This window comes from Heteronotia binoei, chromosome 10 (genome assembly GCF_032191835.1).
Source record: "Heteronotia binoei isolate CCM8104 ecotype False Entrance Well chromosome 10, APGP_CSIRO_Hbin_v1, whole genome shotgun sequence".
In the NCBI taxonomy this organism is placed as follows: domain Eukaryota; kingdom Metazoa; phylum Chordata; class Lepidosauria; order Squamata; family Gekkonidae; genus Heteronotia; species Heteronotia binoei.
Genome location: NC_083232.1, coordinates 97,799,934 through 98,036,741, shown reverse-complemented (window position 1 = coordinate 98,036,741; position 236,808 = coordinate 97,799,934). Strand labels below are relative to the sequence as shown.

Below are 236,808 nucleotides of genomic sequence, written 5' to 3'. Positions count from 1 at the left end.
TTTTTGCTTTTGCTGCAAGAGACCGCACACTCTGCAGTGGTCGAATACAGTTTGTCCCGGGCAAGGTGCGGTCAGGAGCAAAGTCCAGGTTTGGTCCAGGGTCGAGCCAGGGAGTTCTAACCGAAGGCGAATCAGGTAGCCAAGTCGGGGGGCAGAGAGCAAGGTCATCCGGAGCCGAAAGTCGGGAAGTCGGCGGATTTGATCAGGAGTGTGAGAACCAGGGTGGGCATGTGTCATCGCAGATGCTTCCACAGGGAGCCCAGCCCTGAGCAGGGGGCTAAGAGGGTCTTTGGCAATGTTCCAATTAGCACGCGGCGAGCTCCTGTCAGAACTCAGTGACCAGATTAAACCGTGTGGAGGCCCCTGGGCAGTCAAAAGGTAACTCGCCCTGAGCCTGTTCTATGGGAAGGGCGGGCTAAAAATCAAATCAATCAATCAATCGAATCTTGGGGGGGGGGGCTTGCAAATGATCTCAGAGCTAGAGGGCCTGCCCCACCGCCTGTGGCCCCCACTCAGTCTGCAGGCCCCTCCTCAAAAGCCCCTTGGACAAAGCTGTGGGGGAGAGGGAGAGAAAGGCAAACTTGGCAACAACGCCAGCAGCAGCCGCACCAGGCAAGTCAGGCAAAGAGCGGCTCAGTTGCTGGGGGCACATGTAGGCTGGGAGGGCTGCAAGCAGAGGGAAAACGGGAGAGCAGCCTGGGGTCCCGAAAGGCGTGGGGGCTCATAGGCCAGCGCCTACTTGGCCTAATCGTTAATCCAGCCCTGCTCCAGGCATGCATCCCTCTGGCAGATCGCTAAGTCTCAGTGGAGTGGCTCCCTCAGCCGAGCTACCTGTGGGGGTGCATCTGGCGGGCTTCCTGCTTGCAGCTGTGCTGCTGAGTCAGGTGTGGGGAATGCTGGCCCAGGCAGCAGCAAGCTGTCAGCTCCTGGCACATCCACGGGGCCGGCTGCAGGCTCCACTGTCAACTCGCGTGGGGACCCAGCGTGGTCGCCGCCATTGCCCGTGACACAGTTCCAGTAGCCACAAGCCTCCAGCGTGGCAAGGAAGCCAGGAAGAGCTCATCCACACGGGCCACGGCACTTCATCGCCACGCGTGACGGCAAAGAGAAGGGATGCCGCTCAGAACCATCCATCAGCCAAGGCGGAGTCCAGTGAGCCAACAGTGTGTCAGCGCAACATCTGAGGAACAACAGCACTCAGGACAAAAGCACCCTAACTGGGGATGCTGGATCCCCTGGGGGGCTTACAGAAATAATCACCGCCTTTGCCGTGATTGCAAGCCTCAGCCCCACATTAATGCTGCCGTCGAGTCCCAGCAGCGTTTGAAGTCCCCAGCACGCTTAATTTCATTTTGCATCAAAACTAGCGGCAGAGTACAAAGCTTGGATCCAATGTCCCCTCTTCATTGGGAGGGTTACAGTCATTTTTAAACACGCGAAGAAATGAGGATTTCTAAATGAAAGAGGATGTCTGCCACCTGGTGGCACAAAGGAGGAACTACCACCCCCACATCTCTACACACTTCTAAGAAGCTGGGAGTTTTTAACCATTTTTGCCTTCAGTTAACCGCAAAACGTCTGCCGTGAAAACATTGTGAAAGCAACGTCACCTCAGAGTCGGAAGCGACTGGTGCTTGCACAGGGGACTACCTTGACCTTTTTAACCATGTCTCATCCTAAAAAAAACATCAAGACAAAGTTATTAGAAGACATTTCCTTCAATAGACTTTCCAAAAGGACTGTATTTAATTTGCTGTTCTCAGAAGAGTAACTTACAAACTGTGTAGCAAGCATGGTTACCAGTTTGGGGGTGGAGTTTGGAGAGGGAAGGTGACACCCCAGAGACCACCCTCCAAAGGCGCCAGTTTTTCATGGGGAACTGGTCTTGGTGGCCTGGAGATCAGTTATAACTCTGGGAGATACCTAGGCCCCACCTGGAAGTTGGCAATCCAAGTAGTAGGCCACACATGCCATTAAAACCACCCTGGATTAAATGGAGCCACATGGCCCATAATGCCAGTTGCTCAGCTCCTGCTAGGGTCGCCAGGTCTCCCTAACCATTGGCAATGGGTGGGGGAGGGGAGGCTTGTCAGCTTCAGGTTGGGAAACTCCAGGAGATTTGGGTGGAGCCTGGGGAGGACGGACCTCAGTGGGGGACAAGGCCACAGAGCCCGCCCATCCTCCAAAGCAGCCATTTTCTGCAAGGGAACTGACCTCTGTCACCTGGAGATGAGATGAGCTGGACTACTAGGGGGTCCTGAGGTCTCACTTGGAATCCGCCATCCCTAGTTCCTGCTGGCAGTAACCACGACAGCGGGCACAGGCTCACCCATCAGGCAAACCTAGACCTGCTGGCATCATGGCTGCTGCTCAGTCTGAGCCCAGGGGATCTCCCAGTGCTCCCAGCCCCGCAGGGCTACTTGGTACAGCTTGCTCCTGACCACCAGTGGCCCTCCAGGCAGCTGCCCACACAGATCTCTCCTCAAAATGTTACTGGGCCAAGCAAAAGAAGTCACTGCTGGCATCCCATTAAATGACATGCAGTCCTAACCAGTATTCTCTCTAAGCTGGGGGTTCTTGCGCTTGGGAATTCCGTGGGCCATAGGTCAGTTAAAACCATACCTATGAGGAAGGAAGTTCACACTGTGCACAGATCATTCACCATTCAGGTGGTTGAAGCAGGTAAAAAGTACAAATAGCAAGTTAATACGGTGGAGTTTGCAACTCCAGGACTACAACTTTGATATACAGCACATCCAAGGTAAAGAATAGAACTGGTCCACTTCAGCCTCTTCTGCATCAGTGGTTGGGGCATTGACTTGGATTACTGTGATATTGAATTGTTTGCCTTGAATACGGGCCGATATCATTCTGTTCTCTGGAAATTTGCATTCAGTTGGGTGAATCTTTCCTTTTCACCTTTGCCTTTTGCTTTCCTTTTTTCCTCAGCTATTTGTAAAGCCTCATCAGACAGCCACTTTGCTTTCTTGCATTTCTTTTTCTTTGGGATGGTGCTGGTTGATGCCTTCTGTACAATGTCATGAACCTCCATCCAAAGTTCTTCAGGCACTCTATCAACTTTAGTCCGTTAAATCTATTCTTTACCTCCACTGTATATTCATAAGGGATGTGATCAAGGTCAAACCTGAATGGCCTAATGGCTTCCCTAGTTTTCTTCAGTTTAAGCATGGATTTTGCAATGAATAGCTCATGATCTGAGCTGCAGTCAGCTCCAGGTTTTGTTTTTGCTGACTGTAAGGAGTTTCTCCATCTTTGACTGCACAGTATACAATCAATCTGATTTCTGTGTTGCCCATCAGATGGTGTCCATGTGTAGAGTCGCCTTTTAGGTTGCTGGAAGAGGGTGTTCGCTATGACCAACTTGTTCTCTTGACAAAACTCCATTAGCCTTTGCCCGGCTTCATTTTGTTCTCCAAGACCAAACTTGTCAGTTGTTCCAGTTACCTTTTGACTTCCCACTTTGGCATTCCAGCCCCATATGATGAGAACATTTTTTTTGTGTGTGAATTCTAGAAGGTGTTGTAGATCTTCATAGAACTGGTCCACTTCAGCTTCTTCTGCATCAGTGGTTGGGGCATTGACTTGGATTACTGTGCTATTGAATTGTTTGCCTTGAATACGGACCGATATCATTCTGTCATTTTTGAGATTGTATTCTTTACTCTCTTGTTAACTATAAAGACCACACCATTCCTTCTACGGGACTCTTGCCGACAATAATAGATGTAGTGATCCTCTGAGTTAAATTCACTCATTCCCGTCCATTTTAGTTCGCTGATTCCCAAGATATCGATGTTCAGTCTTGTCATCTCTTGTTTGACTACATCCAGCTTACCTTGATTCACAGATCTTACATTCCACGTTCCAATGCAGTATTGCTCTTTGCAGCATCGGACTGTTCTTTCACCATCAGACACAGCCAAAGCTGAGCGTCCTTTCGGCTTTGGCCCAGCCACTTCACTCTTTCTGCGGTTACTTGGACTTGCCCTCCGCTCTTCCCCAGTAGCATATCTCTGCTACCTAATCTTAAATAGGTAAACACATGGCCCAGCCCAACAAGGCCCAAACCGGCCCGACAAGGTCTCATTTATGTCAAATCTGGCCCTCATAACAAATAAGTTCGACAACCCTGGGCAAACCATCAACTCTGCGAAGTGTTCTTAGTGCCAAGAAGGCACTGCTTGTCTGTCCAAAGTTTTTGTATAGTTTTAAAGCCTGCCTGTTTATAATTACGTTAGTATCTCAGCCTGACAAACCTCTAGTGTTTTAGTGATTGATTAGTTTGCCAACCATCTGCCTGCCAAGTGCCAGCGGATTTGTTTTTAATACAACTAATTAATATTATTTTATCCCTCTCCCTTGCCTTTTGTGAACTAATAAATATTTTGTGGTTTTTTGAAATTTAAAAACGTTTGGTGCCTATTTTTTTATACTTTGGACAGGATTTCTGTGTGTGTGCCTGAGGTACTGAGGGAAGGCGACAGGGAAGACTTCTTAGCGGTCACCCTCCCCAGCTGACCCTGACCGGTTCTTTACACATGGCCAGGACACGCAGGGCTTTTCTGAACATGATGCCTCCTGCTGCATCATCATCGCCATCAACAAATTCAGTGGGAAGTCATTTGTGGGTTCCTGGCTGGGTTGCCAACTCAGGGATGGTAAATTCCTGGAGGTTTGTCTGGAGAGGCAGGGGTCAGGATTCGGTGAGGGGAAAGACTTAAGTGAGGTATAATGCTATTCAGTTAGGTTTGCTAGGCCCCCAGTGGACACAGGGGTTCCTCACATCTCATTTCCCTCAGAAATGGCAGTTTAAAAAAAAAAAAATGGCTGTCTGGCTACTGCTGTGACATCACTTCCAGGAAAAACCCAGAAATGACACCATCCTTCTAGGGATTATTCTGTGTTCTTGTTTTCCTGGCCAGTATGTTCCTGTTGCTTCAGGGGGTTCCCCACCCCCACCCCATTCTGCATGTGCTTTGTTCCCTCTAGTGGTCAATTCTATATTACACTGCTGTACGTCTGGCATTAACTTCCTGTAGTCTTAAACTGCAGGTTTTATGCCAGACACAAAACATTGTAATATCAAATTGACCAATAGAAGGAGCAAAAGACATGCAGAATGGGGTGGGGGGGGGGGAGGAATCCCAAAGCAAAAGAACAAACAACTGAGTAAAATGAGACTGTCGATAAATCCTAGGGATCAATGAACACTCCATGGTTTTACCATAGAGTTTCTGGTGATTCCTAAAGAGGCATGGTATCACTTTGAGTTTTTTCCTGGAAGTGACATCACACCATTGCCAACAGTTGTCCGTCCCACATCCCTACCTCCCCCAGTCTCCCACACAGAGTCTCTCCTCCAAAAAGGCAATTTTCTCCAGAGGTAGTGGATCTTTAGAAATCAGCTGCACTTCCAGAAGATCTCCAGGCATCACCTGGAGGTTGGCAACTCTTGTTCCTGGGAAGTGTTTTGGCATTTTGTAAGCCGCATTGAGTCCCCAGTGGTGGATGAAAATATTCTAGCTAAAATAAAAATATTGTAATCGAGCTCTCAGGAAAGAGCAGTTTTGGTATACATCAAATATGAACTGTCATAAACTGTTGGCAGTCGAACACTGTGATTATTGTGTGTGTTCTATTAAACACTGTCAGATACAGCATACCATTTGTATGTCAGCCAGTAATTGCTGTTAAATATCAAATCTCACAGGATATTAAATGTCAGCAAAATATGTCAAAGCATTCATTAACTATTCAGAGAATATTTAATAGCGACATCATTTATTTATTAAAATATTTGTACCCCGCCTTTCCTCTTGACTCAAAGCAGAATCGCACAGGGGAGCAAATTAGTGGCATAGCTAATCAAGAGACTGCTACCCACAGCAGAATTTGAAGTTGTTATCCAGACTGGCATACTAAGAAGATTTTGGCTTCAATAGACGGTACTCATCCAGTTTTTCATTTGGGAAACAAAAAAAAGAGTCCTTCCATCTCCCACTTGACATTTTCCCCAGGTAGGCTGTAGCTATATAAAGCTCTCCGGTCCATTCCATCCAACCACATGAGCCAACTGGGTCGGCTTAGTCACTCAGCAGAGAGGCACAGACCGCATTTCTTGACATCTCCTTTGCTTTACACTTAACAAGCTCCCAATTACTGAGAAACACCTGTGGGGAAAGCGGGCGAGATCCCATGAATACAGAATGAATTAGTTATGCCACCGCAGGATGACATAACAGAGCATGAGCATGCTCCATGTGCAGCACATTTGGGGGCCAGCACCAGAGAGAGAGACAGACAGACAGACAGACAGAGAGAGAGACAAAGAGAGAAACAGAGAAAGAGAGACAGACAGACAGACAGAGACACAGAGAGAGAGAGAGAGAGAGAGACAGAGAGAGCGGAATAGCTAAGGGCCCAAGGGAACCCTGCATGGTATTTGGGGTGGTAAACCTGTACCGGTTTTGTATGGGAGGTATGAGACAGGGAGCGACAGAGAGAGAGAGAGAGGAACAAGTGGAAAGGGGGTGAAATCATTCTCCTGCCTCTTACACTTGTGGAAGAGGAAAGGGGAGGATTTTGTCCCCTTCCCCCTCCTCAGTGCAGCCTCTCGACCCTGTGGTTGCTGATCCCCCGGGGATGTCAGAATCAGTGGTGTAGGGAGGGGGGGGGGCGGGTCGCCCCAGGTCTGGGGGGTCTGGGGGGGCCCTTGGCAATGCCAAGGGGCCCCTCAGAAGCCGGCTGCCTGGCGTCCCCGCCGCCGCCACTCACGTTGCTACCGAGTTCCTGGAGCGCCACGTTCATGCTGGCGATCATAGGCGAGGAGAGGAGCTGGGCGCCACCGCCGCCTAGCGCCGGAGGCAGCCGGGGCCGAGGCGGGCGGCTGCCGGGGCCATGCTGCGCCGCTCCAACAGGGGGGCTCTCTCCGCCCGCCTGCGAGCCCAAGGGCCTCCCTGCCCTGCCCTGTGCGCCACGAGGAGGGGCCGCCAGTTACTAGGGCGAGCTGGTCCTTGCCTCCGGCGAGGCAGCCCGGGGAGCGCGCTGCTGCGCTCCACGCGGCGCGCAAGGGGCCTGCGCTGCTGCTGGCTGCCGAGGTCATAGAGCGGGAGCCGGGGCGGGGGTGGCCGTGGTGCTGGTGCCTCCCGACCGCGGAGCCGGTCTCTCTGGCCCCGCCGGCGCAGCCAGCCGGTAGATCTGCCATTGCGCAAGTCTGCCGGGATTTTGGTCTGGAACCTTCATCGTTGCAGGTGTTTAAAACATATATATGATATGTTGGCTCTTTCGCACGCATTGCGTGGCTCTTAAAGCCCCCCCCCCCCCATCGGCCAGCTCGGAGAACACATTTCAAGTTGAAGTTGCTTTCTTTCCACCTCCATCACTTCCTGTTTCCAGCAGGGCTCCCTCGCAAGTGGTGGCCATCCTGCGGAAGTGACATCACCGGAAGTGACATCATATCCCGTTTCTGGCGGCGTGCACACACATAGGGGGGCCCACATAAATCTTGGGCCCCAGGCCCCCAAAGCCCTAGCTACGCCCCTGGTCAGAATCCAATCCAATCCTGGGTTGGAAGGGACTGAGGAGAGGAAGGGGAGGGGGATGTGAGAGTGTCCTTGTATGCCACGCATCACAGGATCCAGCACAACCCATGCTTGTGCAAGGCATTTGCTGTTCAGAGTTTACTTTTGGAAGTACAATTCTGGGGCACCTTTTAAAAAAACCCTTTTTAAAAACTCTCCATGGCTTGGATCTAACAAACAGGAGTCCTTAAATCAGCCATTCCCAACCTTTTTGGAATGGTGACCCACAAGTCCACATGGACTAAATATGGTAACCCACCCAAAGTTGGCCCAAGGCTTTTTTTTGGCGCCGTAGGCCAACTGTGACCTTGAAACCCACCTAGTTCAGCATTCCATTTTCTGCAGCGGCTAACCAGAAGTGTCTGAGAAACCAACAAACACCGCCCAAAGGGCCCAGCTTCCCTCCACTATGAACCTCAAAGAAGTGGCATTCTGACATACGCAGCCTTTGCCTGTGAAGGCTGCATTCCAGCCTTTGGCCACTCTTTCTACCTCCATGACTCCTACTAAACCCTCCCCCTTGGTTTCCAAAATACAAACCTGTAACTGGGGGGGGGGGGGGGTGGGGAATCCACAGCAGACCATTCAACCGTTGCCCACGCTGTCCTGATTTCTTGTCACCAGGGCACAACTTCAAAATCAAATCCCCCTTCTGCTGCCGTACAGAAGAGATGCCCAGATCCCTTTCAAGGTCACAAAACAGCCGGCTGCTGAATGCCAGATTTCCCACAAGTACATTGGGACACAAATGAAAGTGTTATTTTTATGGCATACTTAGAAATTACGGGAGGAAGCAGTTACTGATTTTGATAGCAGGAAATGGCAGTGCAGCGTTTCTCTCCTGCTCGTTGCAAGTAACAATTACCAAAATTATACAAATTGAATTATTCAAAGTCTGTGTTTATATAGGGCGACTCCCCTCCTCACCTTTTACCACAGGCTGCGTGGGCACAGAGGGCAAGTCTATTTGACTGAACACAAAACTAATGAAAGAGACTGCGGCGGGAGGAGGGGAAAGCCGTTCTCTGGGGGCTTGAGGAGACCAGGCCATGCCAAGGAAGAAGGCAATCCTGCCCAACTCTTGCAACTTGAAGAAGACATTATTGGAGGCTGTGGAGACTGGCAGGGGGGATATTAGGCCTGGGGTGTCAGAGAGCTTTACTGACACGATGAATAACCTCCGTTAGGACTCTAAATACCAAGTGCTGGAGTATGGAGTTCTCCTAGACTCACATCCACAAAGGGCTTTTTTGTAGCAGGAACTTCTTTACATATTAGGCCACGCCCCTCTTATGTAGCCAATCCTCCAAGAGCTTATAGGGCTCTTAGTACAGGGCCTACAGCAAGCTCCTGGAGGATTGGCTACAGCAGGGGGTGTGGCCTAATATGCAAAGGAGTTCCTGCTACAAAGAAAGCCCTGCATCTGCAGAGATCAGTTCCTTTGGAGGAGACGGCTGCTTCAGAAGATGGACTCTCTGCCTGCATACCCCACTGTGGCCCTCCCCTCCCCAGGCTCCACCCCAAAATCATCTAGAGAGACAGAAACAAAATTCTGGGTTTCGTTTCTGCCTCTCTAGAAAGGTGGGGGCATAAATGAAGTAAGAAAATAAATCTCTCTCGCGGCTTGGCTTCGCGAACGAAGATTTAAGAAGGGTGCAATAGTCCACGTCTGCTGCAGGCTCGCTGGTGGCTGACAAGACCAATGCGGGACAGGCAGGTCCGGCCACAGTGGCTGCAGGGAAAAGTCTGATTTAGGGTTGGTGCTGTAGCAGTGCGATTCTTCCTCAATCTCCTTTTGTCCTCAAGACCAGCTATGCGTGCGTTCTCAAAAGAAGAGACAGCCTGGTGGATGGTGTGCCTCCATGCTTTGCGATCTGAGGCTAGGTCAGACCACTGGTGATGGTTGATGCGACAGGTGCCAAGGGATTTCTTCAAGGAGTCCTTGTACCTCTTCTAGGATGGAAAACCACCGCCTTCCCAAGACTGCCCTGTATGGCGAACTCTCCACCGGCCATCGAAATAGAGGGGCACCAAAGAAGAAAATAAATAACCTTTGAAGTATTCACAAGGAGAAGACAAACAGACCACTCTGAGCATTGCTTTCTTAGAAAGAACATATTCATTAAAAAAGCACATTTCCTGGGTTTTGTTTCTGTATCTCTAGATGAATCAGAATTTAAAGTCCTAACAGAGCTACACAGATCAGAAAGCGTTCAGTTCTCAATGGATTCCCTTTGCTTCTGTGGGACAACGCAAGCGACGGCGTTCTCACCGACTACTCCCAGCCTCCAAAAGGAGTTGGCAGGAAGGTGAGCGCTTTCCAAATGGCAGACAGACAGGGGCTTCAGATGATCCTTCTAGCCAGCAAAGGCAAGAACTTCCAAAATCCACCCGTCCAGTTTAAATCTTCAGGGAGATATGCTGGACATACAACAACGTCATATCAAATTTACAGGGGAATCTCACCTCTGTATATCCAGCAGATGGTTATTATTCCCTCTGAGCGCCTGAAATGGATATCTAGCAATTTTATGGAGTGTTTGCAATTTCCACACACATCATTCTACCATCCATGCCAGTTTGGTGTAGTGCTTAAGTGCGGAGACTCTTATAGGGGAGAACCGGGTTTGATTCCCCACTCCTCCTCTTGCAGCTGCTGGAATGGCCTCAGGTCAGCCAGAGCTCTTGCAGAGGTTGTCCTTGAAAGGGCAGCTTCTGTCAGAACTCTCTCAGCCCCACCCACCTCACAGGGTGTCTGTTGTGGGGGAGGAAGGTAAAGGAGATTGTGAGCTGCTCTGAGACTCTGATTCAGAGAGAAGGGCGGGATATAAATCTATGCCCTTCTCCTCCTCCTCTTGCCCACCTTTTCCCCTTCAGCTGAAAATCCAAGTCAAGCACGTCACCATTTCAGCTCATCCACAACTTATCACTTACTATTTAACATAATTCCTCCATGATATCTTGTTTCCAGGCCAAACAAATTGAGAATAAAGATTTGAAAGAATTATATAGCTTTATTAGCTCCAATTCACAGACTGAGATCTGATGCACCGAATTGGCAAAGGCACTCAGTGTTCAGAAGATACATGACCTGAAGTCACCCTGATTGTTGCTCTTCAGGGGACAACGAATGTGTGATTTTCTTCTCCGCAGCAAGTACTTGAGATCCCACTGACAAGGTGCTTGGAATGGGAAACGGTCTTTCAGGATGATTCATCAGGTAGATTCCAAAGTTAGTCTGGAAAAGAAAACAACATTCGAACATGTATAACCTCAAATATCCAACAGACTGCACAACCACTAGATCTATTGTGTATTGTGTTCAGTTCTGGGTACCGCATTTTAAGAAGGATATAGACAAGCTGGAACAGGTCCAAAGGAGGGCAACAAAGATGGTGAAGGGTCTGGAGACCAAGTCCTATGAGGAAAGTTTGAAGGAGCTGGGCCTGTTTAGCCTGGAGAAGAGGCGGCTGAGAGGTGAGAGGATCACCATCTTTAAGGACTTGAAGCGCTGTCATACAGAGGAGGGTGTGGAATTGTATTCTGTGGCCCTGGAAGGTAGGACCAGAACCAATGGGTTGAAATTAAATCAAAAGAGTTTCGGGCTCAACATTAGGAAGAATTTCCTGACCGTTAGAGCGATTCCTCAGTGGAACAGGCTTTCTCGGGAGGTGGTGGGCTCTCCTTCCTTGGAGGTTTTTGTGACTTTGTAAACAGAGGCTAGATGGCCATCTGACAGCAATGAAGATCCTGTGAATTTAGGGGGAGGTGTTTGTGACTTTCCTGCATTGTGCAGGGGGTTGGACTGGAGGTCCCTTCCAACTCTATGATTCTGTTTCTATCTTTTGATGGAGAAACAGAATTCAGATATTATATCATCTCAGGGTAGTACAACAGATAAAACAACAGTGCCATTTGGAGGCTTGGAAGTTTTTTTCCTGCTGAGTTCCTCCTTTGTGTATGCTGAGATACTGGCATAAAAAACCTGCAGTTTAACTGTTCAGGGAGATACATTGGACATACAACAATGTAATATCGAACTGACCACTAGAGGGAGCAAAATGTGTGGAAAAGAACACCGCCCCCCCCCCCAAGCAATGTGGGGGCACAAATGTAGAAAATGAAAATGTGGAAGAATGTAAATGCGCAAAATGGGGTGCTGGCCTCAGAACTCTGCTTCCTGATTATCTCCACTTCCGTTTTACATAATTTTGGTGTTTAAAATGTTTATGGTTGTACAGCTGTGTTTCACATGCTTGCAGAAAAAGAGTAACTAAATACGGAAGACTCCAGTGATGGGGTCAGAATTTCAGTGCCACGATGACTTGCAAAAATGTCAATAGATTATGCCCAATTGCTTAGTTCTGACAATTTATACCAGTCTCGGGATCTAGTTTTTCTCATAATACAGCCTGAATGGTGTAAGGTGCAGAGCTGTTAGATCAAGAATATACACAGCATTGCTTTGTGTTAAAATGTCTTCCTTCCAGGGAGAAAAAAGACTATTCCAGCATCCTCACTTACATGGTGTGAATGGGGGCCATTCAGAGAGAGAGAGAGAGAGAGAGAAAGAATGCAAGGAAGTGTTCAAAAAAGAGCTTTAAATTGTGAATTATTCAATGTTTAGGAAGTCAGCAAGTGGTCTTCCCAAGCTTTCATTTTTATGAATGTTTTAACATCATCTGCAAAAGATAAACTGCTAAGTGCTTTATTAGCAAAGCTCATGATACTTCCATTGCTTCTTTAATGAGTTTGCAAGGAAGGCCAATGGAGACCCAGAGCCACAGTGAGCACAAAAGACTGGACCTCTCCGTGGGTCGTGGGGGGCTCAACCAAGTTTGGCCGGGGGAATGGGCGTGACCTGACCCAGAGGTGCTCTCCTACAGACATCCGCCAGTACCTGCATACCTATTGCACTGAGAGAGTGCTTAAGCATCTGATCCTTACTAAAGGGAGGCTGAGTTCATTTCCCATGACTGCCTTTTCCTTTGTGGTTTCTGGATGAATTCAACTTCAGTGAATTACTTCCAGCCCACTGGGTTCCCCAACCTTTTTGATACTGTGGGCACTTTTGGTGGGCACAGCATGGTGGGCACAATCACAAAATGGCTGCTACAAGAGGTGAAGCGAATCACAAAATGGCTGCTGCAGGAGGCAGAGACAGTCACAAACGTCAGGAAGTGAAGTCACACATAACTCCAATAGTACCTCTTCAACTCTGTTTGACAGGATGTCTTTTATTCTGCACAGCCAATCAGAAACCCTGCTGGGCAAAACCCCCAACTAGCCCCGTCCGCTTTCTAAGAGCACTTGGGGGGGCACCAGGACACCCACAGGTCACCATGTTGGGGGCCTCTGCAGTAAACCAACAAAGGCCGTAGCTAGAAACAAAAGTGATTTTCTGCAACAGAATTGCAGTCTTCGGGTCATTTGGACTGATTTATTTGAATATGGAGCAAACTCTGGAGCCCCAGCAACATTGAAGCCTGCCTATAAAAGACTAGTCAGTCCCAGAAGGAAATGAAAGGCTGAGACATTCTCAGATTAAAAAATGAGAGCCTGATCCTTCAATACTGAATCTTGAAGAGTTAATGCTGCCCACTGGACTCAGGTGAGGCTGTTGCCACATTTTTGCCTTTTCCCATGGTTTGTTCCCATCAGTTCTGGCCCCATTCTGCTTCCATTTATCCCTTAGAATCACAGAGTTGGAAGGGACCCCAGGGTCATCTAGTCCAACCCCCCTGCACAATGCAGGAACTTCATGAATACCTCCCCTTAAATTCACAGGATCTGCATTGCTGCCAGATGGCCATCTAGACTCTGTTGAAAAACCTCCAAGGAAGGAGAGCCCACCAGCTCCGGAGGAAGCCTGTTCCACTGAGGAACTGCTCTAACTGCCTTTTCTGCACACATTTTTGTACCTTTCGTTTTCATTTTGGAGAGGGGTTTGGGGGTTTTTTGTATTCCCTGTTTCTCCCCCCCCCCCCTATTCTTTTGAAACCACCCTTATCTCAATCTCTTAATTGAAAACAGTTTTTAGTCTTTTTTCCTCATACATAATGTTTGTTGGTTTCCTTTGTCCCACCCATCTCCAGCCCCCCTTTCAATTATTAGACTGTTGTCAAGATCAAACCACTCCCTCTCTCCCCCAAAGTTGAATGGTTTCAGTTTTTGCTTTTTTGTTTTCTAAAAAGCAGCCCTAAAATATTGATAAGGTGTTATGATAGCTCAAGCAGGCTCTCTGAATTCCTAGCTGTCTTCTTTTTCCTTCTTGAAACAGGAAAAGCCAGCATCTCTGCAAGAGAAGATACCAGAGACTTACTTTTTAAAAAATGAAAGCTGGGAATTTAGAGAGCCTGCTTGAACCACCATTACAGCACTACGTTGGGCCTTTTTAAAACACAAGAGGGGGTGCTGGGAAGCCTCCAATGACAACAGCACCTCCCTTGAAAATCCTTATTATTTCACCCTGGTACAGAAGAAGAAAAAACAGACTCCACAACTGTGAAAATGCAGAAGGAGGGCAGATATGTGGATTCTGGTGCTTGTGAATTAACTGCCAAAAAACTCAAGAGTAAGTCAAGCATGAAGAGAAGGTCTTTGGGGAATGCTCTGTTCTGACTCAAAAAGTTCCCTTTGAGCTACTGTCCTTCCCCATCTGGGACAAAATCACAGTCATCTCTCCCTTGCCAGGCATTCTAGCTAGATCCAAGTGGGCAGCCGTGTTGGTCTGAAGCAGCAAAACAAAGGTCTTAAAAGGTGCCCTTGACTCCTACTTTGTTCTACAGTCATTCTAGCGACGTTCGACTGAAACCTTGCCGTCAAAATGGATTTCTGTTTCTGAATTGTTTACATATTAATAGCATAAAAACTGTGCATAATAAAAAATGCATTAAAAGAATCACAAAGACCAGCAATGAAAGAATGACCAAAATAAATACGTTTACACCAACAAGGTGTAAAACCAAAAAGACGGGGAAAAGGGAAAGTTCACACAGCTCTAAGCTCAATGGCATTTACTCCTGAGTAAAAATACTCAGTATTTCATTGCACATCTCTCTATTTCCTTGCTTTCAAGGGCATTTTAACTATCCAGAACAATCTAAAAACTAAGCAGAATGCAATGCTGTGAGCCACATAGCTTGGCGCACCGTTTTCTGATGTCAGCAGGGTGGGTGCACTAGCAGCTTCCTCATTACTCTTAATCAACGGCACAAAGCAAGTAACGAGCTCCTTCTGCAACCCAAGCAGACATCGCGGCAAAGCCCTCTGTTGGATACATCCACATAAACCCTCACAAACACATTGGGAGTCAGGGCCACTCCTCTGCAGTGCTGAAGATAATGTCACATGCAAGTGCCCTTTTAAGGGCGGCATGTTTCCTTATGTAGAAAGATGTGGGCTTGATGACATCAGGTGAACTCCCCACTTGGGCTTCACCTGTGCGGCAGCATGCCTTGCAAAAGCCATTTAGAGGGTCATGAAGTCCCAGTGGCGAGTTCAGATGTTGGAAGGTGCACTGCCGCAGCCTCGGTTGGGGCTCTGCTGGGTAGCTGCATTCAAACCAGACTGCCCAACAGAGCCCGCAAGTCATGGGTGTGTGGGTGTGTGTAGAGCGAGACGGATCGCTGCAATGGCTTGCACCCGGGGCTTTTTCTGTAGCAGGACCTCCTTTGCAGCAGCATCATAATCAGCCTTTATTGGCATAAACGAGATCAGTTACACAGAATAAAAGGATTACCGAGTCATACCGAATAAAAATTACCCATAAAATACAAAAGATACAGTTAAAATTTAGAAGCAGCATTACCAGTTAAAACTATGGTTACAAAAACCTTTGGCGTATCATGGTGGCCAGAAAAAAATGAACTTGGCTACTATTTCAGTGTCTATCTGAAATACGCTCAGGAGCCTACAAACTTTCAAGGCATCCAGACAGTCTCCTGATTTCTCTAAGATGGGACGCAGAAATGAGTTACGAAGCTGTGAATATAGCAAACAGTGGGACTGTTTCAACGGATGTGTGGTCACAAGGACAGTATCTAAGAGGGTAGGTGATGATAATGGCCTCCTTTGCATATGAGGCCACGCCCCCCTGATGCAGCCAATCTTCCTGGAGCTGACAGTAGGCCCTGTACGAAGAGCCCTGTAAGCTCTTGAAGGATTGGCTACATTAGGGGTGTGTGGCCTAATATGCAAAGGAGTTCTTGCTACAAAAAAAGCCCTGCTTGCATCTAATTCAGCCTAACAGTTGATAGGCACAAAAGCCCTGCCGTTAGGTGAAAATGGGTGCTAGCCAGGGTTTGTTTTGTAGAAAAAACGGTGGTGGAGCTCATCCAGGAATTGTTACTCAGCTGCACCTACTATTCAATGGACAAGGTGGGAAGGAGGAGGGGGGACCATCAGAAAGGTTCAGGAGCCGCACTCCGGTGAGCTCCTGTTGAATGCAAGGCCTGATGCAAGCCATGTCAGCGATCCCTCTCACCCCTCTGTCCTCCACTTCCCACCATAGTTCTCAAGGGCCTCCAAAAAACATGTGGAGGCTCATGGATAGGGATGAGCACAAACCTCAACTCACAAATCATGACCTGCCGATTTTCAGGATGAATTTAGGGCCACTGGGAGGTTCGTGCCCATCTGACTCTCTTGGAACAGTGTCATCTTTAAGGAGCTGATGGACACAACTCTTGCTTACGGAGATAAGCAAACATTTATACCCTAAAAGCTGCAATACTGAAACCTGTGCTGTTTTCTCCTAAACGGTTTATGAAAAGAGTGGCCTGGCTGCACCTCCACCTGCCAGATGCACACGGGGGCTTCACACAATTCCATTCAATCCTGCAAGTGCTTAAGGGACACCCTGGATGACTAACAGGACCCAACCAGTGACCCCCCACCCCACCCCGCTGGCCAGTTAAAACATTCCTGGGGGATCTTGTGTTCTGACTATCATTTCCCAGCAGGCTCAGGATTTATGCCCCAATCCTCAAAGCTCAGAAGGCACCTGAGGTTGAGAAGTGCAGCCTAAACTAGCTTGGATGCAGGATGCAGCAGGCGCAGCCTTGAAACTCACCAGAAGTGTCCACCAAAGGATTGGCTGACTGCTGAGCTGCTCATATACATAACGCATGAGGTTGGTCAGCCTACAACGCAGGGGGTGGAGCCTGAGAGTTAGGGTGGAGCCCTGTGGAACCTGGTGGAGGTGGAGCCCAGCTTACAGTGGTGTAGGAAGGAGCAAATGGTGTTGGAATCAACGCTGAAGCTCCAGGAGCCCAACTAAATACAATCGTAGAGTTGGAAGAGACCTCTAGGGTCATCTAGTCCAACCCCTTGTACAACACAGGAAATTCACAAACACTTCCTCCTACATTCACAGGATCTTCATTGCTGTCAGATGGTCATCTGGCCTCTGTTTAAAAACCTCCAAGGAAGGAGAGCCCACCACCTCCCGAGGAAGCCTGTTCCACTGAGGAATCGCTCTAACGGTCAGGAAGTTCTTCCTAATATTGAGCCGGAAACTCTTTTGATTTAATTTCAACGCATTGGTTCTGGTCCTCCCTTTTGAGGCCACAGAAAACAATTCCACACCATCCTCTAGACGACAGCCCTTCAAGTACTTGAAGATGGTGATCATATCACCTCTCAGCTGCCTCCTCTCCAGGCTAATCATTCCCAGCTCCTTCAAACTTTCCTCATAGGACTTGGTCTCCAGACCCCTCACCATCTTCGTTGCCCTCCTCTGGACTCGTTCCAGCTTGTCTATATCCTTCTTAAAATGTGGTCCCCAAAACTGAACTCAATGCTCCAGGTGAGGTTTTACCAGAGCAGAGCAAAGCGATACCATCACTTATGTGATCTGGACACTATACTTCTGTAGATACATTGCATTTGCCTTTTTAGCCACCGCATCACACTGTTCACTCATGTTTAGCGTATGCTCCACTAAGACCCCAAGATAGCCCCCCACTCCCACCCCATGCTCCCTGAGAATGTAGCCCAGTAGACCTTGAAAGGAGGCTAAGGTATGAAAATTCTTCTCAGGAGCTCTAGATAGTCTCAGAAACTGGAACGGAGAGCATGCTAGGGAGAGGGGACCTTAGAAGGAAACAGGAACTTACTGTATGCTGATGCTTACATTTTGCATAATTGCTTGGAAGTAAGTAAATATTGTCTTCCCTGGTACAGCACAATAGAACGAGTTAATTAGAACTGTGCTGCTGCTTTTTCTTCTTCTTTGTGGATGATGATGATTTAAATTGGGCCAGGCTGGAGGCAATCCATCACAGGAAGGAAAGGAGTCATGAGGGAAAGGGGGCTAGAACAACATCTCACTCCCACGCCCCCATATTTCAGGCTGACCTTTCTATCTTTGGTGGAAGCCAGAGTCTGAAGGAATTCCTTGTTGCGTTGTCCAGTTTGCTGATCGATACAGATAACGAGACATCGGTGGCAGGGCCCCATAACCTGAAATTTCCACAGAAAAGGCTCTCAGTTAAACGGTCTGCACAAATCACCATCTCCTGCCTCAGCACAGAAGGCAAAAGTCATTGTTAACAACGGCTACAATATCTCCAGCACCAAGCATGCTTTGAATGGTTTCTGTTCAGGCTTTTCCCAGCAAGAAATCCAGTAGATCAAAGGTCCCCAATTTTTTTGAGATGGTGGACACCTTTGGAATTCTGACACAGCCTGATTGGTGCAGCCACAGAATGGCTACCATGGGAGGCGGAGCCAGTCACAAAATGGCTGCCGCAGCTTACCTTCAGTTGCAAATTTTTACTTTATTTTATTTGGTAGGCTTATATTTCGCCCTTTTCCATAACTGGCTCGGGGCGGATTACAACATAAATTGAACAATAAAAACCTACAATTTAAATTTAAAACAATACAATAAAAACCAAAACAACAGAACAATAAAATGAATGAAGTGCATTATCAGCAGGAAGGGCACATTTCACAAGATACAGCAGTTTTTGGCCCAAGAAGAAGTGATGGTGTTAATAATAAGATTCAGCACCATGATAAGGCTGTAAAGCATGACGTCACAACAAGGGAGACCCACTGATGGAACAGTTGCTGAAACAGGATGTCCGCTGCCTCAACCAAAATGACGACCCTTGGCCAAAGAAACGTTTTTAAAAATTTGCACAGTCAATCAAATTGCTAATGGCCAATCAGAATCCTTGCTGGCCAAAACCCCCACTTGGCCCCGCCCATTTCTTCATCTCTTTAAACCAATGACAGGCACCTGATCAAAGCACGCCATGGCTCTCAAAAGGAGAGAGACGGCCAGCCTCTTACATGGTCCTACCCCTGCAACAGGGAGCTCAGCGCCTGGAGGGGCCGGTTGCTGCATTTATGAAGCTAACATCCCCAGCACCACTAGGCAGGGGAAGAGGATTAGTTACTGAACAGGAACAATCTACAATCAAACCCAAGGGCACAAGGAGAGGAAGAAGGGTTTGGTTTTATACCCCACTTTTCTCTATCCAAAGGCATCTCCATTCCCTTCCTCTCCCCCCAACAGACGCCCTGTACGTCAGTGAGAGAGCTTTGAGGGAACTATGACGGGCCCAAGGTCACCCAGTTGGCTTCCTGGGGAGGAGGAGTGGGGGATCAAACCCGGTTCTCCAGATTAGAGTCCACTGTTCTTCATCACTACACCCAAGGCTTTTTTTGTAGCAGGAACTCCTTTGCATATTAGGTCACACCCCTGATGTAGCCAACCCTCCAAGAGCTCACAGGGCTCTTTGTACAGGGCCTACTGTAGGCTCTTGGAGGATTGGCTCCATCGGGGTGTGTGGCCTAAGATGCAAAGGAGTTCCTGCTACAAAAAAAGCCCTGACCACACTGCTACACCACGCTGACTCACGAGTCCTGAAATCAGTTACTTAGACACGTGAATGCCACATGAACTCTCTCAGACTTTTAAAATATTTCATTTTGTTAAAGTGTGCCAGAATTTCAGAAGCAAGCTTGTAAATTAAAATAACATTTACTGTATAACTGGCCTAGCTAGAATTGTTAAGTACAGGGAGAGGGGTATTTATTGCTGCAAGCAGGGGTGGAATTCTAGCAGGAGCTCCTTTGCATATTAGGCCACATACCCCTGATGTAGCCAATCCTCCAAGAGCTTACAAGGCTCTTTTTTGTAAGCTCTTGGAGGACTGGCTACATCGGGGGGGTGTGGCCTAATATGCAAAGGAGCTCCTGCTAGAATTCCACCCCTGGCTACATGAAAGAAAAACCCACCCCCCTGGGCCTGCAGCTCCATGCTAGTCACCCTCCCCATGGCACCACAAGTCACTGGTTGGGATCCGAGCCCTCATGACACATCAGCACCCTCCTCGCCGGGCTGCCCAAGCAGTGGCTCTGGTGCCCTCGCCCAAGCACTTGCCCCGCCTTTCCTGGCTCTCTGGTGCAGCTGCAGCCCCGGTGCAGCTGCAGCCATTTTGTACCTTGAAACGGAGGCTGCCGACTGCAATCTCGTCCCACTTGTCTTCCTCAAATGGCTCATTTGTGCTAATAACAATGTTGGCGCGGAAGCGATGGATGAGCTTCTGGAGGGGAAGTGACTCACCTAGTCTGCTCCGCAGAGCCAGAGAAGATAAAAACAAATGTGCTAATATTAACTCAAACCTGTTATTTGCGCGCCAGCCTCCAGGTAGGGCTGGAGAGTTTCCAGAACGGCAAGTGATGTCTGCACAAGAGAGATCAGCTCCCCTGGAGAAAATGAAGCCCTGAAGCTGCCTTCTCCTGGGCCCATCAAGGTCAGCCTTGCCAGCAGGAGATCTCCAGGGTCTTCGCATCCCCTGACAGCTGGTCCTTTGAACTAGAGATGAACCCGATACCTTCTGCCTGCCACTGAGCCACGGTCCCTCCCCTATTTGGAGGGCGGGCTCTATGGCATCATATCCTGCTGAGGTCCCTGTTGGGTTTACTATTGCAATTTCACTTCCTGTTGTCATGAGTTAATTAAATGAATGTATATGCATGCTGATGTTTAGCCAGTGAGAGGTATAGCCAATGAGGATGTGTGCACGTACTTCCCGCTCAGGCTAGGTGTCGATATGTATAGTGACCTTTGAAGCAAAGCCCTAATTGGCTAATCCATATTTTTTGGGAGGTGGTCTGGGGGAAACCATTGGGTCAGTTTTATTGCCCTTTGTGTAAAGCCCTCAGATCTCCATGCAGTTAGAGTTCGGACTCCATAGAGTCGAGATGTAGCTTAGAAGCTAGAAAAGGATATTGAGTCCTTATTTGTTTTCTAGAAATCCCAGTTACCCTTTCCTCATAGTAAAAGTAAACTACTTTATTCTTAAGCTAAAACGTCTGCCTGGCTTGTTTATTGTGGTTCTCTCCACGTAACTCTGCTAAAGTATCTCTAAACCATAGCAGTCCCTCCCCTCCCTCAAACCCCCAACCTTCACCCCCAAATATTCAGGAGCTTCCCAACCTAGTTAGGCTGTCTGCTGTGATTGGTATAAGACATTAACACTTCCGGTGTACAGATAAGCTCAACAAACAAAAACTCACCAAGACGGACAATATTACAACATGATAAACACAGTATCTATTTGAATTTCTAGAGTCACAATTTCATATACGATGTAATAATCTCTATCGGTGCTGCTATATCGGTCCGTGAGTAATAGCTTTTTGCAATCCTGTGGCATACTGTCTCTTTAAATTGAAGGGCTTCAAAGCTCAATCTGTGCTTACAGCTTTTAAAATTGTCCAAGGTTTCCTTGCTAATGGTCACCGAAGGCTCCAAAACAGCAGGAAAGAAACACTAGGCTCATAGGAAAAAATGATAAATTCCAGGAGAGAATGAGAGAGCTCACCAAATCTAGACCTTAGTGGTGGTTTTGCAACCTTCATCCGCTCTCTCTCTCTCTCTCTTTCACTATCAAACTTCTTTTCACGGAGCCACAGTATATAGCCTACTACATAGGCTCTTTGCTAGTCTGTGATTGGTGGCAGCTTTCCAGAATCTCACATAAAAGTCTTCCACATCCCCTGCTGCCCGGTCCTTTCTAACTGAAGATGCTGGGGACTGAACCTGGGACCTTCTGCATGCCGAGCAGAGGCTCTGCCACTGACCAGGGTCTCAGGTCGAGGTCTTTCCCATCCCTTCCTGCCTCGTCCTTTTAACTGGAGATGCTGGGGACTGAACCTGGGACCTTCTGCATGCCGAGCAGAGAAACTCCCACTGAGCTTCAGCCCCCCGGCACCCCTGGCCTGAATTACTAACAGGAGGGATATTAACGATATTTATGCAACGGTTTGACTCTATAAAGGGTGTAACTGAAGGTATGGGCTTTTTTTTTTAAAGGAACACAAATGTTAGGAGAAGCAGTTTCTAATTGACTGGGCTAGGAGGTCGAATGTAACTGCAGTGAAGCAAAACGAGCAGTCGAAGTTCGCTAACCAAGAGCACTAAGGATACACCCAGAGGAGAGCACATCAAAGGGAATTTGATGCAAGGCCCAAGGGCCAAGTGGGCCCTACAGGTCTTAGCCGGACCCGCCAGGAAGGCGTCAGTGCAGTCAGTGCTGTGTCAAGATACAGGGCTACTTTATCTTCGATAGAAATTACAGCTGGTTTACAATTTCGTGGTTCACAATCAGAACGCTCACAGCTGTTAAAGAAACGGCTTCCATTTCTTCGGCTGAAACGATGTGCATCAAGCCCTTTCCCCAACCTAGCAAACGCTGCTCATTGTTTTCTTCTTTTTTTGGAGCCCCTAATACTGATATATATACTCATCTGTGTTTATTAATTTATTTGTATATTTCTGAAACTGTGTCCCTTTTCTCCCTGAGCTTACTAGTACCGATATGTGTACTGGATATTCCATAACTCCTGTAATAATAATTGAGCGTAATTAATGTAATATATGCATACTGTGCACTATGTTAATCCTTTTTGATGTGATAAGCTCCTGATCAATTTTCCTTCTCCCAAGTTATCCTATGCTGTATCCTGTTTAAAGCCAATAAAGTCTGAAAGATTAAAAAAAAACACCACGAAGGCAGGAATGTGGCCAGGAGATGCTGCCTGCGTCTAGGGGCACCCCACTTGAGCTAAGGGGAAGGGACGGTGGCTCAGTGGCAGAGCATCTGCTTGGGAAGCAGAAGGTCCCAGGTTCAATCCCCGGCATCTCCAACAAAAAAGGGTCCAAGCAAATAGGTGTGAAAAACCTCAGCTTGAGACCCTGGAGAGCCGCTGCCAGTCTGAGTAGACAATACTGACTTTGATGGACCCAGAGTCTGATTCAGTAGAAGGCAGCTTTATATGTTCATATGTTCAAGGGGACCCCAAGTCTTTTTTTCTATTCACCTGCACTCCATATCATTGGTTAAGATCCCAGCTCCTATAGCTCTACCAGGGTTTTCCTGCTAATTCCCCTACTTATAAAGGAAACCCAAAGCACTCTGAGAAACAGGAAGCCCCTGGTTAAAAATGTCCAACTCAGCCATTTTAGCAGGGAGGGAGGGCGGCAGGGCATAGCTGGAGCTTGTCAGATCCCAGAGGCTAAGCAGGGTTGGTAGCTGGAAGGGAGACCACCAAATCTTTCTGAGAAGAGACAGCCTTGCCAGACCAGAAGCCAGTGGCAGCGTTTTGCTTTGGCTTCATGGGAACATCACAAAACAGACACCGAATGTCATTCCAGCATGAGCTTTTGTTGAGTCAGAGCTCAATTCCTCAGATGGGAACGGGCCCCTTAAAAGAAGGCTTCTCACTACACAGTGAACGACCTTTGCTAAAGCTGGTTCACAACCACACGGTTGTGAACCAGCTTTAATCCCAGAGGGGAAGTCTGCTGTAGCAAGACCAAGCAGAGGTCATGGGGCTCCTTAAAGACGATCAACGTTTACTCCAGCACAACCTCCCCTGCATCAGAGCTCGCTTCACCTGACGCCTGGAGCACCCCCAGAGAAAGCTGGGCCGACACTGCTTTGGGGGCAGAGGAGGATCAGGACAAGAAAACAACCCTGGAGGTGAACGACAGGCCCCTCCGGATGTTTGGCAGCTGCTCAACTCCAACCTGGCCCTGCAAAATGGAGGTGCTGCTGCCCACAGTGCTCCTTTGCCATCCTCAAATACAGCCTCATTGTGGGTCCCTCCTTCTCCCCCTTTGCTCTGTTCCAAGCGGCCCTTCTGGCCTGGACCTCTCATGCCCTTCATGATGACAGACCCCATCCCCCCAATCACTTCCTCTGCTATTCTGATGCTTCTGTTGGCTGGGCAGGCTTTGGCTGCTCTTCACAGCTGTCTGTCTGTCTGTCTACCTACCTGCCTACCATCACATGCCCTGCTCCAGGTGGGGTGGAAAGCGCTGGCCAAGAAAACTTTCCCCCCCTCTCTCCATATTCAGTAACTGGGCAGTAGATTCAGGATGGACATAAGGAAATACTGCTTCACCCAGCAAATGATTAAAATGTGGAAGTTACTGCCAGAGGATGTAGTGAGGGGCACAGGAATAAACAGCTTTTAAAGGGGATTGAATAGTTTTTAAAGAAATGTTAAAGTATCAGCTCTAAGGATAGACTGAGAGGCTAATCTAAGGCTGAGCACATCTCACAGAGGTCTGAGAGGAGCAGAGCAGAGCAGCTCTGATAGCTGAGACAGCTGGAGAAATTGCTGAGAATTTCTGAGTTTTGAAGGACTACATTCTAAGGTTTGTGGGGCTGCCTAAAATTCTAAGGTGTGACAGCTGGGGAACTGCTCTTTGTTTGGTTGACTGCTCTTTGTTTGGTTGACTGCCTTAAGGGTGAAAGAGATTGAGAGTGATTGCTGCTGATTGAGAGTGATTGCTGAGGAGTGCCTCTGCTCCACCTCTTTGCATTTTAAGCTGCGCCTTGCGAAAGGCGCGAGCTGAAGGGCGAGAGCTAAAGGGCTCTTGGCCTGTGGCTCTTCGCCTAGGGGCTCCCTAAGGAGCAGGAACCCAGATCCCTGGCTTCCTTGTTCTCCAAATAAGGTAAGTTCCCAATAAGGTAAGTTTAGGTAAGTTGACCCGCCAGAAGGGGAGCCACTTAAACAGCATTTAAAGAGGACTGTATATTTTAATATATATATATATATATACAATGAAGATAGAATGCCAGCAGGGGGTTGGGGGCTTTCCAGTGTTTTGCACTGAGTGTCACATGTATGACTATCTGCCCAAAGGACAGAAGTCTTGGGTGTGTGCTCGATGCAAGGAGCTCCTGGTCCTCAGGGAATGAGTTCGTACCCTTGAGGCCGAGGTGACTGCCCTGGAGAAGCAGAGACGGTCAATTAGGCACTTGGGGAAGACTCTCGGGGGCGTATTAGATGAGCCCCGCTCTGAACGTAGCAGCCCCGTTGCTGCCAGAGAGCGTGAGGGTCGAGAGGGAACAGGGCACCGTGCTGAGGATAAGGGGAATGCGCCCTCAGAAGGGACCTCTTCTTCGGTTGGTGAGCGGGAATCCTTTCGCGCCAAGGAACCATCCCTGAGCAGGGAGAGAGGGGGGGTATTGGTAGTTGGTGATTCGATCATTAGGCAAGTAGACAGCCGGGTGGCGAAACCGCGTACTGACCGTATGGTGACTTGCCTGCCTGGTGCGAAGGTAGCGGACATTACGCGTGTAGTAGATAGACTGATAGACAGTGCTGGGGAGGAGCCTGTGGTCGTGGTGCATGTTGGCACCAACGATGTGGGGAAATGCAGTCGTGAGGTCCTGGAGGAAAAATTTAGGCTGCTAGGCGGGAGACTTAAGGCCAGGACCTCCAAGGTAGCCTTCTCGGAAGTGCTACCTGTTCCACGTGCAGGGCAGGAGAGACAGGCACAAATTAGAAGTCTCAATGTGTGGATGAGACGATGGTGTAAGGAGGAAGGGTTTAAGTTTGTTAGGCACTGGGATGCTTTCTGGAACAAGCGGGAGCTGTACAAAAGAGACGGTCTCCACTTGTCCCCGGATGGAACCAGGCTGCTGGCGCTTAAAATCAAAAAGGTGGCAGAGCAGTTTTTAAACTAAATCTTGGGGGAAAGCCGACAGGAGATGAAATGTCTCTGGTTCGGGAGGACTCGTCTCAAAGAGATGGAAGGGTTAGCTGCTATTTTTCTACCGGGTAACGGACCGGAGTTGTCCACTGTGAAGGTGACAAACAATATGGACTGTCTGCCAGTGTCTCGAGGCAGCAGGAGGAAGGTGGCGGGCCTAGCTCGCCTGGGAAATTATAGATGTTTGTATGCAAATGCTAGAAGTGTTCAAAGTAAAATTGGTGAATTGGAATGTTTAGTGTTGGGAGAAAACATAGACATTGTGGGAATTTCAGAAACTTGGTGGAATGAGGAGAATCAGTGGGACACGGTGATTCCTGGATATAAGCTATATCGGAAGGATAGGGAGGGAAGGGTTGGAGGTGGGGTGGCTCTGTATGTCAGAGAAGATATACGGTCCAGTAAGGCTGAGATCAGAGAATTAGATTCACTTTTAGAAATGCTTTGGGTTGAAATAGAGGGCCCAAAAGGAAATTTAACTATGGGAGTTTGTTATCGCCCACCAAATCAAAAGAGAGAGGACGATTATAATATGATGGAAGGCTTAAAGATAGCGGCTAAACGTAAAAACTGTGTTGTAATAGGTGATTTTAACTACCCGCAGATTGATTGGGTCAATATGTGTTCTGGTCGAGAGAAAGAGATTGAGTTTCTTGATGCTCTCAATGACTGTGCTATGGAGCAGATGGTCTCAGAACCTACCAGGGGTGGGGCGATCCTGGATTTGGTCCTAAGTAATGCCCAAGACTTGGTGAGAGATGTAAAAGTGATTGCGCCGCTTGGGAGCAGTGACCATAATGTTATTGATTTCACCGTTTGTATAAATAGGGAGTTGTCCAAAAAGACCACCACAACCACGTTTAACTTTAAAAGGGGTAAATACACTGAGATGAGGAGGCATGTGAGGAAGAAACTGAAAGGAAAGGTACATACGGTCAAAACCCTTGGGGAAGCTTGGACGCTATTTAAAACTATAATCCTAGAAGCTCAGATAAAATACATACCACAAGTTAGGAAAGGCACAAACAGGTATAAGAAAAGGCCTGCGTGGTTAACAAACAAAGTAATGGAAGCTGTAAAAGGTAAGAAGGACTCCTTTAAGCGGTGGAAAACCAGTCCAAGTGAGATTAGTAAAAGGGAACACAGGCTGTGGCAAATCAAATGCAAGACTGTGATCAGGCAGGCAAAAATGGACTATGAGGAGCATATTGCAAAAAACATAAAGACCAACAATAAAACTTTCTTCAAATATATTAGAAGTAGGAAACCAGCCAGGGAGGCAGTGGGGCCCTTGGATGACCATGGGGTAAAAGGATTACTGAAGGAGGATAGGGAAATGGCTGAAAAGCTAAATGAATTTTTTGCCTCCGTCTTCACTGTAGAAGACGAGAACTTTTTGCCCGCCCCAGAACCACTAATTTTGGAAGGGGTATTGAAAGACCTGAGTCAGATGAGGTGACAAATGAGGAGGTCCTACAACTGATAGACAAATTAAAAACTAATAAGTCACCGGGTCCGGATGGCATACATCCGAGAGTTCTGAAGGAACTCAAAGTTGAACTTGTGGATCTTCTAACAAAAATCTGTAATCTTTCATTGAAATCTGCCTCCATTCCTGAGGACTGGAAGGTAGCAAATGTCACCCCCATCTTTAAAAAAGGTTCCAGAGGAGATCCGGGAAATTACAGGCCAGTCAGTCTGACTTCAATACCGGGAAAGTTGGTAGAAACCATTATCAAGGACAGAATGAGTAGGCACATTGATGAACACGGGTTATTGAGGAAGACTCAGCATGGGTTCTGCAAGGGAAGATCTTGCCTCACTAACCTGTTGCATTTCTTTGAGGGGGTGAACAAACATGTGGACAAAGGAGACCCGATAGATGTTGTTTACCTTGACTTCCAGAAAGCTTTTGATAAAGTTCCTCATCAAAGGCTCCTTAGAAAGCTTGAGAATCATGGAGTAAAAGGACAGGTCCTCTTGTGGATCAAAAACTGGCTGAGTAATAGGAAGCAGAGAGTGAGTATAAATGGGCAGTCTTCGCAGTGGAGGACGGTAAGCAGTGGGGTGCCGCAGGGCTCGGTACTGGGTCCCATGCTCTTTAACTTGTTCATAAATGATTTAGAGTTGGGAGTGAGCAGTGAAGTGGCCAAGTTTGCGGATGACACTAAATTGTTCAGGGTGGTGAGAACCAGAGAGGATTGTGAGGAACTCCAAAGGGATCTGTTGAGGCTGGGTGAGTGGGCGTCAACGTGGCAGATGCGGTTCAATGTGGCCAAGTGCAAAGTAATGCACATTGGGGCTAAGAATCCCAGCTACAAATACAAGTTGATGGGGTGTGAACTGGCAGAGACTGATCAAGAGAGAGATCTTGGGGTCATGATAGATAACTCACTGAAAGTGTCACGACAGTGTGCGTTTGCAATAAAAAAGGCCAATGCCATGCTGGGAATTATTAGGAAGGGAATTGAAAACAAATCAGCCAGTATCATAATGCCCCTGTATAAATCGATGGTGCGGTCTCATTTGGAGTACTGTGTGCAGTTCTGGTCGCCGCACCTCAAAAAGGATATTATAGCTTTAGAGAAGGTGCAGAGAAGGGCAACTAGAATGATTAAAGGGCTGGAACACTTTCCCTATGAAGAAAGGTTGAAACGCTTGGGACTCTTTAGCTTGGAGAAACGTCGACTGCGGGGTGACATGATAGAGGTTTACAAGATAATGCATGGAATGGAGAAAGTAGAGAAAGAAGTACTTTTCTCCCTTTCTCACAATACAAGAACTCGTGGGCATTCGATGAAATTGCTGAGCAGACAGGTTAAGACGGATAAAAGGAAGTACTTCTTCACCCAAAGGGTGATTAACATGTGGAATTCACTGCCACAGGAGGTGGTGGCGGCCACAAGTATAGCCACCTTCAAGAGGGGTTTAGATAAAAATATGGAGCACAGGTCCATCAGTGGCTATTAGCCACAGTGTATGTGTGTATATAACATTTTTTGCCACTGTGTGACACAGAGGGTTGGACTTGATGGGCCGTTGGCCTGATCCAACATGGCTTCTCTTATGTTCTTAATCGAACCAAGTTCACCTGGTTTCCTTTTGATGTGGCCTTTCCAGTATCTTCTGGAGCCTGACCTAAATTAAGTTCCTCATTTTTTTTTTCAAAAAGGAGTGGAAGAAATTCAAAGGATATATGGAGAAAGAGTGGAACGTAAAAAGACACTGGACAATTTTTTAGTATTAATCAAAAGTATTACATTTTGATAGATTAGTGGTACCTTTAGAATTAAGTGGAAATTTATAACTTCGGGGAAGTCAACATTGGAGGGAGGGGGGGGTGAAATATCATATGGTTTAGTAAAAGAAAAAGTTAATTAAATATTGTAACCATGTGTTATTAATGAATTGTTAAAACACTAAATTAAGTTCCTCATTCACATTAAAATCATTCACCAAGACCTCAAACTGACTTTTTGGTGGCACGGAGTACAGTTTGTTTATTTAAAAGTTTTCCAGTCTACTTTGCTTAGCTTTTATCAACGATTATTAGTTCATCATCAGTCATTTGTGCCCATATTTTACTCATTTTAACAACTCAAGAGAACTCCCCCCCCCACCTTCTAACCGAGGTAATAAACCTTCAAGGGGGAGGGAGGATTGAAGGAATAGTGGGACAAGACGTGGTCGGCCGCTCTCTAGCTAATAAAATAAAATGCAAATTAATAATAGCTTAAAAGGCCTGAAGTAACCTAGGCTAGGCTCAACCGAAAAGAATTAAAATCAAACCGTCACACAGCTGCAGCTTCTCCCTGCCCCCTGTCAACCTCCCCCCCCCCCCCACCCCGCTGCCTGGGAATAACCAGGGAGAAGACAAAAAAGGCTGTCAGAGTTCAAATGAGTGCATCGTCAAGGTTTCCTGAAAGTCCAAGATAGTCAGAAAACTGAAAAAAGAAAACAATAAAAAAATAAAGCTAACGAACTGCTAGAAACAACTCACTCCCTACATGATTAAACCTACGCGGGAGAGAGACCAGGGGACCTGCTGTATGCTGAAAATAATCACCCACAAAGGCAGTCCAAACAAAATGGCAGCAGGGTTGGGCGGATGAATGGAGCATCTAAAATAGACTTATAACGAACAGGAAAGAGGATAATAGAAGCAAACAGAAACCAAAAATCAGAGAATTGAACTTCCTGAAGCAGAGACCAGCCTAAAAGATGAAGGGCGCAGAGCAGAGCAATCCCCTTGCTGGCCCTGCCTGCCTTAGAGGAGCTCAAAGCAGCATTCCAGCCTCACTGCCAGTGCCGGATTAAACCCTGTGGAGGCCCCTAGGTAGCTGAAATCTCGGGAGCCCCCTTGCAAACTGTCTCAGTCGAAATGCCCACCCCGCAGCTCCCCACTGCAGACTGCAGGCCCTTTTTCAAAAGCCCCTTTGACAAAGCTGCAGGGGAGAGGCAGAGAGAGGCAAACTTGGCACCTACGCCAGCAGCTGCACCAGGCAGATCGGGCAAAGAGCAGCTCAGTTGCTGGCTGCACGTGGAGGCTGGGAGGGCTGCAAGCAGGGAGAAAACCAAGGGGGCGGGGAGAGCAAGTCTGGGGCCCCTAAAGACACAGGGCGCATAGGCCAGTGTCTACTATGCCTAATGGTTAATCTGGCCCTGCTCACCACCAATGAGCTGCTGAAATGAGGGGAGGAGTGACTTGCCCCGAGGCCCCCAGTGCAGTTCACAACTGAGCAGCGATTTGGACCAGATCATGCCCCCCCTTCCGAGCCCAGTTCTCTTGGCACAGCACCATCGCAGTTCCCCAAGTGCCCGTTTGCCCTTCTTGGGGCTAGGACTTTGGCGCTGGTCCCATTCAAGCTCCCACCCCCATGGCTTCACAAAGAACCCGCAAAGTCGCTTTCAATGAACTTTCATCCCTCAGGGGATTTTACTGAACCTACATTCTCAACCACTTCCAGCAAGAAGGCTGAAACAGTTTTATAAGTATTGCTATTAACATTTTTTACACAGTGGTTGTTATTTGAGTCCCAGAACAAACTGTGTCCTTTGAAGCTCTGTATTCTATCATTAAAGAATTTAATTAGTCTGTTTAACCTTTGCCAAGAAACTTGTAACAGAGAAGTTAGAGTACACAAAGCAAAAGCCGGGGGGGGGGGGGGGGGGGAGGAAACTGGACATACCATGAATCTCTGTTCTGTCCTAAAGCAGAAAAGCCAGTTAAGAATGGGTTAACCCACCTGCAATTTGCATGTGGACAGTGACAAGCGAAGCTTTGGTACTGTGCAAGACGGGTAGCAGAGTTAGTCTGTCTGCAGCAGTAGAAAAGAGCAAGAGTCCAGAAGCATCTTAAAGACTTAACGAAATGGGTGGCAGCTTTCGTGAGTCGCTGGTCACTTCTTCTTTGGTACACGAGGACAGCGACAAGCGAACTTTTGGCATTGTTTAAGGTGGACAGCAGGGTTAGTTCGTCTGCAGCAGAAGAAAAGAGGCAGAGTCCAGAAGCATCTTAAAGACTAACAAAATGGGTGGCTGCAGGGGAGGGGCTTGCTTCTTCTTTGGTACTGCAGACATCACAAACAGAAAGATCCTGGCAAACATCTTCTGCCTGGGGATTCTGACCTGGGTCAAACAAGTGAAGACAGGTACAGTACATTCCTCAAATGCAAGTCAGCTACACCCCAGGATCACAACCAAATCTTCAGGGAACTGAGCGCAGCCCAAACACAAGACTGATGCAGGACAAAAGCATGCCCAAGAGTCCTCTGCTTCCTTCCAACATGGCTCCTCATTATAAAGCAAAATCTTTTTTTTTTTTAAACCTTTCAAATGAAGATGTTGAAGATGAAGATATTGGATTTATATCCCACCCTATACTCTGAATCTGAGTCTTAGAGAGGTCACAATCTCCTTTACCTTCCTCTCCCACAACAAACACCCTGTGAGGTGGGTGGGACTGAGAGAGGTTTCGCAGCACCTGCCCTTTCAAGGACAGCTCTGTGAGAGCTATGGCTGACCCAAGGCCATTCCAGCAGCTGCAGTGGAGGAGCGGGAAATCAAACCCTGATCTCCCAGATAAGAGTCGGCGCACTTAACCCACTACACCAAACTGAACATCCAGAAGTTTCCCGCAGCAGTAAGTTATGTATGGCTGGCAGGGGTCGTTTTATAGAAAAACAGGTGGTGGAGCTCATCCAGGGATTGTTATGCAGCTGCACCTACTATTCAGTGGACAAGGAGGTGGAACTCTCAGAAAGGTTCAGGAGCTGCACTCCTGTGAGCTCCCACTGAATCGGAGGCCTGATGGCTGGACACAAATAAGAGGGTGACTGTCCCTTGATTACACTATGCTGAAAGGCTGGCAGTCAAACATGTGATCTGACTGAAATCCATCGTGTCTGAAGGGATAACAAACTTTCTGTCTGGGCTGGCCCATTCACAGTAGCCACCCATTAGTTGCTACAATCGTGGATTGTGCGTGTGTAAACGAAGCCTAGCATACTGGGCTTTGAAGATTTGTCTTTGTAATTTCATCCCTTCTTTTCCTTGGATTTGTATTTTGCAATATATCTTGTCCCACACGGAAGCTGCCTTATTCTGAATCAAACCATCAGAACTATCAAGGTCAGAAATGTTTACTCAGACAGGCAGCTGTTCTCAGGTAAGGGATAAACTCTTTGGCCCTCAGGTTTACTGAAAGGTGATGTTCCTGCATCACACCGTAGATGGGACAGCATCAAGACCCATTCATTCTGAATAGCAAAAGGATAACTGTCTTACCCAAAGGATAAACCCAGTGTCCCATCCTATCTACTGGACACGAAGAACCCAAGAAATTAAAAGCTCCCAAGATAAGTAAGAAACCATAGTTTCTCTCTACCCTCCAAACTCCTCTTTTTGATTTCTAACCCTTTTGTTCTTACAGAGGACAGAACTTCCTTAAGTAGCTGCTAAAACAGCCTTTTAAAAGCCTGTAGTTTTAAAGAGGTCGAGCCTTCCTCTGCCCCATCTCCGTATTATGACACAGGGAAGAAAAATACCCAGCATCTTACTGACAACTTTCCCAGCCGAAGAACTGGGGACTGCAGAATAAGGAGTTTTCTGGCCACCGTGAATATGGAGATGTCTAGTTTCCATACAAGCATGAAGAAAGGGAGGAATGAGACAGATAAACGAAAATAAGTCTCGTTTGTGAGAAAGATAAAAATAACAAATCTCAGGAAAGGCATGATTTTAGAAGAGGAAGCACTTACCTTGAAGTGATCTGATCACTGAGTTGTAAAACGCTTGTTTGATTTATCAGGAGATACTGGGCTTCATTTACCAAAGAGAGTGAGGCAGCCATGACAGCTGTTTCTCCTGAAATATATCCCACACAAGGAGATGGTTAGGAATGGCAAGCAAACTGGAAGAATTCAGATCTTATTCTGGTGTCATCTTCATGGCAGAATAGATGTGATCCGGGCTATAGGTTAAATGCTTACAGGTGTAAACAATTCCATGCCTGCACAGTCATATTTATACCTTATGCAGCCAGCTGCCTGCCTGAGCCTAGCAACAGCATGCCAGTGATCAGGCAGGCAGCTGCTGGTATTTTAATGTTGCACATGTGTACATGCATGTAGATACCGCTGGGCATGTATGGAACATTTACACAGAAAAGCACTCGAACCAGCTGCTGCACCATATCTGTTCCAACCTTTCAGAGTCCTCCCTCTGCCTTTCTCCCTGTTTAGCCAGCCACCCCATAAAAAGTCTTCCAAGAAAACATCACGATGTGACGTCACCCCATGGGTCAGTAGAATTACACATTGTGGGATACGGACAAGGAGGACTTAGTACAAAAATCCATAGGCAGTATTGAAAGACTACAGAAGGCAGTCTACCACGTACATCTTTTGTATATGCCATACATTCCGTATCACTGGGGCAATTCGGACTTTAATCTATGACACAGCACATAAGTCATGCTGACATTTCACATTTGCACTGTCAGGCGATCCATTTCCTAATTGCCATGCAAAATATTTATACCCTTTTCATGTTTCTGTTTTGCATTTCTTTGGGAGTCCGAGCACTGCCTGATCAGGTAGCACTGTCGGCCGAGAAACTCTGAAAACCAAGCCGCCAATCTGCCTCCACAGCTGTAGGTTTGCACTCTACGAGGGAAAAGTAGAAGAGGAAGCAGCATTCAGTCATCCATTTCATTCCTGGCTTAGAGGCGAGGTATAATCAAACATCTCTTATGCCTGCAACCACCTATGATGTAAGTTCACACGTCAATTTTTATTTATTACTCATTAAAACATTCGTATCCCACCTTTCTTTATGGTTCAAGGTGGCTTGCAATAATAGTTTAAAACATTTTCAGTTAAAACCAGAAATAAAACAGCAAATCCCAAATTCTCTTCCCCCCCTTTCAAAGATGCCTGCCTACCACTCAAAATCCCTCCAGAACACTGGCAACATGCAGGCCTCACAGCACCACCTAAAGACCTCCAAAGAGGGGGATCTATCTCATCTCTTCGGGCAGCCCCTCCCACAGAGCTGGAGCCATGACAGAAAAGGCCCCGGGGGCTCTCTGGCTGATGCCAGATGGCCACCCGGAGGGGTAGTTGATACACAGGGACATGCAGAAGGAGACAGTTTTTCAGTGTCCCCACTTCCAACATGTGAAAGTGTTCTGTTAATCATGAGCGTTGTTTGTTCTAATTTACAGAGCATCTTAATTAACAGTCTTTCTTATATTTTGTCTGTTTCTCTCCCCCTTTCCTGTGCACTGACACTAAGAGAGGCCTGGAATCCTCTGCTGTGCTGGTTACCAGTTGCCTAGCAACCCCTGAAATGGCCACAGAGATCTCAAAACATAGTCTCTTGAGATCAGGTGGTGCCAAGATGAACAGTTTTTTTCGGTTTATAAAGGAATCTGAACTATCAAGATCAAGAGGAGGGGTTTTTTGGTTGCATAGAACCCAACAGCAGCTGTTTGATATCTTGGGCTGTTCAGTGACATTCCTGCGGGGAACGTGGATTTAAATTAATTACCAACCTTCCTTTGGTCAGGAATATCACTTGTCTGAGTTCTTCGGAGAGGTGTTTGTGAAATAGAAGTGAACAAGGTGTAACAGACAATCACGCGCCTCCCTTGTATCTTGATGCTTCAGCTGTTCTCTGAAGCCACCACCTTTTAAAGTCCTAATCTTGAGTAGGAAATTAAGCTGGGAGACCCAATTCGCCTGACATCGACAGGCGGAGCTTTAACTTTCAAGGAAATTGCTTTTCTCCTAGGCGCCCCACCAAGATGCTCAGGAAATCATATCGCTTGCGTGGACTGTCCTTAAACAAACAGGAACAGTCAGATGGAAGACGGAAACAGAAGTCTGGGGCTTAGAACTATAACTGCAGGATTTTTAGACCATTAGGTTCAACAAAGGTTCCAAAGCAAAGGAGGTATGGAAATGAGAGGGGATGTGTGGAAGTTTAGAAAGAGGGGTCCAGCTGAAGCCCCCAGGTGACAATAACCCCAGTATCAAGGAGGAGGTTCCAGACAGGGCGGCACCCTGCCCAACACGGAGGGGTGAGGTGGGCACCTGCCAGTCTCAGAGAATGGATATGGCTCTCGCTTTTGAGAAGGGGCATTTTCTTTCTGAATCGAATCCCACATTGCAAAGATCGGATGTAAAGCTGCCTTCTTTTATTTGCTATACTTTTGTAAAAAAAAAATAAATTATTTACTGAACCATTTTTCTTTTATTAAAAATTACAACAGAAAAGTCAAAAAAGATTATTCACAAATGTGATTTCCACAACCAAGAAGAGGATTTCTAAGAGCACAGAGAGGCACTATAAATTAAATAAAGACATTTTTAAAAGACTTAGATGTGGGGGAAGGGGAGGAGAATCACAAAAGGGATGGGGAAATAATTACTTTTAATGTTATCCAATATTATTAGAAGAGCTCTGCTGGATCAGCCCAATGGTCCATCTGGTCCAGCATCCTGTCTCACACAGTAGCCAACCAGTTCCTCTGGAGGTCCAGCAACAGGGTGTGGAGGCTGAGGCTTTCCCTGATGATGCCTCTTGGCACTGGGATCCAGAGGCTGACCACCGCTGAACATGAACGTTCCCTTTAGACATGATAGCTGGTAGCCACTGACAGACCTCTCCTCCATGAATCTGTCTAATCCCCTTTAAAAGCCGTCTATAAGAAGAAGAGCCCATGAGGATCTGACTAGTAGCTCATCTCGTCCAGCATCCTGTCTCACACACTGCAGCCACCAGTTATTCTAGGGGTCCAACAACAAGGCGTTAGGCCGAGGCCTTTTCCAATGTCACTTCCTGGTATTCAGAGGCTTATTGCCTTTGAATGTGGAAATTCCCTTTAGCCTTTAGAGACGCTGGGCCTTTCCCCCAGATCAGCTTTTCACACTGCTACGATATTGCTTGTTATGGTTCTCAGGAGGTCGTCAAACTCTCAGCATTTGCAAGGTTAATTAAACAGACTGGTGTGGGAGGCCCTCATTAGCTTGGCAGGCATCTTCTCGGCCTCTCCTCTTTTTTACTGGCCATATTCATGGAGAGCCAGTACTGGCCGTTCTTCTGCCTAAAGGGTCAGGGAGATCAAATGACCCTCCTCTAATTGAAGGAGAAGAAATTCACTAAAAGGGTTTAAGCCAGTAAACATACGACCCAAGGGATGGATCAGGCCCCCAGATGGGTCCTATCAGGCCCATGAGCAAATCAAAAGTAGGTTTGCAACTTACAGATACACACCTGAGCAACACCCGAGCAGCATACTCAAGATTGCTACAGCACAGACATTGTCCCCAGTTTTTGATGCAGTAATTCAGAGCAAGAAGTGTCAATTATCACAGACTATTATATAAACAAAATATTGCAAGAATGTTAATGTTTTAAGCATGTTCTATTTTAAGGTTGTTGTTTTTTTTTTTTTTTTTTAAAAATCTTTTAACTGTGTGTCTGTGTCTGCTATCTGGCATTACAGTTCAGGACACACACGGCCCAGCCCAACAAGGTCTCATTTATGTCAGATCCGGCCCTCATGAGTTTGACACCCCTAATTAAAGCCCTCATAACCCAATAGATGGCTGGAAGTGCTCAGGTTGGGAGGATCAATCCCCACGTTTCCCAAAATGCGTCCTGGGGCGCTTCAAGGTCCTTTGAAAGTCCTTCTGCAGCAGCCTGGGCCTATTTATTCCAGTCCTGCACACATTTTCCTTTAGTATTACTTTACATTTGTCAGCATTACATTTCATTTGGCACATCAGCACATTTATAAAAACAGGCTCTGTTTCCCCCCCCTCTTCCAGATACTACCCCGGCTGTAAAGCTGTGCCTCCATTATTTTGTCATGAACAAATTTAGTCTTCATGCCGTACAGCTGGTCCCACCGGCTGGGTAATTTATAGAGTGAGAAACAAGGACAGAGTCTGACTATCGATCCCCTGGGGATCAAATGCCACTTGCATTGGTACTGAGTCCAGAGAAGCCGCGAGGGATTCGAAAGGCAAAATCACTGATTAAAACCAAGGCGGTTGCATCTGGCTTCTTGCGGCAGCATTTGCCGGTCTGGGGCTGGCCAGGTCTTGTGGTTGTGTACGTTTGCGTGCTTTTCACTGCAGCAGATTCCACTTTCGACTAAGAAACTGCTAAGGATTGTTCAGAGTTTAGATTCTTTTGGCCTGGTGGGCAATACTCTCTTCTCTCCAGAATGGGAGCCTGCAGCCGATCTTGATCTGGTTTGCAGGGATTTTAGCCTCCAGGTGGGCCCCGGGGATCCCATGGAACTATAGCTCATCAGTTCCTCTGGAGAAAATGGATGCTTTGGAGAAGGGACTCCGTGGCATTATGCATTGCTGACAGGGCCATAGCCAGAAAATTTTAGAGGGGATAAAAATTTTGGTAGGGGAGCCGTGGGGCTTGGCTGCTTCTTCCACCCAGCGACCAGCCTGGCCCCAGCAGCAGCAGCTGCCAAACATATACGGGCTTCCCTTCCTCCCTCCCCCCCCTCAACAGTTAAACTGAAGGGGAAAGCCCTCTCCCTCCACACATGCCCCCTCAGAACAAGGATGCATGCCCCCATGCACCCCCTCATCCATCTTGGGCAGTGGCAGCTGAGATGGCACCCTTCCCCTCTCCAAATGCCCCAGTCAGTCAGCTGCTCACCCGCCCAACTCCTCTCTCCCCATGAGAGGAAAAGGGGGGCCGGCAGCAAGCACTAGGGCCTCTGAGGGCTCCGCAACGGCAGCTCCAGCTCCTCTTCCCTCTGTCGGTGCCTCGCTCAGCACCGCTCCCACCACTGCTTCCTTTTCCTTGGGTCCTGTCACCAATGGAGGGGCCCTACAGATGGGAGTGGGGGTTGAATGGAGTGGCCTGGCCCCCACTGCAGCTACGGGCCTGCTTGCGGAACTCCCTCCCTAGGGATGCCAGCCCCCCAGTGGGACTGGGGATCCTGCAGAATTACAGCTTATCTCCAGACCACTGAGATCAGTTCCCTTGGAGAAAATGGCTGCTTTGGGCGGTGGATTCTACGGTATTGTCCCCCACTGAGGTTCCTGCCCTCCCCAGGCTCCTCTCTCAAATCCCCAGGAGTTTCTCAACACAGGGCTGGCAACCCGACCCCTCCATCCCCTACTCTGGTGAGCAGAGTGTCAAGTCTGATGTTTCAATAACGAGACCTTTTTGATAAAAGTTTCTAGTTTATTGTAACATGTTGTTGGACTATAGAACGAAGTTGAAAGACTGGCGAGTATACAAACAAAGCAATCATATAAGGTATACATCAAAGGGATTCTTAAGGGAGGGGCATTCTTTGCAGGGCACATTCACACACTGATGTTACTATTTCGTTCTCAGGCCTGAGTCGGCCTTGAGCGTCTTCTTGGCACCAGCTTCCCCCACGCTCCTCTGAGAAGGCTCTACAATCTTGTTCCCATATTCCCATTTCAAAGCATTGCTACATAACAAAGGGTGGGAGGGGGGAAAGGAAAGTTCGAGCTAGCAGCATTGGCATACAGTGTGGTTTTACCCAGGATCCTTTTCCTGAACCAAAGAAGTAACTTAGTTACACACAGAAATTATAGCAGACTTGACACAGAGTAGGGTTGCCAGTTCTGGGTTTGTCAATCCCTGGTGATTTGGGGGGAGGACCTTGGGGAGGGGAGGGCCCTCCCCAGGGTACAAGACCATAGAGGGTACATAGACCCTCCAAAGCAGCCATTTTCTGATCACGGTTGTCTGGAGATCAGTTGTAATAGCAGGAGCAGGGCTTTTTTTTTTGTAGCAGGAACTCCTTTGCATATTAGGCCCCACCTCCCTGATGTAGCCAATCCTCCTGGAGTTTACAGTAGGCCCTGTATTAAGAGCCCTGTAAGCTCCTGGAGGACAGGCTACATCAGGAGGTGTGGTCTAATATGCAAAGGAATCCCTGCTACAAAAAAAGCCCTGAGCGGGAGATCTCCAGGTGCCAGCTGGAGGTTGGCAACCCTAGGGTGAACACAAAGGGAAACTTGACTCCAGCTGCTCTACTGCAGACCGACACAGCTACCCTCAGAAACTGCATCTGTTCTGTTTTTACTAAACCACTGGAACTATATTGATTTCAATGGTGCTTTCTCAATTAAAATATACCAAAAGCTCCACAGGGGAAGGAACTTATCTTTTCATAAATCACAGCCCAGTTTAGGCACAGCCTGAACTTATCAGATCTCAGAAGCGAAGCAGGATCGCTACCTGGAAGGGAGACTTTGCAAAGGAAAAACATGGCTCGGGAAGCCCCTTGCTGAGGTCACCGTCAGTCAGCAGTGACTTATTAGCACACACGACACACACACACATTCACAAGAGAATCCCCCCCCCCATTTAAATTAATCCAAACCCTGTGATTTCCCTCCCTTGTGTATACCTGTCTCCTCTTACCTATGTGAGCAGACTTTGCTTTGGCAAATAGGAGCTGGTGTTCCACCGTCTTCTTCTAAAGATACAGAGATCAGATCCATCCCTGTATGGAGAGGGAAAGGAAAAGGTTTCAGCAAAGCAGACATGCCTTTGTTACCAGTAATTCTTATAATAATACATGAAAGAGGGCCGTGTTGGAGGCAGCCCCCCCCCCCCCGCCACGATTGTGGAACCACCTCCCCGGGGAGGAGTGCCCCACCCCCTCACTTTTGACCTTTAATAGGCAGTGAAAGTGGGTTTGATTTAAGAACACGTTTGGTTAAGTTTACCAGCAGTCCTGAATTGTGATTTTGAATTTTTGTGTTGATGTTTTTATGTATTTTATCTATGTTGTAAGCTGCCTAGAGCTCTGTAAGGAGGAGAGGTGGCTAATAGATGTTTTAGATAAAATAATCAACAAACTCCAATCCAACCAGGGTGATCCAAGCACTGGAGACAGATGGCTGCAACCAAAGTTCTACTCGGGCGTTTCTGTTGAGCAGGATTCTTGGCCCGTGTGCCCTAGGGATCTGTGAGGGATGGGGGCCACCGGCAGATCACAAGCTGAGCTGTTTGTTCAGAAACACTGACTGCACTTGGGCGTGGCTGGCAAAAAGAATTCTGTTGCATACCTATCTGATAAACTGGGCTGTGACTTATGAAAAGATGTACCGAAATACACATTGAGGTGCAGCTCAGTTTTGAGGTTTGCCCACTCAACTCCCCTAACATGAGACACCACTGCTCTGCTCCCCCTCTGAGAGGTCCTTGTAGACTTATTTCTGTGTGCAAGAATTTCTGGCTTGTGATACCCCTGTTTTCTAGCAAGACTTAAAGCTGTATACACAGATCTACACTGGCTCCCTGAAAACTACGGTTTGGAAATTGAGAACCCATTCCTGGAACTGGCTCCCTTTCTCCTCCGCTAGAACAAGTGTGTCCCCTCTTGTCAGAACTAACTATGGTTTAGCAACTCATGTGCATGGATAACTGGGTAACTGCTGATCAGGCTGCCAAGATTACCAGGGTTATGACAGCCAGAACGGTACAGAGGTTACAGTTTCAGTCAGAATCTGGGAGACCCAGATTTGAATCCCCACTCTGCCCTGAAAGCTGACTGATCTTGGGCCAGTTGCGTACTCTCAGCCTAACTTCACAGGGTTGTTGTGAAGATAAAATGGAGAAAGAGGGGGTGTTGTAAGCTGCTTTGGATCACCACCAGGGAGAAAAGCAGGATATAAATATAGTAAATAATAAGACTAAAAATAAGAAACCACAAAGGAGGAACATGAAGAATACGAAATATATGAAACCAATCAAGAAATAGGCCACAGAAACTAAGTTGTTCTTGAAAAGTCCACTAATCAGGAACAAAATATTGACACAATGCATCATCAGCTCACCTCTGCACAGGAAGAACTGAAGACAAAAATCTTAGAACATACTAACAGCAAAAAAGACAAAGGTCGTTTTCGCACTCACCTCCAGCCGGCGCGACCCCCCTCTTCCACCACAGCCAGTGGCAGCCGAGGGCACATCGTGCCCCAGGCAGTCACCCCCCCCCAACTCTTCCAACTCTACAATTCCCTTCCAACTCTACAATTCTACGATTCTATGATCTCCATTGCGGGGGGGGGGAGGAAGGAGGGGGAAGGCGGCATTCTTACAGCTGCCTCCAAACTGGCAACTTAAGGTCAATAGGGAACCTACATCTGTACCATGTCAAACTTGATATCATTTTTGTAGAGAAACATATAACCTGCAGGTGGCTCCAGATGATAATTATATGACAACCCAGCAACTGTTTCTATGACCTCGATACCTTAAGCACATATGGCAATATTCAATTTCAGCTTTTAGTAACTTTATTCCCTGAGTATCTCACGCACACTGGGATTGGCACAAATGTTCTAGGGCTGCAACGTTTGAGAAACTGCCTGATCGCAGTTCCGCCGTCTCCCATTCACGAGAATGTGGGCTGATACTTTTAAACACCAGCTGTGGAGGATAGAAACCAGAATAATAATCACATATTCCTAGATGGGAAATAGAAATCCTTTAATATGTTGTTTGGGGGGTTGGGGAGAGAAATCACTAGGCAAGATCATAAGCACACAGGATGCAATACGAGGCATATCAAAGTTTATTTTTAACATCCACACGGATATTTTTCTCAGAGTTCAACAGAATGAATTTAAAAATCCACTCCAGCAGCATCAGATATAATTTTTCCATCAGGAAAAAAATGAACGGAGGGAATGTAAATACTGCATTGGTTAATGAGCTAAGGGGAGAATGCAAATGGTTTTTGGATGTTGTTAAGTGAAGATAATTTTACAGGGCAAATTAACGTTTTGAATCATTTGCATGCCACGAACTGCAGACCCTGATGTCTCCAATGAGGGGGGGGGTGTCACGGCGGAGAGGGGGGGATAAAGACAGGTTGCTTATCTGTAACTGTAAATCTTCGAATGGTCATCTGTGCATTCACACTCATGGGATAGAGCGCCTGCGCCGATCCCCGAATCGGTACCTAAAAAGCCCGGGATTTTTTCGCGCTTGGCACCAACGGGCATGAGCAGGCGTCCCAACGCGCATGTTCGCCAGCGCCAGAGCGAGGATCCCGCCAGTTCCTTCCTGACCGCTGGAAGCCCCTACTGGAGGGAGACCGTCAGCAGTGGGGAAGGAGGGCGGGTAGTGTGAATGCACAGATGACCACCCGAAGATCTACAGTTACAGTTAAGCAACCTGTCTATCTTCTTCGTGGTCTCTGTGCTTCACACTCATGGGAGATTAGCAAGCAAGACATACCTGGAGGCGGGAAGACAGTCAACTGGAAGAAACAGCTTGCAGCACTGCAGCTCCCAGATGAGTCCTCTGCTGAGCATGCACATCAGTGCATAGTGCTTCATAAAGGCATGCGGAGAGGACCAGGTGGCAGCCTTGCAAACATCCATCCGGGAAACGCCTTTCAGGAACGCCACCGATGTCGCCATCACTCTTGTAGAGTGTCCGCGAATAGGCCCAGGTAACGGCTTCTTAGCCAACAAATAACACAGTTTAATAGTCTCAGTGAGCCATTTTGAAAGCCGCTGAGACGAGATCCTGGAACCTAACTTAGGAGCAGCATAAGAAACAAAAAGCTGCTGGTCCTTACGAAAACTCTTGGAGCGACTTAAATAAAACAATAAAGCACGCTTCACATCTAGAGCATGCAACCTACGTTCTTCATCCAAGGAAGGTGTAGGATGAAAAGTGGGCAACCAAACTTCTAAGTTGAGGTGGAACTGAGAAACCACCTTGGGGAGAAAAGAAATATCAGGAGCTAACGACACTCCAGCCGCCTGAAAAACTAGATATGGGTAGTCACAACGCATAGCCGTGAACTCTCCTGCATGGTGTGCTGATGTGATGGCTACCAAAAAAGCAGTCTTCCAAGATAGAAGCTGTAACGAACATGTGGCCATCGGCTCAAAAGGACGTTGAGTCGGCCTGTCCAACACTGAAGTCAAATCCCACAACTGTGGGGGTGATCTTGATGGAGGATGAAGCCTAAGCAAACCCTTCAAAAACCTCTTAGAATGAGGATGTGCAAAAACAGAGTGCCCCTCAACTGGTTCGTGGAACGCAGAAATTGCTGCCAAACCTTGATGGAAGAAAAAACAAGGCCAGCATGCACCAGAGATAACAAAAACTCAAAAATTACCGACAATCCCACCCTTTGGGGTGAAACTGAGGGATCAACTAAGAACTGCAGAAACCTCCTCCACTTCCTATCATAGGAAGCGTGGGTAGAAAGTTTCCTGCTGTTCAAGAAAACATGTTGGACTCTGCTAGAGAACCCACAGGGTCGATGAACCGCGCTGTCAGCTTCAGGTGGGGCACATTGTGATGGAGTACATGACCGTCCTGAGCTGACAGAAGGTCTGGTTCCACTGGAAATTGGTAGAACACCCCCCCTCGCCAGTTGGAGCAGGATCGGGAACCAGTTCTGGCGAGGCCACCAGAGAGTCACCAGCATGGTCTCTCTCTTGCGATTTTGTTGACCACCCTTGTCAGTAGTGGCATAGGTGGGAACAGATAAAGGAACTGACCTTCCCACGGGAACAGCAGACCATCTCCCAATGACTCTGGATCTGAGCCCCCTCTGGAGCAAAACAGAGGACACTTCCAGTTTTCGGCTGTGGCAAAGACATCCACCTGAGGATACCCCCAGAGCTGAAACACGGGTTGAAGGAAGCGCCACTGTAACTCCCACTTGTGCGGGGAAGCTGCACCCCTGCTGAGGAAGTCTGCTTGCAAGTTGAGGACCCCTGGGAGATGCGCTGCCTTCACAAAGATGTCGTGGTCCAGGCACTCCGACCACAGATCCAGCGCCAGCGCACAAAGCCATTGAGAGACTGTCCCTCCCTGTCTGTTGATGTAACACAGGGCAGTGGTATTGTCTGTTAGCAGAGCAACAATCTTCCCCGCCACCATGGGGCGGAAAGACCGAAGAGCAAAGTGAACTGCCAGCAGTTCCAAGTAATTTATGTGGCAGTGAGTCAATTTCAAAGGCCAAGGACTCCCCACACACAGATCGTCCATGTGGGCCCCCCAACCCCATAAAGAGGCATCTGTTGTGATAGTCACAGTTGGTGCAGGTAGATGGAAGGCAGCTCCCTGACAAATGTTGTCCCTTGACTTCCACCATTGCAGTGTTTGAAGTGTCACAGGTGAAATTATAAACCTCTTTCAAGGTGAGTCCCTTAACGGGCAAAACTGACAAAGAAACCAAAGCTGTAGGCCTCTCATCCTCAGCTTCGCAAAGAGCAGCACACTTGTAGTCGCCGCCATCAGCCCCAGCATCTGCTGCAGCGCTGTGCCCCACTTTCGACTCTGCAGAAGTTCGACAAGGTTGATAATGTCCATCACTCTCTGATGAGGCAGAAACGCGCGATGAAGGTTCGTATCTAGCAAAGCCCCTATGAACTGAACTGTCCTTGATGGAATAAGGTGAGATTTCTCCAAATTGACCTGCAGACCGAAGGTGTCGAGAAGACGAAGAGTGACGGCAATGTGGGATGACAAACTCTCTTTCCACTCTGCCACAAGGAGCCGGTCATCGATGTATGGAAAGACAACTATCCCTTGAAGCCGGAGATGGGCAGCCACAACGCTCATCATCTTCGTGAACACCCGAGGTGCAGTGGACAGACCGAACGGAAGAGCCTTGAACTGGAAGTGCTGAGAACCTACTGCAAACCAAAGGAAACGTCTGAACACAGGATGGATGCTGACGTGGAAGTATGCATCCTTGAGGTCCAGCATTGCCATCCAATCCCCTTGGTTGATGAGGGACAGAATTGTTTGCAGAGTGGACATTCTGAACTTCTGGTACAAAATAAATTTGTTCAGATTCCGAAGATCCATGATTGGTCTTAGACCCCCGTCCCGCTTGGGAACCAGGCAGTAACGAGAGTAAAAGCCTCCCATCCTGGCCTCCATTGGGACCCTCTCTATGGCTTGTTTCTGTAAGAGGTTGCTCACCTCCGCCAGCAGAGGTGGGGAAGGGGGAGTGGTAATTACCACAGATTGGTTCGGAATCTGAGCAAAATCTATTTTGTAGCCTTCCGCTACGATGGAAAGCACCCACCTGTCCGTAGTGATGGACTCCCAGGCAGACAGGAATGGGCGGAGGTGGATGGACGAAGAGGAAGAGGGGACAGTGACGCGTGCTGCCAGAAAGTCAAAGGCCCTGCTTTTGAGGGCGAGTGCCCTTGGACTTGCCGGTGGTCCGTGCTGAAGCGTAATGATTTCTGTTGTTTCCCTGTATGGGGACCTACTCTCAGGTTGAGCAGAGCGAGGTCTCAACTGCTGTTCCAGGGAGAACTTTTGGTACGGCTTCTTTGCCCAAGGCTTGTGCCACTGTTTCTGTTGCGCAGCTCTGGAAGATGCCGGTACGCCCAGGTTCCTGGAAGTTTTTATACTTTTATCCATTTCCTGGAGCGCATTGTCGGTGGTAGAGCTGAACAGGCCTTTGCCCTCGAAGGGCAGATCTTCAACGAAGGCCTTGGTATCCTGCTGGAGGGCCGTGGATCTGAGCCAGGAGTGGCGATGGAGGCAGACGGCAGAAGTGATGGTCCTTGCTGAGACGTCGACCATGTGCTTTGCTGCAGCCAGTTGTTGTTTGGCTACAGCAAAGCCTTCCTTCTGCAACTTTTTTGCAGCCGACCTCTTCTCACTCAGGGAAGACAGGAGGGGGATAAGTTGTTCCCACACTGAGTATTGGTATCTAGCCATGCACACGGCATAGTTAGATACCTTTACTCCCAGTGCCCCAGCAGAGTAGAACTTCCTCCCAACGTTATCCAGCTTCTTTCCCTCGTTGTCTGGTGGAGAGAAGTGCGTCTTGCGGGCCTTCGACGAGGAGGAAACGACCACCGAATTGGGTTTTGGGTGTGTAAAAAGGAACTCAGCCCCGGACTCTTGGACACGGTACATATGGTCCAAACTTCTCGATGACACGGGTGTAGAAGCAGGCTTCGCCCAGGGCTCTTTCAGCGCCTGTAGGATGACCTTCATCACCGGCAGGGCAACCGCTGTAGACATATCCCGCTGCATGATGTCGAACACGGTATCGTCTACAACGGGTTGCAGCTGTGTCACTGGAAGCAAAAGGGAGAGTGCCATCCTCTTCACCAGGTCCCCGTATGACTTCAGATCCTCCGATGGTTAGATGGGAAGATCCTCAGCCGTATGAGACACTGGCGAAGGTTCCAAAGCCCGGTCCGGATTGTCGGTACCGACTTCGGAGTCCGACGATGAAGACTCTCTGCGTAGAGAATGTTCTGAGAGCACAGGCGCTGACTCTCTGACGGGCGACCGGATTGACACCGACGACCGAGGTTGGACTTCCTCCACCACTATGCGCGTCTGTCAGGTGGGACAGAGATCGATGCTGAAGGACGCCTTCTAGAGTGTTGAGACAGCCTGGACATATGGGATGCCTCGGACTGCTGGTCCCAGTCTGCAAACTCGCAAGGAGGGTACCATTGGTACGGTGGGTAGGGATAGGCGTAAGGAGGCCATTGGCACTGCTCCTATGGTGGAAGCGGTGGGAAGCGATGAGCTACTGTAGTCGGTTCCAGCTCTCTCCAACCTCTCGCCTGATCCATCGGTGCCAAAGGCTCCATCGGCATCGACACCTCCACCTCTGAGACCGAGTCACTCTCACTGCGATGCCTGGACCCTGAAGAGTGGGAGCGCTGAGTCAGGTCGATCTCTTGCTCCGATGCTGATAGGCGCAGCTGCGAAGCACTGCCTCTCGACACTGAAGGGCTATGACGTGGGAACACCAAGATCTTCCTTGGTGGAGCTGTCGATGTTGAAGCGTCATGCGAAGGGGTGCGGGATGGTCTCTTCTTCTGCTTCTCCTTTGATTTCACCTTCTTCGGCGTGGATGATCGGGTCCCTGAGTCATCCCGACGCTTCTTAGCCGGGGTTGTCCACTGACCCTTCAGAAGGCCGTTTTGTGGAACGCCCACGCTCAACTGGCATCTCGGTCCTGATCAGCGAAACCTCAGCCAGTGACCGTAGGGGCCGCGGCCTCTCCCATCGGTACCGACGGGCCCGATGCCATCTTTTGAGGACGAAGTGCCGACTCGACCAACGCCGCCGAACGCCTCGCCGCTCAATTCTTACGAGTTTGCTTGGAGAAACTCAGACAGTGTGTGCAAGAGTCGACGCGATGTCCCTCGCCCAGACAGAGGAGACAGAGGGAATGGCCGTCCGGGGGGGGGGGGGGGCAATCTTCTTCCCATAGAAGCGGCACCTCTTAAAAAAAACCCAACGTCTTTCCATAGACGCCCAGGAAAAAACCCACCCAGGAAAGTCTCTGAGGGGGGAAAACACGGGGGGAAAACTGAGCCCCAAAGGGCAAGTCCAACAAACTTTTTTTAAAAAACAACACTAGCTAACTAACTAACTGCACTAAGAAAATAACAAACAAGCTATATACAACAGGAAAAAAGCAATCTAAGATTTCTATACCGACCGTGGACACGAAAGGAGATCCTCTCAGCGCAGCGGTCAGAAAGGAACTGGCGGGATCCTTGCTCTAGCGCCGGCGAGCATGCGCGTTGGGACGCCTGCGCATGCCCGTTGGTGCCGAGCGCGAAAAAATCCCGGGCTTTTTAGGTACCGATTCGGGGATCGGCGCAGGCGCTCTATCCCATGAGTGTGAAGCACAGAGACCACAAAGAAGATTTTCAGGAAATGTTCGGTTGAGCTCAGCTGGGCAAGTTCCCAAGAGCCTGTCATTGCTGGTGCTGATTGGGGGGAAATGCGAAGGCATTAATGGGAATTTTGTATTTGTGGTTTAATTATGCACATTTGGAGAAAAGAATCTGGCGCGAGGAAAGCCTCTCTCTTGACTTCTGAGTGTTTGACAGTGATGTCCTAAGGCTATTCTCCAACATCTTAAGTGGCAAAAAAGCCCATATGCTGGTGAAACTCAGAGATAAACAGGCTGCTTAAATTACAGAAGGAGGGGGAGAGAGAGAGAGAGGTGTTTCATTTTTTTAGCTTATAGTAATAACCTTTTCTGAAGCAAAGGACTGCCATACAGATCTCATGCTTTGACCCACTGAATTGTTTATAACAACACTGATGGAGGGTGAGCAACCACTCAGTAACCCAGAGATTATACAGGCGGTCCCACTGAAGGAATCCCTTGTCCTCTGAAATACATCTCTCTGTGTGGGCAGCCTCCCTTCCCAAAGCGATATCCCTAATGTGCCTTATGCACCACGTATCTGGTATAAATAGCACTGAAAAATAAGCAGTATTTTTTGTTCTTTAACGCTCTTGTAAAACGAGAAGCAGGAAATTGCACACTTAGATTAAGTTGGACAGTAATTCGCTTAAGATGAGTTAAATAGTGAAGCAGAAAATGGCTTCAGCCTCGATGTTGCAAATTCGGAGAAATGTATTATCCAGGCTCACTTGGGGCTGAGCATCTAAGGCTGGATCACATGTAAAATAAGAACCGTGTCTCACCCCAAATGACAAGCTTTTCATTTTGAGGAGAAGAAGAAGAAGAAGACGATATTGGATTTATATCCTGCCCTCCACTCAAAATCTCAGAGTGGCTCACAATCTCCTTTACCTCCCCCCCCCCCCACAACAGACACCCTGTGAGGTGGGTGGGGCTAAGAGAGCTCTTACAGTAGCTGCCCTTTCAAGGATAACTTCTACAAAAGCTATGGCTGACCCAAGGCCATTCCAGCAGCTGCAAGTGGAGGAGTTGGGAATCAAACGCAGTTTTCCCAGATAAGAGTCCGTGCACTTAAGCTAGGGATCATAAAGCTTGAATGATCATAAAGCTCGAATCCCTAGCATGAGCTAGGGACCATAAAGACTGAATCCATTCTGAATGTCAAGGGTAAGCTTTAAAATGTATGAGGCAATTGAGGTGTGTGCCTAGGACCACAGTCGCGTGAGAGCCCCGCCGACACCACCACAGCTGGCCTCTGAACATCTGGATGACAGAGACGAAGCTCCTGAGGTTGCCACAGCAAACCTGGACAAAGGTTCCCTCTAGAGAGAGAGCCCTGCCTCCCATTTCCGAAGAGCATTTCAACTTAAAAATGACAAGAACAAAAAGGGATTTGGCAAACTATGAGAAAAGTGAAATAAGCCTGAACAAACTCCAGGGGGTTGACTACACATTCGTTAGTCACTCTAGCAGCGGCAAACGAGAGGAACTGACGCACGCGTGTGTGGGTGGGAGAAGGGAACTCACCAATGCTTCATGGGAAAATCCTGTCCAGACATTCATATCAACTCACTTGGCCCAGGGTGGGAAAATTCCTGGAGATTTGGGGGAGGTGGGGGGGTGGAGCCTGGGGAGGGGAGGGACCTCAGTGGGGCATAATGCCATAGAGGCCACCCTCCAAAGCAGCCTTTCTCCCCAAGGGAATGTACTACAAGACAAATCACCGGTAAAAAAATACCACCTTCACACTTACAGTGTGTTCATGCGTTCTGTTTAGTGCAATTTATAGATAAATATAAATGTTAATAATGCAGCAACTTAAAGCTGAAACACAAAGGGCGTTTTCGCACTTACCTTTTACTGGCGCGACCACCCTCCTCACGCCGGCGGATCTGCAGGGATTTCGCACCAGAAGCGCCGGCGCAGCCAAAAGAGCCGGCAACTTCCGTCGCGGAGCCAGCTCAAACGGAAACCGCCAAGAAGCAGGAAAACGTTTGAGCTGGCTCCGCGACGGAAGTTGCCGGCTCTTTTGGCTGCGCCGGCGCTTCTGGTGCGAAATCCCTGCAGATCCGCCGGCGTGAGGAGGGTGGTCGCGCCAGTAAAAGGTAAGTGCGAAATCAGCCAAAGTGTCCTTTTCCTCCCCCAAGTGTCCTCGTAACAACTGTTGTTTATCAGGCAGCCGCTGTTCTTTCCGGTTCACGAGTCTGCAATTTGGGTGGAGCTTTAAGTGTTCAGCTGCAAAATTCAAACGGAGAGAATAAGGAACTGTATCTCCAGGATTTCCATGAAACTGCGGAGCACTTAAGGCTCCACCCAAATTGTGGACCCTAAGCCAGTGATTTCATTAAGGATTTCCAAGGAACCTGTCAGAACCTTCTGGTGTTTTTTTTTTTCAACCATCCCATAGTTGAAAGCTATTATTTCTACCACACTCTGGAAAATTCTGTGCTGGAATGTTCTGGAAAGAACAGCAATTAGTGATATGACAAGTTTCATTGTAACCTTCTTGCAGCAAAGGATAGAAAGCATCCCAGCTCCCTTACCTTCTGCCTTGATGGTCATCACTTTTTTCTCCAGGTCAATCATGGGTTGTACGAAGCATAGTCTCGGCTCCTGCTTCTGCGTAATACAGACTCCATTCTGATTCACAACCATCCAGCTCCGGTCATACAGCAAGCCTTGGTTTCCAACGGGCCACTCTGCAACCTGACATGGAGACCAGAAGAAAGCACACGTTGAATCTCAGCATAACACAGGAGCCCCTTGGAACCTTAAAGGAAAGACGTGCTCATTCTAGCAGAAGGCTCTCCACAAGTCCACTCCCAGAATTGCCTAGGAATTGATTGAATCGGCACCAAGCTGTCTGGTGAACAAACAGCAAAAATGAACCACCGTGAAAGTATGCAGTTCATTTTTTTTTTTGGTTTGGGAATGATCCGAACAAATGAACTGGTTCAAAAGGAACCATGAACTAGCCCCGCTTGTGCTCGAACCATGGTTCATTTTTTGATTCATGCCCATCGCTAGTCACCTCTGGACTTTGTGACCACAACTCCAGGCTCTGCCTTGCAACCTTTGGACTGACCCTTGACTCTGCTTTTTGGACCAGCTCGAACCTTGCTGATCAACGTCCTCAAACTGCCTTAACTCTCCTTTCCTGAACAACTCATGAACTCCATCTGCTGTTAAGCTGGTATTTGATATCTGGACTGGACTCTTGATGGTGATCTAGCTCTGTTGCCTTCCTCTGCCTGCATTCCCGGACACTCAGAGGGGCTGCCACATAGGCCATGCACTTCATAAAGACCCCAGAGCCAGTTTGGTGTAGTGGTTAAGTGTGCGGACTCTTATCTGGAAGAACCGAGCTTGATTCCCCACTCCTCCACTTGCAGCTGCTGGAATGGCCTTGGGTCAGCCGTAGCCCTGGCAGAGGTTGTCCTTGAAAGGGCAGCTGCTGTGAGAGCCCTCTCCAGCCCCACCCACCTCACAGGGTGTCTGTTGTGGGGGAGGAAGGGAAAGAAGATTGTGAGCCGCTCTGAGACTCTTCGGAGTGGAGGGTGGGATATAAATCCAATATCTTCATCTACCTCACAGGGTGTCTGTTGTGGGGGAGGAAGGTAAAGGAGATTGTGAGCCGCTCTGAGACTCTTCGGAGTGGAGGGCGGGATATAAATCCAATATCTTCATCTACCTCACAGGGTGTCTGTTGTGGGGGAGGAAGGTAAAGGAGATTGTGAGCCGCTCTGAGACTCTTCGGAGTGGAGGGCAGGATATAAATCCAATATCTTCTTCTTCTTCTTCTGCTGTGAGGCTGAACAGAAGAACCGTATACTGACAGACCCCCTCACCTTATCGAAACCACCAATATCTGTGATGGTCCAGATGAATGGAGATGCAGACATGAGTGTCTTTTAATTCAAGTACTGTGAACCACAACTCACTCTTTAATAACTGTAAGACTGCCACCAAAGACGCTATCCAAAACTTGGAAACTGATGAGAAACTTTAAATCACAGAAGTCTAAAATGGGCTTTTCCCATGTCTTTTTTACTGACAAGGAAATGGGAATAGAACTCTGTGAGGGAGTCCTGTTCCTGGACCCTATATTAAGGAGAGTCTGAAGTTGTCACTCTAATTGTGGGAGAGGGTTGTTAACCACTCTGATGGCAGGGGACAGGTCCACAAACTCCAATCTGTAACCTTGGAGAACAAGGGGGAGAACCCAGCTATTAAATGTGACGGCCTCCCACTCTGAGGCAAATTGTGACAACCAGCCACCAAATTTAGCAAGTATGGAGGCCACAACTAGTCAGAAACCCAGCTTCTGCTGGGTAAGCTGAGAATCCTTAGATGACTGAGCCTCATGGCCTTGTCTGGAATTTAATGAACTCCTACCCACTGAGAAGAGAAAGTTTTCTGTGGAGGATACTATTGCCCTGAAAGGAGCATAGACACACTGTTCCTTGTGGGAAGGCTTCTAGTGAGGAGAGAAATATTTTTGTTCAGAAAGGGATGAGCTGGTAGTGAGCCCTAATGATCTCACTTTTTGTCAGTTCTTTTTAATTTGGGAGAGCATGTCATTAGTCCTTTCCAAAAACAACACTGCTCCTTCAAAGGCCAAATCTTCAACTCTCTGGAGGGCCTCAAATGGAAGGGCTGTAGATCACAGCCAGGCAGGCGATGCAAGATGACAGAGGTAGTCAATGAGCAAGCCATAACATCCTCTGATGGTCTACTGGCATTAATTTGCTGTTTGGACAGTCTGACCACCTCACATTGTAGAAGCTTCACAATGGATCCCTTCTCAGGAAGGTGGTCAAGGTGTTATGACAATTTTTCTCATAGGAAAAGTTGATACCTGGACATGATTGCCTGGGAGTTGGAAATCTGCAACTCTAGAGCCATAGATGAATGAAACTTCCTACTGAGGGCGTCCAACTTTCTGCCCTTCGTATCTATCAGGGAAGTGTGGTATGACTGCCTGTCTCTTGGCTGCATCTCTTCAGTGATAAGAGAGGAGAAAGAAAGGTCGGAGAGAGGAGAGATATGTGACGGCCTCCCACTCTGAGCCAAATTGTGACAACCAGCCACCAAATTTAGCAAGTATGGAGGCCACAAGTCTTGTCTAACTTTACAGAAATCCTCTGTCCTACGAGGTGTAGGTGGAATGGATGCTGGCTTTTGCCAGATCTCCTGAGTCAGACAGAACAGCTCCTCCAGCATACGGAATGCAATGATTCATGGTGTGTTGGAATAAAAGTGGCCCAAGATTCTTGGGCCTATGGTCAGTGGTGGTGACCTCAATGTTGAGTGACTGAGCCATGAACATCATGTACTCACTATACATCCTGAAGTCTGCTGTGGGTGACAGCTGGGAAGGATCTCCAGTTGTCCCATCTGGGCTCAGATGTGATAGGGCTACCAATGACTGGATCTTCTCCCTCCTGCATTTGGGACTCTGGAATAGGAGATGGTGGGCACCAAAAAATGGTAGTTGGTGTGCTGGAGGGATGCCTTTGTGAAAGGTACCAGGTTCAGCTAGGATCCAATCATTACCTAGCTCTCTAAAAAATCACCTCATTCAGCTATAACTGGGACATATATGGAAATGGGGGGAGGGCACGGCAAAGATGGCGGAATGGTACCATGGAACCGGTGGTGCAGTCTCAGAAGTGGGGCATGAAGTGGTGATCTGTGAAGTTTGGTCTCGATTTCACCTTTGGAGAAAGCTGGTGGGGCAATCTTGGTGTTGAGGAGGAAGTCTTCAGTGGAATAATGACCTCCTCCACTTCAGACAAGGGCATCAGAGTGGGTGGCAAAGACTGGGGGGGGGGCTTTGATTCTGACTGCTTCTCCTTCTTGGAATTAGGCTTCTTGGCAGAAGGTTCCAAAGAGGACCTTGGGACTACTGGGAAGAGAAGTGCGATCAGCGCCCTGAAGGTTCTGAGTGCTGGACTGATGGGATAAAATGGACTAATGCCAATGAAGATGGTTTTGGCGGGCAATCCAGAAGCAAGGTTGGTTTCGATGGCACAATGGATGATAAGAGTGCCTTCTCCCAAAGAACCACCTTCAACCCACAGTTAGTTCTGGCCTCGGGAGTAAACTGTCTACAGATCTTTATGGCCTTCCCCAAGACAGAGCAGGCAGAGCTCATGCTCATCCATCTGGTCATTCTCACACTGCAGCATGTACATTTCTTCAACGGTGCCTTTTGAGACACGCTAGTCTCTAAAGCCCAGCCAGCTGCCATGATGGAAATGGGGGGGGGGGCATACAGAAGGGAGAAAGACAAGGCAAAGAGCCTTTCCTGGAGCCCTGAAAGCAAGGTGGAAACAGGCCCCAAAATAACTAACAGTAAGTCACAGAGGCTCAAAACCCAGAAACACTGTGATGGAAAGGAGAGTAAATGAAGACAACCTTCTCCTTTGGAGGCAGAACTATGGAAATGGGCACACTGGCACACAGGAACACGCAACTGTTCTGGAGGGAACAGTTAGAGGAGGGACAGTGGCTCAGTGGTAGAGCATCTGCTTGGTAAGCAGAAGGTCCCAGGTTCAATGCCCGGCATCTCCAACTAAAAAAGGGTCCAGGCAAGTAGGTGTGAAAAACCTCAGCTTCAGACCCTGGAGAGCCGCTGCCAGTCTGAGTAGACAACACTGACTTTGATGGACTCAGAGTCTGATTCAGTATAAGGCAGCTTCATATGTTCATCTAGCTCCGATAAGCAGTGCCTCCTGAAAGGACTGCACAGAAGATCACTGATGAACAAACATGAAAGATACCTTTACAACCCACAATACCTCTGCAAACGAAATGGAGGCAGGGAGAGTCAGAAAAAGAGGTTTTCATTTCCCTTTGGTCCTTTAGCACTCACACATTTTCCCTGCACACCATCTGAGAACCATATCAGAAGACTGCAATTTCTTTCTTTTTTTCTGTTAGTAAAAATTATGTTGAGTTGATCAAACAGATTTTAATGAGGGATGTAAAATACTGTAGCACAACATTAGCCTTATGGTGTCAACATAGCTGGGGGAATTCTATTACAAGAGCTTGACAGGAATATTTTGAAAAAGCTTGTAGCAATGAGGTCAGCAGGAAGGCTGGATGACTCACACAGCCAACCTAAGAACACCTTCATCCCAGTAAACCCCCCTTAAATAGACTTCAGTAGACCTGCGTGGGATTACTTTCTTAGTCAGGAAAGCAGAAAGAGAATACTGTCACAGTGCATTTTAACTGGCGACATGTGAACAGTTAAAAATTCCAGGGGATTCCAGCGTCAGCTAAAGTATTTATTGCATTTGAGATTAAATACTCTTTTATTTATACAGTCTGGAGTAAAGTCCCAGAATGTGACTAGCCTGAAATCCGCTGCCATGCTGCAGTTATGAATGTTTAAAATTTACCTTTTTCATTTTGCAGTATTTGCAATGCAAAATTTATGGGCATCGAACTTTTATGCTTCTAAATGCATACATAAGATTTAGGATTTTGTATGTTCTGAGGTCCCATTCATTTAAAATACATGCATTGCCTTTACATTGGCTGTGCTCTTAAAGAGGTGGCCCAGGCCAGCCCAATGTCCTCAGATCTCAGAAGCTAAGCAGGGTCGAGCCTGGTTGGTACTTGGATGGTGGACCACCACGGAAGTCCAGGGTTGCTATGCAGAGGCCAGACAACGGCAAACCACCTGTGAACATTTCTTGCATTAAAAATCCATATGGCAACTTATGGGGTTGCTATAAGTCGGCTGTGAGTTGCTGGTAGAATCACAGAATTGGAAGGGACTTCCAGAGTCATCTAGTCCAACCCCCTGCACAATACAGGAAACTCACAAAAACCTCCCCCTAAATTCACAGGCTCTTCATTGCCGTCAGATGGCCATCAAGCCTCTATTGAAGAACCTCCAAGGAAGGAGAGCCCACCACCTCCCGAGGAAGCCTGTTCCACTGAGGAATCGCTCTAACGGTCAGGAAGTTCTTCCTCATGTTGAGCCGGAAACTCTTTTGATTTAATTTCAACCCACTGGTTCTGGTCCTCCCTTCTGGGGCCACAGAAAACAATTCCACACTCTCCTCTATATGACAGCCCTTCAAGGACTTGAAGATGGGGATCATATCACTTCTCAGCTGCCCTCTTTCCAGGCTAAACTTCACACACACACACTTTTCTTAGTGTTTGACATTTCACGGCATTCTAGGAAGGGCTGCCTCAACGTTTGGTAGCCCCAAGCTCCCTTGTCCATGGCTCCAAGGAGGGCTGCAGAACTTCCACAGAGATCATCCTGGACTCCGTTGCCAGTGGCAGGTAGACTGATCACTTGCCTCCTTCTGCACCACTCTGGCATACTCTAAGGGGCCAAAAAGCTATATCTCAGGCAGCCTTAGGGCCCAGCAGCAGTGCTATGAACCTGGGAGGCCACAGCTAGTTTGAGGCATGCTGCTTGCCTCCTCCCACATGCCACCTTCTGCCACTTCGGTGCCCTAAGCAACCATGTGTGTGCACACTGAGCATTCTGGCCTGGATGAACAAATGCATAAAAGATTAATTCAGTCCTAAGGGCAGTGACATGATCTTTACCAGGGCTTTTTTGGTAGAAAAAAAGTTCAGCAGGAACTCATTTGCATATTAGGTCACACCTCCTGGTGTCACCATTATTTCACGCAGGAACTCATATGCATATTAGGCCACACTCCCTGGCACCAAGCCAGGTGGAACTGCGTTCCTGTCCACTTCTGCCAGTTTGGTGTAGTGATTAAGTGTGCGGACTCTTATCTGGGAGAACTGGGTTTGATTCCCCACTCCTCTACTTGCAGCTGCTGGAATGGCCTTGGGTCAGCCATAGCTCTTGCAGGAGTTGTCCTTGAAAGGGCAACTGCTGTGAGAGCCCTCTCCAGCCCCACCCACCTCACAGGGTGTCTGTTGTGGGGGAGGAAGGGAAAGGAGACTGTGAGCCGCTCTGAGACTCTTTGGAGTGGAGGGCAGGATATAAATCCAATATCTTCATCTACCTCACAGGGTGTCTGTTGTGGGGGAGGAAGGGAAAGGAGATTGTGAGCCGCTCTGAGACTCTTTGGAGTGGAGGGCAGGATATAAATCCAATATCTTCATCCACCTCACAGGGTGTCTGTTGTGGGGGAAGAAGGTAAAGGAGATTGTGAGCTGCTCTGAGACTCTTCGGAGTGGAGGGTGGGATATAAATCCAATATCTTCTTCTTCTGCTGCTCAAAAAAGCCCTGATCTTTACAAAGAGGGAAATCGGTATCTGACAACTTCCTCTTTTGACCAGTGGTGGTCTGCAGAGGCAAAGCAAGCGAGGACAGAGAGAGATGGGAACTGCGTAGACTGGCAAAAGGTAGCTCACACATGATGCTGCCTTATACTGAATCAGCCATCGGTCCATCAAGGTCAGTACTGCCTACTCAGGCTGACAGAGGCTCTCGACCCAGGACCTTCTGCATGCCAAGAAGATGCTCTACCACTGAGGTCTTTCACATCACTTACTACTTGGTCCTTATTAATGGAAGATGCCAGGGACTGCACCTGAAAACTTCTGCATGCAAAGCAGAAGCTCCACTGGAACAATGGAACAATTTTTCTTCTTGTCTACCCTTTCCTTGAACAGAATTTCCTTTCCTTGCACAAAATTGTTTTCTGTGGCCCCAGAAAGTAGAACCAGAACCAATGGGTTGAAATTAAATCAAAAGAATTTCCTGTTCAACGTTAGGAAGAACTTCCCAACCGTTAGAGCGGTTCCTCAGTGGAATAGGCTTCCTCGGGAGGTGGTGGGCTCTCCTTCCTTGGAGGTTTTTAAACAGAGGCTAGATGGCCATCTGACAGCAATGAAGATCCTGTGAATTCAGGGGGAAATGTTTGTCAGTTTCTTGAATTGTGCAGGGGGTTCGACTAGATGACCCTGGAGGTCCCTTCCAACTCTACGATTCTATTAAAATCTTTCCATTTTATTGTCCCATAACTGCTTCATTCTCTTCATCTCCTTGGTAACCCTCTTGAACTACTGACCATCCCACTTACATCAGCTTTCATCTTTAGCTAAAAACATTGTGGTTTGCTATGGAAGAATGCTTTACGCCTTACTGGAACCCCTGTACTATAAATAAGGTCTGCTTATGTCTGGCAGTGGTACCCTGAGCAGAGTTACACCTAAGACCATTGTTTGAGTCCAGAAGCACATATGAACATATGAAGCTGCCTTATACTAAATCAGACCCTTGATCCATCAAAGCCAGTATTGTCTTCTCAGACTGGCAGCGGCTCTCCAGGGTCTCAAGCTGAGGTTTTTCACACCTACTTGCCTGGACCCTTTTTTGGAGATGCCGGGGATTGAACCTGGGACCTTCTGCTTCCTAAGCAGATGCTCTACCACTGAGCCACTGTTCCTCCCCAGCACCTTTAAGACTGTTATGTATGAGAGTAAAGGCTGTTATCAACGATGTTCCTGCCTGGCTCATTGGAGCCTGAAGGACTGAGCTTGGGGACCTAGCAGTAGGCATAGGCAGGAGGATCCAAATCCAGACTGCCCTGCTCCAATCACAGGCTCCCTGCTGGTTTGAATGACCCAATCACATGCTAGCGCGGGAACCCAGTGTTGTATATAGTCGGCCCAGCGGCCCCGTCTTCAGCTTTGTAGCGCAGCCATCTACAATGCTGTACTTATTAAAGAGCTTGTTATCACTACCACCTCGCCTCGTCTATGCATAGAACCCACAATATTATAAAGACCAACAAAGTTTTACTCTAAGCTTTTGTGAGCACTCTCTTTTCTTCAGATGCCATGCTTGTGCACAAAAGCTTGCAACATAAAAAAAACTTGGTTGGTTTTCGAAGTGCCACTGGACTCAAATTTTGTTCTGCTGCTTTACACCAACAGGGCTGCCCACCTGAACCTGAGACTATTGACTTTAATGGACTTAGAAGGGTGTAATTCTTTTTAGGATTGTACCGTGGGCCATGTACATTTGCTTAATTCGAACAATCCACACATATTGCAGGATCCAGATTTTTCTTACTCCAGAACCTGGATTAGCTAGCTGTACAATTTTAATCAACGTCAGCTTTTTAAAAAATTTACAATGCACATAAACCTAGGCTGTGTTTTCCCCAAATGAAGACTTCTGCCGCAAACCCCAGTAATTTTATGTAACTCTGTTTAATTTGCATCGCTCTGCCTTCAGCGGATGTATTTCTGTGTCATGAAAATTTCAACTTGAACCTTGTCTCTCCGTTTTCTGAGGGTTAGCCTGTGAATTAAGCACTGTACTCACAGTGCAAGAGTAATGTGTTATTTACACTTAAGGAAAAATGTGACAGCCTTGATAATATTTCCTATTACATTTTACTTTAAACCGCCAGGCAGCTAAAAATATTATTAAATGCAATATATTTTAAAATGCGTGTGAATAGTCAGTAGCTTTGACTTCAATTTTCATTCTGATGTGGGACTGTGACCCGTACTAGCAGGTTTTCATAAAAGGAGATATCACAATATTGACATTCATTAAAGCCTTACAAAATACATTGCAAAGGAAAGGCAGCGTCTAGGTCACTGGGCAGACCATCCACCTATTTCATCATGGGGTATTCAAAAAAAGATGGGGAAAAAGCCACATACAAGGTGGCAATGTTATTAACTTAGCAAAAGAAAAGAAAAGAAAAAAGCAAGCAATTAAAATTTGCAGAGTGAACTTTCAGATTGTACTGCAACACTTAAATGTCATATTTCTGCTGCAAATATATTTTAATGATAACATTTCTTTGTAATGCAAATCAGTCTCTTCTCAATTATACCCTGTTAATCATGTTGTTCTTCAGTTGCCAGACACCCACCATCGCCTGCAGCCCTGCCATGCCAATGAATACAAGCTTGCTAATTATGGAATTAGTATCTAGGTAAGCAGTAAGATCATTAGCTATTCATTCCCGAGCAAGGTTGTGTTATTCTGTAGAACCATCCAAAATAAATGGAATAGCAGGTATGAAGAGCCTCGGTCTAGTGGAAATACTCTCAAAATACTCAACTTTGGGCATGCTTGCACACTCAGCTGCCCCGGGACAATAACACAGGCAACCCAACCTGTGATTTATTTATTACTTCTGGAGGAGAATTAGAAGTTGGAGAAAAAACTGAACAACCCATGGTAAGATCAGGAGCTCCTGAGAGTTCTTCTTCAAAGGACTATACCAGTGCTGTTCACTCTGAGTGCCACATGTGGGTTTTCTGACCACTGTACTCCAATGTGGCAAATGCCCCATGATCTCTAAAGTGGCCAGGGACCAGCGTACCTATGGGACCTTCTTATTAAATTGAATATTTTAATGCATGTGAATAGTCAATAGCTTTGACCTCAATTTTCTTTCTGATGTGAGACTGTGACCCACATAAGTGCCCTGGAAAGCCGGGCACTTAACAGATCAACATCTACTGGTAGCACCTGGCCCAAAAGACACCCACAGCCTAAAACAGGGCCAGGGCCTTTTCGGTCCTGGCCCCAGCCTGGTGGGACATGCTCCTATCTGAGATCAGAGCTCTGCAAGACCTAGGGTTGCCAATCCCCAGGTGGGGGGAGGGGATCCCCCGGTTTGGAGGCCCTCCCCCCGCTTCAGGGTCGTCAGAAAGCGGGGGGAGGGGAGGGAAATGTCTGCTGGGAACTCTGTTATTCCCTAAGGAGATTTATTCCCATAGAAAATCATGGAGAATTGATCTGCGGGTATCTGGGGCTCTGGGGGGGCTGTTTTTTGGGGGTAGAGGCACCAAATTTTCAGTATAGCATCTAGTGCCTCTCCCCAAAATATCTTCCAAGTTTCAAAAAGATTGGACCAGGGGGTCCAATTCTATGAGCCCCAAAAGAAGGTGCCCCTATCCTTCATTATTTCCTATGGAAGGAAGGCATTGAAAAGGTGTGCCGTCCCTTTAAATGTGATGGCCAGAACTCCCTTTGGAGTTCAATGATGCTTGTCGCACCCTTGATCTTGGCTCCACCCCTAATGTCTCCTGGATCCACCCCCAAAGTCTCCTGGCTCCACCCCCAAAGTCCCCAGATATTTCTTGAATTGGACTTGGCAACCCTGGCAAGACCTGTTACTGTTCCACAGGGCCTGCAAAACAGAGCTGTTTCGCCAGGCCTTTGGCTGGGGCGGCGGACATTTAAAACTCCCTCCTCTCCCTCTCTTCCTTCGCATTTATATCCCTCCCTTCTCAAACAGGCTCAGGGCAGGTCACATCAGAGATAGAACCTTTCCAAAATAAAAGTACAAAATCGGACAAACCAGTTCACAGTTAAAATCCAAGAATTACAGTTTCAGATGGCGCCATTCAAAAACCGAAGCCCCGGCTGAACAATAAATCAATAGAAAGATGGTAGTGATCACAACAACCCTAATGGAGCCAGCATGTTGCATGCCTCCCCTGCCCACAGCCGTCTGTTATCTCTGACAAAACCCTGCAGGAGGCCCTATGGGCTGCCTTGGAGTTGTGCTTCTTTATAGCTGCCATCTTGTTTCTGTTTGTTTCAATTCCGATTCTTAGATTATATGCTTATTGTTATCTGGTTTTATATGTCGTGAGCCACCCTGAGCCCGCTTGTGGGACAGGGCAAGATAGGAGTTAAATAAGCAGGGGTGGAATTCTAGCAGGAGCTCCTTTGCATATCAGGCCACACACCCCTGATGTAGCCAATCCTCCAAGAGCTGACAAAAAAGAGCCTTGCACGCTCTTGGAGGACTGGCTACATCAGGGGTGTGTGGCCTAATATGCAAAGGAGCTCCTGCTAGAATTCCACCCCTGTAAGTAAGTAAAAAAACAAATGTTTAAGGAAAGCAGGCAAGTCCATTGCTAAGTTAGACTTGTGGTTGGCAGGTTGTTTCCATCTTGAAATGCTGCTACCAAAGGAATAGGTAAGCTGTGACCCTCCCGGAGGTGCAGGTGGAAGAAAATATGGCTCTTTTGGTTGATAGTAACTGTGAAAGCGGCTCCCTGTCAGCCACAAATTGAGTACCCCTAGACCAGCGGTCCCCAACCACCCGGCCCTGGACCGATACCGGTCCGTGGCCCATCAGCAACCAGGCTGCCAGCTGAGCTGCCGCCCCCCCCCCCGTGCCCCACAGCCTCCCGCCCCCCACCCATGCCGCCTCCTCCTCCCTCTGCGTTTGTTATGTTAAGCCGGGGAAAGCGCCTTCCTGGCACTTTAAAAGTTCGCCTCCCTCCCCCGCGGCAGCAGCTGATCCGCGGGAGAAACTGGCAGCAGCAGCAAGCGACTGCTGAACAAGCCGTGCTGCCCTTGCCTCAGGAGCCCTTGCCTTGTTTAGCAGATCGCTCTCTGCTGCTGCCAGGGGGTGGGAAGGCGAGCTTTTAAAGAGCCACTGGCTTAACATAATGAACATGGAGGGAGGAGGAGGCGAGGCAGGGCAGGGCAGGGCAGGACGGCTGCATGGCGGGGGGGAGGCCAAATTCAGTTTCCCCACCCTGCGGTTCCCCCATCCTGCTGGGGTGCTGGTCCCTGGTGCCAAAAAGGTTGGGGACCACTGCCCTAGACTGTTTTTTAAGTTATTTCCTGCAAGCAAGGATGGGGCCTGGTCACAGATCCACTGAGTTGAAGCAGGGAGCTGTGGAGGATGGGTATAGCAGGAAAGCAGCGAACTGGAGGGAGCGTCAATACAGCTCTTGGAGCAGAAGCCCCCAACTTTTTGAGCCCGAGGGCACCTTTCTTTAAAATTCTCACACAAGGTGATGGAACTACAAAATGGCTGCCACAGGAGGTGGAGACACATACACAGAGGAAACCCCAGAGCAGGGGAGATGAGGGATTTTTTTATTTATTTATTTTTTTGTGAACAAAGTCCCGTCGCTCCACCATTACTTATCTGACAATTTAGATACAGCTAGCAAACTTAGGCTTCCCAACCCTCCCGCTCTGGCGGGAGTCCCCTGGGTTTGCAGCCTCATCTCCTGGTCTTCAAGAAGTGGGAAGCAGGGGGGTGGGGGGTGGGGGGGGAGAACATACCTGTAGGCTTCATTATAGAGCTCCTGAGCCGTTTGTAAAATGTCTGCCGCTTTAAGGCTGGGCAGGGAGCAGGAAGGGCTTGGGAGAACAGCCCCGCCCTTTCTTTTGCTTTCACTTTCACAGCAAGAGTTCTCCGGAAGAAGATCTGGTAAGTGTGTGTGTGTGTGTGTGTGTGTGTGTGAGGGAGGGAGGGGGCAGGGGATTCCCTGGTTTGGAGGCCCTCCCCCCTTTTAGAAAGCGTGGGGGGGGAGGGAAGTGTCTACTGGGCATTCTATTATTCCCTATGGAGAACGATTCCCATAGGGAATAATAGGGAATTCATCCGTTGGTATTGGGGGCTCTGGGGGGGCTATTTTTTGAGGTAGAGGCACCAAATTTTTAGTATAACATCTAGTGCCTCTCCCCAAAATACCCCCCAAGTTTCAAAACGATTGCACCAGAGGGTCCAATTCTATGAGCCCCAAAAGATGGTGCCCCTATACTTCATTATTTCCTATGGAAGAAAGGAATTTTAAAAGGTGTGCTGTCCCTTTAAATGTGATGGCCAGAACTCCCTTGGAGTTCAATTATGCTTGTCACATCCTTGTTCTTGGCTCCACCCCCAATGTCTCCTGGCTCCACCCCCAAAGTCTCCTGGCTCCACCCCCAAAGTCCCCAGATTTTTCTTTAATTGGACTTGGCAACCCTAAGCAAACTGGAGGCCGCTTGGCTGCCCAGTCTCATATCTACCATTTCTGGGCAAGGTAACTGAGAGCAGTAGCTGAGCAGCTCCAGGGTTTCACCCATTCGAGTCTGACTTCTGTCCTGGCCACGTGACAGAGACTGTGCCGACTGCCTTGACAGATGATCTCCATAGACAGCTGGATTGAGGCGTGCCAGCACTGCTGTTGTCGCTTGACATCACAGCAGGGTTCAGCACAGTCAATTATGATCTCATGACTCACTGCCTTGCTGACGTGGGAATACGTGGGGCAGTGGCTTTCAGTGGCTTTCCTCCTTTCTCCGTGGTCACAGACAGAGGGTGGCACAAAGTGAGGATGTGTCCACTAGGCGCCCCCTATTATGTGGGATCCCTCAAGGGGCACACTTTTCCACAATGTTATTTAACATCTACATGCACCCTCTTGCCCAGCTAATAAGGAGTTCTGGGCTTGGGTGTCATCAGTATGCTAATGACACCCGGCTGTATCTGTTGTTGCATGAGCTGCTGTCCTGCAAAATCTGGCTGAGGGATTGGAGGCCATGGTGGGCTGGCTAAGAAAGAGGAGGTTGAAGCTGAATCCATCAAAGATGGAAGTTCTGTGGCGGGGGGGGGGCAGGATTGGAATCAGAGTGCAGACTACTGGCTCTTGACAGGGTGCCGTTGACATTGATGCCATGACACTTCCAGGGCTTTTTTTGTAGAAAAAAGCCAGCAGGAACTCATTTGCATATTACATCACACCCTCTGGTGGCACCATTGTTTTACACAGTGTTTTTTTGTAAGAGAAAGCCCAGAAGGAACTTATTTGCATATTAGGCCACACCCCCTGATGCCAAGACAGCCGGAACTGCATTCCTGTGCGTTCCTGCTCAAAAAAAGCCCTAAATAATTCCCTCTCAATGGAGGCCCAGGCCACGCATATTGCCAGGGTGGCGTTCTTCCACCTCCACCAAGCTCAGCAACTAGCTTCCCTCCTATTGTGTCTTGACCTAGCCATAGTAATCCATGCAACAGTCACCTCCAGACTAGACTACTGTAACTTGTTCTACGCTGGCCTACCCACAAGACTGACCCAGAAATCCCAACGAGTCCAGAATGTGGTGGCACGAGTCTTGATGGGAATGTCACAGACGGCATGTATTCAACTGGTGCTACGCCAGCTACACTGGCTCCCAGTGGAGTACCGAGTCAGATAAAAGGTTGTGAGTCTTACCTTTAAGGTCTTGAGCGGTCTGGAACCAACTTATCTGTGGGGCCATCTCCTCCAGTATGCCCCTGGAAGAGCCTTACACTCTATTGGTAGCAACACTCTGGTGATCCCCGGCACTAGGGTGGTCCGGCTGCCCTCCACTAGGGCAAGGGCCTTTTTGACCCTGGCCCTGACCTGCGGAACTCTCTGCCAGATGACATGAGACCTCATGCAATTCTGCAGGGCCTGGAAGACAGAGATGTTCTGCCAGGCTTTTGGAACGGGCAGCAACAGTTTATTCTCTGGCTGGCACCTTCCCTTTCTAGTCAACCCACTCAACAGGGTGTCCTGGGGGAGCCAACAGGACACCTTGGCAGTCCAAGATACAACAAAAACCTTCAGGGCACCACCTGAGTTTTTAAACTTTTAACTAAATTGTGTGCTGTCTTTATATATTATTTTTGTAATGGGACAATTGTCAAGCATGCCTAATTCTGATCTATAATCGATGGGTTTAGGGTCCTGTCAAAGACTGGGTCTGGAGAATGTCAGAAGAGACTCCGGCCTGAGAGTTTGTTATTCTTTTTTGTTTATTACCTTGATGTATAGCTGTTAGTTTGATGTAGTGAGAAGGGAACCAAGTAATCACTGCCTTCTCAGGGAACTTCTAAAGGGAGTACTGGCCATCTGTGCTGGGCAAGGTTGGAGCCCAGATAACGCCCTGGGAATGTGAACAGTTTTGACACTGTATGTGTGAACGCTCTCATCCTATCCCCCCTCCCTTGGAATTCCTTTGAAGTAGTCCTTAAAAGTATTGTATCTCTGTAACCAACATTCTTCTCAATAAATGGCTTCAGCTAAAGTATCGGTCTGTCAATAAACGTAGTCTTTGTTTCAAACTCGACTCATCATTGAACCCACATGCTTGACACAATATATATTGTACATCGCCCAGAGCCTGGTATGAGCCACGACAGGGCAATTATTAAATTATTTTTTAAAAAATTGGGTTGATAGTGATGATGATGATGTTGGATTTATATCTCACTTTCATTCTGAACCTCAGAGTCTCAGAGCAGCTCACAATCTCCTTTACCTTCCTCCCCCACAACAAACACTCTGTGAGGTAGGTGGGGCTGAGAGAGCTCTCCCAGAAGTTGCGCTTTCAAGAACAACCCTTGCGAGAGCTACGGCTCACCCAAGGCCATTCCAGCAGGTGCAAGTGAAGGAGTGCGGAATCAAACCCGATTCTCCCAGATAAGAGTTCGCACACTTAACTACTATACCAAACTGGCATTTGTAATACTTCAGATGCCAGGCCAAGACTCATATGACTGATACTTCTCTGTTCAGAAAGAAAAATCTCTATGCAAAAAACTCAATATTCAGGGATACACATGACAGAAAACACAATGTAGTTCTGAAAGCATTTACCTCAAAGGCAGCACATGATTTGATTGGGTAGAGATAAATGTTGGTGACAGTTACTGGCATTCTACCAATGTGTTGTACTCCTGCTGAATTCCCAGAAATTTCAATCTCGCTCCTCTCTGAATGTCCCTCAGCAAGCTGTGGACAGATTGAGGCCACCTCCAAAGGAGAACTGGTGTTAAGCTGAGAGTCTGTGATGATTCTCTTCAGAGGAAGTTTGTCAACAATGTTGTTATCGTGATTGTAGCCATTTTCTTTCGGCGACGCTGTCACTGGTGAAACAGTCTCTTCTTGAGAAGGGCAATTAAGTATGTTGCAACCACAGAGCCTGGTGGTAATAATGAACTTCAGAAAGGTTTGTGCGTCTTCAAATGTGGACATATAGCCGAACGAGATCCTCACAGACCCAGTGGGACGTCCATCGATTACATCTATGTCGTCTCCGCAGACATGGCCAGCCTAGTTAGGTTAAAATAAAAGTACTATGAACGTATTTTTTTTTAATATTACAAAAATATGAAATATTTGACCATTTTTACATGAACAAATTCTGTTCACAGAGATGGAGGGGTTGTGAGTGGCAAGGGAATCCCTCAAGATCCTGTCCGTGAGAGGGTAAAAAGGTAAAGGTGTGCAAGCCCTAGTTGTTTCTGACTCTGGGGTGATGTCACATCATGACGTTTTCACAGCAGACTTTTTATGGGGTGGTTTGCCATTGCCTTCCCCAGTCATCTACACTTTCCCCGCAGCAAGCTGGGTCCTCATTTTACCAACATCGGAAGGATGGAAGGCTGCGTTAACCTTGAGCCGGCTAGCTGAACCCAGCTTCCACCGAGATCGAACTCAGGTCATGAGCTGAGAGCTTAGACTGCAGTACTACAGCTTTACCACTCTGCGCCACAGAGCTTGAGAGTAAGTAGGACACCTTATTTTGTGTCACATCCTCCCCAGATATCCTTCCAGTTCTCAAACCCATGCTCTGAAATGCCCTCTTTAGACAAACCTATCTGGACCCATCTTTACAAAATATTCCCAAAGTGGAAAGAGCACAGAGGAGCTGGAGATTAATGCAGGAAGAGGTACTCCAGAGGTACTCCATAAGGCCCTGGGCTGAGGAAGGCTGCAGAGATTACACCCAGCACCTTATATTGAACCTCAAAGCAGGTAGGTCACCAATTCAGTTGTTCTAAGATAGGTGTCACATGTGATCACACCTGTTGTTTCTTGTCAAATGACAAGCAAGCTGTGTTCTGCACTAGCTAGTTCTCTTCAAGGGCATCAAGGGTGGGTCGTTTCTATTCCCCATGGCAACTGTGTGACATGCTGGGAAGGCAGAACCAGGTAAGGGGACTTCCCTTTCTTTGTTCATAGCACTGCATGATATTACTTAAGTAAAAAAAGGCCAAGGGAGTCCCCTGTGCAAGCACCAGTCGTTTTCGACTCTGGGGTGACGTCACTCTCACAACATTTTCACGACAGACTTTTTACAGGGTGACGACTGGAGTTCGATCCCTGGCGGAAGCTGGGTTTTCAGGTAGCCGGCTCGAGGTTGACTCAGCCTTCCATCTTTCTGACGTCGGTCAAATGAGTCCCCAGCTTGCTGGGGGGAAGCGCAGATGACTGGGGAAGGCAATGGCAAAGCACCCTGCAAAAAGTCTGCCGTGAAAACGCCGTGAAAGCAACGTCACCCCAGAGTCGGAAATGACTGGTGCTTGCACAGGGGACCTTTCCTTTCCTTGCCATTGCCTTCCCCAGCCATCTACACTTTCCCCCCAACAAGCTGGGTACTCATTTTACCAACCTCGGAAGGATGGAAGGCTGACCTGGAGCTGGCTACCTGAAACCAGCTTCCGCCGGGATTGAACTCAGGTCGTGAGCAGAGTTTAGGACTGCAGTATTGCAGCTTTACTACTCTGCGCCTTGGGGTTCTTATATTATTTAAGTAGCGAAGGGCTTATATGGGGAGAGGCAAGAGGAGAAGAGGAGGAAGATCCCATCTCTTTAGCTTCATTTGAAGACAGCTGTGGACCATGGTGCTGGGGCCTAGGAATCTAACACTCTCCCTCCACACAAACACAGATACTAGAAAAGGCGTGCTGGGCAGCTATTAGCTTTTGTACAGGGAAGAAACACATGGCCCATGTGCCTTTCCCTCCTATAGGGACTAATTTTCAAGGCAGAGGCCCCAATTTCTGGCCAAGAACTGGGATGGGGATGGGGGGGGGGAGAATTATTGCCCACCCACCCCCCCTGCCATGACCTGATCCAACCCACATCCATCCCACCAAGCCACATCTCATCAGAAATATAGACTCCTTAATATTCAGAAGTACAGTGTCAGACATTGTAACTCATACCTAGCTATGCCATGAGTAGATGTATTCCCTTGCCCTAACTAACGCCATCTTGTACGCTATTACTAACCCTGGGAATAAAGATCTGCATTTCAAACAGGAAGGGACAGTTGCTAACCGCAAGGAGAGGAATTCTTCACTTGGCGCTAACAAATGCCTTGAGCCTTTGAAGCTGGTATGCCCCAAGGTAACCAGCGGGGTTCCCTCCTTGGGAAAGAGATAAGGGAGTATGGGAACAGACAACTGTCTCTCGAGGTGTGAGAATGGTTTTATTGTTTTGCTTTCATGTACTCTACAAAATACCAGGCACAGCCTTGGAATGTATCAAACTCAATCTGCTTCTATCCCAGACCACTAGTTCTCAAATAAATGGATTAATTTTGAAACAAAATGGTCCGTTTTCATTTGAAGTTCCAAAGTCTGACATACAGTGTCCTTCCAGCAGGGTGTAGAGCCAGCTTGTGTAGGGGAAGACTTCAGGATTCTGCATCTTTTGTGATCTTTCCTCTCTCTTATCAAGTCAGGGATGTGAAATTCTGTGGGTCACATGGTGAAAGATGACGGCCTCACCAGGCAACACCACACACAGGACAGCTGCCAACTCTGGGAAGGAAAATTCCTGGAGATTTGTAATGTAGGGTCTGGGAAGGGAAGGGTTTGGGGAGAGGAGGAGGGGACATTTATTTGTTGTATTTCTATCCTGCCCTTCCCCAAATGGGCTCAAGGCAGGTAACATCAGCTAGGTATAGTACCAGGGAGTCTAACCTCCAAAGAGTTTTCTCGTTCTTAAAAGACTTGCGGAGAGCCAGTTTGGTGTAGTGGTTAAGTGTGCGGACTCTTATCTGGAAGAACCGGGTTTGATTCCCCACTCCTCCACTTGCACCTGCTGGAATGGCCTTGGGTCAGCCAGAGCTCTGGCAGAGGTTGTCCTTGAAAGGGAAGCTGCTGGGAGAGCCCTCTTAGTCCCACCCACCTCATAGGGTGTTTGTTGTGGGGGAGGAAGGTAAAGGAGATTGTGAGCCGCTCTGAGACTCTTTGGAGTGGAGGGCGGGATATAAATCCAATATCTTCATCTACCTCATAGGGTGTTTGTTGTGGGGGAGGAAGGTAAAGGAGATTGTGAGCCGCTCTGAGACTCTTCGGAGTGGAGGGCGGGATATAAATCCAATATCATCATCATCATCATCATCTTCTTCTTCTTCTTCTTCTTCTTCTTCTTCTTCTTCTTCTTCTTCTTCTTCTTCTTCTTTTCTGTTTAAAAAATCCTTACTCCATTAGGTTGCTTCTGCAGCTAGTGCAGTCTGTTGCCATAGCGATAACCAATGTTGACTCTGACCCCCAGCATTCCAAAGCTGTTGCTTAGACTGGCCCTCTAAAGCCTAGGGAAGTCCAACCCCTACCAAGGTGCCTCACAAGAAGTGGTGACGTTGAGGTAGGAAGCAGTTTTGGTCTATAATAGGAGAACAAAACAAGAGTCCAGCAACATCGATCTCTTCAGATCTGGGAAGATCTTGAATGGGAGACCACCAAGGAAGTCCAGAGTCACTATGCGGAGGCAAGTAATGGCAGACCACCTCTGAATATCTCTTGCCTTGAAACCCCATGGAGTTGCCATAAATCAGTTGTGACTAGATGGCAAATTAAAAAAATACCCTGTTCAAGACCAACCAAGTTTTCCAGGATGTAAGCTTTTGTAAGTCAATGGTCACCTCCAGACTGGACTACTGCAATCTGTTCTATGTAGGGCTACCCTTGAAAATGCACTAGAAATTGCAAGTGGTCCAGAATGCAGTTGCCTGGCTGCTGACAGGAACTTCATGGTGAGTTCATATTACTTCAGTTCTGCAGCAGCTGTACTGGCTTCCAATGAGTCTCCAAGATTCAATGCAAGTTGTTGGTGTTCACCTTTATGGCCCTTAATGGTCTCAGACTGCCTCTCCTGTTACAACCCCCCATGCTCTCTTCAGTCATCCTCTAATTTAATGTTAATATTTTATGTTTTATATTTATTTATTTTTATATTGTTTTAGCCTTACTGGTTTTAATGTTGCAAGTTGCTCCAAAACTCTTTGGGCGAGTGGCAAGCAGTGTTCCCACTAAGCTGAGTTAGGGTGAGCTAGCTCACCATTTTTTTCACCGCCAGCTCACACATTCATGTCTCCGCTCAGGAAAAATGGCCCTGGAGCAAACTAATTTATGTAGCAGCTCACAACTTTAAGGCCAGTAGCTCACAAAGTAGAATTTTTGCTCACAAGACTCCACAGCTTCAGAGGGAACATTGGTGGCAACTAAAAAATCTAACAAACTAACTGACTAAAATGCTCATCCTGAACTAGATGGCCCAGGCTTGTCAGATCTACCTTGGAAGCTAAGCAGATCTTGGAAGCTAAGCAGGGTTAGTCCTGGTTAGTACTTGAATGGAAGACCACCAAGGAAGTCCAGGGTTAAGAACATAAGAGAAGCCCTGTTGGATCAGGCCAATAGACCATCTAGTCCAACACTCTGGGCGTTTTCGCACTGACCTTACCCCGGAGCGACGTCCCTCTTCACCGCGCAGTGTCTGCACGGATTTCGCACTAATTGCTCCGCAGAACCCGGAAGAGCCGCAAAGTCCCGCGGAATTTGCGTCGCAAATGTAAACTGGTTTTTGGCGGTTTACATTTGCGACGCAAAAGCCGCGGGACTTTGCGGCTCTTCCGGGTTCTGCGGAGCAATTAGTGCGAAATCCGTGCAGACGCTGCGCGGTGAAGAGGGACGTCGCTCCGGCGTAAGGTCAGTGCGAAAACGCCCTCTGTGTCACATAAGAACATAAGAGAAGCCCTGTTGGATAAGGCCAATGGCCCAGCCAGTCCAACACTCTGTGTCACATAAGAACATAAGAGAAGCCCTGTTGGATCAGGCCAATGGCCCATCCAGTCCAACCCTCTGTGTCACATAAGAACGTAAGAGAAGCCATGTTGGATCAGGCCAATGGCCCATCCAGTCCAACACTCTGTGTCACATAAGAACATAAGAGAAGCCCTGTTGGATAAGGCCAATGGCCCAGCCAGTCCAACACTCTGTGTCACATAAGAACATAAGAGAAGCCATGTTGGATCAGGCCAATGGCCCATCCAGTCCAACCCTCTGTGTCACATAAGAACATAAGAGAAGCCCTGTTGGATCAGGCCAATGGCCCATCCAGTCCAACACTCTGTGGCCAAAAAACCAGGTGCCATCAGGAGATCCACCAGTGGGGTTAGAAGCCCTCCCACTGTGCCCCCCCGCAAGCACCAAGAATATAGAGCATCACTGCCCTAGACAGAGAGTTCCAACAATATGCTGTGGCTAATAGCCACTGATGGACCTCTGCTCCATATGTTGATCCATGTTTATATGTAGGGTTGCTAAACAGAGGCAGGCAAACTGCCTCTGGATATCTCTTGCCCTGAAAATCCTATGGCGTCGTCATAAGTCAGTTTGTGACTTGATAGTACTTTCTACCATTACCAAAAAACTTGTCTCATCTCATGAAAGCTGGTATTCTGGAAAATCTGCTAGGTCTTGAAGGTGCTGCTGGACTCGAATTTTGAAAGGAGGGGTGAGGGCTCAGAATATCTCGAAGGACCCTTCTGTAGACTTCCTAGTGGAAGTACAATTTCATGGCCATAAAACCTGATAAAAAAAGCAAATATCCGAGAGGCAGAATGCAAGAGGAGAACAGAATTAATGGACAGAGAAAAAATTAACAACTGCCCTAAAGGAAGATTTTGGAAGCTGCCAAGGCAAACCGAATATTATTTGCATAGATTATAGAATGATTACAGCCATGAAAAAGATGTAAGAAAGCATTCTTAAAGAAACTGGCCCTATAGCTCTTAGGCTTTCTGGGAAGCGTCCTGTTCTTCAGTACTTGCTCTGCATGTGTGTACTAGGTCCAGTAAGCCCTCTTATGCACAGACAGCTTACCTCAGAGAATCCCTTTAAGCTTGACTTTGGATTTGTGTGTCTGCCATACGCACTATTCTTTTTTCTCTGCAGTATTCTGCAGCTACGACCAAAACACACAATTGGGGCGGGAATGTCACTTGTGGGGTCCAAAGTTTTTAATTCTTTTTTTAAAGGTGTCATTTTAATGATAGGCTTCTGGAGACTGCCAAAATGGTTCCGCCCCCCAACATTTGTCCACTAAAGCATTTAAGGGGAAAATGTTTCCAAAGCTTTCCCACACCACTGTGTCTCTCTCCCTTACATCCCTTGTTCCAGCTAAGTGTGCTAGGGTGGGCTGGCTCACAAATGTTAACCCTTCGTGCGCTAGTTTTTGGCTCAGCACATGGAGTTCCTTGACAGGTCCACTATGGAGGCGCCAACCCGCTCCTGAGTCAGGTTGCCTTCCAGTGGCCGCTGCCTGGCTGAGCCGGCAGGTGCTGCCCTTGGGGTTGGCATGACAGGAGGAGGGAAGAGCAGAAGGAAGCTCCACTGTTGCTGGGCTGCCAGTTTGCTTGGGACTTCCTTTCCCGTGGCGCAGAGTGTTAAAGCTGCAGTACTGCAGTCCTAAGCTCTGCTCACGATCTGAGTTCGATTCTGGGGGGAGCTGGGTTCTCAGGTCGCCGGCTCGAGGTTGACTCAGCCTTCCGAGGTTGGTAAAATGAGTCCCCAGCTTGCTGGGGGGGAAAGCGTAAATGACTGGGGAAGGCAGTGGCAAACCACCCCGTAAAAAGTCTGCCGTGAAAACGTCGTGAAAGCAATGTCACCCCAGAGTCGAAAACGACTGGTGCTTGTACAGGGGACTACCTTGGCCTTTTTACCCTCATAATGATGTCATGCTGAGGCTGCCAACCTCCAGGTGGCACCTGGAGATGTCACAGAATTATAGAGTTGGAAGGGGTCATAATGGTCATTCTCAGGACAAACGCCCTTTCATTCGTCCCCTCATTCAGCAGGTCACCAGCATGATGCGCTAGTTAGGATCTATTCCATAGGCTCGTAGGAAAAAACCTTTCCAGGTGGAAAATCTGTGTATCAAGATGAGGCTTTATGCAGTAAAATTAAGACAAAGAAAAGGAGACGCAGAATACAGTTTTGGAGGCAAATGAGATGGAAGGTATGCATTTTGGTTCGATCCCAGCAGAAGCTGGGTTCAGGTAGCCGGCTCGAAGTTGACTCAGCCTTCCATCCTTCTGAGGTCGGTAAAATGGGTACCCAGCTTGCTGGGGGGAAAGTGTAGGTGACTGGGGAAGGCAATGGCAAACCACCCCGTAAAAAAGTCTGCCATGAAAACATTGTGAAAGCAACGTCACCCCAGAGTCGAAAATGACTGGTGGTTGCACAGGGAACTACCTTCACCTTTATTTTACATTTTGCTTTTAGGGAGCCCCGTGGCGCAGTGTTAAAGCTGCAGTACTGCAGTCCTAAGCTCTGCTCACGACCTGAGTTCGATCCCCAGCAGAAGCTGGGTTTCCAGGTAGCCGGCTTGAGGTTGACTCAGCCTTCCGTCCTTCCGAGGTTGGTCAAATGAGTCCCCAGCTTGCTGGGGGGAAAGTATAGGTGACTGAGGAAGGCAATGGCAAACCACCCTGTAAAAAAGTCTGCCGTGAAAACGTCGTGAAAGTAACGTCACCCCAGAGTCGAAAACGACTGGTGCTTGCATGGGGGACTACCTTTACCTTTTCCCCTTCCTTTTAACTGTTACAATGGTGCCAATTGCCCTCCCCTTCCCCCCTCTGTCTTCATCTGCTCAGTCATTTGGGCGCCTGCCTTGCCCTGCCTTCTGTCTTCCTCCCTCTCCCTCTTTCCCCCTCCAGTCCACATGGGCTCTCTTTCCCCTGGGATCAGAATGAGTGGGGTCGATAGCAATGTCACCAGGAGCTTCTATTCAGGAATCTCTAGTATTTGCGAAGGCGATACCAATAAAATAGACATTAAATATATTGTGTTTAATCTTATATTGTGACAGCCAATGGCCACATACAACAAATCTTTTCTTTCTACATTAAATATCACTACTACCCACTTATAATGGAATTCAGCATCTTAAAGTTCATTCTGTACCTTTTGCAAGAATCTTCTTAATTTGTTTAGCTTAATTTCTAGATAGTAAAAAAAATATATCAGCTGCTAACCACTGGGCTATATTCTATGCGAAGAATGAATGCAAAGAATAAATTCTAAGAGGATGGTCTGTTGGTAATATCCAGCTCACTAAGAGTTTATTCTGGAGAAAAACAGAGCCAGCGTTCCACAGATTACTTGCTGCATGGGGACAGCATGGGATCGCATGGATTGGGAATGACTGCTGCACTGTTTATAAAGTCTTATATTGCTGGCCCCTAGTCCAGGACTGCAGGCTTATTATGAAATGAATTTGAGTTGAGACCACTGCAGTCCCAATTACTCAGTGTATGTCTTATTTTTCTTTGGCAAAAAAAAGAAGCTAACTTTCTAGATGTACCTAAATCAAGTTTCTTTACAATTCAGAAACAGTGCCTTAACAAAAGGAAGAATTCACTGATATGCCCCACAGGTAGCCACCACCCTGCCCCAGCAAGGCGGTGACAGGAGGAGGGGCAGGGCCTGGAAGGAGCCCACCAAGGGCACCTGGGGCAGAGGCCCCGGAAGGCAGTGGAAGCGGCACTTCTGCTGGGCTCCTCATGGAGGAACTGGCACTCCTTGCTGTAGACGTCTGGGTAGAAGAACAGGATGGCAGCCACTGCAGCAGCAGTAACAAGAGCAGTGAGGCCACCTCATTAGAAGGCACTGCCACTGCTGACCTCAGCACCAGGGATGGAATTCTAGGAAGGGCTCCTTTACATATTAGGCCACACCCCCTGACGTAGCCAATCCTCCAAGAGCTTACAAAAAAGAGCCTTGTAAGCTCTTGAAGGATTGGCTACATCAGGGGTGTGTGGCATAATATGCAAAGGAGCTCCTGCCAGAATTCCATCCCTGCTCAGCACCCTGGGGGAGGCAAGGCGGGGAGCAGGAGCAGCCGCTGCCACCGCTGCCATCGCTTGAGGGCTGCCAACAGAGGGAAGGTGGAGGGAGGAGGAAAGAAGCGGGCAGTTCTTTTGAGGGGGGAGTGAGTGAATTTGCCAAGGAAGGCAAAGTGGGAGGTGGGAATCCTTGGCCAGGCTGCTCAATGGGAGCAGCAGAAAAAGGTTTTACTTTTTTTTTTTACATGTAGCATGAATCTATCGAAAGGAGTCTTTTGTTGGAGTCAGATCACTGGAGGGGGGAAAAGCCTCTTTGCAAGCTCTGAAGGGGGGGGGGAAGGGAAGGTAACAGGATCAGAGCCAGCAAAGAGGCGGGGGGGGGGGGAATCTGAGGGAATATGTACGCTTTTGAATTAACTTCAGTTTGGAAACTGAAGCAAGGGGGAAAAAATCAGTGCAAAAGCTCTCTTAGAAAGCCAGAGAAACAATCACCAGAAAGTGAACTGAGTGCTGAAAAGGAGGGAAATCAATGCAAAAGGGCAAAGAAAACTTGATGGACATGCACTTTGAAAGTGAAAGGAAATGCAGAACAACAAAGAAAACCTGACGGATGTACATGGTGAACGTGAGGGAAAATATTTGTGCGTAAAAGGCCAAAGATATCCGTAGAAACATGGCAGAAGTATCCCTACAATCTAGCTCAGGGGTGGCCAAACTGTGGCTTGGGAGCTGCATATGACTCTTTCACACATATTGTGTGGCTCTTGAATCCCACACTGCCTCATCAGCTGACTTGGGGAATGAATTTAAAGTTGTTTTCTTTCTACTCTCCCTCCCTCCTCCCATCTGCCTTCCTTCCTGTCTTGTGGCCTTCATACATCTGACGTTCATGTCTTGTGGCTCTCAAACATCCGGTGGTGAAATTGTAGCAGGAGCTCCTTTGCGTATTAGGCCACAAACCCCTGATGTAGCCAATCCTCCAAGAGCTTACAAGACTCTTTTTTGTAAGCTCTTGGAGGATTGGCTACATCAGGGGTGTGTGGCCTAATATGCAAAGGAGCTTCTACTAGCATTCCACCCCTGCAAACATCTGATGTTTATTCCATGTGGTTCTTACATTTAGCAAGTTTGGCCACCCCTGCTCTTCATAAGCAAACAGATGAACCATCCTTTGGACTGCAGAAAAGAGCAAGTCCAGCAGCACCTTAAAAGATTAGGAAAATCTGTAGCACGAGTCACTGTTCTCTTCTTCAGATACCTTTGGTATACTGGTACTCATCCCCTGCCCCGAATTTTGTTAGTCTTTAAGGTGCTGTTATGCTCTTGCTTCCCCTCCCCCCACCGCCCCCTACAGCTACAGACAGACTAACGGAGCCACCCATCTTGATCCATCTTTTGGACTGGGAATTGTGAATGGCTAGGCAGCATTACCAGGCATCGATGATCCAAACGCATACTGACCTGGAGGTTCTTTTTAATGTCCTCATCACTAATCCCCAAATGCTGCTGGCAAGCTCCAGTGTTGCAGAAACAGCCAGTGCGAACATGGATATTGTAGAGCCCGGCCAATCTGTCCACCTAATGGTTTCGACAGGACCACAGAAAAGAAAGATTAAATGAATCTATATAATAAAAGGTGTAAATCAAGAAAGCACTAGTACAATTGGAGAGCCAGTTTGGTGTAGTGGTTAAGTATGCGGACTCTTATCTGGGAGAACCGGATTTGATTCCCCACTCCTCCACTTGCACCTGCTAGCATGGCCTTGGGTCAGCCATAGCCCTGGCAGAGGTTGTCCTTGAAAGGGCAGCTGCTGTGAGAGCCCTCTCCAGCCCCACCCACCTCACAGGGTGTCTGTTGTGGGGGAGGAAGGTAAAGGAGATTGTGAGCCGCTCTGAGACTCTTCGGAGTGGAGGGCGGGATATAAATCCAATTGTATGATTGCTCCTTGGTTCTCTATTTTATGGCTTACTCTTTCTTTTTCTTGTTTTTTTTTAATTTGTTTATTATATCCTCACTAAGGCTGCATTATTTGAGGTGATAGATTACAGTGTTCTTTATTGTAAACTGAAAATCTGTTAATAAAAATCTGATTCATTAAAAAAAAATGCACTAGGATTTTTCTTTCAATTTAAGGCTCAGCGGTCTTGTTGCCGAATTTAAAGTTCATACTGTTCAACAGAGAAAAACGCATGGTATTTTAAATATCATTTCATGTAAGTGAAACTGCTGACAGAACGAGCATAATTAGGTAATCTAATTCTGCGACTTTATGATTTAACTCCTACTTGTAAATAAATGCGTGCAAGAAAGGGGCCCTTTAGCATTTGAAAAGCAACAAAAAACTCCCAGCAAGGCCCATTTGCCACACACAAAAATCATGCAGCAGCCCAATACAGTCACATTTTTTTTATGTGTAAACCAATTTTATTGTTTTGCAATATATTGAAAAATATTCATCAAACATATACTTAAAGATATTAACCAATACACTACAAAATTCCCTCCTCCTCCCCCCTCTTCTGTTTCATGACTTCCGCCAGTAATCAAAACAAGAAGAAATTCACAGTTATAGACTCTTCACTGAAATTTACATTTACCTTACCACAATATGAACCAAGACTATATAATAATTGCTATTATGATTAACCCTCTATTTATCTCATAGTCTAATCTTCTGCTAGATTACATATTAAAACAATATTCAATATTTGCAGCTTATCTTCTCAGTAAAACTTCAGTTAATGTTATCAAAAATCACTAAATGTCTCTTCACTTTCCATTGTTCTTCAATATATTTTTGAAATTTCTCCCAGTCCTCTTTAAATTTCCCTGAATTACAGTCTTTCAAGATCCTGCCCTGGGCTTAAGTACTAGTGGGACTATAGACATTTTTTTTCACCAAGGTGTCTTGGGGCATGTAGGCCATTCTCATTTGGGTACAGGATATGGAACAGGTATCCTGACCATCCTGCAAAGTGCTCACAGCAGATTACTTTTTTATTATTTCTTTTATTAAATTAGATTTTTAAACCGCCTTCCCCTGCAAGGCATGGCTCAGGGAGATATCCTTTATATAATAAAAGCCCCGTGGTGATGCCAAATCCAGGTCTCCCATAAGCTGTGGTGGGAACTCCATCAACCATTGGCCTGCCAACCACCACTCAAGCTCGTGTTCCACTGGCTGAGGACTGAGGCACTGCTTTGCAGAGGAAAGAGAGATTGGCTGACAGAGGGAGGAGGAGGGAAACTGCAGCAGAAAGCCCTCCCTCGATTGGCACTGCTTCGCAAAAAGGGGCCTCCCCTCGATGGGCTGAGGGAGGGAGGAGGAGGGAAAGAGCCTCAGAAAGCCTTCCCTCGATTGGCTGAGAGCTCTTCCCCCTCCTCCTCTGGGTAACCAAACAGCCAGAGACACACAGAGAACAATAATGGCATCCCTTACCAGCAGAATAATGACATTTTATTCTTGGTACAGAGAGAGAAAAGAGAAGAAGAGAATATGGAGTCCTGTGTTTGAATGGGCCACTGGGGAAGCTGCCTTCACTTTCCCCTCAGTGCCTGTTGCTAGTCAACCAAACTTGGTCCTGTCAGTAAAAGGTGGCATGGGGAGGCCCTTTCCAGGCCTATTTTGGCCTTTGAGGGAGAAAGGCTAGGATTGCCAGCTCGAGATTTTGTGGTGGAGTTTACAGAAGCCAGAGTTTGGGGAGGGGTGAGGCCCCAGCTGAATATAATGCAAAAGAATCCACCCTCCAGAGCAGTTATTTTCTCCATGGGGAGAGAGATCTGTTGTCTGGAGTTCAATTGTGATCCCAATAGATCTTCAGGCTCCACCTGGAGGTTTCCTACCCTAGGCCTGGCAGCCCTCTCTGAGTGACTTGATGCCACCTGACAAGCATGACTTAACTAGGTCTGGCTGCTTGCTCCTGTTCAGCAGCAGTCACCTATGACAGCCAGTGTGACGTGACAATCAGCACTTCAGAGCACAGTCTTCCAGACCCAGGTTCCTACTGTGGAAGCTGATTGGTTGATTTTGGACAAGCCACAGACTTTCAGTCTAACCTACCTCACCAGGTTGCTGTGCAAATCAAAAGGGGGAGAGGAGAATGATGCCTCACAGTTGTTTTGAGAGCCAATTTGGTGTAGTGGTTAAGTGCACGGACTCTTATCTGGTAGAACCGGGTTTGATTCCCCACTCCTCCACTTGCACCTGATGGAATGGCCTTGGGTCAGCCATAGCTTTTGTAGGAGTTATCCTTGAAAGGGCAGCGGCTGTAAGAGCTCTCTCAGGCCCACCTACCTCACAGGGTGTCTGTTGTGGGGGGGAGGGAAGGTAAAGGAGATTGTGACCACTCTGAGATTCAGAGTATAGTGCGGGATATAAACCCAATATCGATATCTTCTTCCTCCTCCTCCTTCTTTCTCCGGGGGCGGGGACAGAGAGTGGAGCTTGGCGGGTGGACCTCCCTGTGTCACCCATTTGAATGTGGTGTGCCACAGGGGGTGATCCTCTCATAAGAACATAAGAGAAGCCATGTTGGATCTGGCCAATGGCCCATCCAGTCCAACACTCTGTGTCACACAGTGGCCAAATATATATATACCACTAATAGCCACTGATGAACCTCTGCTCCATATTTTTATCCAATCTCCTCTTGAAGCTGGCTATGCTTGTAGCCGCCACCACCTCCTGTAGCAGTGAATTCCACATGTTAATCACCCTTTGAATTAAGTACTTCCTATTATCCGTTTTAACCTGACTGCTCAGCAATTTCATCGAATGCCCACGAGTTCTTGTATCGTGAGAAAGGGAGAAAAGTACTTCTTTCTCTACTTTCTCCATCCCATGCATTATCTTGTAAACGTCTATCATGTCACCCCACAGTCGACGTTTCTCCAAGCTAAAGAGCCCCAAGCGTTTCAACCTTTCTTCATAGGGAAAGTGCTCCAGCCCTTTAATCATTCTAGTTGCCCTTTTCTGGACTTTCTCCAACGCTATAATATCCTTTTTGAGGTGCAGCGACCAGAACTGCACACAGTACTCCAAATGAGACCGCACCATCGATTTATACAGGGGCATTATGATACTGGCTGATTTGTTTTCAATTCCTTTCCTAATGTTATTTAACCTCTATATGTGCCCCCTTGCCCAGTCAGTCCGGAGTTTGGGCCTGGGTTGTCACCCATATGCAGATGATACCCAGATCTGAGAAGCAACGCAAGAGCACAAAATTGCAAGTAGTCCTGGTCCACATATGTAAGAAGGGTTTTTTTCTTTTTAATATCAAGTCACAGCTGCCTTATGGTGAGCCCTCCCAGGGTTTTCAAAGCAAGAGACCCTCCAGAGGCAGTTGCCACGGCCTGCCTCTCTGCAGCAGCCCTGGGCTTCCTTATCGGTCTCATTCAAGCCCTAACCTGGGCTGACCCTGCGTAACCGCTGAGATCTGATGGGAGGAGGCTAGCCTGGGCGAGCAAAAAGAGCACGCATGTCCTGCAACAGACCGCCGCAGCAGGTCCGTCGAGAACCAAGAGAGATCACAGAAAGCGGAAATGACTTTAAAAAGCGGCTTTAGTATCTCAACATCTCCTCAACAACATATTACCTCCTCTGGGATTTGAACAGAAGGCGCAAGCCATGATAACAATGGCCCTGCCAGCAGCACATACCTGAGCGCCTCTCTGAGCAGGCTGTAGCAACAAGCTGCCAGCAGGCGTTTTAGAAACAGCTGGCACAATTCCAGTGCTGCGCTTTTGCAAATACAACAGAAAAGATGTCCAAATTGGCGGGGGTAAGAGTAGCTATTAAGCTTGCCTGATCTGGCCACACCCTAAAGGCTGCCCACTGACTGAACTGGGTTTGCAAGGCTGATTCATGGAAATCCATTTGCAGGCTCATCAGACAACTGCTGCACAGATTCCTTCTCACTCATGATGCAACCTTTGGCAGAAGACTCCTCCAAAAGATGCTCTCAGCGTATGCAAGTCTGCTCTAGGGATGAAACAAGAGGTGCCAGCTTCCAGTTGGGGGGGTTCCTGATGCTCTGGGGACGGAGCCTGGGGAGGATGGAAGTTTGGAGAGGGGAAGGCTTTAGCAGGGATGTGATGCCACAGAATCCACCCTCCGTGGCTGCCATTTTCTCCAGGAAAACCGATTTCTGTCTCCTGGAGATCAGTTGTAATTTCAGGAGATCTCCAGGTCCCACCTGCAGGTTGGCAGCCCTAGGTGGAACAGCTTCCCGACTTAGAGGTGCCAGCTTTGTGTTGGGAAATTCCTAGAGATTTGGAGGTGGAGTCTGGGGAGAAGAAGAAGATGGTATTGGATTCATATCCCAAACCCCTATACTCTGAATCTCAGAGCGGTCACAATCTCCTCTACCTTCCCCCACCCCACAACAGACACCCTGTGAGGTGGGTGGGGCTGAGAGGGCTCTCACAGCAGCTGCCCTTTCAAGGACAACTCCTGCAACAGCTATGGCTGACCCAAGGGTATTCCAGAAGTTGCAAGTGGAGGAGTGGGGAATCAAACCCTCTGAGGTGGGTGGAGCTGAGAGAGCTCTGACAGAAACTGCCCTTTCAAGGACAACTCCTGCGAGAGCTATGGCTGACCCAAGGCTATTCCAGCAGCTGCAAGTGGAGGAATGGGGAATTAAACCCAGTTCTCTCAGACAAGAGTCTGCACACTTAACCACTACACCAAACTGGCTCTCAGAGTGAGGTTTGGGGAAGGAAAGGACTTCAGCAGTATAACATAAAGGCTCCTCTCCAAAGTAGCCATTTCCTCCAAGATCTCCAGGTACCACCTGGCAACCCTAATTGCATGCGAAACGTAAAGCACATTCCATTCCAGAAACACCAGAGAAAACACTGCTTGCTGAACAAAACACCGTTGACCCTGACAATGCTCATGTACATCCATGGTTAACTGTGTCATTCTGATTTTAACAAGCTGAAGTGGGGAATCCAGAAGATGGATGGAGTCCGTGACCCGAAAACATCAGTGCAGAACTTCAAGCATATTCATAATAGTACAGATCCAGCCTGGCCACTGTAAATGTTTCATCTCCCAGGGAAACCTGTTTGTTTCCTCGGGTTGTTGTAGATTTCCCGGGCTGTGTGGCCGTGGTCTTAGCATTGTGAGACCTGACATTTCGCCAGCAACTGTGACTGGCATCCTCAGAGGTGTATCCCAGAAAACTGACCACACAGCCTGGAAAATCTAGAACAACCAACGGACTCCAGCCGTGAAAGCCTTCGACAACATATTGTTTCCCTTTACATCCTCAATATATCAAGATGGCAGCCCGGATCCCCACAAGCCATTAGTTAAGCACAGCCAATGTCAAAGGCTCAAAAACATGTCCTTCCACCCACCCACCCCTTTAAATTAACCCTGTCTTGGAACTAGAGACACAGTAACCTAGCACTGTTACTTTTTTAAAAAAGAAGAACCACCTCCAGTCTACGGATTATTGCAAGAGACTCTCGCAGCGTAAATGGTTGATGCACCACAGAAGTAAGTCACCAAAGAAACTCGGTCTTCTTTGAATTAACGTTGTTTTCCTTCTCCTGAATACAGATCTCAGGCTTTAAGCTAAAATTTTAAAAATTCAGCTGGGTGATAAAATACATTTTTCCGCGTTTAATAAACATCATGGCCCTCTACGCTGTGCTCTATTTTCCTTTATACCTGAGATGGGGTTCAGCCAGGTCTCAGATTCAGCAAGAGCTCACAGGAGTGCAGCTCCTGAACCTTTCTGAGGGTTCCCCCTTCTCCTCCCAACCTACCATCCTTTGAATAGTAGGTGCAGCTGCATAACAATCCCTAGATTAGGAGAGCGGGCAGCCAGTCAGACAACAGGAGCTTTCCCACACCCCCAGCAGCCCTCACTAAGCCCTGGAGAAGCCCATGCCACCGTTTCTCCATTTCTTATGTGATTTTGGGTGGCTTGCTGGCCTTTTGACTGGGGGATTGGCCCAGGAGAGCCCCAGGTGAGCAAGGCCTGCTTGGGCTGGCTGGATCTCTAGCCAGCCCAAACAGGCTTCACTTGCCTGGGGCTCTCCTTTCTTGCATCAGGTTGCTTTTGGCTTGAGGGGGCTGCATATGCTACTGAGTTATGCTAATGAGCTCTGCCACCTCTTTTTCTACAAAAACAACCCCTGGGTTCAGCTGACCCCTGCTGATTCAGTCAAGAGTCTCAGGGTTCTGCAAGGCATGCAAAGTTCCGCAAGGCATGCAAGACAGAATTGTTTCAGCAGACCTTAGGGCTAATCCTTTTCTTTTCAGTGGAACCTGCAATATGTATTCACACTGGAATATTTCTAGGAACCATGAGAAAGTCAAGGTTGTAACTGTTTTAATGTTTTAGAAGAAGACCATAGATTTGTACCCCGCCCTTCCCTCTGAATTAAAGTCTCAGAGCAGCTTACAATCTCTTTTATCTCCTTCCCCCACGACAGACACCCTGTGAGGTGGGTGAGGCTGAGAGAGCTCTCACGGAAGCTGCCCTTTCAAGGACAACTCCTACGAGAGCTATGGTTGACCCAAGGCCATTCCAGCAGCTACAAGTGGAAGTGTAGTGATGAACCTTATGGTTCAGTTGCATGTCTAATAAAATGTGAGCCACCCTGAGTCTCACACTGTGGGAGAGGCGTGGGGTAGAAATCCAATAAATAAAATAAATAAACATGAATATCTACTAGCCTGATCTTATCCGATATCAGCAGCTAAGCAGGGTCACCCCTGCCTAGTATTTGGATGGGAGACCTCCAAGGAATACCGCGGTTGAGATGCGGAGGCAGGCAATGGCAAACCACCCTTGAACATCTCTTGCCCCACCAGGGGTCGCCATAAATCAGCTGTGACTTGATGGCCCTTTCCACCACCACCCCCCTCCACCACAGCGCTGATGCGGAACAGCAACCTCTGTGGAAAATCAGAAAAAACACCTATCAAATATACAAAGAGCAATTCTACAAAAGCATGTTGCCAACATGTGTTAACAAAAACCCGTTCTAGTATCAGTTCCTTTGTAGCTGGGCAAAACAAGATCATCTAATGCTTTGGGCCGGAGGCTCTTATGCCAAGATTTCCACCACAAAACACTGAGGGATGATCCAAACCAAAGAATTACGGGCGGCTGAGCAGAAGGGCATCAGCAGCACAATCTCCATCCTCTTAATCCAGTTTGTATTCTGTGCTTCTAGTCCATCAGCGTCTCCTGTTTGCCTGAAATCTTAACTGCTAAATCGATACCAAAAAAAAAAAAATCAATTGCGAACAATCACCCCAGTAGTTCTTAAGACAGCTCTTTGGAACCCAGCCAAAAAAGCCATTAGGCCAGCTATGAATATTTGTCTTTGCTGGAGTCATCACATTTAATTTAATAAGTGGATATGCTCTTAAAGGAATTAGAATAGTTAATTCATATTCTTTGACCGTCGCTGCACGCTATATACTTCAGCAGAACGGAGAACACAGGGTTTTGTTGTTGTTTCCCCTGTGGGGGCGTGTTGGCCTTTCTTTCTTCTGATATCATTCACTAGACTTTTACAACGTACTGTACCAAAGAACAAAAGAATAATTTTTCATCATACTTTTGGGAAAAAAATCAGCTTTATCAATTAATCTGCCCAAGACTATCAGACAGACTTTCTAAAGGATTGGCCATGTTCTAATTTTTTTGAATAAGTGATTTCTGGGAACACAACTGTCCTTGACCAAGGACTTTAAATTATTATTTAAAAAATATATGAATTATTTTTAAAAAAAATTATTGTCGTCTTCTATCAGAGCTAATGATTTTTTGTTTTATTTAGCATAATCTGATATTTCCACCAGGGATAGGGCTTTCTCTGTTATGGCCCCTACATGGTGGAATCAGCTGCCGGAGGAGGTGAGGGCCCTGCGGGACCTTGTTCAATTCCGCAGGGCCTGCAAGACAACCCTCTTCTGGCTAGCTTACACCTGACTGACGAGAAACTTAACGTAGCTTTCCAGCCTTCTGTTATATATTCTGTTATGATGCTTAATGTTTTAAGGTTTTAAATGTTTTAAATATTTATACATCTAAATGTTATTCATTTTATGTTTGACTCCCTGTTGTAAGCCGCCCTGAGCCACCTCGTGGGAAGGGCGGGATATAAATCCTAAATAAATAAATAAATAAATATTTCTTATTGGCCTTCCTTCCTGGATTTGATATTATATGTCTATATGTTTTTATTGAATTGTTTTATATGTACATTGTTTTAAACATTGTTTTAATGTTGGAACATTCTAATGTTTTGATGTCTGGCACCCTGGGGACCTTTCGGGGGGGGGGTAACAGTGAGAGGGCTTTAGGAAGTCAGGTCCCACTGGTGGGCCGCTTGATGGCACCTGTGTTTTGGCCACTGTGTGACACAGAGTGTTGGACTGGATGGGCCACTGGCCTGGTCCAACATGACTTCTTTTGTGTTCCTATGTCTGGGACAGTGATGCTCTGTCTTCATGGTGCTTGGGGGAGGCAAAGTGGGAGGGCTCCTGGAGTTCTGGCCCTGCTGCTGGACTTCCTGATGGCCATTGGTTTTGGCCATTGTGTGACACAGAGTGTTGGACTGGATGGGCCACTGGCCTGATCCAACAGGGCTTCTCTTATGTTCTTATGTGACACAGAGTGTTGGACTGGATGGGCTACTGGCCTGATCCAACATGGCTTCTTTTGTATTCTTATGTCTGGTGCAGTGATGCTCTCATTCTTGGTGCTGGTGGGGCAACAGTGGGGGGGGCAAAGTGGGAGGGTTTTGGCCATTGTGTGACACAGGGTGTTGGGCTGGATGGGCCACTGGCCTGATCCAACATAGCTACTTTTGTGTTCTTATGTCCGGGGCAGTGATGCTCTCATTCTTGGTGCTGGGGGGGGGGGGCAACAGTGGGAGGGCTTCTGAAGTTCTAGCCTTGCTGGTGGACCTCCTAATGGCACCTGTGCGTTGGCCACTGTGTGACACACACAGTATTGGACTGGATGGGCCATTGGCCTGATCCAACATGGCTTCTTTTGTGTTCTTATGTCTGGGGCAGTGATGCTCTCATTCTTGGTACTGGGGGGAGGCAAAGTGGGAGGTCTCCTGGAGTTCTGGACCTGCTGGTGTGTCATGGGTGCTGGGGACCCTTCAGAGGAAGTTGAGTCTGATGAGGAAACTGTGCCCCTGCCACCTGCACCAGTGCCCCTGCCTCCTGCTGGAGAAGATCCCAGCCCCCCTGCCTCGCCCTCTCGGGTGGCTCGTGTGCGTGACCGCCTCCGGCAGGACCTCAGGGATCGGAGGAGGGCGGCACGCTCACAAGCAAGACGCTCCCTGAGCCCTGAGTTCTGAGAGGATTCTGGCCCTTCTAAGAGCAAGGATGCTTGAGTGGTAACAGGATCCTGGCTGCCTCCCTGAGCCAGCAATTAGCCCAAACGGGCAACAGCCAGCAGAGGGCTATATAGCTGTGGGCTTTGGGAGGAAGCTTTGTGGAAGCAACTAGTCATCTCCCTGACATTCTAGCATCCACTCCGGCTTGACTTTGGTTCCTGACTCCCTGACTTTGGCTTTGGACTTCTGGACTCCCTGACCTCGGCTTCTGGACCTCAGACCTGCGATACTTCTACAGTGATTCGGATTTGGCGCCTCGGACCCTCCTGCTTACTGGCTACAGACCTCGGACTGCCTCTGGACTTTGCCTGACCCGGCCCCAGCCGTGACAGATTGCTTCCACCGACAAACACCCACTCCACAGGATGGATGCTGAAGCAAGTGAAACCACAGAACTACTGGCTGCGCTCCAAGCCCAGGTACAGCAGCTAACACAGGCAGTAGTGCACTTGCAGCAACAACCTGCGGCCAGTGCTCCAGCCAAGTGCCCAGTTCCCCCACCTGACAGATTTGGGGGTGCCGTGGAAGAATTTCCTGCCTTCCTAGCACAGTGTCGGCTGTACTTTGAACTGAGAGCACGGGACTTCCTCAATGACAAAACCAAGGTGTGTTTCGTCATCAGTCTGTTAAAGGGGCAGGCGGCCAAATGGGCCACACCCTTACTGGTCGCGCCCTCTCCCCTACTGACTGATTACCAGGGGTTTGAGGCCCACCTGTCTGCTGCTTTCTCAAACCCAGTCCAAGCAGCCACAGCTAACCGGAAGATCAGGGCACTGAAACAAGGCAACTCCTCGGTGGCTCAATATGCCACTGAATTCAAGCTCCTGACCCAGGACTTGGCGTGGAATGAGGCTGCCCAGATGGACCAGTTTACTGAGGGGTTGGCAGAGGAGGTCCTGGATGAACTGGCCAGGGTGGAGCAGCCACCCACGCTCCAAGAACTTATCACCCTCTGCCTCCGCATCGATGGCCGCCTGGAAAGTCGCCGCCAAGCCAAGACCAGAGGGCGCCAGCTCCCTGCGCCGTGCTACCTGGCTCCTCGCCCGTCCCCAGCTAGTACCAGCACCAAGGACGAGCCTATGCAGCTTGGAGCTGCTCGACCCCGCCTGACCCCAGAGGAAAAGACCAGACGCCGCACGCAGAATCTGTGCCTCTACTGCGGCACGGCAGGCCACTATGCCTCTGGCTGCCCTGCTAAGCATCGGATACCTGGACCTTCGCTGCCACCGCCGCCAAAAGGGCAGCCCCAGGCGTAAGTGGACCCCCCAGCCTGGGGCGACTAGCTGGGTCCTCCGAACAGCGGGCTGATACCCCAGGGCCATTCCTGCTACCAGTCAAACTCCGTCTGCCTGACGAACGCTGGCTGTTCGTGTATGCCATGCTGGACTCGGGAGCGGCCCACTGTTTTATAGATGCCGCCTTTGTGAAGCAGCACCAGATCCCTGTGCAGACAAAAGGGATTCCGTCGCTGGTGGAGGCTATTGACGGGCGCCTCCTCCGTTCTGGCCCCGTCACCCAGGAGACCTGTCCCATCACCTTCCACGTCCAGCAGCACCAAGAACAGCTGCGGTTTGATGTCGCCCGCATGCCTCGCTTCCCGCTGATTCTAGGCCTTTCCTGGCTGAAGCTGCACAACCCCATCGTGGACTGGGCCCAGCAGGAACTACGCTTCCGAGACCCATGCCCCCATCTGACTCCTCCCACCACTCTAGCAGCTGGCATCCCGAGTGGTGGTCCTCAGCTCCCTCAGAAGTATGTGGACTTTGCTGATGTCTTTGAAGAGACAGGAGCTGATCAGCTTCCCCCTCACCGGCCCTACGACTGTGCCATTGATTTGGTACCTGGGGCACCACTCCCGGTGGGGCGTCTGTACCCAATGTCGGAGCCGGAGTTGGCAGCTCTGCGAGACTTCCTGGACAAGAACCTGAAACGCGGATTCATCCGACCCTCAACCTCTCCCCTATCTGCTCCAGTGCTCTTCGTGAAGAAGAAAAGTGGGGAGCTCCGGCTGTGCAATGACTACCGGGCCCTGAACAAGATCACCATCCGCGACCGGTACCCTCTACCACTGATCCCTGAACTCTTGGATCGCCTAAAGGGGGCCCAAATCTACACCAAGCTGGACCTCCGTGGAGCGTACAATTTGGTGCGCATACGGCCCGGAGACGAATGGAAGACCGCGTTTGGGACCCGATACGGGCAGTACGAGCACCTGGTAATGCCCTTCGGACTGACCAATGCCCCCGCTGTCTTCCAGAGGTTCATGAATGACATATTCCGGGACCTGCTTGACCGCTTCGCGATCATATACCTGGATGACATCCTAATTTACTCCCGCAATCCTGCCCAGCACGCCGAGCACGTCCGCCAGGTCCTGCAGCGCCTACGAGCCCATGGTCTCTACGCCAAGCTGGAGAAGTGCGACTTCGACCTGCGCTCTGTCGAGTTCCTTGGGCACATCGTGTCACCGCAGGGGATCCTCATGGACCCGAAAAAAGTAGAAGCGGTCCTGACCTGGCAGGCTCCTCAGAATCGCAAAGACCTGCAGCGGTTCCTCGGTTTTGCCAACTACTATCGGCAATTCATCCCGGCCTACGCATCCCTGACCACACCCCTGACTCAACTACTCCGCCCCAAAGAACCCTTCCACTGGTCCCCAGAGGCCGATAACGCCTTCTCCACCCTGAAGACTCGCTTTGCCACCGGGCCACTCCTGAGATACCCCGACCCCCAGCTTCCCTTTACGGTGGAAGCTGATGCCTCCAACGTGGCCCTGGGAGCAGTGCTGTCCCAGCGCGAGGAGCCGTCCCAGCCACTACAGCCCTGCGCCTATTACTCGCGGCAGCTCACTGCTGCAGAGAGGAACTATACCATCTGGGAGAGGGAGTTGCTCGCGATCAAGGCGGCGTTTGAGGTTTGGCGGCATTACCTCGAAGGGGCTCGCCACCCTGTTCAAGTGCTCACCGATCACCGGAACTTGGAACACCTCCAGACCACCCGCCGTCTCAACCAGCGCCAGATCCGGTGGTCCCTATTCTTCTCTCGCTTTGACTTCCGGATCTCCTACATCCCCCATACCCAGAACCGGAAAGCAGACGCGCTCTCCCGGAAACCGGAATACGCCCCTGCCTCAACTGAGACCGCGCCCGCTGCTCCAATCCTGCCGCCCTCAGTATTTGCAGCCACCTCCACTTCACCAGCACTCGTGGAGGACATTCGGGCTAGCCAGGCCAATGATCCCTGGGTCCAGCAACACCTCCAGGCTCTCCAAGATGACCCAACAGGGGAGTTCACGACTCGAGGCGGCCTCTTGCTACACCGCGAACGCCTCTATGTGCCGCCCGGGCCCTTGCGGGCAGAAGTGCTACGCCTGACCCACGACTCGTTACCCGCCGGGCACTTTGGACAGCATAAGACCACCCACTTGCTGACAAGGGAATTCTGGTGGCCACGAGTTCGCGCTGATGTTGCCCGCTATGTCAGCTCCTGTGACGTCTGCCGACGGGCCAAAGACATCCCAGCCAAACCCTCAGGGTTGCTGCAGCCCTTGCCCACATCTTCAGGACCCTGGGATACCATCTCGATGGACTTCATCACGGAACTTCCACGCTCCAAGGGTCAGACTTGTATCTGGGTGGTCGTCGACCTATTTACCAAGATGGCCCACTTTGTTCCGTGCCCGAAACTCCCCACAGCTCAGGAGACGGCCCAGCTTTACCTGCAACACATCTTTCGTCTGCATGGACTCCCAGCCCATCTGATCTCCGATCGGGGCCCTCAGTTCTCCTCTCGGTTCTGGCAAGCCCTCCATTCCAGCCTGGGTACTCGAGTGCACCTGTCCTCGGCCTACCACCCACAGACAGATGGCCAGACAGAGCGCACCAATGCCACGCTAGAGCAATATCTCCGCTGTTACACCTGTTACCAGCAGGATGACTGGACCACTCTATTGCCCCTAGCGGAGTTTGCATACAACAACGCGGTCCATTCATCCACCCAAATGACCCCGTTTGCTGCAACCTACGGGTACCACCCTCGGTTCTTCCCAGCGATCCTACCACCCACGAATGTCCCCGCTGTCGATGCCTACCTGCAAGAACTCCGTGCCAGCCAAGACTTGCTCCGAGAGCAGCTACAGCAAGCCAAGGAGGCATATAAACGGGCTGCGGACCGAAAGAGGCAAGAAGGCCCTCCAGTGCAGCCGGGGGATCAGGTGTGGCTCTCAACTCGCTACCTGCGCCGGCCTGGTCGGTCTCACAAGCTGGATGCACGGTTCATTGGACCCTACCCCGTCGTTGAACAAATAAACCCCGTCGCCTTCAGGCTCCAGTTGCCACCCCACCTCCGCATTCACCCCGTGTTTCATCGCTCCCTCCTTGTTCCGGCTGCACCCCCTGACCCAGCTCGGACTCCTTCCCCACCGCCGCCACCACCAGTGTTGGTGGATGACGAGGAAGAATATGAGGTGCGCCAGATCCTGGACTCCCGGTACCATCGTGGAGGCCTCCAGTACCTGGTGGACTGGGAGGGATACGGCCCAGACGACCGGTCTTGGGAGCCCGAGGACAATCTTCATGCCCCGGACTTGGTGCACCAGTTCCACAACGACCACCCCGACCTTCCAGGTCCCTCGACGGAGGGGGGCCCTGGGGGGGGGGATAGTGTCATGGGTGCTGGGGACCCTTCAGAGGAAGTTGAGTCTGATGAGGAAACTGTGCCCCTGCCACCTGCACCAGTGCCCCTGCCTCCTGCTGGAGAAGATCCCAGCCCCCCTGCCTCGCCCTCTCGGGTGGCTCGTGTGCGTGACCGCCTCCGGCAGGACCTCAGGGATCGGAGGAGGGCGGCACGCTCACAAGCAAGACGCTCCCTGAGCCCTGAGTTCTGAGAGGATTCTGGCCCTTCTAAGAGCAAGGATGCTTGAGTGGTAACAGGATCCTGGCTGCCTCCCTGAGCCAGCAATTAGCCCAAACGGGCAACAGCCAGCAGAGGGCTATATAGCTGTGGGCTTTGGGAGGAAGCTTTGTGGAAGCAACTAGTCATCTCCCTGACATTCTAGCATCCACTCCGGCTTGACTTTGGTTCCTGACTCCCTGACTTTGGCTTTGGACTTCTGGACTCCCTGACCTCGGCTTCTGGACCTCAGACCTGCGATACTTCTACAGTGATTCGGATTTGGCGCCTCGGACCCTCCTGCTTACTGGCTACAGACCTCGGACTGCCTCTGGACTTTGCCTGACCCGGCCCCAGCCGTGACATGGTGGACTTCCTGATGGCCATTGGTTTTGGCCATTGTGTGACACAGAGTGTTGGACTGGATGGGCTATTGGCCTGATCCAACATGGCTTCTTTTGTGTTCTTATGACTGGGGCAGTGATGCTCTCATTCCTGGTGCTGGGGGGGCAACAGTGGAGGGGGCAAAGTGGGAGGGTTTTGGCCATTGTTTGACACAGGGTGTTGGGCTGGATGGGCCACTGGCCTGATCCAACATAGCTACTTTTGTGTTATGTCTGGGGCAGTGATGCTCTCATTCTTGGTGCTGGGGGGCGGGCAACAGTGGGAGGGCTTCTGAAGTTCTAGCCTTGCTGGTGGACCTCCTGATATCATCTGGGCTTTGGCCACTGTGTGACACAGAGTATTGAACTGGACGGGCCACTGGCCTGATCCAACATGGCTTCTTTTGTGTTCTTATGTCTGCGGCAGTGATGCTCTCGTTCTTGGTTCTCGGGGGACAACAGTGGGAGGGCTTCTGGAGTTCTGGCCTTGCTGGTGGGACCTCTTGATGGCACCTGTGTTTTGACCACTGTGTGACACAGAGTGTTGGACTGGATGGGCCACTGGCCTGATACAACATGGCTTCTTATATGTTTTTACGTTTTTAATGTGGCTTTAAATGAGGTATAGAAATGTTCTGAATATTTTTGGAAGAGTTTTGAAAGAGGTGTAGAAATGTTTTGAATAAATAAAACAACATGGCATGCCCCATGTCAAGTCAAGATCTCTACCCCCCCGCCCAACTCCCTCTTTACAGCAGCTAGCTGCATTATTCCTCAGGCCATCTCTTCCTCAGCCTTCGATTTGGGGGCTGGCAAGCAATATGGCTCAGTGTGACTAAGCCTTATGGAGAAAGAAAGAGGACTGGAGGGGGGGGATTACATGACAGACCCTCATCCAGCCTGAATTTCTTCATAGAAGATAATATAGTTAGAGAGACACACACTATTCTCATTTCCCCTCCCTCAGTGTAAGCAGCATCTATGGAACTTTCCCGGACTAACAAACAGGGTTGTCAGCTGGCAGGTGGAGCCTGAAGGTCTCCTGGAATTAGAACACCTCCAGGAGAAAGAGACCAAAATGGCTACTCTGGAGGCTGGACTCTATGGCATTGTTCCCCACTGAGGTCCCGCCCCTCCCCAAACCCCTCCTTCCCCAGCTCCGCCTCCCAAATCTCAGGGCTGGTAACCCTAACTGCAAATAACACTTGCATGCTTAGGGAATGTTGTTCTTCCCTTTAGGGTCAGGCAGCACATTTTCTCCTGGCCAGTTTGGCCAGGGATGCTGGAAGGTTTTTCTTTTCTTTTCTTTTTTTTTTGGGGGGGGGGGGTCATCTTCTGGACATCTGCCCTTTCACGGAGCAGGTGTCACGGGTGTGGGGGGCGGTATTTGTGAGTTTCCTGCATTGTGCAGGGATTGGACTAGATGACTCTGGAAGGTCCCTTCCAACTCTATGATTTCCCCAAAACTCTGACAGTTGATGTCTTTGAAAAAGTCACAGGCAGGGGTCGTTTTGTAGAAAAAAAGGTGGTGGAGCTCATCCAGGGATTGTTATGCAGCTGCACCTACTATTCAATGGACAAAGTGGGGAAGAGGAGGTGGCACTGTCAGAAAGGTTCAGGAGCTGCTGTGCTCCTGTGAGCTCCCACTGAATCCGGGGCCTGGTCACATGTATATCAAAGGCTTCTTCTTGCATGTGATGCTGAGAATATAACTCAACATATCTGCAAGCCAATGCAGTGGCAGTGTCAGAGTAGGGCGAGAGAGATGTGGGTTCCAATCCCCACCATGAAAGCTACTGGATGACCTAGGTACAGTCGCCTTCTCTCTCTCTCTGCCTAACCTTCCTCACAGAATTGTTGCGGTGATAAAGTACAGGAGAGAAAATCGTGTGCACACGAAACAAATAAACACGGGTGGATCCAGCCAGCTTTTTGACTCAATATCCAGCAATTCTCCACCCTGCTGCAGCTGCTGTCTCACATCCTGAGTTCCATGATTCTCACCATTTCCTTATTTGGTTACCAAAGAGGACACCCCCTTCATTTTTCACCAGCAGAAAAGCTGCCTGGATCCAATCCATTATGTGGGATTTGCTTAGACATGCACAGTAGAGTTCAAAAGGATGGAAACCATGATGAGCTTTGAGAATCTACAGTGACCATCATCTCCTCCTGCCCCACCTCCATTCTGGGATAAAATCTACAAAAGAAGCCAAATTTACTGTAGAGTTTTTGCCCAAGTAACAGGGCACTGTCCTGACATCACAGCATGCTGACATCACTTCTGGGTCACATGGGAAGTGACACAGCCACATCAACTGCAATGCTGACTGGGCCTCTCTCCTACTCCAGCTAAGTCCTCCTCTGTTCCCCACAACCCTATCTGACTTAGATAATAAACAGTGGCAAAAATACAGTTTTGGTGTGAATGAAAAGGAGTGGAACCTTCCGAAATCTCTGTTTCTTAAAAAAAATAAATAGATTATCATGAACAGCCATTTAGCAAGAAGAAGGTCAAGCCATGAGAAGACAAAACAGTGAATTATTAAAGTTTACCTGTGAATAACCAACTATTTCTCCATTTTCATCCAATACATTAAAATTAATTATTGGACCTTGGGTGTCTGCGCTGCTGAAGTCTGTATCACTGTAAATGAGCACTACTGGTGCCCCGTTGGCATACTTAAGTGCGGAGAGGACCGTGTAAGTGTAGTGAGCTAAGGCAAACGTGTGCTGTTTTATGTTCTCCATTCCACCTACAGAAGGGGAAAAAAATCCAACAATCAACTTCTTGTCTTTGTTCTGAACTGTTCCTTTTAAAGCAATGCCAGTGGGCCATGAAAGCATTTCCCTGAAATCAAATCACTTTTCATCCTTTTTTTTTGTTTTAATTGCTCTTTCAGAAAATGTTTCAGCAGCTGTTCACCAGGAAGGAGCAGAGAAGCTCAAACGCAGATGTATAACTAGAGCAGCCCTTAACTTTCCCAGAGCAGGAGTCCACGCTTAGCCCCTAGGTGGCAGCATGGGATTCCTCAGTGGCAGGTATTTGACACCTGAGTCACATGACATCACAGTCACATAGTATTAGGTACCTGATGGTGAGCATTTTTACTTTTTTTAAAAATGTCACAAACAGATAGAGATTCCTTCCATGATTGTGCCTTTCACTCCCTGAATTCTTCTCCTGCCTCTTGTTCACTTTTGATAGGTTTTGCAGTCTCTTACCTTTCACAATCTCTTCCCTATCTGTTGCTCTCTTTGCTTTCTGCCTTCTTTTATTCCTATTCACAATCCTTCTATTCGCTCTCCCTCTGTCCCCACTGCTTCCCATACACTGTCAAAGCTATCCCCCGCCTTCTCGAGCTTGGCAAGGAACTTTGGAACAAATACAAATCATTAGGGTTTGTATAGAAGGTCTGAGCGCCTGCTCCGGCTGCAATGCCACTGAGGATGTTCTCCGCAGCTGAGAACGAAATGTCTGGAAGGAAAACTTTCTCCAGTAGAACACGGCACTTGATCCCGAAAGATTCTACAAACCCTAATGATGTTACCAGCCGTGAAAACCTGAAATCTTTGATAATACAAATCAATACATATGACAGTGTGTGTGAGGCTTGGGGGGGAGATAAATGTTTTAAAGAAAACGTTTATTCGATATCAGCGAAAGTTTCCAAATCAGCATAAGCCAGAAAGGATGAATCAACTCCTAGGCTGTGGTCACACACACTAAATAATGCACTTTCAATCCACTTTCCATGCACTTTGCCAGTCCACACAGTGTGTGTGTGACTGCAGCCATAAAGTTCTTTTTTGTTTCAAATTTGTCTGTTTGGGGAAAACAACACAGAAGGCATGATAGAGGAGGAAAAGGCAAGGCCGGGATAAGAAGAAAGAAATGCACAGAAATGCAGTTACTTCCGATTGCATGTGCGCAGGATCACAGCCTTCAGGATCAAGACTTGGCAGGCTACCTAAGGGTTAGCGCACAGGATGCTGCAATTCCGGCAACAACTCTTTTGCCTTCTCTTTCCACTCTTGCAGTCTGGAACCTGCCTTCTCAGATGGAAGGGACCCCACATCACAAGCACTGAAAGACAGGGACGAAGAGTGGCAAAGAGAAAGAAGGAGAAGGCAAAGGAAGGGGGGGGGGATGTCAAGACCCCAGCAGTTCAGGAAAGACAAACAGTCGACTTCATAAACGGCAGTTTATTATTCACTGACAGTTCTGGAGGCAAAGCGAGTTTTGCAATGACTGGCAGGCTAACCCCTGGGTCCCCTATGTATAGGATTGGATTAACAGTTACATTTTCAAGCAAAAGCGGGAAGCAAAGCGCGGGCATTTGCAACCCCTCCCCAGTTGTCCAGTCCCCTCTTCTTGCAGGTGCTTCTTAATCAGCAGTCTGACCTTGGGGGCCCCTTGGTAACCTCCTAGGCCAGCGGAAAGAATCTTGGTAACTTGACACAACAGATAGCAAAGCAGAAGCAAAAGCAAAGAAGCATAGCAATATGAGTATTAACCCATTAAACACGGCAAGGCACGTGACAGGGGAGAGCTTTGTGATATAAGTATGTACCCAGTCTAACTAGCTAGGATGGATGGAGATGAAAGAAGCACGTTCTGCTCTCACGGTAGCAAAATGGTGAAAAGAGTGTGAGAGAAAAGGTGGGCAGAAGATAGCATCAGAGCAGAAAGAAGGAAAGGATGAATCTCTCTCTGACTCTCTATAGTCCCCATGTGAAATGTGAGGCGAAGAGACAGCGCCAAGTAATTAACTTCCAATAACTATATAAGAAGACCACTGCTGGGTCAGACCAATGGTCAATCTAGCTCAGCATCCTGCCTCACTTGCCCTGGAGCATCAACAGTGTTTCTATTAAAATACATAGTTCATATCATCATTCAGCAAAACGCCACTACTGGGGCATCATACCCTACAACAAAACATTGCAATGGTCATTGGGTGAAAGAGGGGGAAAGCCAGAGCAGGTTTCCGTGACACAACTCCCACAGCAGAACTGTCCTCCCTGCGTGTACACGAAAGGTCGGGCTCCAGATGAATCTTCTGAATTTGAATCTCTTTTGGAACATGACAAAATCTCCCCTGGCTTAACTGCGCCATATAGAATCTATCCTTTACAGTGGGCGTTCAAGTGTATAAGAGGAGCATAATTTATAACAACAAACGCAGAGAGGCCAAAGTTTTAAACCTTTTCTGTGCAAATCTGATATTGATTCAAATGGAGAAAACACATTCGTTTTCATCATCCCCTCTCCCTCAACTGGAAACCCGCAGCCTGCAGTGCCACCAGGTAAGCGGCTTAAATGATGCTGCTACAATTCACCCACCTGTTCTCATGCTTCATGTCCCCTTTTCCATGAGAACCCCCAGCCTGGAAATTATTGGGTACTTCTTAAAGATCTTTATTTCCTTTTATGTATATTATTTTCCAAACCCAACACTTGGGAATAACAATACACCTCTTAAAATGCCTTACAAATGGAAATCTTAAATGTCCACTTAGTAGGGATGGGCACCAACCTAAAAAAGGCAGCTCGAGGTGGCCCTGAATCGAACCCTGAACCAAATAGACCCCAAACAAAGCAAACAAGTCTGGTGGGGATTGCCCTTGAAGGGACTTCCCTTCAACCTTTCCCAGCCATGGTAAGCCATGGCTGTCAAGTCTGCTATGGGTTACTCAATATCTGTATTAAGGTTGGTTCTGAAGTGAAGGAGTCTGGGTACTTTACAGTGTACACCGGGGGCTGCTAGCTCACTCTCCTGCCCCCTCTCTAGAAATGCCTTTGTTGTGTAACCTGCTTTGAAATGCTAACCTGTGAACAAGATAGTGGCGCCTTCCCAGCCTTGTTCTCTGTGGGGAGTATGGGGTGTCAAGACTTCGGTCTGGGAACGAAAGAAGTAGCATCCTAGTGTGAAGATGTGTTGCATAGATTGCCCCCCGTAGGAATCCTTTAGATTCATACTTTAAATACTGGATTAGTGCATATGTGTTTCAGTCCTTCAATCTCTGCCATGGTCCACAGTTCTGATTACAATAAACTTGCTACTTTATCAAGAGACTCGTTATTGAATTCAGCCGACTTGACATTTTGAAGGACTCCCTATCTTGGAGTTCAACCTTTCCGGCAACTGAAAAGGCGATGTCCGAACAGTCTCCGGAGAATGGAGGATTCCCAACCAGAGTGGAGGGGGCCGAGACACCCTGGCACATCCATACTGCCAGAAGGACCGCGGCCTCCCCTCCACAGTTTCAGCTGGTGGCGACCCCACGGCAATACCAGCCAAGAACCTCCACTACGCTGATGGATCAAGCCCCGGTCCGTCGGGAGGCGATCATGACCCGCCACACCAAGCGGGTCCAACTGGCCGAGGCCGCCGCCGTCCACCCGGGCGAGGCGAGCGAAGGCGCCAGCGCCGCGGGGGCGCAGGACCTCGAGAGTGGAAGCGAAGGGGCCGAGTGCGGAGCGGAAGACGGAGGGGCGAGCCCCAAGGACCAGACCGATGAGGAGTACGAGACGTTTCGCGCGATGGTCCGCAGGGAGATCGACGGGGCGGTGAGAGACCTAAAGGACCAGATGCAGACCCTGACCGCGCAGCTGGGCAGAGCGCTGGGGGTGACCGGGGCTCGCCAGCAACAGCCAGCCCCGGCGGGTCCGCGGGGACCCCCGGCTCGACAGGGCCCCGCCGCTCCTCCACCCGGAGCGGCCCCGCAAGCCCCAGCGGCGCCCCCCCTGCCCCGGTCAGACAAAGAGACCTGGGGGGGGGGGCCGGGAGCTGGACGCCACGTTCGACGGGGACCCGGAGGAAGTGAACTACTTCGCGATCCAAGCAAACAGCTACATGCACTACTGGGGGGACTCATTCCCCGATGAGATGAGCCGCGTGGACTACCTCGGGTCGAAGCTACGGGGCGCAGCGAAGAAGTGGTATGTGAGCCTATGCGAAACCAACAGCCCGGTCCTCCACTTCGTAAACACTTTCGTGCAGGCCCTGCTGACCCAGTACGAGGACCCCCTGCAAGAAACCCGAGCGCTGGCGGCGCTGCGGAACATGAAGCAAGGGGCCCGATCCATCCGGGAGTACGCGGCCGACTTCCAGGCCAACGCCGCCCGGGCTCGGAACTGGAACGAGGTGATGAAGATCGAGCACTTCACCAATGGGCTGAACCCGAGCATCCTGGATAGAGCGCTCACGCAAGCCCGCCCCGGTACCCTGGTGGGGTGGATTCAGCTGGCGGGGGAGGTGGAGACCAACCTGAAACGAGTGGCGATGCTGCGCCAAGCACTGGCCGCCGGCAGGGGAACGCCGAAAGCAAGCCCCGGGAAGGCTGAGCCACCTAAAGTCAAGAAGCAGGCGGTGGCTGCCCCGGGGGGGCCCCGACGTTGTTTTCGGTGTGGGGACCCCAACCATCTAGCCTCCGGCTGCCCCCAATCAGCCACCGGGGCCGCCCCACCGCAAGGAGCCACCCGCCCGGGCACCCCCGGCCCCAAGAAAACCACCGGCCGCCCTAAGGACGCGGCGAAGAGCAGCGCGCTCCTGGTGCAAGACGACCTACAAGAGGAGGAGGTGCGTCTGTCAGAGGAGCTGGCCGAGCTGGCGTGGGAAGAGGAGCCGGCGGGAAACGACGCCGACCTGCTTTGAACGGTGCCAACCAGCAGGTCGACCGAGAGGAGGCACCGCTCACGGTGAGACCCACGGGAAGGTTGTACTTTATAGTGGTCAAATTGTTGAACCCAAAGCTAAAAAGGTTCCTACAGATCCGGGCCCTCATAGACTCGGGCTGTAATAGAGAGCTGATTTCCCCCAAGGTGGTGGAGGCTCTGGGATTGAAACGCTTACAACTGCCCCACCCCATGCACTTTGAACAGATGGATGAGTCAGTAATGGGGGGGGAACCCTGCACGCAAGAGACTGAGCCGTGCCCCCTGGGGATTGAGGATCACTGGGACTCAGAGACGTTTGTGATCGCGCCCGCCTGCGGCTACCCCGTGGTCCTGGGAGTGGGGTGGTTGGAAAAGCACGAGCCCCTCATCCGCTGGAGAGCCCAGACCATCAGATTTCCCGACCCAAGTTGCAACCAGCACCTTTGGCAGGCAGCATGGGGGCCACGAGCGCCAGCCGCTCGGGAGAGGGCGTGCGTCCTGGTGGAAGAGGTGCACCATGTCCCGGACGCCTACCGCAACCTGATGGAGGTATTTAGTGAGCGGGAGGCCAACCAGCTACCCCCCCACAGGAGCACAGACTGTGCGATAGAACTAATCCCCGGGGAAAGCCTTCCCAGGGCCAAGCTCTACCAAATGGGGTGGGCTGAGAAGAAGGAGCTGCGAAAATTCCTAGACTTGAACTTGAAAAGGGGGTTCATCAGACCCGCGACGGCCCCCCACGCGGCCCCCGTGTTGTTTAGAAAGAAAAAGGACCACAGTCTTAGGCTTTGCACGGATTTTCGTGGGATTAACGCGATTTCCATGTCAAACGCCTACCCCATCCCCCTCATCAAAGATTTGCTAAGCACGGTGGCGGGGGGGAAGATTTTCACAAAGCTTGACCTGCGGGACGCGTACTTCCGAGTGCGCATCAAGGAGGGGGATGAGTGGAAAACGGCGTTCAACACCCCGATGGGGCAATTTGAATATTTAGTCATGCCGTTTGGATTGCAAGGGGCACCGGGGGTGTTCATGAATTTCATAAATGATGTATTGCGGGAATTTCTGTACAAGGGGGTGGTGGTGTACCTTGATGACATCATTATTTATTCGCAAGACGAACAATCCCATGTGAAACTAGTGAGGGAAGTGCTGGCCACCCTGCTGAAGCACCAGCTCTACGCCAAGCTGTCTAAATGCGAGTTCCACCGCACGGAACTAGACTATTTGGGCTTCCGGGTGTCTGGGGACGGGCTGGCCATGGATCCAGCCAAAGTTCAGGCAGTTCTAGAGTGGGCCCCCCCGAGGACACGTAGACAGCTCCAAAGTTTCCTCGGATTCTCCAATTTCTATAGGACATTCATTGAGGGGTTCGCCCAGATCGCTCTGCCCCTAACAGACCTCCTGAAGACGAAGGGGAAGGGGGAGGAGGCAAAGCGACCAGGGGCCAGGCTGAATTGGACACCGACTTGTCAGGCGGCTTTCGACCGGCTTAAACAACTGTTCACAAGCGAGCCGGTCTTAAGCCACCCAGATGAGCGGAAGGGGTTTGTGGTCCAATGCGACGCCTCCGACGTCGCCGTAGGAGCCATTCTCATGCAGAGGGATGAGGAGGGGAAGCTGAGACCCTGCGCTTACATTTCGCGAAAGTTCTCGGAGGAGCAGAGGAACTGGTCAGTGTGGGACAAAGAGGCTTTCGCTGTCATGTTTGCACTGAAAACTTGGAGGTCCTTGTTGGAGGGAGCCAGGGTGCCCTTTGAGATATGGACGGACCACAAAAATCTAGAGGCACTAACAGGGAAAAGAAAATTGAGTGAAAAGCAAATCAGGTGGGCGGGCTTCTTCTCCAGATTCGACTTCACCCTGAAACACATCCCGGGGACCCGCAATTTCCTAGCAGACGCCCTGTCCAGGCTCCCACAGCATGAGAGCCAGAGAGAGGAAGTGGTAGATTCCCTGATCCCCCCCACACAAGTGGCGGCTATGGTCACTACCCGCTCGCAGAGGAAAAAGGAATTGAGCGGGCTAAGCAAAGAACGAATCACCCTAGAGGCCGAACGGGAGGGAGGTGGGCGGCCGGAGGGGTTGCAGAAAAGAAAAGACGCTCTTTGGTACAAGGGGGAGAAACTGTACATCCCGGAAATATTAAGGAAAGAAATTCTCCAACTATGTCACTGCTCCAAATTAGCTGGGCGCTTCGGCTATGTAAAAACCTTGCACTTGGTGCACCGGCAGTTCTGGTGGCCGTCCCTAAAGAAGGATGTGTCGGACTTTGTAGCTGGTTGCCCGGTGTGTGTGATGGCAAAAAGGAGGGGGGGGGAAACCCCCGGGACTCCTACAGCCTCTGGAAACAGCAAAACGGCCATGGGCCATGGTGTCCATGGACTTCATAGTCGAGCTACCCCCCTCCCGGGGGAAAACAGTCATACTGGTGGTGGTGGACACGTTTTCAAAACAAGCCCACTTCATCCCCTGCAGCCAATTACCCACGGCCAAGAAACTAGCGACTTTATTTTTCGACCACGTGGCCAAACATCACTCCATCCCTGACAAGGTCATAAGTGACAGGGGGCCTCAGTTCGTTGCCACCTTCTGGCGGGAGTTTTGTAAGTTACTAGGGATGGAACAGGGGCTAAGTTCTGCCTATCACCCCCAGACGGACGGACAGACTGAGAGAGTGAACGGGGTGCTAGAGCAGTACCTACGGTGCTTTGTGAGCCTACGCCAGTCGGACTGGGTGGACCTCCTCCCCTTCGCTGAATACGCTTACAACAACAGCGCTCACAGTTCCACAAAAGCATCTCCCTTTGCAACAGTGTTCGGGTATGAGGGAAAGCCGATTCCCATGCTGCCAGGGGGGGAGGGATTGACGGGCTCAAGTTTCGAGCAATGGTGGCAAGGTCCCAGCCAATGTTGGCCAGCCATTCAAGAAAACCTGAAGCTGGCCAAGGAGGCGTATAAGAAACAGTACGATAAAAGCCATGTGCCAGTCTGGGACTTGCAGGTGGGGGACTCCGTGTACCTGTCAACAAAAAACCTGCCTCTGGCACAACCGTCTAGGAAATTGGCTTTTAAGTTCTTAGGGCCATTCAAAATCAAGCGGGTAATCAACCCGGTGACAGTAGAGTTAGACCTCCCCCCTGCTCTTGGTAAAGTCCACCCTGTTTTTCATTGCAGCCTACTGCGCAGATCTCCGGGGCCGTCCAAATGGCATTCACAAGATTCACCAACCCTCCCCTCGAAGGGGGAGTGCCGGAGCCTCTCGGGGCCCGAGTTCCGGAGCCATAAATGTGACTCGCCCTCCTTGCAAGGCCGCCCGGCAGGAGGGGGATCCTAGGGGGGGCAGTATGTCAAGTCTGCTATGGGTTACTCAATATCTGTATTAAGGTTGGTTCTGAAGTGAAGGAGTCTGGGTACTTTACAGTGTACACCGGGGGCTGCTAGCTCACTCTCCTGCCCCCTCTCTAGAAATGCCTTTGTTGTGTAACCTGCTTTGAAATGCTAACCTGTGAACAAGATAGTGGCGCCTTCCCAGCCTTGTTCTCTGTGGGGAGTATGGGGTGTCAAGACTTCGGTCTGGGAACGAAAGAAGTAGCATCCTAGTGTGAAGATGTGTTGCATAGATTGCCCCCCGTAGGAATCCTTTAGATTCATACTTTAAATACTGGATTAGTGCATATGTGTTTCAGTCCTTCAATCTCTGCCATGGTCCACAGTTCTGATTACAATAAACTTGCTACTTTATCAAGAGACTCGTTATTGAATTCAGCCGACTTGACAATGGCCGGGAGAAAGGGGGCAGGGATCTCTAGGGAAGGGGCATCATTTAAACCTTCAGTCCCCTCCCCCTTTTGAATTGGCAGAGAGTAAAGCCAAATTTCACCCTTTGTTTTTTTCCTCGTTGCTTTGAAACAGGTAGGAGCAACATTTATTTTATTATTTATTTATTTATTCATGATTTGTATCCCGCCCTTCCCACAAGTGGCTCAGGGCGACTTAAAAGTTAAATGGCTGGCCTTGAAGATCCAGACTGAATTGGCCAAAGTCTAGTAAACGTTTGGGGAATGTGCCTTCTCCATACACCAGCTCCCAAGCTCTGAACTAGCCCAAGTTTGGCCCAAATTTTGGCTCGTGAGCCAGTTCATGCCCATCCCTACCATTCACTTCACTGGAAGTGTGGCTGCCCCTCTCCTCTTCCTTAACTACTCTGCTGATCGATCTTTCAGCAGACCTCTAGAAAGCGAAGGGGAAGGTAATACACTGCTTGGGAAACCTATAAACCAAAGGTCCTCCACCTTATGGATCCTGCAGACACCTTTGGAACTCTGACACAGAATGGTGGTCAAAGCCACAAAATGGCTACCCCAGGAGCCTCAAAATGTCTGCCACATCTTACCTTCTGGCGGGGGAGGGCGGGATATAAGAATAAAATTTGATTTGATTTGATTTGACTTTCTGTCACACAGTGCAGATTCTTGTACTTTTGTGGCCGCTGCCGCCAAAGCAATGTCTTTTAAAAAATCTGTATATAAAAAAAAAAATCTGTACGGCCAATCAAATCTCCAGGGACAGATCAGCAGCCTTGCTGGGGGAAATTCCCATTTAGTGCTGCCCACTTTCTAAGAAACACTCGGTGGGCAGAAGGGAAGGTATCAGCTGGTGCCACAGTGCCCAAAGACATCACATTAGAGACACCTGCTGCAAACTTCTATGTGGGAAAGGACTCCCTCCACAAATACACTTTGTCCTTTCACTGCAGGTACTACATCAGGAAATCTTGGGGTCGTGGTAGATAACTCACTGAAAGTGTGCGATTGCAATAAAAAAAGGCCAACGCCATGCTGGGAATTATTAGGAAGGGAACTGAAAACAAATCAGCCAGTATCATAATACCCCTGTATAAATCGATGGTGCAGTCTCATTTGGAATACTATGTGCAATTCTGGTCACCGCACCTCAAAAAGGATATTATAGCATTGGAAAAAGTCCAGAAAAGGGCAACTAGAATGATTAAAGGTTTGGAACACTTTCCCTATGGTTAAACGCTTGGGGCTCTTTAGCTTGGAGAAATGTCGACTGCGGGGTGACATGATAGAGGTTTACAAGATAATGCATGGGATGGAGAAAGAGAAAGAAGTACTTTTCTCCCTTTCTCACAATACAAGAACTCGTGGGCATTCGATGAAATTGCTGAGCAGTCGGGTTAGAACGGATAAAAGGAAGTACTTCTTCACCCAAAGGGTGATTAACATGTGGAATTCACTGCCCCAGGAGGTGGTAGCAGCTACAAGCATAGCCAGCTTCAAGAGGGGATTAGATAAAAATATGGAGCAGAGGTCCATCAGTGGCTATTAGCCACAGTGTGTATATATATGTATGTATGTATATATATATATAAATTTTTTGGCCACTGTGTGACACAGAGTGTTGGACTGGATGGGCCATTGGCCTGATCCAACATGGCTTCTCTTATGTTGTTATGTTGCCATGTTCTTAAATTATTTTTATACAAGAAAAAAAAGTACTTCTGTGTCATTGTCATCAATTACCCCATCTCCACCCTCATCTCAGAGCTGTCGACCAGAGACAAAGGCTGCCATGCCCAAAGGATTAAGAAAGAATACGACGACGACATGGAGGTGAGCACCTAGCCACATGTCTTCCCATCCTTTAGTCAGCATTTTTCTACTCTGGAGAGAAACAGATTGCTTCCTTGAAACTGTTGCTCTTTGGGTTGCTTTGGAAGGATGAAAACAGTCCCATTCGAAAGATCTAGAATGCACTGAAGTGTTTCTTGAGGACTGTGACATCACTTGGAATCAAAACACTTTCTCTTCCTTTTCCAACCTTTTGTCAATCTGTTTGACTGCAAGTCGCTCGGATATCTGTCCCGTTCAGTGGAAATCGGAGAAGAGTGGATGACTAATGGAAGCAGACTGCACACCGGCTCCAGGAGTGGAAGGAACAGGTGACACCACCATTGATCTCCATGGGACCAATGCTGCCGGCGACACTGGGATTTGTACCAAGGTCGAAAGGACAGACTGAGTCGCAGACTTTGGCAGTGCTGTCCCCTAGGCACAGAGGCAAGACATATGGCTTCTAAGGACCTGCTGAGTAAATTTTGCACAATGCAGGCATGATCTGATCTTGCCGAGGCAGGGGTCACCTGCATCACAGATTACTCCTGGAAGCACAGCCATGTTTGAAAAAAATCTTGCTGGGACATAATCAGAAAGCAAAAATGGAGAAAGACACTGAAATAGATAAAACATGGCCAATGTCCACTTCCCAAACATGTATAGGAAAAAAACCCCTAATGCTATGCAGTGCCCTGGGGCTGAACTTAGATCTTAGGGGCCTTCACAGTAGGCGTGCCAACATTCCTTCCATGGGATTGATAATAATAGCAGTACCTCAACACCAGGAGTCATTTTGTAGAAAAATAGGTGGTGGAGCTCATAAGCATATGCCCCCCCCCAGCCAAAAGCAACCCGATACAAGAAAAGAGAGCCCCGGGCAAGCGAGGCCTGCTTGGGTTGGCTAGAGATCCAGCCAGCCCAAGCAGGCCTAACTTGCCTGAGGCTCTCCAGGGCCACTCCCCCAGTCAAAAGGCCAGCAAGCCACCCACCACTCATAATCACATAAGAAATGGAGAAAGGGTGGTGCGGGCTTCTCCAGGAGTTAATGAGGGCTGCTGGGGGCACAGCAAAGCCCCTGTTGTCTAGCTGGCTGCTCGCTCTCCTAATCCAGGGATAGTTATGCCGCTGCACCTACTCTTCAATGGACAAGGTAGGTGGGGAAGGGGGGGGGGGCATCAGAAAGGTTCAGGAGCTGTGCTCCTGTCAGCTCCTGCTGAATCTGAGGCCTGCTCAACATTTAAGAGGCACCAAGTACAAGTAAGTAGGGTAAGTACAAGGAGGTCAAATCAGTACCTCCCAACAGTAAGACAGCATTTAGGGGAGGGGAATTATCCTGGCCAGCCCACGGTTCTGCCCTTCTCACTCATATCGTGTCCTCTTCCATTGGTCTCCAGGTCCACAGAGTCAAGCCAGACCTCAGCTTCTCTGTCTCTGATGGAGAAGAGACTTCAGTTGGGAGCGGCTTGTCTTGCAGTGCCCATTTCCTCTTCTCTGCTCCCAGACTTCCTGGCAGGCCTTCTTCAGTGCCAGCTCTCTCCTGGCTAACTTTGGACAGTGCTGAAGAGAGAGAGGGCACTTCCAGGTTCTAGCACCAGGGGCTCCACGTCACCCGCAGCACCCCCATGTTTATGTCCTGGGGTCAATGGGGCTGAGATCAAATACCGTTTCTCCACATATCTCTTCTCCAGGGCTTTTTTTGTAGCAGGAACTCCTTTGCCTATTAGGCTACACACCCCTGATGTAGCCAATCCTTCTGGAGCTTAGAGTAGGCCCTGCACTAAGAGCCCTGTAAGCTCTTGGGGGATTATTAGGGTTTGTAGAATCTTTCGGGCTCAAGTGCCGTGTTTTACTAGAGAAAGTTTTTCTTCCAGACGTTTTGTTCTCAGCTGCGGAGAACATCCTCAGTGGCGTTGCAGCCGGAGCAGGCGCTCAGACCTTCTTGGCTGCTGTGCATTGAGCAGGGGATGAGCTTCTGTGAGTCACTTCTCACTTCTCAATGCACAGCAGCCAAGAAGGTCTGAGCACCTGCTCCGGCTGCAACGCCACTGAGGATGTTCTCCGCAGCTGAGAACGAAACGTCTGGAAGAAAAACTTTCTCCAGTAGAACACGGCACTTGAGCCCGAAAGATTCTACAAACCCTAATGATGTTACCAGCCACGAAAACCTGAAATCTTGGAGGATTGGTTACATCAGGAGTGTGTGACCTAATAGGCAACGGAGTTCCTGCTACAAAAAAAGCCCTGCTTTTCTCTTAAACTTTAGCCTGTTTCTCAAGGGTGCTTGGCGTCTAGAGACCCACCTGGAAAGGAAGCCAGCACTGTCATGGAGTTTACGTGTCAGATGCAGGTTGGTAGCATGGCAGGATTGCAAGGCCAGTGACCACCACTGCACCCTTGGACTTTGTTTACATATGGACTGGATCCAACAAAGGGCAACACCATCTGTAATTAAAGTAAACTTGTTGCTAAGCAGACAGTACTGAACAGGTGGGATGGGCCATTTAATTCCATGCCTCCTTTCTCAAGAGCTGAGTAAGCTTTTTTCTCTCCTGTGGAAACACCTTCCTACTAAGGTTTTTGGCTAAATATTAGGAAGAACTTCCTGACAGTTAGGGCAGTAGAACAGGCTTCCTTCCTCGGGAGGTAGTGGGCTCTCCTTCTTTGGAGGTTTTCAAACAGAGGCTAGATGGTCATCTGACAGCAATGCTGACTCTGTGAACTTAGGCAGATCATGATAGGGAAGGCAGGAATGGTTGCATCAGTGCTTATTCTTGTGGCCCTTTCTTATATGCCTAAGGAAATTCAAATCACTACTTTGGGGTCAGGAAGCCATTTTTCTCCAGGCTACTTCAGCCAGGGATCCTGGAGGAGGGGTTTTTTGCCATCTTCTGGGCATGGAACAGGGTCACGGGTGGGGGGGGGGAGTATTTGTGAATTTCCTACATTGTTCAGGGGGTTGGACTAAATTACCCTGGAAGTCCCTTCCAACTCTATGATTCTAAGGTACAGAATCAAATGCTTTGCCCTCATGCCTTGGAGACAAGACAGGCCCCAAGGTGACTTATCAAGTCACCAACCTCTAAGTGAGTCCTGGAGTTCTCCTGGAATTTCTCTCCATTTGGGAGAAACAGCAACTCTGGAGGGCAAACTCCATTGTGTGTGTTACATCTCCCCTGAGTACCCTCTCCAAACTCTCATCTCCAGGCACCATCAGCAAATATCCAGGAATTTCCCAAACTGGAGCTGGCAACCCTATGAGATAATTAACACTTCTTTGGAAAATGAGGGCCCAACGTGACTGGCTCTGTGACCAGCATTTAAACAATATCAAAAGAGCTTTGGGCACTGCACTGACTCAGAAGTAACCTTGACGTAAACTGTTCTTAAAAACGGACTGAATATGGGATCAAAGTTGGCCTGTTCTCCAATTTCATGTGTGCAGTAGAGACTCACCCCTAATTGGGTATCTAATTCCTTTATGGCTTCTCCCTCCCAGCTCCTCAGTCCAATACTATGGAAAGCAGATTCTTAATCCGTTTATTCAAGTTGGTGCAGCCTAGACCAAATGTGAACCATTTTCAAATGTTTATCTTAATGAACAGAAGGCTTTTGGAAATTTCCCATCTTATTTTCCTGAACAGCTAATTTGCACTATTTTCCTTGTGGTCAAGGATGTTAGCAACCTTTATTCTGAGTCAGACTGCAAGGCTCTTCTAAGGCAAGAGGCTAATAAGCATTCCTTGCTGAACCGTTCGGATTTCCATTTGAAGTTTTTTTGCGGGGAGCTGTACGAGGAAACAGGGAAATCTGACCGAAGGGAAGCCATTTTGTGCAGTTCAGACCTGAAAAAGCGATCGACATTAATTCATCGAATTAACAGTGCTCGTATTTTGCGTAAGAGAATCATTCTTTCCCTCCCCTATCAAGTCAAAATACAGAATTCTGGCCACTGAAACTTTTGCTAACCGGGACACTAACCGGGACAATGAGGTCATAAAGCCCTATATGGCCGAGGACCTGCCTACCTCAGGGACCGCCTCTCTCCATATGTTCCCAGAGGGCACTGCGCTCCAGTTCACAAAATCTCCTGGAAATCCCTGGGCCTAAGGAGGCCAAACTTAAAACAACCAGGGAGCTGGCCTTCTCTATAAAAGCCCCCCAATGGTGGAATCAGCTCCCGGAGGAGGTGCGGGCCCTGCGGGACCTCAATCAGTTCCGCAGGGCCTGCAAAACTGCCCTCTTCCAAGAAGCCTTTAGGATGTAACCAGAATAAATATGACGCTGCCGGATAAATAGAGATTGCAGCACCACTGTATTGTTTTAACTTTTTAAATTAATTTATATTTGTACTTATATTGTTATTGATTTTATCTGTCATTTGTGATACCATGATTTCGTATCATGTTCTGTAAGCCGCCCTGAGCCTGCCTCGGCGGGGAGGGCGGGGTATAAATAAAAATTTACTTACTTACTCATGATGGCACCTATTCAGATGGCTGGTGGGATAAACAGGCCCTTTAAAGGGCCACCCGTTTCCCAGCTGAGCAGTGGGGGTGGGCCCTTTATGGCACTGCCCAACTCACTGCTGATCAGAGGTGCTGGCCTGTTTAAGGAGCTTTCATCTGTCAACCAACTGTTTGACAGCAGTCTATGGGGAACTGACAGGAAGCAGACACCAGATTGAGTGCCACATTCGCAAGAGGCAGGGGGAGAGATCCAGGGAGGACATGCCAGCTCTGGCACCCGGGGACCCTCCCCTTCATTTGAGATGGGGGAATCTGAGGGACAGGACAGACACAGTCCCCAACAGAGAGTCTAACCATTTGCTTAGGTGCCTGAATTCAGACATCGTCACAAATTGGGATTGGATGCAAGAAGTCAAAAACCTGGAAAGCTTCAATTGAATTCCACACCTGAAGAGGGAGCACCCAAGGTTGGCCATGTCAATCTTATGGTCGCACAGACGTTGGACATCTGAACACAACCGAGGAATAACATGAAGGATTTGCCCAGCGTTCTGGAAACTGTTATAAACTGTACATTAGCAGAGTAAATTAAAAATAATTATTAGCATCTTACTCATCCACCAACACTTTGATTGGATAGCTTATGATAAAGAACTATTTTCTGACCATCTCAGTCATCTGACAAGAAGTATGGATTCCTAGCAAGCCTCTTCCCCCTCCCAAATTCAACTTGTTATGCACTGAGTGACGTAGATTTAGAAAAGTACGAGGTTCAGGGATTCAGCTCAAATTTTATTAAGCCTCTTATGCAATTCACTTCAAAGGGTTCTTAAGATTTTGGCAAAAAAGAGGCGCTGAGATTTTTGGCAAAAAATTAGGCAAATTTGCAAAATAAAAGATGCGTTCTAAAAATCCAAACTACCAATCTTAATGGAAAGTGGCGATGGAAGGTGATAAAATTTATTTCCATCCCTTTTTGAAGGACAGGGGACCACCTCAAAAATCTCTCTCTTAAAAAAAACAAATGGATAGAAATGCACCTGGATTCATTTCACCATCTCAGACATTATGGAGATTGTAAGAAGAAACTCCAGGACTAATCTGTCTGAAGACTGACACCGTAACCCCGCAAGAATGGATCGGCTTTGTGTCTGTCAGGGCAGGGATCAATGAGAGGAGAGTTCTTGCAGAGTCTAGAAAAAGCAAGAAGAGGCCAGCCTGTAATGTGATGATGACCCCCAACTTTTCTCAATTGCTGACTTTTTAAATAAGGATGAAGACTGTTAAACACACTTGGCAGGACTCACAAGCCACTGAGAACCTCCCCTGTTGTATTCTAACCCGCTGAACAATGCAACCAAAGATAAATTTTTGGCTGGAATTTTATTTACTATAAATGCGCATTCTGTAAATGAGAAGATTGTGTATTTGTTATCAGATATAGATGAATTTGTATCCTATAGAGTTGCTCTTTTTGCTTTTGCTGCTAAGAAGATCAGAGCCAGGGCAGTCTCATAAGGGTTAACCGGTACACCAGTTTATCTTATTCCCATCTTATTGTCTAATTTTATCATTTTATTTTTGGTATTTTACTGTAATATTTTTTGTCGCACTTGAAAGTTTTGCAATCCTGTTATGGCCAATGGCTAATACAATAAACTTGACTTGACTTGAATAAGGATGGAAAAGATCACAAGACTAAGTGGTATTCCATTGCTGTTTTGATACCCAGACTCCTCTTCCCCTCATCCACTCCCACAGAAACACTTATCAACAAAAAACCGCATAAAGGTAAGATGACTGTTCGTGCCTGGGTAGGAAGAAGCAAAATGCAGCAGGATCCATGTTTGAGGTGCAAAAAAGAGGCTTCTCTAACATAATCCAGTTTCCAGCAGCAGAAATTGAGGGCCAAACAATATGGGGAATCCATGGCTGGATCCTTCCTCATGAGCAGTCATGAGGTGTGAGGATCAGGATCATGGTGGTGGGGAAAGGACAACTGAACATCTGAAGCTGCCTTCTACTGAATCAGACCCTCGGTCCATCAAAGTCAGTATTGTCTACTCAGACTGGCAGTGGCTCTCCAGGGTCTCAAGCTGAGGTTTTTCATGCCTTTTTGCCTGGACCCTTTTTAGTTGGAGATGCTGGGGATTGAACCTGGGACCTTCTGCTTACCAAGCAGATGCTCTACCACTGAGCCACCGTCCCTCCCCTTGAATGCTTCTCCTTGACCATTTTCCTGATCAACAGCTCCCCCAAAGCTGGAGGGGAAAAGAATTCCCCTGATGTAGCCAATCCTCCAAGAACATCCCTGATGTAGCCAATTCTCCAAGAGCTTACAAGGCTCTTTTTTGTAAGCTCTTGGAGGATTGGCTACATCAGGGGGTGAGGCCTAATATGCCAAGGAGCTCCTGCTAGAATTCCACCCCTGTTAACCACTATACCAGACTGGATCTCCATATGTGGGAACTGTTTGAACTCAAGCAGTGGTTCTGAACATTTTGCTCAAGCGGCTGAAATTTGCAGATTTAGCATGAACCATCCTCGGCAGTCAAGCATACCTGCCTGAGAGCCACAAGGTGGTTTTTAGGATAGGTAGAAAATGTGAGCGCCTACTAATACTTCTCCCTTGATTTCTGCTAGTTACAGTAACAGGACTTCTCCCCCCCCCCCCCCACTCTCCAGTTCCAACTGTCATTCTTCTTTTACAGTTCTAATCTTTGAAATGAAGATGCTCTTAATACCCTGAAAGAAGCTTTGCATACAAAATGAACTGAGCCCTTTAAGCTCATGAGAAATGCTTTCATTTAGAGAAACTAAACAGCATGAAAGAAAGATGTTGATTCCCCTTTTTTGCACGTTCTGCATTTAATGTCCTGCCAATTAGTAACAACAGTTTCTCAAAGCCCAAACTGCACGAGACAGCTGACACGTGTCAGTTTATCCCCACGCCAGAGTGCGCACTCAAATGCACAACGGGGGAATTCGCCGTAAAAAGTGCTCATTTGCTTGGTGTTGCAAGGGAGAGAAGGAGCTTCCCACTTCCCTCCCGCCCAGTTTTTGCCAAAGGAAATTGGTTTTTTTTTGGGGGGGTGCCTCTTTTCTCTGGGTCCACAAACCACCAAGCGAAAGAGCACTTTTTAAGGCAAGTGTCCCCCGTATTAGGGTTGCCAAGTCCAATTCAAGAGATATCTGGGGACTTTGGGGGTGGAGCCAGGAGACTTTGGGGGTGGAACCAGGAGACACTGTGGGTGGAGCCAGGAGCAAGCATAATTGAACTCCAAAGGGAGCTCTGGCCATCACATTTAAAGGAACTGCACACCTTTTCAATGCCTTCCTTCCATAGGAAATAATGAAGGATGGGGCACCTTCTTTTAGGGCTCATAAAATTGGACCCCCCTAGTCCAATCTTTATAAAACATGGAGGATATTTTGGGGAGAGGCACTGGATGCTATACGGAAAATTTGGTGCCTCTACCACAAAACACAGCTTCCCCAGAGCCTCAGAAACCTGCGGGTCAATTCTTCATTATTTTCTATGGGAATAAGTTTCCATAGGGAATAATAGAATTCCCAGCAGATATTTCCCTGCTTTCTGATGATGCTGAAGTGGGGGGAAGGCCTCCAAACCCGGGGATCCCCTGCCCTCACCTGGGGATTGGCAACCCTACCCCATATGCAGTACAGTATATGTACTGGCATTCTGGTAACACACCCATAGCTCTGTTGGATATTATTGCTCTGCATGCAAGAAGATTAAGGGCCTTTTCACACTTACCGGTGGAAACTGGAAGGCAGTTGGTATTGTGCCGCCATGCAGTAATATGAGACAGGGATGGGAGTTTTCAGACACATGTTTTTTTTCCCGGTAGGGTTCCGTGATTGAAGCAAGCCATTTCACACTGTTCCGCTTTTATCTCGCTTCCACCAGCCCCAGCCGTTTTCGCCTGCCGGCGCGCGATCTCCGGCTTTTTTTTTTTTTTGGAACGTCGGGCAAAGATCGCTATAGCGACGTATCACAACAGCACCACCATAGAGATGGCTAGGCTCCATTGAGATACGTTACCAAGTTTCAGCGGCAGCGATCTCTGGCATCTTAATGGAACCCAGGCATCCCTATGGTGATGCCGTTGTGATACGTCGCTATAGCGCTATAGCAATCTTAGCCCGACGTTCAAAAAAAAAAAAAGCCGGAGATCGCGCGCCGGTGGGTGAAAAAGGGCGCGAAAACTGCTCCTGGATTAGATACTGGACATTTCACACAGCGCCCCATACCGATTTCAACCCGGAAGGAGGGGTTGAAAACTGGAAGAAGCTGCTCTTTGTTAGTAATAACTCAGGCATGTCTCACTACCGGGAAAACCACGGGACTGTGTGAAAAGGTGACAGTATTCTGGTAGCAGCCAGTTACTGAGTCGGGTCTGTCTGAAATGCCAGCAGAAACCCGTTACTGTTCAGTAACTGACCAGCTTCCATACCGGAATACATAGGCTGTGTGAAAAAGTTCTAAGAGAATGCTCTCCCTCAGGTCCATCTGGCTGTTGGTCTGACTGGTTAGAAGGGCCTCTTTGGCCCTTGCTTGCCTTCTGTTCCATCTTATAGACAGGGCCTCCCTTCTTCTCTCTCACCTGGGATTGGAGCGGCAGTGAGCTAACTTTTTCAAAGTGAATTTGTTCACAATGAGTTAAATGTACCTACATGCATAATATCGCATAAGATGATCTTCTGCTTTTGTAAGTGAAATTTCTTTCTCTTGTTACCACTGGAGTCAGGCTACCTTTGTAATTTGTTTGAGCAGCAACTTCCCCTTAACGGGGAAACATGGAGAACAATTTCAGTTTCAGTTTATTATTATTACGGCAAATGGCCAGAGAACAATTTCAAGGATGATAGCCAACATACCTCATCTATAGGGCCTTTTTGGTAGGAAAAACTCAGCAGGAACTCATTTGCATATTAGGCCATATCCCCTGATGTCACCATTGTTTGACACTGGGGGGGGGGTTGTAGAAAAAGCCCAGCAGGAATTCATTTGCATATTAGGTCACACACCCTGACACCAAGCCAGCCGGAATTGCGTTTCTGTGTGTTCCTGCTCAAAAAAAAAGGCCCTGCCTCATCAACTTCTCCTGTGCTCTGGACGAAATGCAATGGTACTTAAATAACTGTTGTATTATAATAATACAGTAAAGCAGGGGTGTCGAACATGCGACCCGAGGGCCATATCAGGCCCCCAGAGGGCTCCTATCTGGCCCCTGAGCAACTGTCTCTTGTCTGCTTCCTTCTCCCTCTCTCTCGATTCCTTCTGCATCTCAACTTGCTTTGCAAGTCTTGCTCTCCATTGGTTGAGGCTCCTCCCCCTCCTGGTTCCCTGGGAAAGAGCCAGAGCTTTCTTTGCCTAGCTCCCTGGATCCCCTGGGAGAAATGCAAAGAAAGCACCTTTAAAACCAACAGGTGCAAGTTTTATTTTAAGGTTTTTTTAAAAAAAATTGGTCATGTTCGTCTGTGTCCTTTAAAAAGTTTATATCTCTGCTACTTAATCTTAAATAGGTACACACATGGCCCGGCCCAACAAAGTCTCATTTATGTCAGATCCGGCCCTCATAACAAATGAGTTCCACACCCCTGCTAAAAGTTATCAGTGACCAGTGATATCCATTGTATGCTGCCATATTGGGGACAGGCTGTGGTTAAGTGGTAGAGCGTCTGCTTGGCACTCTGAAATTCCCAGAAGATCTGCCTGAGATCCCAGGGGAGTTACTGTCAATCAGAGTAGAGTATACTGATGTAGATGGACTGGCTGTCTGATTCACTGAAAGGCAGCTTTGTGTTCATCCGCTGGTCTCTCAGCCCTGCTTGTAACTAGGCCATGATGTCTTTAGGGATTCAAGACAGCAGTCATGCCAATGAATGAGATTTAGCACATGCCCATGTGGCACAGACTGCTAGTTAAATGGACTTTGCCCCAATAAGCATAGGTCAAAAAAACCGTGTTAAGTCTGGACTAAAATCTGCTCTAAAATTCCAGAAATACTCTCCTTTTTTATTATTTACATTATTAGGCTTTCTGCGCAGACTCGGAGGAAGGCAGCCGCTTGTCTCTTCGCTCCTACTAACGCTAAGTTGTTTTAATCTTTTAACTTTTATCTTGCCTTGATAGAAGGAATTATTTTTAAATAATCTTATCCTATCACCTTACTTTTAATATTTGGTGTCTCTGTTTTGTCTTTCCCAAGCTCTGGCTGTTTAATTAGTTAATAAGCCTCTGCTTTCGTTTTCTGACTCAGAAGCTGTTGCAGCTAACGACCTACAGCTGATGTTTTATAAAGTTTTATAAAGTTTTACATAGTCTTAGCCTGTCCCTCAAAGACAGGGTTTTGGGGGTTTTGGGGGGTTTTTTTTAGAATCTTTTAATTTGAACTGAAGGTCGAAATTAAGTCAACTCCTGCAAAGCAACAAGGCGGAGTGCAGTCGGCTACAGAGTTGGCTCTGACAAATTTGGCTTTTAAAGATGTTTTATGATATTTACATTATTTATACCCTGCCTTTCTCTCCAATGGGGACCCAAAACAGCTTACGTTGTTCTCCTCTCTTCCATTTTATCATCCTCAAAACAACCCTGCGAGGTAGGCTAGGCTGAGAGAGTGTGACTGGCCCAAGGTCACCCAGCAAGCTTTTATGGCAGAGCAGCAATTCGAACCTGAGCCTCCCATGCTCCTAGTCCGACATGTTAACCACTACGCCATGCTGATTCCTAGAAATATAAAGATAAAAGAGGAATTTCTGAAATGTTGTTCCCAACTTGTCACATTTTGTACATGAGAGGATTCAAAGACTGAACCTGTGCACATGGAAGAAAATATAAAACCCATCAGAATGGGGAAGGAGGGCAGCCCCTAAACAGTACTCTTTAAGCAAGAAGGATCTGTGCTGGAAGGTCATTTCCCTGAACTAATTGTCTCTGCAAGGTATGAGCCACAATCAGCGAATGACAGTTCTTTAAGGCTACTCCGAAGTACAGTTGATTTCACATATTTTATAGCCATGGTGATTATTCAGGCATTCTTTTTTTATTTTTTGGCTCAACATTTTGTAGTCATGCAGTTCTTAACACATTCCTTTCGATATTTAATATCGCTTTCTGTTTTTTGGTAGTTCCATTTAATTTTGCTTCCATTGTAGGCAGTCCCCAAAACAACATTTTAATCCAGCTATTTGTCACCCAATGTTTGATGTTTAAGTCATATAAATACATTATATTTGAATGCGGGAAAACTAGTGGGCATGAATAATTGGAGGTTCCTGCTGGAAAACAGTTGACTGATTTTTTTTTAACTACCTACAGGGAATAAACTGCGACATTATTTTGATTGTTATTCACATTTTCATAATCACATTATAAACTTCTGCCGAGAAGTAGAACTGTAACGTGCTTTTCCTGGCTTCCCAAGGGCACGCTTCCTCTTTCCTTGTCTCTCTTCAACACTGGGATATGAAATCGAAAAGCCAACAAGAACACGGAGCCCTGCATTCATCCTCAATGCACTGAATAATCACAACTCCTTGACAGCACATTTATATTACTGAAGTTATATTCAGATTTTAAATTGTTACACAGGAACCATCATAATATAAAGAGAGTTTTCCTACACACACAGACATGCACACACACAAAGGTAATAATGGTACAAGGGGGAAGAAGGAGAAGGAGGAAGAAGAAGGGGAAGGGGAAGAGGAAGAAGACTAAGATGACGAAGAAATTGGATTTATATCCCAACCCTATACTACTATGAATCTCAGAGTGGTCACAATCTTCTTCACCTCCCCCCCCCCCAACAACAGACACCCTGTGAGGTGGGTGGGGCTGGAGAGGGCTCTCCCAGCAGCTGCCCTTTCAAGGACAACTCTGCCAGAGCTATGCTGACCCAAGGCCATTCCAGCAGCTGCAAGTGGAGGAGTGGGGAATCAAACCCAGTTCTCCCAGATAAGAGTCTGCACACTTAACCACTACACCAAACTGGGAGAGGAAGAGGGAGAAAAGCAAGAAAGAACTGGTGCTGGTGAAAAATAATATCAAGTTGCAACTGACTTACAGAAACCATGCAGGGTTTTCAGGCGAGAGATGTTTGGAAGTGTTTTGTCATTACCTGCCTCTGTATAACAACCCTGGATTTCCTTGGTGGTCTCTCATAGAAGCACTAACCGGGGTCAACCCTGAGATGAGATCGGGCTAGTTCGGACCATCCAGATCCGGGCCAACAAAGGACTAGGGGCACATAAAAGGAGAAGCAACGTGCCATTTAAGGTGAAGTATGCTGTTGAGTTGCAACCAATACCTGGCATCTCCACGAAGTTCCACCTCCTGAGGTTTGCAAGGCAAAAGATGGGGAGAGGTGGTTTTCCACTGCCTTCCTCTGCATAGCAACCCCAGTCTACTAATCAGCAACTAATCAACTAGCTGACTCTGCTTAGCTTCCTAGATTTGACTAGAACAAGCTAGCCTGGGCCATCTAGATCAGGGCATCTTTCATTAACTTCTATGGGGGGGGGAGGGACTTTACTAGAGGGAAGAAGGAGAGGTGACACTTCAACAGTGTTCCTGGAGCTATGTGATTTTCAGAGTGCTATATTATACATACCTAGTGGCATATTCTGAGTGGCTGCAAAAGGGCGTCCTGGCTGACCTTGTCAGAGCTCAGGAGCTAAGCAGGGTCAGCCACGAAGGTTACTATTTGGCTAGGAGACAGCAAAGGAAGTGCACCGTCACTGTGCGGCCAGGCAATGGCAAACCACCTCTGCACGACTCTTGCCTTGAACCTGAAACGAAAGTTTAAGGCCAAGATAGAGGTGATAAGAGGATCTACCTGTGGGAATGTGCAGGGATCTTCTGCAGCCTTTTTCAGCCTGTGGGCACCTAGCAATTCTGACATAATTAGTGTTGCCAAGTCCACCGCGGCCTCCGGTGGGGGACTTTTGTCCCTCACACTATGCACGTGTGGCGCAATGACATCACTCGCAAGTGACATCATCATGACATTGCACGCCGACCACTCGAAGAGATTCCGGGAAAACGGTCTAGCAATTTGGGAAGGAAACTCTATGGTACCATAGAGGTTTCCTCCCAAATTGCTAGAGCTTCCGGGAAAACCACAGAGTTTTCCCAGAAGCTCCTAGAGCGGCCAGCATGTGCCGTCGCTGGCATGATGACGTCCCTTGCAAGTGACGTCATCGCGCTGGTGACGTCAGTAGGGGATTCCCACACGGGTCCAGTGATAGGAGACCTTGAGAGCGGGAGAACACCCTCCCCGCCCAGGAGCTTGGCAGTCCTAGATATAATGAGGTGGGCGCAGCAAAAAATGGCTGCTGCAGGAAGTGGAACCATTCACAAAATGGCTGTTGCAGCTTACTTTCAGACATACAGTAAAGATCTTTGTGTTGTGGTTGCAGCTGCTGCCGAAGCAACATTTTTCAAAATCCACGCAGTCTCTCAGAAGCCTTGCTGGAGGAAAGTCCCACCTGGCCTCAGCCACTTTCTAAAAACACTTGGTGGGTGTCAGGAAAGGTGAGGGTGGGTGCCATGGTGCCCTGTATTACTCATTTAAAGGTGAAAAGGGCTTGCTGACTGCTAGCCCGGAGAGCTGTGCATCTAAGAATTTCATTCTCATGAGTCAGGTGGGTAGCTGTGTTGCTCTGTAGTTTGAGACATCTAAAATTTAGGGCAACCCTCGTGATTCTAACTGCTTTGTCTCAAAGGGACTTGGGGTTTTGAACACTCTTTTATATTTCCTATAATGACATACAAGCCTCAGAGCCTGGTGAAGTACGCTCTGTAGCAACTTCAGCAGTTCCGGCTGTAATTCAGTTCCTAGCACTCATAAAGAAGAATAAGAGATGCCAGAAGCAGTCAGTTTGGACGGCTTCATAATTTAATTTGCAGGCTTGACGAATGGGAAGTGTGGGTCCCCAAGTCAATTCTAATTTGTTCAGCCTTTCAGATGCAATACGTCAAACGTCAGGGTGAACTTTAGCCTAAAATATACTCAGGTGCTCAAGCTGCTTAACAAATGTGAATTTCAAGGAAGGTGTTCGCCTGTTGCCGATCACCGCATTGATCTTTGTGTGTCTGGTACATTAACCTGTAACAGCAGCTTGCGCCTCGCAAATCCATTTCAATGTTGTTGTTCTTATCGAATCAAACAGCAGTGGGAACAGTGAAGCCTCTTCTCTCAACTGTAGCTTAATTCCCCTCGTGGTCTATTGTAGACGGGCGTCTTAAAAATCAAGAAGAGTCATTTCAACAGGCAGCAGAGTCAAATGTCAGCCTGGCATGCTCAGTAATCACCACAAAGTACATTTTGTGCTTTTAAAAAAACATTTCCCCCCAAATCTAAAGATTTCCCTGGGTTACTGATCGATGGAGTACTCTCACCAATCCCTCAAGAAAACAAAAAAGGTGACTGACATCAAAAGAAGTCATATACAATTGTCCACTGACGATATGATGGAAGGACAAACTGTTACTTCTCCTTCTCTAATTAACATAGCTTTTTAAAAAGCTAGAATGAATTTTATATTAGCGTTAATTGATACTTTTGAATATGTGGTAAAATACATAAATCTCATAAATTTCACTAAAATACATACATTTCACAAAACAAATGTAGTGGGTAAGAAGTGAAAAAATGCATCATTAAGTGGATGCCAAACTTTACAGAACAGGTATCTATGCAACAATGGGAACAACTATGGCAGGGGTGGCCAAACTTGCTTAAAGTAAAAGCACATAGAATAAATGCTTGAGAGCCGCAAGACATGAATGTCAGATGTTTGAGAGCCGCAAGACATGAATGTCAGATGTTTGAGAGCCGCAAGACAAGAAGGGAGGGAGGGAGGGAAATAGATGGGGGCGGGAGAGGTGGAAAAAATCCAACTTTAATGTTAAATGCATTCTCCAAGTCACTCGCTGGCTTGCCTTGGATAAGTGATTTAAGGAGACAAATGCTTTCTCCAAGCTGGCCAACAGGGTGGCAGAGGATTCAAGAGCGACACAATACGTGTGAAAGAGCCACAGTTTGGCCACCCCTGAACTATAGGGGAAAGTTATCAAATTTACAGACGGACATTAAGAGAAAACTGGTACAAAACGTTTTTAGATGGTACATAACACCAAAGGACATCGGGAAAACAGATAAAAACTACAAAGGAAAATATTAGAAATGTCAAGACGCAGATGGAACCTTCTTTCACATGTGGTGGACTTGTAAAGAAATCAAACAATTCTGGAAAGAAATACATCAAAAATGCAGAACATATCTGTCAAGTCCCCTGTTTACTCCTAACCCTTTGCAGCAATAACTCATGTTTTATTGCTTAGGCCTGCGTTGTGTCTTCTAAAGAATGCAGATGGTAAAGAGAGGGTGTTCAGGGCCTCCCTTTTTGTTCCCAGGTCTTCCTTTCCCTTGTCAGTTCCTGCATGCCTCATGGTATTTGTAATGATGTAGTTGTATTATTCTAACCTGTAACCTTTCAGCAGTTTGAAATATGTGCATCAGTTACTAACAGCTATTAGTTACCTATACAACCCTTACTCTGACCTTGCTAGCCAATTTCCACACTGACGGTATATAAGAGATGTCATACTCTTTTACAATAAATGAACTTATTTGAAAATACAAAGAGTCTCATTATTGAAAGACATGGTGACTTGACAATATTAAAATTTACGTTTCCAGTGGAAGCCAAAATCATGCTATTAACTGTTCTGCCTAACAAATTACCAATTTTTAGAAGAGTTATTCAAAGACATGGTGACAGTAGCTAGAACTATTTACGCAGCAAAATGGGAATTAGACATCTGTCCATGTTTATACAATAGTTCTTTCTTCTATTAAGTGGCGCAGAGTGGTAAAGCTGCAGTACTGCAGTCAGAGCCCTCTGCTCACAACCTGAGTTCGATTCCAGTGGAAGCTGGTTCAGGTAGCCGGCTCCAGGTTGACTCAGCTTTCCATCCTTCCGAGGTCAGTAAAATGAGTACCCAGCTTGCTAGGGTGAAAGTGTATGACCGGGGAAGGTAATGGCAAGGAAAGGAAAGGAAAGGAAAGGAAAGGAAAGGCCTCCTGTGCAAGCACCAGTCGTTTCCGACTCTGGGGTGATGTTGCTTTCACAACGTTTTCACAGCAGACTTTTTAAGGGGTGGTTTGCCATTGCCTTCCCCAGTCTTTTACACTTCCCCCCCCAGCAAGCTGGGTACTCATTTTACCGACCTCAGAAGGATGGAAGGCTGAGTCAACCTTGGGCCAGCTACCTGAATCCAGCTTCCGCCGGAATCAAACTCAGGTCATGAGCAGAGGAGTTCAGACCACAGTACTGCAGTACTGCTGCTTTACCACTCTGTGCCATGCAGAGGAATGGCAAACCACCCCATAAAAAGGTCTGCCATGAAAACGTTGTGAAAGCAGCGTCACCCCCAGGGTCGAAAAAGACTGGTGCTTACACAGGGGACCTTTCCTTTCCTTTTCATGTTTAGAAGAATGGGAAAATAAACTTGCTGACTATGGAGTAATAGCAAAATTAACAGCCTACCAGAGAAATTGGTCTATTAAGAAATCTGAGGAGAGATGGAGTGTGTATTATGTGCAGTATGCTAGCAGGAGACAAACTCAGAATGAAAAGCAGACAAAAATATTATATACAAACATATGATAACAAAATAGAAGTAGAATTAAAAGATGTTTTAAATTTAACATCTTGAGTAGAAATGGGTTCTTGATGTAAGATACATAATAGACCTTCCTTAGCACCCTGATATATGTTTAATCTGTTAAAGGTTCTAATAAATATGTAGAAGTGGTGAAAATATTGTAGTAATGAAAACATACTAATAATAAAACTAATGACGTAGTCAAAAGAGATTAATTATGAAGTTTGAAACTTAAACTTAAAATGCTGAATACAATTATATCCCAATAGAAGAAAGTACTATTGTATATTATAAGTAATCCCTCAAAATTATAACAGGGATGTAAGGGAGAATATTTTTTGTCTTACACATTTCGTATTACATGACTGTCCTTGAGAAATGCAATTATGCTGTATAACCCCTTTTTTCTTTCCCTTTTCTTTTCTGTCCCCCCACTGTCTTATATAAATATTCTATTATTATTATTATTATTATGGAGGGTTTTCAAGGGATGGTGCTCTCATCATCAGTCTTGTCGTTGATAATGTCATAGCCCCCCCCATTTCTGCGCATGCTTTTATAGGTATTTTAAAAATCCACACTGAGATAATGACATATTGATATACTGCCGTAACGACAGGTTTAGCTCATTCTCTGAATTCCCAGCTTTCATTTCTTTTTTAAAAGCAAGATATTGTTACCATATGTTATCAATAAAATTGTTTAAAACTAAAAAAAAACTAAAAGCAAGCCTCTATCTAGCTCTGGCTCTTGCAGATACAGGCCTTTTCCCTCCTATCTCTGAGAGAGAAGAGGCAAAAGACTTTTTTGAAATGAAAACTGGGCATTCAGAGAACCTGCTTCAACCTATTGTTACGAGGGTACATCAAAGATTCCAGTGCCTTTTAAAAATGAAACCACTTGCCTTGGTGTTCTGATGATGATGGCCCAGTCATCAAAAAGTGGGCTGGAGGTGGGCAGGCGCAGGCAGGACAAAGAAAACCAACAGAAACATTATACACAAGGGGGGGGGGAGCTGACTCAAAAATTGGTTTCCAGAAAAAGATCAGGGCAGTTTGTAATATTTGCTTCATTGGCCAATACCTAGGCAGAGCACAGGGGGAGGGCACGTCCTACAGGCCAGCAGATCCATGATGCCACTGAGGCTCAGTCTGTCCTGCCTGGTAGAAGGAAGGGTGGCACGTCTTAAGTCTTTCCTTGATGAGCCTTGAGTGTCAGGAAATGGGCCTTTTTTATTGCAAACGCACACTGTCTTGACATTTTCAGTGAGTTATCTACGACGACCCCAAGATCTTTCTCTTGGTCAGTCTCTGCCAGTTCACACCCCATCAACTTGTATTTGTAGCTGGGATTCTTTGCCCCAATGTGCATTACTTTGCACTTGGCCACACTGAACTGCATCTGCCACGTTGACGCCCACTCACCCAGCCTCAACAGGTCTCTTTGGAGTTCCTCACAATCCTCTCTGGTTCTCACCACCCTGAACAATTTAGTGTCATCCGCAAACTTGGCCACTTCACTGCTCACTCCCAACTCTAAATCATTTATGAACAAGTTAACGAGCATGGGACCCAGTACCGAGCCCTCCGACACCCCACTGCTTACCGTCCTCCATTTCGAAGACTGCCCATTTATACTCACTCTCTGCTTTCTATTACTCAGCCAGTTTTTGATCCACAAGAGGACCTGTCCTTTTACTCCATGACTCTCAAGCTTTCTAAGGAGCCTTTGATGAGGAACTTTATCAAAAGCTTTCTGGAAGTCAAGGTAAACAACATCTATAGGGTCTTCTTTGTCCACATGTTTGTTCACCCCCTCAAAAAAATGTAACAGGTTAGTGAGGCAAGATCTTCCCTTACAGAACCCATGCTGAGTCTTCCTCAATAACCCATGTTCATCAATGTGCCTACTCATTCTGTCCTTGATAATGCTTTCTATGCTAATGAGTTATGCTAATGAACTCCACCACCTATTTTTCTCCAAAACTACCCCTGGATAGGAGACCATCAAGGAAGGCTCTGCACAGGAAGGCCATGGCAAATCACCTCTGCTTCTCACTTGCCTTGGAACTCCTTGCTGGGGTCACCATAGAGCCAGTTTGGTGTAGTGGTTAAGTGTGCAGACTCTTATCTGGGAGAACCAGGTTTGATTCCCCACTCCTCCACTTGCAGCTGCTGGAATGGCCTTGGGTCAGCCACAGCTCTGGCAGAGGTTGTCCTTGAAAGGGCAGCTGCTGGGAGAGCCCTCTCAGCCCCACCCACCTCACAGGGTGTCTGTTGTGGGGAGGAAGGTGAAGGAGATTGTGAGCCACTCTGAGATGACGACTACTTCTACTTCTTCTTCTGTTTGGTGTAGTGGTTAAGTGTGCAGACTCTTATCTGGGAGAACCAGGTTTGATTCCCCACTCCTCCACTTGCAGCTGCTGGACTGGCCTTGGGTCAGCCACAGCTCTCTCGCAAGAGTTGTCCTTGAAAGGGCAGCTTCTGTCAGAGCTCTCTCAGCCCCACCCACCTGACAGGGTGTCTGCTGCGGGGGGAGAAGACATAGGAGATTGTAAACCGCTTTGAGTCTCTGATTCAGAGAGAAGGGCGGGGTATAAATCTGCAGTTTTCTTCATAAATCGGTTGTAACTTGATGGCACATTTGTACATAATTTCATTAGGGAGGGAGGGATGGACATCCAAGAGAATCTGGATTTAATAAATAACTGTCAGATGACAGCTACATTTTCTTTTAAGTTCTTTAACGTGCACCAGTTTGACTTGCTACAAACAGAGCAGCTGACCAGCAAACCAATGTTTGTTTCTAGCTGACAAGGGCTTGCAATAGAAATGATTTCTCCCGTTACAGGGCAGAGATCTTAAACTGCACACTTCAAATGGAATAGCAACAGATTACTATACATGCCACCATTAGGAGAAGGTGTCAGACAGACTTTATTACTTATTTCACGGGCAAGTGGCAGAGTAAAGCGTCTGACTTAACCTCAGGGCAACTTCAAAAGGATTTAACCATCTCCAGTGTTTATGATTAGTGCTTTTTAATCTGGAGTTGCTGAACAAGTAGCATTTTACAAAATATGCAAATTTTCGCTTGCTTTAATACGCTCCTGTCAGAATTAGCATAACATTTCCGCACTGCAGAAAAGATCAAAACAGCCGAGAAACTATAGATTTTTGCAGATGAAATAACCATGCATCTAAATATTTGAAGGTTGGAAAAACAGGTACAGTTAAAAACCCAGGCCTTTTTTTTTTAGCAGGGACGCACAGGAACACAGTTCCGGCTGGCTTGGCATCAGGGGGTGTGGCCTAATGTGCAAATGAGTTCCTGCTGGGCTTTTTCTAGAAAAACGATGGGGACATCAGGGGGTGAAGCCTAATATTCAAATGAGTTCCTGCTGGGTTTCTTTTACCAAAAAAGCCCTGTAAAAACCATTACTGTTTTGGTGCTTCCATTCTATCCATGTTCTCCGTACTGGAGTAAACAAAAATTTTCTAGAGAATACAGGTGACACTATTGCAAAAAAACAAACAAACCCCAAACCCTCAAACCAACTATTGCATTCCTGCGTTTTCATTGCTAACGTTCTGCCTTATAAAGGCGTGGTTTGTAGCAATTTTTCTGACTTCCAATACAACTGCAGTGCCAGCATTTCACATATAAATGGGCAAAAAGCTGTTGACTCATCTGCAAAGGAGCGGTCTGTGAAGCAATTGGTAACACCATTGGTGAATCTCTAACTTTGCATGCGACATTTTGCAGCATTGCATCTCAGGACACATTATTTCCCATGCAATCTTGCTTGCTAACTGGATTTGAAGGTCAGGAAAGATTATAGATGAATAAAATACATAAAATAGATTACATAAAAGTCATAGAACCAAAATTTTAAATCATAATTTAGGACTGCTTTAATGAAATGCAGTCTTAAATAAAACTGACTTCACCTGCCACCTGAAGACCAAAAGCGAGGGGGGGCAGGCGAACCCCTGTCAGGGGGATTGCTCCACACTCATGGGGCTGCCACTGAAAAGGCCCTCTCTTATGTGCCCACCAAGTGAACTTCCTTGCCTGGCAGAACAGTCAGGAGGGCCTCTCTCTGTGATCTTAATTTCTGGGCAGGAACATACAGTAGAATACAGTCCTTCAGAGACCTTGGACCCAAGACATGCAGGGCCTTAAAGGACAAAGCCAACACCTTGAATTGGTGGATCTGACAGGGATCCAGAAAACTGACGGTATGGCTGGTGTACCTGAAACTGCTGGGCAGGGCCAGCTCGCCCACTAGGCAAACTAGGCAGGTGCCGGAGAAGGCTTCGCTCCCCCTCACTTCCAGTTCTGGAAAGGGGGGGGGGGAGTAGCCTCCTCCCACCGGCTTCAAAAAACGTGCGGCTGCCTTGAAGTTAGTAGGGCTCAGCCTTGTCATGGCGAGTTTCAGGGGGGCATGCACGCAACAGAGCATGGCAGAGGGAGGGTGGGAGGAGGCGGGGAGGGGGCGCCTGGTAGGGAGTCTGCCTGGCCTTAAGGCTGCCACTGCTGCTGGGCAATGTCACACTAAGAGCTCGCTCCTAAAAACGAAATTGCTGTAGACAGGATAGCAGCAGGTAGAGGATCTGTGGCAAAACATGCCTCTTCTGGCCTACAAGCCCCGTCCCAGCCTGCCCAACTCCCAAGAGGGGCTCTTCTTTCTCTCTGGCATAGCCACTACCAGCACCTGCCCTCTTCCAATGACTTGCCCACTGGGAGTCCCATCTTCTCTTTCAAGGTCTGAGGCCTTCCCTCTGGGTCTCCCGCTGCCCAGTGCCTGGTCACCACAGGGACAATTCATTGCCTTGGGCACCCCTGGAGGAGCCACTTGCCAACCCCCCCTCCCCAGAGCCCCTTTTTGCGTCCAAAACAGTGGAGGTCTATCTGGTACTCCCAGCATCAGAAGTTTTAAATATTTATTAAATAGAAAATGCTTACAAGCATGCTTTTAACAAAACCCCACATTTGAGCAAGGAATATGAAATAGCTTGGTTTTTTAAAAATCCTCCGTCCCTCTCTCTATACATGCCCTATCAGTTGTTAAAATAGTTGTTTAAATTTAGCTAGTTACAAGTCGCTAGAAAACGACCATTACCTCAAAGTTTGCTCCAACTCTCCCAGGAGTGCACATGTTCAATGGTCACTTGCTTGCAGCCCTCAGCTAAGAGTTTTCATGCACACAACCACAGGCAGCTACTTCCTGTGGCAAGGAGGATTTATCATCTGTTTCTCCCTCCCACTTGCCCTGGTCAGGCCAGATCAGAGAAGTGTTTCCTGCAGCCCCTTCCTGGAGGTGCTCCCTGGAACTGCCCAAGCTTCCAGTCCTCCAAACTCTGTTCCCTGCCTGGAGAAGGGGGAATCGTGACCATTCCTTTGTCTAAACCCATTAGCATTCGTATGAAAGTGAGCCTGGTAAGCCATTGATGGACTTCCCAGCTATTCTATGCCCAAAGAAAAAGCGGCGGGGGGGGGGGGGGACCTTTTGAGATGCCAAATGAAGGCTGCTGCTTGCCAACCTCCCAGGAGAAAGTGCATTTTGTCACAGGATCCTATAACAAGGTGCTGTTTTTTTTAAAAAGGGCCCTAATGACAATAGCTGGAGCTACTCAGCACCCTGAACTCCCTGAAAAACAAATATGTCTAGCCAAGAGCCTGTTTAACACCAGTCAAGCATAATGAAATTCACCTCAAGTTCTACTCACATCATCAGGTACACCTTTCCAAGGCAGCAGGTGAGTACTAATGAGAGAAATCCACAAAATATGATAGCATTGAGCCTCCTGTGCCTCAAATTCAGGCATGCAGTTCTAGTCTCCAACAATCCAGTGAGTCTACAAGAGTTATGGCCATTTTCTGATTCCCTACAAGTGCTAATGGACCAGACAGGCCAGCCTATACACAACAATTCACTATACAAGCATTTCCTTTTTTACCTCCCTCTCCCCTCCAAAAAACCCCCCTTCTAACAATCTAGGGAAATCTAGGGTGCCTAAAATTAGATCCCCAGGTGTTCTGATTTTCAAAAACGCTACACACCTAAAATCCTCTGCCCGTGGATCACGGATTTTGCCTGTCAAACTCGGTCTTGTTATTTTCACTTATTCCAGAAGGGAGAACTGCAGACCAGGTTCCACTGGCTACCAGAATTAGCCCTTAGACACCCAGGATCAATGAACTCACAGGGTTCACCATACATCACTTGTAGGGATCACACAGGAAGCATGATATAGAGAGGACCAGGCCTTGGGTCAAATTTCATTTCATCCATTAAGCTTGCTGACCTTTGGCAGCATCTCTCTTTTTGCCCTTCTCCCTAGAATTAGCGGGGAAAAGGCGGCTGAATAAAGTGCTTTGCCCATGGGAAATGCCACAGAGGTCAAAAGCAAAATGACTGCTCCTTTTGACCAGGATGAGCATAAGCCAAGATTTCTGACAAATCTACACAATATAAGGGAGGGGCACTCAAACCCCTTTAACAAGGAAGGAAAAACGACATGGAATTACTGCTCCTGAAAACGTCAAATATTCTGACCTAGGGTTGCCAAGTCCAATTCAAGAAATATCTGGGGACTTTGGGGGTGGGGCCAGGAGACATTAGGGGTGGGGCCAAGATCAAGGCTGTGACAAGCATCATTGAACTCCGAAGGGAGTTCTGGCCCTCACATTTAAAGGGACGGCACACCTTTTCAATGCCTTCCTTCCATAGGAAATAATGAAGGATAGGGGCACCTTCTTTTGGGGCTCATAGAATTGGACCGCCTGGTCTAATCTTTTTGAAACTTGGTAGGTATTTTGGGGAGAGGCACTAGATGCTATATGGAAAATTTGGTGCCTCTACCCCAAACAACAGCCCCCACAGAGCCCCAGATACCCGCAAATCAATTCTCCATGATTTTCTATGGGAATAAATCTCCCTAGGGAATAACAGAGTTCCCAGCAGACATCTCCCTCCCCTCCCCCCGCTTTCTGAGGACCCTGAAGCAGGTGGGGGCCTCCAAACCGGGGGATCCCCTGCCCCCACCTGGGGACTGGCAACCCTATTCTGACCCCGTGCCTGCAGGTATAGTAAATAAAATCAGTGCAGAATCTAGCAATGAGCCATTTAAATTTGTGCTGGAAAAAGTCTACAATTAAAAATGAATGCTTTATGCCGAAGATCCTATGCCACTGAGTTACAATCCGTAAGAACATGAGAAGTAGGCTTCCCAACCCTCCCGCCCTGGCTGGGGACTCCTGAATTTTCAGCCTCCTCCCCCGCTCTTAAAAAGTCTGGGGGCGGGGGAGAGAGAACATACCTGCAGGAATCATGTTTTACAGCTTGGGATCCCTTTTTAAGGCTGCACAGGAAACAGGAACGGCCCCTCCCTTTCTTTTCCCATGCAGTCTTACTTTCGTTTTCACAGCCAGCAAATTCTGCTTGAAGAAGACCAAGTACGGTGAGTGTTTGTGTGTGTGTGTGAGAGAGAGAGAGAGGGAGGGAGGGGCAGGGAGGGGGGAATTCCCTGGTATGGAGCCCCCCCCTTTAGAAAGCGTGGGGGTGGGAAAGGAAATGTCTACTAGGCACTCTATTATTCCCTATGGAGAACGATTCCCATAGAGAATAATAGGGAATTGATCCATGGGTATTGGGGGCTCTGGGGGGTGCTATTTTTTGAGGTAGAGGCACCAGATTTTTAGTATAGCAGCTAGTGCCTCTCCCCAAAATACCCCCCAAGTTTCAAAAATATTGGACCAGAGGGTCCAATTCTTTGAGCCCCAAAAGATGGTGCCCCTATCCTTAATTATTTCCTATGGAAGAAAGGCATTTAAAAAGGCGTGCTGTCCCTTTAAATGTGATGGCCAGAACTCCCTTGGAGTTCAATTATGCTTGTCACATCCTTGTTCCTGGCTCCACCTCCAATGTCTCCTGGCTCCACCCCCAAAGTCTCCTGGCTCCACCCCCAAATTCCCCAGATTTTTCTTTAATTGGACTTGGCAACCCTAATGAGAAGCCATGTTGGATCAGGTCAATGGCCCATCCAGTCCAACATTGTGACCGATTCCCCACTCACCTTGCTCCAGTCTCATTGCTCCTTCTCCCTGTGGGGCTGCTGCTGGATTTCGCACAAGCTGCTCCGAGCCGGCGACTTGCCCCGCCCCTTTTCAAGTTCCCTCCGCAGCAGACAGAAACCGGCTTTCAGAGGATCCTGCCTGCTTGGAGGGAACTTGAAGAGAGGCAGGGCAGCTTGTGGGAAATCCAGCAGCAGCCCTGCGGAGAAGAGGAAGCTGAGGGCTGTGTAAGTTTAGTGGGAAATCGGTCTCTGTGTCACACAGTGGCCAAAAAACCCCAAGTGCCATCAGAAGGTTCACCACTGGGTGCATGTAGCAGATCCATAAGCTTCACTCCTGTTAGTCCATTTCTGAATAAAAATTTTTGCTGTGTTTAAGTGGTTGGTGTATCCCCTGAACAACTGCTGGTAACTAACCAGAGATCTAAGCAGGCCTCTCCCAATAAGTGAACAGCTTTCCTAACAAGAGCTCCCTGTATTAGTTCAATAACTACCCACAAAGCTTTGGGTTTCAATCCTTTAATGAGTCCTTTAAGAAAAACTCTTCATGGTATTCCTGGATTACTTAATTGCTGTGGTTGTGTCCTAATACTCTCCATGCAAACAATCTGAGTCTTGGAATAAACCTTCTTGCTTGTTTGGAAGGGGCTAAGATTCAAATGCACGCTCAAATCTGGTATATCAAATCTCGATACAGGCACCCCAATGGTGGAACCAGCTACCGGAGGAGGTGCGGGCCCTACGGGATCTCAATCAGTTCCGTAGGGCTTGCAAAAACCGCCCTCTTCCAACTAGCTTTCTAAAACAGAACCTGGTAGTAACATCAAGCCATCTTTGTACATACTGAGATTGTGGCACTATTATGTTATACTGGTTTGAGACTATTTACTTAATATATTTAACCTATGAATTGTATTTTAACTGTATTATCTTGTTTTTATTGTTATAACATGGTTTATACCATGTGCTGTAAGCCGCCCTGAGCCTGCTTCGGCGGGGAGGGCGGGGTATAAATAAAAATTTATTATTATTATTATTATTATTATTATTATTATTATTATTATTATTATTATTATTATTATTATTATTATTATTATTATATTTGGCCAGTGAGAAACTGCCAAAGTAGTTGAGCAACGACTGCCAGAGTGAGCATGGTCAGTGCCGGATTAAACCCTGTGAAGGCCCTTAGGCAGTCAAAATATTGGGGGACCCCTCACAAATTATCTCAGAGTTGCAGCGCCCACCCCACTACCCACAGCCCCCGTTGCAGCATGCAGGCAAAACCCTTCTCAAAAACCCCTTTGACAGAGCTGTGGGGGAGAGGCAGAGAGAGGCAAACTTGGTGATGACGCAAGCAGCAGTTGCACCAGGCAAGTCGGGCAAAGAGCGGCTCAGTTGCTGGCTGTGAATGCAGACTGGGAGGGCTGCAAGCAGGGGGGAAATGGGGGGGGAGTCATCCCAGGGCTCCTAAATGTGTGTGGGCCCATAGGCCTACTTGGCCAAATTATTAATCCAGCCCTGAGCATGGTGTTGTAGTTAGAGCGTTGGACTAGGATCTGGGAGACCCAGGTTCGAATCCTTGCTCTGCCGTGGACACTTGCTGCCCCCACTCTGCTACCCTCACTGTGCCATGGACACCTTGGGCCGGTCACACACTCCCAGCCTAACCAACCAGGGTGGCTGTGAGGCTAAAAGGGAGGAGAAGAAAATGATGTAAGCTGCTTTGGATTCCCACTAGAGGAGAAAGGCAAGGTATAAATGCAGTAAAGAACTCAGCTGTCTGCAAGCTGCAACTGGGACCGTTGAATGCTGCTCAGCACACGATGACAATGTTATATATGACTGACTCGCAAAAAGGAAGCTGACTGGGCACACACATTCTCACACTGCTTTTCTGTGGCCTCCCTCACCTGCTATAGCAGCCTTTTCCCCATCCCATCTGCTGTGGGCCACAGTCCCTCGGAACATAACATCATTTCACAGCGAGTGACATACAGGTGTGAAGTCTGTCCCTCAGGGCTGCCTGAACCACTGCTGGTTAAGAGGAGAGGCAGAAGAACTGCCCTCAACAATTTGGATGCACATTCTTCTCCCAGGGCTGTCACGAGGGTTGCCTGCTTCCAAATGAGGGCGGGATGGAACACTCCCCACCATTACAACTGATCTCCTGATAGCAGAGATCAGTTCTCCTGTAGAAAATGGCTGATTGGAGGGTGGGGGCCCTGTGGCAGCTTCCAAAAAACTAGGCCTCAGATTAAGCCGGAGCTCACAGAAGCACAGCTCCTGAACCTTTCTGAGGGTTCCTCCTCCTCCTCCTCCTCCCCACCTACCTTGTCCATTAAATAGTAGGTGCAGCTGCATAACAATCCTGGATTAGGAGAGCGGGCACCAGGGTTTTGCCACACCCCCAGCAGCCCTCATTAACCCCTGGAGAAGCCCACACCACCCTTTCTCCACTTCTTATGTGATTATGGCAGCGGGTGGCTTGCTCGCCTTTTGACTTTGGGAGAGGGGGGTGGCCCAGCAGAGCCCCAGGCGAGCAAGGCCTGTTTGGGCTGGCTGGATTTCTAGCTAGCCCAAGCAGGCCTCACTCACCTGGGGCTCTCCTTTCTTGCAACAGGTTGCTTTTGGCTGGGGGGGAGGCAGCATGTTCTAATGAGCTATGCCAATGAGTTCCACTACCTATTTTTCAACAAAACGACCCTTGCAAAAAGCCCTCTGATAATTGTGGACTGAATATCAGCGAATGTGAAAGTGCTAGAAGAGACTGACCTGTAAGCCGTTCCAGGGAATCAAATCCATGCTTTAATGCAATGATATCAAGGAATGAAACCGTTCCATCCTCAAACCTAAACAGAAATGAGAAAAAAACACATGCTGACAACAACTTTCTGCGGCCAACCTTATATAAGTTAATTTCAAAAACTACAAACATATTTAATTACCGTATTTTTCGCTCCATAAGACGCACCTGAGCATAAGACGCACCTAGTTTTTAGAGCTGTTTGTGTGAATTTAGAGGCATTTGTGTGAATTTTTTGCAGTATTCGCTCCTTAAGACGCACACACTTTTCCCTCCACTTTTTTGGGGGGGAAAAGTGAGTCTTATAGTGCAAAAAATACGGTATATTGTCCTTTCAAGTGCCAGAGAGACTGCTTACAGCAGCCCCGCAAGGCACAATAAGTGCTGGCACCCACTTTTGGGAGCCCCTCAAGGGATTTTCGAGGCAAGTTGATGCCTTTGTTGTTGCCCTCTTCTTCCTGTAAGGGAAGTCAGCATTATTCTCATTTTTCTCATTTTTCAGCCTGGCTTGCCTAAGGCTTTCGTTTTGGTAACATTCGAACATGGAACAGAGTCCTGACCCTAACGTTCTCTGCGCTTGTAAAGTACTGGGGTCGACGCAGTAAGAGACCAGACTCGGAGAGTGATTTCAGCAAGCTTTACTTCAGGAACACAAACACAGACTGAGCTCTATTCAAACCTCCCGCTCCTTTATACAATTCTTGCCCCTTCTGATTGGTCCTTAACTATGTACATGGATTGGCTATTTACAGGGGCCTAAGGGCCTATCAGGGTACAGTATGAGCCTAGATGTTAATTGGCTACTTATGTTTCAATCCTTCCCAATTGGGCACGCTTAGGCCTTCTCTGGAACCCTGGTGTGGAGTACAAGCTTGGCTTGTTCAGCTTCCCTCCAAAAGTAACAGTTCTCCAATTTGAGCCTAGGACACAACAGCGCTCTTGCGCTAAGTTTCACCTGCTGCCAAGGTGGCCCCTGTAGCCCTTAATTACAGTCCAATAGATGCAGTGGCACCATTTCCAGTTCTAAGAGGTGGGGAGGCAAGATTTCAGCAAGGGCAAGGATCTAAGGCCTTGCATATACTGATTTTTTAGGTAAGCAGTACCCTTTCTAAAAAGCAAACACTATGCATTTCTTGCCCTGGCCTGGAGAGCAAAGGCTAGCCTTTGGTCAGATTTCGGAAGCTAAGCAGTGACCGATTCTCCACGAGCCTTATGCCGCTCTCACTCTCCTCTTCTCTGCGGGGCTTCCGTTGGATTTCACACGATTTGCCCCGGGGCTGCAACTCGCTCTGCCTCTTTCGCACGGCAAACAAGATCCTCTAAAAACCAGTTTCTGTTTGCCGCGCGAAACAGGCAAAGCTAGTTGCAGCCCCGGGGCAGACAGTGTGAAATCCGACAGAAGCCCCGCAGAGAAGAGGAGTGTGAGAGTGGCATAGTGCTAGTGGGAAATCGGTCAGGGTTGGCCCTTCTTGGTACTTGGATGGAAGACCACCAAGGACATCCACAGTCACTACTCAGAGGCAGGCAATGATTATGGCAAGGAACTGCCATTCATCTCTTGCTCTGAAAACCCTACAAGGTCAACCAGAAGTCAGCTTGACCTGACAGCACTTTCTACCACCACCATGCCATTTCTTAAGTTATTATCCTCCCCATGCCAAGTGACATTCTTGGCTCCTTCCCCACACATCTCACAACAGCCCTGTGAAGTGTACTAGACCAAGAACTAGTAGCTGGCCCAAGGTCCCTCAGGGAGCTTTGCATCAGAGAGCAATCCTAGTCAAGTACTTTAGCCAGGAACACCACAGTGGGATTCTTCATCATCCAAGATAACTGACATTCCTCATAACCGGAAATAGTACCTACAGAAGACTCACACAGAGGCTGAATCATGGCTACGCTCCCAGAGCCCCCAAGCAGATGTGTATTCAACAGCCTCAGAAGCCAAGGGCCATCACAATCCCCTTCAAAGAATATTCTACAGTAGCCCCTGACAACACCTGAGGGTTCCATATCCATGGTAACAACTAGGGTACCATCAGAGCAAGCTACGGATCAACATTTTTCAATAAAAAACTTTGGTTAAAAATGTGCATAATACATTTAAGGAAGAAACAGAATATCCCTGTTGTTCAAATCAGAGACTCTATACACACAAAAGCATTTTGGGGGGAAAATTACAACAAGAATAGATATACTTAAAAGCAGGAAAAAGAAGAAGACAGGCAAACAAGCTTTGGAAATCAGAGGAGGAGGAGGAGGAGGATTGGATTTATATCCCACCCTATACTCTGAATCTCAGAGTCTCCTTTACCTTCCCCCCCGCCCCCCCAAAAAAGACATCCTGTGAGGTGGGTGAGGCTGAGACAGTTCTTTCAAGAGCTATGGCTGACCCAAGGCCATTCCAGCAGGTGCAAGCGGAGGAGGGAGGAATCAAACCCAGTTCTCCCAGATAGGAGTCCGCATACTTAACCACTACACCAAACTGGCCACTTGACTTTTCTACATGTAGGTGGTTGGTGTTTTTTTTCAATGAGAGCATTCCATCACAAAAAGATCTCAACCTAGACACGGGTTGTTCACGGCACTGAGCATGAAGGAAAAGAAGTGTCAGTGATGACTCCATCCTACCCCATTCCCAAGAAGTTGCCATTTCTGACTTCTCTTTTCAGCAGTGTTGTGGGATTCTTAGATATAGTACTGGGCTGGCTATAAACAGAGGGCCCTGACTTGGATAATCTGTGCTAGCCTGATCTTGCCAGATCTCAGAAGCTGATTAGTATTTGGAAGGGAGACCACCAAGGAAGTCCAGGGCTGCTATACAGAGGCAGGCAATGGCAAACTACATAAGAACATAAGAGAAGCCATGTTGGATCAGGCCAATGGCCCATCCAGTTCAACACCCTGTGTCACACACTGGCCAATATATGTGTGTGTGTGTATATAAATACGTATACACACACACACACACACACACACACACACATATATATATATATATATATATATACACACACACACACACACACACACACACACACTGTGGCTAATAGCCACTGATGGACCTCTGCTCCATATTTTTATCCAATCCCCTCTTAAAGCTGGCTATGCTTGTAGCCGCCACCACCTCCTGTGGCAGTGAATTCCACATGTTAATCACCCTTTGGGTGAAGAAGTACTTCCTTTTATCCATTTTAACCTGACTGCTCAGCAATTTCATTGAATACCCACGAGTTCTTGTATTGTGAAAAAGGAAGAAAAGGACTTCTTTCTCTACTTTCTCCATCCCATGCATAATCTTGTAAACCTTTATCATGTCACCCCACAGTCGACATTTCTCCAAGCTGAAGAGCCCCAAGCGTTTTAACCCTTCTTCATAGGGAAAGTGTTTCAAACCTTTAATCACTCTAGATGCCCTTTTCTGCACTTTTTCCAATGCTATAATATTCTTTTTGAGGTGCAGTGACCAGAACTGCACACAGTACTCCAAATGAGACCGCACCATCGATTTATACAGGGGCATTATGATACTGGCTGATTTGTTTTCAATTCCCTTCCTAATAATTCCCAGCATGGTATTGGCCTTTTTTATTGCAATCGAACACTGTCTTGACATTTTCAGTGAGTTATCTACCACGACCCCAAGATCTCTCTCTTGGTCAAACTACCTCTAAACATCTTTTCCCTTGAAAACGAACTTTATGGCAATAAACAAAGAAACAAAGCAGTTAGAATAGGGGTGTCAAATGTCTAGCCTGCAGGCCAAAACTGGCCTGCCCAAGGCTTTAACCAGGCATGTAGGGCTCTTTTCTTCCCCCCTCCTCCCCCTCCTGTCCTCACCCTTTGAAGCTCCAAGGCTGATGTTCCTTGCTCTTTCTGCTTTGTCTTTGCCAGCTGCAGCAGGAAGCAAAGCTGCAAGGAAAATGTAGAATGGATTTTCCATTAAAGTGTCTGTGCCCAGACAGATAGGGTCCAGAGACCTTAATGGAAAATCTATTCCCTGTTTTCCTTGCAACTTTGTCTGTGCTGCAATGTGCTTCAATGGAGTGAAGATCAGTTTAACTTTCAGCATTCCCAGGGCTTTTTTTGTTTTAAAAAAAAGCCCAGCAGGAGCTCCTTTGCATATTAGGCCACACCCCCTGACACCAAGCCAGCCATAACTATGTTCCTGTGTGGTCCTGCTCAAAAAAAGCCCTGAACGTTCCTATAGCCAGCTGAAGCTTATGCTTCCTGGAGTTGTGTCCTTGCATATATAGGGCTGATGCTTTGAGGACAAAATGGTAGAATGGGAGAAGAGGAGGTTGAGGGGGGATATGATTGCTCTCTTGACGTTGTTGAAGGGCTGTTACATACAGGAGGCAGGGAGCTGTTCCTCTTGGTAAATTAAGAGTAGGAAGGTATTGAGAGGATATTAGGAACAACTTTTTTACAGTAAGAGTTGTTCAACAGTGGAGTCAGCTGCCCAGGGAGGTGGTGAGCTCCCCCTCCCTGGCAGTCTTTAAGCAACACCTGGATGAACACTGGGCAGGGATGCTCTAGGCCAGGGGTGGCCAAACTGCATCTCGAGAGCCACATGTGGATCTTTCACATATATTGTGTGGTTCTCAAAGCCCCCACCGCCCCGTCGGCCGGCTTGGAGAAGGCGTTGGTCTCTTGAAATCACTTCTCCAAGCCAAGCCAGCTGGTTGCTTTCTTTCCACCTCTTCTCCTCCTCTGATCTATTTGCTTGCCTGCCTTCCTTGCAGCTCTCAAACATCTGATGTTCATGTCTTGTGGCTCTCAAACACCTGACATTTGTTCTGTGTGGCTCTTACGTTAAGCAAGTTTGGCCACCCCTGGTCTAGGCTGATGTTGCACTGAGCAGAGGGTTGGACTAGATGGCCTGTGTGACTCCTTCCAACTCGAAGGATCTGTGACACTGTCGTGACCTCCTTGAAGGATGGGTGGGATTTTTTTAAAAAAATACACTGAAAAATAAGCAGAGGAGGGTAGGCATGGTTACACAGAAAGGGCCTTGGGAACGGAAAGGGATAATCACTGGCTATTCTGACCACAGCACTCCCCATATGGAGTGACTTCCCAAAGAATGAATGAGGAACTCCTGCCATCTGATTGTGTACAGCTCTTCTTCCACAAACTATCTCCAGAACTGCTAAATCAACTGCCCAAGGGAAAGCTCAGCCAGTCTACAAGCTTGTGTTCCTCACAGGGACTCAACCCCATCCATGGTATTTGAACAAGATCTTAGTAAGGGCTAAGCAAATGAGCATCAATTAAAACTGGAACAGCTGACATTATAATCTCTCTAGACAGACAATCCCTAGGCTGTTCCCCCCCACACACACACTTTTTAAAAAGGCATGGGAACTCTCAACACAGAGTGGTAGGCATGGCGGGCGATAATTAGAATATCATAATACTTCAGTTAAGCTTTATGCCGTTATTATTGCACAAAGCAATCCCTGAAATGCTGTAGCTAGCATTACCCCACTTAAATGAAATATGTACAAAATGTGAGCTCATCAGTTACATTAGAACCACAGGAATTGGCTACCTGTGCTATTTTCATTTTTTCAGTCCAGTACTGAGGAAAGAAGAACCACCTGTGGCCAAACTATTGTAAAATAGGGCAGCAGGTGCCAGCACAAAATGGTTGCCATGCGGGCAGAGTTTTCCTTAAATGGCTGCTATGTGGGGAAGACCTTTGTGGCCACAGAGAGAAAGAGATTGCCAAGCTGATGGACACAATAAGGCATATGTTAAAATCAAGCTGGCCGTAACCTGGATGGCCCAGACAAGCCTGATCTTGTCAGATCTCAGAAGCTAAGAACTTGGATGGGAGACCACCAAGGAAGCCCAGGGGTGCTATGCAGAGGCTGGTGATGGCAAACCATCTCTGTTTGTCTCTTGCCTTGAAAACCATATGGAGTTGCCATAAGTTGATCACCCTTTACAAGACCGAGCTGAGGGCCCGCATCTATGGTGCACCAGCTTAGGATGAGCTCAAAGTTTCGGAAGGAGTCTGTTGGCAGAGAGTGATCCAAAGCTCCCTCTGCTTTCTTTTTTCTATTCAAGATCCTTTGAATTTTATCCTCAAGACGCAAAAAACAAGCGGGCCCTAGAAAACACATCAGCAGGTGCTCTGTTGGGGACTGACTGATTTATGGAAAAGGAGAGGAGAGTAACCAAGACAATTAGGGCATTGTAGCACCTTCCGTATGAGGAAAGGCTGAAGAGTCTGGGACTTTACAGTTTAGAAAAGAGACAACTAAGGGGGGACACGATAGAGGTTTATGAAATTGTGTGTGGGTGGAGAGAGTTGGGCTTTGTTTATGTTTTTTAGAAAAGGAGTATTTCTCCCTCTCCCAAAATACTAGAACTCAAGGGCATCCGATGAAGCTGATGGGCAGGAGGTTCAGGATGGACAAAAGGAAATACTTCTTCACACAGCTGAGTGTTTAAAATGTAGAATTCACTGTTGGAGGATGTAGTGATGGCCACAGGAATAAATGGCTTTAAAAGGGGATTAGACAGATTCATGGAGGAGAGGTCTATCAGTGACTACTAGCCACAGTGGCTGAGGGGAACTTACACATTCTGAGACACTACACCTCTGAATCCCAGAGCCAGGAGGCAACATCAGGGGAAGGCCTCTGTCTCTCTGCCCTGTTGCTGGCCCTTCAGAGGAACTAGTTGGCCAATGTCTGAGGCAAGATGCTGGACTAGATGGACCACTGGTCTCATCCAGCAGGGCTCTTCTGATGTTCTTATGAAGGCCTCAGTCTCTATGCCCTGTTGCTGGCCCTTCAGAGGAACTGGTTGGCCAATGTCTGAGGCAAGATGCTGGACTAGATGGACCACTGGTCTCATCCAGCAGGGCTCTTCTGATGTTCTTATGAAGGCCTCAGTCTCTCTGCCCTGTTGCTGGCCCTTCAGAGGAACTGGTTGGCCAATGTCTGAGGCAAGATGCTGGACTAGATGGACCACTGGTCTCATCCAGCAGGGCTCTTCTGATGTTCTTATGAAGGCCTCAGTCTCTCTGCCCTGTTGCTGGCCCTTCAGAGGAACTGGTTGGCCAATGTCTGAGGCAAGATGCTGGACTAGATGGACCACTGGTCTCATCCAGCAGGGCTCTTCTGATGTTCTTATGAAGGCCTCAGTCTCTCTGCCCTGTTGCTGGCCCTTCAGAGGAACTGGTTGGCCACTGTCTGAGGCAGGATGCTGGACTAGATGGACCACTGGTCTCATCCAGCAGGGCTCTTCTTGTGTTCTTAAAATTGAAATCCACCTCATGGCCCAAAAGAAAGTGTAACTGATTGCCTTGCATTGTAAACTGCCACAAAAGAATATAATCCCACTGTAAGGAAGGTTTATATTCTATAGTCACTATGTGATCTGAAGATTACTTCCACTGAGGGTTTGTGCGTCCACTTGATGAAGTCAAGGGTAGAACTAGGGAATCTTTTAGAAAAAGGAAGGGCCCTGAAAACAGCCAAGATGCCATTTCCGATTACCTCCTGACTGTGGTTGGTGTAACTGGTTTCCTTTTTTAGAAAATTAAAGATGTGTTACTGTCCCCAAGTGTGAGACGGCAGTATTGAAATTGCTAGGATGCGAACAGCTAAAAAGCCCACAATGCTAAGCCGTGTCAAATCTGTTTCCACCAGCTCATGTTCTATTGAAAGATTTACACCCTCCCTCCTTCCCTCCCTCCCAATACTGTATATACCATGACCCCTTCAACAAGAAAAATTGGAAATTTAATGTAGCTAAATACCATTTCCTGTCCAAGCTGGTTGCTGGTAGAGGAGTAACATTTGTTAAAGGAAACCAAAATTATTTGGACTTGCCTGTAACTGTTGTTCATCGAGTTGTCGTGCAGGCACACATGGGGACTGTGCACACGCAGGTCAGCCACCGGAAGATTTCTTTGCTAGGACAGCAACGTAGTTGGAGGAGCCCCTCCCAACAGGAGACGCTTGAGTCACGTGCTCCAGGGAGGGGCTCCACACATCCCCTCAGTTCTCCTGAGCTGCCCCTATGAGTTTTGAATGACTTGAGTCCTAAATTACTTTTTTTGAAAGCTCACAGCAGGGTCAGAGGGAGGGATGTGCACAGTGACAACTCGATACACAGCAGTCACAAGGAAGTGCAGCTGTTTTTCATCAGCAGCATCCAGCGCAGTCCCACATGGAAGACGACCAAGTTGGCTTACTTTCTTGGCCAGAAAGGTGTGATTTTTATACTGTGTGAGTTCTCTGCTATCAGTTTGGCTGTAAGTAACCCTCCTTAGTAAGGGCGGGGGGATGCGTACAACAACATTCGATCCCATGTGAATAGGGGTGTGCAAACAGTATTGGTGTTTTGGGGTTCAGGGGTACCGAATAATAATGATAATTATTATTACATAGGGACTACATAGGTGGAGTTTACTGGTAAAATATTTACTCTGTTGTTGTGGCTGGACAATATGAGAATAGCATTAGGACTTGGATATTTCCTGGAATTAGAGTTCATCTTCAGACTACGGAGATCAGGTCTCCTGGAGAAATGGATGCTCTAGAGCAGAGGTGCTGAACTCATTTGTTATGAGGGCTGAATCTAACATAAATGAGACCTTTTTGAGCTCAGCCAGACCATGTAGGGCCAAGCCATGTGTGTACCCATTTAAGAATAGGTAGCAGAGATATAAACCTTTTAAAGGACACAAACACAACTAAAAAAAAAAACTTTTTTTTTTAAAACTTAAAATAAAAGATGCTTAAAAATTAGCACTTGCTGATCTTAAAAATGCTTTCTTTGTATTTCTCTCATGAGATCCAGGGAACTGGGCAAAGGAAGCTCTGGCTCTTTCCCTCCCTCTCCAGGGGACCAGGAGGGGGAGGAGCCTCAACCAATGGATAAAAGCAAGGTTTTGCTCTGTAGCTCCTGTGCAACTGAGCAAGCCTTACAAAGCAAGCTGAGATGCAGAAGGAAGCAAGAGAGAGGGAGAAGGAAGCAAACAAGAGCCAGTTTCTCGGGGGGGCTGATAGGAGCCCTCCAGGGGCCTGATTCAGCCTCTGGGCCACATGTTTGACACCCCTGGTCTAGAGGGTGCATTCTATGGTATTGTACCCCTGTGAGGTCCCTGTCCTCCTCAGGCTCCACCCCCAAATCTCAAGACTTTCTCAACCTGGAGATGGCAACCCTACCCCTTCAGCACGACCAGTGACTGGGGAACCTGCAACCCAACTGAATATTGCCAGTTGGCCGCTGATCCAGAATATTTCATATTGGATGCAGCATGGTTTATGAAGCAAAATCCTGAAGCTATTCCAGATGTAAGTAAAATATTAGCCTATTAGAACCTGCCAGGCCTTGGTTCATTACCTCTGTACATATGAATGTTTGCATTTATAGGCCGTAATTATGAAGGAAACCCCCAGTCGAGATCAGATTTCAGTTTTAATTAATGACAACTGAGTAAAAGGTATTATGATGCTGTTGATCACGCTGCCTGAAATGTAATTTGGAGCAATAATACTAAGACCTGCGTCTGTGTGACAGTTACTCGGCAACTAAATCTCCTTAAGATGTCCCGCTGAACGTTTTGAAAGCTAACTCTATGCAGATTATTTTACAGAAAAGCTGCTTCAGGCAAAAAAAAAAATACAGGGACAAGTTGCCAAACCCCAGTAAAAAGCTCTTAAATCTATGCCCTTGTTTAGTGAAATATGGTAATTAACTCATTTAGACATGCAGAGAAAGCTAAAGGATAAAATGGGGGGGGGGGGTTTATAAACAAGTTATCAGACTAGCTTAAACCAGATGAAAACAGAATGCATTGAATGTTTCCCCATGAAACAGAAATGAACGCAACCTTCATTCCTCCTTTCCATCGTAGTAATTGAGCAGGGGCCATTGAGGTCTCCGTGGCTGGGACAATCCTCTTTGAAGTGTCTGATGAAGTTCACAGTCCTAGCACTGTCCTCTGCACAACAACTCAAGGGTATAATTCAGCATAAGGCTGCCTCTTGTCTTTGTGTGTGAACGTAAGCATGGCTAAGCAAAGATCTGACCTTAGTTCCCTGCTGGTTCTCCCGTCCCTTCCTCTCCCCTGGCGCCTTATGATAACAGCAAATGTGTGCGTGTGAAAGCTTATACTCAGAATTACACTTGGTTGATCTCAAAGCCGCCACTGAACTCAAACTTTTACTTGATTGCTTCAGACCAACACAGCTACCCACCTGAACAAATGCAAAGAGAAATATGTCAAGATAAATATAGCAAGAGACAATATTTATTGGCTACATTTTTGTTCCACCCTTCCTCACTGTAGCAGTCAAGGTTTTCTCATTCATTCATTCATTCATTCATTCATTCATTCATTCATTCATTCATTCATTCAAGCTTTCTATCCCGCCCTTCCCAAAAATGGGCTCAGGGCAGGTCGCATCAATAAAATTCACATAAATATAAAACAACTAACTAAAACTGCCCAAAGCAAAATCTAAAATTTACAGAAGCAAAATTCCAACGACAGCCAGGTCAAAAACCTAAATCTTGGCTGGCACAGGCAAGTAGCGGCAATCAAAGACAATCCCTGCTCAACTTAGACTCACAACAGGGCCTGCAGGGGGCAGACAGGCCATGTTGATGTTTAAGGATGTCCACTGCCTCAACTAAAGGCCTGTTTCTATGTTATGTTCCTATAAAAACCTTGTGAGGTAAACTTAGGCTGAGAGAAAGTGATTAGCCTAAGGTCACACAATGAGATAAGTGGGAATTTGACCCCCCTCCCATTCTAGTCCGACATTCTAATCACGGCACTGCATTATCATCATCACTACCACCACAGCTTATTTAATTGCCCCATCCCAGCCTAGGCCAGGCTGTGCTTGGCATGCAGGTGGTCTTTCCCAGGTTCAATCCCCAACATCTTTTAAGAAGGATACAGACAAGCTGGAAGGGGTCCAGAGGAGGGCGATGAAGATGATGAGGGGTCTGGAGACCAAGTCCTGTGAGGAAAGGTTGAAGGGCATGTTTAGCCTGGAGAGAAGGTGGCTGAGAGGTGATCTGATCACCATCTTCAAGTACTCGAAAGGCTGTCATCTAGAGGATGGTGTGAACTTATTTTCTGTGGCCCCAGAAAGTAGGACCAGAACAAATGGGTTGAAATTAAATCAAAAGAGTTTCCAGCTCAATATTAGGAAGAACTTCCTGACAGAGCAGTTCCTCAGTGGAATAGGCTTCCTCGGGAGGTGGTGGGCTCTCGTTCCTTGGAGGTTTTTAAACAGAGGCTAGATGTCCATCTGACAGCAATGAGGATCCTGTGAATTTAGGGGGAAGTATTTGTGAATTCCCTGCATTGTGCAGGGGGTTGGACCAGATGACTCTGAAGGCCCCTTCCAACTCTTATGATTCTATGATCTTCAGGATTTGTTTTTTTAAGGACCAGGCAATAGGTGTTGTGAAAGACCTCTGCCTGAGACTCTGGAGAGCAGCTGCAAGTCTGAGTAGACAATACTGACCTTGATGGACTGATGGTCTGACTCAGTCCAAGGCACCTTCATGCGTTCACAACATCGGCTCTTTCATGAATTATTGACTGCACTGCTCCTGGCATAGTACATCATTCAGAGAAAAGTTCTGACCCAACACAACTGCAAGGGAATAGTTAGCAGCTATCATTCCCTCCCCATCTCCCCATTTAATATTCACAAGTGAACAATCAAAATTGGGATTGGGTTTTGACCAGTCAAATATCGCACAAAGAATGATCAGGTATCTTTGAAAAGCTTACTATTAGAAAAAAAGAGTAAGAAACCTGAAAGGTTAATATGCAATTAAAGGGCCAAACATTAAAAACAAACTGTAAAATAAATCATAAACCAACATACATGTATTTATTGTAGAAAGCTAAAACCATTTAAGGGCCCTCATAAGCCTCTATCCTCTGTACAATCATAAAACCAGAATGGGAACCCACTCAGCTTGACCCGATGCGTTTCGACCTAGACTGATCTTCTCCAGATGTCAGAAAGATAAGTACACATATTGGCTCATACTACAGAATAGAATAAAACAATAGAATGATGCTGGACCACAAGGAAATTTAATTAAGTGACAAAGTGACAAATTAAAGAAATTCTTCAGGTCTCTTATTCTACAGCCTTATGTCTTAATCAAGGGCATATATATCGTATCCAGTGTCTTATTGCATGCCACATGGTCCAGAATTGATCAAGATAGGTGTAAGGTCAGAGCCGAGTTCCTTACACCTATCTTGATCAATTCTGGACCATGTGGCATGCAATAAGACACTGGATGCAATATGTATGCCCTTGATTAAGACATAAGGCTGTAGAATAAGAGGCCTCAAGAATTTCTTTAAGCCTTTGTCACTTCATTAAATTTCCTTGTGGTCCAGCATTGTTCTATTGTTTTATTCTATTCTGTAGTATGAGCCAATATGCGTACTCACCTTTCTGACCTCTGGAGAAGACCAGTCTAGGTCGAAACGCATCGGGTCAAGTTGAGTGGGTTCCCATTGTGGTTTTATGATTGTACAGAGGATAGAGGCTTATGATGGGCCCTTAAATGGTTTTAGCTTTCTGCAATAAATACATGTATGTTGGTTTATGATTTATTTTACAGGGGTTTTTTTTTAATGTTTGGCCCTTTAATTGCATATTAACCTTTCAGGTTTCTTACTCCAGTTTTTGGGTTAAGTTTCTTTCCCTTCTTTGTTTTTCCTTGGTCATTTATTAGAAAAAAGAGCCAAGTCTCTTGTAGCACAATAAATGCTAACAGGTTTTTTGAAGAAGAACAAAGGTTGAGTCCGGTGGCACCTTTAAAGGACTTCACCTTTGTTTGATAGCTTCAGACCAACACGGCTACCCACCTCGATTTATTGAAGCAAAAGCTTTTTGTAGGGTAAAGTCTACTGAAGGTAACACAAGACTCCTTTTTGTTTTTCTGCTCTAAGAGATGCTCCACTAGGGTTGCTCCACCATGTCAAGACAACTGCCAGGGACATATCGGGGCACAACATCATGTGTGAAGCTATCTCACTTCCAGGGAAAACCTGGATGTAGTTGTAGTAATTGCTGAAAATTCTAACCATGGAGTTTCCAGCTATTCCTAGAGCTACCCCATGTCACTTCTAGGTTTTCCCCAGAAGTGACGCAGCACTGTACAGGACAGCAAGGAGTCCCAGCCCCATCTTTCTCTTGTCGCTGCTTGGAGCAGCAGTGGGCAATGACAGCTGTCAGCTGGACACCTGGGAGCCTTATCCTCCACTGGAATTTAGAACAATACTGCAGTACTGCAGTCCGAGCTCTCTGCTCATGACCTGAGTTCAATCCTGGCAGAAGCTGGGTTCAGATAGCTGGCTCAAGGTTGACTCAGCCTTCCATCCTTCCGAGATCGGTAAAATGAGTCCCCAGCTTGCTGGGGGGGGAAGGGTAGATGACTGGGGAAGGCAGTGGCAAACCACCCCATAAAAAGTCTGCCATGAAAACATTGTGATGCGACGTCACCCCAGAGTCAGAAATGACGGGTGCTTGCACAGGGGACTACCTTTACCTTTACTTTAACACCTTTGGTAATGACAGGAGTTGTTGGATTTCAAAACAAACCAGCTACAATTATCACTGTAAACTAATTTCTTTTAAAATGTAATGGATTCTTATAACTGCTGACTCCTTCTGTTCCGTGTTCATGCCTTGAGATACCTGTTGTAGACATGGGAGGCCAGTAAGAGGAGCTGTGCCCGTCTGCTGAGTTTGCCCCTGTCATTTGCAGGACTGGTGAAAACCCAGTTCAGCTCAAAGATTAAATTTTAACAAGTGAAGCTGCCACCTACACACCGACATCCCAGGCTTCAGAGAAAATCTGACAAGTTAGATAACGGAGGGGTCGAGTGGCAGGTCAAGTGACATGTCAACCCTAATCCAAACTAAAAAAAAGCATTGGTTTAAAAGGGGGGAAAGTAAGAACAGCCAGAAATGTTCAGAGGAGCAAAACACATTTTGGGCACTGCTTCAATTTCCTCATCAGAAAGCCCTGCTGGAATTAACAGTGTCCCAGCAAAACTTGCAGCATGATATAAAGTCCGATTCCTTCCATGATTTTTGCATCTGTTTTTACTGGAAATAATTGCTATAGCGGGGTATGTTACCAACCTTGTTACTTTACCATTCTAGAGCATAATGTTCCATATTACTTTAATTCTGTTACGAAACATCTGTTGCGAATATCACCTACTAAATATGCTGTAACATAAATACGCTGTAACATACTCTAAATATATTTCAATGAAGAAAACAGGAATGGAGGTCACTGACAAGATTAATTGACTGCTTCTGGCTCTATCTAGGTAAATCATATGAAAATAGTAAGAGAGAATGTGGCTGGCTGGAAGACCAAAAGCCTCTTTCCCGAGATCAGTTCCTTTCTACTTACCTTTGATATTATCTTACTACAAGAGACTTGGCTAAGCAACACTATAATGTTCCCAGGATACATCAGGGAGGCTCAAAAGCAAGAGATGGGGCCGGGGGCGGGGAGGCCAAAAGACAGATTAGCCTGCCTCATAGCATCTGCCCTTAATATCAACGGATCAGGGCCGGCCCTAGGGTGCAGAATGCCCCAGGCAGGCTTGCTGCCTCCCTCCCCCCACCCTTGCAACCTCCCTGCCCCCGCCTCCCCCACCTCACAGTGACTGAGCTCCGCCCAGGTGCCCTCCAATCATCAGAGAGCAGTGGGGAGGGTGCCTGGCTGGCATGCAATCTCCGCTTATGGGCACAGGACGCTCAGAGAATGTTACAAAGACTGTGCACTGGCCAGGCACACTCCCCGCTCACTCTCTGGTGATCAGAGTCATCAGAGAGCAGGCAGGGAGGGCACAAAAATTTGGGCATTTGCCTACGGGGCCGGGCCGGGAGGGCCCAATTTGGCGACCTCCCCTGCCCAGCACCCTAGGCAAATGCCTAATTCGCCTAGCAGAAGGGCCAGCCCTGCTCCGGATGTGATTTGATCTTGGCTGTTCTGATACAATTGATGGATTTTTCGTTTATAGTAACATCAGCTTCTATCCCTCCAACTCAAAACCGACATGTATTGACCTCTTAGTGGTCCTCTACCTCTTCACGCAGAGATAAGCGATGGCAAACCACCTCTGAACATCTCTTGCCTTGAAAACCCTAGGGGGTTGCCATAAGTTGGATGCAACTTGAAGGCCCTGCCAAATATCTCTTATCTGAATAAAATTTTAATCCATCACCATTTTTCAGAGTCTTATAAGTGCTTGAACAGACAAGAGGAGCTTTAATCATTTCAGTGGAGAAGGCCGGGGTGGGGGGGATGCTTTCATGAATCTCTTCTCCATTTCACAACAACGTTCAGAAGGTCACATTCAAGACTAAACTGGGAGGGGGGTTATGGGATTACCTCAAAATGTTAATATACGTGCTAAAACATATTTTCTAATGTTGCTAAGAATAATGACGTGTGGCCATAAATATTACTGGAAAGGGCTGATCTTCACCTTCCCTAAAGCCCTACATGACTGGCGGCTAGGGTAACTGAAGGACTGCCTTCTCTCATATGTTCCTGCCCAGGATTTAAAATCACAGGGAGAGGCCTTCCAGACTCTTCCATCAATCAAAGAAGCTCCTTTGGTAGGTATACACGACAGGGCCTTTTCAGTGGCAGCCCTAACATTATGCAACAAATGCCCAGGGAGGCGTGCCTACCCTCTTCGCTTTCAGTCTTTAGGAGGCAAATGAAGGCAGTTTTATTTAGGGTGGCATTTAGTTAAGTTTACAAGCAGCCCTGAACTGCAATTTAAAAATCTTAATTGTTATTTGTTTATTTTCATTTATTTATATCCCACCCTCCCCACAGAACATGCTCAAGACATGTAACATCGTAGTAAGAGTAAAATAGGGTTTTAAAATTAAATTAAAATTAATTAAAATCCCAACTGTTAAGGTTTAAAATCCAGAATTAAAACCAGAATAAGTGGCCACAATAGTAGCATACAGATAAAATAGAAATTTTCCGATTATCAGAAGATGTTTTTATGCATTTCATCGACGTTGTAAGCCGCCTTGAGCTTTACTAGGAAAAAAAGACAGCTAATAAATGAATCCGCTTGTGGAGAGGGCAGGATACAAATATAAAGTAAATAAATAAATAAATGGCATTCTGCCGTTTCGCTACTGAAATAGAGTGTAGCTGAGTAAGGAAGAAGTGTAACTTTAGACCTCTCCTCTCAAACATTACTGGGTCTAGAAGAATCCAAGTCAGCATCCGAAGATTCAGCTTCTATTCATAATAACACAAGAGAAGCCATGTTGGATCAGGTCGATGGTCTATCCAATCCAAGATTCTGTGTCATACACTGGCCACAAACCAGGTACTATCAGGAGGTCCACCAGTTGGGCCAGAGATTCCAGAAGCCCTCCCATTGCTGCCCTCCAAGCAGGGCCAGCATGTGTGAGTAGGTGGGGCACCCTCTTACTCCCCTACACTCTTTGGAAGCCTCTAAAGAGTGCGGTGTTTTAGCAGCACCCGGCCACTTTCAACCTGAAAATGGCAGGCCACTGCTAAAACGTGCTCTCCAAAGAGTGCGCCGTTTTAGCGCCACCCTGCTGCTTTTGGGTTGAGAGCAGCCGAGCAGCGCACTCATGGAAAGGCACTGCTCAGCCACTTTCATCCGAAAGCGGCCGGGTGCCGCTAAAATGCCACGCTCTTCGGAGAGTGTGGTGTTTTAGCGGCACCCTGCTGTTTGCAGGTTGAAAGCAGCCAAGCGGGGCCTTTCCATGAAGGCGCCACTCAGCTGCTTTCAACCCGAAAGCGGCAGGGTGCCACTAAAACGCCTAGCTCTTTGGAGGCTTCGAAGGAAGACTCTGAAGAGCCAGGTCGCCCTGCATGATGACGTCACTTTGAAATGACCGGAGTGGGGGGGAGGCGCCGTGCAGGGATCTGCCTGGAGCAGCAGAACCCCTAGCGCTGGGCCTGCCTCGAAACACCAAGAAGACAGAGCATCAGACACTGCCCCAGACGGAGTGTTTCATCTATATTCAACACATTTAGCCCAGGACAAGACTCTCAGAGTCCCAGTGGCTTACAAACGTAAGAACTCCACTTAAAAAATCTGAAACCACCATCCTCGTACAGGTGTTTGCATTTCTCTCCAGTGGTGCAAGGCAAACAGCATCTGGGGAAGGGAGATTCTGATTGCAGGAACAGGGCAGCTGGGAAATGGCTCAAACGTTTCCTTCACAGAGTGCTCCATCCACAGACAAAGGAGCGGCTGCTCTAAAAGAGAGGAGGAAAGAACTGGGAGACCAGATCACAGAACTCTCACGGAATGCTGGTTTGGGCCCTCTACTTCTTTAAATGAATATGCATGTGTGAATGTGTATGTAAAATATATTACAACATGGATGCATGATAATACATGCACACACACAAAGTACCAAGGATTAGCAAAGCACTCCTAATATTTAAGAGTGCCACACTTCACAGAGATAATAAGTGCGTGAGTGTCAGTTCTGACATTTTTCTTGTTACCAGAAATACGTATGTACCAAAGAAACAATCCCGGAGGATCACAGAATGAAAGCAGGGCTCATTCACCGAACTGCACCCTATACTTATCACCCTGCCCATATCACTCCTCTTCTTCTCTTACGCTGAAGGCCTTCCCTGGACATTTGCCAAGAACATGCAGTGCTGCCGTGGTCTGGGACTCTCAGATATATAAAGGCCTTTGCATTTGTCCTCCCTAGACTATGCTGCTAAGCTAAAGACAGCTGGGGTGAACAGTTCAGGAAGGGAAAGGAAAAATACATCCATTCACATTTCTATACACAACAACTTTAACTTCTGTAGGACAGGAAAACAGGTGCTATTTAGGCCATGCCTGCTAGTGCTGGCTATTTATTATTTATTCACTCATTCATACCTCCCCTTTCTCCCCAAAAGTGACCAAAAGCAGCTTACATCGTTTTCCTCTCCACCATTTTATCCTCACAACAACAACCCTGAGAGGAGATGACTGGCCCACAGAAGCGCATGACTTGCGAGTTCTGAGAGCAGAGCGGAAATTCGAACCTGGGTCTCCAGCACAGCCACTTACACCACTGGTTTTCTTTTGTGTGGCTCCTGCCGAATGGAGTATTTTGTCCACTCGTTCAATATTGCTGTCTGTGGAGACACTTCACCGCTGTCCCTTGTCATTGGCACTTTCAAATAATACTTCCCTTGATTTCTTGTCCTGAAGCAGCTTTCGGAGCCTTTGAATTAATCTACAAGCAGTCATGTTTACAGGAGCAACTAGGGTCACCAGCATATGCCTCCATCACTTAGGAACATGAGGGCACACCAACATTTCACAAAAACTCTATGGTTTTACTATGTGGAAGGAAAAGAGGAAATAGCAGGTAGGGGAGGACTTCTTTGTAGCAGGAACTTTGCATATTAGGCCACAAGCATCCTTAGATATTAACACAATGTATGTATTTCGAAATGTACAGAAAGCTTAACCAGCTATATCAGGCGCTCTGTCAAGCTTACAGCAATTTCTCACCACAATTAAAACAACAACAAGATAAAGCGACTCTGATATAGTAGCTTCTAAAACCAACGAATCAGATCCAACAGGCAGTCTCTCTGCTACCATCTCAGAGGCCCAAAGGCTGTTCTAAACAGGAAGGTCTCAACACATTTTCTAAATGCTGGGAAATAGTTGTGAAGATAGGAAGTCACAACAGAACAGGTCCTTAGTCTCACTGCCACAGCTCATGCGGCATCCGAATCCCTTCCCAGGGCTGGCCCTGCCACGAGGCAGACTAGGCGATTGCCTAGGACACTGGCCTTCTGGGTGCTCAACTGGGGGCCTCCCATGTGGCTCGGTGATGTTATCAGTGCAGGGGGGGGGGATGCCAGAAGTCTGCCTTGCCTAGGGGGCCGGACAGTCTAGGGCAGGGGTGGCCAAAGTTGCTTAACTGAAGAGCCACATGGAATAAACATCAAACGTCTGAGAGCCGCAAGACATGAACATCAAATGTTTGAGAGCCACAAGACAGGGAAGGAAGGAAGGAAGGAAGGAAGGAAGGAAGGAAGGAAGGAAGGAAGGAAGGAAGGAAGGAAGGAAGGAAGGAAGGAAGGAAGGAAGGAAGGAAGGAAGGAAGGAAGGAAGGAAGGAAGGAAGGAAGGAAGGGAGGGGAGAGAGAGGCAGATAGAAAACAACTTTAACTTGAAATGCATTCTCCAAGTCAGCTGATTGTGCAGTGGGGCTTCAAGAGTCACACAATATGTGTGAAAGCCACATTTGTGGCTCCTGAGCCACATTTTGACAACCCCTGGTCTAGGGCTAGTCCTGTCCCTTCCATCCACTTGCTCTGAGATGACCCACACCGTGGAGGTGGTCCTCTATTTTGAAGTGTTTCCCTCTGGCATTAGGTGCATGCTGCTCATCCAAGATGAGGAGAAAGCTCCTAGTGGTGAAAAGTGTAATCACATCATAGAGGACTTATGGTGGCCCCTCATTCGGTTTTCAAGGCAAGTGACATTCAGGGCTGGTTTGCCATTGCCTGCCTCTGCATAGCCAACCTGGACTTCCTTGGTAGTCTCCCATCCAAGTACTGACCAGGGCCAACTCTGCTTAGCTTCCAAAGACCAAGTTAGCCTGGTTCATGCAGGTGAGGAAAGAAAGCACCTATCAGCAGAGAACCACACTCCCCACGGGAGGACTGCCTCTGCAACAGAGTACTGCACAGGCAGAAGGAAAGTACAGGATCCAAAACTATAGGATTATGCCTCAGCCCACTGCTGCACTTTACACCAAGTACTTGTACAGCACCCTCTGCAGCTCATGTAAATTGGTTCCTGTCAGCTTGGAAGCTAAGCAGTAGCTGTGGTTAAACACTTGGACGGGAGACCACCAAGAAGAAGATCCAGGGTTACTGGGCAAAGCAATAGCAAACCTCCTCTGTCCCTCTCTTGCTTTGCAAAACTCATATGTCAGTTGTGACTTACCAACACACCCACTCAACCACTGGCAAGTTCTGAACAGGATTCAGAATTCAAAGGTAACCAAAATGCTGGTAATCCCATTCTTCATTTTGTGTCTGGAGACCCAATGAAAGGGTCTAGGCACACATATTGGGCAACTAAGTTGTTCCCCGTATCTAAGAGTTATTCTGGCTTTCACAGAAGAACAACAGATTCTGTTTAACAGGAATTGCCCAACTGACCTTATTATTCACATGTCAGACTTTTTAAGTCACACTGACACATGGATAGGCTGTACCCTGTACACAAAGAATTATGAAAGCTCTGTGATGGTACAAAGGCATGAAAGTCCAACACACTAACAGTGTGATCGTAAGCACTCTTCTCTGGAAATAACCCCTACTGAAAAGACCTGCGGAGAGTAGACCTGTTTAGAACTGATTTCTAAGAGTTTTAGTTGGTCAAAATTACATTTCCTCAAGGCCTTTAAAGGGCTGGTTTTTCAACTCCACTCACTTATGCCTGGAGATGCCTCCTGTCCAGGAACGGACTGCCACGAAGAAAACTTCAACATGCTGAATCAAGTGAAGTTTCCAGAAAATTTTTAAAGGCAGCCCCATGTAAAATGTATTACATTAATCTAACCTAGATACAAGCACAGATCACTGTGGCCCCATCATGCTTTTAGAGGGATGGCTGATTTCAAGGGAGGAGGGCAGTCCTAAAAATTAGACCTAAATAGTATTGATACTGTTAGTGCTGTTGTGTCATTGTAGATCAGGAAAGATCAGGTACCCTTATATATGGGGAAGCAGAGAAGAAATGGGACTGGAATTACATTTCCTCAATAGAATCATAGAGTTGGAAGGGACCTCGAGGGCCATCTAGTCCAACCCCCTACACAATGCAGGAAACTCACAAATACCTCCCCCTAAATTCACAGGATCTTCATTGCTGTCAGATGGCCATCTAGTCTCTGTTTAAAAACCTCCAAGGAAGGAGAACCCACCACCTCCCGAGGAAGCCTGTTCCACTGAGGAATCACTCTAACCGTCAAGAAGTTCTTCCTAAGTTCTTCCTAACTCTTTTGATTTAATTTCAACCCATTGGTTCTGGTCCTACCTTCTGGGGCCACAGAAAACAATTCCACTCCCTCCTCTATATGACAGCCCTTCAGGTACTTGAAGATGGTGATCATATCACCTCTCAGCCGCCTCCTCTCCAGGCTAAACATCCCCAGCTCCTTCAACCTTTCCACATAGGACTTGGTCTCCAGACCCCTCACCATCTTCGTCACCCTCTTCTGGACCCGTTCCAGCTCGTCTATATCCTTCTTAAAATGTGGTGCCCAAAACTGAACGCAATACTCCAGGTGAGGTCTTACCAGAGCAGAGTAAACCGATACCATCACATCACGTGATCTGGACACTATACTTCTATTGATAAAGCCCAAAATTGCATTTGCTTTTTTACCATCGCATCACACTGTTGACTCATGTTCAGCGTATGATCCACTAAGACCTCTAGATCCTTTTTGCACATATTACTGCTATGACAAGTCTCCCATCCTATAACCATGCACTGGATTTTTCCTACCTAAATGCAGAACTTTACATTTATCCTTGTTAAAATTCATTTAATTGGTTTTAGCCCAATTTTCCAGCCTGTCAAGGTCATCCTGTATCCTGTTTCTGTCTTCTCCTGTGTTTGCAACCCCTCCCTACTTAGTATCATCTGCAAATTTAATAAGCATTCCCTCTATTCCTTCACCCAAATCATTCATAAAGATGTTGAACAAAACAGGTCCCAGGACAGATCCCTGAGGCACTCCACTTGTCACTGCTCTCCAAGAGGATGAGGAACCATTCACAAGCACTCTTTGGGTGCAATCTGTCAACCAGTTACAGATCCACCTAACCGTAACAGGATCCTAACCACATTTTACCAACTTGTCAACAAGGATAGTATGTGGAACATTCTCAAAAGCCTTACTGAAATCAAGATAAACAATGTCTACAGCATTCCCCCGATCCAGCAAGGTAGTCACTTTCTCAAAAAAAGAGATCAGGTTAGTCTGACATTACCTGTTCTTGAGAAAACCATGATGGCTCTTAGTAATCACATCCATTCTTTCTAAATGTTCCAGGACTGACTGTTTGATGATTTGTTCTAAAACTTTTCCAGGTATGTCAAGCTGACGAGTCTGTAGTTACCCGGATCCTCTTTTTTCCCCTTCTTGAAGATGGGGACAACATTTGCCCGCCTCCAATCTTCCAACACCTCTCCTGTTCTCCAAGAATTCGCAAAAATAATAGCCAGAGGCTCTCAAATTACATCCGCAAGCTCTTTTAGAACCCTTGGATGCAATTCATCTGGCCCTCAGGACTTAGTTTCATTTAAAGAAACTAGGTGTTTATGTACTATCCCTACGCTGATCCTAGGTTGGAAATTCATACCCTCCTTATATGTTCTGTTTTTGCCATGTTGAGCACCATTCCCCTCAGATAAGACTGAGGAAAAGTAGGAATTGAGCAGTTCCACCCTCTCTTCATTACCTGTTACAATTTCACTTTCTTGCCCTCGCAATGGGCCTACCATGTCCTTGCTCTTTTTCTTACTCTGAACATAAGAAAAGAACCTTTTTTTGTTGTTTTTAGCATCTTTGGCCAGCCTAAGCTCATACTGAGCTTTAGCTGTCCTAACTTTTTCTCTACAAGCATCGGTGAATAAGATAGATCCAAGCGGGCAGCCATGTTGGTCTGAAGCAGTTGAACAAAGCATGAGTCAAGTTGCACCTTTAAGATCAACCAATTTTTATTTAGAATGTAAGCTTTCGTGTGCTCTTAAGCACACTTCATCAGACGAGGAATCCAGCACAGTGGGCAGAGCCACGCATAGCTGGTAGGCAGTGGCCCTGAATGCAACATGGTACAGATTTAAGAACCAATGACAGTGAAGTAAAATTATCTGGTAGGCAGTGGTTTAGAATGTAAAATGATACAATGACAGAATAGTAAAATTGACAAATCGAGCAAACCTTTGATCTGAGTAGCATGAGCATGCAAAAGCAACAAAACAGTAGTATGCAGTAAAATTAAATTATTGAAATTCTTTGTGTAACCTTTGAATTACATGATTTGTAGTGATTTTTAATATTTCATTCACGCAGCTCATAGAAGCCTTATGTGAAACAGGGCATATAGCGAATCCCTGTTGCGTACCTTTGCCTTGTTGCTTTCATCCTTTCCACTGGCTAAAAGAGGACTTGGAGCATTGGACTCAGTTCTACTCTACGGCTCTTTATACCACATCCCGGATTTTGAAATTGAAAGAATGAACTATTGTACTATGAGTACTTGAACTGTATATGCGAGTGGTCTCCACTTGCACTTTATTGATGCTCTTTGTATATGTGTTTCGACTACAAGTAATTTTTCAGTATATAAATCATTTAAATTATTGAGGTTTCTCTTGACGTGGATGCCTTTCGCTGTATACCTGTGCTTCGTTTCACGTTACTCTTTTTGGGTTGCAACATACTCCATGTGGGAGCTGGAGTTCTCCCAGAATTTCAATTGATCCCCGGCCTAGACTGGCCAAGAGAGGCCAGACTGAGGACTACCAGGGAGCAAGCCTTCTCCGTAATGGCCCCTCGATGGTGGAACCATCTTCCAGAGATGGTGCGAGCCCTGCGGGACCTGAACCAATTCCGCAGGGCTTGCAAAACATTTCTTTTCCAGCTTGCCTTTGAAACAGAACCCGGCTAAACTGACGTGTAGTTACCTAGCCATCTTGTGGATATTAAAACTTATAGTATTTATAGCACCTATTTTATCTATTTTATCTATTTTATTTAATTATTTATGTAACTGATTAGATTTAAATTGTTGTGTATATTGTTTTATTTGAATCATGGAATGCCATGTCTGTAAGCCGCCCTGAGCCCGCCTTTGGCGGGGGAGGGCGGGATATAAAAATAAACTTATTATTATTATTATTATTATTATAGACTAAATAAATCACTTATTCATTTAAAGCATTTATTCCACTTCTCCTGGAGAAAACAGCTGCTTCGGAAAGTGGCTGCTTTGGAAAGTGGATCCATCCCCTCTCTAAACCCCTCTTCCCCCATGCCCCACCCTCAAATATCCAAATATTCCTGAACCCAGAGGTAGCAGCGCAGTTGATGTCGCACCCACACACGTCCCTCTCCCATCCCTCCCACCACTGGCACCCCTGCAGGGCCAGAAGAGACATTCATGCTTTGTGCAAAACCACTTTTAAAAATAAGAATTATCCTTCCAGCAGTCTGAGCTGCAGCAGGCAATAAAGGTTCCCAGGGAGAGGTCTGGCACCCTATCTCATCCTCATATTTTCTGTCCCCAATGGAATTACAGGGGAGGGCAAATTTTAGCTTAATGATTAACTTAGCAGAATGTTTTTCACCCTACAATTCGTCACCCTTATATAGGTATAATAAAGTTATCTCAAACTGACACTGGGGAAAAATGCTATGAAAATATGAAGCATGCATGTTATGGTTTACAGCACCTCTAAATGGAAGGCTGGGTTTTATCTGATGGAAAGATCAGAGGGCAAATCATATCTCCTGACAGACTGCCGCCCCTACCATTCGCAGTTCTGCTGCTGACACAGTTCAATATGCACAAAGGGAATACTAATGTAGATGTTGAAGGAGTGTACATTTTTTTTTGTTCTTTTCCCAATTCAAGTCTATTTGACCCCCCAAAAAGTCAGTATTCCCAATATACCAGCATCAGTATTGTATTGCTATTCAGATAAATATTCAGGAAACCCAAATTTATTCGAAATCTCCAAAAAAAGGGTCCAGACAAATAGGTGTGAAAAACCTCAGGTTGAGACCCTGGAGAGTCGCTGCCAGTCTGAGAAGACAATACTGACTTTGATGGACCAAGGGTCTGATTCAGTATAAGGCAGCTTCATATGTTCGTATGTTCAGCTCCATTGTACCATTATATCCTGTGTGGACCATCTCCATAGGGTATAATGGAGAATTTCACTTGACAAGTTGTGCCTACATCGGCATAACTCAGCAAGGGAACCCTCGCTGAGTTGTGCCACTGGTGTAGTCTGACTCAAAGAGTGAACTGAAGGCAATTAAACTTATTTATTTATTTATTAAATAAATAAACTTTAAATGTACCCAGTTCCCTTGCTGAGTTGTGCTGCCACTGTGACTGAACTCCGCAAGCAAACAATGCATTTAGCTGTGCCCAATAAAAGCCAAATGTTATCAGCTTTTATTTGGGTGTGGCTATTTTGGTAGCCTGGGGGTGCTGTTGGAGCCGTCCCTAAAGATGGAGGCTCAGATAGCAACCACTGCCAAGTCCGCGTTCTTTCATCTTAGACGGGCAAGGCAGTTGGCCCCCTTCCTGGACCGCGACTGTCAAGTCTGCTATGGGTTACTCAATATCTGTATTAAGGTTGGTTCTGAAGTGAAGGAGTCTGGGTACTTTACAGTGTACACCGGGGGCTGCTAGCTCACTCTCCTGCCCCCTCTCTAGAAATGCCTTTGTTGTGTAACCTGCTTTGAAATGCTAACCTGTGAACAAGATAGTGGCGCCTTCCCAGCCTTGTTCTCTGTGGGGAGTATGGGGTGTCAAGACTTCGGTCTGGGAACGAAAGAAGTAGCATCCTAGTGTGAAGATGTGTTGCATAGATTGCCCCCCGTAGGAATCCTTTAGATTCATACTTTAAATACTGGATTAGTGCATATGTGTTTCAGTCCTTCAATCTCTGCCATGGTCCACAGTTCTGATTACAATAAACTTGCTACTTTATCAAGAGACTCGTTATTGAATTCAGCCGACTTGACATTTTGAAGGACTCCCTATCTTGGAGTTCAACCTTTCCGGCAACTGAAAAGGCGATGTCCGAACAGTCTCCGGAGAATGGAGGATTCCCAACCAGAGTGGAGGGGGCCGAGACACCCTGGCACATCCATACTGCCAGAAGGACCGCGGCCTCCCCTCCACAGTTTCAGCTGGTGGCGACCCCACGGCAATACCAGCCAAGAACCTCCACTACACTGATGGATCAAGCCCCGGTCCGTCGGGAGGCGATCATGACCCGCCACACCAAGCGGGTCCAACTGGCCGAGGCCGCTGCCGTCCACCCGGGCGAGGCGAGCGAAGGCGCCAGCGCCGCGGGGGCGCAGGACCTCGAGAGTGGAAGCGAAGGGGCCGAGTGCGGAGCGGAGGACGGAGGGGCGAGCCCCAAGGACCAGACCGATGAGGAGTACGAGACGTTTCGCGCGATGGTCCGCAGGGAGATCGACGGGGCGGTGAGAGACCTAAAGGACCAGATGCAGACCCTGACCGCGCAGCTGGGCAGAGCGCTGGGGGTGACCGGGGCTCGCCAGCAACAGCCAGCCCCGGCGGGTCCGCGGGGACCCCCGGCTCGACAGGGCCCCGCCGCTCCTCCACCCGGAGCGGCCCCGCAAGCCCCAGCGGCGCCCCCCCCTGCCCCGGTCAGACAAAGAGACCTGGGGGGGGGCCGGGAGCTGGACGCCACGTTCGACGGGGACCCGGAGGAAGTGAACTACTTCGTGATCCAAGCAAACAGCTACATGCACTACTGGGGGGACTCATTCCCCGATGAGATGAGCCGCGTGGACTACCTCGGGTCGAAGCTACGGGGCGCAGCGAAGAAGTGGTATGTGAGCCTATGCGAAACCAACAGCCCGGTCCTCCATTTCGTAAACACTTTCGTGCAGGCCCTGCTGACCCAGTACGAGGACCCCCTGCAAGAAACCCGAGCGCTGGCGGCGCTGCGGAACATGAAGCAAGGGGCCCGATCCATCCGGGAGTACGCGGCCGACTTCCAGGCCAACGCCGCCCGGGCTCGGAACTGGAACGAGGTGATGAAGATCGAGCACTTCACCAATGGGCTGAACCCGAGCATCCTGGATAGAGCGCTCACGCAAGCCCGCCCCGATACCCTGGTGGGGTGGATTCAGCTGGCGGGGGAGGTGGAGACCAACCTGAAACGAGTGGCGATGCTGCGCCAAGCACTGGCCGCCGGCAGGGGAACGCCGAAAGCAAGCCCCGGGAAGGCTGAGCCACCTAAAGTCAAGAAGCAGGCGGTGGCTGCCCCGGGGGGGCCCCGACGTTGTTTTCGGTGTGGGGACCCCAACCATCTAGCCTCCGGCTGCCCCCAATCAGCCACCGGGGCCGCCCCACCGCAGGGAGCCACCCGCCCGGGCACCCCCGGCCCCAAGAAAACCACCGGCCGCCCTAAGGACGCGGCGAAGAGCAGCGCGCTCCTGGTGCAAGACGACCTACAAGAGGAGGAGGTGCGTCTGTCAGAGGAGCTGGCCGAGCTGGCGTGGGAAGAGGAGCCGGCGGGAAACGACGCCGACCTGCTTTGAACGGTGCCAACCAGCAGGTCGACCGAGAGGAGGCACCGCTCACGGTGAGACCCACGGGAAGGTTGTACTTTATAGTGGTCAAATTGTTGAACCCAAAGCTAAAAAGGTTCCTACAGATCCGGGCCCTCATAGACTCGGGCTGTAATAGAGAGCTGATTTCCCCCAAGGTGGTGGAGGCTCTGGGATTGAAACGCTTACAACTGCCCCACCCCATGCACTTTGAACAGATGGATGAGTCAGTAATGGGGGGGGGAACCCTGCACGCAAGAGACTGAGCCGTGCCCCCTGGGGATTGAGGATCACTGGGACTCAGAGACGTTTGTGATCGCGCCCGCCTGCGGCTACCCCGTGGTCCTGGGAGTGGGGTGGTTGGAAAAGCACGAGCCCCTCATCCGCTGGAGAGCCCAGACCATCAGATTTCCCGACCCAAGTTGCAACCAGCACCTTTGGCAGGCAGCATGGGGGCCACGAGCGCCAGCCGCTCGGGAGAGGGCGTGCGTCCTGGTGGAAGAGGTGCACCATGTCCCGGACGCCTACCGCGACCTGATGGAGGTATTTAGTGAGCGGGAGGCCAACCAGCTACCCCCCCACAGGAGCACAGACTGTGCGATAGAACTAATCCCCGGGGAAAGCCTTCCCAGGGCCAAGCTCTACCAAATGGGGTGGGCTGAGAAGAAGGAGCTGCGAAAATTCCTAGACTTGAACTTGAAAAGGGGGTTCATCAGACCCGCGACGGCCCCCCACGCGGCCCCCGTGTTGTTTAGAAAGAAAAAGGACCACAGTCTTAGGCTTTGCACGGATTTTCGTGGGATTAACGCGATTTCCATGTCAAACGCCTACCCCATCCCCCTCATCAAAGATTTGCTAAGCACGGTGGCGGGGGGGAAGATTTTCACAAAGCTTGACCTGCGGGACGCGTACTTCCGAGTGCGCATCAAGGAGGGGGATGAGTGGAAAACGGCGTTCAACACCCCGATGGGGCAATTTGAATATTTAGTCATGCCGTTTGGATTGCAAGGGGCACCGGGGGTGTTCATGAATTTCATAAATGATGTATTGCGGGAATTTCTGTACAAGGGGGTGGTGGTGTACCTTGATGACATCATTATTTATTCGCAAGACGAACAATCCCATGTGAAACTAGTGAGGGAAGTGCTGGCCACCCTACTGAAGCACCAGCTCTACGCCAAGCTGTCTAAATGCGAGTTCCACCGCACGGAACTAGACTATTTGGGCTTCCGGGTGTCTGGGGACGGGCTGGCCATGGATCCAGCCAAAGTTCAGGCAGTTCTAGAGTGGGCCCCCCCGAGGACACGTAGACAGCTCCAAAGTTTCCTCGGATTCTCCAATTTCTATAGGACATTCATTGAGGGGTTCGCCCAGATCGCTCTGCCCCTAACAGACCTCCTGAAGACTAAGGGGAAGGGGGAGGAGGCAAAGCGACCAGGGGCCAGGCTGAATTGGACACCGACTTGTCAGGCGGCTTTCGACCGGCTTAAACAACTGTTCACAAGCGAGCCGGTCTTAAGCCACCCAGATGAGCGGAAGGGGTTTGTGGTCCAATGCGACGCCTCCGACGTCGCCGTAGGAGCCATTCTCATGCAGAGGGATGAGGAGGGGAAGCTGAGACCCTGCGCTTACATTTCGCGAAAGTTCTCGGAGGAGCAGAGGAACTGGTCAGTGTGGGACAAAGAGGCTTTCGCTGTCATGTTTGCACTGAAAACTTGGAGGTCCTGGTTGGAGGGAGCCAGGGTGCCCTTTGAGATATGGACGGACCACAAAAATCTAGAGGCACTAACAGGGAAAAGAAAATTGAGTGAAAAGCAAATCAGGTGGGCGGGCTTCTTCTCCAGATTCGACTTCACCCTGAAACACATCCCGGGGACCCGCAATTTCCTAGCAGACGCCCTGTCCAGGCTCCCACAGCATGAGAGCCAGAGAGAGGAAGTGGTAGATTCCCTGATCCCCCCCACACAAGTGGCGGCTATGGTCACTACCCGCTCGCAGAGGAAAAAGGAATTGAGCGGGCTAAGCAAAGAACGAATCACCCTAGAGGCCGAACGGGAGGGAGGTGGGCGGCCGGAGGGGTTGCAGAAAAGAAAAGACGCTCTTTGGTACAAGGGGGAGAAACTGTACATCCCGGAAATATTAAGGAAAGAAATTCTCCAACTATGTCACTGCTCCAAATTAGCTGGGCACTTCGGCTATGTAAAAACCTTGTACTTGGTGCACCGGCAGTTCTGGTGGCCGTCCCTAAAGAAGGATGTGTCGGACTTTGTAGCTGGTTGCCCGGTGTGTGTGATGGCAAAAAGGAGGGGGGGGAAACTCCCGGGACTCCTACAGCCTCTGGAAACAGCAAAACGGCCATGGGCCATGGTGTCCATGGACTTCATAGTCGAGCTACCCCCCTCCCGGGGGAAAACAGTCATACTGGTGGTGGTGGACACGTTTTCAAAACAAGCCCACTTCATCCCCTGCAGCCAATTACCCACGGCCAAGAAACTAGCGACTTTATTTTTCGACCACGTGGCCAAACATCACTCCATCCCTGACAAGGTCATAAGTGACAGGGGGCCTCAGTTCGTTGCCACCTTCTGGCGGGAGTTTTGTAAGTTACTAGGGATGGAACAGGGGCTAAGTTCTGCCTATCACCCCCAGACGGACGGACAGACTGAGAGAGTGAACGGGGTGCTAGAGCAGTACCTACGGTGCTTTGTGAGCCTACGCCAGTCGGACTGGGTGGACCTCCTCCCCTTCGCTGAATACGCTTACAACAACAGCGCTCACAGTTCCACAAAAGCATCTCCCTTTGCAACAGTGTTTGGGTATGAGGGAAAGCCGATTCCCATGCTGCCAGGGGGGGAGGGATTGACGGGCTCAAGTTTCGAGCAATGGTGGCAAGGTCCCAGCCAATGTTGGCCAGCCATTCAAGAAAACCTGAAGCTGGCCAAGGAGGTGTATAAGAAACAGTACGATAAAAGCCATGTGCCAGTCTGGGACTTGAAGGTGGGGGACTCCGTGTACCTGTCAACAAAAAACCTGCCTCTGGCACAACCGTCTAGGAAATTGGCTTTTAAGTTCTTAGGGCCATTCAAAATCAAGCGGGTAATCAACCCGGTGACAGTAGAGTTAGACCTCCCCCCTGCTCTTGGTAAAGTCCACCCTGTTTTTCATTGCAGCCTACTGCGCAGATCTCCGGGGCCGTCCAAATGGCATTCACAAGATTCACCAACCCTCCCCTCGAAGGGGGAGTGCCGGAGCCTCTCGGGGCCCGAGTTCCGGAGCCATAAATGTGACTCGCCCTCCTTGCAAGGCCGCCCGGCAGGAGGGGGATCCTAGGGGGGGCAGTATGTCAAGTCTGCTATGGGTTACTCAATATCTGTATTAAGGTTGGTTCTGAAGTGAAGGAGTCTGGGTACTTTACAGTGTACACCGGGGGCTGCTAGCTCACTCTCCTGCCCCCTCTCTAGAAATGCCTTTGTTGTGTAACCTGCTTTGAAATGCTAACCTGTGAACAAGATAGTGGCGCCTTCCCAGCCTTGTTCTCTGTGGGGAGTATGGGGTGTCAAGACTTCGGTCTGGGAACGAAAGAAGTAGCATCCTAGTGTGAAGATGTGTTGCATAGATTGCCCCCCGTAGGAATCCTTTAGATTCATACTTTAAATACTGGATTAGTGCATATGTGTTTCAGTCCTTCAATCTCTGCCATGGTCCACAGTTCTGATTACAATAAACTTGCTACTTTATCAAGAGACTCGTTATTGAATTCAGCCGACTTGACAGCGACGACCTAGCAACAGTGATCCATGCTACGGTCACCTCGAGATTGGATTACTGCAATGCCCTCTACATGGGGCTGCCCCTGTGCCGGACCCGGAAATTGCAGCTGGTGCAGAACACCGCGGCCCGGCTGTTATTGGGCCTCCCAAGGTGGGGGCACATCCGGCCGGGCCTTCGGGCTCTGCACTGGCTTCCAATAACATACCGAGTCCGGTACAAGGTGCTGGTCATTACCTTTAAAGCCCTATATGGCCTGGGACCTGCCTACCTGAAGGACCGTCTCTCCCCACACATTCCCCAGAGAGTACTGAGGTCTGGGACTCAAAACCTTCTCACCATCCCCGGGCCCAAGGAAGTCCGTCTCAAGACAACCAGAGACAGGGCCTTTTCTATAATGGCCCCCACATGGTGGAACCAGCTGCCGGAAGAGGTGAGGGCCCTGCGGGATCTTACTCAGTTCCGCAGGGCCTGTAAGACAACCCTCTTCCGGTTAGCTTATGCCGACTAGATAAATGTAGCTTATCAGATTTTAGTGAAATATACTGGATAGTTTTAATGTTAAGATTTTAATGTTTTTAGGTTTTTTAAATGTTTTGACTTTTAAATGTATTAACTTTGTACCTTGTTTTATTGTTTTGTCGTTGTTGTGAGCCGCCCTGAGCCACTCTGTGGGAAGGGCGGGATATAAATTATAGAATAAATAAATAAAAATAAATAAAATAGCCAAATACAGATCTTTAATCTGTATTTGGATGCATAAATACCCCCAAAAGACTGATAAAGCTCAGCATATACTAAGCACATACCCCTATACACGTTTGCAGGAAAACACCTCTTTTTTAGGTGATACTCTCACAAAATGACTCAGGGTTAAAAATCCTTTCAACAGCTTGCAAGTTCTTATTTAGAACTCTTATTTCCTTTCTTCATCGACCACTGGCTGCAAAAGCCCTATGCTTTAGGTTCTACCAATGGTTAGTAGCCACGGTGACTGAATGGAGCCTCCATATCAAGAGGATGCTGAACGAAAGGGACCTCTGTTCTGATTCAGGTGCCCTCACATTCTTGTGTTCAAGCATGCTGTTCCAAGATCATTCTGAAGTTATCACAGAATCATCATCTTCCTACTGAGATGGCATTTACAGCACATATCTCCCCAGCATTAAACCCTTCTAAATCCACTGAAGTCAGTGATCTAAGAAGGGTGTAATTCTGTTTAAGGCTGCACTGTAGTCTAGTCTCTAGATACAAGGAATCTCTGAATGGCTTGGGAAGGGGAACTACACTTTCTGCGGGTTAATATACTCCCAATATAGGTTAACTAACCTCCAGGTGGTGCCTGGAGGTCTCCCAGCATTACAATTGATCTCCAGAAAACAGAGATGAGTTCCCCTGCAGAAAATGGCAGCTGCAAATGGTGGAATTTACAAGACATGGTGTGTCCCCTTCCAAGCTCTGGAAACCTTTGTAATTGGAGAATAACTACTGAACTAGGTGTTGACCAGGGTTCTGGTTCTGTGCTGCACTCCCCTTTCCAACACTGCAGTAAGCATCAAATCAGAAAAAGCACACACCAGGCAATCCCATTATAGCAAGGCCAGTTGTCAAGAAACAGGTCTTCTTTAAGGGAATTTTTGCCCATGTGTTCACTTTCTTGTCATTAAAGGTGATTACCTTATGAAGGCAGCACTGGGGTTTTTGCTGCCCTAGGCCATCACCCCCGCACCTCCGTCCCTGCCCCCTATGGGGGTCTTTAAATGGGGGGGGAGCACAGGGGCTGCTTATGCCACCTTCCCGCTAGGCAGCAAGGTGGCAGAAGCAGCCAATCTGCCTCCCCCTCCCATTTAAAGATCCCCCGTAGATCAGCTGATTGGCAGGGGTCTAAATTAGGGGTAGGAAGGTCATTGCCCCATCGCCACTTCCGCCTGCCCGGGTCCCTGGCGGGCAAAAGGGGTGGTGCAGTACCTCCACCTCGCTCCAAGGTTGCCTCCCCTACAAAAGGAGGCAAACTCAGAGAGAGACTGCTCTCCTCCAAGCCCGGCTGGAAAGCTGGGCTCAAAGGAGAACACACACCGACATGCCATCCTGCTGCTCTCAGCTTCCCAAGTCTGTGACACGGGAAGCAGAGAGCGGTGGAGCGAAGGGAAGGGGTGCCTGACCGCCCTGTAGACGAGGTGGCGCCCCAGACGGCTGTCTACTCACCTACTCCTATACGCTGGCCATGACCTCATGTTTGTAAAAGTCGTTATCCCCTTGGCAGTATGTTAGGACTGTTGCTTAAGCTAGTCCAAGTAATTAACTGGCAGCAGCTATGAACTGTGATCTAAAATGCTTGACAGCTCAGCTAAATTGGTTGACAGCTAGCAATTCTAGTGATCCACCCTAGCTATAGCTTCCTAATTGGTCAGACAGTTAATGGATTGACAGCATAGCCAGCATAAGGATGCCCAAGCAGGATGCTTAGCAAGCTGAAGAACCTGAAGCACAGAGAGACATCAAGAACTGCTACTCTCTTCAACGTCCACCTCTTTGCTATGTCTTATGCTGCTGGAAACTTTATTCATCTGGTATGCCTGCTGAGACATCAGAGCTACCGGCCTGGTGGTGAGCAGCTAAGCCAGACTGGTTTCTTGTTTTGTTTGCATTCCTTGCTGTACTGTACACCTTTCCCCCCTACTTGAATGTTGTCTGTCATAAAAGTTTTATTCGTTTTTAGACACATTGGAGTGAGTTTCCTGGCCAAACCCAGGCAAAGTTAATCCAGTTTCTACCAGCTACCAGTTTCTACTTTCTACCAGCTACCAGAAAGAAACTGCCCCCCTTTTCCCAATTTTTTCCCCCTTCCGCTTGACCAGATATTCTTCACGCCAGGCTTTCACGCCTCCTCCATTCATTGGATAGTGACAGGATAGTGTGCTATTAGATCATTTTTGGGGGGTCATATTAACTGCATGCTGCTTAGTGTTCAGTTAAAATCCGTTTTCATGGAAATGGGAAGCCACAGCCTGTTGCTACCCCCAAGCATTACTCCAAGACCCATAGAAAGCTATCCTAGGAAGCAATCCTCTCACAATATTCTAACCAGGGCTTTTTTTTGTAGCAGAAACTCCTTTGCAGGTTAGGCCACGCCCCCTGATGTAGCCAATCCTCCAAGAGCTTACAGGGCTCTTTGTACAGGGCCTCCTATAAGCTCCAGGAGGATTGGCTACATCTGGGGTGTGTGGCCTAATACGCAAAGGAGTTCCTGCTACAAAAAAAGCCCTGATTCTAACTTTTTAAAATAACCTTTAACTTTTAAAAAATTCACAACAGCAATATTCAGGTCTCTAGTCTTATACTGTTAGATATGTTTACTACTAACCATGATTCCCTCCAAACCATGGTTTTAGCTAAATTCTTTCAAACGATGGTTTGGTGACAATTCTTGCTACATGCTAATCATGGTTCCCTGATGCAGGTATACTATGATTAGGCAACCTGGAATGGAGGAAATAATAAATAATAATGGAGAGTCCCTGTGAGCATATATGCATATTTGGGAACCATGGTTTGGAGATTGGGAACATGATGTCGGATCTAAGCCAATCATGGTGATCGGGATCCTTTGTAAGTGGAGGATAACTAATGAAGATAGAGAGATTCAGTGTAATGGTTTTACCTTTCAGCTATGGAACGTCTTGGTGAATAGAAATCCTTCCCAGCAAAGTAGGCCGCCGCGGTTCCTCCTCCAAAATAGGTTTTCCTCAGGCAAGAAGCAATTTCATTCTTCACCAGCAGTGCCCCCAAACCAGTGGGGAATCCAAACATCTTGTAGAACGACACAGGCACAAAATCTGCTTGGTGAACATTTAAGTCTAATGGAGAAGTGCTGACATAAGACGCGGCATCCAACAGCACAAACCATTTCCCTGAGACTTCGATGGGGCGGAGCCTTCCCGATTTTATCTCTTCAATCCACGCAAGTGGATATTTCCTCCCTGAGAAATTGCTCTGGGCAGGATAACAAAAAAGATGAGGTGTCTGGCAGCTCAGCCCTTCAGCCGCCACCTCCTTTGTTCGTAGCACCATCTCCGCAGGTTTCACTGGGACAGATGAGACATTCATTGCAGCAGTGATCGCTCTCATGCCCACCACAGACGTGTGGCTGTCAGTGAGGTAGCAAAACCGGCTGCCGGGCTCCTCCGGGGATCCCGGGACCCAAGGGAATGCCTCCGCTACAAGCTTGAGTGCAGCTGTGCAGCCAGAAGTGAAAATGGCAGTGTAGTCCTCAACGGTTGTGTTGAAGTGCTGCAACAGTCTGTCAAATGAGAAGAAAAACACAGCAACATTGAATGGGCTGGGGGATTTAAATCCTAATTTTATATCACAGAAATCTGTTTCTCAGCTACTAATGCCAGTATCCATCTAAACTCAAATGTAAACAAACAGAATTGCTTTCTGTTTTCCATGGTGTAGCAGTGAAGTGCGCGGATTCTTATCTGGGAGAACCATGTTTGATTCCCCACTCCTCCACTTGCAGCTGCTGGAATGGCCTTGGGTCAGCCATAGCTCTCGCAGTTCTCCTTGAAAGGGCAGCTGCTGTGAGAGCTCTCTCAGCCCCACCCACCTCACAGGGTGTCTGTTGTGGGGGAGGAAGATAAAGGAGATTATGAACTGCTCTGAGACTGCAATCTTCTTCTTCATGGTTGTAGAGAAATAGTACATTACCAAATTCTTACTGCTCAGTTTATTAAATTAGGGGCAAACTATTTATTATTTATCTGTTTAAAATGTTTATTACCCACCTTTTACCTTGTGGAACTCAAGGTAGCTTTAAATAGAAATAAAAATGATTATAAAAACTAAATCAGTCCTATGCAGTCTTAGATCAAATTGTCTTCAACTACCTCCGCACCTCTTTGGGGAGGCTGTTCCATAATTGTGAGGCTGCCACCAAAAAGGCCATCCCTTGTGCACCCACTAGACAATTAAATTAGACAGTTAATTATATTGTGTGCTTGTATGTTTTGATGTAATGTTTAGGTTGATATATTTTATGAATACTGAGATTAGGGTTGCCAATCCCCAGGTGGAGGCAGGGGATCACCTGGTTTGAAGGCCCTCCCCCCTCTTCAGGGTCATCAGAAAGTGGGGGAAGGAAGGAAATGTTTGCCGGGCACTCCATTATTCCCCATGGAGATTGATCCCCATAGAATATAATGGAGAATTGATCTGTAGGTATCTGGGGGGGGGCTGTTTTTTGACGTAGAGGCACCAAATTTGCAGCATAGCATTTGATGCTTCTCCTCAAAACACCCTCCAAGTTTCAAAAAGATTGGATCAGGGAGTCCAATTCTATGAGCCCCCAAAGAAGGTGCCCCTATCCTTCATTATTTCCAGTGGAGGAAAGGCATTTTAAAAGTGTGCCGTCCCTTTAAATATGATAGCTAGAACTCATTTTGGAGTTCAGTTATGCTTGTCACAACCTTGCTGCTGGCTCCACACCCAAAGTCCCCAGCTATTTCTTGTATTGGACCCGGCAATCCTAATTGATATACTGGATGTAATGTGACTTTTCTGCGTTTGTGCATTTTTCATTACAACCTCACATTTTCTGCGGATGTCAGCTGGCTGGATTATTTCCTCATTTTGCTTTGGCTCCCTTCATACCTTTGTGGACAAACTAGCCAACAGACAGAGTTACCCTCCTCTGCCTGCTTTTCAGGAGAAGTGAAAACCTTTAATATTTCTGTCCACAGATCAGAAAGTTATTCTGGAGACATGATTTTGAACAGGAAACATTTGGAGAGGAAGAGGTTGGAAGACCCCTTGTGTCTTGTCACTTCTCCACTCAGACTGACAGCCTCCCAAAGCCGCTTTAGATTAATGACCAAATGCTGAAAATGTATTACACTGATTTGTATGAAACATTAATTTTGCCCCTAGCTAAACACATTAGTCTAGCAAGAGTCCTATTAGCTACAAAAAGACCAGTGTCCTGAAACACCTTATAAAATATACAATGACACAAACTTCCAGGGACCAGTTTCCAGTTTATACCACAGAGGTCCCCAACCTCGTAAGCCTTTGGGCACTTCTGGAATTTAGACATAGGGAAGTAGGCACACCCAAAAATGGCTGCCACAGGAGGAGAAGCCAGCTACAAAAACTGGCAACTGGCAGGAGATGGGGTGGGATTTACAAGGAACAGGAAGGAGGCCAGACTATGTCGCTGACTACATGACATCACTTCTGGCCACATTAATGACCCCAGAAGGTAGGACCAGAACCAATGGGTTGAAATTAAATCAATAGAGTTTCTGGCTCAACATTAGGAAGAACTTCCTGACCGTTAGAGCGGTTCCTCAATGGAACAGGCTTTCTCGGGAGGTAGTGGGCTCTCCTTCCTTGGAGGTTCTTCAACAGAGGCTAGATGGCCATCTGACAGCAATGAAGATCCTGTGAATTTAGGGGGAGGTATCTGTAAGTTCCTACATTGTGCAGGGGGTTGGAACCAGATGACTCTGAAGGCCCCTTCCAACTCTATGATTCTAGCACATGGCAGAAGTGACATTATCATGCTACGCACCATTGCTGTGACATTCTGGTATTTAGATGAAAACTCCATAGCGAAAATTACTTCTATCATAGAGGTTTTGCCTGAATTACAGTGTTGCTGCAATGTTGCCGATGTGATGATGTCACTCTCAGAGCATACCGGAAGTGACATCGCCGTGATATCGACAACATAGCTTCGGCCTTCCACACTAGTTGGGTTGGACTAGATGACCCTGGAGGTCCCTTCCAACTCTATGATTCTGTTATTCTAACAGGCTTCCTCCTTGGCAGGTGGTGGGCTCTCCTACCTCGGAGGTTTTTAAACAGAGGCTAGATGGCCATCTGACAGCAATGAGGATCCTGTGAATTTAGGGGGAGGTGTTTGTGAGTTCGCTGCATTGTGCAGGGGGTTGGACTAGATGACCCTGGAGGTCGCTTCCAACTCTATGATTCTGTTATTCTAACAGGCTTCCTCTTGGCAGGTGGTGGGCTCTCCTACCTCGGAGGTTTTTAAACAGAGGCTAGATGGCCGTCTGACAGCAATGAGGATCCTGTGAATTTAGGGGGAGGTGTTTGTGAGTTCGCTGCATTGTGCAGGGGGTTGGACTAGATGACCCTGGAGGTCCCTTCCAACTCTATGATTCTGTTATTCTAACAGGCTTCCTCTTGGCAGGTGGTGGGCTCTCCTACCTCGGAGGTTTTTAAACAGAGGCTAGATGGCCGTCTGACAGCAATGAGGATCCTGTGAATTTAGGGGGAGGTGTTTGTGAGTTTGTTGCATTGTGCAAGGGATTGGACTAGATGACCCTGGAGGTCCCTTCCAACTCTAGGATTCTATGAAGCTGGTAATCTGAAAACAGAGAACCCCCATCTCTTGGGTCACAGAGTAAAGCCTAGCTCTACCTAAAAATCCAAAGAAAGAGTCTGATAGTCAGGGGGTGTCAAGACAAGCTCGCCTGCCCCCTCCCCGCCGTCCTTCCAATTTCGTTTGTTTCCCTGGAAAGCCTGAGAAGAAAGTTAAGAACCTTGAAACTTCAGGATAAAATCTAGCAACACCACTATTTTCTCAGATGCACAGCAAAAACAGCTTTTCACGGGAGCAGGAGGAGTAACAACACGGCCCCACTTATTTGTCTTGATATCATTTCTGGTCAAAGGAGATTCTGGGGCTTGCAAAGAAATGCAGAAAGCTGCCAGACGCCATCATGGGGCAAAACAAATTAATTCAACGATCCAACTGCGTAGACGGAATATGCGCTGCAGAAAAGATCACATTATGTGAAAAGCGGCAGGAGGCTATCACAACAAGAAAACATCCACGTTCTGAGACCAAGATCACAAGAGAAGCCGGAGAACAAGGCAAGAAAGCAAAAGGTATCAGCACAAGGCTTGAGATGACCGAGCAAACTCATGTAATCGGGCATCCTTTTAAAACAGCACTCAGGAACTCACAAGAATAGCACAGGCAGTGGTGGGAAGTGATGTCAAGTCACAGCTGATTTATGGGGAGCCTGTAAGGTTTTCACGGCAAGAGAAATTAATGGAGGTGGTTTCCCATTGCCTGCCTCTCCACTGCAACCCTGGACTTCCTTGGTGGTCTCCCATCTAAGCGCTAACCAGCAGGGTCCGCACGTGGGAATCGGTGGGATAGGCAGCCGCTTCGGGCATCACCTCGCCTACAGGGTGCCTTCAGGTGCCCTCTCCCACTGCTCCGCTGCTCTCAGCTTCAGACCCCGGAAGCTGAGAGGGGCAGAACTGTGCCCCAGTTTGTGCTCTCCTCCAAGCCCAGCTTCCTAGGGAAGAGGGAGAAGTTGCTCTGAAGGAATAAAATATGTAGCAAATAGGAAAGTTACCCTGATATACTATCTCCTCTGCCGATCTTTCTTTTTAAATGAAGCAGTCTCCTTTTATAGCAGCAACAACAGTTGTTCCAAGATGTTTCCGAAACAGTAAAGTTGATTTTCTCACAGAGCTACAAACTTGAAGAGTCTCTGTCTGCAGTGCATATGTTATCTTAATAACATTTCGCCTCTGTGCTCAAAATAGTAAGACAGTGTGATAAGGAAGTGCTGTACATCGAAGAAGGATCGGATCTACATGTTTTTTTGAGGGGGGGACAAAATTAAAAAATGGCGCCCCCTTATGAGCCCATTCTAACCTTATGGCCCACTGAATAGAATGGACTCCATACCCAATTTGGCGCCCCCCCTCCAGTGGCGCCCGGGGCAAGAACCCCCCTCTTCCCCACCCCACCCAATACGGCCCTGCATCGAAGTACTGGGCAGCAAATATCCCATATTAAATGCCCAAGTGTCAAGATTCAGGGCAAAGAAACACCCCTCAAGTAAGAATTGCATATATGAATTTATTGATGCACACAGAAGGTCTAAATACAGAGAGCCCCGATTGCCACACATGTAGGGTTGCCAAGTCCAATTCAAAAAATATCTGGGGACTTTGGGGGTGGAGCCAGGAGACATTGGGGCGGAGCCAGGGACAAGGGTGTGACAAGCATAATTGAACTCCAAGGGAGTTCTAGCCATCACATTTAAAGGGACAGCACACCTTTTAAATGCCTTCCCTCCATAGGAAATAATGAAGGATAGGGGCACCTTCTTTTGGGGCTCATAGAATTGGACTCCCTGGTCCAATCATTTTGAAACTTGGGGGGTACTTTGGGGAGAGGAACTAGATACTATACTGAAAATTTGGTGCCTCTACCTCAAAAAACAGCTTCCCCAGAGCCCCCAAAACCTCCAGATCAGTTCCCCATTATACCCTATGAGAACCGATCTCCATATAGGGAATAATGAAGTGCTCAGCAGACGTTTTCCTCCCTCCCTCCCCCCCCCCCTCCGTTTCTGGCGAATCTGAAGTGAGGGATTGGCCTCTCTACTCACGAGTTGCTGCTAACTTCTTCAAAGTAACAGACACACCATAAGAGGAAGCCTTTCCAATTGGAGGCTGAAGCCTCTGGAGGTGGAAACGAACATGGTCCTCTGGGGGCGGGGCTTCTCCCCCCCTGCCGGCCAGCTGACTGGGGGCGGGAAGGAGTCTGGGAAAGCGGAAGAACCCTCGCTGGGACCTGGGGATTGGCAAGCCTACACATATGACAATTCTAAATATTCATAAAACAAAAGCTGCTTCAAACTAGAATCACACTGAATGTATTTGTTTTATTGCCCACTATTGTTTTGTCTGTATAAAATGGGTTCTGAAGGCCCATGCTGTGTGCTTACAGCTACTATCTATTAAACTGGAGTTCATTTTATGTATCTTTACAGCTATGCTTTATATGCTGCAACTACGGCTCTCTATATAAAACCACTTTTTATTACTCAATTAACATTTTTATCCAATCTTCCTTTCAGAAACTCAGAGCAGCATACACCCCCTCCCTTTTTATTCTAACAACAAGCCTGCAAGTTAGGCAAGGCCGAGATATAGTACTGGGACAAGGCCTCTCCCCATTAAGCTTCACAAACTCTGAACCCAGGTCTCCCAGCCAACATGAGCTACACTCCTGCACCAGAGGAAATAAAACCTGCAACAGAGTAGCCCTGAATAAAAAGGTAAAGGTAGTCCCCTGTGAAAGCACCAGTCGTTTCCAACTCTGGGGTGACGTTGCTCTCACGTTTTCACGGCAGACTTTTTACGGGGTGGTTTGCCATTGCCTTTCTCAGTCATGTGCACTTTCCCCCCAGCAAGCTGGGGACTCATTTGACCAACCTCAGAAGGATGGAAGGCTGAGTCAACCTCGAGCCGGCTACCTGAACCCAGTTTCCGCCGGGATCGAACTCAGGTCGTGAGCAGAGCTTAGGACTGCAGTGCTGCAGCTTTCCCACTCTGCACCACGGGGCTCTTGAATAGATGTACCTTAAGGAAGAAACACAAATCAGAACCCGGAGGAGGAGGGCCTTTTGAGATGTTTCAGGATTTGAATCAAAATTTAGCAAAGTGGAATTTCTCCTGCTAGTGCTCTAAAATGAGAAGTTCCACTTCCAAATCTCCATGCGTTTCCCAACCTGGAGTTGGCAACTCCAATCCGGGCTTTACATGCAGAGAAACAATAGAAGGAAGGCCGGGCTAAAGATCTGAGGTGCTTTCAGGTCTGGACAAACTGAGATGTGATCACGAAGCCTGAACGAAGCGCCCCAGTCGAACAGGAGCATGGGATCTACGCAGCAGTATGGATTGACATGCTACTATTCCACAGCTAAGTGCCTCTTGGTTTAGATGCCCCAGCCTTCACAGTAATTCAAGCCTCCCCTTTTTTTTCCCTGGCTAGGAGGCCTCTCCGGTGTCACATTTCTAAACAGAGAAAGGGGGAGCAAAAAGCTTATTTATACAACATTAGCCTACAGCAGATTAATGGAGCAAATAATGAGAGTTTTTATTACCATAATTAAAATGGGGATTGTCCTGACACAATGTAAATTAGTCACCAAAAAGATTGTCACTATGCAAACATCTCTATTAAAAAAAAAACGGTCAGAAACATATGACCGTATTCCATTATGCAGCCTCACTGGTCTGAATCGGCTGACTCTCGCTTGTTCTGCACCAGGCGGGAGGAAAAGAGCTGATGTTACTGCCCTGAGCACGACATAAGCATGCATGGGATCCAAGAAAGCCAGGTGCCCATGTGTGCATGTTATGTTTCAACTGACTGCCAGACCAAAGCACAGTAAAAAGGTAAAGGTAGTCCCCTGTGCAAGCACCAGTCATTTCCGACTCTGGGGTGACGTTGCTTTCACAACGTTTTCAAGGCAGACTTTTTACGGGGTGATTTGCCATTCCCTTCCCCAGTCGTCTACCCTTTCCCCCCAGCAAGCTGGGTATTCATTTTACTGACCTCGGAAGGATGGAGGGTTGAGTCAACATGAGCCGGCTACCTGAACCAGCTTCCACTGGGACTGAACTCAGGTGAGCACAGAGTTCAGACTGTAGTACTGCAGCTTTACCACTCTGCACCATTTGAGCCTAAAAGGTAAAAGTCATTTCCAACGCTGGGGTGATGTTGCTTTCACAACGTTTTTACGGCAGACTTTTTTATGGGGTGGTTTGCCATTGCCTTCCCCAGTCATCTACACTTTCCCCCCAGCAAGCTGGGGACTTCTTTGACCGACCTTGGAAGGCTGAGTCAACCTTGAGCCGGCCACCTGAACCCAGCTTCCACTGGGATCGAACTCAAGTCATGAGCAGAAAGCTCGGACTGCAGGACTGCAGCTTTACCACTCTACGCCACAGACTCAATATTACACATGTGACCTAGTCAAATATCAGCTTTTAAACAAAGACAGTTACAGTTATTAAGGCATACCTGCTTGATGGTCAGGAGGCATGATTTAGTTTCCCACCACCTAGAGCTGCCAACTTCCAGGTAGGGCCTGGAGATCTCCTGGAATTACAGACCACAGAGATAAGTTCCCTGGAGGAAAAAAGGCTTGCTTTGGAGGTTGGACTCTACGGCATTACACCCCACTGAGGTTTTTCCCTGCCCTAAGCTCCCCCCCACACACACACAAAATCTCCAGTAATTTTGCAACCTGGAGTGGGCCCCCTTTAGGGGTTGCCAGCTCTGGGTTTGGAAATACCTGGAGATTTTGGGGGTGGAGCCTGAGGAAGGTGGGGTATGAGGCCTAATGCCAGAGTTCAGCTTTCAAAGTGGCCATTTTTTCCCAGAGGAACGGATCTCTTTCACATGAAGATCAGCCGTAATAGCAGGAGATCTCCAGCCATCACCTGGAGGTTGGTCACTTTAGCCACCTTCGAGATATAGTGTCAGAACATCATCTGGGATTGCCAGTCTCCGGGTGGGGCTTGGCAGCCTCCCAAAACAAGAACCCCTGAATAAAGAGAAAACAGCTGCTTTGGAGTTCGGGCTCTACAGCATTACACCTCATGGAGAACCCTCCACTCTTCAGACCCCCCCCCCACTCCCATGAATCCCCAGAAATTTCCCAATACAGAGTTGGGGACCTGCACATACACAAAAAGCTGGGAGCGGGAAGCATTGCCACATCTGTAGAGTTTTCAAGGCAAGAGATGTACTGGGTACTCTTGTGGGGATCACTTTTGCATCATTATGTGGTGTTCTGCTGTTGCTTGTCTCTGCAGAGCGACCGGGGACTTCCTTGGTGCTCTCTCATCCAAGCAGTAGCTAGGGCTAACCCTCTGGTGCCCAGGGTCCCTCTAGCCACCTCCCCACTCCTGTGAGGAGGCCAGCCTAGACTTACTCCCAGGACACTTATGTCTAATAACGGGGGGAGGCCAAGCTCTTACACCTTCCCCCAGGTTGCTGCCACCAGACTGGTTTATTTTACAGGGCCCAAACCACCCTAATTCTTCTCCTAAGGGCTCAGCTGTCTCCAGCTAACCGAAAGCTGGCTGTGGCTTTTAACTTCTCTAAAGTAGAGCCGATAGGCACTGGTACCTTGCAAGCCACCGACACACAGAAAAGGTTTAAACAAAGATTTCTTTTAACAGTGCAGGTAATCCCCCAACACGATGTAATAAAAATAACAAAACTTAAAGCTAACTAGTACCTCAACCCTTAGGTTGATTGTAGGAAGCGAAAACGTTCCAGAGTCGCTCGGGCACTCCCTCCTGGGATGGTCCAGCCACGCCCACCAGGGTTCCAAAGTATTCTAGTTGACCCTCCGTCACTGCCACTCTTTGCCTCAGCAAGTCATCAGAAGGCACAGACTAAGAGAAAAACTCTCCTTTTCTAACCCACCAGCCTCTAATTGGCCCTCCGGGACTGATACCCTGTAGCTGGTGGTTTTACCCTGTGGCTTACAACAGAAGGGAAGGGATCCTGTGAAACTTAAGTCACGTTAAAACTTACCCCTGGCACTACAAACCCCACCTAACTTCCAAGATCCGGTAAGATTGGTCTAGTGTGGAACATCCAGGTCAAGGCAAGAGATGTCTAGAGGTCATTTGCCATCGCCGGCCTCTACGTGGCAACCCTGGGCTTCCTCTGGTGGTCTCCCATCTTAGTACTAACCAGGGTCACTCCTGCTTAGCTTCAGAGATCTGATGAGATCAGGCCAACTTGGGCCATCCAGTCATGGCTACTGAAGAAATACAAAGTAGAACATGAAAGCTCAGCCCCTCCCATTACTCCTGGCAGCAAGAACACCAAATTCATATCCAAAATTTTGTACCAAACTAAACAATCATGTAAGCACCAAGCCAGAACTTCAAATTCTGGCAAGCTGGGGAGGTTCACAGAGCAGCTTGTGCAACTCAGTAAACAATCCAAAGCTTTAAAATACATTTGGAACTAATGAATGAAAGATCAGTGGAACAGAAGATGTTCGAGGGACAAAAAAACCTTCTGTTTACAAAAGCTAGCTTTACCGTCCAATGAACTCCTGATTTAATTTCATAATTAAGAGTCGTTTAGTATGGGTACTGGATACATGCCCTTGTGAAATAATTAATGCCCTTTTGGACTCAGTGATTGCAATAAACATTTCTATTTCTCACACAAGCAGCAATAAACGCTCCTCGGTGCTAAATGAGAAGCAAATTTTAGTCATCAACGAAGTGATGCCACTTTCTGGCACGTTTACATGCGATAGCAAAGATGTCCAGATTTCAAATGTGCTGATGCTCATAGCTGAATTAATTTCTGTGGTCTCTGAAGACAAAAGGACAAAGTCTTTATAGTTTGGAGAAATGTAAGAACAGAAGAAGAGCCGTGCTGGACCAGACCAGTGAGGGTCGATCTAATCTAGCCTCCTGTCTCACACAAGGAGGCTCCATCACTCCAAGGAGGGTCCATCGTGTCCAGCCTCCTGTCTCACACAAGGAGGCTCCATCACTCCAAGGAGGGTCCATCGTGTCCAGCCTCCTGTCTCACACAAGGAGGCTCCATCACTCCAAGGAGGGTCCATCGTGTCCAGCCTCCTGTCTCACACAAGGAGGCTCCATCACTCCAAGGAGGGTCCATCGTGTCCAGCCTCCTGTCTCACACAAGGAGGCTCCATCACTCCAAGGAGGGTCCATCGTGTCCAGCCTCCTGTCTCACACAAGGAGGCTCCATCACTCCAAGGAGGGTCCATCTTGTCCAGCCTCCTGTCTCACACAAGGAGGCTCCATGACTCCAAGGAGGGTCCATCTTGTCCAGCCTCCTGTCTCACACAAGGAGGCTCCATGACTCCAAGGAGGGTCCATCTTGTCCAGCCTCCTGTCTCACACAAGGAGGCTCCATCACTCCAAGGAGGGTCCATCTTGTCCAGCCTCCTGTCTCACACAAGGAGGCTCCATGACTCCAAGGAGGGTCCATCTTGTCCAGCCTCCTGTCTCACACAAGGAGGCTCCATCACTCCAAGGAGGGTCCATCTTGTCCAGCCTCCTGTCTCACACAAGGAGGCTCCATGACTCCAAGGAGGGTCCATCTTGTCCAGCCTCCTGTCTCACACAAGGAGGCTCCATCACTCCAAGGAGGGTCCATCTTGTCCAGCCTCCTGTCTCACACAAGGAGGCTCCATCACTCCAAGAAGGGTCCATCATGTCCAGCCTCCTGTCTCACACAAGGAGGCTCCATGACTCCAAGGAGGGTCCATCTTGTCCAGCCTCCTGTCTCACACAAGGAGGCTCCATGACTCCAAGGAGGGTCCATCTTGTCCAGCCTCCTGTCTCACACAAGGAGGCTCCATCACTCCAAGGAGGGTCCATCTTGTCCAGCCTCCTGTCTCACACAAGGAGGCTCCATCACTCCAAGGAGGGTCCATCTTGTCCAGCCTCCTGTCTCACACAGTGGCTACCCACTGACTGAGGCCTTCTCATGATGTTGCCTCCCAGAACTAGCATTTAGAGGCTGACTGCCGCTGAATGTGGAGGTTCCCTTTAGTCATCATGGCTAGTAGCCACAGAGGAATCTCTCCTCCATCAATCTGTCCAGTCCCCATTTTAAAGCCAACTATGCCTGTGGCCATCATTACATCCTCTGGCCAAGAATCCAGAGGTGTTCTTACAACATGCATGAGCTTTCCCAAAAGCCAATGTTCAAATTCCCCCCAGTAGTCTGTAAGAGTCTAGCACAGTGCTCCAGGATCTACGGCATCACCTCATTGCTAACATTGTAATTGTTTGTTTACGGCTTGGGACCGACATACTTGAGGGACCGCCTCTCTCCATACTAGCCCTGAAGACTGCTGTGATCAGCCAATCAACACCTTCTGCCATCCCCGGCCCAAGGGACGTCTGGTTTGCCTCGACCAGCGCCAGGGCTTTTTCAGCCTTGGCCCCGGCCTGGTGGAATCAGCTCCCTGTGGAGATCCGAGCCCTACCGAATTTGCTTCCGTTCCGTAGGGCCTACAAGATGGATCTGTTTCGCCAGGTTGAGGCAAGCGGACATCCTCTCATTCCACTGTTTGTACCATCTATTACCCTCCCCCACAATTGACTGAAAAGCTACAATGAGCCGAAAAATTATGCTTTCACCTGAAATATGTGCCTGCCCGCCTGTGTATATTTTTTGAGTTATGTTTTATTCTTATATTCTTATTGTTGTATTTTAACTGTTTTACCGTGACTGTGATCTGCCCTGAGCCCGTATGGGAAAGGGTGGACTATAAATGGACCAAATAAATCAATAAAATAAATAAATTGTCATGACGGCACCTTAAGCAATAACAATACTTACCAGTGCTATTTATCTATTTATTTATTTATTTTATGATTTATATCCCGCCCTTCCCGCCGAGTGGCTCAGGGCGGCTTACAACATAGAATCCCACATAAATATAGTTTAACATTTAAACCATTAAAATAATTAAAACATTTAAAAACATTTAAAACATTAAGAGCAGCAGAAGTCTAATAGAGCTACATTTAGTTTCTTGTGCCAGTTAGTTATAGGCCAGCCGGAAGAGGGTTGTCTTACAGGCCCTGCAGAACTGGGCAAGGTCCCGCAGGGCCCTCACCTCTTCTGGCAGCTGGTTCCACCAGGAAGGGGCCACAACAGAAAAGGCCCGGTCCCTAGTAGATTTTAAGCGGGCTTCTTTTGCCCCGGGGATAACAAGGAGGTTTTGAGTTCCCAATCTATGCCTGTCCCACGTATTATCTCAATGATTACCATTACTCCATGTTGCTTGTTTCAGGTCCCCAGTCAGTTCAGGAGTGAGGTGCAGTTTGAGCAGAGGCCTGCTTGGCTCAGTGCTCATTATTTCTGCCCCACCCCTCCACCCCGGTCATCCATTTTCCTTCCATCTCTGCTGCCTTCCTTCATCGCCCTGGACTACAGACCCAAAGGAGGCAGATTCATACTGTATACAATGTAGACTGAAGTCTCCTGATAAACCCTTTCTAGCCACATCTGCCTTCAGAGGCAACTGGAAGGATTAGAATCATTGTGGAGATCCTAGACATTTAAAATTCCACTGTTCAAATTTACCTTAAAAACATTCTGTAACCCAACCCAAGGTAGCAGGCTTGCCAATCCCCAGGTCTCAAAGGGGGTTCTTCCGCTTTCCCAAGCTCCTTCCCGCCCCCAGTCAGCTGGCCGGTGGGGGGAAGCCCCACCCCCACAGCCCCCATGTGACTTTCCACCTCCGGAGGCTTCAGTCTCCGATTGGAAAGGCTTCCTCTTGGGATGGGGTGTCTGTGTTACTTTGAAGAAGTTGGCAGCAACTCATGAGTAGAGAGGCCAATCGCTCACTTCAGAGTTGCCAGAAACAGGGTGGGGGGGAGGGAAACGTCTGCTGAGCACTTCATTATTCCCTATGTAGAGATCGATTCTCATAGGGTATAATGGGGAATTGATCTGGAGGTTTCGGGGGCTCTGGGGGAGCTGTTTTTTGAAGTAGAGGCACCAAATTTTCAGTATAGTATCTAGTTCCTCTCTCCAAAGTACCCCCCAAGTTTCAAAACGATTGGACCAGGGGGTCCAATTCTATGAGCCCCAAAAGAAGGTGCCCCTATCCTACATTATTTCCTATGGAAGGAAGACATTTAAAAAGGTGTGCTGTCCCTTTAATGTGATGGCCAGAACTCCCTTGAAGTTCAATTATGCTTGTCACACCCTTGTTCCTGGCTCCGCCCCAATGTCTCCTGGCTCCACCCCCAAAGTCCCCAGATATTTCTTGAATTGGACTTGGCAACCCTACAAGGTAGACTATTTTAACATCTAAATTCAAGACCGGTAGCCCTTATAAACCAACATGGTTTTTGGACTATACACTTTCCAACAAAGCTTTGTCAGATATAAGACCAACTTTCATCTCTCAAAAGTTTTGACTCTCAAAACCTTATATCCTGAAAATCTTGTGGGTCTTTAGAGTGCTCCCGGACTTGAATCTAGCTGTTCTACAGCAGACCAGCACAGATATATATCCTCTGAAACAATTTAAGCTGAATCAAAATCTTCTCATCTTCCACCAACCACTGCAGCTGTTGCCCTCTCTGCTTTTGTGAGAATTAGGACTAATGTGACCTGAGGAACAGCTGCTGATCCAGTGGACACACAACCTCCTTTCCTTCAATAATTAGCAGACTCTGGAGTAGACTCATTCACTTACTCTCCTACCTTCTCCTCTGGAATCATATGGGTCCTTCTTCAACCTGGCAGGGCTGGTTTTGCACTTCTGTATCTGAGCAACTGCTGCCACCACCCAGTACTTTCACCTCCCCCTTTCCAAGTACTGCTCCACGCAGTGGGGACAGTAAAAGGGGAACCTCCAAGCTCCTTAATCCTCCTCCCAGAGAGAAGCTTTCCATACCCAGAGAAGCCTCCACTGTAGAGTCTCTCCAGGCCAGGCCCTCCGTGCCTTCAATCATGACCACCATTTTGAAATTCTTCTGCCAAGGTCTCAAGAGCAGAGAAGCCCACAGCTGCTGCTGGTGGTGAAACACGAGAAGGCTGAGTAACAGAACTTAACTGCTTTGGAGGCCACAGACTGGTTCTTGGGCTAGTGATGTCATAATTCATACGTATCTGAATGAGCCAATCAGGTCATTGCTCCTTGGCAACAGCTGAAAACAGCAAGGAGGTCAGAGTAGGAAAGCAGGGAGAAGACTCCCTTGTCTCAATGGCTTCTTTTACTGTCATCTCTTCAGAGAGTGAGTTCACGTTTTTACCTTCAAGCTGGTGAGGCCTTTCTTAGAAGGATGGATGGTGCCCTGAGCTTGGATGGCCCAGGCTAGTCTGATTTTCATTAGATCGCAGAAGGTAAGCAGGGTCGACCCCTGTTAGTACTTGGAGGGGAGACCACTAAGGAAGTCCAGGGTTGCTATGCAGAGGCAGGCAAGGGCAAACCACCTCTGAATGTCTTTGGCCTCGAAAACCCCTTGAGAGGTCAACCATGAGTTGGTTGCAACTTAACAGCACTTTCCATCATCATGATATATGGTGCCTGCTGAGATACAAACTTAAGCGCTTTAGAAATTGCTTCCAATTCCAATTTCCCCTGGGTCTTCACGCTTATTCTCCTGTTACTTGATTATCTGAAGGGGTTTTATGTCAGGCCTCAGCAGTGTCCCTGGAATGGAATATAAAACCTCAATAGGGACAGTGAGGATGTCACATGAAGCTCAAGGTGCCAACCTCCAGGTGGGACCTGGAGATCTTCTAAAATGACCACTGGTTTCCAGATGACAGAGGACAATTCCCTTGGAAGAAAACGGCCTGCTTTGGAGGATGGACTCTACGGCATTACACCCTACTGAGGTCCCTTCTTTACTCAAACCCTATCATCCCCAGGCTCTGCCCCCACCCAAATCTCCAAGAATTTCCCAACCCTCCATGAAGCCTAAAACCAAGTAGCCAGAGTCAAAGGGACCTCCAAGAGCAAGCCAACCAGACTTGAATATAAGTGTGCAGCTAAGAACGACTCCTCTGAGGTGATGACCTTGAAAACATAGAATCATAGAACTGGAAGGGCCCATCCAGGGTCATCTAGTCCAACCCCCTGCACAATGCAGGAAACTCACAAAGACCTCCCCCTAAATTCACAGGATCTTCATTGCTGTCAGACGGCCATCTAGCCTCTGTTTAAAAACCTCCAAGGAGAGCCCACCACCTCCCAAGGAAGCCTGTTCCACTGGGGAACCGCTCTAACGGTCAGGAAGTTCTTCCTAATGTTGAGCCGGAAACTCTTTTGGTTTAATTTCAGCCCATTGGTTCTGGTCCTACCTTCTGGGGCCACAGAAAACAATTCCACACCATCCTCTAGATGACAGCCCTTCAAGTACTTGAAGATGGTGATCATATCACCTCTCAGCTGCCTCCTCTCCAGGCTAAACATGCCCAGCTCCTTCAACCTTTCCTCATAGGATTTGGTCTCCAGACCCCTCACCATCTTCGTCGCCCTTCTCTGGACCTAGGGGGGTTTAAAAATCCCAGGTTTCTTTATAATTTCGCCAAGGTGGCAGCATCTGATCGCTTCCTTCCTGCTTCTGCCGCTGAACCAGCTGGACTCATCTGAATTCCTTAATAAGCCACACGTGGAATATCATTTTCCTTCCCCATCAGTTTCCAAGACAAGACCACCGCAAACCATCTAGCTGCTTGTCTCCAGCAATTCTTACTATTATCATTTACCCTCTCTGCAACGGCTTCTCACTTGACGACTGCTTCTCACAGCACAGCTTTTCCAGACAAGAACTGTCCCAAATTATTTGAGTTCAAAAGATGACCAGCACATACCTTCCTTCCTGTGGGCACAGCTGCACATGTAACAAAGAGGAGGTTTATCTTTGCAGGCTGGCACCCAGCACTGTTTTAGCTGAGACTGCAGACAACTATTGTTCTAATTGGGCTGTATAAAATGTTGCAATTATCTCTCTGAAACCTAAAGATTCTTACTTCTAAATAGAAACAAGTTTAAACATTCCATCCAGCATTTTAAAAAAAATGACGTAACCAATTTCTTGGAAACTTAACATTTACTTTCTACAAAAGTCTTCACTGCGCCTGAGATATGCACAGCAGAAGAGCTACTGATTTCTTTCCATATCATTTTTTGCTTAATCTTGGCCTCCAAATGCAAAGTATTAATTGGTCTCATCTCTTTAGGACACATTTTGCTCCACAAGCAAGGACAAGTTCATTTTAGCATCTGGAGTCACTAGAATAAGCTCAAGCAAATCCACAGCAATTTTTATTGTTGGTCTTTTTCTTCATAGTCCCTTTTTATCTGTGTGATCACTGACTTGCATTTACAGCCTGTGCTCTCGCAATTATTTCATCTAGCTGTTTTCCTTAATTCTTCTGCTATTTTTAATTCATCTGCTAACCTTTGATTTGGTGGGTGATAACGAACTTCCAGAGTTAAACTTACTTTTGGGCACAGTTTCCCCAAGTCTCCAAGAGTCTTATCTGTGTGCCTAACTGACTGATCTCCTTTAGAAATGCTTATAGACTAGCCCCACCTAAGTGATTTCAACAATTTGAAGTTTGCATGTTTCAAAGTTTATAATACAGGCAAATTTCTCTTTACACTAAGTATTTGCATGCACTTCGATGTCTGATCCTGTTGTGCACGTGTGTGTTACAAGCCCTCAAGTCACTTCCGGCTATAGCAAACCTATGAATTAATGACCTCCAAAGCAATCTACCATATGAACATATATGAACATATGAAGCTGCCTTATACTGAATCAGACCCACGGTCCATCAAAGTCAGTCTTGTCTACTCAGACTGGCAGCGGCTCTCCAGGGTCTCCAGCTGAGGTTTTTCATGCCTACTTGCCTGGACCCTTTTTAGTTGGAGATGCCGGGGATTGAACCTGGGACCTTTTGCTCACCAAGCAGATGCTCTACCACTGAGCCACCGTCCCTCCCCTGACCAGCAGTGGCTCTCCAGGGTCTCAAGCTGAGGTTTTTCACGCCTCCTTGCCTGGACCTTTTTTAGTTGGAGATGCCGGGGATTGAACCTGGGACCTTCTGCTTACCAAGCAGATGCTCTGCCACTGAGCCACCTTTCCTCCCCATTAACAGCCTTGATGAGGCCCAGCAAATTGAGGACTGTGGCTTCCGTGGCCAAGTCCAGCCACCTTATATTGGGTCTTCCTCTTCTGCTGCCTTCAATTTTTCCTAGCATGATTGTCTTTTCCAGCAACCTCCATTTAGTCATTCTAGCTTCAAGAGAAAGCTGAGGCTGGATTTTATCTAGAACCCACTTCTTGGTCTTTCTGGTGGTCCACGGTATCTGTAAAACTCGGCTTTCAACATCACCTTTCAAATGAATCAAGTTTCCACTTTCTTAATTGTCCACCTTGAACACCCATACACAGTAACAGGGAACAGCTTCATCTTGGTCACCTGTACTAACACATTCTTACCCTTGAGAATCTGTTCAAGCTGCTTCACAGCAGCCCTCCTTGAGAGCCAATTTGGTGTAGTGGTTAAGTGGGTGGACTCTTATCTGGGAGAACCGGGTTTGATTCCTGACTCCTCCACTTGCAGCTGCTGGAATGGCCCTGGGTCAGCCATAGCTCTGGCAGAGGGTGACCTTGAAAGGGCAGCTGCTGTGAGAGCCCTCTCAGCCCCACCCACCTCACAGGGTGTCTGTTGTGTGTGTGGGGGGTGGGGGGTAGGTAAAGGAGATTGTGACCGTTTTGAGACTGAGATTCAGAGTATAGGGCAGGATAAAAATCCAATGGTGGTGTTGTCGTCATCTTCTTCATCTCCTTCTTCGTCTCCTTCTTCTTCTTCACAATCTCAGTCTCCTTCTGATTTCTGGGTTGCTGTCTCTCTTTTCGTTGATGAGCAGGGCAAGGAACATCTTTTCTTCCTCCCCTCCCTCTGCTACTTGTCCTCTGCACTGACTACAACTCCTTGAGGGAATTGTTTCTAGTTCCTCTGTGAAATGCCCTGCACAGGGATGGGGGCAGTAACATCCTGTTTCCAGGGGATTAATACTCACTTTTTGATGCCCCATATGAATACAGGATTATGTTTCTATGCTAAACGCTCTGTTAAGCACATCCCATATTGAAGAACCTGACTCCAGCCCCTTGTTCAAAACAGCTATTACCATTTAAGTTAGCATTCTCGGTTTTTATGTCGTTCCCATTATCAGGATGCAGAATGATCTTGGCCTGAACCAATGGACGTATATGAACAGCGACTGACAGCTACTTCTTAATGGGTTTGAGCATTTAATAGGGGCTGTACCAGTGCAGCACTTCTGAGAAATAAGGCACGCCGCCATTGGCTCCCTGTCCATTTTATGCACTGAGAGAAAAAAAAAAACCTGAAGTAAAAAGAGTGGGATATTCCCGGCAAAAAGAATACAAGGGGATAAAATGAGGGCAGTACCACTTTGTATATGTTCTGGTTTAGGAGTGCTGGATTTTAATACATCATGTTTAATATATCAAGAAATAGAGTTTTTCTGACTTCACTTGCTGACTAATTGGGTGTCAAAACTGTGAGGTACAATTTGATCTCTCTTCCAAAGTCTGCAGAAAGTAAGGCAATCCACGGCCAATAGAATGGAGGGATGTGGCAGATCAGGGCGGCCTCAGCCTTTTAGTGCCTGAAGACATCTCTGGAATTCTGACACGGTGGCTGCCACAAAATGGCTGCCCCTGCCGGTGGATCCAGCTGCAAAATGGCTGCTGCAGCTTACCCTCAGTCATTCAGTGAAGATCCATGTGCTGTGGTAGCAGCTGCTGCAAAATAACATTTTTTTAAAAAAATCTGTTTTAAAAAAAAGGTAAAAGTGCAAGCACCAGTCATCTCTGACTCTGGAGTGACGTTGCATCACGACGTTTTCACGGCAGACTTTTTACAGGGTGGTTTGCCATTGCCTTCCCCAGTCATCTACACTTTCTCCCCAGCAAACCGGGTACTCATTTTACCGACCTCGGAAGGACGGAAGGCTGAGTCAACCTTTAGCCGGCTACCTGAACCCAGCTTCCGCCGGGATCGAACTCAGGTCATGAGCAGACCTTAGGACTGCAGTACTGCAGCTATACCAGTCTGCGCCACAGGGCTGCTTTAAAGCAAATCAAGTCTCTAGTGGCTAACCAGAAGCCCTGCTGGGAAAAGCCCTGCCATGCGCCACCTGCTTTCTAAAACCACCTGGTAGACACCAGAAAAGGTGTCGGTGGGCACCACAATGGGGATCCCTGTGGCAGACAGATTCCACGAGGGTCGATAGATTCCTTCGCATCCGCTGGAGCAATTCTGGATTTGCAACCAAAATCCATTCTTGCAAAATGCAGGTGAGCATCGACTATGTATGCACACACTGAAAGTCCACCATGGCAAGAAATGGAATACACATCTGTGCAGAGAAATTGCTGGTGGTTTTTCCCAGATGCGTGTCACAATTTTCTGTTCTGGCCTTGCAGGGGGGGGGGAGCTATTTTGTTCAAGGAAATACGCAGATGAATATTGGAGTTTGGAGAAGACCACAGACACAGGGCTGTTCATTAGCCGAGAGCCCAGACTTGTTAAGTTTCACATTGGCATGCTGTCCTAACCTAGCATTATCACCGGAACTCCCTCTGCCCAAGTACATGGCTTCCTTCGATCCATAATAGATGCAAGGCAAGTACTGAGTTGTAACACTCTGCAACCCCTTGCTGATCGTTGTATTGCATTTGAGGTACTAAACTTTGTGATTAACCACGGACTGCTCAGAGTGCCTGGAATTATGGGCTTTTATAATTAACCTTGTGGTCTACATTAATGAGATTTTGTCCTCTTCGCATTCTGTTTAATGTTCTGTGTAATATGAAAACGTGAATACGCTGGCACCAAAGGAGTTGGTTCAATAAAACCTTGACCGTTTTCAGATCTCCTGTCCTCTCATATCTACAGACAGACTCTACCACCAAACATGACAAGCACAGGATGGTTTTGTTAATTTTTTTTCCTAGACTAGAACTCACTGTCTTTATAAAAAGGTGGGGGAAACATCCAACGCATTTCCATACATTAGAAAGCATTACCAAGAGGACATCTACTCCTTTCCTTTGCAAAAGGGGTGTTTATTTGGGGGGGGGGATCAAGTTACTACTAACGTATTGTGGTCCCATAGGGTTTCGAGGCAAGAGAAGACAACGACAACATTGGATTTATATTCCACCCTCCACTCAAGAGACTCAGAGCGGCTCACAATCTCCTTTATCTTCCACCCCCGCAACAAACACCCTGTGAGGCAGATGGGGCTGAGAGAGAGAGATGATTGTGTTAACTGATGTTTTATATAGAGTGTCATATAGAGTTTTAACAATTGTATTATGTTTCATTGCACTATGTCCCTTAATTCCTGCTTGAGTTCTGTTAAGCCAGTAGAAGTTAAGAGAAGATAAAGGATAAGATGTAGGGTCTGTTTCTGCCCAAGTTGAGGTGAAAAGTTGAGTTCTGTTAAGCTAGTAGAAGTTAAGAGAAGACTTTCCAGGACAAATGTAAGTAAAGATAAAGGATAAGATGTGGGGCGCGTTTTTGCCCAAGTTGAGGCTGATTTCACTCCCCCACCCCCACTTCCAAGTGGGGAGGGGAGCAAAACAGATTGCTGAAAATGCCTGCAGCCACTTTAGCCTAACAGCAGACAGATGCCTCCATCCCCTTGTTAGGCTACAATGACTGCAAGCCATTTCACAATCCCTTTAGCTTCCCCTCCCTTTAGTGACAAGCCAGCCTGAAGCTCCACCCCAGCTGGGTGAGGGGGCACAAACAGACGTCAAATAAAATAGAGAGAATCGTCTCTTGAGGGATGCCGCATGCCAGAGGATAACGTGGTAAGAACCCCTCCCGAGCACCATCCTCTGTCCCCGACCGTGGAGAAATTAGACCAGCCACCACGTATCCCCACAGTTATTCTGCAATGTGTTTCCTTTCATTTGTAGTTTGATCTTAAGTGCACCACCTCGGTTTCCAGCGCTCTAATCAAGAGTGTCATTCCAGAATAAGGGGCAGATGATTTCAAAGGTGAAGGTAGAAGATTCAAAAATCCACCCTTTGGAACATTTTTAGGATAAACTAAAAAGATCTGAAAATCTGGAGTAAAGCCCGCATGCTTATTTTTCAATATTAAACTTCCTAGCACCTATAGCATTAAGGTCATCAGGAAAACAGCCTGCAAACACAAACGAAGCTGCCTTCTACTGAATCAGACTACTGGTACTGTCTACTGGCAGAGACTCTGCAGAGTCTCAGGAAGAGGTCTTCCTTATTATCAACTGTGATCCTTCCACTGGAAATGCCTGGGACTGAATCTGATGTCTTTTGCCTGCCAAGCAGATGCTCTCCCACTGAGCCACAGCCAAAGGGAAAGGACCCCTCCCTACCCTTTGCTGCCAACCCCATTATGAGAGCCCCCACAGCTGTATTAAGGGAAGAACCAAAACTGCCCTTAATGTTGAGAAACCCTCGAGCTTCTCTGCTTTCAGCTGCAAGGACATTATATGCGCAGTTACGGAAGCAAGATAAAATACCAGAGAAATGGGACTGGATTTTAAAAGTTATGTCTTGGAGTGAAATGGACAAACTTACAAGAATCTTAAAAGACTATGATTTAGAGAAGTTCAGAAAAGAATGGCAGAAATTCCAGAAATATGTTGAAAAACACTGGAAGGTAAAGGGACACTTAGTGATTTTTGATAATAGTTGAAATGTGGTGCATCAATGGACTAAAATTTTTAAAGGAATAATTTTCCTGGGTTTAAGGTGTAAAGAAAAAGTGAAGATGGATTTATAGACTTTAACTTTCTTATTTTGTTGTTTTTATTTTTTTGTAGTTATAAAGATTTAAAATGGAGATTCTTGATTGGATAAAATTACCTTGTATTTTTTTTTTTATAATTTTAAGTAAACACCGGCGGGAGTCAAGAAAAGGGTGGGAGAGGAGGAGGGGGGGGAAGTGTGAGGTATTGTTGTCAATTGGTATTATTCTTTGTTTTCCTCGGAAATAGTACAACAATATATTGCAGATCAATAAAATTGTTTTAAACGGAGAAACTCTCGAGCTTCTTGAGCAGAACAGGCGATCCTGAAGGAAGGGAGGGGAAACTGTACAACGCCTGAAAAGTGAAGGTTAAAGGGGAATAAATAGAATCTGTGACCATCACATAAACACATGAAGCTGCCTTATCCAAGGTCAGCATTGTCTACCCAGACTGGCAGCTGCTCTTCAGGGTCTCAGGCAGAGGTCTTTCACATCACCTGGCCCTTTGAAGTATAGATGCTAGGGCCTTCTGCATGCCAAGAAGATGCTCTACCATTGAGCCAACATGCTGCTGAACTATCTAAAAAGGCATGATGGCTCATCGTTGGTGTATGGCCTGATTATCATTGTTCAATATATTCACAAGCTTTATTTTTTCATTTCCTTCCCATGACTAGGAGTACTTGGAAAACTGCCAATTCTAACAGTAAGAGATCGCGTACAAAATTAAAACAAAAATGCTTATCCTGGATGGCACATCTCTTGTGCCAGCTCAGAAGGTGAGGAGTCTGGGTGTGATACCGGATGCCACTCTTTCTATGGAGGCCCAGATCACAGCAGTTGCGCGATCTGCCTTTTACCATCTTCGGCAGGCCAAGCAACTAGCGCCCTACCTGGTTCCTCGGGACTTAGCTACAGTGATCCATGCAACAGTCACTTCCAGGCTGGACTACTGTAACTCGCTTTATGTAGGCTTGCCCTTGAGGTTGACCCGGAAACTCCAGCTGGTGCAGAATGCTGACTGAATCGCCTGTACGGGTGAGCAGTCAACCGATGCTGCGCAGTCTGCACTGGCTACCAATTGAGCACTGGATCTGCTTCAAGGTGTTAGTACTGACGTTTAAGGCCTTGTGCGGCCTGGGACCGGCATACCTGAGGGACCATCTCTTTCCATACGAGCCCCGGAGGCCATTATGATCGGCCACTCAACATCTTCTGACCATCCCTGGCCCAAGGGACGTTCACCTTGCCTCAACCAGCGTCAGGGCTTTTTTGGCCCTGGCCCCGACCTGGTGGAATCAGCTCCCTATGGAGGTTCGGGCCCTCTCAGATTTGCTGCCATTCCAGAGGGCCTGTAAGACGGAGCTGTTTCACCAGGCCTTTGGCTGAGGCGGGCGGGCATCCTTATCTTGCTACATCTAACTGGCCTCCCAACACGGACTACCATCTGGACTGGAGGGAAAATCGGGCTGATATAGTTGACATCTTTTGGACACCTAAGCTGTGAATTTAAGTGTCCACACAATCCACGCTGCGTTAAATTAAATCTGAGCTACCGGTTTAACTGTTTAACTTTTTAATATGTTCAATTGTCCAATTGTTTTACTGTTTATTTATTGATTGTTGTATTGTAGCTGTTGGTTTTAATTGTTTGACATGTTGGAATCCACCCTGAGCCCATTATGGGAAAGGGCAGAAGAAAGAAAGAAAGAAAGAAAGAAAGAAAGAAAGAAAGAAAGAAAGAAAGAAAGAAAGAAAGAAAGAAAGAAAGAAAGAAAGAAAGAAAGAAAGAAAGAAAGAAAGAAAGAAAGAAAGAAAGAAAGAAAGAAAGAAAGAAAGAAAGAAAGAAAGAAAGAAGGAAAACCCACACGCACTCCCTGTAAACAGCACATCACATAGAGACTTCTGTACCTGTATCGGACATGCTCAATAGTGTCGTAGGTCAATTTGCTACTGATGCTCTGGCTGTGAGGGTTGCCTAGAAGGTGCAAGAGAGAGACGATTGATTCACAGACTGACACTGCATGTGGTTCTCAAAGCAATGCCTCAAGGAACCCTTTGGGGCTGTTTGGTGCAGATGTGAGTTGGAACACAGAATTCACTGCTCTGCTCTGTAGTTCTCAATGGCAGATTTTCTCAACGAAAGTAGTTGAAAGCAAGGGATGGCAGACAGCAAAGCTCCCACAAAATGAAAGGATGGAATCAGTTACCATTACAAAATAAATTCCTGGAGCCTGCTCACATTAAATTCAAACGTAACCCATGCCAATCAAGCCACTGCTGGTGGATTTTGGCAGAGCACTTTGAAGATAATTTCAGAGGATAGCCGTATTGGTCCATAATAGAACAGCTAGATTTGCATCCAATAGCACCTTCAAGACCAACATGATCTTGAGGGGCTAAGATTATGAGAGTCTAAGTTCCCTTTGTCAAGTATCTGATGAAGGCAGCATTGACTCCTGAAAGCTCATACCTCAGAAATTCTGTTGGTCACTAAGGTGCTCTGGACTCAAACCTAGCCTTCACTGCTCTGAATATTTGAATCTGGATTCTTTCTCTTAAAAGGAAAGACTTTTATTTTTCCAATATGTGGAATGCTTGACAATCAAGTTCTGTTCTATCACCAGGAGCTCTGTGTGAAGACTGGTGTTGTCTACACAGGGCCATAGTCAGGAATTCTTTTTTTTTCCCACAGGGGGAGCACTAATAAAATGAAATTAAAAATTAATTTCATTTAAATTTAATTTAATTGACGGGGAGGGAGAGAGAGAGGAGGAGCTCCTTACCTTCTCACGGTGGGCAGGCCGTGGCAGGGGACGACCTCACTGCTTGCATCATGACACCATGACGTCATGACCCCAGCACTGAGCTACCCTGCGGCTGCCCGGACGCAGGCGTAGTGAGGCACCTAACTGGGGCAGGCTCCCTCCCAACGGCCAACAAGAGGAAGTGTGGGGAGGCTGCAGGGCCCCCTCCCGCGGGAAGAACCAGCAAGCAAGGTTGCCTGGCGACTGCCCGCCAGATAACGTGTCAGTGCGGGGCTGCCGCAAGGTGCCCCAGCCTTACTCTCCTCAAAACACCGCCCAAGTTTCAAAAGGATTCAAAAGAAGGTGCCCCTTATACTTCATTATTTCCAGTGAAGGGAAGGCATTTAAAAGGTGCGAGGTCCCTTTAAACGTGATGGCCAGAACTCCCTTTGGAGTTCAGTTAAGCTTATCATAACCTTGCTCCTGGTTCCACCCCCAAAGCCCCCAGATATTTCTTGAATCGGACTTGGCAACCCTAGCATTTTTGCAGCTTCCAGCTTCTGTGCCTGAACAAACTGGGGGGGGGGGGGGGGAGATGCCTCTGTCAAAGTACTTGCTGCTATTCCCAATAGGGAAGAAGGCTCTGGAAACCATGAGAACCAGGAGCTGCCAATGCTGCTGAGACATCCAGTGTTACCAACTGTTAAATAACAGCCTCTGTTAGGAACTGGTTTCCAGTCAAGACCTCAGGGAGACGGCAAAAGCAAACAACAGAATTCCCAGCAACACAAAACAGAGAAGGCGTTGCCTTACGTTGTTCAGTTCTTTCTTACCATAAACATTTGCACTGAGGTCCTCAGAGAAAGCTTTCAGTAAACTCTGCGGGAAGAGCGTCGTGCCAGCATGGTCAAGGTAAGTCATTCCTGCAAGGCAACCGATAAAAACATATCACACGCCGAGCCTTCATGTTCCAACAGCAGGAAATCTCAGAATTAAAACGATGGGTTTAAAGGAATATGCAGTCCGCAGAAGAAAAGCCGCTTGAAAGAAAGCTTTTTAAAAATTATCTCCTTCCTATGGCCACTCAGGCCCATGTTAACAATATGCCCTACTGCACTACTGGATGTGGTGCTGTATTGTGGTACTATTTTTGTGCTATACCACCTTGCTGTCATATCATCTTGCTGAATCATCTTGTTGCACTTGACTGAATGCTGTAATTGGTTTTATTGTGATTTTATTTCTATTTGATGTACTCCACTCTGAGCCCCCAAACGGGGGAATGGGTGGAATATAAATTAATAATAATAATAATAATAATAATAATAATAATAATAATAATAATAATAATAATAATAATAATAATAATAATAATAATAATAATAATGTCCAAAGCTCAAGGTAACATTTACTATCACTCTAGAATGGGGACAGGTGGCTTCTTTGTACTTGTGTAAGGGGGAGTTAACTCTGTATTCAAGAAAGCTGGTGCCACGTACTTCCCAATATGGCCGTTATATGCAGAATCCAAATGGAAGTTAAAATCCAAGAATGGAATCTCTCTGTGTGCTACAGCTTGAACCACTTTATGAAGGAAGCTGAGGAGCTAAAGATCTTATGGGCTTCTGGACTGCCTAACCCACCAAAAAAGGGTCCCCCCTCCACGCACACACTTAACCAAAGAAAGCGAGAGAAAAGAGAAATCCTTTCAGGAAGCAGAAGACTCCAGATACATCAGTGCAGCCCACACTTATCCTAATCTAAATGGGGTTTGCTGCATCCAGGCCTCCTTGGTATCGAGCCGGTCCCACCCCGCCTCCTTCACTGTCGCCTTGCCCCACCCTCCCCCAGAGCAGAAAAGCTCCCAAAAATCTAAAAAAGCTGAAGAAATCAAACGCTTTGATAAAAATTCGTAAAATTTATCCAGTATTCACATCTCCCCAAACAGCCAGATCCAGGCGGGCAGCCATGTTGGTCTGAAGCAGCAGAACAAAGTCTGAGTCCAGTCAGGCGCCTTGAAGACCAACAAAGCTTAATTCTGCGTATGAGTTTCCGTGTGCGTGCTCACTTCCTCAGATACATTGAAACAGATGAAAGCTTATATCCAGAATTAAACTTTGTTGGTCCTGAAAGTGCCACCGGACTCAAACTTTGTTCTTATAAAACAGGCCATTATGAAACTCATTGGCTAACTTGGGGCGTTTTCCCACAGAGCTTACCTCGGAGCGACGTCCCTCTTCACCGCGCAGCGTCTGCGCGGATTTCCCACCAACTGCTCCGCAGAACCAGGAAGTGCCAGACCTTTTGCGTCGCAGATGTAAACCGCTAAAAAGCAGTTTACGTTAGCGACGCAAAAGCCGCGGCTCTTCCTGGTTATGCGGAGCAGTTGGTGGGAAATCTGCGCAGACGCTGCGTGGTGAAGAGGGACGTCGCTCCGAGGTAAGCTCTGTGGGAAAACGCCCTTGCTTTTCCAGGTTTCCCATTCTTAAAAATATCAGTTCGCTTTGGCAGCTCTATCATCAATCCATACTGCTTGATTGCCAGGTTCTAATCTAAACTGACTGCACACAGCTCAGAGAAATGACTGCAAAGAAACCAGATGTTGGAAGCATGCGAAGGGTAATTTCACAAGTCATAAATTTTAATTGAAAAATATGTAAGAACCGTGTTTGGGCAGCAGGTATCTGCACCACATATATCACAGGGTCTTTACACGATCATAAGGCTAATTTTAACCTGAATTAAACCTTAAATATACTTCAGCAACATATGCTGCTTGAACCCATCCTCAAAAATTCCCTACAAAACTTCTAAAAAAACCTGCTTTGCTTTCGAACCCAAAACTAAGACTGTAAAGCAGGGACACATAACTTAGATAGTTATATGCAGCAGTAATTTCATAGAAAAAGAGGTGCCGGAGCTCATTAGCACAACTCATTTGCATATCCCACACCCCCCTGACATCATCGGAAGGGGTACTAAATTATATCAGCTCTGCATCTATCTTAAAATGCCTCTTGAATTATAATTGTCATAATAAAACCTTACTCCCATCATACTTTTTAAATCACTTTTTCCTACGTGGCCACCGTGGCGTGATGAAGATTTCCATCGGTCTGCTTTATAGATTTTGGTTATTTTCCCATTTTTTGCAGGGGGAAATATTAGAAAGTTTGTCAAATCTTAAGAGTTCAGCAAATTCTCACAGGAGGTTTGAACAATAAAGCCCAGAAGCAAGTATTGGGTGGGGGGAGGGGGTGGGAGAAAAGAGCACAATAACATTTAGAGGTTTCGGAGCTCTGCTCCTGTGAGCTCCTGCCCAAAATGAGGCCTGGTTATATGGGCCCTGCAGTGGAACTAAGTGGGCCACACTGTGAAAGTATCACATCCCCAGACCCTGTGCAAGATCACCAAAAGGCCCGCCTCATGACATTCAGGGTTTGGGATGCTGGGAATTTCACAATACTTGAGAGGAGTCAAATGCTCTGACCCATATGGCCCAGGCTAACCTAAACCTTTTTCACGCACAGCTCACCTCGCAGTCACAATCCTGTTCCCTCCGCAGCGTCTGTCGGATTTCCCGCCATCTGCACCGGAGTTACAGGAAGTGCCGCGGCTTTTGCGTAGCAAACGTAAACTGTAACTTCGGCGCAGATGGCGGGGAATCCGACCAGACGCTGCGGAGGGAACAGGATTGTGACTGCGAGGTGAGCTGCGTGCGAAAACGGTCCTAGTCTCACTAGATCTTGGACGCTAAGCAGGGTCAGCCCCGGCTAGTACTTGGATGGGAGACCCCCAAGGAAGTCCAGGGTTGCTATGCAGAGGCAGACAATGGCAAGCCACCTCTGTTCATTCCTTGCCTTGAAAAGTCAACGGGGTTGCCCATAAATAAGTTCAGCAGCTTGATTTTAAAAACAGCCAACCCAGCAGTTTATTCTGCCAAAATACCCCAGGCCTAGACAACACCTTTGACAGCCAAATCCCCCAGAGGGGATACACAGGAGGAATAGACGGCTGCAGACATGCTGCCGTGAGAAAAACCACAGAGCGCGCACATCTTGAAATACAGTCAAAAGGGAGGTTCGGGGCTGACATAACAAGTTTCGCCACCCACTCTGCAACAGTTATGCCTATTATTTGGTTTCTTAACTAGAGATGGGCATTCATACCGGGGTCATATCTTTACCAGATACCTGGCCAAATCAGGTGAAATTCAAACATAGTTTATTAGGCAAGGATTACATTACTACAGTGTAGATTCAGGGAGGTAGCCGTGTTGGTCTGAAGGAAAACAATGAAGCTTGAGTCTGGTGGCAAGAAGAAGAAGATATTGGATTTATATCCCGCCCTCCACTCCGAAGAGTCTCAGAGCGGCTCACAATCTCCTTTACCTTCCTCCCCCACAACAGACACCCTGTGAGGTGGGTGGGGCTGGAGAGGGCTCTCACAGCAGCTGCCCTTTCAAGGACAACCTCTGCCAGAGCTATGGCTGACCCAAGGCCATGCTAGCAGGTGCAAGTGGAGGAGTGCGGAATCAAACCCGGTTCTCCCAGATAAGAGTCCGCACGCTTAACCACTACACCAAACTTGCTCTCCATTAAAGACCAATGACGTTTAACTCTGGGTATAAGCTTTCATGTGCATGCATGAGTCAAAGAATTAAACTTCGCCTGTCTTAAAGGGGCCGCTGGACTCAAACTTTGTTCCATTACTACAATGCATTAAGTATGTAGTTATTAGGTTTGCTTTTAATAGTAGAAGAATATGACCTCATCTTAGAGTTTTCTATGACTGTCTTCTTCAGGGTTCCTCCAGTCTCTCTAGCCCAAGGTGCCTCTTCTAAACCTCCCCTGCCTCAGTTCTGCTCAAACATTCCTAAGGCCTCAAAGCCTCAACCATGCCAAAGTTGCAGCGATAATTTCTTTTTTCTCAGCTGAGCCGTATCATCCAGTTTCCAGGCCATCCCCCCTTTGGTTCATCAACATCAGTATTGTCCACTCAAACTTGATTTGATAGACTGATTTGATTTCTAGCCTGCCCTACCCACAAACGGGCTCAAGGCGGGTTACAACATAACCATAAAACAATAAAATATACATTTAAGAATGTTTAAGACTCGCACAATTTGAAACCACCAATCTACAATAAAACAATGGCGACTGCTGACCATGTTCCAATTAGGGTTGCCAAGTCCAAATCAAGACATATCTGGGGACTTTGAGGGTGGAGCCAGGAGTCATTAGGGGTGGAGCCAAGATCAAGGCTGTGACCAGCATAATTGAACTCCAAAGGGATTCTGGCCATCACATTTAAAGGGACCGCACACCTTTTCAATTCCTTCCTTCTATAGGAAATAATGAAGGATAGGGGCACCTTCTTTTGGGGCTCATAGAATTGGACCCCCTGGTCCAATCTTTTTGAAACTTGGGGGGTATTTTGGGGAGAGGCACTAGATGCTATACTGAAAATTTGGTGCATCTACCCCCAAAAAACAGCCCCCCCAGAGCCCCAGATACCCGCAGATCAATTCTCCATGATTTTCTATGGGAATAAATCTCCACAGGGAATAACAGAGTTCCCAGCAGACATTTTCCTCCCCTCCCCCCCCCCGCTTTCTGATGACCCTGAAACGGGGGGAGGGTCTCCAAACCAGGGGATTCCCTGCCCCCACCTGGGGATTGGCAACCCTAGTTCCAATACATTGTCTTCACCACCTGAAGTGTGCATAAATCAGACTTGATTTGCAGAGAAGCAACTGTATAACAGGAGAGAAGACTGATGGATAAATGACACCCTCTGCCGCACTCAAAAGCCCTATGGAGAAAAGCTGTCTTCCAGGCCCTGAGGAACTGCAGAAAGTCCTGCAGGGCCCTAATCTCTAAGGGGAAGCTCATTCCGCCAAGCTGGGGCCAGGGCTGAAAATGCTCTGGCCCTCACTGAAGCAAGGCAGACATCTTTTCGGCTGGGGATCATCAGAAGAAGTTTACCTGCGGAGCGCAAAGCTCAATGGGGCTTGTCTCAGGCTGAGGTCTTTCACATTACTTCCCATCTGATCCTTGACTAGAGACGCCGAGGACTGAACCTGCAACTTTCTACATGCCAAGCAGATGCTCTGCCACTGAGCCGTGTTTCTCCCCGTATCTTCTTCCCTTTTGTCACCCATGAACTGACTGTCTGCAGGGCTGCACTTCCAAAGACCTGAGAAGAGCCAGGCTTCTTATTCTGAACAATTTTTCATTTTGCTCTCCAAGCTGGGAATCTCAGAGACCGCTTAAACACCACAATGTCTGAACTGAACCCCTGGCAAACGCACATTTCAACAAATTCTGGATCACAATCCTAGGCCTTCTCATGCTGGGATCTTCTCCTTAGACTCCAAAACAGCAACAAAAAACATAAAACTAGTCAATGAGGAAAGCAGGCAAGCCAACAGCAACATTGCCCCCCAACACACACATCACCCTCCCTGGCCCTCTGAGACTGGTGACCCTTAACACAAGGGCACCACTTTTGATGGCACAAGGTGGACTTTGATTGGCATGTTATGTCAGCCAGTTCAAGCTACACTGATGTGTGTCCCCGATTTTAATTCAGAAAAGGCATGCCATGGGAATTTTAGGAAGCACCACAACAGACCTTGTCTAAAACTTGTCTAAAAATTAGCACCTTGTCTAAAAATTAAACACACCCAGTTGCATTGGAAGCTGGCAGTTATTTCACAGCTACGAATAACTTCACAAAGGTTTGTTCCATTGTTTTAAAAAGGGCAAAGTCATCCATTTTCAACCCAAGCCGGTTAGGCATTTCAGTGAGATTATGCAAGCATGAATGGGCATAAAACTTCAGATACTAGCCTAGGGATAAGAATAGAAACTGAGAAAAAAAACACCACGTGGAAAGCGTATCTGGCATCACGACCATGTGGCGGCAAGCAATAACCAGGTATGCAAACAGATTTAATTTCTGCAAAGAGACTTCTGAGTTTCATTAGGTTTGCATACACAACAGACCATCAGTGACTTTCTTCCACACGCTATTCTGGAATATGTAAGAGCACAGACTACAAAAAGCAGAGCTTCCAATGTGGTTCTTCTCCATCAACAGTTTCCTTTGAAGACTAACATCCTTACATATCTTGGGGAATAGACACTTCCACAGTAAACAACTTCAGACAAGCAATTATCTACGCTGGAATAAAGATGAGAGACCATCATTTTATTTTATTTTCACAGAGAACATTTTCCTATGCAACTAAATCCTACAAACTTCAAGAGGCAGACAACGAGGTCAACTTTACAACTCTTTTTCTCTGGGATTCTCTGTGAAACTAAATATTTGATCTCACTCACTAGCTGTTCTATGCAACAGCGCAGAAGCTTTCTGCTCGTGACATGAGTTCAGTCCCAGCAGAAGCTGGGTTCAGGTAGCCAGCTCAAGGTTGACTCAGCCTTCCATCCTTCCGAGGTCGGTAAAATGAGTCCCCAGCTTGCTGGGGGGAAAGTGTAGGTGACTGAGGAAGGCAATGGCAAACCACCCCGTAAAAAGTCTGCCGTGAAAATGTTGCGAAAGCAATGTCATCCCAGAGTCAGAAACGACTGGTGCTTGCACAGGGGACTACCTTTACCTTTATATTTAATATGGATAGAAGGAGAATGATATAAGCTGCTTTAGATACCGGGAAGGCAGAAAGGTGCGGTATAAATGAACTCCAAAATCTCTGCTATGTAAAGCAATATGGGCTGTGAGTTCATCGTAAACCAAATAAACAATGCAAATTACAAATGTGAGACTAATTTCCCCAAAAAAAGACTATCGGCATGCTGTTCAAAGACATATTCCCTGCATTTAGACAGGACAAAAAATGGTGGGCATTTTCTGGAGACATCAGATGAAGGGTTGAGGCTCAGAGATAAAACATTTGCTTTGCATATGGAAGGTTCCGGATTCAGCTCTTGGTATCTCCAGTTAAAAGGTCATGTTGTTGGTGATAAGGAAGGCCTCTAATCTGAGACCCTGCCAATACTGAGTCTGATGGACCAGCAGTCTGATCCAGCTTAAGTAGGCTTGCCACCCTCAAAGTGGTACCCGGAATTCTCCTATTACAACTGACCTCCAGATTATCACTGGAGCAAATGGCTGCTTGGAGGGTGGACTGTATGCCATTATACACTGCCGAGATTCCGCCCCTCCCCAAATCCTGCCCCTCCGTGGGCTCCACTCCCAATATCTCCGGGTACTTCCCAACTGAGAGCTGGCAACCCTGAGCATAAGGCAGCTTCACATACGCTCAGAGAGCTCTCTGGATCAAGTATATTAAAAAGCTGAACCAGCACTCAAGGCCGGATTAACAATTAGGCCACGTAGGCACTGGCCTATGGGCCCCCACACCTTTAGGGTCCCTGCCCGGCCTTCCCCCCCCCCCTCAGTTTCCCCCCTGCTTTCAGCCCCCGGAGCCTGCATGTGCAGCCAGCAACTGAGCCACTCTTTGCCCAATTTGTCTGGTGAGGCTGCTTCTAGTGTCGTTGCCAAGTTTGCCTCTCTCTGCTACTCCCCCACAGCTTTGTCAAAGGGGCTTTTGAGAAGGTGCCCGCAAGCTGCAGTGGGGGCAACGGGTGGCAGAGCAGGCACTCCAAACGAGATAATTTGCAAGGGTGCCCCTGAGATTTTGACTGCCTAGGGGCCTCCACAGGGTTTAATCCGGCACTGCCAGCACTAACTATTTGCAATAGTGGGTACTTAAGACAAACGACACTTGATGAAAAAAGCAATCATTATTTATCTTCCTGAGAGCTCTTCAAATCATCCCCAGCCCCTAGAAACTGATCTTCTCTTCAGATAAAAGACAAGTTTTCCAGTGTTTGATACATCCCACAGAATCCTTTGGATTCTGCAACATGCAGACAAGCAGACAGTATTCCACATCCTGAATACCAGTCCAAACTTTAGCGACAGCCATTATAATGCGACTCAAATCTGCAGCTCGTAACCAAAGTCACAAGCCTGTCTCATGTTTTTCAGTTCCACTCCAGATTCAAGCAAGCTCGCTCCAGTCTAATCCCCTGCACCCTAATTCAGTAGACAGGCAACATATGCTTTGTGTGAACCCCAGTTCCTAGTAATACTCCTTCTAAACTTGTGAGCAAAAATTCTACTTTGTGAGCTGCTGGAATTAAAATTGTGAGTTGCTGCATAAATTAGTTTGCTCTGGGGCCATCCTTCCTGAGCTAAGACAAAAATGTGTGAACTGGAAGCTAAAAAACTGAGTATATTCCTGCATCGTGCAGGGGGTTGGACTAGATGACTTTGGAGGTCCCTTTCAACTCTATGATTCTGTGAGCTAGCTTATACTAACTCAGTTTAGAGGCAACACTGGTTCCTAGAGCTGCTGGCATATAAACGGGAGAAGTTAGCTCAGCAATCCTCAAGTGGCAAATAAAAGTTCCAACTTGCCTCTTGCTGCATGTGAATACCTGCATACTGCAAAAGCTTCTGGCACCTATTTTCAGCTTCAAAACAGATTACGGAGTTGTGTTTTATATCCATTCTTAAGAAAGTGATTTGATTACAAGCACAGACTAAATCCTAAGCTTCTTCATTACGACAAGGAACAAAGCTATTCCCAAAGAACCGTAAATGTACACCTTTTATCAAGACCGACCAGTTTCCAAAACGCAGCATGCACCTTTCTGAATTATGCAAGAGTTTTTCTCAGGTTCGTTCTTCCCATAGTTTAACCAGACTAAGGCTGTTTTATGTATTGGCATTTACCATACGAGGATGTAGTGAGGGCCACAGGAACAAACCGCTTTAACGGAGGATTAGGCAGCTTCATGGGGGATAAGTCTATCAACGGCTACTAGCCATGATGACTGAGAGGAAGCTCCACATTCAGAGGCACTAAGCCAAGGAGCCAGGAAGAAACATCAAGAGAAGCCCTGTTGTTGGCTGTCCAGAGGAACCAGCTGGCCTGTGTGTGAGACGGGATGCTAGACCACTGGTCTGATCCAGCAGGGCTCATATTCTTGTCAAGGCAAAGGTCTCGGCCTCTATGTCCCATTGCTGGCCATCCAGAGGGGACTTGCGGAAGTAGAGGGACTACAGTCCCATCTAGTAGGGCTCTTCTCTTACATTCTTTAAGTTCTTCTAAGTCAGCGGTGACTTGACAGCCCTTTCCAGCACCATGACCTGAATAACCTGCAGCCCTGGGTCTCTTCCCAGCTTACCTGGAAGCAAAAACAACCCACCCTCACCACACACAGACACACACTTGCCCAACAGGTAAGGCTTGTAAGATAGAACCAGAAACAATGGGTTGAAATTAAGTCCGAAGAGTTTCCAGCTCAACGTTAGGAAGAACTTCCTGACCGTTAGAGCGGTTCCTCAGTGGAACAGGTTTCCTCAGGAGGTGGTGGGCTCTCATAGAATCCTAGAGTTGGAAGGGACCTCCAGGGTCATCTAGTCCAACCGCCTGCACAATGCAGGGAACTCACAAACACCTCCCCCTAAATTCACAGGATCTTCATTGCTGTCAGACGGCCATCTAGCCTCTGTTTAAAAACCTCCAAGGAAGGAGAGCCCACCACCTCCCAAGGAGGCCTGTTCCACCGAGGAACCGCTCTAACAGTCAGGAAGTTCTTCCTAAGGTTGAGCCGGAAACTCTTTGGATTTAATTTCAACTCACTGGTTCTGCTCCTACCTTCTGGGGCCACAGAAAACAATTCCACCCCATCCTCTATACGACAGCCCTTCGAAGACTTGAAGATGGCGATCCTATCACCTCTCAGCCGCCTCCTCCTTCCTTGGAGATTTCTCAAGAGAAGCTAGGTGGCCATCTGACAGCAATGAAGATCCTGTGAATCTAGGGGGAGGTCTTTGTGAGTTTCCTGCATTGTACAGGAGGTTGGCCTAGATGACCCCCTGAGGTCCCTTCCAAGTCTATGATTCTAGTCGATAAGTTCTTCTAAGTCAGCTGCGGGTTGACAGCCCTTTCCAGCACCAGGCCCTGAAGAACCTGCAGCCCTGGGTGAGTCTCTGCCCAACCTCCCTGGAAGCAAAAACAACCCCCTCCCGCGCACGCACACACACACACCTGCCCTCCAGGGAAGGCTCGGCCCCCAGCTGCACCTGTTGGGTTGGCAGGCGCAGGAGGGGAAGGGAAGGGGCTCGCCAGCAGGGCAGCCGAGGAGAGCCACCGGCGCGCAGGGGAGGCGCAGCAGAGGCGGCGTTACCTGCCAGCCTGGCGAAGTCGGAGCGGCGCAGCGCCCGCGGGCTCTCCTTGCCGCCGTAGCCGTAGGCGGCGCCCGGGGGGAGGCGGCTTCGGAAGGCCGCGAAGGAGAGCGCCTCTCGCCACGGCTCCATGGCCCCCTCTGGCCCGCCCGGCCCGCACCTGACCCTGCAGCCGCAGAGAAGGGCAGAGAGGGAGGGAGGGCGCGCCCCAGGCTCCGCCCGCCCGCCCGCCTGGGAAGCAGGAAGTCCCGCTCGCTCGCTCGGCCCGGGCCGCTGGTGCTGCCGCTGGGAGCCGGGCTGCTGGGCGGGCGGGCGGCGTCCCGGGACAAGGGGGGAGGAGCCCTGCCCAAGCGGCGCGGCGCTGCGCCTCCCAAGCGCTGGAGAACGGGGGAGGGGGGGGCTCGGGTTGCCAGCCTCCAGGCGGGGCAACCCCAAAGTCACACCCCGTGCAAGCGCTCGCTTCAATAAGCCGCGTGTGCGGCGCTTTCTGTATGGAGCCGAGTGGGCAGCTGGAGCAGCAGCGCAAAGCAGGAGTCGGCCAAGTTGCATTCGGGACTGAAGCTAGTTCCGTGCGCTCCGAGCACGCTTCTTCGGACGAGGAATCAGGTGCGGGGAGCAGGACGACGTAGAGCCGGTAGGCAGTGGTGCAGAAGGCGAAATGGGACGGATTTAAAATCCAAAGGCAGAATAGTAAAATTAACAAATTGAGCTGACCTTTTTTTTTTAAAGGATAATATTTTATTAACCTAGAGCGAACCTTTTATCTGGGGAACATGAGCATGAGAAACCAATAAAACAGTGACATGTCAAAATGTGAGAATGTCTGTTAATCACTCTATTGTTATAAAAAGGTAAAGGTGTCACGGGCTGGGGCCAGGCCAGGCGAAGTCCAGGGGCAGTCCAAGGTCTGTAGCCAGTGAGCAAAGAGGGTTCAAAGCACCAAAACCAAATCACAGTCCAGGTATCGCAGGTCAGAGGTTCAGAAGCCAAAGTCAGGGGGTGCCGAAGCCGAAGTGGACGCTAGAACGTCAGGTAAGTGACTAGTTGCTTCCACAAAGCCTCCTCCCAAAGCCCACAGCTATATAGCCCTCTGCTGTCTGTTGCACATTTGGGCTAATTGCTGACTCAGAGGGCAGCCAGGATCCTGCTGAGACTCAAGCATCCTCACTCCTAGAGGGGCCAGGATCCTTTTAGAACTCAGGGCTCAGGGAGCGTCTTGCTCGTGAGCGTGCCGCCCTCCTCCGATCCCTGAGGTCCTGACGAAGGCGGTCACGCACACGAGCCACCCGAGAGGGCAAGACAGGGGGGCTTGGATCTTCTCCAGCAGGACGCAGGGGCACTGGTGCAGGTGGCAGGGGCACAGTTTCTTCTGCAGGCTCGGCTTCTTCTGCAGGGCCCCCAGCACCCATAACAAAAGGTGTGCAAGCACCAGTCGTTTCTGACTCTGGGGTGACGTTGCTTTCACGTTTTCGCAGCAGACTTTTTACGGGGTGGTTTGCCATTGCCTTCCCCAGTCATCTACCCTTTCCCCCAAGCAAGCTGGGTACTCATTTGACCGACCTCGGAAGGATGGAAGGCCGAGTCAACCTCAAGCTGGCTACCTGAAAACCCAGCTTCCACTGGGGATCGAACTCAGGTCATGAGCAGAGGGCTCAGAGATCACATTCGTGGAGGGCATCCGGGCGCTCTCTGAGGCGAGGGACCAGGTATGCCAGCTTCCCATGCCATCCCTGGGCAAGTACAAGGTGACTGTGCTCATAGCGGGCAGGCCCTGCCAGATGGAAGTTGATTCGGGGGCGGGCCAAACAGTAATATCAGCCCGGAACATTCAGGGAACTGTGCCCAGGGAGGGAAGCCCAGTTGAGCCCATTCCCCTTCATAGTCCGGGACTTTCAGAAGAAGGAGGTCGCAGTACTAGAAGTAGGAAATGTCCATGTCAAGTACGGCCAGTTTTCCGGCTGGCTGCCCCTGATAGTATTCGAGGGGAACCTGTGCAGCCACCTGGGCCGGTCCTGGTTCAAGGCCCTGGGAATCCGGGTAACCGGCATCCATCACACGCCCGCACCCTCCCAGACTAATTTCCAGAGGGTGTGCGAAGAATTCCCCGCCATTTTCGACGGCAACCTGGGTACGTACACAGGAGAACCAGTGACCCTACAACTAGACCCCAATCTGCAGCCTATTATGCTGAAGGCCCGGCAGGTGCCCCTGGCGTTAAAGCCCAAAATAGAGGAGGAGTTGGACCACCTCGTGGCTCAAGGGGAACTGGAGCCGGTGGTGAACGCCAAATGGGAAACCCCCAAAGTCACTCCAGTAAAGCCCAACAGCAGTGTGCGCATTTGTGCAGATTACACATGTACGATAAACAAGGCACTTTAAGGCCACGCTTATCCGGTGCCGGGGGTGGGTCACGTGTTGGCCTTGCTGGGAGGAGCTAAGATTTTTGGGAAGCTAGATTTGGCTCAGGCTTATCAGCAGTTTCCAGTAGACGCCGCCACGGCAGGTGCACAGACAATCGTCACACATAGGGGGGCTTTCAGCGTCAAGCGGCTGCAGTTCGGTGCCAGCATGGCCTCGGGGATCTTCCAGAACTTAACGGACTCTCTCCTTAAAGGCATTCCCGGGGTCCAGCCGTTCTTCGATGATGTGCTGATCGCCGCAGCCACGGGGGGAGGAATTTGCATCCTGCCTCCAAGCAGTATTACAACAGTTCGACGGGGCAGGGTTGAAGGACAAGAGAGAGAAATGTGAATCGGGGGTTACCAGCATTGATTTCCTGGGGTACAGGGTGGATGAGCAAGGGGTTCACCGGCCAAAGGACAACATCGGCGATTCGGGATGCACCGGCCTCCAGGAACAAGGCAGAATTACAAGCATTTTTGGGACTTCTAAATTTCGACCACGCCTTCCTTCCCCACAAGGTGGCAATAGCAGAACTTCTGCACCACCTACTGGACAAAAGGGCTCCGTGGGTTTGGGGTCACCAGCAAGCCTCAGCGTTTCAGGCGGCAAAGGGCATTTTGACTTCCAACAGCTTGCTGGCACGCTTTGACGAGCGGCTGCCAGTTGTCTTGGCCTGCGATGCGTCACCATATGGGGTGGGGGCGGTCTTAGCTCACGTGCTGCCAGACAGCCGCGAGGTCCTGGTGGCATACTATTCCCGAACTTTGCAAAAGCCGGAGCGCAACTACGCGCAGATTGACAAGTAGGGTCTGGCTATAGTTGTAGGGGTAAAGAAATTTCATGACTATTTGTACGGCTGGCCCTTCACAATACACACAAACCACAAGCCCTCGCTAGGACTGTTTGCCCCCGACCTGCAGACGCTGCAAATGCTTTCACCGCGGGTCTTGCCATGGTCCATCTTCCTTGCAAGGTACCAGTACGGCCTGTACTACCGACCGGGAAAGGTGATGGGCCACGCAGACGCGTTGAGCCGACTGCCGCTGCCCTCCATGGACCCAGATCCTGACCCAGCTTACCAGATCATGTTGTTGGAGTCCATTCCAGACCGCCCGGTACACGCTATGGACATTGCCTGATGCTCCAGGAAAGACAAGACCCTCTCACAGGTCCTGTACTGGGTGTGGAGGGGATAGCCGGCGGGTTGGGTGGGATCAGAATTCTCTACATTTGTATCCCACTGGGACTAATTGTCTGTACACAAGGGGTGTCTGCTGTGGGGAAACAGGGTGGTGGTACCCCCGGTTTTAAGGCAGCGGGTCCTCAATGCACTACACGAGACACACCCCGGTATTGTGTGCATGAAGGCGCTAGCCCGCAGTTATGTCTGGTGGCCAGGGATCAATGATGCCATTGAGTCCTGGGTAGATCGTTGCCAGCCATGCCAGGAGACTTGGCCAGCTCCGCCGAGAGCCCCAGGTCAACAGTGGGAACACACACGAAACCCCTGGTCCTGCCTGCATTTAGATTGTGCAGTGCCCTTCCAGGGACAGGTATTCTTCTTGATCATAGATTCCCACTCCAAGTGGCTAGAGGTAATCCCGGTAGCATCCACTTCCACGAGGGTGGCACTAGGGGCCACACATGGGTTGCCAGACACCCTTGTCTCGGACAACAGGACGGCATTCACTTCGGCAGAGTTCCAAGACTTTTGTGGCCGAAATACAATAAAGCATATAAGGTCGGTCCCCTTCCATCCCACCACAAACGGCCAAGCGGAGCAGATGGTGTGGGCTACCAAAGAATCGCTCCGCCGCATTGTCCAGGGCGACTGGGAAGCCCGCCTAGCCAAATGCCTGCTCACCCAACACTACACCCCTAGTACGGTAGCTGGCCAAAGCACAGCAGAACTGCTCATGGGTAGCAGGCTTAACACATTACTAGACCACATGAACCCAGACTGGTTCGACACAGGGGGCCTGGTGTTCGCTAAAAACTTTGGAGGGGGAGCAGCATGGATACCGGCCCGAGTCTCCAGCGTACTGGGCCCATAATGTATGAGGTCACCTCAGAAGAGGGATTCACAATGAGGCGTCACATAGACCAGTTACAGTCCTGCGAGGGCAGAGCTGCAAGCCCCGATGCCTCACCGGCCGACAGTCCGGAGGTGGAGGCGGAAGAAGCGACTGCCCCGGCGGCCGCAGCTCAACAAACACCCGCACCGCAAGGGGAATCAAAAAAGCCAGCTGGAGCCATGCATCAGGAAGACCCCGAACCACTGGCTGAGGCCCCAACACTACCAGACCCCCAGCCCGCTGCACCTGAGGCCACAATCTCCCCACCTGCAGCCCCAGAACTCACAAGGTCAACACGCGAGCGGTGCAAGCCAGCGTACCTACAGGACTACGTACAATGGGACTTGCGAACTTAGGGGGAGGGATGTTATGTATATGCCTTAAAGTATGTACTTCCTGCCGGCTCATTGGAGCCAGGAAAGCAGAGCTTGGGGACTGTATAACAACGGGTAGTGGGATCCAAATACCCGCCGCCCTACACCAATCACAGACCCCTGCCTGTTTGAATGAACCAATGGCAAGCTAGCACGGGAGATTAGAGTTGTATATAGGTTGGGCCCACAGGCCCTTAGTCAGTCTTTTGTGGAAGCAGCCCTCACCAGGCTGCCCCTAATAAAGAGCTGTCCTCACTATGATCTCGTCAACTGCAATGCTGTAAACCCACTATATCATACCCACCTACCTCGCAAGGGTTTTCTGTTGTGGGGGAGGAAGGTAGAGATAGTGAGCCTCTCTGAGATCTGGAATGGAGGGCGGGGTATAAATCCAATAAATTCTTCTTCTTCGTTGCCCCTTTGAAGACCGCTGGTTGTTCCTCTCAGGGCACTCTCTGCAACAGAGTAGCCATGGAACAGATTCTGAATGGAGCAGAACTTGCAGTGACAAACTCAAAACAGCCAGGCCAACCCGATCACCAACTCTGGGTTCGCTTCTTCCTCTTTCTCCGTGGAGGGGTGGCTAAGGAGTTCCCCCTCCCAGTCGCAGCAGGGATCCTGATACAGTCCTCCACCCCACCCCCAAGGGCTCAGGGGGAGACGGAAGGGGACTGAAGGCACCCTCCTCTCTGGTTGCCAACTCAACATTGAGAAATTCCTGGAGATTGGTGGGCAATGCCTGGGGAGGGACTTCTGGTATACCACCTCTGACGCTGGCATTTTCTCCCAGTGAGGTGATCCTGTAGCCTGGAGATCAGCTATAATTCTAGGAGGTTTCCAGGCCCCAGCTGGATGTTGGCAACCTACCCCTTCTGCTGCCGCTCTTGATAATGATACTGATGCTCCCCCCTCCCTCCCTCCCTCCCTCCCTCCCTCCCTCCGCTCTGCTCTGAAAATGGGAATTTTTATGTCAAATGAAACACAAGCAGATGAAGGGAAATTCTCCCTACAATGCTCAAGAATAGCTGTTCTCAGCACTTCTCAGCTCTAAATTTGGCATTTGTCACTTAAATGGTCAGCTGCGTTCAGTTTCCACAGTTACTCGAGAACCACTCCAAGCCCATAGGACAAAAAAGTGACACACAACGAGACAAATTTCAAGTCCGTTGCCGATGATCAATGGCATTTTTGAGCCAGTTGGCATTGCAAAGATTTATGTATGAAGTAATCATTTATTGTTTTATAAGCATTACTTACTATTTATTCTGATCCACCCACACTCCATAATGGTTAAGAAGCTCCAAGCCCAGATTTAAATGGGCACTCTGTCAAGGATGCCCGCTCAGTGTCTTTGGGACAGTCATATACTCTTGGCTTAACCTACCCCACAGGGTTGGTGTGAGGAAAATGAGAATGTCGTCAGCCAATTTGGGTCCCCAGTTAGGGTTGCCAACTTCCAGGTGGTGGCCGGAGATCTCCTGTGATTACATCTGATCTCCAGATGACAGAGATCAGTTCACCTGGAGAAAATGGTCCTTTTGGAAGGTGGGCTCTGTGGCATTGAAGTCTGTCCCCTCCCCAAACCCCGCCTTCTTCAGGCTCCACCCCCCCCCCCCAAAAAAAAATCTCCAGGTATTTCCCAACCGGGAGCTGACACTCCTAGTCCCCACTAGAAGAAGAAGAAGGTATTAGATTTACACCCCGCCCTTCAATACCCAAAGGAGCTTCAGGGCAGCTTACAATCTCCTTTTCCTTCTCCTCTCCACAACAGACACCCTGTGAGGTAGGAGGGGCTGAGAGAGCTCTGACATAAACTGCTGTTGGAGAGAACATTTCTGACAGTTATGACTGACCCAAGGTCACCTCAGCAGCTGCATTTGGAGGAATGGGGAATCAAACCTGGTTCTCCCAGATAAGACTCTGCGCACTTAACCGCTATGCCAAACTGACTCTCTCTTAGGATGGAATTGCAACTGATAATGAAGCTCGATGCATCTTCCTGGGCTGAATTGAGACCCAGGTTCCTTCTCTTGTTATCAGTGGCTGCTAGTGTTATTTGGCATCTGAAATCAGTTCCCTCTCCAAGATATAAAGACAAATGGGCTCACATTCTAGTTGTATCTGAAGGAGCAGTGGATCTTGCTCCCTTCCACTAGTAAAGATTGCAAGCAGAGTTCTTACGGTTTTTAAAATTGTTATTGTTATTATCTGCTAGAACTGGAAAGGGGGAGCTTTTCTAGTGAAATATGTGTTGCTTTCAGACTGGACAAAATGCCCTCCCTGCTAGTGACGATCATAAAAAGTTTAAAAAGTGTGTGTGTGGGGGGGGGGGGGGTGTAATGTGAAGAAAGACAGCCAGTGAGTTGGGAGAGGAGACCACATGTTGAACTGGAATATATGGAACCATAAATGTATTTTTAAATACTTCAGTTCAGTTACTTGTATTGGCATTAAAGGAGAGGTACAAGAAAAAAAAATAGATGTACACACATATGCGTACAAATAGATAAAACATGCCAACGTGAGTCAAGATAAAAAAATGTTCTAAAAGGGTCTAAAATCTGTATTTTTAAATACTTAACCATCTACTTCCAGCCGTTAAAGCACAGAATCCAATCCAAGTGTTGTGATTCCTAAGCGGTGTCTTTTTGAAAGAAAATAAAAGCCAAGTTATACATATAGAAATCTAATCTTTTTTTAAAAAAAAACTTTTCAGAATAATTTCCCTTATTCAAGATGCATCTCTTTCCTGCTCCCCTTCTTTTTCTAAAGTGTGTGTGTGATCAGGACTCAAAGAAAACAGCAGAGCTGGGCTTGTCAGAATCACCCCCCCCCCCCTAAAGTATGCATGCACAGGAAAATTTATACCTGGAATAAAACTTCGTTGGTCTTGAAAGTGCCACGGGACTCCCTTTTCTTGCACCTTTCCTTCCATTTTCCTCCCTCCCTCTCCAAACGAGGGAAGACAGGCTTGGCAATGCAGGAGCAGCCCTAGCGGAGAAAGCAGCAAAAGAGCAGGAGAGCTTTTCTCTGGTCCACACGCATGCGCTCTCTTTTCCCTTCCCCCCCAGAGAGGCTTTTCCACACAGCAGCAATAGCAGCCAGGAGAAGGACTCAGGAGATGGTCAGTTGCTCCTGAGATGGATACAAGCCCTGCAGGGCCACATATGGCCTATGGGCTGCACATTTGACACCCTTGTAATAAAGGGTGTGCAGGTGTGTGTGTGTGTGTGTGTGAGAGAGAGAGAGCAAAATAAAAGGCAGTGCAGTTTAAATCCATTTCTTTTCTCTATTTACTGTGTACTGTGTGCAATTCTGGTCACCGCACCTCAAAAAGGATATTATAGCATTGGAGAAAGTCCAGAAAAGGGGAACTAGAATGATTAAAGGTTTGGAACACTTTCCCTATGATAAAAGGTTGAAACGCTTGGGACTTTTTAGCTTGGAGAAACGTCGACTGCGGGGTGACATGATAGAGGTTTACAAGATAATGCATGGGATGGAGAAAGTAGAGAAAGAAGTACTTTTCTCCCTTTCTCACAATACAAGAACTCGTGGGCATTTGATGAAATTGCTGAGCAGACAGGTTAAAACAGATAAAAGGAAGTACTTCTTCACCCAAAGGGTGATTAACATGTGGAATTCACTGCCTCAGGAGGTGGTGTCGGCTACAAGCATAGCCAGCTTCAAGAGGGGGTTAGATAAAAATATGGAGCAGAGGTCCATCAGTGGCTATTAGCCACAGTGTGTGTGTGTGTGTGTGTGTGTGTGTATACACATATAAATGTACACACACACACATATATTGGCCACTGTGTGACACAGAGTGTTGGACTGGATGGGCCATTGGCCTGATCCAACAGGGCTTCTCTTATGTTCTTATGTGACACAGAGTGTTGGACTGGATGGGCCATTGGCCTGATCCAACATGGCTTCTCTTATGTTCTTATGTGACACAGAGTGTTGGACTGGATGGGCCATTGGCCTGATCCAACATGGCTTCTCTTATGTTCTTATGTGACACAGAGTGTTGGACTGGATGGGCCATTGGCCTGATCCAACATGGCTTCTCTTATGTTCTTATGTGACTCAGAGTGTTGGACTGGATGGGCCATTGGCCTGATCCAACAGGGCTTCTCTTATGTTCTTATGTGACTCAGAGTGTTGGACTGGATGGGCCATTGGCCTGATCCAACAGGGCTTCTCTTATGTTCTTATGTGACTCAGAGTGTTGGACTGGATGGGCCATTGGCCTGATCCAACAGGGCTTCTCTTATGTTCAGAGAGCCAGTTTGGTGTAGTGGTTAAGTGTGCAGACTCTTATCTGGGAGAACCAGGTTTGATTCCCCACTCCTCCACTCTAGGCTTCCCAATCCCCAGGTCCCAGAGGGGGATCCCCCAGTTTTACAGGCTTCCCCCCTCCCCCAGCCAGCTGACCGGCGGGGGAAGCCCCGCCCCCAGAGCCATTATGCACCTCCATGAACGATTCCCATAGGGAATGATGGGGAATTGATCCGTGGATATTGGTGGGGGTCTGCTTCTTGAGATAGAGGCACCAAATTTTCAGTATAGCATCTAGTGCCTCTCCCCAAAATACCCCCCAAGTTTCAAAAAGATTGGACACGGGGGTCCAATTCTATGAGCCCTGAAAGAAGGTGCACTGATCCTCCATTATTTCCTATGGAAGGAAGGCATTTAAAAGGTGTTCAATCCCTTGAAATGTGATGGCCAGAACTCTCTTGGAGTTCAATTGTGCTTGTCACAACCTTGCTCCTGGCTCCACCCCCAATGTCTCCTGGCTCCACCCCCAAAGTCCCCAGATATTTCTTGAATTGGACTTGGCAACCCTACTCCACTCGCACCTGCTGGAATGGCCTTGGGTCAGCCATAGCTCGGGCAGAGGTTGTCCTTGAAAGGGCAGCTGCTGTGAGAGCCCTCTCAGCCCCACCCACCTCACAGGGTGTCTGTTGTGGGGGAGGAAGGTAAAGGAGATTGTGAGCCGCTCTGAGACTCTTCGGAGTGAAGGGCGGGATATAAATCCAATATCTTCTTCTTCTTCTTCTTCTTCTTATGTGACTCAGAGTGTTGGACTGGATGGGCCATTGACCTGATCCAACATGGCTTCTCTTATGTTGGACTGGATGGGCCATTGGCCTGATCCAACAGGGCTTCTCTTATGTTCTTCTGTGACACAGAGCTTTGGACTGGATGGGCCATTGGCCTGATCCAACAGGGCTTCTCTTATATTCTTCTGTGACACAGAGCATTGGACTGGATGGGCCATTGGCCTGATCCAACATGGCTTTTTTTATGTTCTTCTGTGACACAGAGTGTTAGACTGGATGGGCCATTGGGCTGATCCAATATGGCTTCTCTTATGTTCTTATGTGACACAGAGTGTTAGACTGGATGGGCCATTGGCCTGATCCAACAGGGCTTCTCTTATGTTCTTATGTGACACAGAGTGTTTGACTGGATGGGCCATTGGCCTGATCCAACAGGGCTTCTCTTATGTTCTTATGTGACACAGAGTGTTGGGCTGGATGGGCCACTGGCCTGATCCAACAGGGCTTCTCTTATGTTCTTATGTGACACAGAGTGTTTGACTGGATGGGCCATTGGCCTGATCCAACAGGGCTTCTCTTATGTTCTTATGTGACACAGAGTGTTGGACTGGATGGGCCATTGGCCTGATCCAACAGGGCTTCTCTTATGTTCTTATGTGACACAGAGTGTTGGACTGGATGGGCCATTGGCCTGATCCAACATGGCTTCTCTTATGTTCTTATTTGCACATCACATCCCATGAATTGACCAAGTGGTTGAATTTGAGTTCTTCTCACAGGACATGAGATCTGATACCTGGTTTCAAGTACGTTAAATGTTGTTTTAATAATCTCTCAGTTGTTTCTTAATATTTGTGAAGACCTTTAACGCTAACTAAAATCCACTAATAGATCCATGGGGGCAGCCGTGTTGGTCTGAAGCAGCAGAACAAAGCAGGAGTCAAGTGGCATCTTTAAAACCAACAAAGTTTTATTCAGAATGGAAGCTTTCATGTGCTAGAAGCACACGTCATCAGTGCTTTGTTAAGATCTACTGAGGCAGCATAAGCTTTCTTTCCTAGATAATAACTACCTGGGAATGCAACCAGGTGTCTCTGGATCATGCTTTGTTACGGTGTAGTACAGTTTTTGCTGATTTTAATTGATTTTAGTTTTTGTTTCAAATAGTTTCTTTTTATCTTGTTTTTAACTCTTTCCCCTTCCTTCTCATAAAGGGGAGGGGGAGAAAAAAAAACTTTTTCTCTTGCTAGCGAGAAGTAAATGCTTTCTCTGCAGTCTTAACAGAGGCCTACTCAGGAGCTATAAACACAGCATGGAGGAGTCTTTTCTTCCTCAACCAATTAAAGCTGTTGCTGCAGCTATTTATTTGCCGTGTGCTGCTGGGGTTCGGACTTTCAGATAGCTTATTGCTTTAGGTTTAGATTTTGTTGTAGAACACCCCTCCCCACAGGGATTTGGAGCAACCCCTCATAGGCTCTCCCACAGCTTGAGGTATTTGAGAGGGAGTAATGGTTCCCCCAACTCATCAGGTTCATATTTTACCCATAGGGTTGCAAAGTCCAATCCCAGAAATATCTGGGGACTTTGGGGGGTGGAGCCAGGAGACACTGGGGTGGAGCTAGGGGGAGGGGGGAAACAGTGCCGGGGAGCGTGGCGAGCTGCCCCGTCTCGAAGCGGGCGACGCCGCTGCGCAGCTGCCGCCCTCCCCCCCGCCCCACCGCAGCTGCTCCTCCGAGATGGGCTCAGGCTGGGCCCATCTCGGAGGAGCAGCTGCGGTGGGCGGGGAGGGGGCGGCAGCAGCGCGGTGGCCTCGCCCGCTCCGGGATGGGGCGGCTCGCCATGCTCCTTGGCGCCATTTCCCCCTCCGCCCGCTTCTGTTTTTTTGGGGAGCGGGGGAAGAGGCTGGAAATCCTGGGGTCCCCCACCAGGACGGGAGGGTTGGGAAGCCTATTTACCCAGCTGTATTTACTGTAATCATCCATCTTCCACTCATTTGCCCAACCCTCCCCATCTCACAATGGTGTCATGGGTGCCTGGCACTCTTTCTGAGGAACTGTAGTCCCCCACCCCACTTTTTGTTCCCTTCTCCTGTCAGGAGTCAAAGGAGGTGGGAACTACAAGTCCCAGAGCACGATCTGATTGAGCCCCAAAGAAAGCAGGAAGGAGTGAGAAGTGAATGAAGGGGGATTTTTTCCTTGGGTGCCAGGGACAAGTCGGTGCTGGGAGCAGCAGAATAAGGAGGAGGCAAAGGCCCTCCTCATGCTTCAAGAGAGCCATGCTGTCCCCCTCTTCTCCAGACTGACTATTCCTAAGTCCCTCAGCCTTTCCTCACAGGGCTTGATCTCCAGGCCCCTGAGTTAAGATTCACAACTAACAGGTAGATTTCCATACAAATAGATTAAATTTATTTACTGATTTGTTACAAGCGTTCTTTGCCCCACTGGGGTATTGCCAGGAATAACTAATACCAAGCAAGCAGTTCTAAGACAGCCCCATGTCCCCCCCCCCCCCCCCCGCTACCCATCATTCTAGCCTAAGCAATAAAAAGACCATTACTCTCTAGGCTAACGAAAACAATACTACATCTTCCAAAGCACAATTACCCTCACCATGAACTATATCAGGAGTTCCCAACCAACATAGTGCTTGTGGGCACAGTGGTGCCCACTAACACTTCTTATATTCCCTACAAAGTGTTTTTAGAAAGTGGGCAGGGCCAGGTGGGGCTATTGGCCATTGGAGATTGGCTTGGCTATGCCGATTTTTTTTAAGTTGCTTTGGCAGCAGCTGCCACCCCAGCATAAGGATTTCACATGAAGGCAATTTGCAGCAGCCGTTTTGTGTATGGTCCCACCTCCTATGGCAGCCATTTTGTGGCTATGCCTACCACATTGTCTCAGAAATCCAAAGATTCCCACAGGCTGAAATAGGGTTGCCAAGTCCAATTCAAGAAATATCTGTGGACTTTGGGGGTGGAGCCAGGAGACTTTGGGGGTGCAGCCAGGAGACATTGGGGGTGGAGCCAGGAGACATTAGGGGTGGAGCCAAAAGCAAGGCTGTGACAAGCATAACTGAACTCCAAAGAGAGTTCTTGCCATCACATTTAAAGGGACGGCACACCTTTTCAATTCCTTCCTTCCATAGGAAATAATGAAGGATAGGGGCACCTCTTTTGGGGCTCATAGAATTGGATCCCCTGGTCCAATCTTTTTGAAACTTGGGGGTATTTTGGGAGAGGCACTAGATGCTATACTGAAAATTTGGTGCCTCTACTCAAAAAAACAGCCCCCCCCCTCCCCGCAGAACCCCAGATACCCGTGGATCAATTCCCTATGATTTTCTGTGGGAATAAATCTCCATAGGGAATAACAGAGTTCCCAGCAGACATTCCCCTCCCCTCCCCTCCCCCCGCTTTCTGATGACCCTGAAGCTGGGGGAGGGTCTCAAAACCGGGGGATCCCCTGCCTCCACCTGGGGATTGGCAACCCCAGCATAAGGATTTCACATGAAGGCAATTTGCAGCAGCCGTTTTGTGTATGGTCCCACCTCCTATGGCAGCCATTTTGTGACTATGCCTACCACATTGTCTCAGAAATCCAAAGATTCCCACAGGCTGAAAACAGTTTGGGACCCCTCAACTATCCATTGGAAAAGCCAGAACTTAGAATCAGAAGTGCTTCAGCATGAGCAAGCCTACCGTAGGCCCTGATTTGATACCACAGAGTTTTTGAAGAAATTCTGCCACTTTGTGCTCCAGAGTATAAAGGCAGACATCGGAGTGCCTGGTCACGAGTCATTTCAGCAGAGCCAAATTATTCTTTATTTTCCCAGGCTATTGCTCTTTAAAACATTTCACCTAAATCTTTTATGTTTCACTTCATAAAGAATTTAAAAAAATAGAGCTTCCTACAATTAGGCTGCACTCGGCACTTGTCTCCGGGAGTGCATTCTGGAGCCAGTCTGAGCTTAAACTGGCAGTTCCTTAATTGAAGCTGACACATGGCAGGCCTTGCGCTTACGAGTAGGCCCCTGTGGACGTGGGAGAGTCATTCGTTGTCCAACAGGCGTTGATTTGCCAGTTGGGAACTCTTAGTCAGCTGTTTGGTTTTGCCAGAACGTCCTGATAGAACACCAGAAATGATTGGGTATTTATAGAGAAGGCAAAGTCTGAGAGGAAAAAGCTGGGGGGAAATTATGGTGAGGCAGGAAAGAGTTTTATTTGGAGGGCTTTTTCAATTTGATTAATTTTGGGGGGCAGGGCTTTTTTTTTTAGCAGGAAAGCACAGGAACATAGTTCTGGATGGCTTGGTGTCAGGCGTGTGGCCTAATATGCAAATGAGTTCCTGCTGGGCTTTTTTGCCAAAAAAAATTGGGGGGGGAATACACCACCTATGAGATTTTTTTCCTCTGTGGGATGAGTGAAATGCTTTTAAAAACAAGGTTTTTGTTGTGTCCTAGGTTCAAATGGAGAACTGTTACTTTTGGAGGGAACTGTTACTTTGGAGGGAAGCTGAACAAGCCAAGCTTGTACTCCACACCAGGGTTCCAGAGAAGGCCTAAGCGTGCCCAATCAGGGGAAGGATTGAAACATAAGTAGCCAATCAACATCTAGGCTCATACTGTACCCTGATAGGCCCTTAGGCCTCTGTAAATAGCCAATCCATGTACATAGTTAAGGTCCAATCAGAAGGGGGCAAGAATTGTATAAAGGAGCGGGAGGTTTGAATAGAGCTCAGTCTGTGTTGGTGTTCCTGAAGTAAAGCTTGCTGAAATCACTCTCCGACTCTGGTCTCTTACTGCGTCGACCCCAGTACTTTACAGTTTTGCTCCCTCGGAATACATAGTGTAAAGATTTTTATGTAAGACAGTCCTACAACATAAGAACTGATCCTTCCTGTATACAGTGGAGACATGTGCAACATATTTTCATGCATATGTTTGCTGTTTAAATGTGACCCTCTCTCTGAGTGCATTTGCAGTTTTGCTGGCAGAAAACTGAAGCTTATGTAATTCTAAATTTCATAAATATTCTAAATGGTAAATTTTGTATGCTAACATGTATTATGTTCTTATGGTTTTAAAACAGTAAAATAAATTTAGGCTAAATAACAGGGCAATCCTAAACAGAGTTATACCCTTCTAATTCTATTGAATTGATTTAGAAAGAATTAATTCTGTTTAGGATTGCATTGCAATTATTTCAGTTTTTTACAAAATGTCCATTTTTCTGAAATATTTCATTACCTTGTGTGTTATCTCTTGGTAAGAAATAGTAGACTATTATCAATATAGTCTACTATTATTATTGATTCTATTTATTATTGATTTCTAAATCTTTAGAACATGATAAATCATGTTCTTCCTATATATCCATCTATATACCATGGTGTATTATACCAAACTATCTGTCTCTAAGACTGCTAGTAGAGAGGTAGGTGGCAATAATTTTGTACAGAACTTTTCCCATTGAGCTACAAAAGTTTTAATAATATAATTTTCACTAAAGTCCTAACATGAGATTGTTATACTTCATGAGATTGTTGTAGAAATTAGTTATTTGTTTTAGAATAATGCTTACTCATATAAACATTTATTTATTTAGAACACTTATTTGCCACATCTCCAGAAACAGCTTGAGGCAGTCATGAAGTAAAACAATACAACATTAAAACAAATCAAACAAAAATAGTTAATTGTCTTTTCAATGGCATCAATTCTGCCCAAAAGCATGTTTTCAGTGCTGACAACTGCCACTGTTCCTTAGAACTTTCTGCTTTAAGGGTTCAAAATAATTTTGAATAATTAAGTTATTCCTAAATTATAACAAATACCCCTCATTCCTGCCCTCCTTATGGTCTGCCTAATACACAGAATCAGCATCAGGTTCATCTACTTTCTATTTTAAAACCTCCAAGGGAGGAGAGCCCACCACCTCCCAAGGAAGCCTGTTCCACTGAAGAATTGCTCTGTCAGGAAGTTCTGCCTAATGTTTAACTAGAAACCCTTTTGATTTAATTTCAACCTGTTCATTCTGGTGCAACCTTCCGGGGCCACAGAAAACAATTCCACACCATCCTCTATAGGACAGCCCTTCAAGTACGTGAAGATGGTGATCATATCACCTCTCAGCCGCCTCCTCTCCAGGCTAAACATGCCCAGCTCCTTCAACCTTTCCTCAAAGGACCTGGTCTCCAGACCCCTCACCATCTTCATCACCCTCTTCTGGATCTGTTCCAACTTGTCTATATCCTTCTGAAATTGTGGTGCCCAAAACTGAACACAATACTCCAGGTGAGGTCTTTCCAGAGCAGACTAAGGCAATACCATTACCCCACATGAAATGGACACTGTATTTCTGTTGATACAGCCCAAAATCATGTTTGCCTTTTTTAGCCACCACATCATACTGCTGATGTATATTCAGGGTACAGTCCACTAAGACCCCTAGTTCCTTTTCGCACAGACTACTGCTGAGACAAGTCTCCCCCATCCTATAATGATACATTGGATTTTTCCTACCTAAATGCAGAACTTTACATTTATCCCTGTTAAAATTCATATTGGGCGTTTTCGCACTGACCTTAATCAGCAGCGATGCCCCTCTTCACCGCGCAGGATCAGCGCGGATTTCGCACTAATTGCCACGGAGCACCCAGAAGAGCCGGAAAGTCCCGCGGCTTTTGCGGCGCAAACGGAAACCGCCAAAAACCAGTTTCCATTTGCGCCGCAAAAGCCACGGGACTTTCCGGCTCTTCCGGGCGCTCCGCGGCAATTAGTGCGAAATCCGCGCCGATCCTGCGCGGTGAAGAGGGGCGTCGCTGCTGATTAAGGTCAGTGCGAAAACGCCCTTTGTTTGTTTCAGCCCAGTTTTCCACCCTGTCAAGATCATCCTGTATCCTGACTCTGTCTTTTACTGTATTTGCAACCCCTCCCAATTTAGTATCATCTGCAAATTTAAGAAGCATTCCCTCTGTTCCTTCATCCTAATCATTTTAAAGATATTAAACAAAACAAGTCACAGCACAGATCCTTGAGGCACTCCACTTGTCATTTCTCTCCAAGAAGAAGAGGAACCATTCACAAGCAATCTGTCAGCCAATTACAGATCCACCTAACGGTAACAGGATCCAAACCACATTTTACCAACTTGTCAACAAGGATATTATGCGAAACCTTATCAAAAGCCTTACTGAAATCAAGATAAATGATGTCAACAGCATGCCCCTGATCCAGCAAGGTGGTAACTTCCTCCCCCCCCAAAAAAAACAGAGAGAAGGGGGGGGTTAGTTTGACATGCAGGACTTTTCTTGTAGAAAAAGCCCAGCAGGACTCATTTGCATATTAGGCCATACCCCCTGGCATCACCATTGTTTCACACATGAACTCATTTGCATATTAAGCCACAGCCCCTGACACCAAGCAGCCAGAACTGCGTTCCTGGGCATTCCTGCTCAAACAAAGCCCTGCTAATATGACTTGTTCTTGAGAAACCCATGCTGGCTCTTGGTGATCATAGCTGTCCTTTCTAAATATTCTAGGATTTACTGTTTGATGATTTGGTCTAAAACTTTTCCAGGTATAGACATCAAGCTGACAAGTTGGCAATTACCTGGATACTCCTTTTTCCACATCTTGAAGATGGGGACAACATTTGCTTACCTCCAGATTTCGGCTCCTCACCTGTCTCCCAGAATTCTCAAAATAATGGACAGAGGCTAAGAAAGGATATCTGCAAGTTCTTTTAATACCCTTGGATGCAGTTCATCTGATCCTGAGGACTTAAGTTTCATTGAAAGAAACTAGGTGTTTATGTACTACCCCTATGTGATCCTAGGCTGCTACTCCCTTCCCTCATCATATGTTCTGGTTTTACTATGTTGAGCACCGTTTTCCTCACAAGAGAAGACTGAGGAAAAGTTGGAATTGAGCAGTTTTGCCCTCTCTGCATCACCTGTTACAATTTAACTTTCCTGTCCAGGCAAGGAGTCTACCATGTCCTTGCTCTTTTTCTTACTTTGAACATAAGAACACCTTTGTTGTTGTTTTTAGCATCTCTCGCTAGCTAAGCTCATACTGAGCTTTAGTTTCTCCTAATTCTTTCTCTACGAGCACTGCTTATTTTGTTTATATTGTTCCTTTTTCTATCTGAGATTCTGAAGCACAGAATATTATCCTGACTGAATAGTCAGAATATTTTGTTTTTGACAGTTTCTAAAATAAATAAAATAAAAATAAAAATAAATAAGGAAGGAAAGAGCCCTGTGGTGCAGAGTGGTAAAGCTGCAGTACTGTAGTCCGAGCTGTGCTCACGACCTGAATTCGATCCCAGCGGAAGCTGGGTTCATGTAGCCGGCTCCAGGTTGACTCAGCCTTCCATCCTGCCGAGGTTGGTAAAATTAGTACCCAGCTTGCTGGGGAGGAAGTGTAGATGATTGGGAAAGGCAATGGCAAACCACCCTGTAAAAAGTCTGCTGTGAAAACGTTGTGAAAGCAATGTCAGCCCAGAGTCGGAAACGACTGGTGCTTGCACAGGAGACTACCTTTTTTTTTTTTTTACAGGAAGGAAATGCGGTGGCAGGTGAACGCCACCACCAACAATGCCCTGCCAGTATTGTTGCATGGTAGGGACAGTGTTCAGAAATACACTTTTACTCGAATGGCAAAAATGCATTTCCTACATAATTTTGTTTCTGCCGGACTTTTCACTAATAATAAATGTCTACTTTTAAATAATCCAAATTCAAGGAGGTGCTGTTTTCTGCAGAACTTTTCATAACGACAAGCTTCTTCACAAACAAGAAATTGTTAAATGATGTATTGTTTTTTGCCAGGCAGATTATTGGAACATCAGGTGTCGTGAATGACTATGGCTGTCGCCGGCAGAGGTCTTCAGCTTTGTTGGCGTATTTAATTTGCAAAGCATCAAACAACTGAAGAAGATGAAATATTTTATTTACTTCACTTACGGCTCATTTTTCATGCTGAGACTGAAGGTGAATTGCAAAGGCTGACCTTGATTGACGAAGAACCAGGATCATTCTTTTCTCCTCCCTTAAAAAGAACTGCACGAGTCAAGTAACTGTTTGAACTTCAAAAAGGAAAGTAGGTAAGAAATTCTGGTTTGTAAGTTTCATTTCGCTGTCTCACCAAGGAGATGCCTTGCAGTTACAAACAGCAGCAAACCAAATGCCTTAAAGGCAAATTGAACCCAAGACATCGCTTAGCTTAACCAATTATGTGACAAAATATGACACGTTGATTCTTTAGTTATAGATTACATCCAGTGGACAAAACCTGACAGTTAGCATCGATTTTAATGGCTCTGGACATGCTGTGCATTCAGCTTGTTCAGATTATCATCTGCAGTTTCTGCAGCCCCCCAGTGTTTATCACAGTGATATTGACACAGATGTGGCTATCCCATTGAAGTTAATGGGTATAAATCAAAGTTGTTACCCATAGCAGAAGGCAACTATAGGGCACTTCAAATAAAGTTTAACATTAGAAATGAAGGGGGTAAAATATTTAAGGAAGAGAATTTTTTTAAAAACCCTGAATAAGGGAGCCAAGTTTAATTTAGTTATGTGGTTAAATATGATAAAAATAGATGTAGACAGATGGAACCGGCTGAAAGATCTCTCTGAAGAGAGGTTAATATTGTTAAGTTGATGTGTATTTTTAGCTCCCCTGCTCATATGAAGCTCAACCATTTCCACCAATAGGACATTGTCAATGGGTTCAACCTTGTGAGTTTCACAAGATCTATGTTTTGAAGTAAATAAAATGCCAAGTGGCACAGATTATTTCCTTTACTGAAACATATCCATGCAGTATATACCACACAGAGAGCCCTGTGGAGCAGAGTGGTAAAGCTGCAGTACTGCAGTCCTAAACTCTGCTCACAACCTGAGTTTGATCCTGGCAGAAGCTGGGTTTTCAGGTAGCCGGCTTGAGGTTGACTCAGCCTTCCATCCTTCCGAGGTCAGTAAAATGAGTACCCACCTTGCTGGGGGGAAAGTGTAGATGTCTGGGGAAGGCAACGGCAAACCACCCCATCAAAAGTCTGCTGTGAAAATGTTGTGAGAGCAACGTCACCCCAGAGTCGGAAACGACTGGTGCTTGCATGAGGGACTACCTTTAGCTTTATATACAACATAGGTATTTCAACACTAGGCAGAATCTTGGATTCTTGAAGTTGCAACTGCCTCATTTTCAACATTATATCTTTCATATAACGTACTTATGTTAAGGAAAAGTGAAATTCTCATCCATCTTAACATCTGAGTCTTCTAGGAACCCTCACTTCAGAGTTACAACTTATTATGGATCCAAACCCACCTATATTTTATTTATTTGATTTATATTCCACCCTCCTGCAAGTAGGCTCAGGATGGGTGACATCAGGTAACAACCGACCTCCGTGATAGACCATAGATGCTTCTTCCAGGAGTAATTATATCGCTGGCCAACTTGTACACCCTGATTGAAATAATAAATAATAAGATCTCATAAGATCGCGGAAATAAAGCAGGGTTGGCCTTGGTCAATATTTGGCTGGGAGACTACCAAAGAAGTCCAGGGATGCAACCAGGGGTGGAATCCTAGCAGGAGCTCCTTTGCATATTAGGCCACGCACCCCTGATGTAGCCAATCCTCCAAGAACTTACAAAAAATTGCCTTGTGAGCTCTTGGAGGATTGGCTACATCAGGGGTGCGTGGCCTAATATGCGAAGGAACTCCTGCTAGGATTCCATCCCTGGATGCGACACAGAGGAAGTCAGTGGCAAACTACCTCTGAAGGTCTCTTGCCTTGAAAACCCTATGGGATCACCATGTCAGCTGTGAACTGATGGCAATTTACACACGCACCGTTTGTGTGGTAAAGAGTGGTAAGCAAGAATTTTATCTTTGACTTATTTGATCTGCATGTCCTCCAACACACACACTTTGGCATTACTGTGGTAATTTTTAATTGTGTGCCTGGGATATATATCATAGAATCATAGAGTTGGAAGGGACCTCCTGGGGCATCTAGTACAACCCCCTGCACCATGCAGGTAACTCACAAACACCTCCCCCTAAATTCAAAGGATTCTCATTGCTGTCAGATGGCCATCTAGCCTCTGTTTAAAAATCTCCAAGGAAGGAGAGCCCAGCATCTCCTGGGGAAGTCTGTTGATGATAGATAGATAGATAGATAGATAGATAGATAGATAGATAGATAGATAGATAGATAGATAGATAGATAGATAGATAGATAGATAGATAGATAGAGAGATAGAGAGATAGATAGATAGATAGATAGATAGATAGATAGATAGATAGATAGATAGATAGATAGATAGATAGATAGATAGATAGAGAGATAGAGAGAGAGAGAGAGAGAGAGAGAGAGAGAGAGAGAGAGAGATAGATAGATAGATAGATAGATAGATAGATAGATAGAGAGAGAGAGAGAGAGAGAGAGTGAGAGAGATGATAGATGATAGATAGATAGATAGATAGATAGATAGATAGATAGATAGATAGATAGATAGATAGATAGATAGATAGATAGATAGATAGATAGATAGATAGATAGATAGATAGATAGATAGATAGATGGATGGATGGTCTGGATGGATGGTCTGGATTCCTTGCATATATAAATGAAAATCCGTCTTCCAGCTCATCTACTCCAACTAAATATCTGGATTACATTCTGTACTAATTGGCTCTTCAAATATGTTGTTAGCTTGTAACATGAGTTAAGGTTTTGTGCATGTAAAATGTATTTATATTTAAGTTTTGCACTTTTTCTGTATGTTTTTTTTCTGTAAGTGATGTCTTTTTTTATACCAAATTAAAATAATAAAAAAGTAAGTTGAAGAGGGGAAAAAAAGATAGACAGACAGACAGACTGACTGACTGACTGACTGACTTGTATAATATTGTTTTTTATATTGGTCTGTGTTGTAAGCTGCCCAAAGAACATGGTGAGGTAGATGATTATAAAATGAAATAACACCCTTTACTATATCCAATGGGTCTTGAAACCTTCCTGAATCTTGCCCCTAAACTTGCCAACCTCCAGGTGGGATCTGGAGATCTCTTGGAATTACAGCAGATCTCCAAGACTACAGAGATCAGGTCTCCTGGAGGAAACGGCTGCTTTGTAGGATTATATCCAGCTGTGGTCTCTCCTCAGGCTCCACCCCCAACACCTCCAGGAATTTCCCAATCCAGAGCTGGCAACCCTATCTCCTCCATGGTCAGCAATGGCAACCTTGCGGGAAGGCACCTGGGTCACAGACTGCAGGGCTACTGCTGAAACGGATTGTCTTCAAACTTGAAACATAAGTCCGTCCAGCCCTGTCCTGTTGCCCAAGTGAAGCTTTTGGCAGATGGAACCCAAGCAAGACAGAATGACGGTGGATCTACATTCAAAGGGCCATGCATTTTAAGTAATTTAATCACTGTCTGCTGGGATCGTGAACCCCGTGGCACCTTGCCTGAAATCTATGTATTCATCAAAGTGATCTCATTTGTATTCTAATTAAGTTTTGCTATTTTTGTCATTTTATTCTTTCTAGGGATGATTGCACTTGCAGGCAGTTGATCCTAACGTTTCCTGACATGCAGACTGATGTGTGTTTCGTAAACAGAAAATGAAGTGACAGAACTAATTAAAAATCCATCTGTTTCATTGAAGAAGGGCTCTGCCAGGCGGTTTGTATGAGCTTTGGTCAGCGACAACACTGCGCCCACGCTGGCATCTGCTGGCACGAGAGCAGTCCTAGCTTGCCTGGGGTGTCCCATCTAATCTCATCCTGGGCTTCAGTCTGTCAGGTGGCTTTGCTACACACACCTAGTTTGCAAAGATGTCTGCCTAGCAAAATGCAGATCCATTTCATTGTCTGATGAAGTGTGCTTCTAGCACACAACAACTTACGTTCTCGATAAAACGTTGTTGGTCTTGAAGGTGCTACTTGACTCCACTTTTGTTCTAAAGGTCTGTTGCTTCAAACCAACAGGGCTGCCCACCTGGATCTATCTGCGGATCACATAGTTAGATGTAATGGCTATATATGCTAAAATCCTGATCAATGTTTATAAAGCGGTTGTGATGACAACCCTCATCTACGGCTCCGAATCGTGGGTTTTATACCGTCATCACCTGTGACTCCTTGAGCGCTTTCATCAGCGCTGCCTTCGCACCATCCTCAACATCCACTGGAGTGACTTTGTGACCAACACTGAAGTCCTCAAGCGGGCGGAGGTTACAAGCATCGAAGCACTGCTGTTGAAGACGCAGCTGCGCTGGGCAGGGCATATCTCCAGGATGGAAAACCACCACCTTCCCAAGATTGCCCTGTATGGCGAACTTTCCACCGGCCATCGAAATAGAGGGGCACCAAAGAAGAGGTACAAGGACTCCTTGAAGAAACACCTTGGTGGTACCTGTTGCATCAACCATCACCAGTGGTCTGACCTAGCCTCAGATCGCAAAGCATGGAGGCACACCATCCACCAGGCTGTCTCTTCCTTTGAGAACGCACGCATAGCTGGTCTTGAGGACAAAAGGAAATTGAGGAAGAATCGCACTGCTACAGCATCAACCCCAAATCAGACTTTTCCCTGCAGCCACTGTGGCCGGATCTGCCTGTCCCGCATTGGTCTTGTCAGCCACCAGCGAGCCTGCAGCAGACGTGGATTACTGCACCTTTCTTAAATCTTCATTCGCAAAGTCAAGCCGAAGAAGAAGGAAGATGCTAAAATCCTACCCTGTTAGTGGGCAGAACCATTCCCAGCAGTAACTTAGCGCAGTCAGTATAGAGCACATGAAGGCACCTAATGCTGAATCAGAGCCTTGGTCCAGTCCGTACCGTCTGCTCAAACTGGCAGTGACTCTTGGGCAGAAGACTGTCACATCACCTACTGCCTGGTCTGTTGAACCTTTTGCATGCCTAAAAGATGTTCCACCATTGAGCCACATGACCATGGCTGGTGCGTGGGAGTAGACCAAGTAGGTGGCTGCCTAGGGTGCCCCTTGGGGCTATGCCAGGTGCCCCCTCTCCCCACGCACAGCGGGTGTGCTCATTGGAGCCTGCCTTCCCCAATGAAAAGCAGACTCCATGGAGTGCAGACGCAGCTGGTTTCATGTTCCCCAGGTCTGTTTCATGAGCCAGTTATAGTTTATAAAAATTGGCTCCTATTGAAGTTGTATACTGCCACTCATCCTTCCAACTCTACTTTAACAGAGCTCTAGGATCTTTCTTGCATGCACATGGTCTTGTCCCTGGCACCTCCAGCTAAAAGGATCAAGTAGTAGTCTCACAATTTTTATTGCTTAATCTCAATTAAAATTAAAATTTTAAATAAAAAACCCTGTAAATTAGAAATGTAAATAGTTTCAAGTTTCTTCGTTTCTCCTACAGTTCTCTGATTTTTAAATTCGGGGGTGGGGGGCACTAGTGGGCAGCTTGCCTAGGGCACCCAAAACCCCAGCACTGGCCCTCCACATGACCCTCCCCAACGACAATGAAATGTGTTCTAGAAACCTGCAGCTTTTAGTTCCAGTCAGCATGTAAAATTTTGCCCTGCATCCGACTCCACTCCACCTCCTCTTGGACCTTGTTTCCTGCTTGACTGCTCAGGTCATGGGGCTGCAAACCCACAAGGAGTCACACCAGACAATGAGAGGACAGGACACTTCCAGGGCATATCTTTTTGGTTCACTGGACTAGAATGGCTGGGTCTAGGGTTGCCAAGTCCGAATCAAGAAATATCTGGGGACTTTGGAGGTGGAGCCCAGGAGACTTTGGGGGTGGAGCCAGGAGCAAAGGTGTGACAAACATGATTGAACTCCAAAGGGACTTCTGGCCATCACATTCAAAGGGACCACACACCTTTTAAATGCCTTCCCTCCATTTGGAAATAATGAAGGAGAGGGGCACCTTCTTTTGGGGCTCATAGAACTGGACTCCCTGGTCCAATCTTTTTGAACCTTGGAAGGTATTTTGAGGAGAGGCACTAGATGTTATGCTGAAAATTTGGTGCCTCTACCTCAAAACAACAGCCCCCTAGAGCCCCAGATACCCATGGATCAATTCTCCATTATACCCTATGGGAATCAGTCTCCATAGAGTATAATGGAGTGCCCAGCAAACATCCCCCCCACTTTCTGATAACCCTGAAGCAGGTGGGCTTTCCAAACCAGGGGATCCCCTGCCCCCACCTGGGAATTGTGCAATCCAAACAGAGAATCACGGCTGAGAGTAGAAAGAAACATACCCCAGGGGTATACCATGATGACCAGCCTCTCAAAGAAAGAAAACTGATTAAAATACTTATATTAAAGTTCATATAATCTATTCACTCTCATACACAATATTTTTCACAAGTCATTCCCCGACAACAAACACTTCCATGTATTCAAAAAAGGACCTGAATACTCATATATAGAGTCCAATTCTGGAGTGCAGAAGAAAAGTCCTTTCACTTGAAGCAGAAGTCCCTGGTTCAGTTAGGGGAGGCATGGTGGCTCAGTGGTAGAGCATCTGCTTGTTAAGCAGAAGGTTCCAGATTCAATCCCTGGCATCTCCAACTAAAAAGAAGAAGAAGATATTGGATTTATATCCCGCCCTCCACTCCGAAGAGTCTCAGAGCGGCTCACAATCTCCTTTACCTTCCTCCCCCACAACAGACACCCTGTGAGGCAGATGAAGATATTGGATTTATATCCTGCCCTCCACTCCGAAGAGTCTCAGAGCAGCTCACAATCTCCTTTACCTTCCTCCCCACAACAGACACCCTGTGAGGTGGGTGGGGCTGGAGAGGGCTCTCACAGCAGCTGCCCTTTCAAGGACAACCTCTGCCAGAGCTATGGCTGACCCAAGGCCATTCCAGCAGGTGCAAGTGGAGGAGTGGGGAATCAAACCCGGTTCTCCCAGATAAGAGTCCGCACACTTAACCACTACACCAAACTGGCTCCCAAACTTAAAAGGGTCCAGGCAAGCAGGCGTGAAAAACCTCAGCTTGAGACCCTGGAGAGCCGCTGCCGGTTAGGTGAGGGATGGTGGCTCAGTGGCAGAGCATCTGCTTGGGAAGCAGAAGGTCCCAGGTTCAATCCCCAGCATCTCCAACTAAAAAGGGTCCAGGCAAATAGGCCTGAAAAACCTCAGCTTGAGACCCTGGAGAGCCGCTGCCAGTCTGAGTAGACAATACTGACTTTGATGGACCAAGGGTCTAATTCAGTATAAGGCAGCTTTATATGTTCATATGTTCCTGTAGGGACCATATGGTGGTAAAGTTTTTTCCAATGTTTAGATGTCTTGTACAGTAGTCTCAAAAGCTCAGCAAACGCAGCAACGAGGTAGTATCTTTATCTTCCCCCGTTTTGATAGAAGCTTTAACCAGCTTTTCAAACAATCTCAGAGCATGGCAAGATTCCACAATTTTGGTGCACAATTAAGTTTCAGTTTCCAGGTCTTGCACCCACTTCCATGCTCTTTCCACCTCCGTTTGAGAGGATGTGCACACCTTTTAAATGCCTCCCCTCCACTGGAAATAATGAAGGATAGGGGCACCTTCTTCATAGGATTGGACCAAGGAGGGTGTTTTGAGGAGAGGCACTGGATGCTATGTTGCAAGTATGGTGCCTCTACCTCAAAAAACAGCCCTCCCAGAGCTCCAGATAACCATTGCTCAATTCTCCATTATACCCTATGGGAATCGTTCTCCATAGGGAATAATGGAGTACCCAGCAGACATCTCCCCCCCCTGCTTTCTGATGACCCTGGAGCAGGGGAAGGGCCTCCAAACCAGGGGATTCCCTGCCCCCATCTTGGGATTGGTAACCCTGTCTTGAATAAACTATTGCTGCCTACTTAAGAGCTGATTGAACTCACTTTACAATAAACTCCACCCGTTTAATAAAGATAAGGGGTAGGGTTTTGAAGAATTTGATACTGTATTTTGTAGCCCTTAACTCTAAAGCTTAGGTTTCAAAGACTGATTGAATGAGAGTTTCAGAAGGTGCTTTCCAAGTTATTCCTGTTCTAAGTAGCCTGAAGCAAAATACCTTCCGTGCAGGCTTGATTCAGCAGCTAAAAATGGTTTAGACATAACTCCTCCACTTCTATTTTCCTCCCTCCCTTGCTAGTTCACTGTCACCCAGCCCTCTGTCTGCGCCTCTTTCATGTCTCCCATCTCACCTCTTACACTGTTCAATAATTATTGATTAGTAGGATTTGTTGCCATAACACTCAAATGTTGATTGAGATGTATATGCCAATGTGTTCAATAGGGCTTATTTTCAGGTAAGCGCGCAGTGACAAAGGATTGTGTGGTGTGAACACTAGCCAGACAGCAAGCTTTAAGGAATTACAGTTTGAAGAATTAAATGGGAGGAAACTGAGAATTTCAGAAGCTGAAACTCTAAAGCTGAAGCTGACAAGTACCCAAATGTCATGTTTTACCACGCATTAAGCTGAAGTTATTATGGCTGAAGAAGGTACAGAACCTTCTAACTCAATAATCCTGCATTAGACATTTTGGTTGCATGGTCTCTTGTGTGACTCATCGATAGAAATGGAAATTTTGTCTTTGGCCAACATTGATGTGCTGCTTAAGAGCGATGGACCCTAACCTGGAGAACCAGGTTTGGTTCCCCATTTCTACCAATAATAATAATAATAATAATAATAATAATAATAATAATAATAATAATAATAATAATAATAATAATAATAATAATAATAATAATAATATTTAATTTATATCCCTGCCAAAGCAGGCTCGGGGCGGCTTACAACATACCATAAAATACAAATATTACATAATAAAACAACAATCTACAACATTGCACAATTTCCTTAAAATTCCCTTAAAACCATCTAATGAAAACCAACAATTTCCTGCGATCGTACTGGGTGCTACATTTTCAAAAATTCCGATCTTCCGAAGCCTGCTGGGTGACCTTGGGCCGGTCACAGTTCTCTCAGAACTCTCTCAGCCCCACCTGCCTCACAGGGTGCCTGTTGTGGGGGGAGAAAGGGAAGGAGACTGCAAAGCCACTCTGAGACTCCTCAGGGTAGAGGAAAGATAAGGTGGTATAAAAGCGTACTCTTCTTCTTTGATATGAATTGAAACCATTGCAATAATAATTTAGCATTTACACAAAGCTCTTTAAAGCACTCAAAGGGTTTCATGCACATTGAGTGGAATCTTAGCAGCTTTTCTGTTGGATCCCTAAGAGGCACTGGAAGGCCGTTTTATTTGCTAAGGCTTTCAATGGGATATAGACTGCAGGTGTCTTTTCAGTGGGCTCTCCTCCCTCTTGCACCAGTGAAAAATTTAGTAGGATTCATGTCTGTTGTAACCCTTAAAAGCCCACTGTTGATTTGTCAACCAGCAACAATCATTAAGAAACAACAGCGCTAAAATCAAAGCAGGAGTAAATCACAAATTAAAACATGGGCTACAAACAACCCAATTTTGAGGGGACATTTAGGTTCCCTCTAGACGACCCATCCCTCAACGTCCAGGCATGCTGAGTCACTCACTCCAACAAAAGGAAGTACAAATAAAAAAATGTTGTAAACTAATTGCATTTGTAATTTGTTCTGGGTTTTCTTGTTAGCTGCTACAGGCAGGGATAAAAAATACCAAATGAGAAACCAATCTATCTAAGCCTGTAGTCTATAAGAGAAGCCCTGTTGGATCAGGCCAATGGCCCATCCAGTCCAACACTCTGTGTCACATAAGAACATAAGAGAAGCCCTGTTGGATCAGGCCAGTGGCCCCTCCAGTCCAACACTCTGTGTCACAGAAGAACATAAGAGAAGCCATGTTGGATCAGGCCTATGGTCCATCCAGTCCAACACTCTGTGTCACAAAAGAACATAAGAGAAGCCCTGTTGGATCAGGCCAATGGCCCCTCCAGTCCAACACTCTGTGTCACAGAAGAACATAAGAGAAGCCCTGTTGGATCAGGCCAGTGGCCCCTCCAGTCCAACACTCTGTGTCACATAAGAACATAAGAGAAGCCCTGTTGGATCAGGCCAGTGGCCCCTCCAGTCCAACACTCTGTGTCACAGAAGAACATAAGAGAAGCCCTGTTGGATCAGGCCAGTGGCCCCTCCAGTCCAACACTCTGTGTCACAGAAGAACATAAGAGAAGCCATGTTGGATCAGGCCAGTGGCCCATCCAGTCCAACACTCTGTGTCACACAGTGGCCAAAAAACCCAGGTGCCATCAGGAGGTCTACCAGTGGGGCCAGGACACTAGAAGCCCTCCAACTGTGCCCCCCCCCCCAAGTACCAAGAATACAGAGCATCACTTGCCCCAGACAGAAAGCTCCATCAATATACTGGCTAACAGCCACTGATGGGCCTCTGTTCCAGATTTTGATCCAATCCCCTCAGAAAGGCCTGTTCCCATTCTCAAAACCCCTCCTGCTGCCTCCCGCTGGGTCTTTGCTTTTGGAGGAAATTTCTCTCTTCTGCTGGCCACTGATAGAGGCTTCCCAGTCGCCCTAGCGGAGAAAGGTCCACGGGAGGTCTGCCAACCCTGGGTTGGGAGATTCATGGAGCCCGCGGAGGGTGGGGTTTGGACCTCAGTGGGCTCTAATACCACAGAGCAGGGGCCCCAAGCCACACCTCTCCTGGAGCCCCCCAATACCTCTCCTGGCACCATCCACGTGTTTGTAGAATAGGGGGGAGCAGGTGGGGTTGCCAATCCCCAGTTGGGGGGGGGGGGCAGGGGATCCTCCAGTTTGGAGGCCCCCTCCCCACTTCAGGGTCATCAGAAAGTGGGGGGGAGGGAAATGTCTGCTGGGTACTCCATTATTCCCAATGGAGACCAATTCCCATAGGGTATAATGGAAAATTGACCCATGGTTATCTGGGGCACTGGGAGGGCTGTTTTTTGAGGTAGAGGCACCAAATTTTGATCATAGCAACTATTACCTCTTCTCAAATATTCCTCCAAGTTTCAAAAAGATTGGACCAGGGGGTCAAATTCTATGAGCTCCAAAAGAAGGTGACCCTATCCTTCATTACTTCCAAATGGAGGAAAGGCATTTAAAAAGCCTGCGGTCTCTTTAATATGCGACGGCCAGAACTCCCTTCAGAGTTCAGTCATGCTTGCCACACCCTGGCTCTCAGCTCCACCCCCAAAGTCTCTTGGCTCCACCCCCCAAGGTCCCGAGATATTTGTTGAGTTGGAATTGGTAACCCTTGGATCAGGTGGGGCTTTTGTCTGGTGCGGCTTCTGATTGGCCATTGGCTGTGCAGATATTTTAAAAGTCGCTTCAGCCAACCCCCAGAGCACAGACCAGCACCAGTTAGCAACCTGGCCGTGAATGAGGAAGAAGCGCTGCACCGCCCCTTTCGCTCCACCTGAATGGAGTGAGGCAGAGTAGGCCCTTCACCCCTTTTGCCTGCCAGGGATCCGGGCAGATGAAAGAGGCAGCGTGGCCTCGCTCTGAAGCACCACCTCTTTCATCCACCCGGGTCCCAGGCAGGTGGAAGGGGCAGCAAGGCAGTAACCTTTGCCTACCCCTCATTCAAAGACTCCCATGGGGGGCAGGGACAGGGTGGAGTGGCAAAAACCCCAGCACCACCACCCCACACCGGTCTGTGGAAAAATTGTCTTCCACAAAACCGATCCCTGGTGCCAAAAAGGTTGGGAGTAGGGTTGCCAAGTCCAATTCAAGAAATATCAGGGGACTTTGGGGGTGGAGCAAGGGTGTGACAAGCATCATTGAACTCCAAAGGGAGTTCTGGCCATCACATTTAAAGGGACCACACACCTTTTGATATACCTTTCTTCCATAGGAAATAATAATAGGGGTACCTTCTTTGGGGGCTCATAGAATCAGACCCTCTGGTCCAATCTTTATTAATCTTGGGGGGTATTTTGGGGAGAGGTGCTGAATGCTATGCTGAAAATTCAGTGCCCCTACCTCAAAAAACAGCCCTCCCAGAGCTCCAGATACTCGCGGATCAATTCTCCATTATTTCCTATGGGAATAAGTCTCCAGAGGGAATAAGACAGTTCCCAAAAACATTTCCCTCCCCTCCCCCCCACTTTCCGATGACCCTGAAGCGGGGAAAGGGCCTCCAAACTGGGGGATCCCCTGCCCCCACCTGGGGATTGGCAACCCTAGTTGGGAGCCACTGTGTAAAACAGTTTCTGCCTGAAATATTGAAGAATTACTATTAAGAGTTATGCCTAGCCTCGCTCCCTGACATTTCGGAGAAGGCTCCGCCTCCTGTGGCGGCCATTTTGGAGTTTTCCCTGCCACCCTGTGTCAGGATTCTAAAGGCACCCGCAGAGTTGAAAAGGCTGGAGACTCCTGCTTGCCATAGACTCCACCCTCCAAAGCAGCCATTTCCTCCAGGGGAGCTGATCTCCATGCCCGGAAGATCAAATGTAACTCTGGGAGGGCTGCCGGCCTCTCTGGGAGGGTGGCAGCCGGCTCCCCAGTCCCCAGTCGTTCTTTGGTAGCTCACTTTGTTCTGTCACTCTGCTTATTTGCCATTTGTAAAAGTCTTGGAATGTGATACTTGCTTCTTTGAAGAGGGGATAGATGTGTATTCCCACTTCACTAATTACAATTTTATACATGAGGTATACAGCCTGTGTGGAAGTTTACATGAATAATAATGAGGCTTCTTATAGAATTTTTTTTTTGTATTGGAAAGCTTTTATTTGAAGGTCTGAATGCTGAAGTGGCTGGGATCTTTCCTTTTTTGGATCCTGTGTGTTGCCTGGTGGAGACAGCCCGGTTTAACTCCCAGTGAGGTCAGACATTTCCATTTGTTTGAACAGGCGCTGGAAGTAGGCTAGATAAAGTAGAGAGTTAATTTTAATCACTTCTGGGGATTCAGTAATGATGCTGTAGTAACTCATCCAGCGAAAACAGAGAGGAGAGAACAGCAAATTATTTCAGCAGCAGCAGAAAATGAGGCTGTATGTCTGGGGGGGGAAGGTATTTGTGAATTTCCTGCATTGTGCAGGGGATTGGACTAGATTACTCTGGAGATCCCTTCTGGTTTTATGATTCTATCTGGAAAGCAGTTG

At 47.6% G+C, this 236,808-nt stretch overlaps 1 protein-coding gene and 1 non-coding gene across 4 annotated transcripts; one reads left to right on the top strand and one right to left on the bottom strand.

Moving 5' to 3' along the window:
• Positions 1-10,595: 10,595 nt before the first annotated feature.
• Positions 10,596-204,969, bottom strand: MOCOS (molybdenum cofactor sulfurase). Of its 3 annotated transcripts, none has more exons than XM_060247821.1 (15): positions 204,824-204,969; positions 194,429-194,518; positions 192,760-192,826; positions 168,333-168,971; positions 133,446-133,522; positions 94,678-94,877; positions 76,924-77,040; positions 66,201-66,656; positions 50,392-50,554; positions 39,574-39,655; positions 33,670-33,794; positions 32,889-32,994; positions 20,060-20,186; positions 17,961-18,065; positions 10,596-10,839 (listed from the first exon to the last, which is right to left on the bottom strand). In XM_060247821.1, exons 1-15 carry the CDS (start codon positions 204,951-204,953, stop codon positions 10,699-10,701), a joined length of 2,625 nt encoding a protein of 874 aa, XP_060103804.1. In that variant the 5' UTR covers positions 204,954-204,969; the 3' UTR covers positions 10,596-10,698. The 3 variants fall into 3 exon arrangements, with proteins under 3 accessions (XP_060103804.1, XP_060103805.1, XP_060103806.1); XM_060247822.1 differs by having other exon boundaries at positions 32,889-32,985; XM_060247823.1 differs by lacking the exon at positions 66,201-66,656.
• A 25,280-nt stretch (positions 204,970-230,249) lies between these two features.
• TRNAN-GUU (transfer RNA asparagine (anticodon GUU)) lies at positions 230,250-230,324 on the top strand. Its single transcript has one exon. It is a non-coding gene; the product is annotated as a tRNA-Asn (tRNA).
• The last annotated feature ends 6,484 nt before the right edge of the window (positions 230,325-236,808 follow it).

Bases quoted from the DNA above. Each gene is read 5' to 3' on its own strand.
- MOCOS (XM_060247821.1), bottom strand. From the start codon at position 204,953: ATGGAGCCGTGGCGAGAGGCGCTCTCCTTCGCGGCCTTCCGAAGCCGC. The intron at 39,656-50,391 runs GTAAGGGAGCTG...CTCTCCATACAG, and splicing joins GATGACCATCAAGGCAGAAG to GGATGGATCTGATCTCTGTA. The intron at 20,187-32,888 runs GTAAGTGCTTCC...TCTGCGGAGCAG, and splicing joins AGTGATCAGATCACTTCAAG to ACTAGGTGAGTCACTTCCCC.